General features: G+C 37.2%; 1 protein-coding gene across 1 annotated transcript; it reads left to right on the top strand.

The window, feature by feature from the left end:
- Positions 1 to 136,034: 136,034 nt before the first annotated feature.
- On the top strand, positions 136,035 to 274,789 carry ESRRB (estrogen related receptor beta). The gene is made up of 7 exons (XM_074285119.1): positions 136,035 to 136,306; positions 209,823 to 210,229; positions 226,638 to 226,754; positions 243,437 to 243,547; positions 244,936 to 245,097; positions 265,343 to 265,612; positions 274,418 to 274,789. Exons 1-7 carry the CDS (start codon positions 136,257 to 136,259, stop codon positions 274,660 to 274,662), a joined length of 1,362 nt encoding a protein of 453 aa, XP_074141220.1. The 5' UTR covers positions 136,035 to 136,256; the 3' UTR covers positions 274,663 to 274,789.
- The last annotated feature ends 13,569 nt before the right edge of the window (positions 274,790 to 288,358 follow it).

The following is a 288,358-nucleotide window of genomic DNA, read 5'->3' as shown; positions in this document are numbered from 1 at the left end:
GTATTTCAAGATTTGCAAAGTGCTTTATGAATGTTATATTACTTTATCCTTACAACAACTTTGGGACATAAGTACTATTATTAATTCTATTTTACAGATGAGAAAACTGAGTCAGACAGGTTAAGTTCTTTGCAACAGGGCAAGTATCACATATTTGGTAAATGTCTGAGGTAGGATTTGAACTTAGGTCTTTATGACTTATTATCAGTAAATGCTTGATTTGATACCTATTTTATATGCCTATATATCTGGAATTGTATAAAAATTTCTTGGGTGAAAAAGGGTCACAAGAGGAAAAAGTTTAAGAAACCCTGTTTTAGATCGTTGTTCACTCATTTCAGTCACCTCTGATTCTTCTTGACTCCTTCTGGGACATTCTTGGCAGATATTGAAGTGGTTTGCCATCTCCTTCTCCAGTAAACCAAGATCAAGGCAAACCAGTTTGGTTAAGTGACTTGTCAAGAGTCACACATCTAGTAAGAGTCTGAGGTTACATTTGAACTCCTGACTCCAGGCTCAGCATTCTATCCAATGTGCTGCCATGCTGCCCATATTTTAGATGCCAAACCTTTATCAGAGAAATCTGATATATAGATGACTTTCCCATTTGACCATCTCCCTGCTTATCCACAACACATCAATTTTGTTTATACAGATGGTCTTCAGCTTCATGCAAAAGTATCTATTTTATCTTTTATAATTGCTCATCCTGTCTTTGTGGCTTATCCAGGTTCCATACCTGGAAGGTCTCCTTCCATGGTTCTAGTAACATCCTTCCTCTTCCTATAAAACACTCAGGGGCTACCTTCTAATGAAACATTTTGTTCTTTCTTTCCCAGCAAGATTCTCTCCCCCTTTAAATTCTCATTCTTTTTAGTGTGACCACCCTTATACTCTTTTAATTTAATTTAATTTGCCATTTAATTTGTCAAATTTTTTTCTGTCTTCTTCTGGAAATGCCATATTTCTCTACCACTATAGACTTAAGACTCCTTAAAGACAGAGACTGTTGTTTTTCATCTTCACATCCAAGGATTTCTCAACAGAGACTAGAGATAGCTTAGAAAATGTTTGTTGAGTAGAACTGAGATTATTTGTAGGAAGTGAGACTCAGAGTAGGATCAGGGAAGGCTTCATAGAAGAAGTTACATTTGAATATAGTTTTAAAGAATGGGGGGTGATTATGCCAGGAAACAATAAGGAAAATCGTTTTTAAAAAAGGGAATAGCATGAATAAAGGCAGAAAGGAGAGTTCAGTAGTCGGGGAAGAGCAAACACAGCTCCCAAATAATGCATCATGTGGCAACATAGCAAACTCAGAGAGATTACATGGAACGTTTTGTTTTCAACATGACAACTTAATAAATGAAACTGATATTTATTTTGGCTTAGGAACACTGAAAAAATGAGAAGAGAAGGGTGCTATGAACTGAGAAAGTCTAAGAATCTTTCTTTTAGAATTTGTAAAATGAAGTAGTGATTGATATAAAAGTCAGATTATGAAAGACTCTGAATGCCATTCCTTAAGTATTTCATTCTATAGTCAGGAAAGGATGCAGATTTTTATTATGAAGTGCAAAACTAGGGAAAGTGAAGGAAAAGATGGATTTTAAAGATGCTGAAAGGTAGAGATGATAAATTTTAATAATGGGTTGAGTGTAAGGAACAAATGAGGAGTCAAAGATCACAGAATCACATAAGATAGTAATTAAAAATGTTCTCAGAAGCCATCAAGTCCAACCAGGTCCTTAACAAAAATCCTCCTCTACCATCCTTGAAAAGTGGTTATCCAGTCTTTGCCTGAAAAAAATCTAATTATCCTACTTCTTAATATCTCTAATAATTAGGAAAACTTTCAAGTCAGATTCATCCTTTGCAACTTCCATCTACTGCTCCTAATTCAACCCTTTGGTGTGGCATAGTTATTTTAATCTTTCACTTGTTTGGTGCTCAGCTATAGCTGTTCTCTGCCCCAGTAACTCTTCTCATCTCATCTCAATATTCCCATCCATTCTTTTCATCGAGTTTGAGAATAACATATTCTTCTAGTCATCTCACAATCCTAATTGCCCTTTTTTTGGACCCATTCTAGTTTGTCATTGTCTTTAGCATTCAGAGCTTTGCATAATACTCCAGAAGTAGTCTGAGGAGGGCAGATTTTACAGGATTATCAGCACCCTTTCTGGATATATTGCTTCCATTAATGTAGTCTCAGCTCAAGTTCATTCTCTTAGCTGATTCTCAAATCATAGATCTGAAAATCTCTTATCAGATATCAAATTCTCAGTCATAATTTTGGATATACTTAATTGTCACATGAGCATTTTGAAGTCAGTATCTCCAAAATGTATTATATTTCCTCTCTAAATCATCCCTTCTTTCTAACCTCATTATTATTGAGGACACCATCATCCTCTCAGTCACGGGAGGCCTAAACCTATTATCCTTGACTCCTCACTCTCCCTCACCCCATTCATTCCAATTCCAAGTTCTGTTGTTTCTACCTTCAGAATACCTATCATATATATACTCTTCTCTTCCCTGACAATGTAACCACTCTGGCAGAGGTCCTTATTGTCTCATGTCTAGACTATTATAATAGCTTCTGATGATCTTTCTATTTCAAATCTTTCCAAGCTTTAGTCTATTCTCCAGTCAACTATCAAAGTGATCTTTATAAAAGTATAGGTCTGGCTATGTCACTCCCCTATTCAATCAACTCAAATGGCTAAATATTATAAGTCAGTTCTGATTCTTATCAAACTGACATACTAGTTTAAGCTCTGAATTGGAATGAAATAATATATCTGTAGACTATTTATCACTTAACAATTTACCATCGCCCCATCTCTCACAATCTCCCTGGCCCCTGCCACAATCTAATCTGCTAAATTCTGTTAATTTTACTTTCACAATATCTCTTGTATGTACCATCTTTTATCTTTCTTTGCCACCATACTAGGGTAGGTCTTTATCACTTCACACCTAGACTTTTGTAATTGCCTTCTGGTTGGCTTCCCTGCCTCAAGTCTTTCCCTACTTCATTCCATCTTCCTCTCAACTCTTAAGATGATCTAAGTGGGTGTTACCTCAAACAAACTAAGAAATGGGAATGACTTTAATTTAAAAAGGTCAAGATCACCCACAGCATCTTGGACCATCACCAGTAGTCTTTTTTATTATTATTAATTTTATAATTATAACATTTTTGACAGTACATATGCATATGTAATTATTTACAACATTATCCCTTGTACTCCTTTCTGTTCCGAATTTTTCCCTCCTTCCCTACATCCCCTCCTCTAGATGGCAGGCATTCCCATATATATATATTAAATATCTTATAGTATATCCTAGGTACAATATATATGTGCAGAACCGAATTTTGTTGTTGTTGTTGTTGTTGCAAAGGAAGAATTGGATTCGGAATGTAAAAATAACCTGGGGAGAAAAACAAAACATGCTAACACTTTTACACTCATTTCCCAGTGTTCCTTTTCTGGGTGTAGCTGATTCTACATCACTGATCAATTGGAATTGGATTAGCTCTTCTCTATGTTGAAGATATCCACTTCCATCAGAATACATCCTCATATAGTATTGTTGTTGAAGTGTATAATGATCTCCTAGTTCTGCTCATTTCACTCAGCATCAGTTGATGTTAGTCTCTCCAAGCCTCTCTGTATTCATCCTGTTGGTCATTTCTTACAGAACAATAATAGTCCATAACATTCATATACTATAATTTACCCAACCATTCTCCAACTGGTGGGCATCCATTCATTTTCCAGTTTCTAGCCACTATGAAAAGGGCTGCCACAAACATTTTGGCACATGAAGGTCCCTTTCCCTTCTTTAGTATTTCCTTGGGATATAAGCCCAGTAGTAGCACTGCTGGATCAAAGGGTATGCATAGTTTGATAAATTTTTGGGCATAATTCCAAATTGCTCTCCAGAATGGTTGGATTCTTTCACAACTCCACCAAAAATGCATCAGTGTCCCAGTTTTCCCACAGCCCCTCCAACATTCATCATTATTTGTTCCTGTCATTTTAGCCAATCTCACAGGTGTGTAGTAGTATCTTAGAGTTGTCTTAATTTGCATTTCTTTGATCAATAGTGATTTGGAACACTCTTTCATATAAGTGGAAATTGTTTCAATTTCATCATCTGAAAATTGTCTGTTCATATCCTTTGACCATTTATCAGTTGGAGAATGGCTTGATTTCTTATAAATAAGAGTCAATTCTCTGTATATTTTGGAGATGAGCCCTTTATCAGAACCTTTAACAATCTCCGGTAGTCTTGACACTATTTCATATTGTATTTTGACAATTCTGAAAGGGTGAGTGAGGCTGATGATGGGGCAACTCTACTGTGTTTAAATACGATTCACATGCAAGTCAAGTTATCTCCCTCAAGATGTCATTGGTACTCTTTGAAATGAAGAATAAGCAACAAGAACATTATTCTAATCACAATATCACACCCTATTCATATCACTCCCTAGTCAATGGTTTCCTATTGACTCCAGGATCAAATATAAAAATCCTCTTTCTTTAAAAGACCTTCATGACCTTTCCCTTTTCCAGTCTTCTTATATCTTACTTTTCTACACAGACTTTATAATCTGATGACTCTGACCTCTTTACTATTCCTCACACAAGAAACTCCACCTTAAAACTCTAGGTATTTTCACTGGCTGTCTCTATCCTGGAATTCTCTTATTCATCAATTCTGTCTCCTGTGTTACCTGGATTCCTTCAAGTTCCAGCTAAAATCCCATCTTGTGCAAGAAACCTTTCTTGATTTTCTTTAATTCTTTCCTTTGAAAGAATTTTTTTCTTTCTTACCTCCAATTTATCTTTTTTTGTATATAGTTGTTTACATTTTGAATCTCCCAGGATACTGGGAACTACTTGAAGGGAAGAACTGTTTTTGTTTTTCTTTGTATATCTAGAACTTAATCCAAGTCTTTGAACATAGTTTCTTAATTATTTCAGTTGACTTGATTTGACTTTGGTGTCATGTGACACTATTAACTTACATTGAGTTTGTAAACCACAAAAATCTCCCCAGATATGTCATGGAGCTACTGTCCATTCTTGTCTATTCTATCCTTTTCTTGCACAGTTGAACCTGTGTGATTAAGAAGATAGTAAAGCTAATAAGTGGGATAGAGACAATAAAAGTAGCAAGTGTGTTTGGGGAGTATGGCTAAGGAGTAATAAGATTAAATTATTTTTGGAAAAGCACAGCTATGTAACACAGTAGATAGAGCATTGGGAATCAGTGGGAATCAAGAAGATTCATTGTCCTTAATTCAAATCTGACCTCAGATATTAGCTGTGTAATCCCGGGAAAGTCACTTAACTCTATTTGCCTCAGTTTCTTCATCTGTAAAAGGAAATGGCAAACCAATTCAGTGTCTTTACCAAGGAAATCCCAAATGGGATCTTAGAGATCCAAATAAGACTAAAACAATTCAACAATCACAAAAACTTTTGGAATATTGACAGGATATTCAGGTTGAGCTCTCTTCCTCAAATTTTCACAGAATATTTTGTTTGTATCTTTCCTTTAGCTAGATCACATTCTGCACTATTTTATTTTTGTGTATATTATAAACTTTACAAGAACAGAAATCTAGTATTTTTTTTTTATTTCAAAGCCCAAAGATCCAGTATCAAATCAAAGTAGATGTTGATTACAGTTGATTAATTTGAATCCAAATTCAAGTTATTCAGCATATAGTTGGAAATTGTGTTCTGGAGTTCAGGTGAGAAATCGATGAAGATTTGGAAGTCATCTGCATAAAAGTGAAAATTGAAAGCCTGACAATGGATGAGATCTCTGAATTTAGAGAGCAAAATGAAGCCTGAGGAAAGAACCCTTCAGGGAATGACTATATTTAGGATTGGGAAGGAAGTAAAGGAATCAGAGATATAGAACAGAGATGGAGGCCTGAAAAACAAGAAGAGAGTCAGGAGAGCATAGACACAAAATTCAAGAAAGGAGAATATTATGAGAGGGAAAACATAGACATAATAGTTGAGGGAGAAAAGTAATTGTGAGAAGGGAAAATATCAAGTGTTGCATAGAAGATTAGAAATGAGAAAGAAATGACTGGATAGAGAAATTAGCTGAGCTGGCTTTCTCTTCTGTTGCTGTTTTAGTTATACATAATTTAGGATAAAAGAGAGAAGATCTTAGCAAAGACAGCTCCAAATACCAACTGAGGAATGGCTCTTTGTCCTATAGACTAGTCTAGTATGATAAGCATATGATGGCTGTTCAGGATAATTTGCTTCTCTAAAAGGGAGAGGCTTTTTCATTCACTCTTGAAGTTTGTGGGAAAAAAAAGCAACTGATAAAAGATATTTTTGGGTGTTATAAGCCCAAAGTCTGTGTGGCCTCTAGGCATTATAGGATGCATCTTTGAAATGCTAGGAGACGACCCTCATCTGTTAACCTATTGTGCAGGTGGAGAGGGATTTGTTTATACTATGAAAAGTCTCTTTTTAATATGCATCCTTTGAAAGTGGGTCAAATCAATTTTTGTAGCTTGGACTTGAGGAATGATCTCATTTGATTCTCACAGAAACCCTGGGAGGCAGATGCTATTTTGATGACCATTTTAGAGATGAGGAAACTGAGATATTCAAAGGCAAAGTCACTTTCCAAGGGGCACACAATCTCATCAGTCTCACTAATTCACACAGAAGTCATTGTAGCTAAACTTGGCTTATAGTGCTCTAGAGTGACAAAAAGAACTCTCTCACTCTTTTTGCTTTTAAGTTATTCCACAGAATGTGGTGTCAATTTGTTGGTAATCTGAAGAAGGATTTAAATCCAGGATTTAAACATCTGAGTGCTTTATCTATTGGGTTTGTTGTTCAGTCTTTTTCAGTCATGTCTAATTTTTGGAATTTTCTTGGTAAAGATATGGGGGTGGTTTGCCATTTCCATCTCCAGCTCACTTTACATATGAGGAAAGTGAGGCAAACAGGGCTGTTATTTACCCAGGGTAACACAAGTTCTAAGTGTTTGAGGCCAAATCTGAATTTATGAGGATAAATCTTCCTGATTCCAAGGCCAGTACTCTATCCATTGTACCACCCACCTGTCCGGGTTGTATATATAATATATTTTATTAAAGGTATACAGGACACTGTCCAGTACAGAACTCCCTTTGGCTATGGGAATTGTAGAACTGAACTGTATTATTAGCTTAGTATAGACAGGCTGAGGAAAAGACTCTTTCTTTGAATCATCCAATCCACTTCTCTTTTTGCTTCACTCAAAATTGCATTCTGTATAAGAATGCACTGTATAAGTGTTGCATCCTAGTTTTTCACTCTTCACCAAAGCAGAAGAGAAAGAAAAAAATATATATATAAGAATTGAATTTGAAATCATAGACTATAATGGCCTAAATTAATGACAGAAAAAAAGAACATCTTTCCTTTGGCACCCAAAGTAAAATGGTCATTTCTCTCTTCATTAGTATCATGATAATAAGCATGATGATCTCCTAACCCTCTGCCATTTTCCTCACTGGTTTCTGTTATCATATCCATGACCACGTCCAGATCCACTTCCTGGATCTTTCAATCTTAGCAGTTGGGTCTCCAGGAGATATGTAGATCAACCTCCTGTAGGAGCTGCCAAGTAAGAGGTACATGTGTATGATTGTTCCCTTCCTTTGAAATGCTTTGAATGCAAATAGACAATTCTATAGAGGACCCAGTGATGGCCCAGGGAATGAAGCTGAGTTTTATTTAAAATGACAGTGGATCAGTGTGTATTTGTTTGGGAATGAAGAGTTGAAGAGGGGGACCTCCATGAGGTTTGTGCTGTTCTGATGGGGTCTGGGAACAGGAAACTGGCAAGGCCATTGATGCACTGACAAACTGTGAACTTGCTTACCCTTTGGAAGTGTTGGGTGCTAAAGGAACCCAAGCAGAATAAATGTCTTTAGAGAGTAACCTTTTCATGGGAAGGGCCATCAGGGACAGAATTAAAAGTTGCCAATGTAACCAATTTTAATAAAGGTAGAAGATGAGAGCTGAGAGGGGCAGGTTAGTGCAGAGGAGTTTGGGGAAAGAAAATAATTGTGGGGAAAACATCTGCAATTGAGAAAGAGAGACTTACTGAGATGGATTTCCCAGCCTCCGTCCATCCCCAAATTCCCTGTGCTCATATTAATTAGCACGGAAATCTTTTCACGTCTGCAGAAAGGGCTGCTGAATTGCCAGTGGGATATCAGGGTGGGCAGACTATCAAGTAACTACTAATTAGGTTACTTCCCACTGCTGTTGACATGCTGGGGACACGTTCCTGAGCCAAAATAAAAGGGGGTGGAGGAGACAGGAAGGGAGGCAGAGATAAATGAGCAAGATAGGATTTTCACTGCTTATTCAGGAAAATGGAGAGGCAAGATGAGGAAGAAAATGTGGGTCTCCTGTTTAAAGAATAAGTCGAAATGAAAATGACAGGTAGCAAATGGCAAGGTTGTTTGGTTATTTTCACCCTGCCAGTGATTTATCTTTTGTGGCATCATTTCATCATTTTGTTAAAATACTTTGAAAAACACATCAACTATAGGAAGCAGCTCTCTGCTCCTGTGTGGCCTGATTTGAAATTTGACTCACAGGTATTTGGATCACATGGATTGGGGCTGTGTTCATTTTCCTTGTTTTCTTTTCTTGCCAGTGCTCCCTTGTTTTGCCTTGAAATTTCCTCCAAACATAATCTTCTGTAAGGCACAGTCAAGCTCTCTGTACAGGGAACTTCAGCTGGGGAGACTGTGTCAGAGAATCTGTGGGGGCTAGGGACACTGAGATGCCCTTTTAGTCAGAGCTGCATATTTTGGAACAATGGCACAGGTTCTTTGTAGTTACCTTCTCTAGTATCTTTACTTTAGAAAATTCTTCATTCTGTCTGTATTTCAGTTGTCTATTCCCTTTTGCTCTGTCCTCAATGGTGGTAGAGAGTAGCTTAGTTGTCACTTTAAATGTACCTGAATATTATTATTAAGTAGCCTCTCAATCACATCTTCTCTTGTTGGGAGAAGAGTAGTTTGTTTTGCCTTTCCTTGTAAGCAGACCTAGCTTCCAGGAGACAACAGATCACTGATGTTACCCTTTGACCTCAAAAGCATTGATTATTTCCTAGACACATGGCCCCTTACTTTCTTGAATGTTTCTACCTACCAGATAAATCCTCTATTCATTCATTCAATCAACTAACGGCCTGTAGATTATTAAGGAGAGAATGATATAAAGATAAAGTAGACAAGGTTCCTGCCTTTCAGAAGTTTATACTCCAGTAAATTCTCAACTGTTTAATCATTATCTGACTTAACCTCATCTCCTAGTTATCTTGTGTTTATGGAAACTAATACCAATTACACTCACCTACTAAGAGAATGACCTGTGATAAATGATAATAGCAGTACATATTTCTATAATACTTTGTAGTTTGCAAAATGCTACATAATGACTTTCGGGGGGTAAATTGGAAAGGTACTATTCATGTTACTTTTACGTAGGATGAAACTGAGCTTTATAGTTGTTACTTGCTTCAGATCATATGGTTATTATGTATCATAACCTGAAATTGAATTTAGTCTTCTGACTATCATATTCCCACTGCCTCCAATATATGATGGAAGGGAAAGCTAAGACATTCTTGTTAATTTAGCATAGTTCCCAGGTGTTATGCTTTTTTTGTATACATCCAAGCACCATGCTCACTTTTAAAATAAAGTGAGTGAATAATTTTCACAAGAGTCATTGTTTTAAAGGAAGAGTAGAATTGAACAGAATTGAATAAAATTGACTCTGTCTTTAAGGCCTAATTCAAACAAAAAAGAATGGGTGGGAATAAGGTTGGAAAGGCAGTGGGTGTCCTGTAGAAAAGAAATGGGAAAGAAGAGTGTCCCAATGTACTTACCATGAAATACTCACACACACACACACACACACACACACACACACACACACACACACACATATACAGAAGAGATCTATCCACAGAGAGGTGAGGTAGCAGAACAAATGGGTTACCTAAAAATAGCAGAGCTGGTTTCCCACATTAAAGGATGGGACCTCTGTGAATTTCTCTGGCTGTTTGTAGAGAGTTGATTTATTTATTGAGAGATGGAGAAAGTGGCCAGATAATTCACTCAAAATGGAAAATCAGCAACTTCTTCTGCCACTAACCATTAAACTGATGATGCAAAGGGTGGATGCCTTCAGACCTGCCTAAGTATGGTCCTTAAACTAGAACTTTAACTTCTCTTTGTAGGTTGGGATTATGGAGGAGTAGAAAAGATAGATTGTTGGAAGGGTGTGTCTCTTTCAAACTTTGACAATTTTTCTGATTGAAAAGGGTAAGGAGTAAGATAAAAATGAGTCATGGATTTTTTTTTTTTTAAAGAGAATATTAAGAAAGTAGAGGCAATGTAGTTGTTCAGAGAAAAGACTGGTCTCAGCTCTTTATTTCCCATTTCCCATTTGCATATTTCCAACTTAAAAATGTTTGAGTTAATAATTGGGTAGCCCTGAACCCCAGAACTGTTTTTTGATTATTGGACAAATATACATTGCTATTTATGGTTTAGTCAGGAGAGATGAGGAGTTGATTACTCAATGTAGGCTAGATTGATGTTTCTTATAGTGAGAATCAAGCCTGGAGCTAATATTGTTTTAAGAAAATACTTCAGAGTTCTGTGGAAAAGATCTGCTTGATTCTTTGGAGGGAGAAATCTCTTAGAGCCCGGCAGAATTAGACAGCTTCTGCAAACCCAATATGTAGGTCTATACCCTTTTTGACAGAGTACATTGCTGTCCTGGCAGTGAAGAGGTAATATAGCAGCAGAAGAATCCACTTGCCATTAAGTAGGTCAGCACAATTACCAGTGAATTATGTAAGGACAATCCCTCAATAAAAATAATTGCTAACATTTATGTAGCCCACACTATGGGCCAGGCACTATGCTAAGCACTTTATAACTTATTTGATTCTTAAAACAACCCTTTGAGGCAGGTGCTATTATTACCTTGATGTTACAGATGAGAAAAATGGAGCAGACAGATTAAGTGACTTGGCTAGGGTCTTACACTAATAAGTGTCTGAGTCTAGATTTAAATTTATCTTCCTGACTCCAGGCCCAGTGTGGTTCCCCCACCTACATGTAGTCTCTCTCTTTCTCTTTTTTTTCTCTTTCTCTCTCCCTCTCTGTATGTGTATATATATATATATATATATATATATATATATATGCACATATATATATATGTTTGTGTGTGTGTGTGTGCATCCTCCCTAAAATTGCACTTTAAATTTGTGTCCATTTTTTCCAATGTGTACTATGTACATTTGTGGGAAATTATGTTTCCAGTTTATGAGATGAATGTTATATAATTTTATTCTCATTTTAACTTTTGAGTACATTACTCTATTAAAGATGAATTGAATCATCTTAATAATCTATTAATGAGAAGCACACTGGTAGGAACTTAGGATCTCTAGTAGTAAGTGTATGGTCTTCTCCCTTTACTTTTAGATTCCTGAGAATGGTTGTAGCACCTGTCATTATTAAAGGGAGTCCCAATTTGCCAGCATGCCTGCATGTAGAGAGAGCATTGAATTTACGGACACAAAGATCCTAAAGAGGGAAGCAGACAGGCCTGGATAGGATCCTTAAAGTGAAACTTCCTTTCTCAGATACAAATAATGGGGGGGGGTTGTAAAATTATGAATTTCTGTCACCAGCAATTAATGATGGAGGTCCTCAGTCACCAGAGTCCTCGTTGTTGTAGTCTTAATGTTCACATATAGATGTAGGTATTGATGCATAAGTATTAAAGATATTTTGAGAGTCAGCAAAATATTAATAATATCACCTCTTTTAATCCAGCTTCCAAGAAAACAGTAGGAGGGGAGTAAAAGTAATAATAATAACAAAAACTCACATTTATACATTTTACAATTTAACAGAACACTTTCCAGTGACAATAACTATCTGAATATCAGGTACACTGGAGGTCCCCAAATCATTAAACTGTACATTACCTCAAATAATAAATCTAAATTAAAAAATCATATTTACATACATACATATATTTTATATATACCTATACATATATTTGTGTATATCTATATCTATTTCTGTCTCTATGTATCTCCTACTTCTTTAAGAATCACATTGTATACAGTAATTGGCTCTTTGCTTTTCTGAGAGAAGATAAAACTTGTTTCCAATGGCCCTATAGTTGAGATATTTATAGAAAAAGCCCAGATTTTATTGCCAAAATTTTTTTGAATTCTTTCTATTTTCTTACAGTTAATTATTGAAGTTAACTCCATCACTAAGAATTCAGTGAAAGAGGAATTAAACTATGGTTCCAAGAAAAAGATGGGCTGAGGCACAGACAGAGGAAAGAAGTCTTCCTCTCTTGAATGTGCTGCTGCTGCTACTATTGTTGTTTGATCATTTCAGTCATATCACACTCTTTGTGACCCCATTTAGGGTTTTCTTGGCTAAGATACTGAAATGTTTGCCAGTTTGTTTTCCAGATGAGGAAACTGAGGCAAGTGGGGTTTAACTGACTTGCCCAGGATCACAGAGCTAATAAGTCTCTGAATCCATATTTGAAGTCAGGAAGTTGAATCTTCCTGATTTCAGGCTTTGCACTCTAGCCACTGTGCCACCTAGCCACTATAGACACCACAAATTCAACAAAACTAAAATTGAACTCATTATCTTTCTTCTAAGACCTTTTTCTCTTTTGAACTTCTCTATTTCTGACCATCTTCCAGTTCTTCAGGTTTGCAACCTCCATATCATTCTCAGTTGGTCAATATCACCTGACGTATTCATTCACTTGGCAAATCTTGTCATTTCTACTTCTATAACTTCTCCCACATCTATCAAGTTTTATCTACTCACACAATGATTAGTCCAGTTCAGGGCTTCATCACATTTTGCTTAGATTATTGTAATAAGCTCTAATTGGTCTTTGTTCAGGTATTTTAGTCATGTCTGAATCTTGATGACCTCATTTGGGGTTTTCTTGCCAAACATACTGGAATGAATTTTCATTTTCTTCTCTAGCTCATTTTATAAATGAGGAAACTGAGGTAAATAGGGTTAAGTGACTTGTCTATGAACATACAGCTAGTAAGTATCTGAGTCAGATTTAAACCCAAGTCTGGTGTACTATTCACTTAGCCATCTGATCTTCATGCCTCAGATCTTTCTTTTCAATCTATTCTCACTGTTGCCAGAATGATTTTATTAAAGTGCAAATCTTACCATATCACATCTTCATTTAAATGCCTACATCAAAGATCAAATATAAATTTCTTTGCTTGGTATTTAAAACACTTCACAAACTGGCCTCAGCCTACCTTTCTGGCCTTATTACATATTTCTCCCTACTCTCATATGTGGTACTTTATCTACCTCTCCATGTCTTTGCACCTCATGTCTGGAATGTACGCCCTCTACACGACTATTTTTCAAAATTTCTTTTTTTAAAAGAGCAGATAAGAAACTGCACTTTATACAAGGTTTTTTCTGATTTCCCACCTGTTGGCTTATTCCCATGAAAATTAATTATTTTGTAAAATTTATGTATATTGCCTTCATTGACTATATTATAAACTCTTTCAGGACATCATTTGATTCTGATTTTGTATTTTAAAATTTTATTTTACATAAAACAAATATTTCCATAACATAGTAGAATTTTTAAAAAGATGATCATATATGAAACTGCAAATCTATTATGTACAATTTGCTATTCTTTTTAAATATTAGGATAAAATCATCATGTAAATTTCTTTTTTTTTTCTTCTCTCTTTTCACCCCTTCCCTAGAAATGGCTATTATTAGACATAAATATGTGTTGTGTGTGTGTGTGTATACACACACATACACACACACACACCTATTTATCAGTTCCTTTTCTATATGCAGATAGTGTCTTTATATCACTAACGTCTAGCACAGTACCTGGCATATAGCTGATACTTAAGAAATGTTTGATGACTAATTGATTATAAAATTCAAATCTATGTCTTCATGACCTCAAGTCTAGCATTCTTTTCTCTATTAGCACAATGTCTCTTATTTTTTAGCCAGAATGGAGAAGGTTACCTCTCTTAGTTTTACTGTCTAAGCCTCTGGAGAACTTACCTTTCTATTCCCATTCACTCTAGAATGTACCAGAAACACTTTTTTATATTTTTAGAAATAATAATATAAATTATAATAAATAATTTAAACAATAATTTAAAAATGCACAGCTGAGAATAAAAGAAGATGTACAGGAAGCATAGAAAGCAGAGTAAGTTTGAAAATGACAAGTAGTACTTAGTATATAGTTTTTAAAAAGTAAAAAAAAAAGTAAACTGTGAAATGTAGTCATGATTTTATAGTGAAACCTCTTTTTAGAGCACACATATACATACACACATACATGTTCTATGCACATGGAAAATCCTCTTTTTTTTTTTTTTTGGTTTTGAATTCAAGTTCAAAATAAATAATGAAATTTGGAAAAAAGTAATGAGACCTGGGTTCTCGCCTGAATTCTCTGTCTCTCTCAGTCTCTTCTCTATGTTTTTGTCTCTGAACCCTCTGTCTCTATTCCTCTGTCTATCTCTGCTTCTGTTTCTCTCTGTCTCTATCTCTATCTTTGTCTCTTTCTCTGTCTCTGTCCCTTTATTTCTCTGTCTCTGTATTTCTCTGCTTGTCTCTCTCTGTCTCTGTCTCTCTGTCTCTCCATCTCCGTCTCTCTCTCACACAATGTACCAGAAACCTTTATCTCAAAAATAAAAAGAAAGTGCTTTAATTTTTAAAATTTTATATCATTAATCAAAAAACTGGTCTTTATAAATGTGTTTTGGAAGAGGTTATAAAATCCCTTACCGTATGGCTTAATATTTAACTTGTCACCTTGCCTTAATGTCAATATTTTTTATTTGTCTTTAACATTTCCACCTTCATCTGACTGTGTCCTTGGTTACCTGTATATAGTTGCATTTTTTCCTATTAGGCTCAGGCCCAGCACTAATTATTACTCTATAGTTTTCAATTCATTTCACCATAATAGCTAGGATCTAAGGCATTAGCTCTGGAGTAGAAGGGAGGAAAGGAAGGGACTAAGTTTTTATTATGACAAGTAGGTGGCTTGGTGGACGGAGCATTGGACTTCTCATCTTCATGAGTTGAGATCCAGTCTTAAACACTTATTAGCTGTGTGACCCTGGGTAAGTCACTTAAAACTGTTTGCCTCAATTTCCTTATTTGGCTACAAAAGGAAATGGCAAACTACTCCAATATCTTTGCCCAAAAAACTCAAATGGGGTCACAAAGAGTTGTACATGACTGAAACAACTCACCAATAACAACAAACACCTACTATGTGCCTAGCACTAGGCTAAGTGCTTTATAAATATTATCTAATTTATTCTTCACAACAACCCTGAGAGGCAGTGGCTATTATTATCCCTATGTTATAGATGAAGAAACTGAGGCAAACAGGATTAAATAACTTGTCCTGGATCACACAGCTAGTTAGTGACCGAAGCTACATTAGAACTTAGGTCTTTCTGGCTCCAGGTCCAGTGCTTCAACCACTGTCCACCTCACCATAGATGACAATGAGATTAGTATAAAGAGCACAGAAGTTAGGAGGAAGCACCTGGGTTCACTTCCTAAGTTGGCTTGTTACAAACTGTGATCTATTGATTCATCTTATCTCTCTAGGCTCTGGGCTCCTCATCTGTAAAAGGAGGGTTTTGAATAATGGACTTTAATGTCTCTTTCAGCATTTAATCTATGGTCCAAAATTATTGTTACCTAAAGTTTTTTCTAGGAGAAAAAAAGTTATTTTATGTGTTATGGATTTGGTGGTGAGAATTTGGTTGTAAGACTACCACAAGCTCTATGAAATCAGGGGCTATTTCTTGCTCTACTTTGGATTATGTAGGATCTGTGTGATAGGTGGAAGGAAACTTAAGAGATAATTCACTGCACTGCCCTCTTCAAAATCATATGTGTTTATACACTCACACAAACACATACACATATATATGTACATACACCTCTCTCTCTTTCTCTCTCTCTTTTTCTGTATCTAAATTCCTATCTATCTATCATCTATCTATCTATCTATCTATCTATCTATCTATCTATCTATCTATCCATCCATCCATCTATCCATCTATCTATGTATCTATGTATCTATCTATGTATCTATGTACCTATGTATCTGTCTATGTATCTATGTAGCTATCTATCTATCCTTGATTTGATAATTCTGAAATTTAGCTATGATAGTCCTTGGAGTTTTCTTCATTTTGAGGTTTTTTTTCAGGAAGCGATCAGTGAATTCTTTCAGTGGCTATTTTACCCTCTGGTTTTAGGATTTCAGGGCAGTTTTCCTTGATAATTTCCTGAAAGATGAAGTCTAGGCTCTTTTTTAAATTATGGTTTTTCTGGAAGTCCAATAATCCTTAAATTGTTTCTCCTAGATCTATTTTCTGGTCAGTTGTTTTATCTAATGAGATATTTTACATTTTCTTTTATTTTCTTTTCATTTTTTTGGTTTTGTTTGACTGATTCTTGATGTCTCATTGAAGCACTCATTTCCATTTGTTCAATTCTAATTTTTAGTGAATTATTTTCTTCAGTTACTTTTTTTATCTCCTTTGTATTTGGCCAATTGAATTTTTAAATGATTTGTTCTTCAATGGATTTTTTTCCCCATTTCACCAATTCTGTTTTTTCAAGGAGTCATTTTATTTTTCCATTTTGTAAAGAGTTACATGCTTTTTCCATTTCACTAAATCTATTTTGTAAGGAGTTTTCTTCAGATAGTTTTTCTGTTTCCTTTTCCAAATTCTCCTGTAATGTTCTCATTTCCTTTCCCTATTTTTCTTCTAACTCTCTTTAAAAATCCTTTTAAAATTCCTCCAAGAGAGCTTATGAGATAGAAATCAACTCATCCTCACCATTTCATCTGGAGATGATTTCCTTTTAGTGTCCTCAGGGTTTGAGATATGTTCTTCTCTTTCTCCATTAAAAACTGTCTATGATCAGAGTTCTTTTTGCTTTTTTGCTCATATTTTGCTTTTAAGGCAAAGGGGAAATTGGCCAAGCTTTCACTACAGGCAACAGTGACTGTGCTGGATTAGTGCCTGCTTACTTCTGGTGTTGGGTGGGAGAGGCTAAGTCCCATGTTATTCTGGAGCTCAGAGGCTCACTATTTGCTTCTTTTATTTGTATTGGATGTCTCACAGCTAATCTGTTGATCCACCAATTGCTAGCAGGACAGAGTAGACATCACTGCTGTAGATTCCTCCAAGTAAATTCACTCAACAAAGACCTCACACTGCCCTGGGTTCCTGTTCTGTGTCTGAGCTTGGCCATCTCCCCCTTGTGCCTGATTGAAACAGACCTTTTCTGAAGTTATTCCAAGATATCTTCTGCTGGAAATTTGTTACACTTCAAGTATTTGTGGGTTCTGTCACTTCAAAACCACCTTAGAGGCTTGATTTGGTTTTGCTCTGAGGGACATCAGGGAGACCTCAGATAAATATATGTCTCCTCTCCGCCATCGTGGGTTCCACCCTATCTCTCTCTCTCTCTCTCTCTCTCTCTCTCTCTCTCTCTCTCTCTCTTTCTCTCTGTCTCTCTGTCTCTCTGTCTCTCTCTCTCTGTCTCTCTCTTTCTCTCTCTCTCTCGTCTTGGTCTTTCTATTTATCCATATATCTTTATCTGTCTATCTATCTATTTCTATCTGTCTGCCTATCTATTTCTATCTATGTATACTATATTATATATCTCCCTTTCATTTTAAAGATGAAGAAGCTGAGGGCCCAAGAAGTTTCATGGGCTTGATCAAAGTCACATAGATCGTGACAGAGTCTACATTTGAACTTTGGTTCAGAATCCCAAGTTAGTGCTTTTCTCACTATGCTTTGTATATAGTAAGTGCTCAATTGATATTTGTTGATTAGAGCATCTCAGGAAGTTTTACTCCCTATTAATACTGGCAATGTTGTTCTTCAATTGTTTTCCAGTTTTGTCTGATTTTAAGTGACCCCATTTGGGCTTTTCTTGGTAAAGATCCTGGAGTGGTTTGCCATTTCCTTCTCTAGCTCATTTTTTATAGTTGGGTAAATTGAGGTAAATAAAGCTAATTAATTTGTCTACAATCACACAGCTACTATTTGTCTGAGATCAGATTTGAAGTCAGGTTCTCCTGATTCCAAGCATGGCATCTGTCCTCTGCAATGCTAAGGTGCCTCTGTGAAATGCTAAAGGTACATGGTTTAGAAGTTTAAAAGATCCCAGATATGTCAAAATATTTATAGCATCACTTTTATAGCAAAGTCTTAGAAACAAAGTGTACATCCAGAAATTGAAGGAATAACTAAAGAAATTGTGGTAAATGAATGTAATAGAATAAAAAATATAAAATAATATAATTCTTTACTATAAGAAATGATGAATTTGATTACTACAGAGAAGCATGGAAAGATCTTTTAGTGAAGTAAATAATGTCAAGAAAAAAATATGCCAATGACTACAATAACTACAACAATGCCATTGGAAAGGATTATAGAACCAAAGGTAAATGCTTCAAAATGGCCACGAATAACCATGAACCCAGTCTTGTGCAAAGGTGGAAGATGCATGAGTATGGTGCATTGCATATATTTTCTAATGTATTCCCGGTTTTACTATTTTTTTCTCTTTTTTTTCTTTAAAAATATTATTTGTTACATAAGGTTGCTTTCTAGAAGGAAGAAGACAAGAATACTAGGAGAAATTTTGGTGAGATAAAAAAATGACATTAAGAAAAATTATTTTAAAAAGGCAAATGGTTTAGTTATTTTCATTATCACCTGCCACTGCCTGGTTAAGTAGTCTATTTGTCCTCCTTTGATGTCTCATTTCAGCATGAAATGATTGTATATTTTTGAAAGTTAAACGAGAGGACTATAAGCTCTGGAATGGGTGCTCACACTGGAAAAGCATGGAGAATGATGTTAGCAATTGGTTTTGTGTCTGTCATCTGAGGACCAATTTATCTTAGCTCAAAGAAACTGATCAAGAGATTGAATATAAGGTAATAAATGTGTGTGTTTATAGCAACTATAGACCATTCTCTTAGTCATACAAGAAGGGCTGGAGAAAGTAATATACACACAGTAACAAAATCTCAGATCTTTGAAGGATATTGATGATGACTGGTGATGGTGGTGGTAGTGGTGGTATTGGTAGTATTAATGGTGGCACTGGTGGTGGGGGTGATGATATTGATGATGATGATGTTGAAGATAAGGATGTTGATAATGATAATGATGGTAATGATGATGGTGGTGGTGGTGGTGGTGAAGCAGAAATAGTACCTAGACTGTAGGTATCCGGCCTTGTACTATTTTTTAAACTACATCACATTATCTATAGGGATTTGTTTCTGAGTGCTAAGGAATAGGCATCAGTATTACTATAAGAACTAGTTAACTACCAGGAAAATACTCAAATCAGAGCTAATTAATCCAGCAGATCTAGAATTTGTGATCTCTAAGGTTTCCATGAAATTTGTTTCTATATTAAATTTGAAAAAAGCATTTACTAAGTAAAGAAATTACATGAGTAAAGCTGAAGTACAAAGGTTTGACCTACTTAAAAGAACAAACTATTTCTCATATCATTAATAGCAGCTATTTATATACAAACAACATTATAATTACAGATGAGTCTTATCTATTCATTAAAGCAGGCCCAGCAGGAATGCAACTTGGCATCTGTTAACATTTAATTTGAGTTACTACAGATACTAGAATCATATAGATCATCAGAACATTTGTGGAGCCATAAGGGATCTTAAATATTGTCTCGACTATCTCTCTTTTACACTTAAGGAAAGATGCATTTCTTTTAAAAACTTACGTAGTTTGGGGGTAAAGAAAAATTATTGTATTTATTTCAGGAACTAGATACTATGAGGGATAACAAGGTTAATAAGAAACTAATTGTGCCCTTAAAAAACTTAAAATCTAAATGACATATGTATAGTTTGAAGGAAAACAAAAATTTATTAAATACCTACTATGTGCTAGGCACTATAATAAGCCTTTTACAAATATTATCTCATTTTATCCTCACAATAACTTTGATTAGATAAGTGCTATTATGATCTCCATTTTACAGTTGGGGAAACTTAGGCAGACAGTGGTTAAATGACTTGCCCAATATCTCAGGCTAGATTCCAATTCAGGTCTTTCTGACTCAAGTCCAAAGCTCTATCCATTACAACTAGCAGTCTTTTTTTATAATGCGAATCACAATATGTGTATTAGAAAACTTCAAAGCTTTATAAGAAATCAGGGGAAAGAAGGGTGGCTTCATTCTTTTTTATTTCAGTCTTTTTTTTTTTTTTTTTTTTTTTTTTTTGAGGCAATTGGGGTTAAGTGACTTGCCCAGGGTCACATAGCCAGGAAGTGTTAAGTAGCTTTTTATTTTCAAAACACATGCATGGATGATTTTTCAACATTGATCCTTGCAAAACCTAGTGTTCCAAAATTTTCCCTCCCTTTCCTCCATTCCCTCCACTAGATAGCAAGTAATCCAATATATGTTAAACATGTTAGAAATATAATTAAATCCAGTATATGTATACATACTTATGCAATTATTGTGCTGCACAAGAAAAATCAGATCAAAAAGGAAAAAAAAAATTGAGAAAGAAAACAAAATGCAAGGAAACAACAAAAAGAGTGAAAATGCTATGATGTGATCCATGCTCAGTTCCCACAATCCTCTCTCCGAGTTAGATGGCTCTCTTCATCACAAGATCAATGGAAGTGACCTCAGTCATCTCATTGTTGAAAAGAGGGGTAGCTTTAGTCCTGGTGGATTAGGGAAGGCTTCATGGGGAATTCCACTAAACCTGAATGCTAAAAGGTGGAGAGTATTTTTATTAGATTTTTATGGAGGGAAGAGGTGATAATGGTGCATTTCAGTCTAAAGGGATGATATATAGAACTCTGAAGAAGTGGAAAAGAATAAAATGAATAAATAAATTGAATGCAGTCCAATTTGTCCAAGAGTAAAAGAAGATAGGACAGCTAAATGATACAATGGATAGAGTACTGAATCTAGAGTCAGGAAGAGCTGAATTCAAATTGTCCTCACATACTTAGTAATTGAATGACCCTGGGCAAGTCATTTAATCCTGTTTGCCTCAGTTTCCTCATCTGTAAAATGAGTTGTAAAAAATATGGCAAGTCACTCTAGTGTCATTGCCAAGAAAATTCCAAATGGGGCCATGAAGAGTCATAAATGACTAAAAAACAACAGAAAGACACAAACCTAGAAATTCAGGTTTTGGCTGGAGCACAAAGTATTATTTCCTGGAGTATCATATTCAGATTATTTTATCATCAAAATTTATTATATGCCCCTTGAGTTATCTCTGTGCATCTCATCTGTGAGATCAGTTGTTTTGATTTTGGTGGAAACCTTGTGTTCTTTCAAAGTTGACTTTTGTTTCTCTTTTGCTAAATATTATTCCTTTTCTATATATTTGGGTTCCAGTTGGGCTTTTTCTTTTTTCAGAGGCTGGAGAAATTCTCCACCATGTAGGCTATGTTCTCCACCATGTTGTTTTTGTTAGTTATTATTTGACAACTCGTGTTTCTGACTCCATGTTAATTCTATTAAGGCTTTTTAAAAGTTTTAAACTCAAGATTTTCCATTTAACATTTTTTTCTTTTCTTTTTATTATGAATTTGACAAACATAACCATCCCCATATACAAAGAACAGGTAAATGGGATTGTATTGTGATATTATGAATCTCTATTACATGCAGCTTTATTTTTTAAATTCAGTAGTATTTTGTTTCTCTAGTTATATATAGATAACTTTCAACATTAATTTTTGTAAGATTTTGAGTTTCAGATTTTCTTTTTTTCCCTCCTTCCTTTTCCTCTCCCCCTCCAAGACAGCAAGCAATCTGATATAGTTTATACCTGAAAAATCTCTAAGCATATTTTTATATTAGTTTTGTTGTGAAAGAAAAATCAGAACAAAAGGGAAAAAATCACAAGAAAGAAAAAGCAAACAAAATTTTAAAAAGTAAATATATATATATTTTGATCTGCATTCAGGATCCATGATCTCTCAGGATGCAGGTGCCATTTTCTACTCCAAATCTATTGGAATTGCCTTGAATCACTTTTATAGCTGAAAAGAGCCAAATCCATCATCTCACTGTTACTGTGTTTTCCTGGTTTTGCTCACTTCATTCGGCATCAGTTCATGTAAGACTTTTTTTTTCTTTTGTTTTTTGTTTATGTTTTTCTTTTAGAAAAAAAAAAAAGAACAGAAAAGAAAAACAGAAAAGGAAAATAAAAAAACAAAACAAAACATTGTCATGTGCACAGCAGAACATCAGGGAGAATTTCATATATATATATATATGTATATTATTATATTATATATTATAACATATATATTACATATTATTATATAATTATATCACACAATATGTCATATATAATTTTTATTTCAAGGAATATATATAACATATAAAATATAATAATATGAGATTATATTCATGAGTGTCCATCTTTCCTTTGCTTCCTTGTAGGTCATTCATTTGTTCTCTTCTGTGCACTTTTTACTTTATTCTTTTTCTCCCCATCAACTACAGATATATTTATACATATATATTTATATATTCATACCCACCCATGAACTCACATATTGGCATATATATATATATATACATACATGCATACCCATATATATTCACACACATATATTCATACTCATTTTCCCATATATAAAGAAAGTCCTAAAAATCTTCAAGTTCATTGAATGTCCATTTTTTTCATTCAATATTATGGACAATTTTTCTGGATATGATATTTTTACCACAAGACTAGTTCTTTTGATTGGCAGCATATATGATGACTTTTATTGTGGCTGCTGATAAATCCTGTATAATTCTAATTGTAACTCCAGTGTATTTGTTTTTCTTGCAAAATTTTCTCTTTGATATAGAGGTTTTGAGATTTGCAATAACATTCCTATATGTTTTCCAGAAAGGATCTTTTTGAGGTGGTGGTCTGTGAATTTGTTTTCTATTTCTACTTTCCCCTCATGTTCTATCACTCCAGGATAATTTTCTTGGATTTTTTTTTTTTGTATTATTGTGTCAATGTTCTTTTTTTGTTCACAACTTTCTGGCAGTCCAATTATTCTTATATTTTCTCTTCTTGATCTGTTGATCTCCAGATCTGTTGTTTTTCTTATAAGCTGTTTTACATTCTGTTCTATTTTTGTAACTCTTTATATTTTGTTTCATTATTTCTTGGTCCCATAACTTCACCAGCTTCCCCTTGCCCAATGATAATTTTCTTCTGTAAGACTCTGTATCTCTTTTTCTACTTGATTATCTTCTTCTCCCCCCCCCCCGCCCAATAATCTTATTTTTCTTAGGTAGTTTTTATTTAAAATTTTTCCTTAGTCTCTCTCATTTGATTTTAAAAGTCTTTTTTGAGTTCTATAAGTTTTTTCTGGGCACTACTCTTTAGGGTAGAATAATGGGCTAATCCCTGGTCTGGGATTCAGATGTTCTTTTTTCAGATGTTCTTATATTGTATCAGAAGAACTTCCCCAAGTCTTCTTGGTTTTTCACCAGTCCATGGTCACTCTGAGTCACAATTTTTTTTCCTGTTTGTAGGCGAAATCTGGAGAGCTTGAAATTTACTGACTCTGCCATCTTTTCAGAATCTTCCTTCTCATGCAAGTCTTTCCAGCTTTTCTGAAATCAGAAAAGTTATCATTTTTATAAAACAATATATTCTATTACATTCATATACAATAACTTATTTAGTCGTTCCCCAATTGATTGGCATCCCTTTAATTTCCAATTTCTTGCTACCACAAAAAGAGCTTATATGCAGCTTTAAAAAAAAGTTTATATTTAAATTCATCACAGTATTCCCAGCACTCTCTGCTTGTCTTTTTGAACCTCTTTTTGTTTCCTTTTGTATATTAAAATATTTCATTGAAATTTTCCTTTCTTCTTTCTGATATTACTCTAATTACTCTCCACCCAAAAATAAAAATTAAAAAATCCTTCTTGAAAACAAATTAGTATAAACAAAATGAATCCACACATTGGCCATGAATAAAGGTGTTATGTCTACTTATTCTCTTTATTGTCAAAAATTGGAATGCATGAATAATGCCAGTCTTCTGGAATTATGATTGCTTACTACCTTGATCATAGGTGTAAAGTTTCTTACAGTTGTTTTCCTTTACAATCTAGTCATTGTAAAAATTGTTCTGCCTCTATTCACTTAACTTTGAATATGTTCATAGAAATTCTCCCAAGATTGTTTGAATTTCATCACTTTCATAGCTTTTTTATGAGGAATAAATGGATCATGAGGAACAAATAGAGGATTAAAATGATGAGAAGTATCTATCTAAAACTATAAGTAAATGTTATCTGTAATGCAGATGAGTTAGAAACCTTCCCAGTAAGGTTAGAGGTGAAGCAAGGATGTTCATTATCACCACTGTTACTCAATATTGTACTAAAAATATTAGCTAAAGCAATAAGAGAAGAAAAACAAATCAAAGGAATTGGAACAGGCAATGATGAAACAAGACAATCATTCTTTGCAGACAATATGACATCTAGAGGACAAACCAAATTCTAGAGAATCAACAACAACAACAACAACAAAGTTGAAACTTCAGCAAAGTTGCAGGATATAAAATAAATAATAAATAAATAATCAGCATTTCTATATATTACCAATAAAGTATAACAGGAAGAGACAGAAAAAGAGAAATTCTACTTAAAATAACTGCAGACAGTATAAAACACTCAGGAGTCTATTTGCCAAAACAAACCCAGAAACAGTATTAACACAATTGCAAAACACTTTTCACGCAAATAAAATCAGATTTAAAGAATTGGAAAAACATTAATTGTTCGTGGATAGGGAAAGCCAATATAACAAAAATGATAATTCTACCTAAGTTTATTTATTTGGTACTGTGTCAATTTGGTACTGGCTAAGAAATAGAGTGGTGTATCAGTGGAATAGATTAAGTACACAATACACAGTAGAAAATGACCATAGTAAACCTGGTGTTTGAAAAATACAAAGAACCAGACTTTTTAGGACAAGAGCTGGTTTTCTGACAAACTACTGGGAAAATTGAAAAGCAAGTTGACAGAAACCAGGTATAGATCAACATCTCACACATATATCAAAATAAAGTTAAAATAGGTACATGGTTTTGACATAAAGGGTAATATAAACACATTAAGTAAACATGGAATAGTTTGCCTGTTAGATCTGTAGAGAAGGGAATAATTTATGACCAATGAGTGATAGAAAGTATTTATAAGATGAAAAATGTATCATTTTGATTACATAAAATTTTAAAAATTTTTTTTATAAACAAATCTAATGTTGCCAAGATTAGAAGGCAAGCAGAAAACTGGGGGGTGGGTGGGAATTTTATAGCAAATTTCTCTGATAAAGGTCTTATTTTTCAAATATAAAGAGAAGTGAGACTTTATAAAAATAAGAGCCATCCCCAAGTTGATAGATGGTCAAAGGATATGAACAGGAAGTTTTCAGAAGAAATTAAAACTATCTATAGTCATATGAAAAAATCCTCTAAATTGCTATTGATTAGAGAAATGGAAATTAACACAACTCTGAGGTAGTACCTCATACCTATCAGATTGATTAATGTGATAGAAAAAGAAAATGACAAATATTGGAGGGCATGTAGAAAAATTGAGACACTAATTCACTAGTGGTAGAGAAGAGCAACTTGAAAATAGCCCAAAAGGTTATACAATTGTACATGTCCTTTGATTCGGAAATTAGGTCTATATCTCAAAGACATCTTAAAAAGGGAAAAGAGGCTATGTGTACAAAGATATTTATAACAGCTCTTTTTTTGTGGTAGCAAAGAATTGGAAATCAAAGGGATGCCTGTCAGTCAGAGCATGGCTAAACAAGCTGTGATATGTGATTCTAACTGGAATATTATAGTGCTTTAATAAATGATAAGCAGGATGTTTTCAGAAAAACCTCAAAAGTTTTACATGAGCAGGAGAATGTACATAGTAACAATAATATTGTCTAAGAAGAATTGTGATTGACTTAATTATTATCAGAAATACAATGATCCAATACAATTTCTAAAGGACTCATGATTATCATCTCATCTGGAGATGCTAACCATCTCCAGAGAAAGAACTGATGGTAGAATTTACTTGGGAAAAAAAAAAAAAAAAACTTCTGCATAATAATTTTGTTTACATTTTTTCTTAACATTGAACCAACCTTACATTTCTGGTATAACTCCAGTTTGGTTATGATATATATCTTTTAATATGTTATTGCAGCCTTTTTTGATAAAATTTTATTTAATATTTTACATTAATGTTCATTAGAGATCTCTCAATCTCTCTCTCGTATATACAGAGAGAGAGAGAGTGAGAGAGAGAGAGAGAGAGAGAGAGAGAGAGAGAGAGAGAGAGAGAGAGAGAGATGGATGGAAGGAATTTGGTAAAATCCCTTCTTTATTTTTTGTAAGCAATTTATGTAATTTAATTGTTCTTTGATAGAATTCACTTATAAACGCATCTGCTCCTGGGGTTCTTCCCCTTTGGAAGTTCATTTATTATTTGTTCATTTTCTTTTTCTAAGATTAGGTGATTTAAATTCTCTAAATCTTATTACCTTTATCTTAGTACCTCACATTTTTGTAAATGCATATTTAAATCAGATTCATTATTAATTTTACTTATTAATTTTAGTAATTTGTTTTTCTATTTGTTATAAATATTCTTTTCTTTTTTTATTTTTGCAATTTGATTTGCTTAAAAACAAATTAGCCAATAATTTTCCTATTTTATTGTTTTTTTTAAGGTCCTAGTTTAAATAAATATATATATATATAATTGTGTTTATTTCTTGATTTTTTGTGTTTGGATGTGTTTAAAAATATTTTAAAGTCAAATATCTAATTTGTCTATCTGTTCTTTTTTTCTCTTTTGTGACAAACGTTTTTAGTGAGATATGTTTTTCTCTCAATACTAATGTGAATTAATTTCCAAAGTTTTGCCATGTTATCTCATGTTATTTATTTGATAACATTTTCTAATGTTTTTGTAATTTGTGCTTTGGCTTTCTTTAGTTGTAGTTTGATCTTTTCCTCAAATGATTTTTATTGATGATAATTTTATAGCATTTTAGTTAGTAAAGGCTGTATTTAATATTTCTACGTTTCTGTATTTGTTTATGAGGTTTCATGTCCTAGCATTTGGCCAGTTTTTGAAAAGTTACCACACATAGCTGAGGCTTAAGTATATTCTTTTCTTTCCAGATTTAGCAATCACTAGGTAGTATCATTTATTATAAAATTATAACTAAGTCCTCTCTCTCTCCCTCTCTCTCCCTCCCCCCCCCCCTCTCTTTGCTGAGGCAGTTGGGGTTAAGTGATTTGCCCAGGGTCACACAGCTAGGAAGTGTTAAGTGTCTGAGACCACATTTGAACTCGGGTCCTCCTGAATTCAGGGCCGGTGCTCTATCCACTGCGCCACCTAGCTGCCCCTTTTTTGGTTAAATTTGTCTAGATCTGAAAAGAACACAAATATTATAATTGCACAGTTTATTTCTCCTTGTTCTTTGATTAACTTTTCCCTTAAATATTCTTTTAGTATTAAGCTGCTGTCATTTAATAGAAGTATATTTAATACTGATTTTTTAAAATTTAAGGATAAGAGAGATATAAGTTAGTGGGAAAGAATGAGTGAAGAAAAAGATTTAGAGAATTTAAGAATGTGAAGATTCAAATAGATTGAAGTATTGAGCAAGTTAAGAGGAGAGTTGAGGGGGCTCATGTTGAATGATTCTAATTTGAAAAGCTCATTATTATGAGAGAAACTGGATTAAGAGTTTGAAAAAGATAGAAAAAGTTGGGAAAAGCTAATGTTGGTTACATCTAAGGCTTTTGATAAAGATCTCATTTCTAAAATATATAGTGAATTGGCTTAAATTTATTTATTTTTATTTTTACTTTTAAAAAAAAATTATTAATTTTATAATTAGATCTTCTCTTTGTTGAAGATATCCACTTCCATCAGAATACATCCTCATACAGTATCATTGTTGAAGTGTATAATGATCTCCTGATTCTGCTCGTTTCACTTAGCATCAGTTCATGTAAGTCTCTCCAGGCCTCCCTTCTTATATTATATCATCAATTGATGTATATCCATTCATTTTTCCAGTTTCTAGCTACTACAAAAAGGGCTGCTGTTAGGTTCTTACTAAGTGCTAAGTCGGTACTTAACAATTCTCTTGTTCTGGCCTTTAAGGGCCTTTGAACTTCTGGGGAGGAGCTTAATGTTTAAAAGGAGCAAGTTCATTGGTAGAAGTAATTTTCCCACAAGCCCTTGCATTATCCCACGCCCATTCTCTGGGAGGATAAAAGAGGGCGGTACTCTGGAGGAGGGGTCTCTACTCTAGGTCTGAGTTGGCGGCTCTCTACAGGAAGAAGAGTCTGGCCGAAAGATTGAGTTGAGACAGCAGATCTCCTCCCAGAGAGCGAGGCAGTTTCTGGAGACAACAGAATATTACAGGCTGCCACAAACATTTTGGCACATACAGGACCCTTTCCCTTCTTTAGTATTTCCTTGGGATATAAGCCCAATAGTAGCACTGCTGGATCAAAGGGAATGCCCAGTTTGATGACTTTTGGGGCATAATTCCAGATTTCTCTCCAGAATGGCTGGATTCTTTCACAACTCCACCAACAATGCATCAGTGTCCCAGTTTTTCCACATCCACTCCAACATTCATCATTATTTGTTCCTGTCATCTTAGCCAATCTGACAGGTGTGTAATGATACCTCAGAGTCATCTTAATTTGCATTTCTCTGATCAGTAGTGATTTGGAACTCTTTCATATGAGTGGAAATAGTTTCAATTTCATCATCTGACAATTGTCTGTTCATATCCTTTGACCATTTATCAATTGGAGAATGGCTTGATTCCTTATAAGTTAGAGTCAGTTCTCTGTATATTTTGGAAATGAGGTTGGCTTAAATTTACAAGAATACAAGCCATTATCCTGATAAATGGTGAAAGGATATGAACAGACAATTTGCAGATGAAGAAATTAAAATCATTTCTAGTCATATGAAAAAATGCTCTAAATCACTGTTTATTTGTATTTACAAATTAAGACAACTCTAAGGTTACCACTACACACCTCTCAGATTGGCTAAAATGACAGGAAAAGATAATGATAAATACTGGAGAAGGTGTGGGAAAACTGAGACATTAATTCATTGTTGGTGGCATTGTGAACTGATCCAATCATTCTAGAGAGCAATTTGGAACTATGCCCTAAGGGCTCTCAAATTGTGCATACCCACTGATCAGCAGTGTCTCTATTGGTTTTGTATTCCAAAGAAATTATAAAAAAGGGGAAAGAACCCATATGTGTAAAAATGTTTGCAGCAGCCCTTTTTATAGTGACAAGTAACTGGAAACTGAGTGGATAATGACTGAATAAGTTATGATATATGAATGTTATGGAATATTATTTTTCTATAAAAGATGATCAGCAGGATAATTATAGGAAGACCTGAAGATTCTTGCATGAACTGATGCTAAATTAAATGAGTATAACCAGGAAAACATTGTACACAGCAAAAAAATTATGTGATGATCAATTGTGATTGTTTTTTTCAATAATGAGGTGATTCAGGCCAATTTCAATAAACTTGTGATAAAGAGAGCCATCTGCATCCAGAGAGGACTGTGGGGACTAGTATTTCACATTTTTGTTGTTGTTTGCTTGCTTTTTGTTTCCTTTCTCATTTCCCCCTTTTTTTGATCTAATTTTTCTTGTCCAGAATGATAAATATGAAAATATGTATAGAAGAATTGCACATTTAACATATATTGGATTGCTTACTTTCTAGGGGAAGGGGTGGAGGGAAAATTTGGAACATAAGGTTTTGCAAGAGTGAATGTTGAAAACTATCTTTGCATATATTTTGAAAAAAGCTATTATTAATTTTTTAAAAGGTTAATGTTGGAAATTTGCTAGGTAGTTGATGAGTTCTAATTTATCTTTGTTTTGTTTTATAAATGAAATCTCACTGTATTTCTAGAATCCCTTTCAAGTGATGCTGATAGCATGTATGGCAATTTAATTACCTTCTACTCTACAAAATTTTGTCAAATACCAAATAATCTATGTAATGTAATAAAAATTTATTTATTAAACAAATCTCATGTAGTTTGAATCTTACTCCCTATCTCTACCCTACTGTGTGTATGTGCTATTAAGTCAAATTTCAAAAGTTTGCATCATATAGTATGGATCAGAAGTATTACTGCAAGATTTATCAGATCTCATCAAACCTAAAAAGAAGAACGAGTTCTCTAGGGAAAACTTGGGGAGCAATAAATAAGAAAATCCCAAGATAGCAGTCCTTTCTTGAGCCAGTGGTATTGTGGTTTGAAGAGAATAGAAAGTCATTAGACAAGTTAAATTGCAAAGTAGATAGAGTGCCAGGTTGGGAGTCAGGAAAACTCATCCCCATGAGTTCAAATCTGGCCTCAGATACTTACTGGCTGTGTGACCCTAAGCAAGTCACATAAACCTGTTTGCCTCAATTCCCTCATATGTAAAGTGAACTGGAGAAGGAAATGGAAAACCACTCCAGTATCTCTTCAAGAAAACCCTGAATGGGATCATGATGAGTTGGGTATTACTGCAGTGATTAATCAATAACTATACCAAGTTATAAAAATGTCCTAAAATTATATATTTAAATGAGAAGAAATCTTAGAGATCCTCTAGTGCAACTTCTTTCCCTTTGGCAATTGAAAGAATCCAGAAAGGTTTTCACAGAGAGCACTAGGTTGAACCCAATAAGATAAAATTCAAGAAGGATAAATATAAAGTCTCCTGAGTTGGTTCAAAAAATAAGATATCCTGTAGAGGACTACAAGCTGAGAAAGCAATATAATACAGCAGTCAAAAAAGCTAATGTAGTTTTGAATTAGATTAAGAGAGTTATAGCTTCTAAAAGGTCTCAATATAATTTCCCCGTTAGACTTCATCTGGAGTACAGTGTTCTGGGCAACCCAATTTAAAAAGAACATTGATAAGACATAGACAACCAAGATAGTAAAGAGCCTTAAATACATGCCAAATAAGGATTTGTGAAATGAACTGGGAATATTTGTCTTGGAAAAGAGAAGAATCAAAAGGGTCATGAAAGTTGTATCCAAGTATTTGAGTTTTTCATGTGGAGGAGACACCAGAAGGTAGAATTAGGAGAGAGGGATGGAAGAAGGAATATATAGGTTTAATAACAGAAGAGACTTCCTAACAATTAGAGCTGTTCAAAGATAGCTTGGGATCCTTCTAGAAATGATGGCTTCCCTTTTTTTGAAGCCTTCAACAAGAGGATAGATGTTTGTTATTGTGGAACTTTTGTTTGTGTATGGATCAGACTAGATGACTGCCAAAATCTCTTCTAATACTTAAATTCTGACACTTTGAGGAATTGAAGCTCAGAAAGGTTTAATAACTTGTTTAAAGTCTCACAGATAGTTAAATGACATCCATGATTTTAATTGGTCCTATGACTCCAAATCCAGCCCTCTTTCTACTGTATCATTTTATTTTACTTGCTTTGGAATATTGTAATTTACTGCAGCTAGGTTGCACAGTGGATAGAATGCCAGGTTTAGAGCCAAGGAGACACATCTTTCTGAGTTCAAATCCCGCCTTAGACAAGCTGTGTGATCCTGGGCAAGTCACTTAATCCTGTTGACCTATTTCCTCTTCTGTAAAATAACCTGCAGAAGGAAATGGCAAAGTACTCCAATATCTTTGCCAAGAAAACACCAAATGGGGTCACAAAGAGTGAATAACAAGTTTCCTTTTTGAGTAATTGTAGGGCTCTCAAAGTCTTTGTAAAATCAAATCCCCTTGTGCTTAAAGAACAGCTAATATACATTCAGGATGAAGTTAAAGAACTATTGTCTTAATTTGCTTTATATTATGCAAGAGGAGGAATGGAATAACTAGAAAACTCATTATTTTATTATAATCATTCCTGTCTTTTAATTCACATTCCAGGGATACTAAGATAACATCTTCCACTTTACGAATATTATCATTTTCTTAATTGATCCTCCCAGTCTTTTTTTTTTTTTTTTGCCTCTCTTATCACTGTCCCATTTGTTTTGCTCTTTTCTACTTGCCATGTTTATCATTTAGGCATTTTTATTTCCCATTCTTATTTTTGCATAGTTTTCATATTGTTCCCTCCTTAAACATACATATATACATACATACATGTGTGCATGTATCTCCCTCTCTCAATTTCAGATACTGATTACCAGTGACTATTTTGTTGTGCTATTGCTGTCATCATTATTGGAAGATGATCTCCATTGTGAATTTTTTTGATAAGTTGCTATAAATTTTTACTTGTTTAAAATTTTTTGACTCTATATTTATTAACAATAATAGTCTACAATTCTCTTCTGTTTCATTCTTCTTCCCTGAGTTATACATTAAGATTATTTATCACAAAAATGAATTTAATACATAATATACAATACATAAGTGAGTTTCTTAATTTTTGAGAGTAATTTGTGTACTATAGTATGCATTATTATTAAGAAGTTTGACAGAATCCCTCTGTAAATACATCTGGACCAAAGTTCCTATCTGCATCTTAACAATAATTTCTCTTCATTTAGATTATTTTCTGAGATTGGATTAAGAACTATATTTGGTATTGTATTAATTTGAAGGTTTTATATTTTTATAGAAAATCCTCTTTTTGTTTTGAATTCTGTTTAATTGGTATATAATTATTTACACTGCTTTCTGATAATAGTTTTTATTTCTCCAAGATTTATCTTTTTATTTTTCATTTTGTTAATTTAATTTTCCTCTGATGTTTAATCAAGTTAGATAATGGTTTAATAATTTTGCTAGACTTCAAAAAAAACCTAAATTTCACTTTTGTTTAACAATTCATCATCCTTTTGGTTTTTAACTCATCTAAATCACCTCTAATTTTTAATATTTCCTCTTTCATATTTAATTTTCATTTATTTGTTGGCTGCCTAACTTTAAAAATTGTGTATTAATTTTACTAATCCTTTTTTTAATCAATGTTTTTAAGAACATAATTATTTCTGTAAGTATCAATTTAGCTATCTCCAAAAAATGTTGCCATGTTCTCTAATCATTATCATTGTTTTTCACCTAGAAATTAATTATTTCTATGATTTGTACTTTGACTCATTTGCTATTTAAAATGCTTTTATTGTCTCTGTTGTCTTTTGATTATGCTTCTTGAATTGTTTGCTGTGTTTATGCATTTATCATGCACATGAAGGATTCAGTATTTTTGCTTTAAAAATTCTCCACATACATTATTCAACTATTTCCCTTTATCATAATACATAGAATATTTTTGTAAAAGTGAATATATTCATTTGTTCATCCAACTATCTATCTCTCTATTTCTCTCTCCCTCCTTCTCTGATTCTATCTCTGTCTCTCTCCCTGCTTCTGTCTCTGCCTGCCTCTGTCTCTTTCTCTGCCTCTGGCTGTCTCTCTTTCCTCTCTGTCTCTCTCTCTCCTCACCCCCTTTATATGTCTATCTCTGTGTGTGACACACACATACACATACACCCCCCCCAACACACATATTCTTTGATAGTCCCATCCAGAAATCAGTACCTCACACAAATAAATGCTTTTTGACTCACTGATTTTTTAAATCTTTCTAATGTGTTCATCCATCTATGAGAAAGAAATATTAAGATTTTCTACTATTAATGTGTTACATGTTTAACCTATATTATATTGTTTGCTGTCTAGAGGAAAGGTAAGAGAGGGAAGGAGAAAAATTTGGAACATAAGATTTTGCAAAGATGAATGTTGAAAATTATCTTTGTATATATTTGGAAACATAAAAAGCTATTAAAATTTTGTTATGGCTACTATTCAGCTTTACCCCAAGTCCTGCCTATTCATCTTCTCAATAACTGTATCGTATTATTCCTGGGCCCATATCTCTTTCACCCTTCTGGGTGCCACCTTTTCCAAGTTATTTGATTATCTTTTTTTCTAGGGCAAGATGTTGTTCATGGAGGCTCAATAGTCTCTCAAGAAGATAGTTTCCCAACATCATAGTAACAACAAAGAAACATCATAGTAACTTTATTTCCCAATGAAGACATAAAATGAGAGTACTCTTCAGTAAGTTGCCTTTCCTCCATTGAATTATTTCCGGTTTCAAATTTCCATTCTCCTACCTCTCCCATTTTCTTGTATATCTCCTTCTTGCGTTATCTCTTCACTGTTTGACTATGGTCTTGATAAAGGTATATCACTATTCCCCTTTCTTTTCTACCAGTCCTCTTCCCCTTCATGTACACTCAAACTTTATAAGAAGTTTGATTCACCTGTAGTTTTGCTTTTCCACCACTCATGTCTTTCAATTTTATATACATTTTTATCCCTTTGTGAGCTTTTTAATCTTTTGATTATTTTTTTTAATTCAAAGTTTAATGTCTTTAAAAAATAATCTTCTTTCCTTTTATTTCATTACCTTTTTTCTTGGTAATTGTATCTCTAAAGGTGTATTAGTAAATGTTTAACAATCTTCTTCTCTACAGAACACATTTTTAAATTTAATCTATGTTATTTACATTTTTTCCATCAATTTAAGTCTAGATAGTCAACAAAATAATAAATCAAGTTTGTTTTGTAGGTTTGCTAAGGTGCATTTATGTTCAGACTCAAAATATAACAATTGACTATTCTTTTCCTGTTTGAATTGTCTCCAGCACATTTCTGGCTATATATCTTTCTTGTGTTTCTGTTATTTGAGGCGTTTACAAGTCAAATATTTTGATCTCATCTGCTTTTATTTGTGGAAATGCCTCAAATGGCTCTCTTTTTTTGAATGTTCTCTTAAGCTCAGTTTGTATATAAAATGTTCTTCATAAACTTTAAATGTTTAAAATTTGCTTACGGTTTGCAGGTTCTGTGATTTAGGATCATAGTTTGAGCTATTTATCTTTTTGTAATATATTATTTCATTTCTTTTTGTGATTTCTAATGTGTACAGAATAATTATATACCATTTAAATTTATTTTACATTATATTTGAAGGATGTAAAATTTGAAAGATATTTGAAATTCTTGTCATGGCTACTTGAAGAATTTGTTCATTGTCATTGAAATTATTAAGTTTAATCACTATATATATATTGGAATTTGAAGTGTAAGAATTTTTCTTTCGGTGATTTATGATACTTCCAATAAATGTTGTTTTCTCTTTTTGCAAGTACTGGGTAGTTTTCTTATATTACACCCTACATTATGATATTTAGTCTTTTTAAATTTGTCATGTTCATTTGGGAGTCCTGTGATTCTTAAGCTTTCTTTGCTCATCATCCTGTCTTCAAGGTCGGTGATTTTAATTTATATTGTGTGTTATTTTAGTTATTGTCTTTTGTGTCTTCTTCAGAATTTTTGAATTCCAAATCTATTAATCTCTCTTTTACTTCTTTAAAGAAACTTTCAATCCTAGATTGATTTTTTTCCTGGTCTGATAATTGAGAGGTTTTTTAATTACTACTTTGAAAACTGTATTCATTCCTAATTTCTCTTTTGTATGTCATTTGTTTTTTGTACCTTACTGGAATTTCCATTTGTCATCCTGTTACCCTTTTAGAATTCTTGTGTTTGGGAAACATTGATCAATTTTCTTTTGTTTTGTCATACTTGTTAAGAATACTCTATGATTTCTTTGAGGGTATAGTACTCATCCTTCCTTCTAGTTTTAGATTCCTATTTGATTTATATGCATGTGTTTGGGTTTTTATTGAATTTTATTCCTCTTGAAATATTTGATTTTTCATATTTTTTCTTCTTATAAATTACCTTGGAATTTTTTCTACTTTCCCCTCTTTGGGTACTGTTCCTTCTTCTTTTTCCTCCCCCAGATATTTCAAAGTCTTTCCACAGTGATAGATTTTACTTTCACCAGACATTACTTTTTTTAAGGGTAGGGTGGGTAGGAAGAATATTCTGGACAATCTTTTCAGTTTTGAATTATCCCTCAAAGAAGGCAGCTATTTTTCCCATGTTTATACCTATAAACACATGTGACTGGGCAGATTCAGTATTTGTCACTTGTTGAGAAATGGGAAAAGGTTGATATGTGCTGGCAAAGTCTCTATCACAAGATAGATTCCCTATAAAGTCCTCAGAAAAAGTCTGTAAATTGCTTACAGTGAGTGAATATGCAGGATGGTGAGGGAGATATATTGAGCAAGCACTTTAAGAATTAGTCTTAGAAATAATGAGCAGGTTAAAAAAAAAATCTAAAGCAGGTCCTGTCCTCAAGGAGTTTATATTCTACTGAGGAGAGTTGATATATACACAGAGAAGTAAATACAAAATATGTACAAAGTCATTTTGAGAGGTAGAGATAAATATAAGATAATGGTAGAGATGAGCGGAGGAGCACTAATTTCTGGGGATCAGAAAAGGCCTTATGAAGATGGTAGCACTTGAGCTGTAATTTGAAGGAAATATAGCATTCCCATTCTTTGCTAAGTTTGGCTGACATTCTGCCTTGTTGAAAGTCTTTCTGGGACTGACCATCTCACTGTGGTAAATGTGCCATAATCTCCTTACTTAAGGCAAAGTGACCTCAAAAGACTATGAAGACAATAGACTATGAAGACATCATTTCATATAGAGGTCTGAAATTAGGATATTAAAGCCTTTAGCATCAATGATGATCCCTTCTTTCCTCTTCTTCCTCCTCCTCCTCCTCCTCCTCCTTCTCCTCCTTTTCCTCCTCCTCCTCCTCCTTCTCTTCTTCCTCCTCCTTCTCCTCCTCTTCTTTCTTGTCCTCCTCTCTCTCTCTCTCTCTGTTTCTCTGTCTCTGTCTCTCTCTGTGTGTCTCTGTGTGTCTCTCTCTCTGGGTCTGTGTGTGTGTGTGTGTGTGTGTGTCTCCTTCTCTGTCTGTCGGGTTCTTTATCCCTTTCTCTCTCCCTCTGTCTGTCTCTTTATCCTTTTCTCTGTCTCCCTGAAATCAGGAGGACCTGAGTTCAATTCTGACTTCAGATGCTTAACACTCACTAGCTGTGTGACCCTGAGCAAGTCCCTTACTGCCAATTGCCTCGGAAAAAGAAACTTTAAAAACATAGACTTAAAGATAGTGAGTAGACCAATTTGGCAGAAGAGCAGGACTATTACAAGATTTATGAAGGCAGAAGTAAAGGGATAATATGGACTGGGGAATAGCTAGGTGGTACCTACAGACTGGATTTGAAATCAGAAAGAGCTGAATTTGGATCCTGTCTTCTAGCTGTGTGATCTTGGACAGGTCATTTACCTTTTGACCTCAGTTTCTTCATATGTAAAACAAGGGAGTTCAACTTGCTGGCCTCCCTTCCAGTTCTAAATTTGTAATCCTATAATTGGAATATTTGCTTTTGAGTTAGAAATGTAGCCTGAGGATTTAGCCCTTGTTAATTTTCTTTGTTGCTGCCTGGTACCTTATGGCATTCTAAGTCATTGGACTGTGACCCTGGACTATAAGGTATTTACCTAGCTTCTGGGCTTAGTATAACATCTGATGAGCAGATTTATAGATTGTGGTTGAACCAGATAATCTCTAACGTCTTCTCCAATCCTAGGCAGACATCTTTCTGTGCACTTGTGTACCTTGAGATGCCATCTTTCACTTTCTACATAAGATTACTGATAAAATTAAACTACTTTTTTAGTTTTTGTTTTCCTTTTAAAATTAAATTAGATTTATGTCAGTTGGTGATTTTTTTCTGCTCCCTATAACTCCCTCCCTGAATTGAAAAAGAAAAAGGAAATCCTTATAACAAACATTAATAACTGAGAAAAACAAACATCTTCATTGTCATGTCCAAAAATGTATATTTCATTTTACATTTCTAATACCTTTTTCATATTCTATCATCCCTCTGTTGGAAGGTAGATAATCTGCCTCATCAAGTCTTCTGGAAATATGGTTTGTTAATCAGAATTCTTAAAAGTCTTTTGTATTTACAATGTTGCTATTACTGAATAAGTTGTTCTTCTAGTTCTGCTCCTTTTATCCTGTATCAGTTTGTATAAGTCTTCCTATTCCCGTTCCATTTTACTCCACCTACACAAGAATACAAAGCTTCTAGAGGTGAACTTTTGACCATATCCCCTTAGTCCAGTGAAATGATATAAAAGGAGAAATAAAAGAGAGAAATAAAAGGAGAACTCACAGTGCCTTGTGCCTCATTTGCTGCCTTAGGGAGATAGATGATTAATGAACTCAATGAACACAGTGCAGTGTAAGTCTATTCCTGAGTGTGTGTGTGTGTGTGTGTGTGTACACAAAAATATGTATATGCATGTATATATATATATATATATATATATATATATATATATATATATATATATATATATTCCCCCTAGAAAAAACAAATGTAAATGCCTTCCAATCTTGGCTACTTCTGGATTGAGCATCCCATTCGCACTTCTCACTACTGGAGGACTGAAAGGCAGTTCAATTGATAATCCTGGTGAGGGCTTGGGAGTGGAACTGTGTATGGAAGGTAGGCGGAGTTCCTTAATAACTGATGTAAATAGTGTAAAGTCACCTTGATGTGCTTACTAGATAATGCCAGCTAGAAGAAGCCAGATTGAGAGAAGGCTGAAAAGTCACTGTGGCATCAAGCCAGGTAAATTGGTGTATGTTTTCGTAGGAGTAGAGAGAGTCTTAGAAGATGGGGTGTATACTTCCTAGGTTTCTTGTCCTTTTCTAGTGGAGATGAAATATATGAGGAAAAGTTTCAGCAGCTAAAGTAAGTGCAACTTCTCCTAGGAGACAGTGAAATGAGACAGCCTTGAGAGGTGATGTAGAAGAAAGAGAATTAGATTTAAAGTCAGATAGAGTTTTATAACTCTCAGCTTTACAACATATTTTACATATATTTCTACACTTCATCCTCATAAGAATCCTGTTAGGTTTGGGGCTTTTGGGGTTGTATTCTGTTTTATAGACGGGGAAACTGAGACTCAGAAGATTCAAATGACTTGACAATGGTAATAGAACAGGTGTCCAAGATGGGATTTGAATCTCATTTTTCCTTTGTCTTCTTTCTTTGCACAGTGGATAGAGTACTCTTCATGAGTTCAAATCTGGCTTCATTTACTGGCTGTATAACCCTGAGCAAGTCATTTAACCCTATTTGCCTCAATTTTCTCATCTGTAAAATGAGCTAGTGAAGGAACTTGGTTACTCACAGACCTGGTACCATTACTGATTATTACAGCAGCTTTGACCTGCTCTGTTTTCTCTCTGGCCAGTTTGCCCCTTTCTTGGACAACCTGGTAGCTCCTTATTTCTGAGAGCTCACCATATTAATGTTGAACTCAGCATAGACATCCAGTTTACTTAGCCCATTGCAGCTCAGAACTCCTGAAATCTCCTTAAGAGAGCCACTACACTCAATTCAACACAGTAGGGATCATAGATATAAAACATCACACCTGGCTCTTGTCTTTTTTTTTAAAATAAAGCTATTCTATAGTCCATTGAGTTGTAGATATTGGGTAGATTCATACCTCTTTGCCCTCCTGCTAAAATTATCTCCAAAGATAAAACAGTTGGCAAAGGAATATTCTTAATCTTTCATTCTGAGGGATGGGGGTATTCTAGTAAAGACAGTATGGTATAGTAGAAAGTCACCTATTTGTCTCAGTTTCCTCATCTGTATAATGAGCATGAGAAGAAACTGCCAAACCATTACAGTATCTTTGCCTAAATGAGGTCACAAAGAGTCAGATGCTGAAGTGACTGAGCAACATGAGCAACAACAACATTTGGAAATGGGAAGAAGTAGGATCTTTTGTAGAATCCCCAACAATCGTCTATTAGGTATCAGCACTGCCAGTGGATAAAGACCCTAAGTTCTTTTCAGGTTAAAAGATTTCCTGATACAACTTAATCTTTTATCTCCTGGCAGAGTGTCCAATTGAAAAATGAGACTAGAAGCATTGTTAATAGCAGAGTCATCTGATGTCAACACACAGGAGCTAGAACTTCAGCAATCCATTGGTAAAAATGAGCAGAGTAGAAAAGGCACTGAATTTAGAGTCAGGGGACCTGGGGATCAAACCCTGACTTTGCCCTTTATAATTTAGATGCCCTTGGGCAGGTGGATCTACTTTTCCAAGTTTCTGCTTTCTTATCGGTAAATTGAGGGAGTTGGGACAAGATGACCTCTAAGAATCCTTCATAAGTCTATGAATTTTTCTGTCCATTTGAATTTCCATCTTTCCTCTTGACTTTTCCTTTCCCTTTTACTAAAAGACATAGGTATACACACATATACAGAACACATATAGTTTTAAAAATCCATACATAAAGCCCCCAAACAGATACAAACAAATGAAAAAAAAATGCCTATACATTTTTTCCTTCTGGACTTTATCCAGACTTTGCAAGTGCCAGGAAATGGAGAGAGAGTGGAATGATTCATGTCTAAGTTGTAATTCTATTTCACCTTATCCTGGCTATACTAAAACAAACTAATGGAAAGGAGTGAGAATCAGAAGAAGCTTCTTAAGCTATGACCTTGGACTCATTATTTAATTTTGCTCAGCCTCAGTTTCTCAGTCTAGGAAACAAAGATACTCTCCTACTTTATAGGGTTATTATGAGGATCAGAGAGTTAACAATATTTGTGTCTAATAGGGGCCATCTCTAGGGTGGAAAGCACAGATCATTTTGTTGAATATTTGAATGGAATAGCAAATTGTGCATAATAAACTTGTAGTTTCATGTTTAATTATCTTTTTATTGTGCTATTTTATGGAAATGTTTGTTTTATTCCACATATTACATATTTTTTAAAAATTAAAAAATATATATAAAAGTGAATATATGAATATATATATATGTGAAAACCATGAAATGTTATATAGAAATAAGATGGTATGTTATAAGCATGAACTTAGTTGACATGGTGGTGACGATGACAGGTCACTGACACAAAGTTTGCTTAGGGATGTGTGTGTGTGTGTATGTGTATGTGTGTGTGTCCTTTTCTAGTGATCCAATGCTCCCTGCTTCTTGAATTCAAAAGAATGGCAGTGGTGAGATTAAGATCATAAGATTTGAACCCTTTCCTTTTCTAGAAAATCAGAATGAAATTCAGATCAGTAGATTAACTCCACAAAGTCACAAAGTTTGTGAGAGGGCCAGGCTGGAGATATAGATTTAAATCAGATTGTGGAGAGCCACCATCTTAGACTGGGGGGGGGGGGTTGTATTTTACCTTAGAAGTAAGATTACTTACTGAAAGTTTCTGAGCAGGGGGAGTATAATTATAAGACTTGCACCTTGAAAAGATCATCTTAGCAGCTGTTTGAGAGGAGAGAGAATGGAACATTACAGTTCAATGAGGGCCTGAGCTAGTGAAATGGGAGTGTTAATGGAGAGGAGAGATGAGAAAAATGTTGTGAAGGTAATAAACACACTATCATCACAATTAAAAACAACAATAGCAGAAGAGGCAGTGAAACATCATGGAGAGAGGCTAGCCTTGAGGTCTGTGTTCCAGTCCTACCTCTACATGCCAGCTGGATGACCACAAGCAGGGTAATCTTCAGGTTACTCTCAGATGAACCTCCCTACTGCCCTCCCCCTAAGGAAACTCTCTAGCATTTCTATACATGAGAAACATGATAGTTTCTACATTTAACCCTGATCCCTCCCCCCAAAATAATCACTAATCCAGTTGTTGTTCATTTATTTTTCAATTGTGTCTGAATCTTCATGACCCCGTTGGGAGTTTTTTAGACAAAGTTACTGAAGTAGTTTTGCCATTTCCTTCTTGAGCTCATGTTACAGATAAGGAAACAGAGGCAGACAGGGTTAAGTTACTTGCCCAGGGTCACACAGCCAATAGGTAGCTGAGGCAGATTTTTTTTTTTGAGAGGCAATTGGGATTAAGTGAGTTACTTAGAGTCACACAGTTTACACTAAGTGTTAAATGTCTGAGGTGCTGGATGTGAACTCAGGACCTCTTGACTCCAGAGCTGGTGCTTTATCCACTGTGCCATCTAGCTGATAGAATCTAAATCTTTCCCTAAATAATAACAACTGAACTCCAAAACATTACACTCATTTGTCATTTTTTTTCTACTAACATTGCCACTACTTTTACCTCTGACATGAACTACTGCAATATTCTGTTGAATGATCTTTCTACTTCTAGTCTCTCTGTCCTCCAGAATTACATAGATGAGTAGTTTTAAAACTTGTTTTGTCTCAGGATTCCTTTATATTCTTACAAATTGTTGAGGCCCCCCGTTCCAAAGAACTTTTGATTATATGGCTATTGATATATGCTGTATTAGAAATGAAAATTCCTTCATATTACCACGAAAATAATTTTGACCTTGCAGATCCCCTGAAAGGATATCAGTAGTCCTTGGATCACATTTTGAAAACTGCTGATACAAATGAATTTGATGTATTTATATAATGTTTTAAAGTTTGCACAGCCCTTTGTACCTATGTTTCCTAATTTATTATCTATATTATCTTATCTAATTTTTATAAACACTCTATAAAGTAGGTGGCATTAATTTCTATTTTACATTTGAGGAAACTGAGGTTTAAGGAGATTACCTGACTTGCCCTTAAAAGGCACACAAGTAAGAAGTGTCAGAAATGTTATTAAAACCCATGTGTTCCTGATTAAAGATCTAATTCTCTCTTTCCCATGTCACCCTACCTCATGAAGAGTTGGGAACTGACATGACTTGGTTAAGAGGAAACATAATTTCAAGGTTTCAAACTGGGAAAACAGTAATGGCTTCAAGAAAAATAAGATTAGAAGAAGGAATAGATTTAAAGAATTAGATAAGTTCAAATTTGGGCCTGTTGATTTTTAAGGTGTTGGCAGGGCATTTAGGCAGAATACACAGATTTGGGGGTCATCTGCCTAGAGGGGATAATAGAACCTATAAGAATAGAAAAAAATAACAAGGGAAGGAATTGAGTTAGAATGAAAAGAAGAGTACTTGAGACTTAGCCTTGAGAGATATTTACATTTAAGGAACAAGAAGGAGGAGAATGAGTGAAGGAGAAAGGAGCTATTGCTCAGGTTGTTGTTGGTCTTTCTTTTTCAAAGAGGACTAGTATCTTCACGGGTGATATCTTGATTCACGTATGAATTACATTTAAGTGAGATAAAATTGTATAAAGATGTCAACTTTACTCTCTCTTCCAGTCATGGAAATACATAAGCAAGACAAAAGTCGACTACCTGCAATGACCCAGGATTCAGTGGATGACCTTGGTGTCTTTGATGTCTTTCCAAGCTTTAAGTGCTTTACACATAACACCCTGCTTCAGCTACCTTTGTATTATTGGAACAATTTATTCTTTTCTTCCCAATTCATCAGGTGAAGTCTTCACATGTTTGGGACAGACATTCCCTTACATCACAATAGGTTTGAGGCTGGTCAGTTGCCTTCAATCTAGTTTAGTCCATTTGCTGAAATGGTTTTATTGGAATGTGGTGCTATAACTTCTTAGAGTAAGAGTTGGATGGCAGGTGGTTACCAAAGATGTATGAGCAACCCTAAATACCCCATGCAATTCATCATACCGGTAGAAATTATCAGAGAATGCAGTGTCATGGAAGCAAAAAGAGAAAAGATAATCGGGAGGACATAGTTGTTAACAGATTCAAAGAGGGCAAGAAAGCTCAGATCCAAGAAAAAGTCATTGGATTTAGTAATTAAGAACATATTAATGACCTTGAAGAAAGAGAGCAATTTCAGTAGAATGGTAAAGTCTGAAGTTATAATTATATAATTATATATATATATATATATACATATATATATATATATATATATAATTATATAAGAAGCGGATGAATGATTTGGAGTATAGGTTACTATTTTTCTTTTCTTTCTTTTTTTATATTAAGCAATTGAGATTACATGACGTGTCTAGGCAGCTAGTAAGTGTTAAATGTCTGAGGTCAGATTTGAACTCAGGTTCTCTCGACTTCAGTTCTAGTACTCATTGAAGGTCCCAACCTACATGTTCCTAAAGTAACCATCTACTAGGAGTTCCCCATTCTTACTGCCACCAATGCAAAATGTTGTAATTTTGTGTTTTAGCTGTGTCTAACTCTTTGGGGTTTTCTTGGCAGAAATACTATGATAGTTTGCCATTTCCTTCTCCAGTTCATTTTGCAGATGAGGAAACTGAGGCAGATGGGGTTAAATGATTTACCGAGTCACACAGCTGATAAGTGTCTGAGGCCAGATTTGAACACAGGAAGATGAATTTTCATGATTCTAGACCCAGCACTCTGTCTGCTGCTCTACCTGGCTACCTGATTCAAAACTTGCTTTCTACTAGATCTTCCTTTTGAACACTGAAAATCCTACACTGGTTCTAAAGATTACAAAATACTCTGCTCTGTTCCTCACCATAAAAGAAGAGGTTCCAGTTCCAAGGTCTTTACTTGTATCCACTGAAAAGAGAGAGGCCTTTTATGATTCTCTCAAGTGAATGTCTTGATATCATCACAGTAAATAGTGGTTTCTTCCTTTCCCCTCTCTCCTCTACCAATCTTTAAGAACCAGGATTGTATTTCTCCAAATGGTCATTAGGTACATTTCTGGTCACCTATAGAGTGACCTATGTTTTTTTACACTTTCTCTTAACCAATGTATTCATTGTGGGTCACTTGAGCCTTCCCTGCATCACAATAGTGATAGAGTAAATCCTTATGTTCTTATCTCTGCCTCTGTTTGCATGTCTCAAATGTGCATCTTTCAGTTTTTTTTTTTTTGTTTGTTTGTTTGTTGTTTGTTTTTCCCTGAGGCTGGGGTTAAGGGACTTGTCCAGGGTCACACAGCTAGGAAATGTTAAGTGTCTGAGACCAGATTTGAACTTGGTGCTTGGTTCAAGGTTGGTGCTCTATCCACTGCACCACCTAGCTGCCCCCAATCTTTCTATATTTTCCTGGAGAATACATAGCCTGACAAATACCTCTTCTAGGAAAATTTCCTGGATAAATGGAAATGTGTCTAATCTGTCCCCTCCTCCCCAAATGAACTAATCTAACTTCCAACTCTAAGCATTTTTTCTGGTGGGACTGTCTTCTGAAAGACTCCTTTAACCATGGTCTGTTATCCATAGGCCTACTATGTTATGGGATGACAGTATATAAAGAACTGGGGAGTTTTTTCTCAGCCCCATACCTTATTCCCTAACCTTTACATAGTCTCCTAGGAGGTTCCTGTCACTGTTAAGAAATGTGTCCTTTTCTCTCTCCTGATTTGGCAGCAGGATAGAAACTTTCTTTTAAAATTTTTTTATTTATTTTATTAAATATTTTCCAATTACATGTAAATTTTTTAAAATTTTATTTAAAAAAATATAAGATTTTAAAATTCATTTTGTCAAAAAATTGAATTTCAAATCCTCTTTTCTCCTCCTCCTCCACTATGTCTTGAGAAGGCAAGCAACATGATGCCAATTGTATATGTGAAGTCATGAAAAATACATTTACAAATTTGCCTTGTTGCAAAAAGAAAACATACAAAAACACCAAGAAAAATAAGCAAAGTAATAATGTATATTTCAGTCTGTACTTGGAGTTCTTAAGTTCTCTCTCTGAAAGAAGGTACCATTTTTCATCATGGGTCCTTTGAAATTGCCTTGAATTATTTATTTTGATTGGAGTAGCTAAATTCTACAGGTGATCATCATTACATTATTACTGTACTGTGTACATATTCCCCTAGTTCTGCTCATTTCATTTTGTATCAGTTCATATAAGTCTTTTCAGGTTTTTCTAAAACTGTCCCCTTCATCATTTCTTATAGCAAGACAGTATTCCGTTATAACCATATACCACAACTTATTCAATCATCCTCCAATTCATTAGCATCCCTTCGATTTTCAATTCTTTGCCACAACAAAAAAAGAACTGCTATAAATATTTTTGCACATGTAGGTCTTTTCCCTTTTTCTTTGATCTTTTTGGAATACAGATCTAGTAGTGGTATTTCTGAGTCTAAGGGTATACACAGTTTGATAGCCCTTTGGGCAGAGTTCCAAATTGACCTCCAGAATGGTTGGAGTAGTTCACCAGGGACAAAACTTTCATGGAAAGCACTTTGAGCTGATGCATGCTTTCAAATCAGAACTTTTCCTCCAGCACAGACTATTGGAACTCAGGATTTCAGGCTTGTTTGTTTGTTTGTTTGTTTTTTTAAACAGCTAGAAGTCTTCCCAGAACTAGGTTTTCCCTCTTCTTCCCCTCATCTCCTATCTGCTGAATTTCATTCATTTGCTTTTATGACCTCAAGTTTCTGGGGAAGTAATTATCTTTTCCACTTTCTCTTTTCCACCTTTTAGAAATCATCTGTCTCCTCCCCTCCCCCTTCCTTACTATATACATCTTTATTTAATTTTATTTTGTAATTTTTGGGGGGATGGGTGCCTACTGGTATATGTGAAGAAGTATGCATGAGGTTTGGTACAGTAGAAAGACTATAGCTTTAGCTGTTTTGCTTAAGACCTGGTTATTTTTTTTTTGTCAGCTGCCTGTTATATCAATCACGGAGCCGGGATCTATTTATAGGTTGGGAGTACTGTGTCCTTAGTCACAAAGAGAGACACAGACAGGGGACTGTCGGCTTATGCAGGAGGAGCCAAGCAAACGGCTAATCAGCAATTAGGAACACCTGAGGGGTAGAAAATTCCACCACAGCCCCCTTGGTCCTGTTCTCCAAACCTGAAGCATGTGAGTAACCAAACTTCTCTCTTTTTCTTGCCTCCCATGCCCTTCCTTGCCCTCTCTCCCCCCTCTTTTTCTCTAGGTACCCCGTTTTCCCCTCTCCTTTTTTTGTGGATTGAAATATCATCTGGCACTAATCTTTCCACTTTTCATCCTGGTTCAAAACTCCGAAGCATCTCTAATGAGGCTGAGAGGAAAATTTTTGCCTTTCTCAGCCTGTCACAGGAAGGTCAGAGTGACTCAGAATGCTAGGGTGGGCTGGCTCCACAAACCCATGGGGAATCAGTAGGTTTCCTTTTGTTTTTATTTGTTTGTATTCAGAAAAGTAAGTAGATCAAAAGGGCAGGGGAAGTTCCAACACTGCTCAGCGGGTGGTTGTGTCTCACAGCATGAAAAGTTTTCTTTGGTGGCAGATCCAGTCCTTTGCTATGCTAGGAAGCTTAGAGAGGAAAGATACCCAGTTCACCACAGGACAGGTAATATTTTGGTGTTGGGAACCTCTGGTCCAGTAAGGTATAAAGTTGCACATGCTAAGTCACCATTGCTATCATCATCATCATCATCAGAATGATTTTAAAAATCTGGCATACACCTTTTTTTGAGCTACCAAGTTGAAAACAATTTTGCTTCATGCTGTGTTGTGTTGTGTTGTTTGTGCTGTGCTGTGTGTGTGTGTGTGTGTATGTTCCAGTTTGTCCAGGTATTTAATTCCTTTAGGGAAATGAGGGGAAATCCAATTGAGATATGATGATTTATCTTCTTTTAAAAACTCTTTAATTTTGTGTTTTGTTGGATATTCTAAGTCCTGAAAGGGTGTGTGTGTCTGTGTGTGTCTGTCTGTCTGTCTGTGTGTCTTTGTGTCTGTGTTGTGTAGGGATAGGGTAGGAGAAGATTTTCAAAGAACCATAACCACCAGTAGTTCAGGACTGCTGAGGAAGTCAGCTCAGCATCATTCATAGAGGAGAAACTTAATCTCATTCTTCTTCTTGAAGTAGCATTTGTTTCAGACATTTAAAACTGTGTAAAAACTTGTGAGTTATTCTGTCCTCAAAGAAGAAACTAAAAGTTCAATTGCCTTATATTTTATAAGATATATTCTGTATGTCTTTTGAAAAAGCTTTGGTTTACACCTTTAGGGAAGTGGAATATCAATAAAGAAGTTTAGTTTTGGGATGGTAGGTAAGAAGGGAGAAATTACTTTATGATTTTAGCAATAGAACAAAATCCCTAAAAGGAGAAGGGGGGGGAATGCAATGTCATAGGACATGGATGTAAGATGTTTTTAAATAGACAGATTATGCTCACCTTTAAAGTGATATATACATTTAGTGTTTGCACATGATTTCTTTAACATGATACTTGCAATATTTTAAGTTGCTAAAGAAGACTCTCTGACCTGTTTTTATTGTGCTTAAGTTCTTAAACAAGGTTGGTGAAATGAATTTCTTAAATACTCAATTTGTTTAAAAGATTTGCTCATATCATATCAGTCAGAATTTCTATCGACCTTCTTTCTTAATAAACAGTAGTGTAGCAGTAAGTTAAATTTGATAAAAGGTAGACAATTAAAACCAAATGTTTAGTCACTGTTTTAAAAAAATATAGAGACAAGTAAATGCATATGTGATATATATGCAGATATAATGTGTGTATGTATATACATACATACATAGTCTGTATATACTGGATAAATGCAACTTAAAACTTTTTCTTAGTTCTTTATTTCCGTGTGTATTTCCATTGGCTTTGTATGGAATTGCTTGCTAACTTTAACCTATATATTTTCTGTGGGAGCAAGAGGGAAGGGATTTGAGCTTCACAAACCTTGTTAATAAGGACAAGTTAGTTAATGGGGAAATTCAGAATCAAGAATTCTGGATTTAAATGAAAAATCATTACTGTTGAAAGTTTCCTTTGGAAAATGTGGTGAAAGAAAGAAATAAATAAATTCCCCCAGAGATGAATGAATGACTCTATAGAGTTGAAGTCTTTCAACTTTACTACTTGAGGTATTTGGGGATTTATTTTGGTAACAATATGTCCCTCTGACATTCCCAATTATATTGTAGCAGAAATGAAATGATTTGAAAACCAATTTCAGGAATCAAAACAATTCAATCCAGCAAACTCTTATTGAATGTCTCCCCCCAAAAAAGGGTCCTGAGTAACATACAAGGATAGATAAAACAATTAGAAACGATTTCTACCCTCAAGGAGATTATAGTCTATTACAGTAGCTAAAACAGGTATACCAAAACTATAATAAAACAGACTGTGACAAGTATTTGCATAACATAGGTAGAAACAAAGTCTTAATAAAGTTTAGAGGAGAAAGTAGAATATATATTGACTTCTGATGATTTCTAGAGAAAGGGTGAATTTTAAAAAAATTAACCTTTTAATATTAGGACAAACAGCTTCCTGCTCCTACCAGCAAGTACACACATTTAGGCATGACTGCACACGCATCCATGATTAAATGCATTGGGAGAAATCCCAGCATTCCTGCACAGGTCTTGTTATTTCTTCGTGTTAACTATTAGGTGAGAAGAATATTTGTTGGAGCTTAAAAGGAAGCACTGTTCTTTATCTCTTGCTTTCTGGCAGACTTTTTTCAATGGAGATGGGCAATTTCCTTGGAAAAGTGGTGAAGAGCCTGGTGCTCAGAACTTGGGGGAGGTTGTTTTTCCCTTTTTTGTGTGCTTGGATGGAGAGATGCAGTTGGTGGGGAAACTTCGGTGCATTTGCATGAGGCAGCTTCTGATTATTTAGTTTCTGCTTCAATAACGATTAATTTTATGTGGACTGAGCTCCCATCAGCCTCATTTTTTTCCAAACTGATTTCTTAAATGTAATTTGTCACGGGGATGTCTGTGATTTCAGGACTGAGAAATCTAACTCATTCTATCCTTGTCATTGTTTATTTCTCTGAATGTAAACTAGCAGTCGTGAGCACACTAGAGCGTGTGTCTGGGCACATTGTGATTTTTATTTTTGTTCCCTTCTCCCCCCACTCCCCTCAGTGCTGTGCGTGGAAATATAGAACCAATCTTCCATGTGGGATAGAAGCATGAGGTGCAGGTGTCTGGAATAGAGCAGGCTCAGGTGCACAGCTATAAATCTCCAGGAAGAAGTGCAAATACCTCGAAAGTACTCACCTAATTCAAACAATTTTACATAGCTGAAATCTCTCCAAATAGCCCATAAATAAAAAATGGCAGCAGCAGGATTTTAAAAATCTCTTTACTTGTAAAGTCTATCTGTCTGTCTATTTCTCCTCTCCCATCCTCTCCTGTCCTGTCCCTCTTCTATCCTCTCCTCTTTCTTCTCTTCCCCTCTTCTCTTCCTCCGTTTCTATCTCACTCTCCATTGCATTATACTCATGCTCTTTCTCTTCCTTTCCCCTTCTTTCCCTTCCTCTCTCTCCCCTTTCCTGAAAACACATTTCTATCTGACACAGAAAATAAACTCAGATTGTGGGTAGTTATGTTAATCTAATTCAATCCTCTATGGGTTAAGAGTGAAATTCTAATAGTGGAACTGTTGAGGGCTTTTTTGTTAATGGCTTGGGGATTACATTGAGTTAAAGGCTCATTTCCTAATCAAACAGAGAGGGAGAGAGTGACTCCGAATATTTATGAGTCTCCCAGTGAGAGTTTAAACATTCAACTCCAAAAGCAGGATTTCTGCAGGAGGAAAGAGTTAAAACCCCTCAGGGCTACTGTGGAAAAAAATTAAGCCAGTTAAGCCATCAGCATTTTCAGCTACCTGTACAACTTGAGTTCGGCAAAGTGGAAGGGAGTAAGGAGCTGAGGAGAGAGGAAAAATCATTTCCCAAAACTGAAAAGGAAACAGTGGCAAGATTTCTGAAGCTAAAATCAAGTGATGGTTTCAGAATAGTGTAGGGAGACACACATATCCAATACACACACCAAAGTTCTGATGGGAGGAATGTGTGTCATAAACCCTCCAGAAAGAGAAAGGTTCTCCTAGTTTTCCCACTTCTAGATTAGAGGACTGTTCTGTTCTCCCCTCTCCTGCTTGGATTCAAATCTTATCAAGTCTTTGTCTCCTCTTTATCAATGATTTATTTTGCCAAAATTCAAATGTGAATAGAAGGTTACACTACTTTTGGTGATTCACTTAGGTGACTGAAAATACTACACAGTGTGGAGGTGGAGGTGGGAGGAAAGAGCACAATGTTTTAGGTGTTCTGGTTTCTGTTGTTTTCAGAGTATCTTTCTATGAGGATCTCAAAGCACTTTGTAATGATAGCCTCACATCCAAGTGAGAAGTGAGTAGGAATTAACTTTAAGCCAGAAAAAGTAAGGAGCCACTTGACCAAGGTCAAACAATGTCAGAGAAAAACTGTGCTCAGAATTTTTTCTTACTTCTACTCAGAGTGATCTGACCTTGGTCACCCATTTACCTCTAGGTAAGTGAAAATGAAAGCAAATCAGACGGAGATATAAGCTCTGATTGCTCTAGATTTTGGTTTTTCTTCTTGCCTATTCACTTTTTAGCATTTTCTAACTGGAAAGTTGTCTAGCTTTCCCATCCTTTTGCTCCTGATTTCTCCCCACCCCCATCTCGATGTATCCCCAAAGTACTTCAGAGAAGATGTTTTTGAACTCAAAGGGATTTTGGAGCCTATCTAGTTCAACTGCCTCATTTTACAGGAGAGGCAATTCAAACCCAGAGAAATTAAGTTAATTGGCTCAAGGTTAGACATGTTATAAGTGGCAGGACTGGGAATTTGAACCCCAGGTCCCTGACTCTAAATCCACTGCTTTTCCCCCACTCTCTTCCCTCACTAACAATGGACTGCCGTGCCCCTCGCAGAAGTTCTTGCTCCCAGTGTGTTGGCTAAGCAGATGCCTCTGCAGTTAACAAAGCTTCCGGTCTCATCTTTCAATTGGATACTCCAGAAGGAAACAAAAGATCAGGCTATATCAGGAAACCTTTTAACCTGAAAAGAGATTAGAGATTTTATCCAACATGACAGAATAGACCTAGTGGGCAGTTGTTTAGGATTCCAAAAAGATCCCCAGGATCAATAGACAGATCCCTGTTCTTTCCCACTGCTGTTGATAAGTGCCTCGTTGGCCCTAGACCACATTTTCTCCATGCTGTGATGGATGGCTCCTATTTTGTCAGAAGGTTACACCTGCACCTGCCTCTATTTCATCATTCCTGGAAAACAGGTAACAAAATTCTGAACTTTCAGCAGTTTTCTACAGTCTGGTTTTCACAAAGGTATTCACTCTATTCATTTGTGAATATGCTCTTACGATGCTCAGGAAATAAAGTTCCCATGTCTTTCCTTCTACTTCTAAGCTAGTGTGTTCCTACATAGGAAATAAAAGCAAGATTCTTACATTACAAAGCAATCATTGTAGCCAAAGGGCACTTGGAAGTATGTTTTGCTCTTTTAAATGAATAGTTAACTAAACAGCTGTAATATGATTCTTTGATCTTTCTCCTCTTTTCACATCCTTAAATCAGGTGCATCTTTTACTCATTTCTATATAGTGTCTCTCCCAAGTATATAACTTAGTTACTAAAATGACTTTGTTGGAGTTATTCAATATAATTATTCAAATGATATGTTTTCCATGTGAATTCTATTCTCATACTTCATTCTCCCCCTTACCTATAGATTCTGCCATACCAAGGCAGGTGGGTGGCTCAGTGGCTAGAGGGCTAAGCCTTACTTACTAATTGAGTGACCCCGACAAGGCATCTTAACGTCTGTCTGGATGACTTTTCTCAAATGTAAAATAGGATAATAATAGCACCTACCTCCTAGGGTTGTTGTGAGCAGCAAATGGGATATTTGTAAAGTATTTAATAGAGTGCTCATCTTCTTTCTTTTCTTCCTCATTTGTAAAATGAAAATGATAATATCAGCACTTACTTTACAGGGTTGTTGTGAGGATCAAATTAAGTTAATATAAGGAAAGCACTTTAGAGTATTGTTGTTGATATTAATTATGATTCCATGCTCCCTTTGGTTATCAGCAGTGAGCTTGAGATACCAAATCTTTTTGGCAGCTTTTTAAATCTTTTCCTTGGTTTGACTCTTTTGGTCCCAGATGGTACATATGAAGAAAGAATGGTCAAGAGTACTGTCCTTGGAGTGAGAAGGCTGGTTTTTGAATTTTGCTTTTGGGAAATCCCTATGTGACCAGAGACAAGCCATTTTAATACCAGAGCGCATTTCTCCATCTGTCAAATGGGAATAAAAGAATTTGTACTACTTATTCACAGGCTCATTATGAGAGAAAAAAAAGATTTTATAAGTGACAAGGAATTACAGCACACATCCCCAAAGTCTTAGTGTATTTTAAAGCTTACTAAAACTGCTTTGAAACTTTTAGGACATGCTGTATAAATGTGAATTATTTGTAATTTCCAAATTAAATATTTTAAAAAATGATTTAGATGCATTCTTCTATTTCTCTTCCCCTCCTCTCTAGCCTCCATGACATTTTAATCTTGTCTTTGAAAACAGAAGGTAAAAACTCTGAATGGACTGAAGGTGTTAAATGATACTGATAAAGGTCTAGGTGTTTCCTTGGGGAATGGTGACTGGCTGAGTGAATTGATTACTGTGGCTTAGTGATCTCTCTAGCAATATTCAGGACTAAAATTATTGCTGATTTAACCAGATTTTTGTATGTGTATGAGAATGTATGTATTAGAGAGTGCAGTTCTGCAGAATGATGAGATTTGGGGCCATGTTGGGGTGAGATGTAATTAGAAAAAGAAAAAAAAATTTGCTAGTAGGTTGATTGTTTCCAACTCACTCCAAAAACAGAATCTGTCATCATAGAGCATTTTCTTCTGTGTGTATAAAACTGTGAATTCCAAGTATATGGAAGGGATTAACTCACATTGGACCCACCCTTAGCTTGGTTGCCAGCCACTCAGCTCTCAGTAGAGAGCCTGGACATGCCCAGGAAGTTTCAATTGGGCAGCATTTGGGAAAAGTTCCTGCTATAAGGACTGAGATCAATCATGTTTTCCCTGCTGACCTCTTTTTGGTCTTTCTATCCACCCTTATGTATAATCTCTGAGGGAATAGGACCTACACTAGAAGGAATCCTCAATCCTTCAATTAATCTTTATGGTCTAATTTTTTCCTTGACTTTTTTCCATAAACTTTTTGGCATTTGAGAGGCAGTATGGCTAGAGAGCTAGTTTCTAAGCCAGGAAAGCATGAGTTCAAGTCTCTTCTCGGACACATACGGGCTGAATGAAGATTCTAAACTTCTTAGTGCTGTAGTACAGGCTTCTTAAACTTTTTCTTCTTACGACATGTTTTCGCCTGAGAAAGTTTTACATGACTCTGGATATATAAGTGTATAAAATAGGTATATGAAACAAACATTTACTGATAACACATCATAATTTTGTGACACCCACATTCAGTTATGTGACTTCATATGCAGCTGTGACCCACAGTTTAAGAAGCTTTGCTGTAGACAATTCTTTCAGGCTATAAGTTGATGAGCAGATGCTGAGCTACATTGATAGGGAGAATTTCCTCATCTGAGAGTGTGAAATCACACGTCCAGTCCCTAGTCCTATGCCATTTAAGAGAAAATCGGTCAGAATTAATTATTTTGTCTTAGCCATAAGTATCCCAAGTGAAACTTCTGCTTGTGAATGTTCCCAGAAACTATATTTGAGCTTTTACAGAAAGAGAAGTCTGAATCTATGGATGCCAAATTATTAACAATCTTTCTATAATAGGGCACATGGAAGGATCTGATTTTTATTCTCTCTATATTTGAAGCTTATGGGAAACCAGTGCAAAGAACTCACCCCTGGGAGTTAGGATATGTTCTCAGTGACTATCTTGGGCAAGTCACTTAACTGTCAAACAGGGCTAATAATACCTGCTCTACATATCTCCCAGAATTGTTAGGAACATAAAATGAGACAACAAACATGACATCATTTTAAGAAGTTAAAAATGCTATATGTGTGGGGTTAGATGACTGTCAATAAGACAGCATTATGGAATAGGAACAAACATAGTGGATAGTTAGGCACTGAATTTTGATTTAGAAAGGCCTAGATTAGAGCCTTACCTTATAAACCTGCTAGCTGTATGAATATGGGTAACTCCACACATCTTTCTGAGCCTCCAGGTTTCTTACCTGTAAAATGAAGATAATAATAGTACCTATTTCACATGGTTGTTATGAAACTCTGAGGAGATGATGTTAAGTAAAGCTCTTTGCAAATTTAAAACTATTTAAAGGTGAGCTAAATTATTAAAAATCAATAGTTATTTTTCCAAGTTGGCAATGCCCTTTATCCTATTCAGGTAATTAATAATTATGATAATATATAATAATTGTTATTGTATATTATTTTGTACTATATATAACATGATATATTATATTATACAATATAACATATCTCTTATAATGCACATATGATATATGTGCATATATACATGTCTATAGGAACACATATTTACATATACACAAATGTATATATATATATAGTATGCAATTATAATATATCATATAATAATTATTATGAAATAATAGTGTTAGGACTAGAAGGGACTTTAGACTGATATTTAGTTCAAAACCTAATTTTTACAAGTGAGGAAATGGAAGCTCAGGGAGGTGACCAAGTAGGGATTAAAACCTGGGTCATCTGACTCTAAACCTAGAATTTCTTTTGCCTGTGATATCTCATAGTACTTATAGTACAAGGCCAGCTAAGTGGTGCAGTGGATAGAGTACCAGCTTGGAATCAGAAAGACATGAACACAAATGTGGCCTCATTTATTAGGTGTGTTACTCTGGGCAGGTCCCTTAACCTGTTTGTCTCAGTTTTCTCCGCTATAAAATGAGGACAATAAAAACACAAACTCCCAAGATTGTTGTGAGGATCAAATGAGATAATAATTGTAATAGCCTTAGGTGCCATATAAATGTTAGTTTTTATTATGTTTGTAATACTACATTATAATTAGTGTATAATAATTACTAGTTTGTTTGTGATTGGAAACTGTTCAATCTTATCCCATTTCCTTTTTGGCAGCAACTACCCAAGAGGCAGCAAAATTCAATGGAAAATATCTGGGATTAAAGGGCCCAGTTTCTAATCTTGGTTCATTTTATTGGGTATGGAATCAGTGAAAGTCTGCCTGCCTCAGTTTCATCATTTATAAAATAAATTTATAAAATAAGGTCATTGAATCTGCACTTCCTTCTGTACTTTTGTGAATCCTAACTATGAGAATCTGTCCTATAGGCTACTAGTTTGATGCCTCTGATCTGGAGAACTTGGGAATGTGGGAAAGATATTGCCTCTTGGTTATCTAATTTATATGTTGCCAACTATTTGGAGATTTTCTGACCCAAGTCTTTTCTCACATTCTTGAGAATTGGGCCAATGTAGCTAGTAACTGGTTTTAAAACAGTGTACACCTAAAGATCTCCTCTTAAAAGGGAACTCTTTTAAATAAAATGTCTAATATCGACACAATGCCATATTAGTCTTTTCTCAAATATGGCATGCTCAGAATAGTTCCTCCAGGTTCAGAGCTATATTGTGGGTACATATTCACTTTAAGTGATAGATCATGAGTCCCCACTGGTAAATTTACTTTTTCTGTAGTCAGCAAAGGCACAATGCATTCAAAACAAGAACATTTAATGAAATAGCATATTAAGAAAATATGTACTAGAATATGGGTATACTCTCCCACAAAACAAATGTCATCAGTGGGACCCACATGTGGGCAGTATATATACTATATATATATATATATATATATATATATATATATATATATATAGAAGGATAGCTCATTCCTCTGATGCATTAGGATCTTTGATATCTTCTGGTGGATGTTATCATTCTGCTCTTACTAGACTTGTATTTCTTTGGACTTGGCATCTCTTTTGATCTTACCATTTCTAGTCCTTGATAGTGCATTATTTGCTTCTTTGCTTCTCTTTATTGAAGACTTTTGCCAGCTGCTATCTTCTGGACTCATCTTTTCAGAGCCAATCAAGCCATCTGGGCTTCACTCTGCTAGGGTATAATAGATAGAACATCTCCTTAAAAAGTGGGTTGGCAGTTCATTACTCATGTCCATCAAACTTACATTACAAAAGTCAGGCAAATTACACCTCTTCCCTCCCAAACCAATATTTGGTCTTTCTTTTTTGACTCTTCTATCTGGGTTAAAGAATAAACCATTTTGTTGTTGCTAACTAATTTAGGGTTTCCACTATCTTATACATTTTTAAGATCCTCTCTGGCTTAGCTACAAATGAATTTGAGCCAAAACAAAAGATACGATAAGGAGTTAAGGTTAATGCTCTATATCTGTCTAGTCCTGAATTTCTGTCTTTTTTTTTAATTCATAGCTTTCAGAATGCTTGACTGTATTGTAGACAGTGAATATCTCAGTTGCCCTATATTTACATATTTCCTCACTATCCCTGTATCCACAAGTGCTTAGCAATCATTAAAAACTGGATGTTTCCCATGTGGTTTATTGTCTTTTATGTGCAGAATACCCATCTTGAGAGTAATTTTTTCTGTAAAATTCAACTATTTTCAAGGAAATTAGAATATTTTCAATGTTATTTCTTTCACCTAAAAGAAGAGTCAGTTGTCTAGAAATCAAGGATTTGGAGAATTTAAGATTTTTAATGCTTTCTAGGAGTTGTTTAAATTCTTGTCTTCTATAGTCCTTTGTGTGTAAATATGTGTTAGGGGATGGTGAGAGTCATCTCAAAACTTTTTCTTCTTTTACTGTTCAAGACTGACAGTAATCTGGAAAAAAGGAGTAATTACTGTTTGTTCTGGAGTGCTCGTTGATTGTACCCCTATGTTATATCTTTGGGGCTAATTCTTGCTTCAGACAGGCATGTGCTACCACTGTAGTGAAAACCAACTGATTCTAAATCCCAGCATCTAAACGTGGAGAGAGACATTTAGCCCTAAGTAAAAAATCAGGGGTATTGGATATTTATTCTCTGAGAATTTAAGCATTATCTCCCACTGCATTTTTCCTGCAAGGGAATCCTTATCCAGATCACTCTTCTTAGAGATGGAAACTGCCAAGCCTAATCTACAATCTAATGAGCAGCTTTCTTGGACATGGACAGTAAGCAATCAGTAAGCATCCCATTTAAATAGCAATGATGGGAAAGGGAGAATTTAAAGAGTAAACCTAATAAATAACTTGATTTCTTCAACCTCTCAGACAATTTCTTTTTGGGGGATAGAATCACTAAATTAATTAGAGGCAGAGAGGAAGGAAGACAATAGATATCTTATACCCTCACCTAAATAAATTATTTTACGTGAATGTTTGTTTGTTGGAAATCTTACTTTGAAAAATTAATTCCCAATGGCATGGATGGAGCACTCTCTCATGGAGCTCAAAAAATTTAAAGCCTGATTTATATTAAAAAAAAAAAAACAAACTACTGAGTATGGAAATGACAGAGACCCTTAAGACTCTCTGACTAGTGACATTGCTACTAGCTTTCTGAAGATCTGGATTCTACTTCTGGCTCACTCACTATCTGAATGATTTCCACTCTCTAGGTGTCAGTTTTCATATCTGTAAAATGTGGAAGTTAGAGAAGATAATGTGTAAGATTCCATTCAACTTTACGATTCTGTGACTTAAAGTAGAGGCTGTAAGGTCTAGGGATTGCTTAGATGGGTGGTATTTAGAAATTTCATGGGCTAGCCCATGTTTATCTCTATATGTGTATCTTTTTTTTTTTAAGTTCATATTCTTTATACAAGTGATTGGCTCCTAAGTTACTGGTTTTGCTTACATAAAGTCAAAAGACTTTCTAAGCAGCATACAAATACGAGATCCTTAAAACAATACACTTAGAATTCTATTTAGGAATGATGTTTTTTCCTTATCTTCTTACATCACCATTCTACTATTTTGTTTTCCCCTCCCCGCCAAGATTTTATTCACTGAAAACAATATATTTGAGAAACTGTTAAATAAGAATAGCTCTGAGCATAAACTCTATACTTCCCTCCTCATTTCCTTTATTACCCATATTTCTCCCTGCTGCTTTCTAGGGAAGAGTTCCTTCTCTCTCTCTTCTCAACCCCATGGCCTTCATTTCATCATTACTTAGCTGTGTCACTTATTTCTGAAATATTCACTATTGTGATTCCACTATAATGCCTTAATTCCTTTCTCATTGATCCCCTGTGCCTCTTTCCACTTCCATCTTTACTTTTCATAGGGTTTATAAAGCAATTGCTTTATATGTAAGACCCCTGATCTCAGGCACTCCCTAGTCATCCACCATTGTTCCCATAAGGTTCTTACAATTGGACCTTCACTAGTCAGATGGTCTTAAGGGTCTCTGTCATTTCCATACTCAGCCTGGGGACATACTTTGTTCTCCTTCCCCTGAAACCTCATATTTCTTTTAACCAACCATTTCCATGTTGGAAATGAGAACAGAACACATTTCAAGTTTTTATAATTTTTCAGCATTTCTTTTTTGCTTTTTTTCTTCCCCTGAGAGAAACTGATCCTGAAGCATTTCACATTTTTTTTCCTGTAGTGATCTATTCTTTCTCTAAATGATTATATTGCTTGTATTACTCACTTGTTACTTGATCACATTTCCACTTTGTGACATCAATTTAATTTTTGCATTACTATACATGTCAGATATTATTACTTAGTTATTATATCTTGTTTCATCTACTATATTGTAAGTTCCCTGAAGGCCAGACTTTTGCCCAAAGCCATACACTTTTGAGTAAGTGGTAGAATATGAATTCGAAGTCAGGTTTTTTGACTTCAAACCTCATATTTCCCTTACTACACCATCCATCTTATATGTTGTCTTTTAGAATTTCTTAATTTTTTCCACTCTTGTCTGTTTTCTATTTCTTTATTTCCTCTTAACCTAACTTGTTTCCTTATGTACTTTTTTTTGCTTAAATATTTGACAAGATCTTTTTCAGCTTTAATGATCTATTAATTTATATTTCTTTATAAAGCTGCTAAATGTTCTCTCATAAGACTCAGATAGGACAGACTATCTTGAAACTTTCTCTAATTCTTTCTCCTCCCATCTACATATATTATACATTTATATACATTATAATATGAAATACATTATAATATACCACTTCCAAATATTCTATAATTATTCTTTGATTCTCTTTGGAATCGTTGTTAATTTTGTTTTTCTACAACATTATTAAAAATAATACCCATAAAAATCATGCAGTTGGAATTAGGCTAAACTAGAATACACACACACACACACACACACACACACACACACACACACACACACACATAAAAAGAGAGATCAGAATTTTTTTATTAATTTTATTATTATAAAAATTTTTTGACAGTACATATGCATGAGTAATTTTTTATAACATTATCCCTTGTATTCATTTTTCCAAATTTTCCCTCCCTCCCTCTACTCCCTCCCCTAGATGACAGGCAATCCCATACATTTTACATGTATTACAGTATAACCTAGATACAATATATGTGTGTAAATCCAATTTTCTTGTTACACATTAAGTATTAGATTCCGAAGGTATAAGTAACCTGGGTAGATAGACAGTAGTGCTAACAGTTTACATTCAATTCCCAGTGTTCCTTCTCTGGGTGTAGCTGTTTCTGTCCATAATTGATCAACTGGAAGTGAGTTGGATCTTCTCTATGTTGAAGATATCCACTTCCATCAGAATACATCTTCATACAGTATTGTTGCTGAAGTGTATAGTGATCTTCTGGTTCTGCTCATTTCACTCAGCATCAGTTCATGTAAGTCGAGAGATCAGAATTAAAAACTTATTGGTAAAGTCTGTTTTTACAAGATCATCTTTTATATTTTTATAGCTTTATTTGACTCACTTTACTTGTCTCTTTTCTTCTACTTTGCATTCTCTACAAATGTAGAGCAAATCTCTCAAGACTTTGAAGTCTCTCCAGGTTCTGTGTTTTGGATAATAATGGTTATTATACAAATATGATTCAAATCCTCATCCTGTACCATCTCTGCCAACAAACCTGGAACTATAAAACAAGAAACAAAGTTTTAATTAGAACAAAATAGCAAAACGATAACAAGGGATCTGTTTTCTACACAAAAGGATACATTCTTCCATTGAGTGCCATATCCTCAATGGAAAAGGGAATACTTTTTTGATATCCACTGTCTTAGGTTATCTATTCTGGAAGTCCTCTCATGGCTTATTTCCCCAGCAACCAGAGATACTTCACTCCTGTTTTATCCCACTTCCTCAGTTGCTGTTTCTCTCTGCCTCTGAAGCTACTGTACGCCACTTCTTTTCAGAACTGCTGCTTCTATCTGCTGTTGGGCTGCTGCTTCTCCAGTGAGCTGTTGCCATCTGCTACTGGGTTGCTGCTTCTCTGCTAAGCTGTTGCCATCTTCTGGAGCTGCCTTTTGATAACTGGGGCTTCTTCTTCAAAAGGAGTGTCATCACTCTTTTGTAAGACTACCAAAACATGCTGAAGGCTAGTCAACAAATTTTTTACTTTTGCTATGCTCACATTAATCCTCAATCATAATAGAAAAGGAATCAGTTCAAGTTCAGAGATGGGAAAGATTTCAGAGGCCATTTGGTTCAATCTATATCAAAGCAAGAATCCCATCTACAGTCATCTTGATGAATGACTATACAACCTTTGTTTGAAGATTCATAATGAAAGGAAAACACCACTTTTCAGGCAATCCATTGCTACTTGGAATAGCTCTAATGGTTACTCTGACATTCAAATTCAGTAAGCATCTATTAAACACCTACTGTGTTCAAGGCACTATGCTAGGCACTGAGGATACCAAGACAAAATGAAGAAAACAGTCCCTGCCCACAAAAAACTTAACTTCTACTGAGGTAGAACAACTTATAAAACTATAACTTATGTACAGAAAGGGGTATACGTTATAATTTGGAAGAGAGAGCATTAAAAAGATCAGGAAAGTCTCCATAGGAATATGAATTAAGCCTTGAAGGAGGAGAGGGATTCTAATCACCATGGGAAAACATGGAGATGTAATCGTGAGCTCAGGGAACAGGTAGGCAAAATTGGTTGAAGTGAAAAATATAAAATCAGTCCAGAAAGGTATTCTGGCATCAGATGGTAAAAAGACTTTAAATGACAATTGGAGGAGTTTACATTATCTTAGAGACAATAGGAATCTACTTCAGGCTTCCAAGCAGGGGAATGACATGTTCAAATTTGTGTTTAGGAATATAATTTTGGCAGCTATGTGGAGGACAGATGTGTGTGTGTGTGTGTGTGTGTGTGTGTGTGTGTGTGTGTGTATGTATATAAAACTATTTGGGAGGAGTCCAATTAGAAGGCTATTGTAAGAATTCAAGAAAGATGATTAGGGTGCAAAATAGGGTGGTGACAGCATAAACAAAAGAAAAGGGGACAAATATTGAAGATATGTCAGACACAGGAGTGACATTTGCCAACTATTTAGATGTGATGGATGAGGGAGAGTGAAGAATTGAAGATGACGCTAAAATTGACAACCTAGATAGCTGGAAGAATGGTATGCACTAAACAGAAATAGGGAAATTTGCAGAAGAGGTAAGTTTAATGGGAAAAGAGAATGAGTTCCATGTTGGAAATGTTCATTTTGAGATTTCTATGGAACACCAACTTGGAGATTTTCAACATTCAAAGCTGGTTTTTCTACATGTTGAACATGAATTTGTTACTTCTTGATGATGTTACCCTCAGGGTCAGAGAGAAAACTTTTCATCCTCCTTCCATATGACAACCTTTCAAATGCTTGAAGATAATTATTAGGTTTTTATGTTCTCTGTTTTCTCTAAGACTTTTCTTCTTTAAGCTTAAAATCCCCAGTTTCTTCCATTGGTTTTTGTATGATATGCTTTTCCTTCTATCCACTCACTGTACTCACCTGAAATCTATAGCACATGAGTAGTATGTTGTAGCAGGAAAAAAATGCTGGACTTGGGGTCAGGAATCTTGGATTTGAATCCTGACTTTGTAGTTTCCTAACTATGTAGTCTTGACCAAGTTACTGAATCTCTGTTTCTCCAAAGAGAAATAGAACCTCTCCAAGCCTCAATTTCATTATCTGGAAAATGGAAATAATGAATACAAGTACCATCTCTCTCATGGAGTTGTAATTAGAGTGTGTTGTATATCTTTTTGTTTTTTTTTCCCCTTGAGGCTGGGGTTAAGTGACTTGCCCAGGGTCACACAGCTAGGAAGTGTTAAGTGTCTGAGACCAGATTTGAATCGGGTCCTCCTGAATTCAGGGCTGGTGCTCTATCCACTGTGCCACCTAGCTGCTCCATGTGTTGTATATCTTAAAGCAGAAGTATTAAATACACAGCACTGAGATCTGGAGCGGAGTGGAGTTTTGTGGAAGCCACAGAAAACATGCGGAAGCCACCAAATGACACAGAAAAAAGTTTATAAACTTAGAAATGCATATATATGTATATATTATTGCATAATGGCAACATATTTTATCTTTTAATACCATAATAATTCAGACTTCTCTGTTATGAAGAGAGTGCCAATATTTTTTATTCAGATTTTCCAGATTGTGGGGGGGCACTGTGCCCTTAATTTGGAAGGATTTGGAAGGAATAACTGCATTGCTTTCCAATGACTTAATGCAGTACTCCATTTCACTTGGAAATATTTCTAGGTGTAAAACTCATAGTTATCATTTGCCATTTATTGATATAAAAGTGGTTGTGTTTTCATTTATTATTATTTCTAAATAACAGTGAAATTCATTGAGCTTATTCTTATCTTTGTCTATCATGGGAACAACATTTTCCTCAAATTTAGGATTTATTATACTGGAAAGGACCAAACTAAGGCATATCAACTTATTGATTGACTTAATCTAGTACCATCCATACTAGTAGAATGAATATAGAACTAGTGTTCATTAATATTTCTTTCTAAGCTTATTTATAGGAAGAATTCTGATGGATTTTGAATGTAGCATTTTCAACTCTGATTTGTGTGACTCAAAGTGAGAGGTTTCCAAACTATGAAGGCTTCTAAACTTTCTTAACAATTCTTTCTATATTATAATCAGGCCATGAACCATTTTGGTTAGGAACTTCCTCAGAAAACTCTGACCTCAGTCATCTTACTCTTCACCGTTAATTCTCCTTCCAATAACTTTCAAATCTGAACTAAGAAGCAGTTTCCCCAAGAGGACAGAGAAGGAGCTAGCAGGTAGATGTGAGGGGCTTCATTATCTCTAATCTTGTTTTGAGGATCAGAGATCAAATAATCAAAGATGGAACAAAATGGTGTCCAAGAAAAATAGACTACAGGACTTCATTTGACCACTAAATAGTTTTGAGAGGAAAGAAAAAAAATGTAATTAGCAGAGAGATATACAATAAGGTTTTATATAAAGGAAGTCCTATGTAAAGGAAGAATCTGAGTTGAGAGTCGACTGACTATCCTCCAAGCAAGTTATAATCCTGTTGATGGCTATCTTCTCTATTTTTGAAAAAAAAATTCCTCCCTTCCTCTATTTCTCTGCCACTCATTGAGAAGGTAAGAAATATGAAGTTATGCAAAAATATTTCCAAATTAGTCATATTGTGGAAGAAAAATAAAGGGAAAATATGTTTCAATCTGTATTTAGAGTGCATTAGTTCTCAATTTGCAGATGGATGGCATTTTTCATAATGAGTCTTTTGGAATTGTCATGGATCATTGTATTGATCAAAACTGCTAAATCTTTCACAATTGACTATCTTTACAATATTGCTGTTCACTATGTAGATTATTCTGCTCACTTTACTTTGCATCAGATCATATAAGTGTTTCTAGATTTGTTTTTATGAATAAAGACATTTATCCAAACAACTGTGTTTCCACAATGAAACTATGTGAAATTCCAACCGTGAAACTATTAGTTTTTAGCAAAGGATTTCAATGTGCCAAAGCAATTGCTGAGATTTCTGATAAAGATCAGAAATTGTACCACTGAATTTAGCTTATCCCAGGTTTTTCCTGAAAATATTCCCATCATCATTTCTCATAGCAAAATAGTATTCCATTATATTCTCATACCATAACTTGTTCAACCATTCCCCACTTTCATTTCATCAGTTTCTAATTTTAATCTCTGAATTTTTGCCACCACAAAAAGAGATGTTATAAATATTTTGGTACCTATAGGTCCTTTTAATTTTTGTTAGATCTCTTTAGGGATATAGACCCTGTAACAGTATTGTTAGGTCAAAGGATGCTAACAGTTTTATATTTCTTTGGATATAATTCTTAATCATACTCCAGAATGGTGGGAGTAATTCACAGTTCTACCAACAATACATTAGAGTTGCTATTTTTCCACATCTTCTCAAGCACTTGTCATTTTCCTTTTCTATCATCTTAACCAAGCTGATGGATGTCTGGTGATATCTCAGAGTTGTTTTAATTTATATTTTTATAATTATTAGTGATTTAGAATATTTTTCATATGATTTTTGATAGCTTTGATTTCTTCTTCTGAAAACTACTTATTCATATTCTTTAACCAATTACAGAATAATTCTTCTTACTTTTTTGGGTAAATTTAATTCAGTTTCCTATACATTTGAGAAATGAGACCTTTTTGGAAAAACACTGTAAGTCTCTCCCCTTCCCCATCTTCTATTTTCTTCTAATTTTGCTGCATTGATTTTTATCATTTTCTCTAAGAATATTTGAGAACCTATCCTGTCTAATGCTGAAAATAAGTATTCCATTTTGACTTCAGTGTCACCTCAGCCATAATCAGTGTAATGGAATTGCAGTTCAGCAACTTATTTCCTTTCAAGAAACAATGTTATTAAAGGAGGTGCCCTCAGTTTCCCCAATTATATATTTTAGACAAGCTCCCTTAGTTGCAAAATGGACTGACCCCATGAGCTCTAGACTGGACTGATCTCCTCATCTCAAGGTATTGTCATCTATTTCCAGAGCCTTCACAAAGATTAGACATTGGATGTTTTTCTGAAATAGCCCGAGTCTATTGTCTGATCTTTATTCATTGAGGAATTCCTCACTCATGCTAGTCTTGTTAAGAACAGGTGTTAAGATCAGGACTGGTGAGTAGTAGGAGGAGGGAAGATTCTTCTATAAGGAAAGTTAGAATTTAATTGGTACCATCACCATTCTCTTTATAATTTGAATATGAGCTTCAGTTGCTCTGCAGCTTGAGCCCAAGGGTAGAACCCATTATAAATGCAACTGAATTTAGTTTATTGAAGTTTCCAGGTCATAGAGACAGGAGTACTTGTCATGCTGTGATTCTGAAAATGCATAATAGTCCAGGTGGAGATGATGAGATCTGTCTCTCTACTATTGTGAATCATTTACCAAAGAGAAGGAAGTTGAAGAAATATTTTATGATTTTATTGGCTACTACTTTTTGCCTTGTCTGTAGAGTTGGAAATGAAATCAAAATTCCTTAATTTCTAAGCTGATAATTCCCTTCAGGTCCTTATGGTAAATGTTGATTAAAAAACACTGTGGTCACTTACCTGAGTCAAGGTTTTTGGTTTTTCACTTAAAGATAGCCTAGTCTTTAGGAAGGCTAGAAAGGACATCCATACCACTTATTTTTCCATCGATCTGCCTGTTACTTTCCCTATCCTTTTGGGAAAATTGTTTTTTGGCTCAGATTGGGGGGGCCATGGAAAGAAGATATACAGGATAAAGGGTGAAATGAGAAGGAGTTTTTCTGAGGAGATTCCTCACCAAGAGGGTTCGAATCCTGTTTCTGATAGCACAGTGCCTGGAATGTAGTAAGCACTAAATATTTGTTTATTGACTGATTGATCATAGCCCCAAAATATTTTTATCAAATACTCCTATGCATATGACCTTGTGCTGGATACTTTCCTAACATAGTTGACCCTTTTAAAATTGGGGAAAGAGGAAGAGGGAAAGAGAAAGAGGAAGTTTAGTTAAAGCATTCACTTTGTGAGTAAAGTCAGTTTTTGGGATGTGCTGACAGGGCTGGGGAATTGAATTCAAAAAAACCCTCTGAAAGTCAGGGCTATTCAGAATGTTCTGACTCTCTTGCCTACATGGGGTTGCAAACCATAAACTTATTATTTTTCTCAGGTCATTTTGGAGCCTGAATCTGTTGCAGTTTCTCATTTGTCTAAATGCTCAGGTTCATCCCAGTCAGGCTAACCTCTTTTTTTCTTGACCTCCATTTAGGCTCAACCACACTAACACTTTAGTCCAGTCCTAAAGCATCCTATATATTCCCACAATAAGCAATTTCCTTTGCCTTTAAAAAAAAACACAACAAAATTCTTCTATGAAGTTTGATGTGAAAATTCCTATACAACCTCTATTTTCAGCACATCACCATTCTTTTGGACTGTTCATTCACAATTTTGCTTATCCTTTGCAATTACTTCATTAGTGTAACCATGATACCTCCCTCTCCCTGGACATTCTCTGGGCTGCAACACTTCCCATAAAGCTAAACTTGAATTCTGGTAGCTTCCAGTAGTATATGTGTTTTGGTCTTGTGCTGAAGAGAATGCATGAACAAAGGCTCTTGGGTGGTCCTTTTGGTCCTTGTAATTGGGGTGGGATTCTCTGTGACAAAGATTATGTGTTCTGGGAGTGATACATCATGGCCACTGACTCAAGAAGAGGTGAAGAAGAACTTCTTCTCTCTCTTTGCATTCACCCATCCCTCAACCCTCATCTATCAAGTATTGGAACTTTTTAAGCTATCCATCGGACTTCCACTGAAGTGGGAATGAGGTTTTTTCTTTCCTCCCCTCTCCAGCTGCTATGACAGCTGTTTGTATATGGCAGCAAGCTCTTGAAGCCAGATTTCGTGTCACTGAAAGTGGTCAAGATACAGGCGGGTTCCGTGGGAAGTGCCCTAGCCCAGAGACATTGGGAGGAAGGAATTTCCCTCTATTACTCTCATTTTTAAAAAATTTACCTCTATCTGTATCACATTCTCCCAGAGGAATGTAAACTTGAGAGCAAAGGATTTATGTCCATATCTCCAGCACCTGGTACAGTGCCTGTTACTTAGTACATGCTTAATAAATGCTTGTTGAATAAATTGGATAATTGTGAATAGATAGGTAGGTACATGTAGACGTATGCATATGTACTTATGTGTGTACATATATTCATATATATATGAGTGTCCATGCTCCTTATTATCTTTAAGCCTGTTTTATTGCCTCAGTGAGATGGTATGGCCAATTTCATACATATACTAAAAATATAACACCAGAATGGTTACTGCCTTGAAGGAGTTTTTACCCCACTTGAAGGGTAAGGCCAAAGGGAATGTTCAAGAGAATAATATGAGTGAATATCTAAATGCATTTCAACGCTATATAGAAGGAAATAGATGAGGAATAAATGGAAGGACAGCTTCTAGTAGAAAAGAGATGAATATAATGATAAAAATGTTGCTGAATCAGGCCTTTCTACTGAGGTGGGAAAGTGAACATATGAAGTCTATCTTATCCCTTTTTTTCTGATATACATACCCTCAGGAGCCAATCAGACTAGTTCAGGGCCCAGCCAAGAATTCTGAAGCTTTGCCTTTTCCTATGACTATGGCACATTCAGACGGGAGTGGGAAGCCTGGTTGCTGCCAGTAGTCCTTTCCAAAATCTGGAATATTTTTTTTCTCTTTGGCGTGGAAAGAGGGTGATGTTGGTACATAGGCCACCATCTGCCTGAGGCTCTGCACCTGTGTCCAATACCAGTGCAGTTTCCCAAATCATGTCCCTTAAATTGGCAGCTGGGTTGGGGGACTCCAGGGGTCCGGGGCTGGGCATGTGTGACCTTACAAGCTGTGCTTTCTGCTCCTTGGGGGTGCTTTGTTTTTCTCTCCTCAGTATCCATCCAAAAGTCCACTACTGCCCTTTGCCTCCATCAGTACATTTCCTTCAGCTAGCCATGCCAAAGGCTTCCTTTGGTGGGAAATGACTTTAGAGTAGACCTTCTTTCTCTTGTTGCTTCCTGTGATCCTCGCCTCTACATGACAGAGCTTGTGCAAAGAGGTAAGGACCCACCTATCTCTCAATGCCTCATTTTATTTTAGGGAGTTAGCACTTTCTTACAAAATTTTATCTATAGCCTCTGAAATAAGTGAAGAAATCCTTTGAGAGGCTCCAAAAGATAGACCTAAGAGCTTCTAGCACAATGTACAATAGGCTCTTATTAAATTAAACTGAATTGAATGTATATTAATCATATGTAATATGTCAGTATTAAAAACTGGCCCTATGAAAAACCTTGCTGGCCTGTACTGGGATTTCTCTTTATTTGTAGCTTCTTGATCATCTGAGATGAAGTTGGGGCTCTCTGAGGCTGCAGTGATAAACTAAGATAATATATGTAAAGTGCCATATAAATGATAACTATTATTATTTTAGTAATCATATTTTACTGAATCATGGCCAAACAATGGAAGTACTGTGTTTCTGCTTTTTTTGTGCCTTTGAAGTGTTTAATATCCTAGCATGTGGTTAATTTTGGTGCCATTGTTGTGATAATTTTACGTGCATGTGAGATGTCATGCGTTTGGTCTAGACATCTACCAGGTGACTTGTTATCACTTATAGCTATGAACATCCTCACCTTACCATCTACTAGTATAGCCTAGGGAAAGGGAGATGATTTTTTTTAAGCAAGAAGAAATGAATAAAAGTCTTTCACTATTTCTCTATTTTAAATTCAGAGCCAAACTGACTTTAATTCTGAGAAGGCAAGCACCAGTGAAATTTCTCCCAGGTTGGAGAAGGGTTGGAGAGAGGGCAGTTCCTATAAGAAGCAAAATTAATAAATGATTCACTGGTCTCTTGGGTCTAACTTCTGACAGAGGGAGTCCCCCTTGGCCTGATTGGTCACTGATACCAGCCAGATGGAGTCTAAGCCAGCAGACCACATCTGCATACCCACATCCTCCACCACCTGTCTTCCATGGAGAGCTGTGGCCCCTCAAGCCCCCAGGTGCTCTGACCCCTCCCCACTAGCACATCTGGAGGCAGCCATGCACACCACATTCTATGTCCATGTGGACATTTCAGGCACTGACCTATGCAAACAGAGGCAGAATTATAGTGGCACATAAACAAATTAGTATGCTTTATAAGGTGAAAAGCACCATAAAATTGTCCTGTTTTTGTTTACAGCATCAGGGTAGGGGGCTAGAAGTAGAAGGAAGTTGAATTAAATCATAAAGGTGCCCGGATTGCTCTTGCCTCCTTTTTTCTCTCTGTACAGCATCCCCCCCAACCCCACCTTAAATGGACGCTCAGTCCATCCTGCCATTGTTCCTGCCAGCCTGGGTCCCAGCAGGTGTTCCCTAATTAGCAATCTCTTCATTTCCAATCAAAGCACAAAGCGGCCCCAAAAGCCTCTCTTTATGAGGGAGCTGAGCAGCGGCTGGGGATGTGGAGTGGGATAATTGTCTTCGCCACTGGCAGCAGTAAGCAGGATGGCTAATTCATTATTGTAATAACTTTGCTTGTCCTTGGGGAGGTGGGGGGAAAGGGATGATGGCGGTTATGGGGGGAAAGGACCAAGTGTGGCAGAGCTGGCTGAGCACCAGGGTGAGAGGGAAGTTCAGCTGGTTTGCAAAGTTGGGCAGGTGAGGGACTCAAGAATGGGACACGGGGGATGTATGTGTATGTATGAGGTGTCTATCTCTCCCCCTTATTTAGCCTAGTGCTAGTAAACTATTCATCTGTCCTGCATCCATTTTCCTCTGACCCCTTCAAATCCATGGAAAAGGGTAAGGTCCAAGAGGTCATGGAAAAGCTGGTTTATAGATGGTTTGGAAAAGAAAACTCCTTCAGAAGGGAGTTAGTTGCAGCTAAGTTATCTAAGTATAATTATCATCTATGAAACTCCCCAGAATTTTGAGAGGAAATAGAAGCTTCCAAGATGCTGTGGTAGCTCCTTGACTCTTCAAAAGTTCTGCCTACTCAAAAAAAAGACATGTATTATATTCATCACTCTTATTCCCAAATATCATTCCATCTGATTCAATGTCTTTGCACTAGAAGTCAACCAAATCTCAGATACTCTCCTTTCTCTCTTCCAGACTGCTTTCTCTGGTTTCCTTCAAGACAGTTTAACTCCCCAATACTGTAGGAAACCTTTTTTGTTTTCCCTTATTATTGGTATCTTTCCTCTAAGGCTACTTTCTGTTCACACTATACAGGATCTTGTATGTGCAATTTTTCGCAGTTTATCTCATCTTAGAATGTAAGTTCCTTGAGGGCAGGAATTAATTTTTTCTTTCTAACTTCAGCATTTTGCTTGTGGTAATAATAACTGCTTAATAGATAAATAAATAAAAGAATAAATGCTTAATAAAAACAGTAGACTGTTGACTCCATAATATGCTGCAATTATAACCCTGACCTATCTCAGCTGTGCCTTCTAAGTTTTAAGAGTTATCGGCTTGCCAAAAATCAGTTATTCCGATTACTCATGTGGTTTTGGTTTGTGCAGAAGTGAATAAAATAAATAGAAATTGCAAAACAACAGAACTAAACAAAGCATTGTGCTAAATGCTGGGGTTAGAAATACAAAAATGAAGAGTCTGTGACCTCAAAGAGTTTATATTCTAGTTGGAAGAGACAACAAATATAGAGTGGTGATTGAGTAAGAGGCATTTAGGTCCAGAAATTATAGTAAACATGAATAGGGGCATAAGAGAAATAGATTGACACCCCCTTGCAGAAGCAATGGAAAGTTAATTTGATGAGGATTTAGAGAGTTCTGTTTATTTTGCAACTTAAAGAAAAATAAAATAGCTGTTTATGACTTTCTTTTTGTTTGTTTTTCCACATCTCAATGAAGGTCAATGTCCTGAAATTTATGAGATTTGACTTCTAATCATATGGAGGGAGATCCCCTCCCAATTACTATATAGGACAGGGCCCCATTGTGAGCAGAATCAATCAAGCCTTCTGTATTGAAGATGCCAAAGGGAAGGAACCAGTTCCCAAATCTCTTAGGAAGTGGAAATGCCCCTTACTCCCAGATAAAGTGAGACCAATTCCATCCCTCAACAGAATGGGTAAGAGTATATACCCAGCTAGCACACTCTTGGGTACCAAAGAGAATTCTTCTACCTCCTGTGGATGTCCGTCCTGTATTGTGTTATATGCTATGGAAGATGCCCTGCCATCAAAGATGTTTTAGTATAGCAGGAAAGACAAGGGACAAATATATGAAATTAGAAAATAGAAAGATTTCTGTTGCATATGTATATACACATACACACATATACATATATACACATATGTTTATTTACAAATACTATATATATACAATACATACACATATTATATATAGTTTTATAGCAGTGCTATAAAGTAATGCTAATAATAGCCATAATAGCTAGTATATGTGTGCATATGCATTAATTTGCATGCATATGCACATACAGTACATCATATATATATGCATAGGTAAGATGTGTACATATATATGTACGTACATATACATGCACATATTCTTTAGGTTTGCAAAATGCTTTTTATGTGTTATTTTGTTTTATTCTCATAATGTTTATTCATTTTAACAATTAACAAATTCTCATTTGTTTATTCTCATAATAACTCCATGAAATAGATGCTATTATTATTCCTATTTTATTGATGAAGAACTTGTAACTGTTGCAAATTAGATTTTCAGGTCTCCCTGATTCCAAGTTGAGGACCCTATTCACTAAACTACTAAGCTGATTCAAGCATTAAATTGGTAGATACAAATAGTAACTACAGTTACAAGTCACAGAACAGTGATCACCTCCTCCATGAAGCCTTGCAGAAAATGTTCTCTCCCTGCTCACATTTTACCAGATTTGTTCAGATCTCTCCTATGCCCTCATCTTAAATTACACTTAATGTCCTAATTCCCTTGTAGAATGTAAGAGCCTTGTGAGCAGGATCTGTGTCATTTTTGTTGTTGTTTCTTCCCAGTGCCTAGAATCAGTGGACATTTTTAATGAGTGTTTGTTGAAAATTTTGTTGAATACTATCATGGTCATGCAAAAGTATTAAACTAGGACTTCAAGGAGCTGTTTGGGTGATAGACAAGATTTTTGATGTAGGATGGTGGTGCTAGAGACATATCAAGTATGAAGGAATCATATGAACAAAGCATAGGGGAAGGGAAGAAAATAGCATTTATTAAGTACCCACTGTGTGCCAGACTTTGTGCCAAGAGCTAAACAAATTTGACCTTCACAATAACTACAGAATGTAGAATTACCCTCATTTTACAGTTGAGGAAATTGAGGCAGATAGAAGTTAAATGTCTTCCCAGGATCACACACATAAAAAATGTCTGAGTTTATACTTGAACTCAAGTCTTTCTGACTCCAGTTCTAGATTTTTATCCATTGTACCATCTAGAAATGCATGAGCATGGTAGGTGAAAACAGAAGGAAGATGGACCTAATTATGTTTACTATATGTATTGGGGTCATATCACTAAGAGGCTGGATAGGCAAGATGGGTTCATATTAAAAAGGGCCTCGAGTAACTAGGCTAAAGACCTTGCTTGATCTTAAAGGCAATAGGGAGCCACAGCAAATCAATACTACTAAAGCTCCTATTTGGCAGCCACCATCACTTCAGTTAACTTGTGAGATGTATATTTATATAGCAATATCTGTGGTTATATAGATGTGAGTCCATTCTCTTACAATTTCTACTCCCATCACTTTAGTTCAGGCTGTAATTGTCTCTCACTCATCCCATTATACTTCTTGTTCTTGCTTGTAGACTTTGAATAAGAACAATAACAATATAAATTAATAATGACAATAATTAATAATAATAGCTAGCAGAATCCCACATCTCTTTGTTTAACCTTTTTAATGCCCTTATCACATTCTAACTTGTAGTAAATTACTGCATGCATTTTATCCTCCTATTAGCCCATCAATTCCTTGAGGGTATTTAAATGGAAGAATTCTCCTTCATACCCCACACAGTCCATTGCTTACTCCTTCTAATGTACTTAATCCTGTATACACTGGTCTGTGTGTATGCCACATACTTTTACCAACCTGTCCCTGAAAACAGGAATACAGTTCTGCTTAAATGTTGTACTTCCTTCAGTCCATAGTATAATGCTTTAAATAATTGAATTAAAAATACCCACCATTATTAAATGATCCCTATGTGATAAACACTAAACTTGGGAATGCAAAAGTGAAGACAGTTGTAGCCTTCAAAGAACTTATAATCTAATGAAAAAGACAACAGACATAGCAGAGAATGGCCAGGGAAGGACATTTTGGTCCAGAAATAGGAATGTTGAGTGTGGCCATGGGGTAACGATTTTTTCTAAGTATATTTGTAGAATTGGTTATTATCACGATTCCAGACCTGCAGGGAGAGCTGGGAAAGTGGCAGTTGCAAAGGTTACTAAGGAATGGAAAGGGGGGGGGAGTAGTAGAGTATTGCCAGGGATTTATTGGGAGGGATTAAGGAATAATGATCAAGTCAGCTGAGGCAAGAGAATAGAACCCTAGGGCAGAAATTCTGGATATGAAAGTTAAAACCTTCTTAGCATGGTCTTTGACCATAGTTGACAAGGTGATTGGCAAGGCTAATGAGATCTCCAGAAAAAGGAGTTTGCATACAGTAGGGACTAACCAATGTTTGTTGTTTCCACACCAACCTTGTTCATGCATGTTCAGGCTCCACTCATTTACCCTAATTGCTACACAAGCAGATTGTCACCCCATATTTCATCTAGGTATCCCTGGGGAAGAAGGAATTATTAGCCTGGGATCCATGAACTTGTTTTAAAAATATTTTGACAGCTATTTTTGACTTAGTTAATTTTATTAATTAATGGATGTATTTTATTGTATGTTTTTAAAAACACGACTCTGAAAAGTCCATAGACATCACCAGATTTCCAAAACAGTATAAGACACAAAAAATAGTTAAGAACTTCTGGACTTTATAGCCAGAGACCAAAAAAAAAAAAAAAAAAAAAAAAAAGGAAATCATAATCAAAGCTAGAAATCTAATCTAAAGCTTGAATATCCTCTCTAAATCCCCGCCTAGATCACACTATAACTACGACTAACCACCTCTTGCCACTGTGTTCCCTCAAACTGCTGAAATGCAGAATCATGAGTAGCCAGGAGATCTCAGTGCTTGATAAGGAGTAGGACAACTTCCTAGGCCATTAGTGTTTGGAGATTTTCTAAAAGGAAATTTAGGAGAAGCATCTGGGTCTCTTCCTATTTTAAAAGTCAAGGAAGGCACCACAACCAACTTCTTCACAGAGATCATTCATTTTCAGGTCTGTCACTTTGATGAGAGGGACCTGAAGACCCTGAGAGAACCTGGAAATGAACCTCGTGATGTCTATCACCTTATTCCCAAGGGGATTGAAAGGAGCCCTGCTTGGGGCTGTAAATGACAAAGGATTCAGGGAGAGTTGGAGACTAGTCTCTCTTCCCTAGCTGGAGTTTTTTTTTTTTTTTCTCTCTCCCTCCTTCCCCATCTTCTTTGAGCCTAAACTGTTGCTCACCCAGTAGCAGTCGCGTGTGAAGAGAGCCACGGAGTCGGCTGGAGGGGGAATATTAATGATCCAATTTTCAGCCGGGTTCCACTCCAGGGCCTTGCCTGCGACATGCATTTTTAATCATAACAAAACAGAATGACAAAGGGAGTCATTTGGAGCAAGGCAACCCTGCAAGCTAGCCTCTGGTGAAGGACCTCCAAGAGATGAAGGGGGAGACTAGGATGGTAAAGGTGGGAGATAAGTGGAAAGGAGGCTCTGCTCCTAGCTCTTATGAGCAATTCTTTATTCTGGTTCGAAGAATTGAGATCTGCACTCTTTCCATCCAACTTCAGTAAAGTATGATGAGATAGACCCAGAACTAAAAAAAAATTTAATCTAAGCCTTCCTTGAGTAATACTAGAAAGTTCCCTTTGGTGGGGGATAGGGATAAGGTGTGGCCTGCTACCCCAAAGAAGAGAGGGCATTCTCAAATTTCCATTGGTTTGGACCCACAGCAGCTCTGAGACTATTGTGGAGACCAGCCCTGCTCAGCAATGATCTCCTGCTGGTCTGTGAGCCAAGTGGGGGGTGATGGTGATGGCAGAGAGAAACAGAATGTAGTCAGCTTCTTCCAAGTGTGATGGGAGCCCAAAAGAATGGAAATGAAAGGAAGGGAATTGACATTTACATGGCAATTACTATGTGCTAGGCACTCTAGAAAAGAAAGAAAGAAGAAGAAAGAAAGATGGAAGGAAGGAAGGAAGGAAGGAAGGAAGGAAGGAAGGAAGGAAGGAAGGAAGGAAGGAAGGAAGGAAGGAAGGAAGAAAAGAAAAAGGAAAGAATGAAGGAAGTAAGAAAAGAAAAAAGGAAAGATGAAGGAAGGAAATAAAGGGAGGGAGGGAGGAAGAAAAGGAAGTAGGACAGAAAGAAGGAAAGAAGGAAGGAAGGAAGAAAGTAAAACAGAAGGAAAGAAGGAAGAAAAGAAAGAAAAAATGAATTTTCAAAGTATCTGTTATGTATTAAGCACTGTGCTAACCACATTATAATGTCTCTTTAATCCTCACAACAAATCTGCAAAATAGGTGCAATTTTCCCCATTTTACAGTTGAATAAACTGAGGGAAAAAAGAAGTTAAGTGACTGCCCAGAGTCACACAGCTGTCTGGTACTAGACTGAACTCAGTTCTTGACCACTACTCCATTTATTCCAGGTTGTAACCAATTGCTCTAGAAGGACCTAAACTACTGTAATGCATTATGTAACATACCATAGAATACTCATTTGTGTGTAGTTCATCCTCCTACTAGATGGAAAGCTCCTTGAAGGCAGTGATTGTTTTGTCTAAACCTCATCCCCATCACTTAGCATAATGTGCTTCATATTGTACATTCATTCATTCATATTTCATTCAATAAATATTGAATAAAAGAATGACTAATGAATTGCAGTTTTTAGTTGTTTTTTTTTTTTTTTTTTTTTTTTTTTTGCATTCTCATGCTATGTATGTTCCTTACCTTACCTTTGCATGGTATTGCTAATTATGGGTCCTATCATGGACCATCTGTTTCATCCTTACCACTGAAGACTATGGATTCTATTTCCTGATCCTTACTTCCCATCAGATGCCTGTCTTTGTCATGAATCATTAAAAAGTTGAAATAAAGGAAGGCATGTACATTTAGGCATAGACAGTGACCATTTTAAACCAACAAGGAGAAAACTTAGAGTTGGAAGATTTTCAGGAGTGTTTGCTGCCTGCCTCCTTCTGTTTTTTTCTAGGAAAAGTAGAATTAACTATGTGATGTTGGGCACGACAGAACCTCTCTGAGCCTCAGTTCCTCATCTGTAAAATGGGGATGTTAGACTAGATGATGTCTTGGCATCCCTTTCGGTTCTTAGGCTATGATATAATAAAGAAATCTTACTTTAAAAATGAAATGCGTGATATTGGGATCATTTCCTGCAGCTTTGAGGGCTTCCTATGAAGAACCTTCTTAGGGCAGTGCTAGGGAGAATCTTAGTCAATAAACATTTATTAAGGGTCATACACTACGTTACGTACCTGATAACAATAAATTTGATCACACAGTGTACAGCACAGTATGCCTTGAGAGTGGACATGAGCATTTTTTTTTCTTGCTCAAAGAAGTATGGTTTATATTTTGATTTCCACTGGGATTAATTCTTTGTCACAAGAGAGACAATGCGGTATAGTGAGGCTACTAGAACTGAAACCTGGAAATCTGGGTTCAAACCTCAGCTTTGAATTTATTAGTTATGTAGTCATGAATAAACCACTTAGTCTCCTCACTCATAAAATAGGGATAATAACATTTGCGTGGCTACCTCACTAGGTTGTTGTGAGGAAAATGTTTTGTATAGCCTCAAGCTCTACATAAATGTGTCATTATTCCTTAATTCCAAATTCATGGGATCCCAGCTGCCCTACAGGGAATCCTGGGGATGGTTAGAGTGGGTGACATCCTAGGAATATGGTTTGCATTTTGACGTGATACAGGTACTGCATCTTAATCCTCCCCGCAACATCACTTGGACCCCTTGATGTTGTATAGGGTCCCTTGCTGGACTACTGGTTGCCAGGGTAATGCCAGGGCCTCTTTGCAAATCAAGCAGCCTTACACCCATGTCTTTCACTTTCTATAAGGTAAGTGCACCTGAGAGCAAGTGTTTCTTATAGACACATTGAATTCACTTCCCTTTCCTTATTCTAACCGCCTCTCTCTGATTTAAGGGCAGGTTTTATTCCCGAGCTGCCTCAGGGCTCCTCTTTCTGATTGCATTAAAGTCTCCGTAATTCTCCCCTCATTAATGATTGGCGTATTTTTACCTCTCACTAAAGGAGCTTCAAGGCAACTCCCGGGGGGCCGTGCTCTCCGAATGAAACAATTTCATCCTGCTCCAGAAACGCATTAAAAAGGGTTTGTCAGGATCTTATCGCTAGTTAGAGAAAGCTAATCAAATTACTTCTATTTATTAGCTGGTGCAGCAATGTGTCATTCTATCAAGCCCAGGTGCCAGCCCAGGCTGGGGCTGGGAAGGAGCTGAGTATTTTCCCACCAGCCCCAACAGCACCATCTGCTGCAGGAGTCCAGGCGCTGGGATGGGCTTGCTGCCCAAGTCCTGTGGTCTGCTGTTGTCATTTCATCCAGTCCAGGGAATTTAGAGCTGCCCACTGTTCCTTCTGAACTATGTAGAGCTATGGATACCCCCTGTGTATTATTATACCATGTGTTTATTACAGGCCTCAGACAGGCAGACCCTCCTGGATGAATCCCTATAGGTATGTCCATATTTGGGCCACTCAGCACTGGAATTTCAGGGGGCATTGGGTCAATAACAAATCTGACTGTGGGTCAACAGCAAATCTGGGCACTTTGGAGAAGCAGCTGTTATGATGTAAATAAAGTTACACACAGATTCTGCTTGCCTTCTGCCCCATCTCTTTATACAACCTATTTCCTACAGTAATATATTAAGTAGCATTTAAATTTTACAGTGAGATCATAAGAGTCCTTTAAGTTAGGAAGCATAATCATTATTTCCATTGCCATTTTACAATTGAAACAATTGTTAGGAGACTTGCCTAAGATTTCACAGCTATTAAATGTCTGAGCTGAGATATGAGGTGTGTCTTCTGAACCTGGGGCCAATGTTCTTATTCTTAGATTGTGTTTCTATGAAAAAGTTTGACTAAACCAGAGACAGGTGGATTATTGATAAAGAGTTGGGAAAAAAAGAAATAAAAGAAATAAAAAGATGGAAGGAACTTCAGACCACCCAATTCTAGTCCTTGACATTAGAGGATGAAATTGAAATTTGAGTGAAGTGACTTTCCCAAAAGGCAGAAGATGGCAGAGCTGGGATTTGAATCTCCAAAAGGGCATTCTTTTGCCCTCCTTGGACAGGTAGCTGGTGTAGTGGATAGAGTGCCAGACCTGGAGTCAGGAAGACTCATCTGTAAGAACACTGATGCCCATTCTGTCTCTTTCCATACCTCCACCCTAGTATAGATTGTTGTTTAATCATTTCAGGTGTGTCTTACTCTCTGTGACCCTACTTAGCTGGAATAAGTTTGTTATTTCCTTCTCCAGCTCATTTTACAGATGAGGAAACTGAGGCAAGCAGGGTTAAGTGATTTTCTCAGAGTCAGAGTAAGTGTCTGATGCCAGATTTGAAGTCACAGAGATGACTCTTCTGAGTCTAGGAGTGGTGTTTTCTCCATTTTGCCACTTAACTTTCCCTGTACTTAGGGTATTTCATTTCAAAACAACCAGTGATTCTACAGAAGAAAAATTAAACTGGAATCAAGAAGCTGTTATGGTCATTAAAACAAACAAACAAACAAACAAACAAACAAACAAATAAATAAATAAATAAATAAATAAGCAGACTGTGTGAGTTAGCTCCCATAAAGTTATCCAGGTTTGGAGCAGGAGGACCTGAGTTTGAATTTTTGCTCTATTTTACATTAGTTTTGGTCCTGTGAGCCTTAATTTTTTCTCCTGTGTAATGAGGGGAATAGATGAGATCAGAGATATTTAGCTTTTCTGTGTGTCAAAGAATCTTTTGGCACTCTGATAAAGTCTATTGGCCCTTTCTCAGATTAATGTTTTTATATATACAAAATATAATACATGAGATTATGAAAGAAACTAGTATTTAAACAGGGCAATTTAAAAATATATTTAAAACAACAAAAATCTCTATGACTCTTGATTAAGAACTCCTAGATTAAATGGTTTTCATGGTTTGTTCCAGCCCCAAATTCTTTGATCCTGGGCATCATTTGGCTTTGGGTTCTGGTGGCACAATCAGAACAGACAGAGACCTGGCAAAATTAGAAGCCAAAATTCAGCCCCTGCTACCCTGTAGTGAACATCCGGATGTTCAGAACTGCTCAGAGAAACTCAGCTGCTTTGCACGATCCAGGCCCAGTTCAAAAGGCTGAGCTGAGTGCCCCATCACGTCCAACAAAAGGACATATTGATTGGTTTGTAGGAGTATTTCCTGGGGTCCTTTATATCTCTCTCCCCTGTCTCCCATAATGAAGAGGCTCAGAGTGGCAAAAAAAGAAAGGATAGGCAGGCAGACATCCGGGTGGGATTTCTCCATCTTATCAATCAGGATTTTAATTAGACACGTCCAAGAGGGCAGTTCCATCTCAGGGCAGGCGGTAATCTTTATCAAGCATGCCACATCTCTAATTACTGTTTACTGACAGATAACAATTGGGGGGCAGGAAAAGAAGCAGAGGCGACAGGGAAAGGACAGTGGGAGCCCGAGTGTGTCCATCCACCTAAGGAGATAGCCCCTTCCAGGAATTCTCTTATTCTCTACAGAATGTCTGGGGCAGGAGAGCTAGCCTATGTACCCTCTGCTAGAATGAATGGTAAGAAAGGGACATTCTAAAATATGAGGAGGGAAAGAATTAGATGCATTGATGGAGAAACAATTATTTTTCTTCTGTTTTCTTTATCCATTTTTTAAATCCAGATTGGATAATAGGATTATAGATTTAGAACTAGCAGGAACCTCAGAGGTTATCAAATTCAAGCTACTCATTTTACAGATGAAGAAACTGAGGTCCAGAGAGTTTAAGGGACTTAATTTAGTTTGCAAAGGTATTACAGAGTAAGTAATAGAGGTAGGATTCAAGTTTAGATCCTGGGATTTCAAATTCAGCACTCTCCTCCAAACCTTGTAAATGTTTTTCTGTTTTCACTGAATTGGATTATTGATCTCTTTCCCTTCCTTCCTTCCTTCCTTCCTTCCTTCCTTCCTTCCTTCCTTCCTTCCTTCCTTCCTTCCTTCCTTCCTTCCTTCCTTCCTTCCTTCTTCCTTCTTTCCTCCCTCCCTCCCTCCTTCCCTCTCCCTGTTCCTGTCCCTGTTCCTGTCCCTGTCCCTCTCTCTCTCTGTTTCTCTCTGTTTCTCTCTCTCTGTTTCTCTCTGTTTCTCTCTGTTTCTCTCTCTCTCTCTCTCTCTCTCTCTCTCTCTCTCTCTCTCTCTCTCTCTCTCTCTCTCTCTCTCTCCTCTCTCTCTCCTCTCTCTCTCTCTCTTTCTCTCTCTCTCTTTCTCTCTCTCTCTGTCTCTCTCTCTGTTTCTCTCTCTCTCTGTTTCTTTCTCTCTGTTTCTTTCTCTCTGTTTCTCTCTCTGTGTTTCTCTCTCTCTGTCTCTCTCTCTGTCTCTCTCTCTCTGTCTCTCTCTCTTTCTCTCTCTCTCTCTGTCTGTCTCACTTTCTCTCTCTCTCTCTCTCTCTCTCTCTCTCTCTCTCTCTCTCTCTCTGTCTCACTTTCTCTGTCTGTCTCTCTCTGTCTCTGTCTCTGTCTCTGTCTCTCTCTCTCTCTCTGTCTCTCTCTCTCTCTCTCTCTCTCTCTCTCTCTCTCTCTCTCTGTCTTTCTACTTTTTTTTTCCCCCAGTAGAGCAAAGATTGCCTTTTGCTTTTCTCCATATGTCTAAAGCTTAGCACAACATTTGGCACATAAACCCTTAATGAATACTTGTTGAGTTTTAGGAAAGCATTTCTTTAGAGCCAGATATAGGAAATTTGCTTACTAAGTGTGATTGTTTTATTTTGGGATCTAAGATCATTCAGATTCCTGAGGGACTAAAGACATAAGCCCCTAGCTGTTTGAAGTGTTTCTTTTGGTCAACACAATTGATAAACCATCAAAATAGATGGACCCTGGAGACCATAATTTGTGAACAACTCAACTTAGATGGCTTTGGTCCCTGACCCACAAGATTGTATGTCTGCCACTCAGAGATTAACATGACGAGATAAAATGTGCTATAATTTAGGACGTTAACTTAAGACACTTCCACATAGCCAGGGAGAAAATGATTGTCACATGGAAGAGGAATAAAATGTTTCCACTGGATCCCAGATGATAAAAACCAGAAACCAATGGATAAAACACAGATTTCATTCAATATGGGCAAAATCTTATAATAAATTTGTCTATTGTTGTCCCAATCCCTATCAGATGGAATGGGCTGCCTCTGTAAGTGGGGAGTTCTATGTTATTGCAGCTAGCCAAGTAGAGCTTCAGGGACCACTTTTTGGAAATGCAGTGGATGAGACCATGCTTAGATAAAGATTAGACTACAGGGCTTCTAAGGTCCCTTCCAATTGTGGGAATTCTGTTATCAAAATTCTGTTATGTTATTGTCATAGTCTCAATGAAGATGGGGACATTTTGAAGGCATGGTCAGTGTAGCAAAGCCCAAATGAATTGTAGTAAGCTTAGTAAGCTTAGGGAAATCTATCTATCTGTGGGATACTTGTCTCCCTGTTTTTGTAATTCCCTTGGCCTTTGAAGCTGTGACCACATAATCCTTTAACTTAGTCTGAGTTTAGTCTTACTAGTCTTATTGCTAGGCTATATGGATATGAGACACTATCAATTTTCATCATTGAGTTAGTCTTCCTGATGGTTCCACATTAATAATTTATACCCCATTCTCCAAGACATTAATTCCTGCCTTGTTCCCTGGTGATTCCTCCCCAATACCCAAATCCCCTCAACAGTAACTTCTTTTCTCGATGAGACCCAATCATTTCATAACAGCCTAGATCTTAGACTGTGGGCTTTGACAATTGAGACCTTCCTCTCCTTTTCTCCGATAGACTAATTTCAAGCCTTGCTTTGAACTCACTCTTCTTTTGTCATTTGCCTCAAATGGATGTAAAAGTAGACTGCTAATCACTTAGCCACCTAGTGCTCCTAAGTCATGGCACATTTTATTGCTACAGGTTAGCCCTGAGTGGCAGAAACAGTATTATGGTTCAGAGACTACATTGTCCTTGCTATGCTATTCACAAATTTTGGACCCGGGGTTCTAGCTACTTTGGCTTTATTCCCGTGCACTGTCCATTTCCCAGTCTTGTCTCACTCCTATGGGTCTACTCAGATCCTCCTAGTCCTAACTTGTCTCACTGCAACAAACTAGCTGCTCCAGTTAGTTAAGTTTTAGGATCTCTTAAAGTGGGGGGCAAATATTTTATTTTGAAGTTTTAATGGAAATCATTAGATTTTTAAGATTAAGTGCCAGGGTTGTGTAGGGAAGTGATGAAAGCAAAGATTGTGTATATGTGTGTATGTGTCTGTTGGGAGGGGAAATCCTTTTGCTCAGTTCTTTGGTTTAATATTTCCTTGAATTACATGAAAATGTTCAGATGGTGCTGAAGAACAGAAGATTTGGCTAATGGAATTCTGAGAGATTGATATGGGGTGATCTGGTAGCACAGAATATAACTGGTTGATATTAGTAGCTGCAGATATGGCACTGCTGTGATTATCTAAGACTCACTCCCATTATGTAAAGCAGGTAACATGTGGGGAGAGTCCCAGAGCTATCATTTCAATATCATGCCTGTTAAAGCAATCAGTATGTAGGAGGAAAGAATCAGAGGTCCCGGATTTGAGTGCTGCTTCTGTATCTTATGCCCTATGTGACCTTTGGCATTTACTTCATCACAGCCTGAGCTTTCTCATCTATGAAATGAGGATGTGGAGCTAGATGATATTGAAGTTCTTTTTCTCCTATTTTAAATCTATGATATAACTCACAGACTTACAATTTAGTACTTGAGACAGAAAGAAGGTGCTGTGTATAGTGTGATGGACTTTGAGTCAGGAAGACCTGAATTCAAATCTAGCCTCTGACACTTACTAGCTATGTGACCCTGTGCAAATGACTTAACCTGTCTCAGTTTCCTCATCTCTGAAATGGGGATAATAACAATAATACCTACCTCTCAGGGTTGGTGTGAGGAAAAAAATTATATCATACTTGTGAAATACTTTGCAAAGTTTAAAGCTCCTTAGAAAAGCTAGCTATCATCATCATCATCCATCATTTTTAATAGCACCTACTTCACCAGCTTCTTGTGAGGATCTAATGAGGTACTCTGTACCCACCTTCTCTCTATACTATGTGAAGTGCTTTGCAAATTTTAAAGCTTTTATTATTACTAGCCATTATTATTAAGTCCTCTTCCACTCTGAACCATTCAGTCAAGAAATATTTGTATAAAATGCTGTAGGAAATGTGTAAAAAACCACAAACCTGGCCCACAGCTTGAAGGATTTTATCATGTAGGAAAGAAGACACAAGAAACATACATATATTGATAACAAGAAAAGAATAAAGTGCTTTTCTCTTTGGCATTAAAATCTTTCCCAATCTCTCTCTTTCTGTCTCTCTCTGTCTCTCTCTTTCACACACACACACACACACACACACACACACACACACACACACGCATGCACACTGCATTTCAACCACTCTGGCCTTCTGGATGTTCCCCATTTATTTTGTCTCTCATCTCCATACTTTTGCACAAAGACTAGTCCTGAAATATTCTTCTTCCTTACTTCTGCCTCTTGGAAATCCTAGCTTTCCTGAATTCCCCAGGTATAAGTATTTCTGCCTCATTGCCTCTTATTGCCCCTCCCCAATGACTTTGTATTGATTTTTGCATGTGCATGTTGTCTTTGCATTCCCCCTCACCCTTTAAGAAGTAGGCTCTTTGAGGGTAGATACTATTTTATGTTTGTCTTTGTAACTCAGGACCTACAGTGCCTGAGACATAGTGAAAAGGTATTCAGTAAATGATTGCTGAATTAAATTGAATTGTTACAATACAGGATGTTGATTATAAATGTAATGGGCATTCAGGGAAAAGAGAATTTGTGTGGACTGGAGGGCTCTGGAAAGGGTTTGTGGAAATGCTGATATGTGAGTTGGACCCTTGCCTCCTTGGAGGGGAAAGATTTAAATGAATAGAAGAATGGAGAAAAGACATCTCAGAGAGGTATTGTAGAGGTAGGGACAGGGTAGAGGAGTTTGGTGGATGATAGGTGGGAGGGTAACAACATATGTAAAGAACTATGGAGATCAGAATGAATACAATACAAAAAAAGAGTATCTGAGATGGAGACTGACTTAATTGTCATCCTGAAAGCAAAGCTCAGTATTCTCAGCCAACTGGACCAATCTTCCTATTCGTTCTCTTTTTTTCCTGGGTTTGAATTTTAGATGCTCATTAATTGTATTTTTGAGTTCCATTTGAAATAAATGTGAAAATACTTGTAAAACTGACTTCATAGGGATGTTAATCTATTTGATAAAAATTTTCATGTCTATTTGCAACGCATTGAGGTCCTGAGCGTACAAAGACAAAGAGTCACAAAAACTTTGTCAATACAAAAAGTGCTATATTAAGTGATTTATTTGGGCTACTATTGTTGCCATGTTGTTTGTTATTTCTTTGACTCCTTAAGAGGAAGGCTGCCTGTTAATAGTGGAAAAACTAGCAACTTGAGTCAGAGGACCTGGGTGGAAACCAAGTTACCCTGAGAGTAACTAACCTGTATGACCTTGCACAAGTAATTCCCTGAGGTCCATGAGACTGATGAATTGCGTGACATCAGAGTTCAGGATTTTATGTATTTATATAATTAAGATATACGAACAGCCCTACTAGTGAATTCCCTTTCCTCTCCCTTTGATATAATTTTTCAATTCACCAAATATGTCTTACCCGTGTACAGAAAACAGAGTTCCCCTTGTATTTGGCAGTTTTAGGACAAGGAAGGAGGGAACAAGGGATGATGGTGAACTATTTGTGTTTCATGCCAAACAGCTCTTTATTAGCCACAGAGTGACATATTGTATAATGCCAGGCTTCTTGGTGCCAATCTGGCCCCTGGCAGAATCAGCTTAGAGCATCAGCATGCTTACCCCATATTCAATCCTCCCACTAGGCAGCCAGACTCTGCCTAGGAATCACAGGTTGCCCATTGCTTCCAGGCACCAGGCTCTGCCTAGGAATCACAGGTTGCCCATTGCTTCCTAAACTGATTCCAGCCAATGTTACAGAAGGGTGACCACCTAGGCTTGGCCCAGCAGGCAGCTTCCCACTTAGCTGAGAGAGCCAAGCCGGAGCAGGAGAATGTGCGTAAGATCAACAAGGACTCAGTAATTGGACTGTTGTTCTTTCATTTTGCGACGAAGTAGCGAGCGGATTATAGACACCACATGCTATAGATTTCCTGTCAGGCCTCATGAATCAAGTGCCACTGTCTTATTTACTGTCGGCCAGTGGCTGTGAATAACATCACAGGGGGATGCACATTCCCAGGCTTCTGCAAATACTTTCCTTGCAGAGTATGCTGCCAAATCCAAACGTTCTGTGCAGATTTGGGGCAGGAAGTATGGTACTCTCTTCCATCCATCCCTTCATCTTCTCCCCATAGGTTACCCATAGAAATATATCCACCAGAAGCTAAGCACACCTTTGTTACTTTTAAAAGCACCCCTGGAAAACAGGTAGCTCTAGGTAAAGATCTAGCATTGGGGGGTACTCTCTTGATTCAAAATTCAGGTTTCTCTAGCCACTTTAGGTGTCTTGTCTTAAAATTCTTGTTGGTTAGAGCATGGTCAGTGTCCACATCCAAATTTGCTTCCAGAGTGATGTTAGGCACTAAAAGAATGAATAGTAGCTATTCTTATCCTTCTGAACCACCCACACACACCTATCCCTCAATAAAAATTTCAGAAAAACTTTTCCTGTATTTTGTTAGCTGTAAAAATGATGTAGTAGGGAGAACACTAATTTTGGTGGCAGAAGGCCTGGTTTTGAATCTTTGCTCTGATGCTTATCAGCCTCATGACTGACCAAGTCACTCAGCCTTTCTGTTTTTAAAATATAAATAATAATACTTATATTACCTGCCTTATAGAATTGTTATAAGGAAAATAAGTTGAGAATTTAAAAGTGCTACCTGAAAGAGAGTTGTTTTTAACATAAGAGGATGTTCATTGATTGATTATTCATTTATTAGGTTCATCATCACAGATCTCAATGAAGAGGTCTTGTAACATTCTGGACTTTGTGCCCTAGTTGTTATAACTCAGAAAATGATTAGATTTCATTATGATTTTGCTTCTTTGTTGTTAATCATCTTGAAAAGTTGTAGCTTTTGGATGGTAGAAATATCCACTGGGAAGTGCAATGGATAGAATGCCTGGGCTGGAGTGAGGATGACATCTTCTTGAGTCCAAATCTGGCTTCAGACACTTTCTAGCTATATAATCCTGGACAAATCACTTAATGCCTCAGCTTCCCCATCTATAAAATGAGCTGGAGAAGGAAATGGCACTATAGTTCAGTACCTTTGCCAAGAAACACTCAATGAGGTGACAAGGCACAATTTAAAATAACTCAGTGACAAACATAAATATCTACTAAGGCTGGAAACTACTTGCCACATAGTACAGGCTAGTTTTTACCCTAAAAAGATCAGTGAAATTATACTAGAACAAGTTTTAATTTACTCTCTGCAAGAAAATTTGAGCTATTGACATAGCTTCCCAGTTACCTAAAGCTTAAAAGCCCAACTCACAAGTCTTCAAGGTTCCTCATGCTTAATGGACTACCTGCTCTTATTGTGTGACTCAATACTCCTGTCCATCTGAATCGGTACAACTCTTTATGAACATGAGACAAGCTACAAACAACTGAGCCAGTGCTCTATCTTTGCTGAGTATTTTTCTGTGATATTAAATAAACTTTCTTTTATAAAATGTTATATAGTCTTTGAGTATTTTATTTTATGGCAATCCTGAATTTGAAGTACAGGATTGTTCTAAGTCAGGCTTGAGTTAGAACATTTGTCATAGATGGCAGTATTGATATGGAATGACTCTGGGACCTCATCCAACCTCATTCCTGGAGAACTAAAATAGCCTCTTTACTCACTGGTCTTCCTGACTCCAGTGTTTAGGTCCCCTTTAATCTCTTTGGTGAATTGCAAGATTAATCTTTATTAACTATATTTTCATTGTGTCACATTTGAGTTCAAAAACTGTCAATAGTTCCCTATTTGCCTAATTCATCAAATCTAGGCTCTGCCACTTGATTTTCAGAGCTGTTCACAATCTAGTCCTTCCTTCCCTCTGCAGTCTTATTTCCCTTTATTCCTTAATATTCCCTCTCTTCCATACTCACTCTGATTCTTTTGATACCTCATAGTTATTATATAAGATCACAGAATCATAGTTCTAGGACTGGAAGATACTTCAAAGACTATAGTGCAATCTACTAATTTTGCAGATGAGGAAACTGAGGTTCTGTGAGGTTGACATGTTCATTTTCACCCTCTATTCTATGTTTTTCTTCACCTCTAAAATTGCTTTTCTCCCTTTCCTTACTTAAATCCTACCAAGCCCATTGAGTTTGATGCTTTGGTAAGATTGAGCCTAAAGGATTTCTGAGCTCAGGAGTTCTGAGCTTCAGTATGGCTCAAACTGATTGGATGTCTACATCAAGTCTGGCAACAATATGGTGAGTTTCTGGGAAAGGGAGTGGATGAAGCCAGCTGCTTAAGGTAGCAACAAAATCTAGTGATTTGTGAGTATCTTCTGAACTTCCAGCCTAGGTAAGCTAAGTAGGCTCAATCACAAAACAACCCCCCCAACCAACCAAACAAAAACAGAAAACAAACAAATAAACCCTATACCAATCCTATAAGACTAACTCAAGTCTTACTTACTATTCCAGTATTCACTGATACTCTTCTGTGATCCACTGTGGCACTTGGGATATATTTGTTTTAAGCTCTTTTAATGCTTACTGATGTACCATCCCAGTGGCAGCTAGATGATGCTGTGGATAGAGGGCTGGGTTTGGAGTCAGGATGACTCATCTACAAGAGTTCAAATCTGGCTTGAGACATTTACAGAGATCCCTTCCACATCTTTGGGGTTAAGGAAGCAGTACTCCTGTGGATCTGGAAATTGCTGTAAAATATTTTGGCTCTCTCTTTATACCAGAGAAGAAGACTGAATTTTTTCCTTATTGTAAAATTTAGGTTGAACATTTGGTCATAGTCTCTGTATCATCTGTTGATCTTTGCACAGCTTCTACTAAACTCCTAAAAGAATTCCCATTTAATTACTTATACAACCTGTGATACATTGAAACCTCAATAGGGGAAGTTATAATGTGGAAAAGATAACTGTATTAGCTGTGTGATCCTGGCCAAGTTACTTAATCCTTTGCTTCAGTTTCCTCATCTGCAAAATGAGTTGAAGAATGAAATGGAATTCCACCAACTATGTGACCCTGGGCAAGTCACTTAATGCTGTTTGCCTCAGTTTCCTCATCTCTAAACTTATCTAAAGGAGGAAACAGCAACCCCCTAAGGATCTTTGCCAAGGAAATAGTATTTGTCATTCAGTGGTTTTCTAGTCATGTTTTTTCATGACCCATTTAAATACTATCTTGTTTCTGAGGACTCTTATCAAGTGGATTAGAGTCATCTCTCCAATTAGATTATAATAGTCTTGAAGGCAAAAGTATGTTTTCTTTTTTTATGGGCAAGTTGGGATGAGTGGGAGTTGGGCAAGTAGATGGCAAAATTGGTAAAATACTGGACTTGCAATCAAGAGAACCAAGTTAAAATTCTATCTTAGACAACAAATAGATTTGTGACTCTTGGGCAAGCTACTCTCTCTCATTCTATTGCCCCCTCTGTAAAATGAGAGAAAATGAGTGGGTTGGATTCAATAGCCTCTTTTGGCTTTACCTATGATCCTATTTTTTGATTGATTGGTAAAGGAACTTATAGTTACAGATCAGTCTAATGGAGACTTTGAGTACCTCAGCAGCTATTTCTACTAGGATTTCATCTATGCTAAACTAGTGTCAGACACAAGTAATACAGATAGATAGACATTAGCCCTCCCTTTCTTCCCCTTTCCCTCTCTCACTCCAAAGAAAGTAAATCTGTGGTGGTACACAAGAGATGAAAGTAGAAAGGTAAACTTTCAGTGAGGCATCTATAGATTTTTGAAAACCTACTAATCCCTTGTTTTGTGATTCATCTTCAGATTCTTTCTCCTTCTGTCCTTCAAAAAAAGGGAAGGGGGGCTGGAGGGGAACAAAGGGAAAGAAAAGACAAGCTCTTCACTTGCTTGTCCTCAGCCCAGAGGAAATGTTTTGTCCTCAAATGTAATTGTGTCTGAGGAAGTGTCCTCTGCAACCTGGTAGGTCACAAAGCCATCTAATGAGTCAGCACATCCTGGCAGAGTAAATTAAACCGGCAGTGGCTGATGGGGGGGGGGGGGATCGAGGAGTCAGAATTAAGACTATGCTGCTGAGATAGAGAACTAATCCCATCCAGAAACAGAACTGAGACCCTATTGCATGGCTAACCTACTGGATTCTTGGAGATAGATGGAGACAAAGCTCTCAAGAGTTACACAACAACTCTAGTACATCTTGATAGATGTGCATTTTGATCCTGAGAAGAGGAAAAAGGGGGGTGAGTGGCCACTTGAAGCCCCTGTGACTATTTTCTACCATGCATCCTAGGATTTGGAATATTCTCATTGCTCAGCAGTGTGGTCTCAAATGCTCAGCTACTGTTCTCCAGATGTGGTTGATTGACTATCTTAATATCATTTCTCCTATGTATTGCGCAAGACTATTCAATCAAGCAAGCACCTATTAGATGTATAGCATTGCCTGATGTGGATTAGGTATCTTTTTCTCTCTTAGCTTTTGGTAGGGAAAGCAAGTGGCACATGAAGTTAAAGACTTCAGAATCACATTTGCAAATCTAAAGTTTACATTGTAAGTGACTATGGGCAATAGCAGTGGGAGGAAGAAAAGAAGGGGAAGGGATAGAAAGAAGTATAGCCTAGTTAGCTAGCAGGAAAACCAATGTGATGAAATGGATTTGCGAGTACAGTCTAAAGGTACAGCTAGAAATCCTTCCTGAAACATATTTCTCTCAATCTGTAGCTCTTACCACCGTACCCTTTTCCAAGTTCTCCACAGTGACTAGGCAGGTATACCCCAAGTATATAGGGGTACCTTGGACCTAGGACCAAGAGGCAATAAGAATAGTCGCTATTGTTCAGCCATTTCAGTCACTCTTTATGACCCCATTTGGGTTTTTCTTGGCAAAGATCATGGAGTAGTTTCCCATTTCCTTCTCCAGCCCATTTTACAGATGAGGAAACTGAGGCAAACAGGGTTAAGTGCCTTGCCTAGGGTCACCCATCCAGTGAGTTTCTGAGTCTGGATTTGAATTTGTGAAGATAAGTATTTCTGACTCTAGAGCTAGCACTTTAGCCACCTAGCTGCTCATCCAAATGCAACCACCTTATTAATATCAATAATAATAATAATCCTCATTTATATAACTCTTTAAGCTTTGCAAAACACTTTACCTATATTATCTCATTTTTAATTCCTATCTCACAATGTAATAGAATGCTATTATCTTTACTTGTTATTTATGATGTGGCCATAACCAGCCTACTCTCTTTAAAAGGGGGACCCTGAAGAAGATATTCTGCAATGTGCAGGACCTTCCAATGCTGTCTCTCTGTAACCTGGTGTCATACCTCCCATTCTTTTATGTGTGAAAGAAATTCCAATGGCTTAGGGCTGGGGTCAGACTGATCTGGACAGAGGTACCTGACAGCTGAGTCCCTGCTCCTGTGTACCTTTGGGTGGAACTCCAAGTCTTTCTTTGGTCCCTTGTCCCAGATATCCCAAAACAGAGGTTTAAAGTTATTCAGAGAAAGAGGCTATCTGCCATTGTTCTTTTTTTCTTTTCATCAGCAGTATGAGACAGTAGACAGACTGATGGATTTACAGAATGAGGGCTTGAGTTCAAATCCTGATTGTGTTTGAACAAATGACTTAACCTTTCTCAAACTCAATTTCCTTAACTTTAAAACAGGTGATCTCAAAGGTTCCTTCCAGTTCTAAATTTATGACCCTCTGATAATGAATGCAGCTTGAAGATTATTTATGTTATTTTGTGTATTAAGATTTTTGTTATAAAATTATAATAAACTCTCAATTTAAATGTAATAAATAATAAATATAAGATTTGAAATTTATTTGCATTATGAAAAGATTTGGATGGAAATGTATTACTTTTCTAAAGAATAGGGCAATAGTACATAAAATTTTATTAATTTTAGATCCTCCTTCATTTCATTTGTTCCATTGATTCATGCTCCTATTTTAAAAACATGTATCAAATAATTTTAATGATAATTATTTTATAATATAGTTTGTACTTTGCAAGTTCTGGTCTTCCTCTATTCCTATTCTTCCCTCCCCTATTATTTTACCTCTTAGTCTAGATATATTGTTCCTCTAAATGAATTTTATTATTTTGCCTTATCCTCCTTGTAGTTTATATAGCATTAAATTGAAAATTAATGGTAAAAGGAATTTTTATTATATTGGCATGACCCAGACATGAGCACTGAATATTCCTTCAATTATCTAAGTTGTTCTTTATTTCTGTAAAAAGTATTTTGTAACTGTTTCTGTACTAGCATTGAATGTATCCTTATATTTAATTAATTTTATAGTTATTTTGTATGAGCTTAATCTTTGCCAAAACAGACAAGGCAAAAAGGCCAAAGCTAAAAGGCATAGGCGGTTTAAAAAAAAAACTATCCTTGTTATATTTGGTCTTGGGGTAAAGTATGATATTGGAAAACCTTGCCAATGTGATTTTATCCAGTTGGATGAGAATTGAACTATTTTTGTGTGGCCTTCCATCCCCTGAAAACTTAAGTATGATCATATTGCTATCCTTAATAAAAGCAGTAGAAAAAATAATTCATATTTGATCTCCTCAATAATAATAACACATTTATATGGTGTTTTAAGCCTTACCAAGTATTTTCCTCAATATAGCAAAAATAAGAATTATTATTATCTTCATTTTGCATATTAGGTCAGTGAAACTCAGTGAATTCAGTGGCGTTACTTGTGGCTACCCAGCTAGTTAAAAACTACAAAGCTAGAAAATGGAGCCATTTTGGAAAATAGGAGCATAGTAGGATATAGAAATCTTAGAGGGAACCAATTGCAAATCCACTCATTTTTTCAAATTAGTTGAAACCCAAGAAGGTTAAAACAACTTATCCAAGGTTGAGCTAGGTCTTCTAATTCTAAATCCATTATTCTTACTAATTACTCCCTGTTTGACCAGCCAGTGTGAATATAAGAGTATTTCTTAATCTTTTGAGCTTTTTCTCCATTTTTTAACTCTACTTGAAAGAGAGAGTATAAAGATCTTGGGAAATACACCCATCACAAGGAATTTTTTCTTATTCTCTTTTCATCTATTGGAAATAAAAGACCCTTCACTCCTCCTCCTGCTTCCTATCCTACCCCTACCATCACTCCTCTTCCTCTTCTCTTCCCTATACACACAGATGCATGTTCGCACATTGGATCTGGAATGATGATTATTGCTATCTCCATCTGTGAGATTCAGGGTGCCCTCTGGTGGTTAAGGATGTCTCAGCTGCACCTCTGGAGCTGGGTACCTGCTGTAACAGCTCCCAGCTACCGGCCACTCTTCAGAGAAGGTCATTGGAAGGGTATATTTGCTATTCCCAGGTGCTCTTGATTTCTGTTCTTTTTTTCCCCCTATCATCTACTGTTAAGGGAAAAGTTTTGGCTTTTCTCTGCCCCCCTCCTCCCGGTTGTCTGCTTTACCTTTGTTTTTCTAGAGTTCTGCAGAGCAGCAGGAAACATAGATGAATCCTGCTGGACAGAGCCCATAAGGAAGCCCCTGGAACTGAGGGAGAGAAAGAGCAGAAGGTAGAAATAGGTTCATTAGTGTAGCTCAAGGCTGGCCAATAGTTCTAGTCCCTGGGGATCTGAGCACCACAGGGGTTATGATAAGTAAGGAGCATCTACTCTTCTTTTTCTTAAAAAAAAAAATCTTATTTATTTTCTATAAAATGTTTAAACTGAGTTTCAGACATAAAAAAGGACAGATTCTGATTCTGCAATTCTTGAATTCAAATTAGCCAATAATTAATAATTATTAATAATTAGGCTTTTAATAAAAGCAGAGGAAACTGTAGTATCGTGGTTTAGTCATGTTTGACCCTTTGTGATCCTGTTTAGAGTTTTCTTAGAAAAGATAGTAGTTTGCCATTTCCTTCTCAAGTATTAGGTGATCAGAGGTAAAATAACTTGCTTAGGTTCACATAGCTAGGAAATATCTAAGGCTGAATTTGAACTCAGATCTTCCTGACTCTATCCACTGAGCCACTAGCTCTAAATTGGTACATAATATGATAGATGTAATTAATGTGCTAGACAATGACAGTGTTTTAAGATTTGCAAACTACTTTGCAAATATTATCTCATGTTATTCTCATCCTAGAATAGAGATGCTATTGCTATCCCCATTTTACAGATGAAAAAAACTGAGATCAAGTAGGTTTCAAATGTCTGAGGCAGGATTCAAACTTGGGTTTTCTCAGTTTTAATTCTGGGTACCCATTCTATAACCTAACTGCCTTACTTGGCTATCTTTCTAACATTCCACTCTAAAATTCAGTCCAATTCTTTCTCCCCATCTCCAGGTCCCTCTGTAATTAGGTAGTTCCAGGATGTCCAGAGTCTGTGGAATCTATCTTCATTATTTAATTCTGCTTCTCAGTGATATTTGTTTAAAAATCTTGGTTTGGATATTGATGATCTGAAAGATTTCATTCTGGCAACTTACCTAAGCAAGGATTCTGAGTTGGAATTCCACCAAATAAGAAAGCCTGAATTCAATAAAAATTAAGAAATGTATACCATGTTCCTCTATAAACTAGAGTCATTTTCACCTATTGATGTTTATTCAGCAATAAATCTCAGATGACCTTCCTTAGGAATGGGGAAAGGAGGGAGCAGTCATTGGGATATTGGTCCCATTTTAGAGAGAGGAATACTTAGGCATGGCAAACAACTCACCCAGAATTGTAATTAAAATGCTATAAATTATTTCAGCGTTTTGACCCAGTAAACAAAAGTGTCAGCTAGGAATTTTGGTGGTGAGTTGTGTGTTACACTACACTTTTTTTTTAAAGTAATGGTAACCTCTAACATTTTTTTTTGGTATTTCTTTTGTTTTCTTTTGGTAGAGAAGAGGGAAAGTCAGTCAGATAAGTAGTTATATAGGAATTTAGGCAAAGGCAAAGGTAGCCAAGTCACTTTTGACTAAGGACATGCTTAGGACTGTAGAATGAATTCAGGACATCCCCCAATATTGTGTTAAGGAATATTTAATTTCCATCCACAATTATGTGAGTGCTGTCTTTGCCCAGGCCATGGAGAATCATGAATGGATTAAAGTAGGTCTAGAAAAGCTACTAGAATAGCTGAGTAGTTAAGCATTTCCATAATCTGGGACTTTATAGAATTTTCTTTTACACGGGTATCAATTATAAGCAAATATATTTATTTTTAATTTTTAATACTCTTTTTTCCTTAAGCCTTAAAATTTTACTTTTAGGTATAGAAATGGGGTAGACCAGAAAGAGGGAAATGAGTGCCAGGGAAATAGAATCAAGAAAAAATCAGTACCCCCCAAAAGGGACAAGTAATTGGAAGAAAGTAGGTCATATTTCTGAACCCAGCAAATCAAGCTGTACTCTGTAATCTGAGAGAGTCCAGAAGACCTAATACCTTGAATTGAATAGGGAAAATTGGAAAATAATGAAAGATTAAGGAAGCTCTGAGTCTGAGGACAAAAAGGTCTCCTCATTCAACTTTTCATGGATCTTACTTCTAATTTCTCCTCTTGATTTTCTTCCTCTGTCTGGGTTGCCTTCTCACCTCTGCATCTTGGCAGGGACATCAATTTCTACTGATGACTTTTATCTAGAAGAGAAAGGTTGACCCAGGTACTTCTTCAAATTGGGGTTCTTTTCTATTTAAAGAAGTATCTGAACCAGAGCTTTCTCTTCTGGTCTCTTTTCCCTTTTACTCCATATTATTCTGTATTATGTGTAGTTTTTCCCCATTAAAATGTAAACTCTTTAAGAGTGTGGGTTTGTGGGTCATCTAGATGGCACAATAGATAGAGTACTGGTCCTGACGTCAGAAGGACCTGAGTTCAAATCTAGACTCAGACACTTAATACTTTCTAGTTGTGTGACCCTGGGCAAAGAAAGCACTTATTCCCAATTGCCTCAGCAGAAGAAAAAAAATAGTGATTTTCTATGTCTTTGTTTGTATTTATCTTCTCAGGGCTTATCAAAGTGCCTGGTAGTAGTAATAGTAATCCTTTATGGAATGTTTGTAAACTTCCAAAGTACTTTATAGATATTATCTCATAATCATAAATAGATTAGAGGAACAGAGAATAGTCTACCTCTCAGACCTGTGGAGGAGGAAGGAATTTATGACCAGAGGAGAACTAGAGATCATTATTGATCACAAAATAGAAGATTTTGATTACATCAAACTAAAAAGTTTCTGTACAAACAATACTAATGCAAACAAGATTAGAAGGGAAGTAACAAATTGGGAAAATATTTTTACAGTTAAAGGTTCTGATAAAGGTCTCATTTCCAAAATATATAGAGAACTGACCCTAATTTATAAGAAATCAAACCATTCTCCAATTGATAAATGGTCAAAGGATATGAACAGACAATTCTCAGATGATGAAATTGAAATTATATCCACTCATATGAAAGAGTGTTCCAAATCACTACTGATCAGAGAAATGCAAATTAAGACAACTCTGATATACCACTACACACCCGTCAGATTGGCTAAGATGACAGGAACAAATAATGATGAATGTTGGAGGGGATGTGGGAAAACTGGGACACTGATACATTGTTGGTGGAGTTGTGAAAGAATCCAACCATTCTGGAGAGCAATTTGGAACTATGCCCAAAAAGTTATCAAACTGTGCATACCCTTTGACCCAGCATTGCTACTCCTGGGCTTATATCTCAAAGAAATACTGAGGAGGGGAAAGGGACCTGTATGTGCCAAAATGTTTGTGGAAGCTCTTTTCGTAGGGGCTAGAAACTGAAAGAAGAATGGATGTCCATCAATTGGAGAATGGTTGGGTAAATTATGGTATATGAAGGTTATGGAATATTATTGCTCTGTAAGAAATGACCAGCAGGAGGAATATAGAGAGGCCTGGAGAGACTTACATCAACTGATGCTGAGTGAAATGAATAGAACCAGAAGATCACTGTACACTTCAATGCTGTATGAGGATGTATTCTGATGGAAGTGGATATCTTCAACATAAAGAAGATCCAACTCACTTCCAGTTGATCAATGATGGACAGAAACAACTACACCCAGAGAAGGAACACTGGGAAGTGAATGTACATTGTTAGCACTACTGTCTATCTACCCAGGTTATTTACACCTTCAGAATCTAATACTTAACGTGCAACAAGAAAATGGGATTTACACACATATATTGTATCTAGGTTATATTGTAACACATGTAAAATGTATGGAATTGCCTGTCATCTAGGGGAGGGAGTAGAGGGAGGGAGGGGATAATTTGGAAAAATGAATACAAGGGATAATGTTATAAAAAAATTACTCATGCATATATACTGTCAAAAAATTTATAATTATAAAATTTTAAAAAAGATATTATCTCATAGCAAAACCCTAGTAATTAGACAAGGGCTAAGTGACTTTCCCAGGGTCCCACAGCTAGTGTGTGTCTGAGGCCTGCTTTGAACTTGGTTCTTCTTGACTCCAAGTTCAACATTCTATCCACTGCACTAGCTAGATGCCTTTTATCCAGGTATGTGCTGGGGCCAGCTCTAACTGGCTCTAGAAAGGTGACTAGAATTTTCATTGTGAGCAATTGGTCTTTAGAAATTAAAAAAATGCAATAAACCAAGACTTGACTTATAGTCTTGCTGTCTGGACTTTAGAAAGGATGGAGAAAATATTAGTAATACAGGCAAAATTTAAGAAATGTATAATGTACTGACCCCCGCCCTATCCTTCCTGTCTATTCAAGCTGCTTATTAAATATTTACCAACACATCCCTGCCTCTATGTCTCTATTTACCAATTAACTCCATTTGGAGGAGTTGGTACCCATTCAGGGTTTCAACTGGATTCGTCATATCTAAGGCACTGGGCTAGATCTTTTCCTTGTGGTTAGCAAACAAAAAGGCCAAAGTTACCAGAAAGACAGTGAGTTTTGGAGACTGTGGAAGGATTTTTTTTTATCCCCCATTAAGTAGATTAGCAAGAAAATAAGACATTCTATCAACAGATGACTTTGAATGACGGCCATATCAAAGGCAGCATGCTGCTGAGACCTGGAGCCTCTTGCTTCATGGAGACTGAGAAGGGCAAACAACTAGTGACTGGCAGGTGGTCAGCAGAGCTGAGTGATGGATTTCACTGCAGATTGAAGAAGTCAATGTGCTCAATCTATAGAAAATCATGATGGGATTAGCTAGGCCGACTCAGTGGCACTTTTTGTTATTGTTTAGTCATGTCTGACTCTTCATGACTTTTGATTTGGAGTTTTCTTGATAGAGATACTGAAGTGGTTTGCCATTTCCTTCTCCTGTTCATTTTACAAATGAGGACACTGAGGCAAGCATGGTTAAGTGACTTGCTATGGTCACACAGTTAATAAATGACTAAAGCTAGATTTGAACTCAGGAAGATGAGTCTTCACGAAACTTCAGGTTCAGCATTCTACTTACTATGCCACCTAGATGCCCTATTGTCACTTAGTCTGTAGCAAGACTTTGAGATTTTCAAAGAGCTTTGTACTTGGAAACAACCTTGTGAGGTGGATACTATTATTATAACCCTTTCAGAGTTGGCTCAGAGTGGTTTAGTGAGCTGCCCAATGTCACACAGTGATTAAATGTTTGATATGAACTGTAAAACCAGGTTTTCCTGACTTTAAGGCCAGTATGCCTTAGGACTCACTAATTATATTCTTCTCATTATCTTGCATCAAGAACTAGCAGTAACAAAGTCTTCCTTAACCTCTCCAAGAAAATTATTCTCCCTGCAGGTCCCCCTAATTTTTTTACTCCTATTGGGAATATTAGAACTAAACATTTTAGATGAAGGAACATAACTACAAAGAATAAGGAGCTAAATTTTCCCTAAACTCCATTTATTCTTATAATATAGGAGAATGACCTCTCTTCACCTGAGATTTTTTGCATATTTTGAATTTTTTTACCTTAGTACATTATTTCTGAATCTTTTTGTTCACACACAAATAAACCCTAGAAAATATACTCTTGAAATATGAAGTATGTGAAGATAAAGGGTATGAAGGAATAGCAAAGAGAGTAGTAGAAAGAGACACCAAAATTTGGTGACGCAGTGACAGAAGGGGGCAGTAATTAGGGACTGGGTAAGAAAAATTTCTGATCTTGAGAAACCAAGCTTGTTCATAGATCTTCCAAGATGTTTGGGACCTCAAACTGAGGCTCAAGGATAATGGAAATTTATAAATTAAAAGTAAAATATAAGTATACTAAATCCAAGGGAAAAAATCTTTAGCATTAGTTTCAAAAAAGGTACTGATACCTCAGGAAGACAGACCCAGCATCCTTCCAGCAACATAAATTTTCAACCTTTATGACATATTTGACTCTCACCTTTCCCTCAACATATATACTTAATATATATAACATATATATATATATTCACACATATGTATATAGATAAATGCACATATATCTGGGATAAAAATATAATAGATATTTATAAGTAGATAATATATATAAATATACATAATAAATATATAATATATGCAACATATTGTAATATATACTGTAATGTAATATATTATAAATATAAAACTGGTACTAAACTACATATGTACATATGCATGTATGTATCTGCATGTATATCTACACACATGCATGTGTATATATGTATATATGTAGTTTTTGTCTGTCATTTTTTTCCCTTTTGTGACTAGCTTCCTTGGTGTGATTTTGATATTATCATTTTGAAAGCAGTAGGGCATGAATCTGTAGGCAGCCCAGAGATCAGGGTGTGGGCTGAACAGAGTTGAAGAGAACAAACAAGTAATTAGTATCCTGAGGTTAGGTAGGGGGACTTCCATTCCTTGGATTGATAGAATAGAGTTCAGGAAAAGAAAAGTTACATTTTATAAGATCTCAGATTCTTTTTTCTTCTCAATATATTGTTTCAAAATTTGCAACAAAAAACTTCATTTACTTCTCAAGTAATGTAGTTCTCTAACTCTTCCTGTCCCCGGGCTGTGTGATACCCATGTATCTGTAGCTGAAAATATTAGAGAAAGGAGATTAACTACAAAGGATTGTGATCTAAACTCTAACTGAGATCACTTTCTTCTTTTAGCATGGTAGAATGATCTTTACCTCTCTCAATCCTGTCCATCTTTCCTGATCAATCAAAAGTTAATGATAATTAAGACAAGCCAGTAAGTATTTATTAGGTCGTTACTATGTTTCAGTCACTGCTAAACAATAAAGATAAAAAAGAAAGTAAAAAACTCCAGTCCCTGCTCCGAAGAAACTCCCAATATAATGTGTGTTGAGACAATATACAAATAAGCAGATACAAACAAGACATACAATGGCTAAGTTGGAGATCATCTCAGAGGGAAGGCACTCAGGAGGACTGAGTGGGGCTCATCATTTTGGGGAATGTCTGAATACATTATGGTATATAATAATGGAATATTATTGTTTTTTTTTAAAAATGATGAACAAGCTGATTTCAGAAAGACCTGGAAAGATTTACATAAACTAATACTGAGCAAAACAAGTAAAACCAGGAATACATTCTACACAGTAACAGCAAGATTGTGCGATGATCAATTATGAAAGACTTGGTTTGTCTTAGTGGTTTAATGATTGAAGGAAATTTTTAATAAACTTTGGATAAAAAATGCCATTTTTATCCAGTGAAAACTATGGAGATTGAATGTAAATCAACACATGCTATGTTCACTTTTTTTCTTTTTCTCATTTTTTCTCTTGTGGTTTTTCCTTTTTGTTCTGACTTTTTTTCTCTCTCATCATGATTCATAAAGAAATATGTATTAAAATTAATATATATATATATATATATATATATATATATATATATATATATATATATATAGTCAGAAAAAGAAAATCACAATAAAAGGAAAGAGAAAAAAAATAAGGTGGAACTTTACTTGAGATTTTAAGGAAGCTAGGGAAGCCAAGAGACAGAGATGGGGAGAGAGAGAATCCCAGGTATGAGGAAGAATTAGTAAAAATATCTGCAGTCTGAAGATGAAATATCATATGAAAGGAAAAGTGAGAAGACAAGGTGTCATTGGATTGCAAAGTAGGTGAGGCATATAAAGTGTGAAATTGGAAAGGTAAGAAGGGACCAGCTTATAAAAGACTTCAAAAGCCAAATAGATGATTTTATATTTGATCTTTAAGGAAATAGGAAACTATTAGAGTTGACTGAATGAGGGTGCTTTCGGAAGGGCAATTTGACAACTTAGAGGAGGATGGACTGGGATGGGGAGAGACTTGAGGCAAGGAGACCAACCAACAATCTATTGTAATAGTCCAGGCCAAGTATTCTGAGATTCAGAGATGGTAGCAGTGTCAGAAGAGAGAAGAGGGAATAACTAGGAGATACTGGAAAGATGAAAGCAATAAGACTTGGGAACTGACTGCATGTGAGTGGTTCCAGAATATTAGGAGTCCAGAATGGTGTTTAAATTACAAATTGGGTTAGATGATGAAGTTAGAAACCAGACTGCAAAGCATTAAGAAGAGGAGAGGAAAGTAAATGGAGACTCTTCTTGTCTTCTCAAGAAAGTTAACCATATGAGGGAGAAGAAATATAGAATGACAATTAACAGGGATGGATGAATCAAAAGAGGGTTTTTGAGAATGAGAAAGATATGGACATGTGTGTGCGGAAATTTGGAAGCAGCCAGTTATATATGTATACACATGTATGTATGAGTATATTCTGTATTTAATATGAATATAAACATAAACATATATACACATATATAATATACATATGTATATATTTGTTTAGTGATGCCCAACTCTTTATGACTCCATTTGGGGTCACAAATCAGTGGAATGGTTTGCCATTTCCTTTTCTACTCATTTTACAGATGAAGAAACTGAAGCAAATAGGGTAGTGACTTGCCCAGGCTCACACAGCTAGTAACTGTCTGAGGCTAGATTTGAATTCATGAAGATGTTTTCCTGATTCCAGAGCTGGTATTCTATCTATTGCATCTCTTAGCTACCCTACACATACACATACATATGTGGATATATCACACATTAATATATTTATGTATGTAAAAATCTAATTTCTCTATATACACATGTATGCATGTGTGAAAATACAAACATGTATAATTGGCAGGAGTCAATGACTGAGGCAAAGATCAGAAAAGATTTCTTGAAGGAAAGATTCTTGTATGAACTTTGAAAGCCGCTAGAGTTTCCAAGAGGCAGAGATGAGGAGGAAGAATATTTCAATCGTGAGGGATAGATGCAAATTCATGTAGACAAGAGACAGAAATTCATGTGTGGGACCTAACAAGTAAGCCAGTTTAACTGGAACAAAGAGTGAGGGGAAATACTGCACAATTAACCTAGAGAGATAGGTTGGAGCCAGAACAGGAAGAGCATTATATGGCCTTGTATTTTTTCTTCAAAGTAATAGAGAGCTAGTGAAGGTCTTTGAGCATGGAAATCAATGTGATTAGACTTTTGTGACTTTGAGTAAGCCACTTTCTTTCCCTAGATTTCAATTCTCTCATCTCTAAAAGCTGGGGAATTGACTAGATGATCTCTAACATCCTCTCAAAGTCCTAGATCTCTGATGTAGTGGGGGAAAAAAGCAGAGAATGTTAATTGATAGCTATATGGAGGGTAGTTTGGGGAAGAGAGACAGGATGTAGGGAGACCAATGAAAAGTTTTTTGCAATAGTCTGAGTAAGAGGTGATAAGAATCTGGGCTAGGTAGGTTGGGGTGTCAGTGAAGAGAAGGGAATGCATAGAAGAGATGTGGAAGTATTAGAATAGAAAAAAGATTAGGCAACTGATCAGATGGGGGCCCAAAAAGAATGAGGAGTGGAGGATGAATCTTAGATTGCAAGCCTGTGCGACTGGAAGAATGAAAGTTGTCTTGACTGAAGTTTATGACAGAAGTGACAAAGCTGTGATTAAAAAAAAAAAAAAAGTAGGTCCAGAACCAGATTAAAATGTATTTGGGAAATATTTGACAAAACTTGAATAATGTATATTTGTGGTTTTCTGAGACAACATCATCAGGGATTGATTTCTTTTGAGTTTGATGACACTGGTTTATATCTATTGCTTCAATTACTACCTCCATAAGATGGTATAGAAATATGCATCTCTAGATCTGATCATTCTTTGGATTATACTACAATTGCCTAGAGGATATCTTCATCCTATTATCTTTATCCTGATACAATGCTCTAATTCAGGGTGTATAGCATATTCAGAGAAGACTAGCATCTTTGGTGTGAGGATGACCATCTATTACCCAACTTTCACATGTGGCTCCAAGAAGATGTAATATGTGTAGTGGCCATTCCCCAGTAAAGGCATCTTTACAGATGATATAAACCAGATCTAAACAAGCCGGAAACCTTATTGAGTTAGGTGGATGTCTATCTCAAGCATGTAAAAATTTCCCCCCAATGGAATGGGCAAATAAGTACAGCTTGTTCCAATGGCCATGAAGGTAGCCTAAGTAAACATTGTGGAGTATTTAGAACTTGGTCAGACATTGAAGATGGCTAGGTCATCAACTGCATCTCAGGCCATCACCGGTCATCTTGACTTTTTTCTTGCCACTGGGCTTTGATGACTGTAAGAGAGAGTTAAACTGATGACTTTGTGCAACTCTACCTCATTTAAATCCAATTCATGTGTAAGTCAAGATATCACCCCATAATATCATAAATCCTTTTTGAAAATGAAGGACAAACAACAACTCATTACCACCCACCTAGACAATGCTAACAATTTCCTAATAAGACATTTCTCTTATTTTATTTATTTTCTTTTCCCTTTTACTTCCTCCTTACCATTCATGCTGATTCATTTGCCTTATAAATAGATTTGTTCATGTATTGCTTCTGCTGAAAAACTGTCATCAACTTCATATAACAACATGAATAAAATTTACATTTTTGACTGGTATCCCAAGTATTTGGCAATATGGTGGGACTTCTAAACCTTGTATCATACTGGGCAATGCTAAGTACTCTGTGCTTTGGACAAACTAGACCATATCTTAAATATGTTTTTTACTTTGTCCATCTCTGTAATTTTGCTCCAGCTCTTCCTAATTCCTGAAATGTTCACCCCTTCTTCAAACCCCACATTTCTATCTCTCCTTTATGTCAAACTTAAATACCACTTCCTCCTTGAAGCTTTTCCCAATTCTCTTAGTTGGTAATGGCATCTCCTCTATTCCCCTACATCTCACATAATATTTTATTTGCAACTCTCTTATACTATTTTTAGTCTGTAGTCATTAAACATTTATTAAGAATCTCTTATGTACTGAGCAAGGAGAATACAAAGAAAGGCAAAAGATATTCCCCACTGTCAAGGAGCTCATCATCTAAAGGCAGAGTCAACATACAAATAACTATGTACAAATATGGACTTTATATTATTTGTGTATTATAGCTTGCTTCCAGATTATGATTCTTCTTCTCTTTCTTTTCCTCCTCCTCCTCCTCCTCCTCCTCTTCTTCCTCCTCCTCCCCCTCCCCCTCCTCCTTTTCTTCCTCCCCCTCCCCCTCCCCCTCCCCCTCCCCCTCCCCCTCCCCTCCCCCTCCTCCTCCTCCTTCTTCTTCTTCTCCTTCTTCTTCTTCTTCTTCTTCTTCTTCTTTCTTCTTCTTCTTCTTCTTCTTCTTCTTCTTCTTCTTCTTCTTCTTCTTCTTCTTCTTCTTCTTCTTCTTCTTCTTCTTCTTCTTCTTCTTCTTCTTCTTCTTCTTCTTCTTCTTCTTCTTCTTCTTCTTCTTCTTTCTTCCTTCTTTTTTTTCTTTGACTTGCCCATAGCCACATATCTAGCAAGGGCTGGAACTTGACTCCAAGTATTCTGAATCTAAATTAATTGTTTGCCTATGATGCCATACTGTCTCTGAGTGTCAATGATACTGTTTTTTTTTTTTTTTTAATCACAGGATTTAAGTGATTATAGGCATTTATTTGAGGAATGGGGTACTGTTAGAATATAGCACAAAATCAGTTAATGACTCATGAAATTCTTGAATTTGTGGAAGCCCCTTCTATCTCAAAGTATGATTCAGGTCTTGAAATATGGTTCCCCATATTTACTTAGAATGAAATATAGAAATATGTATAAATTAATAGAAAGAGATAGAGATAGATGATTGGTATATAGGACAGATAAATAGAAGGGAAATTTATTGTGTTTACTATATGCTAGGCACTGTGCTAAGTGCTAAGAATGGAAATATGAACAAATAAGCTAATGCCTGCTCTCAAGAAGTTTGTGTTTTGAAGGAGGAAGACACCTCATAGCGAAGGGAAGAGATGAGGGATAGGGATAAGCATTTACTAAGTGTTCACTATGTGTTAGGCAGAGACAGCTAGTTGGCTTAATGGATAGAATATTATATTTAGAGTCAAGAAGATCTCAGTTGGCCTCAAACATTTACTATCTGTGTGACCCTGGGCTTGTCACTAACTCTGGTTGCCTCAGTTTCCTCAATTGTAAAATGAGTTGGAAAAGAAAACGGTAAACCTCTGCAGTGCCTTTGCTAAGAAAACCTCAAATAGGCTCATAAAGAATCAGACATGATGGAACAATTAAATAACAAGAACAATGTGCTAGGTGCTATGTTCAGCATATATAAATATCTCACTTAGAGGGGGAAGATTCTGAAAAAATTGTGGAATAGGTTGGTAAATTTCAAATGCTCCTGATTTCCTCCACAAATAGAACAAATTTGTATCTCAGGGTGAACAGAGACTTGTGGAAAAATCAGGAAGAATTGGGATAAAACTGGGGTCCTCCTGATATAACTTAAGAAGATCTGAAGAAAGGGCCGGGATTAAACCTTTGAAGTGCAAACACCTCTGGGTCAGGTCTGCAGAAACATCAAATGGAGAGACCTCAGGCGAGTTGGGTGTGACTAGAGCCTCAGCAGGGACCACAGAAACTTTCACCTCTGGAATGAGAGTCTGAATCCAGGAAGACTGAGTGAACCTTAGCTGATTAGGAACACCAGGCTCAGTTGTGCTGCTGAGACACAGCTCTGGGCAAGAACCAGCACATCCATGAGTGCTGAAGCCATAAGGCAGGGACATTGCTGGCTTTAGGTTCTTGCTGGAGGGTGGAGCTCTTGATTTGGGGTTCCTGGACAGAGGGGAGAGCTTAAGTGAACTCAGAGGCCCCATCCCCATTTCCAAGATTAGAGGTGCTTACACTAATACTTCTTATTTAAAAAAAAAATAAACCAGTAAAGAAGAAAGAACCCAACCATAGAAACATACTATGGGAATAAAGAAGACCAGAGTTCATCTTCAGAGGAGGACACTTTAGTTAAAAAAAAAAAAAGCTTCTACTCCAAAGAGTTATGTGAAATGGCTCCCTGCACAGAGAGAATTTAAAGAAGAACTCAAAAAAGAATTTTAAAATCAAATGAGAGACATTGAGGAAAAACTAAAAAAAAAAAAAAAATCCAGGAAAAGCAAGAAGATTATGAAAAAAAACATTAACCAACTAGAAAAGGAGATACAGAATCTCAAAGATGAAAATAACTCATTGAAAAATTAGAATTGGGCAAGGAGAAGCCAGTGAAGCTATGGGAGATCAAAAATAATAAAACATTGTAAAGAATGAAAAAAATGGAACAGAATGTGAAACATAAGAAAAATGACAGATTTGGAGAACAGATCAAGAACAGAAAATATGTGAATAATTAGACTGCCAGAAAGTTGTGACCAAAAAAAGAATCTTGTTACAATAATGCAAGAAATAATTCAAGAAAATTATCTTGGAGTGATAAAACATGAGGGGAAAGTAGAAATAGAAAAAAATCCACTCATCTTCACCTCAATGAGATCCTTTGTGGAAAACACATAGGAACATTATTGCCAAATTTTGAAACTCCCAGATCAAAGAGAAAATTTCACAACAAACAAGAAAAAACAATTCAGATATGCTGGAGCTACAATAAGAATTGTATAAGATTTATCAGTAGCCAAGATAAAAGACCACAAGTCCTAGAATCATATCTACCAACAATCAAAAAAACAAGGCCTGTGACCAAAAAAATTTTATATCCAGTAAAATTATCTAAAATATTGAATGAGAAAAGGTGGACATTCAATGAATTTGCAGATTTTCAGAACTTTCTATCAATCAAACCCGAAGTTAAGAGAAAATTTAATATATAAGAGTAATATCAAAGAGTAATTTCAAGGAATTCAACATGGACAAAATGTTTATATTTTTTTAACATGAGAAATTTCTAGCATATATTTAAGATTGACATCAATAAAATGACAGCTTAAAGAAAAGATTGGGGCAAAGTTAAGGCAAAAATAGTAATTTTGTGGTACAAATGAAATGCAGAGGAGAAAAATGAAATGAAGAAGGAGAAGAAATGAAATTCAGAGGCATGGTGGAGGAGGGCTTGTAGTTCTGAAAAACCTATTCACATTGAGAATGGGTTAAATAGGCAACACTATCTATCTAATGAAGGGTATAGCATCCTTCGAAATCTATAAAATAAGAGGTAAGAGATGGGCAGGCAGGGAAGCAAAGGGTGAAGGAAGAAGACAAAGGAGAGATTCATGAGATTCCAAATCCAGTGGTCCTTCCAATGTATCTTCACTGTCTTTCCACATGAATCTACACCAACAATGAAATCATCCCAGATTTCATCTTGCTGCTTTGCTCCTTGCCAGACTTTTATAGCAGGGATGAAAACCCCAGGGAAGAGGAGGACAAGAATTACATCAATAAGTAATCTTTTCTGCCTGTCCCCATCAATGTACAGTACTTTGATGGCTGTTGGGTGGCTAGATAGCTTCTGTGACTTTTAAGTTAGCCACATTCTTGCTTCTAACTAACTCTCTTTTCCCCTCTTGTACATTGGTCCTCCTGATCTCATGGGAAACAGGGAAAGAGTTTGGTGAGACTTTAGTAGTAACCTACAGTTTTATATATATATATATATATATATATATATATATATATATATATATATATATATATATATATATATATGTATATGTATATATATATGTATATATATATATATATACACACACATATATATATATGTATATATGTATAGTGCTGTGGGAAATTAATAGTATTTTATTTTAAAATTATATGTAAAGATAGTTTTCAACATTTACTTTTGTAAGATTTTGATTTTGATTTTTTCTTCCTTCCTCTCCTCTTCCTTCCTTCCTCTCCAAGATGGCAAGCAATCTGATTTAGGTTATATGATTTATATAGATATTTATAGGTTTATAGGATATAAGGTATAGATATATAGATATAGGTTAGGTACAATCATATTAAACATATTTCCATGTTAGTCACATTGTGATAGGATGTAATGTCTGGACTAGCTCTCTACAATAGGAGAATCAGAACAAAAGGGAAAACCATGAGAAAGAAAAAAAGTGAAAGTAGTATGCTTCAATACGCATTCAAATCCCATAGTTCTTTCTCTGGATGCGGATGGCATTTTCCATCATGAATCTTCTAGAATTGTGTTGTATTCTTATATTTCTGAGAAGAAATACATCTATCATAGTTGATCATCAAACAATCTGACTGTAACTTATGTACAATGTTCCCCTGATTCTGCCAACTTCATTCAGCATCAGTTCATATCAGTTTTTCCATGTTTTTCTAAAATCTGTTTGCAACCTATGCAGGTTGACACCTCTTCTGTATCTTTGTCTCAGAGAGTTGCTTAGAACCTTCAAAAGTTGTAACTTAGCCAGGATGGGGGCGGCTAGGTGACGCAGTGGATAGAGCACCAGCCCTGAATTCAGGAGGACCCAAGTTCAAATCTGGTCTCAGACACTTAACACTTCCTAGCTGTGTGACCCCAGCAAGTCACTTAACCCCAGCCTCAGGGGAAAAAAAACTTAGCCAAGGTCACACAGTCAATTCTTAGGACTCAAACAGATCTTCCTAGACCAAGGTCAGCCTTATAGCTATTACATCATGCCCTTCTTCAGGTAGCATTTCAAAGTTGGTACAGTGCTTTTCATATGTTTTCTCATCAGGGCTCTACAACAATAATGTGGAATATATACTTTTATACCCATTTTACAGCTGAGGAAGCCAAGGTTCACTTAGTGAAATTAAAGATCTTACCTGTGGTCAAATGATCAGTAACTGTTCTAGACAAAATACCAAGCCAGGTCTTCCTGATTCAAGGTCTAGTATTCTAAATATCATGACAGGCCACCTGTTTGTGTCTTATATGCATTTTTACATGAATAGAATTTTACATACATATTACATACATAGAGTTTCAACATGGATTTTAATATACAAATCACATGTACAATTTAATATATGTTATATGAATAGAATATTATACATATATTGCAAACATAATTTCAAATAGATATACACAGATTGTAATATACATATAACAATTTTATAATGTATATTATATATAAATTTTATATTAATAATAATTATATACATGCCATATATAATAATTTATAGACATACTTAGAACAGAACATTATTTGTTATATGTAGAATTTTCTATATATTAAAACTTGACTCCGAATAGTCTGAAATCAAATACATTGCTTTTCTTATGATTCCACTCTGCTTTTCCAATGTGAGTTGTATTTTAGAAATAGCTAGGTAGCACAGTGAATAGAGAGCTGGCTTAGAGTCAGGAACAACTGACTTCAAATCCAGAGTCAGACACATAGTAACTGTGGCACACTTGGTAAGACACTTTAACCTCTGTTTGCCTCAGTTTCCCCAGTTGTAAAATAGGGATAATGTTAGCATTTACTGTTGGGATTACTAGGTGAGAACTGAGGTTGTCTGGATGGTGACAAGGTGAGAATTCAGGTTTTCTGGACAATTACAAGGTGAGAACTCAGGTTGACTTGATAGAGGGGGCAAGCTCATTGGCTGGGGTGGTTCTTCCCAGAAGCCCTTGCATTATCCCACGCCCATTCTCTGGGAGAATAAAAGAGAGGACTCTCAGAGAAAGAAGAAGACTCTCTGCATTACATCAGGCCTGACGGGGCTCTCTGCAGGAAGGGAAGTCACTTCTAAGGACAAGAGTTAACAGCAACTGCCTGGAGACAACGGTTCACTACAGGAAGAAGAATCTGTCTGAGAGATTTGAGTAGACACAGCAGATCTCTTCCCAGAGAGCGATCCAGCAGCTTCTGGAGACGACAGCTCGTTACATTTGGCGTCCACACGTAGGGCAAGGACTTTTGCTTATCCTGACAAGAGGAGCTAGACCAGACCTTCGCAATTTGGCGCCCGAACAGGGACAGACACGGTTCTGATTCCAGTGGAAAAGCTTCCAATCTAGATCTCAGTCTCTCTGACCCAGAACCGTGAGTAACGAGGAAACTTTGTTAAAGATTAAGTGAGCGTGCTAATAGATAAATAAGGAACTTAACTTGTTAAGGGCTAAACCAGGAATCTCTTATAGTGAAATGGGGCAAACACCTTCTGTTCAAGGAAAATGTTTAGAGAGCATCATCAAGGTTATGAAAAGCCAAGGATTGATTATAATTTTAGAGGAGATTACTGAACTTTTAAGAACTGTGAAGGTCATATGTCCTTCTTTTTCTCTGGAAGAAGAATTGGATCCAGATGAGTGGAAATTAGTAGGAGAGCAATTAGGTGAACACTACAATTGCCTTTGTGACATTTTGCCCTTTGGTTCCAGACCAAACTCAGTTTCCAAAGATACAATTCATACCTACAATTTAATCCAAATGGCTTTAAAAAATGTTATTCTAAAGGAAGAGATGAAGGAGCAAAATGGGGAGGTGTCAACTAAACTAGGTGAAAAGGATGAATCATATAACAATGCAGTTAAGTACAATTCTGAGCAACAGCAACAGGAGCACCTCCCATCTCCTCCCTCAATTAACCCTTCAGGGGTGGAGCAAGAAGGAGGAGAGGAAGAGGCAGAAACACAAACAGAATTGCCTGTGAAGCAGCCTAAGCCTATGACAAGATTAGAAAAAGCATTGGTTAAAGCTAAGAGAGAAGGACAGGATATAAGTGATTTTATACATGCATATCCTGTGATTGAAAATACTGACTCTGTAGGTAAAAAAAGGAGAAGATATGCACCTTTAGATTTGAATAAAATTAAAGATTTGAAAAAAGGTTGTTCCCTTTATGGGGTTACATCAGCTTATGTTAAAATGTTACTAGATGGTTTGTCTTATGAAGTCCTAACCCCAAATGATTGGAAATCCATAGCAAGGATATGCCTGGAACCTGGAGAAAATTTATTATGGCTTTCGGAATTTCATGAATTATGTAAAATTCAAGTCAGATGCAATTTGGAAATAGGAGTTAACACACAATTCACTTTTGAGCACTTGGCTGGTGAAGGTCGGTATGGAGAGAATTCAGAACAGACTGATTATACCATGACAATATATGAACAAATTGCTAAGGCTGCAATAAAAGCTTGGGGTGTCCTTCCTGGACAGAAAGATCGCGGAGAGGCTTTCACTAAAATACAGCAAGGTCCCAATGAACCTTTTGCAGATTTTGTGGGACGTTTGCAAACTGCTGTCAAAAGAACTATTGGAGAAAATGCAGCTACAGAAATAATGACCAGACATCTGGCTAAGGAAAATGCCAATGAGATTTGCAAAAGAATTATATGGGGATTAGACAAAGATGCTCCTTTAGAGGAGATCATAAGACGCTGTGCTACAGTGGGAACACATGCTTTTTACACCCGGACAATGATGAATGTGGAAAGGCAGGGTCCCTCCTGGCAAGGGACTTCTAGAGAAACTCGGCGATGTTTTCAATGTGGAAAAATTGGACATCTAAGAGCTCGGTGTAGGTATGGAGATACAGTGAGAAGACAGGGTGAGAGAAGACCTAAAACCCCATGTCCAAAATGCAACAGAGGACTCCATTGGGCATCAGAGTGTAGAATAATTCAGGGAAATGGGATGAGGGGCCCAGGTCCAGGGCCCCAGGCAAAAAAGACTTGGGGCATGATGGCAGCTGATGTTACACCCAAAGAACCTTTAGAAGGCCAGGACTCTGATTTAATCAATCAGCAGAGAAGCAATCACATGGCAGAAAGGGATTACCTGATAAGTCAGTCAAAAGGCAATCAGATTGCAAAAATGGATTACACTTGGGGAGAATACAGGCCTTTTAAACCAACAGGGCTGTGCCCAATGCAAACAACTCCAATGTAATTGTCAGATGATGAGAAGAGATTTAGAAAGTGGTAAATAGAAGGAAATTAGATAGGTTAACTGCCTGGGAGAGAGGGTTTGCTTGTATTTCTTCAGCAGGAGAAGGAATCAGATGGGTGTCAACGAGTCATATTCGCCTTGTCCATCAGAGAGAGACAGAAAAAGAGAAAGACCTCAAAATAAAGGAGAAGATCTAAGAAACATCTTACACCGAAAGAGCATGGATAATAAAAAGACTGTTAAAGAACTTTAAAATCAGCAGGAATCATTGGACTTCCTCACACAAGATGAGACTAATGGACAATGGACTTATGGACATTTATAAATTTTCAATTTATGATTATGTTATATACTTCTAGCATGTGTTATGTTACTATGTTACTATATGCTTATGTAATTTATGTAATTATCTGTAATACTTCCCATATTGATGGATTTATGTTTCAAGGTCATTTATGTAATTATCTGTAATACTTCCCATATTGATGGATTTATGTTTCAAGGTCATGACTGTCCTATGTTCTAAATCAAAAGAAAGGGGGAGATGTTGGGATTACTAGGTGAGAACTGAGGTTGTCTGGATGGTGACAAGGTGAGAATTCAGGTTTTCTGGACAATTACAAGGTGAGAACTCAGGTTGACTTGATAGAGGGGGCAAGCTCATTGGCTGGGGTGGTTCTTCCCAGAAGCCCTTGCATTATCCCACGCCCATTCTCTGGGAGAATAAAAGAGAGGACTCTCAGAGAAAGAAGAAGACTCTCTGCATTACATCAGGCCTGACGGGGCTCTCTGCAGGAAGGGAAGTCACTTCTAAGGACAAGAGTTAACAGCAACTGCCTGGAGACAACGGTTCACTACAGGAAGAAGAATCTGTCTGAGAGATTTGAGTAGACACAGCAGATCTCTTCCCAGAGAGCGATCCAGCAGCTTCTGGAGACGACAGCTCGTTACATTTACTTCCTAGGTTGCCACTTTCCTGTTATGAGGATCAAATGAAATACTATTTGTAAAGTGCATAGCACAGTGCCTGGCACATTATTGATACTCCATAAATATTTGTTTCCCAATAATAATCACAGACTTTGACTGCATAAAGACATTTGGAGAAATGGGTTTGCATTAGGTTGCAGCATAAAGTGGGTTAATGCTTTACAGAATCCCTGAACCCATTGGATTTGTGGAAGCCTCCCCTATCTGGAAGAGTGAATCAGGCCTTAAATATAGTTCCCTGGCTTCACTTTGAATGACCAAGGTGAGAAATTCTGAGGCATTTTCAGAGTTCAGAGCTGATTGCTGAGGTCTAATTTAACTATGCTCTTTAGTGACAGGGAGAAGGAAGGGGAGAAAGGATGATAGAGGCTTCTAAGAATCACAGATTTTATTATCATGTAGGCACTACTTGTATTTAGTTGGCACTTAATCTTTTTTTTGGTTGTTGTTGTTCAGTCGTTTTTCAGTTGTGTCTAAATCTTTTGATCCTGTCTGGGGTTTTCTTGGTACAGATACTAGAGTAGTTTGCCATTTCCTTCTCCAGCTCATTTTACAGATGAGGAAATGGAGGCAATTAAGGTTAAATGAATTGTTCAGGGTCACATATCTAGTAAATATCTAAATCTAGTTTTGAAGTTATGAAGATGAGTCTTCTTGATTCTACTCTCTATCCACTGTACTCTCCAGCTGGCAAGATATGTTTACCATTATTGAATTGAGCTCTTCAGACCACCCTAGTGGAGAAAATTTCTATCCTCTGTTCCCATGGGCTGAAATGAGATTTACAGAGCCGTTAATTGGAAGCTTAATTATGAGTTCATTGAAGACATAGACCTTGTTTATACGGGTAGTGGAATATAGACAACATTTCAATGGGGATTGTCATGACTGTTTAGTTGCCCTCCAGACTATTTAAACTCACAAGGCTTGAAGCTTTACTCCCTTAACAAGTCATCATGAACACAAAAGTTGTCAAGCTCTCCCAAAAAGAACATGGTGGAAACCTGTTTGTACCTCTGCAGCCAATAAAAGGACCTCTTCTTTGCCACATGGTTAGCCAAAGTATTCTTCATAGTTTCTCTACTTCCAGTCGCCATTATCATGACTATCCCCAAAACAGAAAATAGGCCCTCCAGCATCTTCATGTGGGGAGACATCATTAGAAGTGCTCTGTGCATGCATACTACATCCCAATTTTAATATATTATATTTAAATCTTGGTGGCTATACAAGGTTAATGGAGAGGTTAAAAAATAAACAGATTAAGAACTTAGGATTTTGGATCAAAACATTCCCACTGCTGTTCTGCCTTACTAATAAAGGAGTAAAAGGCAATGAAAGCAATTTTATGATGAGCTGTGCTCTAGGGAAGACTTGGTTCTACGTGGCTCCTGCACCTGAGTCTAAATCAAGAAGAAGATGTGAAAGAAGAGGGAAATAAAAAGCCAAGAGAAGTCCCCCATGTTAATTCTTATCTATGTGTTAATGGTGATCTGTCTTTGAAAGCAGGGATTGTTTGATTTTTTTTTTGTCTTTTTATTTCCATCACCTAACATACTGTCTAGCACATAGTAGATGCTTCATGATTTATTACTTGATTCATCTCACCCGAGTCTGGCATTCCATGTAGATGGCAACTCATCTAAGCCCATAACCCTTATTCATGTCATTTAATACGTTTGCCTTAAAAAACAAAACAAAACAAAACAAAAAAAAACCCTCAAACTGGAGATGGACAGGTTCATGCCCACTCAACTTGAAAGGGTAGTTAATGATCAATGTTTGTGAACTTAAACTCTTGTATAGAAGAGGGGCCACTTTGAATTCTCTAGAATTTTTTAGTCACAGAAGGCAGATTTCCTGGGCAGAACCAGCCTTGAGAATTGCCTATTGGGTGATAGAGAATTCCAAATTTGAGAGTTCAGGGAACTAGTAGAAAATGAAGAGGATTTCCTGATGCAGTGTGTTTCTTGGAGAATGAGGAGAATTGTATGCACAAGTTTTGCTTATCATCTAAATTAGAGAGCAAAGCCAGTATTAAGGCAGTGACTACTCAAAAAAGAAAGAGTTTACTAACTCAATAGCCCACTAAGTTTGTTTATCTTCTTGGAGGATTCTGAACTATGGAAAACTATTTTAAGTCCTAGAGAAGCTAAAGGTTTGTGTTGGGGCTGACTCAGTAGAATTTCAAAGAACTTCCCTAATAATAATGAAATCATAGCTAGCATTTGCATAGCTCTTTAAGGTTTGTAAAACATGTTCTATATGTTATCTTACTTGATCCCAATGACCCAGGAGGTAGATGCTATTATTGGTTTGTTGTTGTTCAGTTGTGTCCAGTTTTCCATGACCCCATTTGGGGTTTTCTTGGCAAAGACACTGGAGTAGTTTTGCTATTTCCTTCTCTCATTCAATTTACAGATTCAAGATTTGAGACAAACAAGGTTGAGTGACAAGCCCAGGGACATGCAGCTAGAATATGTTTGAAGCCAGATTTGAGCTCATGAAAAGTTATCTATTCATTCTTAAAGACTCAAATCAAATCATACATTCTTCCCCAATGTCTTTTCTGACTACCCCAAATTGAAAGGGATCTTCCTCTAACTGTGTCAGTTATTATCTCTCCCAAAATATTTGGCTGTATACCAGGTATTACCTTGTGTTATCTCTTTTGTTATCTTCAACTATTATTTAAAGCTTGCGTTATCAACAATTCCAAAGGACTCATAATGAAAAATGCTATACATCTCCAAAGAGAAAACTTATGAATTCTGAGTGCAGATTGAAAAGTTTTTTCTCTTTTCCTTCCAATATGGCTAATACAGAAAAAAATTAAATTTTACAATTAAATTTTGAAATAAATCTTTAAAATAAAATAAAGTATAATTTAATTTTGTACATTTGGTTTGTCTCTCCAACTAGATCAGAAGCTCTTTGAGGACAGAGACTGGGCCTTAAAATTCTCTTCATATCTTTTGATTTGAACTGAAAGTTGGGATTATACATGCTAGAATTTAAGGCAATCACAAGAAGTTAATAAAATTATAGCATTGTGAGAAGTGGAGGTAGAGGGGTGTGAGGTATTGTATATATAAAGAAATGATTCACAGGAATCATCAAATCTAGGATTGCTACTGGGAGGGTTTGCCATAGAAAGATTATCTATTCTATGTCTAGAAACACAGATTTAACACTGGAATGGGGGCAAAAGAAGTAATTGAAACTCAAGGGTTAAGTGATCTGCTCTAAGTTATACAGGTAATAAGTGATAGTACTATAATCTAAATCCAGATCCTTGGATTCTAGTACCATTTAAAGCATTCCATTTTAAAACTGGGCAAAAAAATATTTTTTAAAAGTCAGCATCTTTAAATGAAATTACTTTAGAAAAGTCTCCTCTGCCTTTGAGGATGCTCTCATAGCAGAAGGGAAGAAATATGGGTATTCTCACTCAGTTAGGTGACACAGTGGATAAAAGTGAGACCTGGAATCCGAGATCAAATCTGGCATCAAACACTTACTAGTTATATAACCCTGGGAAATCCACTTAACCCTGTTTGCCTCAGTTTTCCCATCTGTAAAATGAATTGTAGAAGGAAAAAGCAAACCACTCCAGTATCTTTGCTAAGAAAATCCCAAATGGGGTCATGAAGAGTCAGACAGGATTGAAACAATTGAACAGCACTTTGACTTTTGTATTTAATCAGACATCGTATTATCTACTATTGTTCTATCGTTTTGGTAAGAGGATCTTAGGATAATGTTGCTTGAACATACCTATATTATGCACAATATAAGTTTTTCATGTTATAATTAGTGAATTTCACTTATATTCTTATATCTGGGATTGAGTTGGTGGATATTATTTTATCAGATTTATGATCAACACCACTGTTAAGCAAACGTTTTTGCTGACATTTATTAAGCATCCTTTGGAAGTCTTTTCTGTTACTTATAAACTAGGCTTTGATGATAAGAAAGATGACTTATTTCTTACCCTCACAGACCAGCCAAAGAGTCAATCTCCTTAACAATAAGACTTCCATAAGTTCAACAAATTATATGAAATCCTATCTCTCTGACAAGACTCCATTCCTTCCTGAAAACCTGTTGGGATGACATAGTATTTATAAATAGTTGACTTCCCTTTTGTGAGACCTAAATATATTTCTCTCCTTCTCCGCCTCTCCCTCTCCCTCTCCCTCTCTCTTTCCTTCTCCCCTTCCTCCTCCCTCTCCTCCTCCCCTCCCCATCCCCTGCCCCTCTCTCCTTTCCTCCCCCCTCCTTCCCTCTTCCCCCTCCCTCCCGCTCCCCCCCTCCCTCCCTCTCCCTCTTTCCCTCCTTCTCGCCTTTTTCTCCTTTCTTCCTCTCTCTCTCTCTCTCTCTCTCTCTCTCTCTCTCTCTCTCTCTCTCTCTCTCTCTCTCTCTCTCTCTCTCTCTCTCTCTCTCTCTCTCTCTCTCTCTCCTTTATTCCTTTATTCTCCCATTTTTATTTGTTGTTTCTTGCTCAGTTTTTTTCTCTCCTCTGTTGTAGGAGCAATATCTACCCTGTGCTGGCTATATAGATCTTTCTTTACAAATTATTAAAAATAAATACTATTAAATAAAATACTATTAATTTTTTTTAAATGGAAAAGGACTCACATATACCAAAAAAAATTTTTGTAGTGACAAGGAACTGGAAACTGAGTAAATTCCCATCAGTTGGGAAATATATTATGGTATATGAATATAATGGAATATTATTTTTCTATAAGAAATGATGACCAGGCTGATTTCAGAAATTCCTGGAAAAACTTACATGAACTTAATACTGAGTGAAGTGAGCAGAACCAAGAGAACATTATACACAGTAATAACAAGCTTGTGTGATCATCAAATGTAATGGACTTGGCTTTTTTTCACAGTGAAGTGATTCAAGGAAATTCCAACAGACTTGTGATAAAAAGTGCCAACCACATTCAGAGAAAAAACTCTGGGAACTGAATATAGAACAGAGCATAATATTTTTCACCTTTTTGTTGTTTTTGATTGTTTGCTTAATTTTTTTCTTTCTCATGTTTTTCCCTCTTTTGATCTGATTTTTCCTTGCACAGAATGATGGATATAGAAATATGTTTAAAAGAATTGCACATGTTTAAATTATATCAGATTGCCTGCTATCTTAGGAAAGGGGGAGGAGAGAGGAAGAAAAAAATGTAACATAAGAGTTTGCAAAATGTGAATATTGAAAATTATTTGCATCTATTTGGGAAGATAAAATACTATTATTTTTTTAAAGACTTATTGGTATAGAGGGGTAATGCTCAAAGCATTTATGTTGCTTCCTTAGTGGCCTAAACTTATAAGACAGCAGAGAAAAAATACTTATCCTTTAGTCTTGACACAAGGTTGGTCAAAGCAGAGGCAGGGAAGATATACCCAACTGAATCAATACCATATCCCACCTGAACATCCCTTCCCTGCTATGGGTAAGCAAACTTTCTTTTGTTAACTTTTAGCTGGTCAACATGGGTCTCATTTCATTCTAATTCTGAGCCTGAGTAAGGTCTAGCCCACATTTAACATCAGCCGGTAGAATCAGATTATAATAAGACTGTTGAAAGGAGGGAAGGGCAGTGAGGAGGAAGGTAAGCCCTATATAATCAGAGGCACTAATAGAGGCCTACATGCTGTGTCTCTGGTTCAGATGGTAGGTTTTGCTGGTTCTGCATAGTTCTTTTGGTTCTGTGTGGGAGTCCCCATTGACTTAGGGAGATTAAACTGTCTGTGGGCATTCAGTAGCTAGAGACCAATGTGATTATATATCTTTAAGAACTCTACCCTGAAGATAGCTAATTCTGTAAAGCACCATTTGTTAAGTTTGCATAACTTTTGCATTGGATGTGAAAATGATCTATGGGCACACCTTTCTGTAGCTTCACAAATGCCTGGGCTTTTAGTACTGAGAACTATTTCTGAATGGATTATTTGGGACTTTTTGTGTAGAATTTGAGACGTCATTTTTTTTTTAGTATTCTTTGGTACAAGGCACTGGAGGAGACACTTGAAAGCATTATCTTTGATCTTTGCCAGTCCCCATAGACCTTTGTAAGAATGATGGATAGGGATAAATATATCAATCAAGTGACTTACTGACACCAGAGGGGTTGTATCAATGTAAAGGGAGAAACATCTCTTACTCCTGAATCACAGCTCTCTTTTTTCTCTTTGGGACATCTAGTGACTGGTGAGTGAAGAGCTGAGACATCCTCCCCAGCTCTTGCAGAAAGAGCATCTGCTTGCACCTGGCAGGTAGCTCACACACATCGACCTAGATCAGGCTGTCAGCTCTCTTACTCTGCATCTCACTCCATATGCGTTTTGTGAGCAGAGATCTTGAAGTGGACATTTCTGTGAGTTTGAGAAGGGGGATGATAGTAGCAGTGTTCAGTCCCTGCACAGGAATGACATTGTTCAGAACCCAGCATAGACAAACATTGGTAGTAATCATGGAAGTTCTTGACCCTGACAGAATAGATTACTAAACCCCAGCACAGGAGGGCCTTGGCACTAGGGGCATGGATTCTGTGGGTAGCCTAAAATAAGGGGCATTGTTCTGACCCGTGAAGGGTTTCAAGACCCATGAGCCTGGACAAAGGGGAAAATGGCAGAGTAGGTGGTGAAACAAGCTCTAACAGCAATGGGCAGTAGAATGCCCCAGACCCCAATGACAGCAGAAATTTCTGAATTCTCACCCCAGCAGAATGGGTGCTGGCAAGATCATCACCATAGGTGCTACAATTACCATTAAAAGCGTTTATCTATTTTAATATGATATAAAGCCTTTCCACTTTTCTGTCAGAATTATATTCTGTGGTATTGCTAAACACAGTGCTAAGTACTGGGAGTACAAATAAAAAAAAAAAAAAACAAGATAGGTTCTGTCCTCAAGGAAGGAATTTATATTTTCTTAAGAGAAATCATATAGGAGAATGGTATCCAAGGTGGAGTGTTTTAGTCTGGGAAATCACAGGGATGCTAAAGATATTCATGTTCATATTCATCCTTTCTAGGAAGGTAAGTATTAATTTGATGATTTTTCCCAGAACAAGAGTTGGAAAATAGGGAATAAGATGCAATATAGTATAAAGATGGCCCAAAAGCATCATGGTCTTTATGGGAAGTCCTAGGTATAGAGAACTCACCATTCGGGAGCTTACATTTACAGTTAGCTTACCATGGTGATCCTGAGAGTCAGGATGGAACTGAGGATCTCAGTGAATGATGAAGGTAGAAGATGACTTATGAGCTCAGATACTTGAAATATGCTAGAATAATTACAATGACACTAGTTTTATCACAACAAAGGAAAAAAGAATCATAAAGAAGTCCTAATATGGAGTAATTGCTCTCTCTGATAGACGAATAAAGATAGCCATCAGTTGGATGTTCTGGTCTGCCTCTTATAATGAAAACTCACTTGTAAGTAGGGATCCTTTCATTCTTTGTACTTCTATCCCAAGCCACTCACACAATCCCTATTACACACTATGTACTTGATACATACTTGTTTCATTAATACTAATATAATATAATAATTGCCATATTGGCAATGTTTTTTTTTCACATTCACTCTTCTAAGATTTTGAATTCCAATTCTCTCTTTCTCCCTCTCTCCTCTACCTTTCCCCCAAGATGACAAGCCATCTGATACAGGTTACTCTTATTTTTTTTAATTTTAATATTTTATTTTATCTCAAATACATATAAAAACAATTTCAACATTTTTTCTAAATTTTCAAATTTCTGAATTCTCTCCATCATTTTCCCCCTCCCTTCATTTAGAAGGCAAATAATTTGTCATAGGTTATTCATGTATTATGCCTTAAATATCTGAGATTTCATGGGTGTGGATTCTCTTCCTAATATTATTCCTCTTTACCTACTAAAATAGTCACTATTTTTGAGTTACTGTGGCCAAAAAAAATCTTTCTCCCTCACTTGATAACCAAGTCTCTGGTGATGAAGTTTTCAACATAGACTGGATCTGGAAATACATACATGTCTATTGCTGCTACCTGGAGCCCTTCCAATTTCACATAGCTTACATTACATAGGGTGACTTGAATGCTCCAAGGAATCATTTGGGCATGGTCTTAGCGAAAAAGGTCAGATCAATTGAACACATATGACATAAGCTGTTACTGTGAGATGATTGGGGTGAAGGTGGGAATAGTTTAAAAGGGAATCTACCAGCCAGGTGCTGGAGTCTTAAGAGCTATTGTTCTTTATCTACAGTTAAAATGCTACAAGCTTAGATCTTCTGGGATTTGGGGTGGGATGAGGGAAAGTGAATGCCTATGAATAGAAAATGAACAGCTGTCACACTGAATAAGATCAGTCACCAGTTAATGCCTCAGTTGCATCCTGTCCTACGAGGGCAGAATCTTATCAAGGTTTGAGTGTAATAGAGTAAATGGATGTCGCCATAAGGGAAAGGATCACTGATAGGTCAGATGTGAGAGTTCTCATCCTAATTCTCTAAGGTTGAAGGCCCAGAGGGTATTCCTCAATAGATACTTGGTAGAGCACTAAGAGACTAGTATAGGTTGGGATGCAAAGAGAAACTATTTTTCCCATTCTAGCTCTGTTGCATCTCCCTAATCACTGTGCCATTATCAAGACCAAATAGATCGTTGTCAGACTGAAAATCTCTAGTCATTAATAAGAGAAAGTAGAATGTTTGGAGCACATAGTTAACCTTTTGAGGTTAGAAAAAAGTAGTCCAAAATATATTTCAAGAGCTAGAAGTGACTTTTCTAATCTATTTTCATTTTACTTCCCTCCACCCTCTTTATGATCTGGCTACACTGAACTATTTGCTGTTCCTTCATCTTCTGATCTCCTTGATCTCCTGACTGTATCATTACACTGGTCATCTTCTAGGCCTGCAATTCTTTGCCTCCCTACTGCTACCTCTTAGTTTCCTTGGTTCCTTTCAAATCTTACCTAATTCCAATCAATTTAAGGTTTCTAGGTCCTCCAAATGCTAATGTCTCTCCCTCCCCTCCTCATTCCCAGACCTCCATCTCTATCTCTCTATACACATAAATCTAGATATAAAATGAGGAAAACAATAATTATTTCCATAAATCTCCATTATCTCCATTACCTAGTCATTTCTCATCTTCCTCATTAGAATGTAAGCTCTTGGGGGGCAGGGACTAATTTTGACTTTTTTCTGTAACTCCCAGTCCTATCACATGAAAAGCCATTAATAAATGCTTCTTGAATCATAGCCCAACTCCCTCATTTTGCAGATGAGAAAACTGAGGGCTATATGTGACTTGTCTAAGGATTGGTATCACTCAAGTTGACCATGCTTTCTCATGATACACCTTTGGTGCTTGTGTCAGAGACAGGGATAGATCATGCACCTAACCTAGCCTGGCAAAGCTTATCTTTTTATAAAATCTCTTAGATCAAATGAGTTCATATTTGTAAAGCACTTTATAAACTTCAAAACATAAATGTAAGCTATTACAATTTGGATTTCACACTGTTAAAGACTCATTAGGATAGACCCTTTCATGACCCATCATAAAAAGGAGCAACCTTAAGTAAAAACATTTTTAGCTGTGATAAATTTCTTTATAATATCTTGAATTATATAACAACCTTTCTCCAGTTTCAGGTGAACAAAGGTTTAAGTAGGACTTTTGTCCAATATTCTCGTGGATGCAAAATACAGATATTATAGTAATCAATCCCCTTCAACTAAATTTGTCTTTATTACTTTTTATATTACTTTCACAACATATATTACAAAGTTGATTGGAGGGCTCTTTTGTGCTGCTTGTTCTAGGCACATTTCTGCCTCAGGTATTAAAATTGCTGGTTTGGACTCTATAAGCAAAGATGAGTCAGAGAGCTACTCGGCCTTGTTGTAATCTTCAGTACTGAGCACAAAGTGGATCAATCTGTGTGAATAACTGGTTTTCTAAAGCCTAGAAATAAAAATAAAACATATTTGGAACAACAGAAAGCCCAAACTATTTATTCTGTCACTTGGGGAACTGCTACTTGGAAATGGAAGTATCTAGAGAGAAGGTCTCCTGAATTTTACAGGGGAAATTAAATCAGACTAGATATCCCATTTCATGATTCTGTAGGAATGATTGTAGTAAATCCAGGGTCAAAAAAAATGTTCCATGTTTGAATATGTTCTGCTCCAAGCAAATTGCTTTTAGTTAGCAGACTTCTGGGCAATAGATTGTCTTTTAGCAAAAATATAAATACTTTAATTTCTATGATTTTCTTTCTATCACATTACATATAAATAAGCTCTTGGAGCATAAGCACTGTCTTGTTTGTTTGCATTTCTACCTTTAGCACTTAGTGTGGTGTCTGACACATATTAAGTATTTAAGAAATTATCTATTCATCCAACTACCTATCTATCTATCTACCTACCCATCCATCCATTTATCTATCTATTTAATGAAAATTTGTCCTTTGACTGTCTGACTTTTTTCAGGAATCAGCTAGCTTCCTAAGCCGTATAGTAGATAAGGTATCAGTCTTGAACTCACAAAGATTGGAATTCAAATGCTGCCTTGGATACTTATCTTGTGACTTTCCAAGAAGTTACTTAACTTCTTTGAATTCAATGTTCTTATCCTTGAAGTGAGGCAGGTGGACTCGATGAACTTAAATACTAAAGGTACTGAGGTAAAGCAGGTTTGATTAGTAGGAGATGAACTGGTAAGTGGAATCCATTGTGACTATTTGGAAGGAAACTTGAGGGCAAGTTCAAAGCTTTCAAGAGTCAGAGTAAATAAAAATAATTCATATTTGTGTCATCCTTAAAAACTTACAATGTATACCATGTGAGGTAGGTAGTTTAAAATTATTATGAGACCTTTTTTAACACATGAAGAAATTAAGACTTATAGAGGTTAAAATTATTAAATCAACGTTGACTATACTACCTGTTCCATGACTCTGTAAACTTCCTTTTTCTAGATGGTCTACATTTCATTCCTAAGCCAGACCCTAATCAGCAACCTGCTTTAAGTCAGATTGAAACTACAATACTCCCCTGAAGAAAACATGGTATAGTGTCCTAGGCTCATAGGAGTTGAGCTACAAAGGATTTTAGACATTAACTAGATTTATCCCCTTAATTTAGAGGGGAAAAACCCCAAGATTTACAAAGATTATGTCTTCCCATGCCACATGGAGAAATAATAAGTGACAAAGACTGATAGTCACAGAGCTAGTAATTGTCAGAATTGGGAAATGAATACAGGTTTCTTGACTTGAGTCTAGCCTCTTCCCACCCCACCATATTGCCTCTCAGTATTATTGCCTGAATAACTGTTCTCTTTCCTCAAAGTTTCTTGGCTACTAAAGAAGGAGGTAACAGGAAGAGTTGGAAGAGAAGAGAATCAAGGAGGTGATTAAGGGTGATGTGTGCATGCCTTGAGAAAGACATTCACCTGAGACTGACTAATTTTGTGAATGATAAAAGACAAAAGGAAAAGAAAGAGTAATGTTAGTGTTTGTGAGTCCCCTGCTCACTGATGGTAAAGAAACTCCTAAACTAGCTAGCTTTAAAGTATTGCTCACAAGAACAATTGAGGCAGAGAGATGAGCAACTGTAAGATGAATGAGAGGAAGGAGAAGGAACAAAGTTCAATTAACTGTTCAAATCATGAAACCACATGTGTATCTACATACATGCAACATATGTGTGTCAACCTCTGTTTGTATCAGTTTCTTCAAATGTTAAAATGGGAATATTAGCATTTGTTTCACAGGGTTGTTGTGAGGTAATATTTGTGAAATAATTCCTGGCACATAGTAGGTGCTTTATAAATGCTAGCTATTATTACTACTACTAGTATATAAATGTAAATATATAGCCATACATTATGTGTATATACACACAATACACACACACATATATATACATATATATAAACACATATACATATACATACACACAAATGTGTGTATGTGAGTATATATGCACACAATGTTCCTAAGCAGTGTATTTTTAACTCAGTAAGTACTAGCAAATATAGATGAATTGAGCCTAGCATGCTTTCCCTTCCCACCCTCCAAATCAATCAATCAATAATCATGTTTAAGTACCTACTATGTGCCACTGTGATAGATAATAGGGACAGAAAAAGAAAATAAAATAATTCTTAACCTCCAGGTGCTATATTCCATCAGGGCAGCCAACAGCTTTTATATATGAGAAATATATAACAAGTAAATAAAAGGGAATATCAAGGATGGGGGTGTATGTGACATTAACATGTAGAGAATGTCAGAGCTCAGAACTCAAATAGATGGTAGAACCTGAGCTGAGCTTGCTTCAAGGGTGATACAACACACTGGTCACATCATTTGAATGCCAAAAGTACATTTGCCTTAACGACTATTTTATTGAGAACATGACAGGAACTCACATGGAAGTCAGAAAAAACAGTACAAGAACACTTTCAAGGTCTCTCTGAAGAACTTTGGTATCGATTGGGAGATATGGGAGACACCGGTACAAGATTGCCCAGCATTGAATACCTGCATCAAAAAAAGACACTATGCTCTAGGAGCAAAGCAGAATTGCAGTAACTCAAAAGAATTGCAAGATGCACAAATTTAGAGACATCTCCCTCCCAAATGGTCATGTAATGCCTTTGGAGCTCTTATTGGAGCAGAATACACTGTATCTGGACCCCAACATCTTGATGTCATTTTAGCATAAACGTGAAGTACAAACAATAACAAATCAGTGAGCCTGAATTTACACATCAATTCTACATCTTACAACCTATGGGTTGGTACCTCTCTAGCCTTCAGTTTCTTCATTGGAAAGATGAGGGTTGTCAATTAGATGGTCTCTAAGATCCTTTTCAGTCCAAATCCTATAGCTAATTATTAGATTGCAGGTATTTGAATAAGGACACATCATTTCCTTTGGGACCTTATTGTTCATCCCAGCCTCTGTGTATACCGGGCACCTTTAGCTTTTCCCCTTCAGAAGTACCTTTGGACCCACATTAGCATCTTTATTATCGTTGGGTTTTTTCCAGATCACTAGTGTCCTCTTTGTAGTTTACTTGTGGAGCGAATCCCCTAGAGCTGAACGTAGAACTCAATCTGTGTCTTTACTAAGCCAGAGTAAAGAGGACTTATTACAACTCCTTGCTCTGCTGGGCTCTACAGAATTATCCCAAAGCAGTGTTTATAATGCCATTGCACTGGATGGCCGTGTTTAATGTGCTATCTGTTTTGACCCCAGGTCTTTCTCTGCATCATTGCTCTCTAACCAGCTCTCTGGCAGACTGCAGCTCTGGATAGGGTCATTCCTGACAAGTGTATTACCTGTGTTTATCCATATTAAATCTAGTATCATTAACTGCCCTCTGCCTATTTTTCTAAACTCTCTTTAATCTTTCTACTGGCTCACTTTCTGTATTTTGTTAATGGTATCTCTCTTCCTGGTAAAGCAAACCATTTGAATCTATGAGTCCTATCAAACCTTGATACTATAGGTCATTTAACACAGTGTTGCAGAGTAATCCTCAATACAAAACAGTTTTGCCCGGGATTGGTATAGCACCAATCATAATGACGTGGCATAGAGCAGTAATTCTCAAAGTGTTGTCCTTAGACATTTGGGGATCCCTGAGAACCTTTCAGGAGGTCTTTGAGGTCAAAACTAATTTTACAAGAAGGCCAAGAATATTTACCTATTAAAACATTCCTCCCTTGTCTAGTTGCTGTTCAGTCATTTTTTCAGTTATGCATGACTCTTTGTGATCAGGTTTGGGGTTTTCTTGGCAAAGATAATTTGAGTCGTTTTCCATTTCCTTCCCCAGCTCATTTTACAAAAGAGGAAACTGAGATAAACAGGTAAATATCTGAGGTAAGATTTGAATGCAGGAAGATAAGACTTTATGATTCCTGACTGGCATGCTAGCCATTGTACCACCTAGTTGCCCTAGCAAGGGAGATCAGATTTTCTTATGTTCCAAACAAGCCAATACATTGCAAAGCAGAAGCAGATGTGAGAATCTGGCTGTCTTTTTTTAAGCCAATCATTAAAGAGAATTAAAAACAAAAGTAAAACGTCAGTCTTCTCATTGTTATTTTTGTTTTGGAAAATATGGACTTTTCATAAAGTATTTTATGTTAATATGTCATGAGTTTATTGTTATTTTAAATGAATCAATAAATATTTACATGTTTAATTTCTAATATAACAAATATCAAAATATATAATAACCTAAATAAATAAAAACACTTGTGGTCATTGATAACTTTTTAAAAACTTTTTTTTTATTTAAAATTTTGAGTTTCAAATTTTATTCCTCCCTCCATCTCTTCCAAGATAGTAAGCATTCACCTGATTATTATTATATTAGGTTATACATATGAAATTCTGTAAAACATTCCCATATTAGTCATTTTGTACAATAAGACTTGAATAAAAGAAAAACAATGAAAGAAAAAAAGTGAAAAATAGCATGTTTTAGTCTATATTCAATCAATAGCAATTCTTTCTTTGGAAGCAGATAGTATGCTTCATCATTAGTCCTTTGGGATTGTCTTGGATCATTGTATTACTGAAAACAGCTAAGTCATTCACAATTGAACACTACTGATATTACTATGTACAATATTCTCCTAGTTCTGTTCACTTTACTATGCATCAGTTCATGTAAATATTTCCAGGTTTTTCTGAAATCATCCTGCTTATTATTTCTTATAGCACAAAAATATTTTATTACAATCATATACCATAGCTTGTTTAGCCATTATATTGATGGGCATCAATTTCTAATTAGATTTCCAACTCCCAATCACCACAAAAAAGAGATGCTAAAAATATTTTTGTACAGATAAGTCCTTTTTCTTTTTTTTGGATATGTTTGTGATATAAACCTAGCAGCAGTATTACTGGATTACTGGATATGCATTGGTTTTACTTGTGCAAAAACTTTTAAATTTTATATTTTGCAATGGTCTCTATATATTCTTTGGTCCTAATTTCTTTCCTTATCCACAAATCTGATAAGATAAACTATTCCATGCTCTCTTAATTTGCTTATGAGATCATCCTTTATGTATAAATTATGTGCTCATTTTGACCTTCTCTTGGTATAAGAATGTTAAAGAGGCCCCAATCATTTTTGTGAGGGTAAAAGCAGACTGAAAGTTTGTAAAGTGGCTGTTGAGTAAGATTTTAGGTTCAAATCCCTCTTCATATATGTGCTAGCTGTGTGACCCTCAGCAATTGCTTAACCTCTCTGTGCTTCAGAGTCCTTATCTATAAACTGATAAACTCAGTGACTTCTAAGATTGTTTTCAGGCCTAAATCTATGATCTTATGACTTAGTATTAGTATCCATGAGTGTGAAGTTTTCAGTTTGTATGCCATGTCTCTTTTTAAATAGTACAAAATATTATTTCCTAATCTGGAATATGGAATAATCTTGCATTGGACCAGATGATCCCTAAGATTCCTTCTTTAAATCTCATGATCCAATGTATTACTATTACCAAATGGAATTATTTTAAAATGAGGATCTGCTTTTATTATTAGTCAATCAAAATAAATTAGCTCTGAGCCTGGAGTCAAGAACACCTGAGTTCAAATCCTGCCTTAGACACTTCCTAACTGTATGACCCTAGATAAGTCACTTCACCCTGTTTGCTTCAGTTTCCTTATCTATAAAATGAATCTTAGAAGGAAATAGCAAGCCACTCCAATTATCTTCATCAAGAAAAGCTCAAATGGGGTCAGACATGACTAAAACAATTCAACAACAACAATGATCAAAAGACAGATTGAGCCAGGATTTTCCAGAGCTTCTTTTTCTAATTATCAACTTAGAGCTGGAAGAGACCTAAGAGAGTAGTTCAGATCTAGTATAATCTATTATCATGAGGAGGAGACCCCGGCTCTTGGAAGTGACGTTATTTGTCCAAGGTCACATGTAGCATTTAAACTCACGTTTGACAACTCCAGACCCTTTCCATTGTATAGCTGAAGACGTAAGATTCTCCAATGACTGGCCTTGGGAATGGAAGTATAAAAAGAAGAATAACTTAGGAATTTTGCAATTGTTCTTTTCTCCCATCACGGTTAGCTGAGCTGTTACAGCTATATTGAACAAATACAAAGTTTTCCTTCCATCAGTGATGATTCCCTGGAATCATTATTTGAAGCTCTTTTATTTTACGAAGTCATCATGCTTGGATGGTTGGCAAAGACGCGAAATTCGTGAAACATGATATGTGATATGTACAGAGAGGTATAGTCTCTCATTTTCTCATTACAGCAAAAATAACCCACTGCAATGGAAACCAGTTTCACTGGAGAGGTGAAATCCTTCATCTGCTGTCAAAAGTATAGTCTGAAGGAGGTGAAACTGTTAGGGTCAGGATAAGTGTTTGATTTTCTTTTAGATGATAAAAAAGAACATAAATTTTAGCTTCCCAAGACTATCAGTTCTCCTCTCCCGCTTCCTCACCATGGCTGCTATTTTGTAAACCTCTTACAAGAGTACTACTTAGTTAAAAGGAGACCAATCACTTTACCTTAGATGCCTTATTGAGAATACGTCTTGAAAAGTTTTAGAGAGTATAGTGAAAGCAGTTTTTAGGCTTCATTCCTCTTTCTAATGACCTTTCGAAGGTGAAATGTGTATATGTCAGTGTGTGTGAGTGTGTGTGTGTGTGTGTGTGTGTGTGTGTGTGTGTGTGTGTGTGTGTGTGCGTGTGAATGAACTAGGGAGAAGAGTCCAAATATTTTTTTCCCTCAAGAAGTTCCTTTTACTTTTTTTTTACTTTTGGTGTAATGGCAACAATACTAATAGGATATGAGACTTTTTGCACCAATAATAGCCCATTACCGCTTCAGGAAAAACCATCTTGTCTTCTCGGCATTTATCTGTCAGCAGGAGACTATTATAGAAGCACAAACTCACATTGTATTAATGTTATCAGTTAATTATGCCACATGGGACTTGTGCCAACCAATCAGGTAGGAGGCTGGCTGACCACCACTCAGGGATATAACTCCAAATCTAACTTAAAGGGAGTTAGAAAACAGCATATAAGGTAAGGGACAGTAAGGGACAACCTGGAACTCATGAAACCCTCATCCTTGGAATTGACTGACTAAAATGATGGACCAGCTTCGCCAACCAGGCCCAAGATAGTGTGAGTGACCATTGGCCAAGGACTGATTGACTTCCTGAACGAGCTGGCCCCAGTCCTTGCCCTGGTGTGCAAGCAAGCTTGAGTTGAGGTTTGGGGAAGTTCATTGGAAGCTTTTTCCATACTCCAGGTTGGTGGTAAGAAAAATTGTGGCATGTCATGCATCTTTCCCAAAGCATCACTCTGAAAGGGAAGCTTCTCCTGGGAAAAGTGGGAAGGGGGAAAGAGTATTTAATTTAATTGGATGATGACTTTCATCAGAATTAGTCTCTCCTTATTCAATGAAAATTATCTTGACTAGCAGACCACCTTGTAGTATTTGATTTTATCTTTTAGGGAGTATCAGTCTAATCTTGTTTCTTGCTGTTTTGGAAGCTAGAATGATTTCTGCAGCACCTGCCGAGCCATCACTTTTGCAACATTTAAACCATCATAGTAATGGAAGATTCAGTAGATAGAGTGCTGGACCTAGTGTCAGGAAGACTTGACTTTAAACCATGCCTCAGTTACTCAGCTGTGTGAGCCTGGGAAAGTCACTTAACCACTTGAATCAGTCTCAGTTTCCTCAAATGTCATAATAAGAACATCTACCTCACAGGGTTGCTGAGAGGGTCAAATGAGATAATGTGTGTAGAATACTTTGTAAACTTTGAGGTACTATATAAATGCTAGCTATTGTTATTAGAGCTGTACCTTAACAGTATGGGGAGATTTGGGCTTTTTTTGAAATGTTATACTTGCCTTCTTTTTCATCAAATGCTATTTATACAGTCCTTGAAAATGACCTTGAAAGTATGGGGTTTGAGGGAACATGCTAAGCTATAATTAGTGTTCTCTGGGGTAGAGGTTTCTGAGTAAACTCATGGGAAGAAGTTCCTTACTGAGGTCTACCCCTCAGTCCCTTCATGTGGCCATCTCCAACCATCCTGATCATAGAAACAGGTTACCTTGTTATGTGAATTCAAGCAGTGCTCACATTGGGAAGATCTAGTCTCCTTGCTGTGAGATGTGTATTAGTTACTAGTGTACTGAACACTTTGGGGCAGGATGGGTTGGACAGTCTGGACCAAGCATCTCAATGGGTACATGTGAGGATGCTCATCCACTTACCTTTCCTACTAGGACAATGTGTATTGAATCTTGTTGATGTTATCCTGTGGATAAATTAAATGGCATATTGGTTCAATCATTAGTGGTGTAGAGAACAGGTGGAGTTGGGAAGATCCAAATTCAAATCCTATCTTAGCTTTTACCTGAGCAAATCCCATGACTTCTGTCTCAACATCCTCATCTATAAAAATCAGTAAATAAACATTTATTGAGTATTTACTATGTGTCAAGCACTTTGTGAGGGAAAATGAGATCAATGATAGTTTTTGCTTCAAGAACTTACAGTCTAATGAAACTAAAGAAAATTGGACTTGATGGTTCTCCTGGGTCACTTCCAGTGCTAAATCTATAATCTACCTATCAGCATTACCTTTTTTTTCTCTTAAAAACTGCCATCCGGGGATGATTGGTATAGGAGTATGGACACAATGACTTTTGTCTTCTACCCCACACACAGCTGTCACACACGACAGCCCCCAAAGGGTCTCTCTCTTGAGCATATGCTGCTGTAATAGAATGATACTTGAAACTAGAAATCTTTCCGTGGACACTTGCTAACTTTGTGACCCAGGAAAAATCATTTAATCTTAATATGCTTCAAATTCTTTATTTATAATGTGAAAAAGATAATAGTACCTACTTTCCAGGGATGTTCTGAGAATCGAATGAAATACTAAATGTAAAGCACTTTCCAAACCTTAGAGTGCTATATAATTGTTAGTTGTTGTTACAGATTCCTATGATTGCTAGGTTTAGTTTTTCTTAGGAAAAAAACTGACACTTTTTTTTAAAAGGAGAAAGAAAGAATGGAAAGCTGTTCAGAGAAGAACTTTAAAGTTGAATAAGGGGATAAGATCTCTGAGATGAATAGATGTAAACAAATGCATTGAAGAGCTCTGGCATTCACACTAGCTATAGCAACTCTACAGCTTCCAAGTCCACTAAATTTAATGCCCTCTATCCATATTCTTGAAGGTTCATTGACTTATCTCTTTGGGGAATGGGAAGAGGCATGGTAAGTATTAGGTCAAGGGGAAAGTATTTGGGTGATGAGTTTTTTTCCTCAAAAATTCCACATGGTTAGATAAGCAAGATCTCTTCTTCTTTCCAACATGATGGTAGAATATTAAAAGCTTTACTAGCCACTTGGTTGAACAAAACTACCACCCATAGACTTACAGATTTTAGAACTAAAAAGGTTGAGCTTATCTCATCATTTTTATTAGAGACGGTGAAGGGTATCTAAGAATACACTGACAATTTGAGGCAGAACTGGGACTCTAGCACCAAAGTTTTCCTACACTTAGTCCAGTGTTCTTTCTATTATACCATAGTTCCTCTCTAATTAGAATTAACAAGACCTGATCTTGGGCTTCAGAAACAAATAATTTTGTTTCATCTGATATCCCATCCTGTTACAAGCGTTTCGAAGGAGTCCCCAGAAAGGTCATTTCCATTTATACCCATGACCCAGGAGAGATTTTACAGAGGGAATTAGGTCTTTCAGGTCAGATTGCATCACTGGTTCTTAGCTCTTTTGCCTTCAGAAGGGCTATTAGGTTCTGCTTTTTATGGAGGAAAAGGGAAAGAACTTTCTATATATTTGTTCAGGACACCAAAGCCTTCACACCATACAGGCAGTGAGAGAGTGGGGGATTAGGTAGGAGGAGGAAGATCAGAGGTCACCAGTCTCATGAGGGCAATCAATTTGTCCCCTGAAATATGGCATCCTCATCTCTAGGCCATGGCTGCTGATATCATTATTGCTGGTCAGAGCATTAGCCAGGATTTTTAGCCAACACATCCTTATTTTTCCTGTGTCCTCCAATGGCTTACTGGAGGCTCATTTCATAGTGATGTTGCATTGGAAAGGCAATCTTTGTCTTCGAATTAGTATCATGCATAAAGACTTTTGGTCCTCTTGTTATATAAGAAGAAATGATATTCAAGTATGTGCCTTTGTATACACATTGGTTCTTTTAACCTAGCTTGACTGAATGAGACACCCTGGAATAGCCACTCCTCCAGTCCTCTTGTGCTGGCTAACCTTTGTGATTGTTTATCTTCCCAGTATGTTTAACCCATTCTTGGCCTGGATATCCTTTTTCCAACTTCCCCAGTATACTTAGCTTATGCAAATTAACATTAAGGACCATGCTCAGGGGGAAATCACTCTGCAATCTTTTGTGGGAAGTACTTATGATTTTCCTTTCTTTCTATTGTAACCAGGTATCCTATGTAGTTTTTAAAAAGAGAAATTTGGGACTGCTGCTTGGTGTTGCACACCAAGCAGATATCTCCATCCATCTTTTTCTGTGATGCTTCCTAAGTCTCTCACTTCAGAGAGTCCCACAAGTTCTGAGAACATTCATATACATGAAAAATCTCAATTCCATTTCCCAGTATGTATTAACTTACATTTATCCAAGTCAAACATCATCTGCCACCATGCTGCCCAAACCCCCACCTCTTCCCTATATGATTAGCCCCTCCTGGGGTTTCTCACAATTCTCGCTGCTTTTATTTCTGACGGGCTATACTGCTGCCTGCCGTTACATTCCATTTAGACATTATTTTGATGATAAAATTATGTCTTTCTCCTACTGGCTCATTGTCTTTCACAGACTATAGGAGAATAAGGTGGTGGTCTCTCCTGAGATTTTTCTTCTTTCTCTTTAAATAATTCTTTACCTTATTTGACTCATTTAAATTATTAAATAGATTATTATCCTTTTAAGCTGGCAAAACTCGAAAGATGAAAACAGAAGAAAAGGCAGAAAAAAGAAATGATTTGTCTGACAAGAAGTTTCAATAAGATGTCATATAAAATTGTACATTGTATGGTCTGTGAAGGGCTCCATCTAGAAGAATGAGATATGTGTGCTGATAGCTTTTAACAGGTATTAAGTGTATGTTTGAAGGGGTGTCCTTGGATAGACACCTTCCTGTGAGTTGGGACATGTGGCTTATTTTAATTGGATGCCATCCTTTGCTTACTTTAGCAGGTAGACCTGTGTTGCCACAAATCTAAGAGTTGCAAATTCATAAATTAGATGATTAAAGAAAAAAAATTTAAGTCTGGAGAGTTTTTTTCAGTGAATGAAAATAGATATCTCGATTGTTCAAGGGAGTTTCAAGATTGATTCAGTGACAATACTATCAAAGAATCTACTTTTTCTTCTCACAGCACTCACACTTCATATGTTCACTTTGGCACACATAAGCAGGATCTAAGTCTGTGAATTCCCAAGCAATGGGAATTCTCACTCATTAGGTAGAAAGGACTATCATAGACACAGGAGAGATATGGCCCTTGTAAGTTTGGAAGGCAACCTGGGATCTATATAGGGAAATGGTCCATAGCTTGCTTGGTCTGAATGCTCAAGAAAAAAGGGATGAAGGGTCTTAATCAATCACCCCATCTCCCCTAGCCCCAAGTAGTCCTGGCTTTGCCCAACCAGTCCGACATGTTTTCATTAACTGTGAGACTGAAAGCCCTCTGGCTATGTAATCCATGTTCTCTTCTTCTGATGGTATTAGACCATGTGTGGGTATTTTATTCCATTGAAGTCTCACTTGCTTTCCCCCCCTCCCCCCACCCCAGTTCTGTTCTGTCACTTTAAGTCCAGCCCCCTAGAGGTAGCCAATAGGAGCAATACCATATTCATCAGTCTCTCAGTCTTAAAGCTACAGTGGGGTTAGTGGGATCTAAATCTCTTGTGCCCGAGTCTCCTCAGCTGTCTCCCTTCCCCTTTGCCAACCTCAGTGTGTCTGGATGAGTGTGAGCGTTTGGATGTGCATATGTCTTTCTCTCCCCACCCCCATCCTCCCTTTCTCTTTCTCTTCCACTGTCTCTTTCTCTCTCTTCTTTCTCCTTTCTATTGTCCCCCTGCCTGGATTCCGGACCTTTTCATTACCCTTCACTCTGTTTTCCGTGTGATTCTTTTTGTCGCCTTTCTCTACCAACTGGGAATGCTAAAACTGGACTGATGGACATGTCAGAACTTTGCATCTCGGATCCCCTCAGCTACCACAACCAGTAGGTGCCCTGCTTGTCTGTCTATGTCTGTGTCTCTGTTCTCAGTTTTACAATCCCTCTATTAGGCACTAAAATGAATAAATAAAGTGATGGGGATGTTGCTGAACGCAAACGGGGACCTGAAAAGTGGCAGGTGTTTGACTTTCAGTAGGAGAAGAGAAAGGCTGTCATACTTTTGGGGTTTTCCTCTGCTCGGATGATCATCCCATAACTTTTTTTCCCTTTTCCCATACATTTACCTTTTGGGGAGGGTATCTCCTTCATTCATTCCCTTCTCTCCCTTCGTTAATTTTCCTTCTTTATTCCATTGTGAAGAAAACATTTGCATTAATATAGGAGAGGGAAGGGAAAGCCCGGAGCCGGTGCAGGGACGGAAGTTTTAAACCTGGGTTCTCCAGCTCAAGGAGAGTCCGCTTCTCAAAGGAAAAAGACTTCTGTCCACTGCTTTTACTTTATTTTCAATTGTTTCTTTTCTTTTATGGGCTGATATTTGAGGGTGAGGTGGTGGAGGGATGAAGAGAGAAAATTCAACCTCTCGTAGCATAGTTTTGATTCAGCACGTTCACTCCTGTTTGCTCAATGGCACTCACTCGCCGGCAAGCAAGTCTGCCCTTCCGATGTTCTTTACGGATTACAATACACTGTGTGCACGAGACTGAGGGCAAAATAAGCCCCCTTCCATGCTATGTTCACCCCTCCTCTAGGCAGGAAGGAGAGGGGTCCTGTACAACTCCCTGAATTCCCGAGTAAAAGCTCAGCTTTTCTCTGGACCCTGGGGGAAAGGGACAGAGGCGAAGCTGCGAGCCGGCATCCCGCGGAGGAGGGGATGGAAGGCAGAGATGCTGAGCCTGAGCCTGGAGCGGTAAGGCAAAGGGAGAGAGGTCCCACTCCCCTGATATCAGTCTAGAGAGTGTTGAGCGCTGGGCACATAGGTCTTAAAGAAAGTTAACTGGGAGACTTTCCGGAAAGTTGGAAAGATAGGGGAAAATTACTTTTCCCAGGAGTCCAATGTGATTTCTTTTCCCACCAACTCCTCACTAATAGATTTGTACCAGGACTAGTTCTAGGCGATGAGGACCCAAAACATCCAATCTTTAAGATAATCTCACTCTTTCCCCCTCCCCCCATCACTTAGTGTGCCCCGTGTGAGAAGATGCTAAAGAAACCCGTTCAGATCTCAACTGTCGGAAAAACGATGTTCTCTGTGTCATCTGTCTCTTAGTCTCCTTCAGCCCTTATTGTCTCCTTTATTTCCTCCCAGATTCATCTTCGCTTAATTCCAGTGTTGTTCCCCAGTTCTTTCACTCAATCCATTAAAAGAAAAGGCGTGTGTGTCTGTATGTATTTGTATATGTATGTTCACTTAAGGTCTTTGTGTGGTTTAAAAAATTAAAATAAAATACAGACTTTAGGGACTTGGAGAAAAACTTTCTCTTGTTCATCTTTCTTTTTGTCAACAACCAAAGTTAACATTTCTTTCCCTTCCCCATCCTATTCAATTCCCTCCTGTTCCTCTCCTATACACAATTGCTATCTCACCCCCCTACACTGCTAAGGAATAATCTGGATTTCATGGAAGCTTTAGGAAATACATGGAATGTGCCCCCTTAAGCTTCATAGCCATCTCCATGACTCCCATCCAACAGAAATGATGAATCCACATGGTAATTTTTTGAGGCAACCTCTTATTTGGAGGGCATGATTATTGCAGTCTTCAGTTTTCCTCTTTCAAACAAGTTCCAGTATCTCTCTAGGCACAGTGGTAGTACTAGAATCTTGGGGAGAGAGAGGTTGAGTTGGATTAAAACCATCCTAGAGATGGAAGTTAGCCTCTGATGAGGTTTTAAAAAGGCATCTCTTTGCATTTGACAAATGATGATCCTACTAACTTATAAGGCATTTTGCTTCAAAACAAAGAAGGCAGAATTTTAATGTTGGTGAAGACAAGGTGAGAAACAAGAAATCTGAATTATATGGTCATGATCCTGTGGAAATTTTGATATATTTGTATCCATTTTTTCCCATATTAGATTATCATAGATGACAAATATTGGATATCTACATTATTCGGCTTGGTCACTCCAAAGATGACTTTTTTTAGTTGCACCTCTGTGTGTGTATACATATATACACACATATATGTATACGTATATAAACACAGAAGCACAACTATTATATATGTGTATGTAAGTATATACACACAAACATATATTCTTTCTTGTTTTCGAACATGTTAAGCAAGCATGATAATTTTATATTATATAGAAAGTGGACACTTTTGTATGTAGTGATTAAGCAAGGGAAAATTGAGGATCTAGAGGTTGACTAATTAGTTGAGTTGCTAAAATACCAGGATTGAGTCTGAATAGATAGGCAATGAATGAAGCTTAAGGAATGAAAAAAACTGATATCTAGTCAGCTTCCTTGGGAAGAATCCCAAAAAACAAATGCCTTCAAAATAAACTGATAAATGTTTGGACTCTGTCATATATATTCTATCAATTTGTCTGACTAGCAAAAAGATCCCTACCTGCTCTCTTCATTGAGGAATTAAGAAACCATCTGAGGGAAAGTCCTGAACTGTTTTCCTCAAGTCCAAATCCTATGATAGCAGGAGTCATCAGTACCTTTAAGCTGTCACTCTTGCATATGTTTATGTCAGTTTGTGTGTGTGTGTGTGTGTGTGTGTGTGTGTGTGTGTGTGTATGTATGCTCTTTCACATTCCTCTTGTATTGTGTGACTGGCTGTGATTCAAAGCAGGTTCAAATTTTCTGTGGCCCAGGTGCTGTGGTATCCAATGGAGAGAGATCATGGGGGCCGTAGTTTAGGCTGGTGTCTGGGGAAAGTTTTCTTCTTTATGGTTTTTTTCTTTCTAGATTTCTCTGTGTGACAGTTGAGCCAAACCCTATGGAATGAAGCTTCCATAGGTGGAAATGGCACAATAACAAAGCAGATGATTTGAGTCTTCTGCCTGGCAGGTTGAATGAATGCATCAGTTGTACTGCTAGTAGAGTGGGCACTCTGTCATGATTGTGCATGTGAATGTGTGCACTTGCACACTGTGTCCATCATAAAGAAGATCTTTTTCATGAGGTTACTTGATAGCTCTGCATTTTATACAAATCCAAGAGTATGCCACAGCTTAGAGTTCAGAGACAGACAGAGAGAGAGAGAGAGAGAGAGAGAGAGAGAGAGAGAGAGAGAGAGAGAGAGAGAAAGAGAGAGAGAGAGAGAAACATTTCCATATTTCAGTCTTTAATGTTCTCTTTACTTTCCCAGGTGAGAAGAATTCTTTCCTTCTTTCTCCTTCATTTTCAGTCAAGTCAATAAATGTAGGTGAAACCATTACCATTTCTAATCAATATTTTATATACACATATAATCAGCAGGAACATGAGTGTGCTTGTATGTGTGTCCATGCTGTGTGCTCAGACACAATTGGGACCGACGGGAAGGCAGCGGCCACAAAAACAGTGACAAATGTGGATGTCCTCTCAACCATCTAATTCCCAGATCCATTCTCTCTGCTGTAACCCAAAGCAACAAAGAACAAACTGGACTAAAGGTAAAAATGTGGCCTCAAAAGCAGAATAAATCATCACATCATAATTCAAAATCAGTGGCCCAGAGGAAAATAAAAATACATCAATTTTCCAAGACAGGGTTTTTGGGGGACTATTAAATAGATAGTAGATTATCTTGCCTTTTCCAAGGAATTTCAGAAAATTTTCTATCCAGTGAAGTGTTGGGAAGGAGAGGGGAAATCTGGGAAAAGATAGGGATAGCTATAATGCTGGCTAAGATTTCTATACTGAGGAGTTATTTGGGTCTACAGATAGAATTGGGAAGGGGATGGTGAGAGTTGGGAATTGTTCTGGGGGTAGAGACTATTAGGTAAATGTTAAGCTCTCAGGTTGGCTGTAAAGCCTTTGCTCGGATTAATAACTGACTTTCACTGGAAATCTTCCTTATAAGAGTCTTTCATTTTCTTATTACCCTTTCTCTTATTATTTAAAAAAATCCTTTTATCATTAATATGGAAACATGAGAGGCTCAATTTATTTAATAAAAAAAGAAAGAAAAGAAGAAACCTGCCTACCCCACCAAACAGGAACCTTTTCATTCTATTGATTTGGAGTAATCAATAAATATTCCATTTAGTCAGAGATAGAGGGAGAGGGAGGACTTTCGGGGAAAGTGCTGCAAGGAAAGTTGCTTCGATGGAGATTTTCACATCTCAACTACAGCATTACTAGATGAGTACAAGAGTCTTCCTCTTCTATCTTAATGCTTTATCCTGGACCGTTCTCTTCTCAGCTGATCTTTCTTATTTAGGTGCTTGATTCATATCCTTGGGAATTTAATATGTTTCAAAGACATTTTTTAGGATTCTGTTAAGTGATAAACAAACTTTGCTCCATCTTCCTTTTGGAAATTTTTGTAGCCATTTCCTGAGCTGGAAAGACCTGAATGACTATAGTTGACAGAAAGAATTACATGTGGAAAAAGAGGTGAACATGATATTTACTCTTTTTGGATGAATGTCTTTATTCTGGTGACTGTTTTAAGATTAAACGGAGAGAGAATGGCTAGCTAGACAGAAGGAAAAGGAGAGAAAAAAATTTAAAAAAAAATTCCCATTTCCCCATCCGTCCAACCCAAATCCTCATGCTGGATTATAGGAACAAGTGCAAATGATCTGCCTCTTTCCTTTTAATTTAAAGATAGTTCTTGAAGAGAAACGGCGTCAGCTAGAGTTGTGAGTGTGTGTTTGTGTGTGTGTGGTGTGGTGTGTGTGTGTGTGTGTGTGTGTGTGTGTGTGTGTGTGTGTGTGTGTGTGTGAATCAGAGGAAGCAGGGAATCTGTTACAGGAATTAGTCATTATTATACTTACTCTCCCCAGGAAGCCCCTTTCTTGGAATTTGAGGGCTCTTTAACTTAATTTTTCAGCAGGGGATCCAAGCTTGCACTTTCATTCCTGAACTACTGTTGAATAGTTAATCTTTCTTTATACACTTGTTTAAAAAAAAATCTAGGGGAAAGAAGCTGTGAGGTGGGGAAGGTTTGAGAAGATCTTTAAATGTATTGGGGCGAAGTGTGAAGGCAACTGGATGCTGGATAGGTCTGAGCCTGGATTTGCCTGAACCTTCCTAACTTGTCTTATTTTCAACCTTGAAAGAAATATTTGTTGGACTGAGTTGAATTAAATAGAATTAGCAAGTCTTTTTATGTCTGTTAAGTTTTTCTTTCCTCCCTTCCTTCCTGGAACCTGTAATTACAGAGCAGCCCAGATAGTCATGGAAGGTAGTCATGACCCCACAAAGCCTGCAGAGAATCCCTTGGTATGATGTGTGTTTTGGGGGAGGGGAGTAATGTACCTGGAAGCCTGGCACCTTTGTCCCTCTAGAGTCTCTCGGCCCTGTCAGCTCTGGGTGGCCTCCTCCTTGATCAGGGAATGCAGTGAGTATGTTTGTCATGTTTGTAATTGCAAATGTAATTAGCAGACCAGCTCTGGGGGATTGGGGATGTTCAACTTTCCCTGCACATCAGGATGACCCCTTGTAATGTCTGGGCCAGGACGTATTAACCCTATCCAGTCCATCTTGCTTTTCCTTTTGCCCTTGATCTGGGTTCAGAGTGGGGATTATTGACCTTTTAAAGCTTCTCTCTACCCACCTCTCCTCTCACCCAATGCAGGGTCAAATGACCTTTACAAATTTTTCAAATGATCATGACAATCATGACGCCAGCTTATGAAGCACAATCTCCAAACGGGCAGGTGGGCAAGACTCCCATGCTCTGAGAATATATAAGTGTGGGCAACAACACACTGTTTAGACCATGAGTCTGTTTGTCTCTTTCCAGTATTATTAATCCACTCCACCAGCTACTTAGTGATAGTTCCCATATGGAAGGTACAATTCTTCTAAAGTCCTGCCACCTCCATCACATAGACTATTTAAAACAGTGACTCCCATCCCAGTGGTTTATTTGTGTATGTTCGCTTCTCTCTCTCACTTTGCAGAGACAACTTGTGAAAAGCAGGGGGCAGGTTGCTATCACACAACCCTGCTTCTCTGGACTCAGATCCCCCAGCAGAACCAAGGGTTGGCTGTTCTTTTTCTGAACGGGGATAGAAGACCAGGGTAGTCCAGGACAGAATATGGGAGGGCACGGAATAGGGACAATGGAAAGTGACTAAGAGTAGATAAACAGGATTTTTGCTTATTTTCTCTTGTGGAGGGAGAAAGATAGAAGATAAATATAGCATAATTTAGTTGTCTGATGAGGATTTAAATTCAGACTAACCCACTATATTAGCAAAAAAAGGAAACTGTGGGACCTTTATAATGAGTGATATTCCTATATTTATGTGTATTCCCCAATTCAGAAGGGACTTTATATATGCATGTATGTATGTATACACACATACATATATACATGCATATAGTATATATGCGTGCTTACATACAAACATATATGTGTGTGTGTATGTGTGTGTGTGTGTTTCTGAGTAATAAGAGCAGGCTCCATTCATAAGAATGTCACAAACTATTTGCAGGGTCTTTTTTTTTTTCCTTCTCTCTCTTTTTTTTAAAGACTTGGCTTTCTTATGCAAATCTCTAATTTAAAACAGCTTCCTATTCTTAGCCTTTTTTGGAGGGAGGGGGAATGTTAAGATTTAACCGGCTGGAGCAGTCTTTGATAAAGCGACTGTTGTGTTTTAGATTTTCTCCATAATATGAAAAGGAGTATAGAGACACCTGCCTTGTCCCAGCCTACTTTGTCGGAGAGGTGCTCTGTCTTTTTAGGGCATCTTTCCAATTTTCTTGTCTGGATGGGGCTGGAACAAGGGGCTAGGGAGAGAGAATGGGAATCTGGGTTCCTTCTTTGGGTTAACAGATGGCAACAGTCAAAAGAACATTTAGACAATCTTTATGTCAAGATCCAAACTTTGCTTCCTTTCCATGGAAAGAACCGTGGACATTCTAAAGCTTTTACTGTCAAACATTTTCCTGGATAGAAGAAAATCTTGGTTAATCTGCCCATGGACTTTGAGATTGAGTAGGGAAAAAAACAACAACACTTAAATGCTTTCAATTCAGAATTGATCTATGTTATATTTAAAAAACAAAGAGCAATAACAAAAAATAATTGTTCTTGGTAGTAGGTTAAAATATATATATATTTCTTTCCCCTTCCACCCTCTGTTTCTTCCCCCTACCCCACTAATTATTGGACTGAATGGATGTGAGTTTTGTTTGTGGGGGAGGTCGTTGAATGTTTTTCTTCTGTTTATTTCTGAGTACTTTAGTGTATTCTATTCAGCACTGTCACTCACAGTCCCGTGATTGAACAGTTTCTGGGAACAATGTTGCTGGGAGAGGGTCATTTTATTTCCCAATGTCATTTTATCTTTAGAGGTTAAAAGACAATCCCTAAGCATTTCCTAAGAATATTTTGTTTTCCTCTTCTAGTCTCAAATATGAGTATTTGTTATATTAAAAAACACAACAAATTTACATGATATACAGGAGTTGCAGAAGTGAATACAATTTCCTGCTCATTGTTATTTATTTTAAAATAGCATTTAAAATGATAGATATGTAGGATACTCAATTATAAGCAGCTGTTCCCTTGTATCTAGAAAAAAACCAAATCTTTAAAAATTATCAATATATCCATACTTTAGTTTAATTCTTTAAAAAAAAAAAAAAGATGTCTTTGAATTAACTAAAGTTGACAAATTTTGTTTTTTAGAAAATAATCTCAATGGCCTTATTATAGTTATTTGTGAATGCTCTAACCTGCATTTTGATTTTTTGAATATTTTAAAAGATACTTGGAAGGGGTTTCTGACTGTCATGGGATCTTTCACCTGCTCTTGGTTTCTGAAGGACATAGAACAAGGAAATACTGTCTGTCGGAAAGGAAAGGAAACAGGGGAGGGGTGGCTGAGATGTGGAAAGAAAAGGTTTAACTGAAATTTCTTATGAAAGTTTATTCTTCCTTAGTCCTTTTGAGAATTTCTTTTTTTCTCTTCATTCTCTTCATTTTAATCCTTTTTTCCCCCCCACCATTCCTTCCTTTTGATTGACTTAAAGAAAGTGCGTATGTGTTTATTTGTATATCTCTGTGTATGCATGCAATTCCTAGCACAGCTTTACAAGGTGGGTGCTGATCTAAAATGCTGAGTTCCAAACAAATCTTGTTGTTTGGTCGTTTCAATTTAATTTCGTGACCCGCAAACAAATCTAACAACCCCCCCCACACACACACACCAGTAGATATGATCATTTCAGGCAGCTGTCCTGTTCAGGTACTTTGGTGCAAAGCAAAGGAGAAAAATAAACCCCTGATGTTTCTTCATGGGCTTACTGGCCCCTGGATTCCAGGCATTTACAAAGATTGGTTCAGTTGTGGAGGCTGAGGTGCAATGGAACATAGGCTTGAGGTGCTATAAAGAATATCAAAAAGTTTGAAGTTATTTTGGGATTAATTAAAAAAAAAATTTTTCACAACCATCCTTTTCACCTAGTCTTAGCTTCTCATTTGGGGATGAAAAAACATGGTAGGCTTTAGTTCGATCTCAGCTTCTTAACCTTTTTGTGTATCTTAGATCCTTTTGGCAGGCTGGTGATACCTATATTCTCTGCATGATGTTTTTATACTACATAGCACATAGGATTACAAAGGGAATTAATCATATGCATTATACATATACAGGTATATGTGCAGATGTAATATACATATATAGTATATAACATTATGCTATATTATGTTATATATATATATACAATATGTAAAATATGTAATATGATCTATATAATATGTAAAAGTTCACAGACCTTAGGTGAAGGGCCCCTGAAGTAGATAGAGAAAGCAATATCATGGATGCCTTGATTTTTCAAAAAATAAATTCCTTTTTGGTAGTGTTATATAGATCCAAAGCACAGACATTTAACAGTATTTATCCTTTTCTTTGTAGCATCATTCTTTATCATTTGTCTCCTTGGTGTGTTGGTATTTCATTTTTTAGGGGATCCAGATAAATTGGGGTGGAAAGAATTCTATTTTGATAGTCATTATAGTAATAATATAAGAATGTTAAGTTACTAATATACTAAGTTACTAACAATAACAATAGCTAATAACTTTTTTCCCAAAAAAACTTAAATTAATTCATGACTAGCTTTCTTATAGCATCCCACCAAAGCCAAGGCTTTGTCCTAAACATGAGCGATTTGATACAAACATAAAGACATAAATTTACATATACATGAATTCTATGCATGCTATCTGATTTTATTTGTTTGTCAAAATTGTCTGTTCTGTAGGTTAGAACAAATCAGTATAGGACAGGCACTCAAGAAGGCGGTTTGATGTAAAAAATGTAACATCTAATTTGAGGTTTTTTCGAACCATTGACAAGTGAAAGGCTCAGTACACAGCAAGCAAAACCTTAAGCTTGGGGTAAAGAACACGAGTTCACATCTCCCTGTTCTGACACTTATAGCTCATGAGTGTGGGCAACTTACTTAACTTTTGTGAGGCTCAGGCAACTTTCTATGACTTCTCTATCAAGTTATAGATGTGTTGATTTTGCCTTGATGCAGCCAACAAAAGGTGACACAGATTGCTCCATGACTGGGTTGACCAAGGGTCCTCCTTGCCAGACAAGGGGTGGACGGCATTCGCCAAAGTCTCACAGGAATACAAGAATATTTTTGGGTTTGGCCATGTAAATTGATAGGAAAAGAATTATTACTTAGGGATGCATTTTTCTACCCCTGATCTTGAGCATTGAATAACCATCCCTGAGCTTCATATACTCTAAACTGGAAGCTTGTGGAACAAATACTTAAAGACAATTTCCTGAAGTTGCTCAAGTACATCATTCCTCTCTTGACACATCATGCCATGAATGAATCCTTTCTGGGCATTTTAACATTGATTACCAAATTCAGTGAAGCCTTCCCTTGAATAGGAAAGTATCTGTTATTGCTTCCCTTTCTCTCTTCTTTTTCATCCATTTGTTTTGGAAATATGGGGCGACATAGTATTTCTGGCATTGATATAGTTACTTAGTGTTGTTCTGGGTTTGAATCCAGAAGACCTGACTTCCTATACCTCTTCAGACACCCTCGCTGAGTGACTCTGGAAGAGTCACTTAATGTTTCTGAACTTCAGTTTTCTTATCTGTAAAATGGATATAGCATCCACTTCCCAGGGTTGATGTGAGATCACATGAGTTAAAATGTTTACAATATACATTTTGCAAATCTTGGAGCACCAGTATGTTCTCTTCTTCTCCCACCCATCCCCTTGAGAATTTCATCCATGCCATTTTACAAGAAAAAAAAGCATAATAATAATAATAATAAAAGCTTGTGTTGCTTCTAACATTTATTAGTGGGCTTAAGAATACATCACCAAAGAAACAAAATCAGAGTTTGGCTGAGCAGCTCTGAAGCTGGAGCTGCCTTTTTGCCTTAACTGGTGAAAAATTTTATAGCTTCAATTCCCCTGATGGGCCCTGAGTAAAAAATTAATTCATGAATAATAAAAACCAATCAGTCTTGTTGAGTTTAAGAAGGATTAGGAAAAAGGGGTGTTTTTTCTTACAGAGAACATTTGGAATCTGAGTGTCATCTCCACTGAGCAGTCAGAAATGGCTCAAGCTTGCCTTTATTAGCAGCAGACAGAAGCAAAGCTGGCAAATGAAATGTTTATTATCCCAAGAAGGAGTATTGCATCTTTAGTTGTAAGGTCAAGTTCTGAGGACCAAAGGGTATTTCCTGATCATTTATTTTCTTACAATTCCATATTTCAAACTGGTGAAAAGTCATTTAAATCATTTCCCTGCATAAATAGTATACAACCAAGAACCCTGGATCCTATTGTTAAAAATAAGCTCATTTCTGAATGGATAGAGATTGTCCTTAGTCTTCACCCCCACTTGGACCCCTACCAGGACAGAGCCTCAATATAATAGGGCCAATTGAAAATAAGTTAGGTTTATAGACATTTCCTTTCTTTCCATCTCTCCTTTGATTGCATGCTGTCCATGATTTAGTATTATTTTTATTTTTATTTTTTGTGGCCCAGGATGTGGGGCAAGAGTGCTAAAAAAGGACTTTGCTATTAACATCATTGCACAATCAGAGCTCTATCCACCTCTGTTAGATTGAGTATTGATGAAACTGCATTTTGATAGGAAGGATCTAGCATTCAAATTAGTGATTTAGTATATAATATTGGGAATAAAAAAAGAAAGATGGTGTGAATTCTCCCAATTTATATATACACATATGTATATACACATATATGTACTTACAGAAATATACAAATATACATGTATATATGACAGTAGATGGCACAGTGGATAGAGCATTGAGTTTGGAATCAGGAAGACTTGTCTTCATGAGTTCAAATGCTCTCTCAAACACTTACTAGTTATGAGACCCTGAGGCAACTGTTTACCTCAATTCCTCATTTGTAAAATGAGCTAGAGAAGCAAATGGCAAATCACTTCAGTAACTTTGCCAAGAAAACCCCAAAAGGGATCATGAAGAGTCAGACACATGAATGAACAGCAATACCAACTCATGAACATAGCTGTATAGACATTTGGATATGTGCTCGTACCTGTACTTGTACGTCTGTATAGTAGTGTGCATTATAAACATACATATACACACATGTATGTATATATCCAAGCTGCCAGGTAGCACTAGGCCTGGAGTGAATAAGTCTCATATTTAAGACTTAAAATCTGGTCTTAGACACTACTATATAACTCCAGACAAGTCATTTAACCATTTGCCTCTGTTTTCTCATCTATAAAATGACCTGGAGAAGGAATTGGCCAATTATATCAGTATCTATTAAGAAAATTGCAAATGGGGTAATAAAAAATCAGACACAACTGAAGAATATCTGAACAATAAATGTATATATACACATATACAATACATATGCATATGCATTCATGTATATGTGTGTATATGTGTATGTACACACTTAAACTTAACTTGATAAAAAGTTTGTTTCCTTTTAGCCAGCTATGGAGATAGTATTTGATCACGTGCAGATAATATTGTTTTATTTCATTCTTTCTGCAGCTTTAAATAACTTCCTCATATTAGCTCATTGGCCTTGACCACAATCCTAGGACATTAGAAGGTAGAAGGAATGAAAATCAATAATTCTGCAGTTTGAAAAAGTCATATAGTCAAGTCTTCCAGTTTACCAAGAGTTCTTTACCAAGAGTAGGATAAGACTAATATTGTCTTCTTAAGTTGTCCATCTGAAGAACAGATTTTAGAGACCCCTTGGATCCAGAAATTCTTTGTGATAGGAATCCACCCGTTGTTTACCTTTGGTTTCTCCAACACAATTGTCCTTTACTACCCAGCCATAAAGTGGTGACTGTCTGGACACTCACACTACTACTCATTCCCAAGGGAAGAAAAACATAAATCAAGGGTGAGTGAATCGAGGAGTTGAGCAAGAAATAGAACCAGTTGGGACAAGAATGGATTGATGTCCTTATAGGCTACAAGTGAATGAATACATGAATGAAAGAATGCATGCATGAATGTATGAATGAATGAATGAAAAAGACCCCATTAGGCTCTACCCTTAGAGTAATAGAGTACATAGTTTTAAGCCTCTGCATCAAATAGCCTAGGGTGTGGAAAACAGAAGCATTCTAGAGCCCCCTACAGGGCTTGGATAAAAGTGCACATACATAGCTCTGGTTGCAGCATTCTAGAGCTATGCTATTCAGGAAAGTGATTATTAAAAATCCTGTAGAGATGAATGATCTGGAAGAGGGGCTTCCTTGCTGATGAACTTCAGAAAACAGCTCCAGTTCCTCCTTTGAGTTTTTCTCTTAAGTCGTCCTCCACATCAGGACCATTGTCTTACTGTTCAAAAGGCTGCTTCCTTCCATCACCACCCCCATCCCCCATCCCACACTCTCAATTTTTGTGTTTGATCAGTAAGGGAGTCCTATAGTCGAATGCCAAGTAAACATTCAAGGTCCTAGTCTTGGGAAGTCCTGATGTAGTCATCTCTCTGTCCAGATATTGGCTGCTGGTACCCTACGCTATAAGAAGTATAGAAGCAGTTCCACCAGCATCAACGGGTTGTTTGCACTAGACTCTAAACTCTAAACTAAACTCTGAGTCACTTAAACCCCAATGGAATGATTTCTCTAGAGGAGAAAGCTTTGACTAGGTTAGGAATGAAGGTGAGAAAACATAAGAGAAGTAGCAGACTAGAGAAAGCATCCAAAGAGGACCAACTCCTAAATCTTAGAATTTTTTCCCTGATCTTTGTTTTAAAATATTATCACCCTCTTTCCCATTAAGAATTTCTGACTAGTCTTGTCCAAATGACTCCCATGGGATTGGACCTTGCTGTGCATTACAGCAGAGAAAAATCAATGGCTGGCCTGCCTCTGTTAGAGTTTTTGACTAAGTGTTCATACTTACTCATCTCAGCAATGAGGATTCAGAAATTCAAGTTTTATGTTTCAAGCCTTTTAAATAAGTCCCTCAGTTACATGTAGATAATATTCAGAGGACTTTGTAAAGTAGAGACCTAAGACAGAGGCCCTCTTTGTATATAAATACTATCTTGCACAGGAGGAAAAACAAACACTTAAGGGTTAGAAGTGGTGAAGAATGGTTATAGACATTGCTATAGAATGAATGAAAGAAACATTTTTTAAATACTTATTGTGTCAAGCACTAGACTAAGTGCTGGGATTGCAAAGAAAAAAGTGTGATATTTTAGCTCTCAAGGGGCTCACATTTTAATTGAACAAAATAAGAAATACAGGAAGGGAAGGTTCAATCAGAGAAGATCAGAAGTTCTGGTGGCTTTTAGGATGTAGAGACAGATTATATAGGATGGAGGGAGGTGAGCAATCAACATCTCACCAAGAAGGAAGGAAACATTGATGGTGTTTGTGGAAAAAGGATTTCCCCATGGCATCTTCTCTGCTAGATCCTTGGGTGGTCTGGGGCAGGAAAGGGGAAGGGTTCAGAATTCCAAATTTCTGTTTAATATTGGGGCCCCAGATGCACATTGTCTATCTAGTTTCTTATTCTCTAGTGCTTTCCAGGCACATAGTCTTTGTCAAAAGAATTAAAGTTTTGTTCTCATTGACACTGACCTCGAAGACTGAAAATATGACAAATCCTAATTTTCCAGAGGAAAAAAACAACCACCCTTATTAGATCTGGCAATTTATCTAAGGCTTTTTGGGTCAGTGAGGTATTTTTTACATTTTCAACCTGTTCAAAGATTCTTTGGAGGAATAACTGTGGCATGTATGTTTAAGTGATGGCTCTACCACTAAGCAACCACTACACTCTGGAAAAACAACCTCAATTCTCTGACTCAGAATTTCCTTATCTGTTATATGATGAATTTGGAAACATGGCCTCTAAGTTTCCTTCCAGCTTTAAATCTATGGGTAGTGACTACTTCTTTCTAGTTCTAACCATTTGTGATCTCCATGAATTTGTAGTTCTTTATGTGCAGTTTTGCTCTCAGTTGTTTATCAGCTGTGTCTGTTGCTTTGGCCCTATTTGGAGATTTCTCACCAAGGACATTGCAGTGTCCTTCTCTAACTCATTTCTAGATGAGGAAATGAGGCAAACAGAGTTAAGTGACTTGTCCAGGATTACATAGCTAGTGAGTATCTAAGCTCAAATTTGAATCATGAAGATGAGTGTCCCTGACTCCAAGCCCAGTACACTATTTATTGTGCCTTGGTCTTGTTTTTCTTCTTGCAATGATCAGAAATTAGAGTGAAGTATGAATCATGAGTCAGAGAAAGGAGGATGATGATGGTAGCAAGGATGCCAAATTCAGTGAGAAGGTGTAGACCATCTCACATTACATATCAAGATAAGGTCAAAATGGATATGTGATTTATATGTAAAAAGTAATGCCACAAGCAAATTAGGAGAGCTTGAAATAGTTTACCTGTCAGGTCTATGAATAAGGGAAGACCAAATAAGATACAAAAAGCATTACAAAATATAAAAAGGATAATTTTGATTATGTAAAATTAAAAAGGTTTTGCATAAACAAAGTCAATGCAACCAAAATTATAAAAAAAGCAGAAAACCAGGAGGGGGAGAGATTTATAGCAAGTATCTCTGATAATGGTATGATTTGTCAAATATATAGAAAACTGAGTCAAATTTATAAGAATACAAGTCATTTCCCAGTTGACAAATGGTCGAAGGATTCAAACAGGCAGATTTCAGAAAAAGTAATCAAAACTATTTATAGTCATATGAAATATTTCCCAATTACATATTAATGTGATTCAAGACTCACTCACTCACTCACTCATTTGTAGAATTTGAGTATGACATCTCTGAAGGGTGTTCGGTGAGGATTTAGTTTTGTTTTGAGATGAAAGGTTAGAGTTGGCCTTCACTGAATATAATGTACCAAATAAAACACACCTTGGCCTAATGAAGGTAGTTCAGTATTTGGAATGAGAAAAATCTGAGTTTTTAATTTTCTTTATGAGATTTAAAAAGTAAATGATTATGGGCAAGTCACTGAGCCTTAATTACCTCTTCTCTAAATTTTAAAGTAATATATAGTTGTTATCTGCCTTGAGAATACGATGAACATGAGTAATAGATTCCATTAGTATGGAGCTCCTTGAGGCCAGGAACTGTGATTTTGCTTTTCTTCTTATCCTAAGAATTTAAAATGTTTGACATAAAATAAAGTTGTTGATTGACTTATAGGTATTGAGCTATTATACACTCTTACTGAATTTTGGATATAGCCTTATTTCTTATATCCTCACTTTGCTGCCCAGAAATAAAGGCTGATTAGGAAACCACTTTAAAGGTTTGGGTCAGGAATGGGACAGACCCAGGAAATTTGAGAAACTATCCCAGAAGTCCATCCATTTGGTATTAAGTTAGAATATCTAAATTCTTGTGGTTGGCTTTTGGGGAGTTCTTGGGTTTGTTTCCTTGGACCAACTCACTTGTTCTCTTTGGGTGCTGTGATCTTTGCAAAGCAGCCTTCCTAGTACTTTCCTTGGCACTGCCTAGTCTAAATCAGTCCTGCAAAGGCTTGGTGGGTATATACACTGTCTAAAAAGCAGCTCTGCTGTGTTAATTTCCCTTCTGGACCCAGGCTATAGCTCTATCCAGGGTAACTCTCTGCAGCAGACACCATGGGATGAACCATCAGGGATGCACTTGATTACCTTCAGCAGTTGGTTTCTTCTCCTATCTATGCAGGGGGAAATGAATACTTACCTATTTGTGCCAAGGATGAGTGAGGTGCAAAGAGAACACGATTACTATCCCTTGTTTTATGACTTGAGGCTCAATTCTTGTGGACAGTTATTAAATGCCCTTGGAGTAAATGGTCCTTTGCAAATACATAGACTGTTTTACACTGATAGGAAGTACTTGTGTTTGACCTCAATGTACACTTTATTATTGGATGGGGGTGCTACTACATATTAATTGCTGAAAAGTATGTGTACTTAGTATTAATGAGCAAGGGTCTTGTTGGTATTTCCTGTGGTACTTAAGGAGATAGGATTGTTTTGTAGGGTTTTTTGCTACATGTGAGATTAGTAATTTCTTCCTTTCAAAAAATTTATTTTATTTTTTCAAATGTAAAAGCATTTATTTCTCTTTCTCTCACCCAGCTCCAATTTAAGAGAAAAAAAATCTTTGTAACTAATATGTATATTTAGGCAAAATAAATTCCCACATGGTTCATATCTAAAAATGTATTCCTCACTCTGCACCTTGAATCCTTTTGACGCAACCTGGTACAATGGAGAGAATTATGACATTGAAGTCAGGAGATCTGGATTAAATCTGGATTTGGATGCTGATTACTTTTGTGACTTTGCAAGTCATATGATCAAGCCTCAGTGTTCTCATCTTTAAAATGAATGGGCTAGACTAAATGACCTCTTAGGTTCCTTCTGACTTTAAATCAATGACCTTAGGATTCCCTATGCATAGTTAATCTTGTGTATGAAAGAAGGCAGGCTGAACCAAGTGGAGGATAACCAACAAGTCTCAAACCTATAGGTGAATTAGGGGGCTATCTACCCCAACCACATGAAGACTTGGCCTGGTGGAATAAGCAGGTGACAATAATTTGTTCTAATCTCCATGAAGGCAATTGAAGAAAGCACTTAGGACAAACATCAAGATCATCCACTGCTTCCTGAGCTGTCATCAGTTGTTGTGACTTTTGTCTAGTTATTGAACATCAATGACCAAAAGAGAGTGAGACTGACAATTTTGTGCTTCTACTTCATTTAAATCCAATTTATGAGCAAGTCAAGACATTATCCATGATTCTCTCTCAAAAAATGAAGAACAAACAACAATATGAAAGATAGTATCAGAAGAATACTCTTACCTTTGGGATAGAAAAATGTCCTCTAAAGCCAGTCTATCCTCACTGTCCCTAGATAGTGCTCAGAGTAAAGATTATATTAACTCCTGAGAGGTAAATTTCATTTTGAAATGGTACAGTAGAAATCTTGCTGGCTTGGTCAAATGTTCTCTCTGGCTTCATCCAATAGATCCTTTGTGTCAAAAGACTTCCAAAGGAGATGGATGCTCATACTTTTTACCACCAGATTATCACAAAGTGATAAGCTTATTCTTAAAAAGAATATGAAGAAACCCATATTCTTATAAAGAATATGGAAACTAGATTAGAAAACTTGCTTGCTTTTCATTATCTAACACCAGACAGTCATTGATAGCTACTGGGTTGTGAACATAAAGAACAATAAATAAATATGGGATTTCCTGGAAAAATTGAGTGGACTGCTAATAAGGTTTAGTTTTATAAGATAGGCAGGAGAATAATAAAAAAGTAAACTGTAGAATCCAGGAATGGGCACTGAAGGAAAAGTGGTTAAGATACTCCCTCCCGTTATTATCAATGTCTTTTATTTAAATATCACATTTTTTGATATATGTCTCTCTACCCTTTCCCTTCCCAGTGATCCTTCCTTTGTAACAAAGATTTAAAAAGAAAGCAAAACAAAGCAGTTTAGTAAAACTAATGAACACACAACACATCTGGCAGTATACATAGCATCCTACAACTACCTTTTTCTATGCTATTTTTTCCCTTTTGCTATCTTGTTTTATATCACCTTTTCCAGAGATATTCCTCCCTATTTCTTTGCTCATTTCATGTAACAATAAATATACAGTGAATAAAAAAGTTCATCAAAATTAATATATTGCTCCAATTCTAAGGTATATTTTCTATATCCCCAGTCTTTCCATCTTTCCAATGAAGGCAATGAAATCTTTTTTTTTTTTTCATTTCTTTTGAAGCCTTAAGCTTGGTCATTTTAATTATGTAGATTGCAGTTTTGATGGATTTTTTTGATTGTTGTTGTTCTCATTTATAGCATTGGAGTCACTGAATGTTTTCCTGGTTTTCACTGTGTATCGTTTCATTTAAGTCCGTGTTTCTCTAAATTCTTTATGGCCATCATTTTTTAAAGTAATATTGCTTTATATTCATGTACCACAGTTTGTTAAATCCTTTCCTAATTGATAGGCATCCATTTTGTTTTCAGTTCTTTGCTACCATAAAAAAGTGTTCTAAGAATATTACAAGATATAAAGGACTTTTCTGTCTTTAACTTCTTTGGGCTATACAGCTAGGTCCTGATTAGTGCAAATAAATGTCTCTCCTGAAGTGGTTGCATTATTTGAATTCATATTGCATATTTCCATTGGACTGGAACCAATGATCCATATTTTACATAATTATAAATTCTGATAGTGTAAATTTGAATACATGTGACCACTTCGGGGGAGTCATTATTTCCACTAATTGGGACTTAGCTTATATCTAGCAGGGGGGATTTCTGGGTCAAAAAGAATGGATATTTTAGTCACTTTTAAAAAAGCATAATTCTGAATTACTTTCCAGAATGATTGAACCAATTTGTAGTTCCATAAACCATATATCAGCGTGCCTGTATTCCTTTATTATCGCTAACAGAAGTTATTCCTATATTTTGTGATCTTTTATGAATTTTTCTTGGTGTGAGGTATTTTTCAGTGGGAGAACTTACTCATCTTGCTTTACTAGTATATATTAAATACCACTATCTCCCATTCAAGAGAAAACAAAACTCCTCCTGTCCATGGTACATGAAGTCCAGACAGTTCATGAGTTTATATATATATATATATATATATATATATATATATATATATATATATATATATATATATATATATATATATATATATATATATATACACACACATATATGCATACACATGTCTACATGAAAATATTATGCGCATGTATCTACAGATTTGTATATACAAACATGTGTTCTTTTCATCTCTTTCAATATCACTTCCTATCTTTGTTTCTCATAGTAATTTTCTCTCTTCTTATTTATCCTGGTCTCTCCATTTGTCTCTCACTCTCTTTTGTTTTTGAACAAAAACATAGTAATAATTCCTGAATACAGGCTAGTCAACTAATATTCTGAGAAAATTAATATATTGAAAGAAAATTATAAGGAGTCTACATATTAAGTTGGTTCTATGTCAATCTATTGGATTCTAGGTTCCAGGGAATTTACTTTAGGAAAATTGAGTCATGGGCAGTCATAAAATTTTAAAGCTAGGAAGGACTTCAGGAATTATCTAGTTCAGTCTCCTAATTTATCCATGCCTCTCATCCCTTTTTTTTTTTTTTTTGTGGGAGGGAGAAAGCAATTAGAGTTAAGTGACTTACCCAGGGTCACATAGCTAGTAAAAATCTGAGGACAGATTTGAAATGAGGTCCCTTGACTCTCTAGCCAGCACTCTAGTCACTGTACTACCTAGTTGTATCTTACTTTTTTTCCCCCCTACTCATTGTATGGGTAGGTAGTGGTTCTCAAATTATAGTCTATAGACTCTTTAGGGACCTTAACATCTTTTCGGGGCAGGGAGAAAATTAAGAACTATTTTTATAATAAGACTAAGACAGTATTGCTTATTAAAGGATTCTATCTTATTCCAACTATGTATCTATATGAGGCCAGATTTTCTTTATAAATATTAACCAAAACAATATATCACAACAGATTGAATGCAAAACTAGATATGACAATCTAGCTGTCTTCAACAATAATATTCTTGTCATTATTTTTTGTTTCAGGAAATATATTTTATTTTTCATTAAAAAGTTATTTATAGAAATATTACTTAATGGAGTTGTTATTGTTTAAGTGAATTAAGTGTTTTAAATTTTTACTAATTTTAACTTATGATAAATATCAATAACTAGAATCTATATAAACTAAAGCTTTTTGGGGTCCTCAATAATTTTTAAGAAGGTTAAGGGGTCCTGAGAACAAAAAGTTTAAAGAATTATTGCTTTAAACCAAATAAACAAAGGCAAATTTTAAGGTAAATCAAATATACTAAGTAATAATCTCTTCTGGATTTGAGATGTTAACAAGACAGTGTTGTGTATTGGATAAAAGCACTCACCTAGAAGTTGAGACAAGGGCTCTTTGTTTCAACTCGGCCCAAAACTAATTGTGTGACTTTGGAAACGTCACTTGACCTTTTATAATATAATTTTTCTCCTTGTTTTTCATAACAATTTTCTCTTTTCTTATTTATTTTGAACCTCAATTTTTTAAATGAGAAGATTGGACTAGATAGACTAAAACCCTTCTGAAGGTTCTGGTATTTGGAGGAGAGCCACACTCCAGGAAGCTGTGTGTCTTATTCTACAGGAAGTAAAGATGCGACACAAATGTTTTGGAATGTTTTATTAAAATCATCTAGCAAACTCAAGTCAAAGTTGGGAACAGAACCCAGGAGGTATGATTTCTAGGCTTGATTTCTAGGCTGCCCGCCAGAGTGTTTAGATACTTTTGTAGCCACCCATGTATGAAAAATTAAAACAAACAAAAAAAGAAAACAAAGATTCCCAAGAAAGCTGTGATTGAAGATCTTATTTGGTAACCAAAAGAGAATATTAGTGTGTATAAGTGTGTATGTGTGTGTTTGTCTTTTCCTTCTGAGCTTTGTGATCCAGAGAGAGGACAACGAAGTTTTGGATCAGATCACATTGGGCTCTTTGAGAGAAAAAGATACTTATTTGAAAAAGATGGTTCTTAAACTGTTACAAACTATCTTTTAGTATCACCATTTATACAAGATCAAAGGAAACAAAATCTTTGTCAATTAATCAACAAGTTAAGTTCCTACTATGTGCTGAAGGGATGAATTCCAGGAAATATTCAGAGTTCAATGAGTTTCCTTTTGTTATAGAGGGAGGGAAAGTGTTGAATGGAAAGTTTTACCATTGGGCTTTTTACCCTGAATAACTAAGCAAAACTCAGGACAGAGGGAATTTAAAAGAGCGTGCTATAAGTACTTCAAACTATCAACACCCTGATGGGTTGATTACTGATGATCAGCCTTATCTATTTCTTAAAATTTTTATTTATGGCTGCCTGGTTGTTAGGCTGTGCATAAAGTGCAGTGCAATGCCCAGATTTGGTCCTTATGTATATGTGTGTATCCTTAGGGAGCTCACTGTCCTATAATCCAAGACAACCAGCACGGATGTCAGACAGATCAGAGTAGCCTGTTAAAAGTTCCAGCAGAAGTGAGCACCTTGGTCCTCTTGGGTCTTTAATAGCTTCTACAACTTCCTATCTCTGCCAGATGACACACAGTCTGCTTAAGGTCAGCACCAGGATTGTTAGGTTGAACAAGTGATTTTTGTGGGTATCCTGGGTAATCTAACCAAATACATTTGCTGCTAGTGAAAAGTGAGTCTAAGAAGCCTGGGGAAAGAGTCCTTGAAACATTGGGATGGTGCAGGTTTCAGGCAATCCCTCAACCTCATTCTTCCCCATGTAAATGGGATAGGGACACAGTGATAAATATTTAACAATCAGCTTTCTGAAGAAAAAAAAAATGGCTTGCTTTTAAATTTAATGTGTTATTAACATTTTCTCCAATACTGGCTTAGTTTGGACAACAAACAAAACAACAAATCAAATCATGATTTGTAACATTTGCTGATTTTTGAAGTGTAAATGCTCACCTGAAAATTTAATAGTTGGCACACTAGCATTATGAGCTTATACTACTCTCATTATTTATACCACAAGGTTGTTATGGGGCAAGCTCCTTGTAACTCTTCGAGTGTTATATAATTTTAAATTTAAAAATAATTAAATGTCTGCTACATGAGAAGTCCTATGGTTATTGTCTTTAGCAATTTTTGTTATTATGGTAATTATTATTATTATTAGAAGATGGCATTCATTAATTAATAAAACAATATTTTTGCCATTATTTTTCAGGCTCAGGCAAGTCTGTCTTCATAGATACTTAAAAGGAGTGGTGATGATAGTCTAATCAAAACCGAATTTCCAGACAGGGTTTGTGAAGTACTTTCAGTGAGTAAGGTACCTTAATAAGCACTATTGGGAAGAATTCAAAAAATAACAGATGTAATTCTTGCCCTAAGGGACATTACAGTCTAGAAGATTTTTTGTCTCTCTCTTACAACTATGTAACCTCCTTAAGATAATGTCAAATAAGTGAATAGTGGTGGTGGTGGGGGACATTTATCAAAGACATATATCAATATATAAAGCCTTACATTTGTTTGTTGTTTTTGTTTTAAAGCTCAACAAGTACAAGATGGAGGGAAATTTGGCAAATGAACTGGAGAAAGAAATGGGCAAACTGTTCCAGTCTCTTTGCCTTAAATGGGGTCACAAACAATAGGACATGACTAAAAATCTGAACAACAAAAAACGCCAGAGTAGATTAGGTGGTAGAATTTGCCTTGGTCAGACCATGTATAGAGTATTATTATCAGTCTGGCTGCCATATTTTAGAATCATCATAAACTAGAGCCCTCGTCTAAAAGAAATGGACTTGGAGAATGAAGACACATAGATTGGGGATATTTAGTCTAAATAAGACGATATCTGGTAACAGTATGATAGCTGTTTTTAATTAGTTGAAGGGATATTGTATGAAAGAAGAGAAGGGGAGAAGAATAAAGCAATCATTTGTCAGCTCCTACTATTTTTGCCAGGCACTTTATAAATAGTGATTTACAAATATTTCATTTGGTCCATATAATAATCCCAAAAGGTAGATGCGATTATTATTCTTATAATAATTGAGGAAACTGAGGCAGACCAGTTAAGTGACTTGTCTACATTCATAGCTAAATGAATTGCAGCTGGATTTGAACTCAGATTTTTCTCAATTTCAGACACAACATTTTATGTGTTTTGCAACATAACTCCCATAAGCTTAGGTATTTTCTGCTAAGTTCAGAGGGCAGAATTAAGAGTAAGGCATAGAAATTACAGGAAGACCGATTTTAGTTCCTCAAAAGGAAAACTTTTGTAATTGTGACAGCTGTCCTTATATGTAATCGGCCATCTCCTGGGGATTTGGAGCTATGATAGTGAGTTCTCCATCACTGGTAGTTTTCAAGCAGAAGCTGGATGGTTATTATTTGTTAAAGGTCATTCATGACTTGACTTGGATAAGAATTAGATTTCAAGGAAAGAACTTTTACAAACTTTAAAGGGTCCTATAAATGGGAATTAAGTTATTTAAATTATTTCTGGGACTTCTTCCAATTCAAAATATATAATTCTATGGAATATAGGCCCGTGAAAAATTTTAGTAAAATGGAATTATTAAAGGAGGACCTAAGTACTCAGGCTAGTTATAAGACTCTGGGCAAGTTACTTAACTCCAATGGCTTTAAAAAAAAAAAAAAAAAAGAATGCATTCAAAAAAAATTTGAGATAGCTGAGTGGCACAGTAGATAGTGTACCAGTCCTGGAGTGAAGACCTAAGTTCAAATTCAGCCTCAGACATTTAAGGCTTACTAGCTATGTGATCCTGGATAAATTACTTACCTTCAATTGCCTCACAAAACCAAAAAAATACATTAAAAAATAAATCGTGGGGCAATTAGGTGGTGCAGTGGATAGAGCACCAGCCCTGAAGTCAGGAGGACCCGAGTTTAAATGTGATCGAAGATACTTAACACTTTCTGTTTGTGTGAGCCTGGGCAAGTCACTTAATCCTAGTTGCCTCAGCTTAATCAATCAATCATATATTAACATGAAGAAACAATAGACAGGTTTAAAAACATTAGGGGAGGTATTCCAATGACTGCTGGGACAAGTGCTGATTTGTAGCAGTTGAGGATAATGCTGATCGGTGAGACTGAGCAGTCTGCCATGGGGGTTGGGGGCAGAAGCTGTTCTTGAGGACACTGGAAAAGAGGAGGAATAGGGTTTGACTAAAAGTCGAAGAGATCAGTGAACAAACATTTGGAGGTTCACTCCATTTCTCTGCCTCATAGCAATTTGGCAGCTGAGGTGACCAAGCCTCCATCCCAGCTCCATTCAGGAAGTCTTAGCTTGCTGGAACAATCTGTGACACAGGCTCTCCCCAAAGAACTACATTAGGAGAAGTTTAACAGCAACACCTGCAGAAGATTCACTCCCAGCTCAGGACCTCTCCCGCCCTCCACCTCTTCACCAGCAGCCCTACTTCCCCTTGAGATACCTCTGCCCTGAGACCTGCTCTCCTGACTGGTGAGTCCCTGGACAGGACTGAAATTTTATGAGGGGTTCCAGGCAGGTTTACTTTACTCCCAGGGGCTCAACTCACTTTCTGGATTTCTTCATTTACAATAGCCTTGCCCATTCTGTTTTGTTTTCCTCTATCATAGGAATACTTAGCCTTATTTTCTGGTAAAGTTCATCACCTCCCTCCTCAGAATAAAGTTTTTAAAGGCATAAAATGTAAAGCACATGACATTACAAAGGAAGCCAATTCTATTAAAATGAGTTTTCAAGATTAAAACTAAAACAAAACAAGTTCACAAACCCCAGGATAAGAACTCTTGCTCTCTTAAAATGTTAGCTTCTTGAGAGTTGAGGATCACCTTTGTATCACAATAGTGATACTTATAAGCCTGTGTGCTTAAGTACTTAAGAAATGTTTGGGGCTATGTGTGTGGGGGGTTGCCCTGTCTGTCTCTTTTATGTGTCTTTCTGTCATCTGTTGTTCAGTCATGTCTGACTCCTCACAATCCCTTTTAGGTTTTCTTGGCAAAGATACTGGGGTGCTTTACCATTTCTTTCTCCAACTCGTTTTTCATATGAGGAAACTGAGGCAAACAGGGTGAAGTGACTTGCCCAGGATCACACAGCTAGTAAGGATCTGAGGCCAGGGCTTTCCCCACTGTGCCACCTAGCTATTTATCTATTTATCTATGTGTCATTTAATGTCTGTCTATCTGTCTTTCTCTTCTTTCTTCCTCCTTCTTTTCCTCTCTGTCTCTATCTCTATCTCTCTCTGTCTCTCTTTGTTGCTCTCTGTCTCTGTCTGTCTCTGTCTCTGTCTCTGTTTCTCTCTCTCTCTTTCTGTTTCTGTCTCTCCCCCTCCCCCCATCTCTGTCTCTGTCTCTGTCACCATCCTTGTCTTTCTCCCTCTCTCTCTCTCTTTGTGCTGGCAGGCACTTTAGAAGCCATCTAGTCTAACTCTCATTTTATAAATTGGGAACCTGAGGTTAGGTGACTTGTCCAAGGTCACTAAGTATTAAATGATTCTTCCTGCTTCTAGTTCTACCGTTTCCTCTGGAGTCCTCAGCACCATTACCTCACTGTAATACTGTCACAACCTTGAGTGCTATGATTCTAAATCTAAAGGATTTGCTTGCTGGTGACAACTGCTACCCTGAATTGAAAAACAAACAATTCCTGACCCCCCCCTTCCCAAAAAACAAACCAAACCCTTGAGTTCTTCTCATCCTTGTGCCTTTTGTCCTTTGTTCCTGAAGGAACGAGTGTGAAGGATGCTGATGTCTCTACCTGAGGGCCCTCGCTCCCAAGGAACCATATTCCCATATAGGAGTGACCGTTCATCTTCGTCATCCTTTTCCTTTCCATACCTAACCATCCTAGTGCAGGGTAGCTCTGGGTTCTTCTCCATAGGGGACCTGAGAACCTGGGAAAAGACTATCTGCCTTTGTGTGAATGTGGACTCTAATTCCCTAGCCTGGGAGTAGCTCAAAAAGGAGAGTCAGAGGACATTGCTCATTGCTACCCCTTTGGGGGGATCTGGGGAATTCAAGGTCACAGGAAGGCATATGCCTTTGGAGGAAGTCTGCGCAGCCACAAACTCAATGTAGGGTCTTGAGAATAAGCTTGTGGAGTAGAGCTGAATATCAGCTCTATTTAGTAAAAAGAAAACATCCATGGAGTCCTCAGGGTTTGAAGGTCTCCATCCTGTCAGCTGAGCAGTTCTTGTGACATTGGACCAGCTGGTGATATTGGACCAGAATTTCTTTTCACTTTCCTCTCCTTCTTTCTGCTCTTTCCACTCTAAAAACCCTCAAAGCATGAGGGACCTCACTGAATAATGAACAAATGACCTTTTACCCTCTGGGATGGTCTGACCCTGACCTGAAGAAACTAGTCTTGAGTTACAGAACCAATTTTCTGAGTGAGGAAAATGTTAAGGTTGCTAGCTATAAAGATCAACGAACCAACAAGCATTTATTACCTACCTACCACATGCCAGGGACTGTGTTAAGCACCGGGCTACAATGACAAAAATGAATGGCCCATGGGGGAGACAACATATACTTTTATAGAGAAATGAAACATAAGGTTAGGGGTTAAACTTTTGATTTTTTTTGATACAGGATGAGGAATTCTCCTATCATTCTGTGTTGAAACTTGATGAGCAATGTATAGTTTTAGAGAATTGCCTAGAACATTGAAAAGCTAAATGACTTATCCAGGATCATATAGTGATAATATAATCAAAGGTCATTTACAAACCTGGGTCTGCCTTAAAGATCACATCTTTTTCTAACTATATCATGCTGCTTCTTAATCTGTTTAAAATAAAATAAATGGCATAAAGTGAAATAAAATAAATTATATAAAGGAGTATAAATAAATAGTATAAAATAAGATTTGGAGGTAGGGGGGCAGGAGGCACTAAAAGCTGTGGGGTTTAAAAAAAGTATTTGAAAAATGACATCCATACCCAGAGAAAGAACTGCTTATGTTTGAATACAAATTGAAGCAGACTTTTTTTTAAGCTTTATTTTTCTTGAGTTTTTTTTTTGAAGGGGGAGGGAGATCTATGTTTTATTTTGCAACATGACTTTTATGGAAATGTTTTATCTAACTTCACATGTGCCTTCTCAACAGGAGAAGAGTGGAGAGGAAGGGAGAGAATCTGGAACTCAAAATTTTAAAAACAAAAGTAAAAAAATTGTTTTGTATGTAACTGGGAAAAATAAAAATATTAAATAAAAATTAAAGGACATCATTATGATAATAATAGCTAACATTTATAGTGACTTAAAAGTTTATAAAATGATTTATATATGGTATTTTATTGGGTTCCCATGACAATACTGGAAAATAAGGGCATTTTGCAGACGAGCAGTCTTGAGGCAGGTTAAATGATTTGTCCAGAGTCACACAGCCAGCTTTTATCTGAAGAAAGATTCACACTCAGGTTTCTCCTTTATCTATTGCCTTAGGACTAATAGCTTTGAGGGCCAGCAAAGACATAAAATTATGTACTTAAGCTGTGTGTTAAATGAATTCTATATATGGGAGTGAGCACATGCAGAGATAATTCTGGCAGGTGAGGTTAGTAAAAGAGCAGACTTTTGATTAGTCTGGGCACTTTGATCTCTCTTTTTACTATAAAAGTTTTGTTTCCTTGGGGGGGGAGAGAAAGAACCCCCTTCACTAATGCAAGTAGCAGTCCTCAGTTGTCAGTGATTTAGTATATAAGTCCAAGATTGTTGCTTAACATACAAAAGAGTTAAATTATTTGTTTGGGATCGCACACATACTTAAGAATGAGAGGCAGATTTGAACTCTAAATCCAGTGTCCTAACCACTATTCCATCCTGTCAGTTCAAACTTTCACTACTTCTTCCCCAGATTTACTATGTTTCTATGTCTAAATACTTTAAAATGTGGTGATTTTATCGGTATGGTTACTTTTGCTTTCAATATAGATCATAAACCTTCCACGCTTGAATAGCATTCATGCCAAGTGAGCAGTCCCTGACGATGAGTCTCTTGACAGTTAACCAGGCTGTTCCCTCAATGAAAGACATAATCGGTTAAGTCCCTACTCAGAACCTGTCTAACTTGGTAAGAAGGACATTACGTGCCCTCTGTTCTCATAGTTTGGAAAATCTTGGGTCACCTCCATGCCATGGTAATGCATTGAGGAAAGAAGTAGGTGAAGGTCCCATATGGTCTTTCTTTCTGAACAGAAAGAAAAATAAGGGGAAATGGTTTGCTCACATCTTTATTGGATTTCCCAGTATATTATTATATTAGTTAAGTCATTTACGTGCATGTGTTTATATATATACATATATGTGTATATGTGTGTGTGTGTGTATGTGTATATGGATCATGGTGTGATCTGTGGGTATGTATGCATATATGTACATATGTACATTTATGTGCATATACAGTATATGTTAAGATTTTATTTATATATAGAATGTATTATATATATATATATATATACACACATATAGAATATATATTAAGATTTATATATAGAGAGCATATATATACATGTGTATATGTGTGTATAGTATTATAAAAATATATTTATATTAGTAAAGCTTAAAACTACTTTAAACATTTGGAACAATTTGCATCTCTACATCTTTTATGTCCCCCTCCAAAACTCAATCTCTATAGTTGTATATAATACTTGTTAAATAGAACACAAGTATATCCTGCTTTCAGAAAATCCCAAATATGAAAATTCAAACATATCAAAATTTAAATTGAGATTATTGACCTTCTACCAGAAGCATTTCCTTATTTGTCTTGGTGTTAATGCCTTCCCTTTGATATCATCTCTAATTTATCATCCATCCACTCACACCCACAATCTCTTTTCATGCTTTGTTCACAATTAGATTATGGGCTTCTGAATGGCAAGAAATGTTTTTTACATTTCTCTGTGTCTCTAGAACTTAGCACAATGCCTGACACATAGTAGGTACTAGATAAAAGCTTGTTTACTTATTGATTTTATAGAGGTATTCTTCAAAATGCTGAAAAGCACAATGTAATATTCCTTTAATAAGCTGCCTTACCATATTTTAAATAGGATTCAATTTACAAAAGGTTGGTTGCTATATTTCTTTGGGGTAGACAAGTAGATTCACCTGTATATTTTCTCCACCTTATTGGAAATAATTCATTCTCTCTCCCCCACTCTTTTTTGGTAGGCTGAGAATATTGTTTCACTATTGATTTTGATCCTTAAAAGAAAACACAATCCTTAAACCACGTCATTTGTACTTGTCTAGAATAAGGGTTAAATCTTATTTGACAGATCCTGGTGGGCAAATGTGAGTGTTGGGATGATATGTAGATAGTGGATGGTAGTAGAACAGATTTTATGGGGCTGATGGCCTATATCAGGAGGTGAGAAGCAGAGACAAGGATAAATCAGGGTCAGATCAGAACTAGGAAGGGATGATTATAGGATGACTTGAGCTATGATGTTTCTTCCAGAGATCTCAAAATATTTTACCTAGTTCTCAATTTTTTTTAAAAAAGGAAACTTGGTTGAGACATGCTTCTTATTAAATCATTTTAATCATGTCCATCTCTTTGACCCCATTTGGGTTTGTTTGTTTGTTTGTTTGTTTTTTGCTAAAGATACTGGAGTGGTTTGTCATGATAACAAAATGGGTAGAAAGGAGAAATTCCTGTTAATGTTTTTTATATCAGGCCTCAGAGAGTTTTCTTGAGGTTGGACAGTGAATGTTTGACCAGGGTTAGATTTTCCTTTTTGTCTTTTTGTTTCATAGTAGTAACAAAGTCCAAGGCCTTGACCCAAAACACTGAAGTATAGAGGGTATGAGACCATAGCAGAGTTAGAAACAATGATTAGTTAAAAAAATTAGTTAGGGGCAGCTAAGTGGCGCAGTGGATAGAGCACCAGCCCTGAATTCAGGAGGACCCGAGTTCAAATCTGGTCTCAGACACTTAACACTTCCTAGCTGTGTGACCCTGGGCAAGTCACTTAACCCCAGCCTCAGGGGGAAAAAATAGTTAAAAACACAGACATATTAGATTTCCTCCAGGGGAGTCGAGCTCCTATCTTACGTGATCCCCTACTTTACCTTGTATGCTTTGTGATGCTTATTCCAGTGCCCAAATGACTAGTTAAGGCTTTGGCTTGCTCCATATTCCCTTTTGCTGATGTCAACAATAAAAACATCTCACAAGTCCATGAAGAAAGTTCAAGGAGCAGCTTGAAAGTAATGACCAATATTTTTTAAACAAAAATGCTAGAATCAATTGTATCCAAATGAATGTTGTTGCTTTCAATGCCATCACCTTGGAAGTCTGTTCATTTCTCCCCAGCTTCCCCTCTCCCTTTTTTTTCAATCTCTCTTTGGGAATTACCTTTGGAAATGCTGGAAGATTGTACTATGTAATGATGTCCATCTGGATAAGTGTGTAAGGTCTGGAGGTTTTGTTAAAAAGAAAAATAAAGAAAAGTTCTGCTTTTTAGTTACAGCCCGGAGCCTCAGGACCAGCTGATTAAAATTCTTTAGCATTCTTTGTGAGAATCCAGATTGGTAACAAAGAAAATTTAGGAAATTGATGACAGATGAGGGTTGCATTCACAAGCCCCAAATATGTTTTTTACAGTCAAAAATTGCCAATTTCCCAGAAGAACCCTGATCCTGCTTTTAGCTGTGAACATGACAGAAAGGCCAAATGATCAGGACCTAATCAGTGTCACCAGTTAGTGGAGACAGCAAACATACAATTCAATGCCAATGCATATTATTTGCTCTTGAAAATTAACCTAATTGTAGGGACCCTAGAATCAAATCCTTACACACTCTTTCATTTGGTCACAGACCCCTGGCATTTTCTCTTCCTAGAAAAATCCAAGAAAAATTGCTCTTTAGAGAGCTTGTGAGATTTGGAATAAGAAAAATGGCAAGCTGTCAAGAATAAAGCTGGGAGGACCCTGGAGGATCTTCCAGGAGATTCCAGTCTTCCCTGAATCCTGCAGAAGGACCAGCTAGAGAATCTGTGCCCCCAGAAAATCAGGGAAAACAAATATTACAGCCTGCAATCTAAGCTGAGAAGGAACGTGATTGGATCATATGTCAGTCCATCCCAGCAATTCTATTCTGCCTACGTGGAGTTCTCGTCTTTCATTTTATTCAGCAGGCAAGAAGCCGATTTTAGGTCCCAGAGATATAAGATTTCTTTTCATGATTGGTTCTGAGTACCGCAGATAGTAACAATGTGGTCGCCTCTTCTCCATCCACAAAGTCCCTCCGGAGTTTACACTGAGCTCATGTCTCCTGCTCTGCGTTGCCAGACTCATGTCTGGGTAAGAAAGGTTCCTCTTACCCTTCATCTTGATCTCTGGGCCCAAGCCATGGTTCGTGCTGGGCACAGTCAATACTATTCACTTGGGATGGATTGTGAGAGTTGGGACAAATGTTTTGGAGGAAAAGCACAAAACTCCCCAGCCTCGAGGGGAAAAGAAAAAATTAATGTGATTCAGATCAGGACTGCCATTCACAGTGGAAGTCACCTTTAATGTTTCTCAACTAGTCTTTTGGCCCTAGATTTCTTTTTAATTTGGATATATTTGGATCAAGATTGGGTTACCTCAGTAGACAGAACTATTTGGGAGGGTAGAATTAGAATCAATGGGTAGAAGTCATGTTGTTGTTCAGTTTTATTTGTTTGTTTATTTGGTGTTTTTTTTTATCGTGATCTTGATGACCCCATTTGGAATTTTCTTGGCAAAGATACTTGAGCAAAGATACTTTTTCTTTTCTAGCTCATTTTACAAATAAGAAAATGGAGGCAAACAGGGTGAAGTGACTTGCCCAGGGTGCCACAGCTAGTGGTTTACTATTTCCTTCTTCAGCTTATTTTTCAGATGAGGAAACTGAAGTAGACAAGGTGAAATGATTTGCCCAGGATAACTGATAAGTGTCTGAGGCTAGATTTGAACTCAGGACGATAAATCTTCCTGATCCTAAGCTTGGCACTCTATCTGTTGCACCACCCAACTGCCCAGAAGTCATAAATAAACATTTTATCTCAGCACGAGAAGATTCTTCTTTATAAGAACTTTCACAAATTACAATGGACCCCTTATAGCTAGTAAGCTCCTTGATACTGAAAGTCTTCAAGAAGGAATTGAGTGAAAATTTATCCTAGAATCATAGATTCTAGAAAACTAGATTCATAAAACTAGAAAATGACCTCACTTTACAGATGAAGACATTGCGGTCCAGAGAATTGAGGGGTATTTGCATAGGGTCACATAAAGAGTAAGTGACAGTCAGGGTTTGGACCCAGGTTAGTTGATTCCAATTCCATCAGTCTTTCTACTAAATCATAGTGCCTTCAACGCTCGGTGGAGTAAATTCAAACTTAGACTCTGTAGCTGACCTCTGAGATCCTCCTTTCTACTAATGAGATTCTTTGATTTCTCTGAGGGAATCATTCTCACTTCTTCTGGGCTGCTCCTAATTGTTGATTGTCTCTCTCTAGTTGCCCTTACAAATGCCATATCAAAAGCCCTTAAAACATTACCAATCAAAAGTATTTCTTTTCTGAACAAGTTGTGGGATATGATTGGATAGAATACAATTGTGTTATAAGAAATGATGAACTCAATGATCTTAGAAAAGCATGGAAAGAACTGAACATAATAATAAAGAGTGAAATGAGCAAAACCAAGAGAAAATTGTATGTGGGTAACAGCAATATTGTTTTTTTTTAATTTTCCAAATACATGCAAATATAGTTTTCAACATTCAGCCCTCTAAAACCTTGTGTTCCAAATTTTTCTCCCTCTCCTCTCCCCAGGACAGCAAGCAATCCGATATGGGTTAAGCATGAGCAAACCTTCCAAATGTATTTATTTCTATATATGTTAAGAAGCAATATTGTTTTAAGAATGACTTTGAGTGAATAAGTTATTTTGATATTAGAAATACTTATATTAACTATAAAGGATATATAAAGAAAGATGCTATCTATATCAAGAAAGAATTGACAAATGGAAATATGTAGATAATAATTTTACACATATTCATACATACATATATATGTTTGCATATACATATGTACAATACATATACACACAGCAATTTGTGTCTAATGATATCTTTCTCTAGGGAATGAAAAAGGAGAAAAAGAAATTTACATGTATATTTAAAAGGAAAAGTAAATTATACACAATAGATTTGCATTCTCATGTACAATCGTCTTTTATTATACTGTCATAGAAATATTTATTTTATCTTATACATTAAAAATAAAAGAAAATTTATGTCACCACCTATACCCCAGCTGATCAACATCCATAAACTGCATTTTGTAGTTAAATATCTAGGAAATCCACCCTGACTAAAGGAAGTACATTCTTTGTTTTGGAATGAAAGAAACGGCTAGAAATGTAGTCTACTGATGATACTTTCACAGTCAAACACAAATTACTTAAAATAACAACTTTATACTACCTTGAAATATGTAAAACCTTCCCATTTCCTTAGCCCAGTTAGGTATCAACTTTGTTTTATAGATGAGAACTCTCGAGCTTAGGGAGTTTGTGTCTTTTAGGAGTCCATGCAACCCAAATATCAGAGTTGGGTTTTGAAATTGGCTCTCTTGATTCAAAGTCAGCTTAGATTCAAATATGCTTTACCTATGTGACCATAGACAAGCCTCTCATCCCCAGATCCATTGGTTTTCTCACCTGCAAAAGTATGCGTTTAGCTAGATTTCCCTTATAGTCTCTTCCAGATATACAAATCTGTGATCCTTCCATTGGATTCAGTCCCAATTCTACCATTGTGTGAGGTAATGAAGGGTTAAGTTGATTTTTGAGCTCTCTTCCTGCCTTAAATTTCTAATCTCTCTAATAATGAACCTCCTCTGGTACCTAGGATTACACATCCCTCCTTCACTACTTTTGAGTTTTCACAATCCAGGTTTCATCAAGATTCAGAAATACAGGGTCATTTCCCCTGCCATTGAGAGAGTTTTGATGGAAAAGGAAAAGAAATCAATTCAACAAATATTTCTTTGTCTCATAGAACTTAGAAATGGAAAGGACTTTAAAGATTACCCCATCATAGTTCAAGCTCTCACCATTCCTTTCCTGAACTATTGCAATAGCCTCTGAATAATATTTCTTCTGCCTTAAGTTTTGATCTGATTCATGGCTGCCAAAGTGATTTTCCTAAAGTTATAGGTTTGACCATATCACTACCCTACTCAATAAACTCCAGTGACTCTCTATTAATTGTAGGATCAAATAGCATTGCCATTTAAAATTTTTGATAATCTGGTTCGTTTCTATTTTTCTAGTCTTATCATACCTTATTTCCCTCTGTACACTCAGACTGGCCTTCTTGCTATTCTTTATGCATGATGCACATTTTCCATTTCTGTATATTTGCATTGGCTATTTAACATGTCTAGATTTTTTAAAAAGCATTTATTAAGTGTCACTTGCATGCTAGGCAATGTAGTAAGTGTTCTACATATAACATTTCATTTATTTCTTACATCAGCCTTGGGAGGTACCTTCTATTGTTATCCCTATTGTATTTGAGGAAACCAAGGCAGACAGTACTTAAATGAGTTGCTTAAAGTCACACACCTAGTAAGTGTTTGAAGTCATATTTGAACTCAGATCTTTTGGACTCTAGGCCCAGCTTTCTATCTACTATGCTACTTTAGCTGGCTCAGGGGATAGACTTACTCCTCATCTCTGCTTTGTGGAAACTCATACTGTCTCTTTCCTTCTCCATTCCATCCTCCTTTCCCACCAAGATATATTTAATTTATATCTGCATATGCCTTAAATTAAGAATGTAAGCTCCCTGAGGGCAGGAAATAATTTATTCTTGTGTCCTCAGTATTCCAAGAGGGCATTACATTTGCTTGAAATGCTTGAGCTCCAATGTCCCGTTTTGGGCATTGCAAATAGATCCTTCCTGCCCCATCCCTGACATAGGAACCTTCCCATACCCTTGAACCAGGACTCTGAAAACTACAAAGGAAAAGTTAGAACTAAAATCAGACGTCTTAATGACTGGAGCAAAATCTCTTGGATCAATATTTGGTGTAACCTGGTGAAATCTGAATGTCCCTCAATGTCTGCCTGGTCATTCATTAGTTGAACAATGGTGTCATGCTGTACCTTGCAGGATAGATTTCTAAGAAAATAATCTTGAATGTGAGTGTTTCTGTGTATTGTCAGCAGTCAATATTTACCAGGTGCCTACTGAATGAATGGTACCATACTTGTCTGTTTATCAGCTTGTCATGAGGACTTGCAAAAATACCTCCTTTGGGGATCCTTGTCAGACACTGGGCTATACTCAACAGATTTGCATATACTTATGTGCATGTCATAATCAATTCAATTGAATTCAACAATGCACAAGGCACTGGGGATACAAAACAGTCTCTGCCTTAGAGCAGTTTACATTCTACCGAGGCAAAACAACATGGAAACAGAGAAGTAAAAACAAAATTTATTCACAGTAATTCAAAAGAGAGAAAATGCTAGTAATTGAGAGGGATAGGAGTGACTCCTGTAGGAGGTGTTGAAACCTGTTTTATGATGGAAGATAAGGATAGACTTCATATACACATATCTAGGAAACAGACATATTGTATATTATTGTTCAGTTGTAATTTTTCAGTCATTTCCCATTCTTCATGACCCTTTTAGAGATTTTCTTGGCAAAGATACTTGAGTGGTTTGTCATTTCACTCTACAGTTAATTTTATAGATTAATAACTGAGGTAAGCAAGGTTAAATGACTTGCATAAATGACTTGATCACATAGTGAGGAAACATGTAAGGCCAGATTTGAACTGAGGTCCTTCTGTATCCAGGGCTGACGCTCTATCCACTGAACCACCAAGCTGTTATACATATGTGCATACATACCCATATATGTATAAATGGATGTATACCATAAATGAGAAATATAAATTGATCCTATCTTTGTCACTACTGGCTGACTGATTGTAGACAAATCAATCAAACTCTTACCTCTCTAAGCAGAGATCAGAGTTGCAGAGAAGGTGCCAACCTCCTTTGCAGAAGTTTTCTCACCTGGGACTTCCCAATACCAATGAAATCATAGGACTAGTCCTTATTTCATGAATAAAGTAAGATTAAAAAGTAGTATGGTTGAACTAAAAGAAAACAATACCAAGCATTTTAAATATTTACAAAAATATCAGGACCTGTGCATCCAAATGATCACTATGCCTCTTGGAAAGCTACATATTTAATTTCGGTCAGGGTTATCATTGCCATCGCATTTTTTTGGAACTCTTTTGAGAAACCTGCAGTTAATATCAATTTTGGTAAATCTTTGTTCTTTGAAGAGGAATTTGATTTTTGGAAACCACTGAAAGAAATTTGGAGCCTACTCTAATGAATAAGGTGAGAGGCCAAACTGGGTCACAAAATTTAAGGAAAAAAAAAAAAAACAAAAAAAAAAACCAGAAACACAAAATGTACCTCCAGGGTAAAAGATGAAATCTGGTTTTGTGTGCATGCATACTTTGTTTGTATGACAGAGAGAGAGAGAGAGAGAGAGAGAGAGAGAGAGAGAGAGAGAGAGAGAGAGAGAGAGAGAGAGACAAGAGAGAGAGAAAGAGAGAGACAGAGACAGAGAGAATGAGAGAGAGAGAAAGAAAGTATGAGAGGAAAAGAGAGAAGAGAGAGGGGGAAAAACAAGAGAGAATAAGAGGGGGAAATGAGAGAAAGAGAAAATAAAAGAGAGAAAAAAAGAATAAGAGAGACAGAAAGAGAATTAGAATGAGAAAGAAAAAAATGAAAATGAGGGACAGAGAGAAAAAAAGAAAAAGAGAATACAAGAGAGACAGGGAATGAGAGACAAAGAGAGACAGAGAGAGAAACAGATGTCCCACGTAAGAAGGTGACTTGTCCAAAATCATATGAAAATGAAATGGTAGGGACTGCAAATTCAATTTTCTTTTAACTCTTTTAAGCTATTTTTAAGATGTGTGTGTGTGTGTGTGTGTGTGTGTGTGTATAATTTTAAAACTGATTCTAAAGGAAAATCTAAAAACAGAATTTCCAAAATACTTTAAGCATTGACAGAATTGGTGTAAATCCTATACTAGACACCAGGCTATAATTAGTAATTGATTTAATAAGGGTCGGATGAAGAGAATATGTATCATAGAATTATAGATTGAGAGCTAGGTGCCTGAGTGAGATTATCTCTTTAATTTACAGATGAGTAAACTGAGGCACAAAGAGGTTAAGTGATTTGCTCTGAGTTGCGCACCTAATCAGCATTGTTTTTTTTTTTAAATTTTTGCTTTAAGCTTCTTACTTGCTCCATTCCTATTAGCTTTTTAAAAAATCAACAGAATTGATTAGGTAAAGTTTTACTTAGATTCAAGTATGTGGTGTATGGGATCTGAGTAGAATCCTACATTAACAAACAAGATGGGGATCTTGAAGAAACAGGTGAATTGGCAAGTGTTAAATTCTAGGATATATCAACAAAAAATCTTTTTGGATTTATCCTTTTGCTTCTTCAAACCCCTTTTACTGGCTTCTCAAGAAATGTCTAAAGAAATAGGACATTTTTCTTCAATCTGATCCCCTCTGCCCATCTCCATGAAGACAAAATACTCTCTTATTAGATTGTGAGCTCTTCTAGGACAGGAACTGTATCCTGCTTTTCTTTATATCCTTAGTACTTAGCACTGGCATGATATATGTAGTACTGTCACTCAGTTGGGTCCAATTCTTCTTGATCCCATGGATGCCAGGCCTTTCTATCCTCACTATCTCTTGAATTTTGTCCATGTTTATTGCTTTCTTGACATTATCTATTCATCTCATCCTCTGCCATTCACTTCTCCGTTTATCTTCAATTTTCCCCCAAATCAGGGACTTTGCCAAAGAGTCCTGTCTTTTTATTATGTGGCCAAAGTATTTAAGTCTTAGCTTCAGTATTTGTCTTTCCAGTGAATAGCCGGAATTAATTTCTTTAAATATTGACTGATTTTATCTCCTTGCTGTCCAAGGGCTCCTCAAAAGTCTTCTCCAGTACCACAATTCAAAGCAAGAGTAGGCACTTAATAAATGATTATTAAAGTACTAAGAGTATCAGTCTTTTCTAGCATTGACTTGGGACTCTTGCCTTGGATGTTTCAGTTCCATTTTATGGTTTCTCTCTTTCTTAAGTGACTCATTTCTGGAAGACCCTTTCCTTTGACCCAACAGGGTACCATCTTCTTTCTTGATCGATAGATTATCATAGCACACTTCTCCAGGGCTTAGTACTGATTCCCCCATTCTCAGAACACTGTGAAAGTGAGTGGTGATGCTGTACAACTTGGATAACTGAATTCTAGGACCAGGCTGAAGCCCACTGGACTCTAGGGAGTCCCACCAAGGACAGAAAGGACAGGAGATGTCCTTAATCTCCAGAAAGGACATATGTGACTCAGCTCAATTTATTTATTTAATATGTTTAATGACTATTTCTTAAGTATCAACTATGCACAAGGTTCTGTGGATTCAAAGACAAAATAGCTTTGTACCTTTGTACCAAGTAAGTGGTCAGGAAACAAGCATTTATTAAGTGCCTACTAGGTTCCAGGTACTATGCAAAGCACTTAGAACACAAAGAAAAGCAAAAATGTCCCTGTTCTCAAGGTGTTCACATTCTAATGGGGACATAGTGCTAATAATTGAGAGGTCATAGAAGCTTCATGTAAGAGGTATAGGAGCCACACATTGGAAGAAGTTAGGGATTCTATAAGATGGAAGTTAGTTTATTCCAGACATAGGATAGTAGGTATAGAGATGGAGGGGGTAATGGGGCCAAATTCAATTTTCTCCTAAGCAATTTTTTTTTTAGGGGGGAGGGTGTATGTGTGTAAATCTGTGCATAGGGAATGTACCTGACTATAGAACCACTACTCTGGATGCAGGGCGATTCTGTGAACTGGTCTGAACTTCACCTGCTTACCTCTTAGCATTGCTCCGGATGTCTCTGAACGCCCCTGAAGGAGCCAGAGCTGCCACGGGAAGCTGGCAGGTGCTAAGGGATGCTTTTAGAACTCCTTCCATTTCTCTCCTTTGTTGCTGCCTTAACATCTTGGGATGGAGCCCGGGGGAAAACAGTCTTTGTGAAGCATTAGCAGAGTTCTGTAACATGAGAGGGAAGCAGAGATAAATAGTCAAAAGCAAACTCAGGACTTAGCATGGGAGGCCAAAGCCCTTATCCTCTCGTTTTGTGGTTCAAGAGACAAGCCTAGACTACATAGCTCTCAGCCTATGGCCAGAATCAGAGTCAGACTCGTTGATTGGGCTTCAGTCCCCTCTAGACTGTCACTGCTTCTGTGATGAACAGCAGCTGGCTTTGTCCTTTAAATCATTTTTGGATCGGGTCTTGAAGTTATATATAAGTCCCTGGGCTGGCCTTAGGAAGTGGGTACATGTAAAGTATTGTCCGTTGTACAAAAGGCCACATCAAAAGTGTTAGGTCCTTTTCACAACATGAGGCCATCCATTTACTTTGTTTCACCATTTGTTGGGAAGCTATGACATATTCTGATCTCTAAGCTGCCTAGGAGCCTTGACAGCCCACCTCATGGAGGTCATTTGGACCTGACTTACATACAGTGCACAATCACTATTATGTCTTTCATCCTCCAGTTCTCCTTTAGAAGGTTGCATTACAAAATAAGTCCCTGATTTTCCCTACCTTCTCCATTATTTTTTAAGAAGGAAGAGAAGCTATTTCTTAGTGCAAGGAACTGCTTGCAGAATATGCCTTATATTCTAGCAACAAGAGGCTATAGCACTGTGGATTCCATCCATTTTCAGTTTTTCATTTCTGAGCACTGAGACAAAGCTATAGTGTCTAGCAGAAGCCCAGTGAGAGATGTTTCAGGGGAGTATAATTTGAGGTACAGAACTCATCTCTGCCGTGGACCTTGGGAAAGATTTGGAGACTGAGACTGCATAGCCTCCTCAGGCCAGAGACTAACTGAATCACAGATCCTCAGGATTTTGGCTTGAGTGAGTCAGGGAGCTGACAAGGGAGCATGTAACTCCAGATTGGCTGGAACATCTAAATCTGACCCCCCTGTATGACTGGAAAGCTAGGAGCTTCTCTAGTCATTTGGTGCTCTGATGATTCTTGTGAAACTACCATCCTGAACTTACAGGGAAAAGAGTCTTCTGAAGGGAGGGGGAGCTGTAGAGGACTGGGCTAAGGAAGTAGTGGCCATCTAAAGAAAAATAGGAAGGCCAGAGATACAGTGATGAAATTTGGGACTAAATGACCTTCATATGTCATTCCTTTGGGGAAATCCCTATGATTCCAGGCAGCTTCTAAGGGCAGAAAACCATTGATACTTTCTCTGCCCCTCCATTCTCCTTCAAGGAAAATCACCAAGTTCTACCACAGACCAATGGGCACATACCCTGTTAACCTCTGGTGTAATCTCACTGAAGAATATGGAAAGGGGAGAGAGAGGAATGAAAAAATGCAATGAAATTTGGAATTTTGAAGTGAAAGAATAACACATTTTTCTTGGGGGCAAGGAGGACATAGGCTGTTCAAAGAACAGTCTCTGCTACCATCCCCCTTCCCTCCCTCCTCATGCCTCTCTCTCATTGAGGGGAAGGACATGGTGACAGGCTCACTTCTTACTTAATACAGAATGTGTTTTATCTCCCCCGACTTCTTGCAGACTTAGTTTAAAGATCTCAGCTCAATACCATTAGTGTATCTCTGCAGAAGGCCCTTTGTAAAATTGATTAGAAAGTGGGCTTTTGCATGTGGTGGGCATGTGGAGGGGGGCTCTAATCTGATTTGAGTCCAAGATGTTATCTTTAATTCAGTGCATCGTGGCAAGTGGCTTTGTAGAACTTCCTGGGGAGTCAGGGTCCCTAATATGCTTTGAGAATACATTAGCCAAACGAGTTCAGGAGGCCCATTTTGAGGAAGGAATTGGTAAGGGGAGGTGGTAAGCAGGTTGACTACACGGAGAGGTGATTATGAATTCAACCTAAGTCCTAGATATATATAATTGTTAGAGTTAATAAGAAAACAGGTAAGAGTGAAAACTTAATTGCTGGCCTCAGAAGCCTTCTTAGGAAAAGGAGAAAACATGACCGTTTCTGATGCAAGGAAAATACTTGAGGCTATAGAACAGTTGGATACACTTTTGTTTTGTTTAATTTTGGCACTTCTCCAAACTCATTTTCCCCTGTATCAAGGTGTTATCCATCTTTTCATTCCATCCAATCCAAGACAATCAGCGTTTAGACATAAAACCTTAGGATCATAGATTTTGAGCTAAAGGGAACTTTTATAGATGAGAAAATTGGGGCCCCAAAGTCATTGAGTTAGAAAATGGCAGAGACAAGTTTTGAGGCCGGGTCTTCTCACTGGGAATCCTTCTACCATGCCTTATTTTAATCAACTTATAGGCAAGACAAATACATTGGGATAGGCCCTTTACAAAATGCTACTTAAACACCTACCCTTCATGTACCACGGGACCCTAGGGACTTTCCACTTCCCTTCCAGTGTGCCCTCCTGAGAATCATGTGGATGGAAGTATGTGTGTGTGTGTGTGTGTGTGTGTGTGTGTGTGTGTGTGTGTGACATACAAGTCACTGACAAAGGACATGAATCCAACCTACAAATAGGATACATATTCCTTATCCTCATTTTTTGTCAATTACTTCTTAATAATAAGATAACTTCTGAGATGGAATTTTAAAATGTTCATTGTGGGCTTCTGACTTTGAAATGGAAGTGGATGACCGTAGACTTGGGGTTAATGGTGGGTTTGGGAAAAGTGGAGGAGAATTCTATCCACCTGATTCTCAAGAGTCACATACATATTTACACATCATTATTCTCATTTTTAAAAAGTGTGTAATGTTTAACATGTATGGGACTGCCTGCTATCTAGGGGAAGGGATGGAGGGAAGAAGGGGAAAATTTGGGACAGAAGTGAATGCAAGGGATAATGTTGAAAAATTACCCATGCATATATTTTGTTAATAAAAAGCTATAATTTTAAAAAGTGTGTAATTAGTGTAGACACCATTCCTAACTCTCTAAAGAATGGCTGCAAAGACCAGGTAAACTGATGATAATATCTAAAACACAGGGATAGAAGTTGTATTTGACTGTATTAAAAGTTCCTACCACAAGTAACTTTAAGGTTAGATTATTTCTCCATTTCTTCATATGGGAGAGAATGATGATTGTCTCATCCCTATGTGGGGCTACATGGTATAGTAGATAGACCACTAGGCCTGGAATCTGGCAGCCCGGAATTCAGATTTGGCATCAGACATTTGCTGCCTGTGTGACACTGGGCAAGTCACTTCACTCTGTTTGCTTCAGTTTCCTCATCTGGAAAATGAGCTGAAAAAGGAAATGACAAACTACTCCAGTATCTTTGCCAAGAAAACCCCAAATGGGGTCACAAGGAATTGAACATGATTGAAACAACTGAACAACCTCAACTTGTTGGGTAAGTGAATAGTATGACACATTTAAATGTGTTTAAGCTACTCAAGTTTCCAAGATTTAACCTCTTCTCCCCAAATCCAGCTTTTCTGTCACAAACCTTATGGAAGCCTCATTCCACCAGGAACATATGAGCTGCATTTGTGGGTCAAATCATACCAACATGGATAGAGAGATTAATCTTCATTGCCCCATCTTATTCCATTTGGTGTCTCCTTCCATATAATTCTTCCATCCAATTCCATTATCAAGACCCACAGTAGAATTATATCCAATACTTGCACTTGTTCTAACCCTGCTCTCTCAGTGGACAGATATGGAGCCAGGGGATGCAGATTCAAATCTTGCCTCTGATTTTATGGCTTATAAGATCTTGGGCAGATCAATTGATCTCCAAAAGCTATAAATTCTTCATTGGTAAAATGAAGGAATTGGAACAGATGATCTCTAAGGTCTGTTTAAATCTTTGAACCAATGATCTTCAGAAAGAAAATGCTGCAACAATAAGGGATCTCTTTTTTTGTTGTTGTTTAATCATTTCAGTCATGTCTAACTATTCATGACCCTATCTAGGGTTTTCTTGGCAAAGACACTGGGGTGGTTTACCATTTTTTTTTCTTCAGCTCATTTAACAGATGAGGAAACTGAGGCAAACACAGTTAAGTGACTTGCTCAGAATCACTCAGCTACTGATTTGTCATTTCCTTCTGCAACTCACTTTACAAATGAATAAGCTGAGACAAACACTGTTAAGTGATTTGCCCAGTATTATTAGTCAGCTAGTAAAGTCAGCTAGGCAAGATCAGTCTTTCTGACTTCAGACCCAGTGCTCTATCCTTTGTACCACTTAGCTGCTCCAAACCTTACTTTACAGAAACCTGATTTAAAAAAAGAAAAGTGGAGCTTATACAACTGACTTTTATTCTTTTTTTTTGAAAGAATTATTACTTCCTAATTTAGGAATGGTATCTTAGGGTTTCAGAATTTGGATTTCAGAGCTGTCTACAGGGTCAAGATTCTTTGGGGCAAGAAAATGAACTAATACCCAAAGTTCTACTACCTTCAAAATTTTCCTCTTGGGCTCTCGGTTCTGCCTTCTTTGTGAAATAAGCTAAAAGCCAGAATTGGACTCATCCATCTATCTGCATAGAGCCTGCCTCCTCAGCATCCCAGGAGGGCTGTCCTCTGTCAGTGATGTCCCCAGGTTTGTGATTTTTTTCCCATTCCATACTCTGCTCCTCCCCCAGCCCTCCATAGGATATGATGTGCTGCTGCTGAGATTGGTACATTCTGTTCAGTCTCTTGTGTTCCAATGGACTTTCTCCCTTTTTTATCCTCCTATGCAGTCAGCACTGCAGTGCAGGGGAATAATCCAATTTTACTTGATTATTAATAATTACTTTCTGCTGCTGTTTTTGTTTATTACCTTTGGGGGGGGCATTCTAGATTGAATTGAGTTGATTGATTAGAATAAATGCTGATTGGATAGCCTACTCTGCCACCCTATTCTCCTTTCCTCTCATCCTCATAGAGGAGAGGCCAAATGTAATAATAACCTGAGAATGAGGATACCTAGGTTTTAGTCCTAACTCTGGTGCTCTTGGGAAGATCACTTCATGTCTCTAGATTTTAGTTTCTATATCTATAATATAAGGATTAGATGATCTCAAAGCTAATGAAGAAATTTTGTAAAAAAAAAAAAATCGACTAGCTCATAGAATTTAGAGCAGGAAAAAACCTTTGAAAACATCTGGTATAATCTTCTCGTTTTAGAAATAAGAAAATAGAAGTTTTGAAATGCTGAATCAATTGTCCATGGTCATGTAAGTAGTAAACATTAAAGGCAGGATTTGAATCCAAGCTCTTTGATTCTAGAGCCATGATTCTTTTCGCTGAACCATAATTATGGGAGGGATTCTACTTCAGTGTGGATTGAACTAGGATCATAAATCTAGAACTAGAAGGCACCCTAGAGTTTTTTGTTTTTCAGTTCAATCCATTCATTTTATAGATGAAGAAGGTGAGACCCAAATAGACTGAGTGACTTGGCTGATGATGTCACACAGGTAATATGAGTAAGGTAGGATTTGAACTCAGGTCTTATGATTCCAGAATTGATACTCCTTTCCTCTGTCCACAATTATAAAAGGGGCTTCAATTTACTCATGGGTAGACTAGATTAATTCTTAAGTCCTTTCTAATTCTGGCACTGTATGATTTCATGAATAAATACCCTGGACCAGAAGAAGGCACAATGTAATTCACGTCCCAGTCAAATTGTTGAGCAACTGGTTCTCCTGCTTCTTCCCAGAGGACAATGGAGTCATTTCCCAATGTTTAGCAAAATGTTGCGCATACGCAAGGGGCTTAACGTGTGCTTTTTTCATAATTCACCCATTTATTCAATCATAGACCAGTAATTCTTATTTTTGTCAGTGAAAATAATTCATTACCCAGAGATCCCTCCCTTGTCTTCTTCCCTCACTTTTTGTTTCCTCATCTACTTATTCCTCCCTCTTTATTTCTTTATAGATTTTGAAGGGTGCTCTACCCTTCATGGTGTATATGTAGAGTTGCCTATTGAACTTATTCGAAATGTGAGTAGGTTTTCAGAACTATGAGCCCACCTCCCCCCTCTAATGCCTCTGTGTCTGTTCTTCCTCTGCACCTACATGATTACTATCTATTTTTATCTTTACTCCACCAATTTTTTTTGAGCTTATCCTATTGTTGATGTAAATCTTAAATATAAAGTAGACATTTTCCATGTAAGAAAAAAACACTTTGTCCATATTTAAACAGTTTCTCCATGTTGAGTTCCTTAAAATTGCTCCTTGATATTGGCTCTTATATGTTAAATGTTCTGTTAAGTTTGAGTTTGGTTTATAGAAAGTCCTGAAAATCTACAATTTTATTGAATGTCTTTTTTTTTCCTCATTGAAAATTATAGATTAATCACTTTTGTCTGCCTCATCTATAGAATGATGATAATAGCATCCATTTCTCAGAGATGTTGTGAAGATCAAATGAAATAATAATAAGAATTGTTATTATTGTTGCTGCTCTCCAGCTTATTTGACAAATGAGGAAACTGAGGCAAACAGAATTGAGGGACTTGCCTATGTTCACAAAACTAGTGTCTGAGGCCAGATTTGGATTCAAGAAGAGCATGACTTCAAACTCAATATTCTATCGATTTGATCATCTAACTGCACTAATGTTTTATATAGTGCTTTTTATGTGTCAGCCATTGGTATTAAGCACTTTAAGTCACTGGTTAAAAATATTCCACTGTTTGTTCCTTCCTGCTGCCCTTTATAAAGGGTACCTATAAATTTAATTCTTCAGAGATTGGGTTTTCCAAGATTCTCAACTTTACACAATCAATGGAATAACATCCATGTTAAAAATATGGATTTTATACCAGATGTTCTCCCTAAGACTTAGAGCTAGAAGGAATCTCAGAGACCTTTTAATTCAACACCTTATTTCAGAGAGGAGAGCTCAGCTTAGAGAACCCAAAAGGATATGCCCCAAGTCAAAAGAAATAAAATTTGAATCCATGTCCTTGAACTCCAAAAAAACAATGTTTGTTCCTCTTCACCACATGGTGAATGGTAATGGTAATAAACGACAATTTCCTAAATGTAATCCATCCCATGGTTGTAGTTTGCAGGGCTTACTTGAATGGCAGATCAGTGTTGAGCTCAGGTGATGCTCCAACCTAAAGCAGTATACCACCATGATGTGCCCTAATGAGTAAACTAACAACAACAACAACAACAACACTGATTGACAGGATAAAATATTATCATTTTTCTTGTTCTTTTTAAATTTTTCTATGAACTTACATATAATAATAATCCTTTGGACAACATTTTAAGGTTTCCAAAGGCACTTAAGTACTAATGTCAACTAGCATGGCTTGAGAAGACCTGAGTTCATATTTTAGCTCAGGCATTTATTAGCTATATAACCTCAGGCAGATCATCTAATCTCTATTTGCCTGACTTTTCTCATCTGCAAAATTAAGATTATAATAATATCTAACTCACAGGGTTGTTGTGAGGATCAGATTAGATAAATTTTTAGCACAGTGCTTGACACATAATAAATAATATGTAAAATGCTGTTTTATTTCACTTATGTTTGACTCTTCATAATCCCATTTCTCTCAGAAAAGTTAGAGAAAGGGTCAGCACACTGGCCCTGGAATCAGGAAGACTTGAATTCAAATTCAGTTTCAGATACTTGACATTTGCTTAGATAAGCCACTTAACACGGATTGCCTCACACACAAAAAAAATTAAAATTAAAATAATAAAAAAGAAGGATTAGATGACTTACCTAAGATTTTTGTAATTGCTGTGTTCTATGATTTGTGTCCCCATCTGGGATTTTCTTGGCAAAGATTCAGGAGTAGTTTGCTATTTACTTCTCTAGCTCATTTTACAGATGAGGAGACTGAGACAAAAAGAGTTAAGTGACTTGTATAAGTCACACAGTTAGTAAATGTCTAAGGCTGAATTTGAACATAGATCTCCCTGACTTCAGACATGATGCTCTATGTCCTGCACCACCCATTATTACTTTTATCTCATTTAATCTTCACCATAACCCTGAGAGTTGATGCTATTATTATCCCCATTTAATTTTTTCTGTGTCTATGTGAGGTAACTAGGGTTAACAGATTTGTCCAGAGTCACACAGGGATTAAGTGTCAAATGCCTGAAGCTGGATTTTAACTCAGTTCCTCCTGACTGCAGGGCTGGTGCTCTATCCACCATACCATCTAGATGCCCCCATTATACCCATTTTATAGATGAGACTGATAAGGTGTGCCCAGGGCCACACAGCTAGTAAATATCAGAGACAAGATATGAATTCAGATCTTCCTGATTCCAGTATGCTACCTACCTGTCCAATAATATAATAATGTAGTAATAACAATTACAAAGTCAAATTTATACTCAAATTTATAAATAACTTTAAGACATTTGAAGCCTTTCTCCATCTGGCTCTAACCTATTTCTCCAGTCAGATTCCATATTTCTCCCTATTACATATTCCACATTGAAGCCAAACTTCTACACTTCATACAACCCAACATGGCAGTTGTCTTTTTTCTTTAAATCCCTGAACAGTCTGCCCTTGCCTGTTGCCACAGACATGCTCTCTCTCCTTACTTCTGCCTTTAGCAACCTTTAAGGCTCAGTTCAAATGCCACCTCCTAGGAGTAGCCTTTCCTAATTCCCCACAATGGTTGAAACCTCTCCTAATTGGGGTACAAAGGCCTATTGCATCCTGAGTGCTGCACATAAAAAGATTGTTTTTGTCCCCAAGGACAATTGTTCTGTCCCCAAGGAACTCAGTAAATATGAGGTCAGAGGGGGGAAAGGGGCCATGCAACCTATACACCCAAAATAATATAAAAACAAGAACAATTAAAATAGTCACTTGAGAGTGACTATAACTACAACAATCAAGAAACACCTCAAACTTTTATTTTTATTTTTTCCCAACTCTAGAGAGATGGTCTTTATTCTCTGAACTAGCTTTGGTTATTCTTGTTGGTTATGTCCTACTCTTCATGGCCCTATGCACCTTGGCATGCCTATATTCTCCAGGGCATTTTCTTGGCAAAGATATTGGAGTGGTTTGCCATTTCCTTCTCTAACTCATTTTATAGAAGAGCAAACTGCGGAAGGTTAAGTCATTCAGTAAAGTTCTACTCCCTGTGACCCCATGGCACACCAATGCCATCCATGGAGTTTTCTTGGCAAACATATTAGAATGCCATTTCCTTCTCCAATGGGTTAATGGTTTCCTTTATTTATTCCCCTGTGCCTGTAATACTCTCTCTCCTGAACTCCATTTCTTGGCTTCCCTGGCATCTTTCAATATTCAGCAAAAATCCCACTTCTACAGAAAGCCTTTCCTTATAATCCCCCTTAAATTTAGTGCCTCGCCCTCTGCTTACTATCTCCAATTTATGCCATTTATATATCTTGATATATATGATTGTGCACAGTTGTTTACATGTTGTCTTCTCCCTTTATTAGGCCACTGAAAGCTTTGCTCTTCTTTGTATCCCCATCTCCCTCAGCTTAGTAAGGTACCTGGCACATGGGAGGTGCTTACTAATATTTTTGACCATTTGGATTTTCCATAAATAACCTATTGTCCAGACACTTCTTTCTGTCCCACCCCCATTCCTCTTTTTGATGTTTCTATCAGAAAGCTAGAATCATAAAGGTTTATCTCTTGGGGAATTATCATTGTGGGCAGGGGCCTCCTGGCCACTATCAGTTTATAATCTATTCCTGGAATACCTCCTCTAGTTGATGATTGAGTAGAGATTATTGTTATTGTTGTTGTTTGTTTGTTCTTTGACTCAAAGATGACCAAGACATCCGGGAGGTGATGGCCATAATATGCAAGTGAATTGGATTTAAGTGAGGGAGGGTGGTTGACTTGCCTCATTTTCCCCCCCAGAACCATCTCTACAGATCAAAGTGACTAGAGCTGGCCCTAGGTGAAATGGGAGACCTGGGCCTTTTTAAGCTAAGGTCTCAGTTGACTGAGGCGACACACATTCAGTGATTAAGCCTAGGTAGCAATTGAAGCAAAGAATCTCCTCTTTCACCTAATCCAAAAAAAAAAAAAAATCTAAACGAATACATGGATCTGGGAGGGGAAGATCCTCAAGATTTCAGAGACTGGAGAAAGTTAATAATGTTCTAGGTTTGGAGAAGGGTTCCACAGTGTGCTTGGTGCCCCAAGATGTAGTTCTCTCTATTGCTACTGCCTCAGGTCCAGAAAACTGAAAATTCTAGTTTTTCATATATTTTAAAGATATGACACATATATGCATATTTATGCCAGTGCTAATGTCTTGCATTTATGCCATGTTTAAAATTTGCATCCATTATCCTGTAGCATTATCCCCAAAATTTATGGGTCTTGGCCAACCTTGTTCCCTGACTCCTAGCTCCCTACTTTTTACATTAGACCATGCTCATTAGATTTCTTTTTGAAATGTGATCTAGTTTTCAAGGGCTGTTTGAGATTCAGGTGAGTCTTTAACCAGTCTCATCTCCCCAAATTGGGTTGCTGGGAGATAAATTTGGTAGATTTACAGAAAACACTGCTGTCTGCATTAAGCCACCCCTGATGCCCTCAGCCCAAAGTGATATCAATCCTTCACTCCTGAACTCACAGAACCATAGAAACTGAGAGTTGGAGAGACATTAGAAATAATAAAGACCAGCCTCACCTTTCATGTAGAAGTTCCCCAGAAGCCATGAGAAGTTATCTTCTTTTTGCTTGAATATTTTCAGTAATGGGGAGTCTAGTACCTTGGAAAGCAACTAAGTCCACATATTATCCTCCTTCAGCAGTTATTGTCTGTGTTGCTCATTTAGCACAATTCATGGATTGTTTGATAAATTCTTTTCTTTTTTTTGTATGCTTTTGATCTCACCTGAATTATGAACCCTTTAAAGGAAGTCAATACTTTGTATCCCCCCACAAAGGATCTTTGTATTCTTGAATAAATAACTGATGCTTGATAAATACTTAGTGGTTGATTGATGTGATTTACTATTTGTGTGACCTCTGGCAAGTGACCTCATCTCTTTGGAAGTGAAGGGGTCACAAATTTCCTCATCTGTAAAATGAGGGGGGTTGGACTGGATGGTATCCAAGATCTCTTTCTGTTGGGAATCTATGGTCCTATAATAAGATAGTTTCTAAGGCCTTTTTCAGATATTGATGATTCTTAAAGAGATAGTGCTCCATGTTTTTCTCTTCATTTTCTTATTTCATAAGTTGTGTTAATTTTGATCTTTGTGCTAAAGTATTTTGATGCTTCACTGAGGTGTAAAGTCAGTCTTTGATATTTGAAGGCATAAGCTAGGTTCTATGAGGCTAGAAAAGCTTCCTTTGTAGGACCAGTGACTTACCATGTCTTGTCTAAAGACCAGCCTAACAAAATGTGGAATGTTGATCAAAGCATAAAGCTAGGTTGCATGGCAGAGCATTAGATTTAGATTTAATAAGTCCTTTATTCAACTGAGACTAATGGACCAGTGGATCAAACTCTGAGTCTTGCTTGAGTCAGGAAGATTCATCTTTCTGAGTTCAAATCTGATCTCAGACATTTCCCAGCTGTGTGATCCTGGGTAAGTCACTTAAACCCTGTTTGCCTCAGTTTCTTCAGCTGTAATATGAGCTAAAGAAGGAAATGGCAAGCCATTCCAGTATTTCTACCAAGAAAACCCAAATGGGGTAACAAAGACTTGGACCTGACTGAATAAGCTCAAATGCAATCTCAAAGACCTATTATTAGCTGTGTGACTTTGGACAAATCACTTAATATTTGCCTTAGTTTCCTCATGTGTAAAATGGGATGATTAGAATAACCTCTATATCCTAGGGTTGTTATAAGGATCAAATGAATAAATCAAATTTATATCAAACTATGTAAATATCAGCTGTTTTATTATTGGTTATTATATTTGGGCATACAAGTTCTTAAAGATTAACCTATAAATTTGTGGTAGGATTGTGAGTTATTTTGCTGAAAGAAGAACCCACATGGGCAAAATAGATCTTTGACATATTAATTACATAATTATGATTATTGGCTATTGTTTAATGGATATAATTTGAAAGTTAAATGCCTGAGCCTAAGCCCTGATTTTGCTGTTTATTATTAGCTAAATGATATTGGACAATTCACTTCATCTATAAAAGATTCATTTTCATTATCTGTCCCAATTGCACTACCTATATTATCTATATCATAAGCCAGGAGTTCCTAATGTTTTTTGGATAATAGACTCATTCACAATCTGATGAAACTTATGGCTCTTTTCTTAGAAAACATTTTTAAATGCATAAAATAAAAGATTGTGATTTTAAAGGAAATTAATCATAATTATGAAACTATACATTTATATATATGTTATACATATAACATATGGAAATATTTTGAAACCCTTAAAATGGTTACATGAAAATGAGTTAATATATTATTCTCTTTACCTTGTGTGGTCCGATGTGAGACCACTTCAAAGTATTGCTTTGAGGCTAGAAGAGATGTGGTTAAATGACTAGAACAAGGAAATAAGATTGAAAGAGCTGATTAGCTCAAGGTATCACAGAACAAAAGAGATCTTTGAGGTCCCATAACACACATAAGGAAACCAATGTCCAAAGAGATTTGGGATTTGGCCAAAGAGACATGATAGTTGATGGTTAAACGGGACAGAGAAACCAAGTTTTCCACTACCTAGTTTCACAATTTCATTCCTCACCCTCTGTCACTGAAATGATACTACATGAAGCTTGGAGTCTGTCTGGGCTTTATGTCAGAGAGATGAAGTAGGCAAGTAGATGCCCCAAAGCAGGTTGAATGGAGTTAGATTAGGACAGAGAGCGTGGTTTGGTTATGTCTGTAGATTGAGGTTGGAGGCTAGGGAATTATGGATTCTCTGTCTTTACATATCATATTGATCTCACTCCAGTGAGATATGAATGCTTCATTTGTGTAATGTGGATTTTTCATTGGTCAACTTTATTTTTAACCTTGGAGTTCCCATTAGTAGTTTACTGTGGGCAGAAAGGAGAAAACTGCACATGCAAAAAGATGTTACTAGATAGAGAGGAACATTATTTCAAGATGACAATAGTCCCTTGATGATGATGATGATGATGATGATGATGATGATAACCATCACAAGGGCATAGTTGTACTGCTACGATTAGAGATCATCTAGTTCAGTTCCACCATTTTTAGATGGTGAAAAGGGGATCCCAAGATGTGCAAAGACTTATCCAAGATCACATCAATATAAATGCTAGAATCTGGACTCAAATTCATTTCCTGTAACTACAAATACAGTACTCTTTCCACTTCATTATATCACTTATTTGTCCTTAGCATCAATATCACATCTTCATTTAAGAGTCTTGTGTGCAGCTTCACTCATCTTTATGATCTTTGTAGCTATCTTAAAATATGAACTGAAAAGGATTTTAAAGGTCTTCAAATGAGTCACTTTTTAAAATTGAAGTTACCAGCAAACATGAATATTTTGATTACAAAGAACAAAAAAGAAGTAAAAAAAGAACAAAGTTTTGTTCTCTAAGTATTTTGTTGATGATTTTTTTTCTTTTTCCATTTCTATCAGGATCTAACACTCACTCCTTCTCACTCAAGAAAAAATGCCCCCTTTTAACAAATATGTTGTAGTTCAGATTTTTTTTAGTTACATGCCATTTTCCTATTACCCCTTTTGGGATTTTCTTGGCAAAAATTCTAGAGTAGTTTGCCATTTTCTTCTCTGGCTCATTTTACAGATGAGGAAACTGAAGTAGTTAAGTGTTTGACTCCAGGACTAGCCCTTTATCACTATATTACCTAGTTGCCCTGTGCTTGCCAAGTCTAAAATTTTTTGTCTCATTCTATACCTCTAGTTCATCATCTCTCTGCCAAACATGTTTCATCCATCATTTCTGAAGTCATGATTGGTCTCTATATTGATCATAGTTCCATAGTCCTTATTCACAGATGAGAAAGTAAACAAGGTAGTAAAGAATGGATCCAGTATTCAAACAGGTCCTCTGACTCCTTTACATTTTCTAACTACCCTTTGAGAGTAGGCTGAGTTTTTTTGCATTTCTTGGTTTAGAAATTTAGAAATGGGGGTAGCTAAGTGGTGCAGTGGATAGAGCACCAGCCTTGAATTCAGGAGGACCTGAGTTCAAATCTGATCTCAGACACTTAACACTTCCTAGCTGTGTGACCCTGGGCAAGTCACTTAACCCCAGCTTCAAGAAAAAAAAAAAATTTAGAAATGAATGGTAGCACTCCTACCAATGCTTAGAACATTACCTGGTACACAGTTGGTACTTAAGGAATGCTTGTTGACTGACTGACTATTCTTGATATAGGCAAACTTATTTCCATTTTATTAATGGTGAAGTCGAATGAATATTAGATTGAATGACTTCAAAGGACATATTGTCTGTGGTAGAACTGAGAGCAGAACCCAAATCAATCAATCAATCAATCTTAAATGAGTATCCCAGTGCTTTCTTCCATTAGATGATGGCTCAACACAAGACTGTGGAGATTTTTTTTCATTGTGAAATCTGAGATCAGAGAAAACATGTATTCCAGCTCCAACATTTGGGGAAGTTAGATGAAAGAGTGGGGAGAACTGAGTGAATAACAGGTTGGTGATTAAAAAGGGCTGTTATGGTCCAAAAAATATCAAATTTGGGGTAATTCTTCTAGTTTTCCTTTTAGAAAATTACTCCCCTATTGTCCAGGACTAATATATAATTGTCTCAAATTAGTCTAATTTCTACCAGCTCTTAAACTCCAGATCTCTAGGCCTATTTTCTTTTCTTGTCTTTTTTTCCTCTCAGACTTTGATTTTTGATGCTTCATAAGCCTTTGATTTCTTCCTTGGACATTCTCTTTACTATCTTGAATCCTTGCACTGCAGGACATAATTGTAAAATCTAAGGCCAGTGGGTTTTTGATCAGCTGTAGCCTTCAAAATTTCCAGAATTTTCTCTCTTCATTTCAAGCTATAGTGTTTCTTCTCATCCCGATTATTCATCTTTCCTAAAATTCTTTGTATTATATACACTTCTTCTATCCAGAAAGAGAAATGGAAAAATAATTGAAGTCTCAATATTCTCTGCCTTTAAATTATATATGTCTTGTGTATATATAAAATATATCTTTAAATAAACATCTTCAAATTATAATATATGTAAATTATAAAATTATAATGCAATTGTGTATGTGCATAGTTTTTTAAACTTATTTTTCAAGTTGTTTCACAAATTTTATATGCCTATAGAGAAGCAGTATGGCTGATTGGATTGAGGGTTGACCAAAAAGTCAATAGGAATTTTTTTCCCCCAAAACCTGCCTTTGATCCATTCCGGTATGGGTTAATTGCATAACCTCTTAGTGTACTCAGGAAGGGGGTTATTATATAGATTCCAGACAAGTTTCTCATATGTATCAATGAAGGGATTTTTCACACTGGGAGGTCTAACCACAGTTGTGAAAACCCAGATCTGGCTAAAATCAAAATTCATGCCATACAACTTTTTTGAAGTAGATACAGTAGATATTCCTTTTTTTTTTTTGCTTTGGGGTTAAGTGACTTGCCCAAGGTCACAAAGCTAGGAAGTGTTAAGTGTCTGAGACCAAATTTGAACTCAGGTCCTCCTGACTTCAGGGCTGGTGCTCTAGCCACTGTACCACCTAGCTGCCCCAACAGTAGATATTCTTAACCCATCTTACAGATGAGGAAAATGAGGTTCAGAGAAGTTAAAAGATTCAACTCGAAGGTCACAAAGCCAAATGGTAACAGAGTCAATCATATGTCACTGAAATTTTTAGGGGAGAATTTCTGGGTTCTGAAGTAGACTAGACAGGCTGAGTCTCTCCACAAGCTGAGCAATAGAATACACTTCATCAGAAAGCGTGGCTCTCAATGCTCTAGTCGATTTGGCCATCTTGGCAAGTCACCTCACTCTACCCCTATTTCCTCAATCTGCAGCTTGTCTCACTCCTACCATCTGAGCCCCACGGCTGCTTTTTCTTTCTATTCACATCTGTGCCTCCATGGGCCGGGGCTTGTCTGTCCATCTCCGGTCTCCCTCTTCTCTAGCCCAGCTAATGGAATGTGGTAATCCTGTTAGGTCCCTGCGACAGGTCCTGCCGAATCTGCTCCCGAGCCTGGTGCCAGGTCGGGTGTCATTGCCAGCAGCTCTCTTGGCGAGATGAAGGTTGCATTAGTGAGCAGTAATTGAAATGCAAAATAACATTTTGATCGAGCAAGCAGGCTGTTTATTTATCAGATCAATAGCCAAAATGCCCCATCTGGAGAAGTCAGTGTGATAATAAGTGACAGCATTTCCAAGGGTAAGCAGGATGGAGAGCTCTGACTCCCCACACTAGGAGGAGGATCAAGGAGGGTCTGTAAAGTGATGCTCACCTCCCTTCCCTGACAAAAGGCATTTATTCATTGTGATTGTGTGATGATAAGTCATGAGGGGAGGGGATGGTGAGATAAGGGTAGTATGATGGGGTGCAAAGTGAGTCAAATTTGGCATGAGGATCTGAATTTGAATATAGTTCTATACAGCCTACTTGGGTGATCTTGGCCAAGTAGGTTTGTGCCTCAGTTTCTTCCCCTATAGAATGGGAAGCCAGGCTTTGGTGTATGGGTTTCCTGAATTTATGCATTTTCTTAAAAATCATTTTGGTAAATAGATTTCAATAAATTGGTCTTTTTAATCCTACATATTTTATTTTATAGCTTTAATAAGCATTAATATGAGAAGGGGGTGGATGGACTTCCCTAGTCTGTGAAAGGAATTGAGGACACATAAAAAAAATTATGAACCACTGAACTAGACCCTCAGAACCTACCTACCCTGTCCTTTAGGACTGAAAATAAAGGACCCAAAATGAAACTGACATTGAAGTATTCAGGGACTTTCTCTTAGCTGTCTTTCCAAATGAATGACCCTAGGGAACGGACTAAGACAGTAGAAAGCAATCCATTTTCTCACCAGCTTTTACTTTCTGGGGAAGGAATGTGGGAGGAGGGGATCCAGATAGTTGAATGGTTTCTGGTTTAGACTTTGGGGTTTCTATTGAAACTCAGAAGAATCTCATAGAAAACAGTTAATCTGATAGAAAAGTGAATCTAATAAATACCCCTTATTAAAAACCCTTATAATCACAGAATCTCAGAATTGGAAAGAACTTTACTTACCATCTAATCCAACTCATATAACAAAGGAATCTCCATTATATCAAAGATGAAAACTTGGTCATATGCTCATGCTTAATTACCTTTAAGGTCCTTTTCTACTTTAATGTCTACAAAGGTCCCATAGGGGATGGGATCTTGGATGGGGAACAGTACAGTGGTTCCTGGGCAGAAGCTATGGAAAACTATGGCATTTTGAGTGGGATAGAAGCCTAGAAAATTAGAATGCTTGACTATCATTTAGCCCAACATTTCCCTTTTACAAAGGAGAAAGTTAGGAAATTAGGATTAAGAATTGGTAAATGGGGGGCATCCAGGTGGTGCAGTGGATAGAGCATCAGCCCAGAATTCATGAGGACCTGAGTTCAAATCTAGTCTCAGACACTTAACATTTACTAGCTGTGTGACCCTGGGCAAGTCACTTAACCCCAGCCAAAAAAAAAAAAAAAAAAAAAAAAAGGAATTGGTAAATGGCAATTCTCTTATGTTTGTGCAGTTTCTCAATTTCACCAATTCCTGGTGTCTCCTTCACTGTGGCATCTAAATACCTACTCAATGGGCTCTATATTTACTAATAGGGTTTTTTTCCTCAAATTCCACCAGTCCCCTTAGCCTTTTCATCTCTCCTTAGAGATGAGCTCTCTGTAGATGTAAGTATTAGATCCAGCTACAGTTTACTTCCTACCCTTTCCTTCCCAGGTGAGTGTCCACCTCAGTTACCTTATCTCTCTATCACCTACCTACCATGTTCATTATCAAGAAGATTGAAGAATCAAGTCAGAAAATGAAACTGACACTGAAGTCCTCAAAGTGTTGACTCAACCCTCTTTCCAAATTATTCTGGGGAAAAGAGCTGAGACTGGGGAGGTACAGTAGAAAGCACTCCACTTCCTTATTGACATTTTATCCCCTATTAACTAAGAGTGTTGGGGGTAGTGATGGTGGATGTAATCATATGGTTTGTGGTTTGGACTTTTAAGTTTCTGTTGTGTAAACTCATAGAAAAGCAAAACGATAAAATTCCATTGTAGTTTTCCCTTCTACATCTTGGGGGTTAGGGACGCAATGCCTCCATACTCTAGCAAATCCTCAAAAAATATGTTGGCCCTCCCTTCACACCAGAAAAAAGTCCATTGATTTTATACAATACTATGCATGTATTTTATGCATTTCTGAGTTTCGAAACTTTTTTGTGTCATTTGTTGGGCCTTCATATATTGTCTACAGCTTCTGTAAAATCTCCCTCTAAAAATCCCATTTAGTTTCTTGTGCTGAACCAAGATATATTGAAACTGTGATGGGGAAAGTTGAAATGTGGAAGGAACAATTGTCTATTCATACAATCACAGAATTTGAGAGATGAAAGGGACTTTAATGATCTTTAGTTCAACCTGAACCCAATAAGAACCCCCACCTTCCCATAATATTCCCACCAACTAGTCATTCAGACCCGGCTTAAAGACTTCCAAAGTGGGGAAACCAACTATTTATTTTCTCTTTCTTTTTTTTTTTTTAAAGAATAGCTTTTTATTTTCAAAATATAATCAAAGATAGTTTTCAACATTCACCCTTGCAAAAGCTTGAGTTCCAAATTTTTATTCCTCCCTTCTCCCTATTCTCTCCCATAATCAGCAAGTAGTCCATTATATGTTAAAAGTGTACAATTTTTCTATACATATTTCCACATTTATCATGCTGCACAAAAAAGGACAAAAATAAAAAAAGAAAACAAAAAGCAAGCAAACAACAACAAAAAGGTAAAAATATTATGTTATGATCTATATTCAGTTCCAACAGTCCTTTTTCTGGTTGCAGATGGCCCTCTCCATCATAAGTCTATTGGAATTGGCCTGAAACACCTCAATGTTGGAAAGAGCCAAATCCTTCACAGTTGATCATCACATAATCTTGTTGTTACTGTGTACAATTCTTGGTTCTAGTCACTTCACTTTGCATCAATTTATATAAATCTCTCCAGGCTTTTCTGAAATCATCCTGCTAATTTATTTCTTATAGAACAATAATATTCCCTTATATTCATATGCCTTAATTTATTCAGCCATTCCTCAAATGATGGACATCCACTCAGTTTCCAGTACCTTGTCACTACAAAAAGATTCTTGCACATTTGGGTCATTTTTCCTTTTGAATAATCTCTTTGGGCCACAGATCCAATATGCAGAGTTTGATAGCCCTTTGGGCATAATTCCAAATAGGTCTCCAGGATGGTTGGATCAGTTCACAACTCCACCAACAATGTATTAGTTTCCCAGTTTTCCCACATTCAATCCAGCATCTATCATTAGCTTTTTCTGTCATCTTAGCCAATCTGTATAGTGGTACCTCAAAGTTGTCTTAGTTTGCATTTCTCTGATCAATGATTAAGAGCATTTTTTTTTCATATGACTACGAATAGTTTTAATTTCTTTGTCTGAAAATTGTTTGTTCCAATCCTTTGACTATTTATCAGTTGGAGAATAGCTTATATTCTCACAAATTTGAGTGAGTTCTCTATATATTTTAGAAATGAGGCCATCAGAATCTTTGGATATAAAATCTCCCCTCTCCCATTTTCTGTTTCCCTTCTAATTTTGTCTGCATTAGTTTTGTTTGAACAAAAATTTTTACTTTAATATAATCAAAATTATCCATTTTACATTTCATAGTGTACTTTAGTTCTTCTTTGGCCATAAATTCCTTCCTTCTCCATAGATTTGAGAGATAATCTATCCTTTGTTCTAATTTGGTTATAGTATCACTTTTTATTTCTAAATCATGAACTCATTTTGACCTCATAGCATATTAGGTATAGACTGTTAAGGGTGGGTCAATGCTTAGTTTCTGCCACATTCTTTTCCAATATTCCCAGCAATTTTTGTCAAATACTGAATTCTTAAACCAAAAGTTTGGAAACCCGCTTTTTCTCTTAAGTAATTTGTTACACTTTGGGACAGCATGAATTCTTAGGAAGTTTTTCATAATATTGAATTAAAGTTTGCTTGTTTGCCACTTCCTCATAATTCTTCCCTCTGAGGCCAAAGGAAAAAAATCTAAATTCTCTAAAAGCAAGACAGATTTGGATATAATGCAAGTCAAATTATAGCCCCCATCCATGTAATAACATTCAATGCATCTTTTACAGCATTCTCAAACAATCCTTTAATGCATTCTAGGCTTTGTCCCCTGACATCGGAGTTAAAAGAGAATTCTGCAAACTCAGGCTTACTTTATATCCAGTTTTTCAAAATGCCCTTTCTTTCTTTCCATACACTTACTTACAATCTTCTTGACCCAAAGCCCAAGTTTTTATAAAACTGTCTCCTTCTTCTAAAGAAAGCCCTATGGGAAGAAAAATATTAGAATCAGAGATCTTCATAATGGAAGAAAAAAGGGAAGATGAAAATGAATAAGGAGAGAACAAGTATTTAAAACTTTACTTTTACCTTTGGAAAATAGAAAACCACAAGCTATTCCATTTATTCTTCTATGAGAGAGACTGATTTAGTGTGACTATTGTATAGATTGTACTTTGTTTTCCTGTAGAATGGGTAGCTTTATTACTCCCCAAATGGCAATTCTCTGTCCAGGGGGGCAGTATCCTCAGTCTCCATTCATATGAAAAATAAAGCAAGCTAAAGTTATACTCTCACTATTGTTTTTCCCTCCTTTCTATCTCCTCCCTCTGCTTTGTAAGGGGAAACATTTATTCCAGCAAATATATATTGAACACCTGGTATCTGGTAGTCCACTAAAGTTAATATCCATGGGAGGTAAATTGCTGTTGCTCTGAAGGCCAGATCTACTTTGGCAGAGAGAGACCATGAAGGTAGAAAGGTCTATATGGTATGATTTAAATGGGAATATGCATGGATGATGGGGAGAGGCCACTATCCCAGAGGATAACCTATTAAAAAGGATTAATTTGTCTGATTAGCTCTGACCTAGAGGTAACAGAAAGTGCTCAGACTCATGCATGTTTTCGAATACTGCACAATTGAAATCACTCAAGATCTGCCAAGCCAAGTAGATTTGATTACTTTCTTTCCTATCTGCTAGTTTATCTGAGAGATAATTGTAGAATTGCCATCTATAGTGCCCTTCTCTCCACTAGTTAGCCAAAAGACTGCTAAAATGTTTGGAGCACAGGTCTTTGGGGAAAAGACTCTGCCTCTTAATGAAATACTGTGGGCCAACAAAAGCAACAAGTTTGATAATAATCTTATAAGTTAGTTACATTCCTAATTTCATGTCACCCTGTCCAAAGAGATCTTTTTGTCCATTCTCTGGGTTAGTTCCTATTCTCATATGAAAGGAAGTGACTTAGGTCTAAACTTCCCTGAAGTGATAGGGAAAATATTCAGCTAAATGATGATGCCTCCACAGAAATGCTGTGTGCTTCCCTGACCTGGGACTCCTTTGTCTCTATGACTCTTTCCTTTTCTCCTTTTCTCCAGAGTTCCTGACCCTTTAGTTTTAGAGAGGTGCTGGTCCACCCATATAAGTTCAAAAAACTGCATAGTAGTGGTAAGGGATGAAGCTAGAATTGACACTTGGCTGAGTTGTCAGATTTCTTTTAGTGTCAAAGTAGTTCATATTTCAAGAGGGGAGGGGAGCAGAGTTTCTTACAAGCCTCTTGTTATTTGGCACTTATTCTAGGAGTTATAAAATTTGAATATTACTAGTAAGGCCCTAGATCTCTCCTTAGGTCAAAAATGTGACTATTCTGAGGCTCTTAGACCTCCCTTTAGAACATTCTCCAGTGACTCTTTTCTTTCACCTAATTATTAATTCTTTTGATATCTTTTCTCCATATGTACTTCCCTCTGGCATCCCCAAAGCAATCTGGGAAAGTTTTTCCTGTGTTTCTTAATATTGAGAGAGTGAGCAGACAGTTGTGAATGATAATCTGCTCCTAGATTATACAACTAATTATTTGCAAGACAAACTAGTTTGTCTCTTGGTTCCCTGCAGATTTCATCTGACTAAGGACCCCTGCTAAATTCCTATAGAGTCAGGTTAGAGGTCATGACCAAGCAGTGCCCAGACTTGACAAGGAGAATCCATCTTTATCTACCAGACACAATGAGACTGGAAGTCCCAAATCTACAGATGGCAATGACTTTGGTGGGGAGAGAAAGTGTGGAGATCAAAGACAGGAGTGGTCAGACTTATCCCATATTTATTCCAATTTACTCTGTGGCATTTTCTGGCAACCCTTTCTCTTTTTTTTTATACAAGGCCTCACTTCCTTGAACTGTTACTGCAAACCCATTTTTGCTTGTCTGATGAAATTTTGTTGATTTCTGATAAACGAATATTAAGTATTGTGAGGCTTTATCATCTAGTTCAATTTGGACCCTTTAGATTTAGGTTGAGAAGTTTTAGAGAAGGAAAAGGTGATACCTGCGAGTATATGTTAGTCAGCAAATGTTTTTTAATTGTTTACTTTGTATCATGTAATGTGGCAAATGTTTGGCCTTCCTCCTAAGGAGCTCACAGTTTAAGGGGAAAGACATCATGCAGATAATTAAATATAAACATAGTATATTCAGAATAAATTGAAGACAGTCAACAGTGGGAAGCCACAAATGATAGCCAATGAAAGACCACATTGTTGAGAGATGGGGGGTATAGGAGAAATAATAAGGCCAGTATAGCTGAATCTTAATGTATATAGAAGAGAAAAACATATGAAGACTGGAAAAGTAGGCAGGAGCTAGGTTATGAGATGATTTAAAAGCCAAATAGACTACTTTTATTTTGATCCTGAAGGCAATAAGGATTGAAATGGTAAGAGCTGGACTTTAGGAAGACCTTTAGGAAATTCTTTGGAGAAAATAATCTTGGTCTTCTAGAAATGTCTAACCTGGAAGAAAAGGGAAAGAAAGCTTTGGTTTTTGCATGAAGATGAACCATATGTAAACCTGTCTTGTTCCTCTGAGAGCTTCTTTTCTTTTCTTTTCTTTTTTTCCTGGTGTCCCTCTGGCTTGGGGGAAGAGAACAATGAGAGGTGAATTCCAAATTTTGTCCTTTCCCTAGCCCATGAGACATTGAATTGGAGGGAAATTATTCCCTATCCATATTTCCCTTACAATCCCTGTAGCATAGGGGTGAAGTGATTTGTTCACAGCAAATTGAGGGTTTCTACTCCTAATCCAATCTTCTGTCTGTTTTACTTTTTGGTATGATTTGCTATAAAAATAGATTTTAAAACTATTTAAGGAAGACCTAAATTCAAATGTGATCTTAGACACTTACCTTGTGACCTTGAGCATGTAACTAACCTCTATTTACCCAGAAAATTGCAAGGTAGTTCAATGGATAGAGCATTGGATCTGGAATTAGGAAGACCTGAATTCAAATCCCACTTCAGATATTTATTAGCTATATGACCCTGACTAAAAAGTTTAATCTCTGTTTGCCTTAATCCATTGGAGAAAGAAATGACAAAATACTCTAGCATCTTTGCCAAAAATCTCCCAGAGACAATATTGTCCATGGAGTCAAGTAGTCAGACAAGAGTGAATAACAAAAGAGTTTAAGTAAATCTAAACATGATAGATCCCTGATAGAATTTGAATGGAAACTAGAGATATTTGTGGTTGTAGCCTAATATTTTTGAAACTGAAATTTTGGAAGATTCAGAGGCTATTACATAGTAATAGCTCTGACCTGGTAATTAAAATATGGCCTAAAATGCTAATTGTGTCAATCTGGAACTGGAATTAGAAAGATCTGAGTTCAAAAGTGACCCCAGACATTAAATTCTGTGACTCTGGGCAAGTCATTTAAGCTATCAGCCTCAATTTTCTCAACTGTAAAATGAGATAATAACAGCACTTACTTCCTAGGGCTATTGTGGATTTCAAAAGAGATAATATTTATACAATGGTTAACACAATGTTTGGCACATAGTATGCACTTAAAAATGGCTGTTTCCTCCCTCCCTTCCTTCCTTCCTTCCTTCCTTCCTTCCTTCCTTCCTTCCTTCCTTCCTTCCTTCCTTCCTTCCTTCCTTCCTTCCTTCCTTCCTTCCTTCCTTCCTTCCTTCCTTCCTTCCTTCCTTCCTTCCTTCCTTCCTTCCTTCCTTCCTTCCTTCCTTCCTTCCTTCCTTCCTTTCCTTTCTTCCACAGCTCTTATGCTTTAATGACTTAACCTAGCCCCATGATTGTCTATGCAGTGCTAGGCCCAAATTCTCAGTTTCAGTCTGTTTTTCCCCCCAGTTCAGCAGGGCCCCTGAGCGCCATGCTGTTTCTCGTTCTTCTGTGCACTTGCTTCTGTCCCTGCTCATCCTGATTGATGCTTCCAAGAAAGTCATGGATAAAAAACCCTGATTGAAAAGCACTAATTACCCATCATTATTTTCCACGCTGTAATTTGTGTGGAACGAGATTTCAATCAGTTGTCCGGGATCAGCCTGGTTTTGACTAATCTTCCTAACTACACGACACTTAATTACAGATTTCTCCCCGAGCTCCAGTGGGCACTGAACAGGCAGCCTCACATTCCAGAGCATTATGTTTGCTTTGGGGTCATTTTTCAACAAAGGGTCATAGAGGGGTCCCTGAAAGAGGGTGGAGAAGTGGGGAGGGACACAATAGATAGCATAGCTTCTGAGGAGACCCAATAAAGTCAAACCTTGTGAGAGCTAACAAAGTCATAGAATGCTTCAGACACAACCTATTGGCTTTATGTTTATGTCAGACTTATCTTCTGATTCTTTTTATCTCCAAATAGACTAGAACTGGAAGTCAGAACACCTGCTCTGTCACACTGGCTATGTGATCTTATTCTAGTCATTTCACCACTTTTGGTTTCAATTTCTTCATCTGTAAAAATGAAAGCATTAGCTTAAACCACAGTTTTCAAATTAATTTGCCCTGGAACAGTGTGGAGCTTGAACTATATCCATGAAATCCATAAATATAACTTAGGAAGGGGGACATTAGAGACTCATTTTTAAAAAAAACTTGGACCTATGATTTCACTGGGAAATTCCCAGTGAGGGAACCTTCTAGTCTTAGAGAATTATCTGGAGCATAAAGAATCAAATGACTTGTCCAGAAGTCACAAACCATGTATATGTCAGGGGCATGATTTGAATGCAGAACTTCTTGATTGTCTTTAATAATGATGATGATGGATAGCTAGCATTATTATTAAAATACAACTCTGAGGTTTGCAAAGCACTTTACCTATGTTATAAAATTTGATCCTCAAAACAGCCATGGAAAGTAGATGCTATTATTATTCCCATTTTACAGGGAAGGAAACTGAACCACAAAGAACTTAAATGACTTAGCCAAGATCACACAACCAGTTAACCTCTGAAGTAGGATTTGAATTCAAGTCTATCCTGTCCTCAAATCCATCATTCTATCAGGGGATAGAGTGATACTATCTAGCTACCTCTTCAAGTATGAAATTCTTTCCAGTAAGAGATAAAGAACTGAAAAAAAGTATTTTCACATAAATGTATTTTTATATTTAATACTTTAAAGAGGAAAATATCATTGGTGTTAAAATGATTCAAAAGACCTAGCATTTCATTTGGAACTCAATGTTTCATGAAATGTAGTTTGAAAGATACTAGACTAGAAGATAATCTAGGTCCTTTCCAACTTCTATGTATGTTTCTACCATACTGGTATCTTTATGAGACTACTAGGTGGTACAATGGATAAAATTCTGGACTCTGGAGTCCAGGACCTGGAGTCAGGAAGTGTCATCTTCATGAGTTCAAATCTGGCCTCTGGTACATATCAGCTGTCACTTAATCCTGTTTGCCTCAGTTTCCTTATCTATCAAATGAGCTGAAGAAATAAATGGCAAGCTATTTTAGTATCTTTACCAAGAAAACCCCAAATAGTAAAGAGCCAGACATGCCTAAATAACAACAGAAAGAGAAGAACAATAATAAGAAGAACAAGGTCTGTATTGTGTATATTAGTTGGGTGGGGAAAGCTACAAAATGAAAGAAGTATAATGAAATAAATTACTGAATTATGGACAACACTATAAGTAATAGGAATACCAGTGGTAATACTTATTTTTGTCCTTTGTTCTTGAAGTTTGCAATAAATACACAGGTTTAATCAGATTGTCTTACTATCTTGCCCTATTATTGTTGTTGTTGTTGAGTTGTTCGGTGATGTCTAACTCTCTGTGACCTCATGGACTATGGTACTACCAATACTGTCCATGGGATTTTCTTGGCAAAGATACTGGAGTGGATTATCATTTCTATTCGGGTGAGCTCTTCACATTGTCAAATTTCACAATTAAATTAATTCTGCAATTATTATAGGTGATACCATGTGATAGAGATGAGGTAGAGAGAGCACAAGGAGAAAATGATAAAAGATGAAAGAGAGATTGGATTGAAACTGTTGGTCAAAGAGCATGCCTAATGCTTCTTATCAACAACAAGATGGTTTATAGCAAACAGAGGTGAAGTGATTTGCTAGAGTCACATAGCTAGAAAGGGTCAGAGAAGTAAATAAATGTCTTTAAACTCAGGTCTTCCTGACTCCAGGATTAGTGCTCTATGTACTGAGCCACTTAGCTGCCTCCATCAAAGAAAAGCAAAAAAGACAGTTCCTGATTTCAAGGAGCTTATGGTCTAATGGGAGAAATAACATGCAAACTGTGTGTAACACATATTATACATGTATGTATATAATACACATATATAAAACACATAGATACATGCACACATACATATAGATACAAAATGTACATACACATATATATGGATATAGGTGTATCTACACCCATATATACACACATACACATTTATTATATACACATACATATATAGTTACATGTAAAGGGCTAGAACTGAGCTAATGCACTTGGATAATGAAGCACTAATTGCCAATTGGATGGTTCCCTATTAACTTGTTTGAAGGTTGACTCTCCCCAGCTGTTCTGTGCTGACTTGACTGGTGGGACAAAGAGGGGGAAGTGATGTCTGTGGGAGGAGGAGGAGGAGGAGGAAGAGGAATTGAGACGCTCACAGTCTCTCCTGGCGTTTGAGGGAGGAAGGTGTGTGTGTGTGTGTGTAAGACTGCTAGATCTAACCCCCTGACCTTGACTGTAAAAGATCAAGAATAAAGACGTTTAGTGATCCTGACTCCGGCTGATTTCTGGGAAGACAGAGTTCCAGTAGTTACAAAATGTATATACATGTATATATGAAAGGATCTAGACACATTTATATACACATATATTATAGATACATACATAGTACAAAATATATATATATGGGTCTATCTTTACACATATATTATATGCACATACATGTACATAGGAATGAAATGTATATACACATATATGTATATATGAATATCTACACATACATTATACATGCATATACATGTATAGAATAAAATGTATGTATACATATTATGTATATATGGGTATATCTATATCCACAAATAGATGAGATAAATTAAAGATAATAATGGGCGGGGCACTAAAATTGAGAGCAGAATTCTGAACCTATGGAACAAGACAGAATAGATCCTTTAATTCAGTTTTAAAAGGAGATGCTTGTAGATCCTATGAAATAATCCCCCTGCTCCCACCCCCAACAAAACCTCGGAAGTACTCATTCCTAAGACTTGTTCAAAGAATCTTGCCAGAAGATAATGGTAAAATGCTTTACCCTAAGAAGACCTCTTTTTAGGTGCTCAGAGAGGTGATACTAGAATGGGGTGGACATGGTGGGACTGGAGGGGAAGCAGTGTTGGTTAGGATGTTGGTAAAAATCTAGGTCAGGGCAGGTCTATCAATATGTAGCTCAGATCTAGTTACAAGATGGATCAAAAGGAAAACAATACCTCTGGGGGTTTAGGCCACAGAATATTGCTTTTACAAAAGGCAGCTCTGACTCTGGCCTCGAGTCCCTCCCCCCCAAAAGAGTCAATTTTCATTGATCCATTTTGGAACTGGATTCCAGCCAGGAATGCACAATGGACCTGATATGACCCACTTCTCCCCAGAGTGAGGACAGCAGTTCAAAACCAGTCCCCTCCTCCTCTCTTTCCTGGCCTTGCCTCCCACCACCACCTCAGAGACATTGAAAGAATTTCTGGTTGCAGCAAAAGGGGTGCTCCTTGACCACTGGTTTCAATCCAATCCCTCTAACTTTCATCTCTTATGAGTTTCTTCTCATTTACTTTCTACTTCATCCCTAACATATGTTATCACCATGATAATTATAGAATTAATTTAGTTGTGAAATTTGGCAATGTTAAGAAGAGAGCTCACCAAAAGAGAGTAACAACTGTGAAACGATTAGGTAGCAACAAGAAGAAAGAGAAAAAGTGGGACCAAGGTGGAAGTTTTTTTCTTGCATCTTAACTTCATGGTGGCAAAAAAAATTTCCAGAGTTAGTCCTGTCTCTAGATGGCCGCTACATGGCACAGTAGATAGAGTATCAGACTTGGAAGCAGGAAGACCTGAATTCAAATACTGCCTCAGATACTTCCTAGTTATGTGTCCTTGCACAAGTCACTTACTTCTGTTTGCCTCGGTTTCCTCCTTGGTAAAATGGAGATAATAATGCGCTTTATCCCAAGGCCATTGTGAGATTCAAATAAGATGATAATAATAATAATGATAATAACAGCAATCGTGGTTTCCAAACCTTATTAAGGTATATAAATGGTAGCTATGAGGATGAGAATGTTGATGATATCACTTCAGTTTCTTCCAGGCTACTTGGGTAACTTAACATATTTGGAGGAGCCACTGTCTCCTCTCTTAGCCCTACTTCTCATAATTCATGTGTAGCACTATAACCCAGTCTAATTGCTGGCTAAAATACAGAAACAGATTTGGGGGAAGGCATTAAGTTTTTCCTAAGACAGGAAGAACTACTTGTTAAAATTCAACTACTTGTTTAATCACTTATCACCCAGGCCCAATCAAGCACTCATTTTGAAGATTTAGGTATCTTGAGAATCCTTTTCCTTTGGTCTTGTGGCAACAGGTCCTGCTCCTCTATCATTAATACTCTCATTTCCTAGAATTTAAGTCCTTTTCAATAAACTCTTACCTTTCTGAGGCTTCAAGGTGTCTTAAGGTCAAATGCCTCAGTTACACTTCATTGGAATACTTAAATCCCCCTAATAAGGCAAGAAAATTTACTAATCCCTATTTTGAGATAAGCATAAATCTCCCAGAGAGATAGAAAGAAAACTTGCATCTACACATTCCAATAGAGATAGGAGGAAACTTAAACATGGGAAAATTCAATGGATTTTGAAGCCTGTCACTTGGATCTTAAATCCTACCTTCTAACCAGGTGACCTTGATAGACATATCTCCTCTCTATGTCTTTTTCCCCCCTTACCTGAAGGACTGAGCTACCCAAAATAGCTCTATACCTGAAGCAATCTGAAGTAATAGATGGAGTGTTGATTTTGGAATCAGGAAAACCTTAATTCCTTTATGACCCTAGGAAATCCTATAACCTCAATTTTCTTATTTGGTAAAATGAAGGGGTTGGAATCCATAGTTTCTAAGGTTCCTTCCAGTTCTAAATCCATTAATTCTGAGCTCTCTCAGATCCTTTTCAGTCTTGGATCCTAAGAATGGGTACCTTAGCCAGCTCAGTCCAGCCAAAGGAGCTAGAATTTGGCTAATCCTCCAGCTGTCACACACACTTTTACATAGCCTTTGCACTATATGTAATTCTAGAAATCTCAGAACAGAAAGGGGCTCTCTGGGGTAAAGGCAGGACTAAAAAATGGTTACGAAAATGGCAAAGTGAGTAGAAAGAATGACCTCAGAGGAGACACCAAGGGAATGAAATACTTAGACTCCCCTCCCCACTCACACATCCCCTAACATCCTCAAGCCCGTGACTTGGGCACCAAAATAGCAGCACAGCTTCCCAGCCAACTCCGAGGAAAGCAGGATCGAATTTGTTTCCTTTTCATTCTTGAGGTCACCAGAACTCAATGAACATGTCTGGCATTTTCTGTGCAGGATGAAGAAGGGGCTTATGAATCAAATCTGAATATAAGATGGGAGCTCGGTTGTACTGGTAATACGCTTCCTGTTGCCCTTCCCTTAGGTCTAAAACAAAGAGTAAACATTTAGGATGGAGCAAGAAAAGATTGCTGAGGGCATGTTTAAATAAAGGCAAAGCTACAAAAAGCTAGTTTACTCTGAGTATTGTCTTCTCCCTTTTCTCCCATTATGACATAGCTCGACAAAGAATTAGTGACAGGTAATGAGGCAACCATCCCCCCCTCACTATCCTTTATAGGACCATGAGGTGGGTCTTTGTCTAATTTTATCTGGTCATTTACCCAGGATCATCTAATGATTGGGAGAAGGGCTACACAGCTTATATCACCCAAGAGAGTGATCAAAACAGATGTGGGTGAAAAGGAAGTCTTAGTGAAGGCTGGTGTTCTGCTTGTTTCTCCAGTAGGATGATTTTATTCTCTCCAAAAATTGATCAGCAGAACCTGAAGCTATAAAAGAATACGGATTATTTGTACAACTCCTTTAGAGCTTATTTCTTTTCCTGCGGTTTATTTTAGTTTTTTTCCCCCTGCACATAGTAGGTTGTACTAAATACCTGAACATAGCACTAAGTAAAAGTTGAATTGTTTGATTTCAGTATTTTATCCCTCTTTATATCTCCCATATTGCCAAATATTGTGCTTCGATCTAGAAGGCACCCAATTAATTCATCAATGAAAAAAAAAAATTAAAATGTACCTAGTCAACTTACAGTGACCTGAGCTAACAAAAGGAAGCAGTGGTAAGGATTATCCTAAACAGTGGATAATAGCCAAATTATCATTATGTAATTCTTTCCCATCAGATTTACCTTCCTAATTAGGCTCTGTTCAGGCTGATATTAAAATGTTTGCATTCCCTGAGTACACACAGTGAGAAGGGGCCTCAGGGATCAGTTGGTCCAGCCCATACCTGAAACACAAATCTCTTCCTCAGCATCTCTACTGCTGGTTTCTCCCAGCTAAAGGAAGGGAAGAGGATCCTCTCCTCCTTGCTGCCAACCTAGATCAGCTTTCATTGGCTCTTTAGATTATAAATCAGAGCTAAAGGGAATCAGAGGTCATCTAGTCCAAGCCTTTAATTTTACAGATAGGGAAACTGAGGCCAGAGGAAGGAAGACTCATGTAGATTCACACACCTGATAAGGGACAGAGCCAGGATTCTAACTCAGGTGAGCTATTGCTAAATCTGGTACCCTTTCCACTTTAGGACAACAGTGGAAAATTTTCAGAGGGCAAAGTGGGAAAAGAGGCAAAAAGAGTTCCTGGGATAGAGATAAGGCTGAGTTGGTTATTGGGGAACTGGGAACTAGCAATGGTCAGGGAAGTTATGGTGGAAAGAGGTGTGTGTGTGTGTGTGTGTGTGTGTGTGTGTGTGTGTGTGTGTGTGAGTGTATGTGTGATAGGTCCCCCAGGTCAGGCCATTCATGGGGGAGTAGGCAGAGAATAACCCACATAACCTGGTGGAAAAGTACCAAGAAATGTGCCACTGGAGATGAGGAAATGTCAGCCCTTTGAGACACAATAGCTGGCTGGGGAGTAGCTGTGTCCCCCAAAGATTCTTATGACTGCTTGCATTTCCAAACTTTGGTATCAGACGATCGAGACCCAGATTCACCAGCAAACTTGAGACCCTAAGAAAAAATTACTCCTGTAATTACTACGCCTTAGTGCAGCATTTCCCTGGGGTCTGTGATGGAAAATATATATAAGGAACTGGAGAAGTCTGATTCATCTAATCTAAGAATAAAAAGGAAAATAAATGAATTGAGTCTAAAATAACTGAAGGCATGGGTTCATGAATTATCAATCACCTAGTGATGTCAGGCAGACTCCAAACACCCTTCTGAGGCTGCAACTGATTATCCTAAAGCTGGTGTTCAGTGGCTGGTAGGCTTGATGAGTGCTAATAAGCCCAAGGTCATGGAGCCAGTCTTTTTGTGGGCCTATTAGTTTGGTTCTGCCCTCTAGTCACAAACAACCCTTCTAGTCCTGACCAGTTGACTTGAAAAGAAGCTGTTGTTCAGTTATTTTTCAATTGAGTCTGACTCTTCGGGATCCCATTTGAGCTTTTTTTTTTTTTTTAACAAAGATACTGGGGCAGTTTGCCATTTCTTTCTCCAAATCATTTTACAGATGAGGAAACTGAGGCAAACAGAATTAAGGGAATTGTTCAGGGTCACAGAACTAGTTAGCATCTGAGGTTGGATTTGAATTCTAGAAGATGAGTCTTCCTGAGTTCAGGATGGGCACTCTAAACATTGTGCCACCTAGCTACCCTTGAAAAGGAGTGTTGATACACATAGAAGGAAGAGGGTAAAGGTGCAGAAGAATCAGCAAAGTGGTTACCATAACTGGGAGGTAAGTGGGGACTATCTGAGATGATATAAGTTACGGAACAATTGCTGATATGATTTGGTGGAGGAAGTTTCTTCACTGAAAGATGTCAACACCAATGAAATCATAGTCTGATTTTTAAAATGAATTTAATATTAAAATGTTACTGTTGGAAAAAATATTGGGGGTATCCAGGTGGCACAGTGGATAGAGCACCAGCTCTGGAGTGTGTAGGACTTGAATTCAGATACTTACTAGCTATGTAACAGTCACTTAACTACCCTCTCCCTTACCTTCAAAAAAAAGAAAGAAAGAAAAGAAGGAAGAAAAATATTGTTTTGATGAACTAAGATCTTGAAGTTGCAGCTTCAGATCTCTAGTTAAACCATCATTGTACTTGGTATAGACCTGTTTTCCTGCATTTGAATAAGCACTGAACTGTATAAAGGACACTGGCTCTCTAGTTAGAGATTGTTTTTCAGTTGTTTTATCTGTGTTTGACTCTCCATGACCCTATTTGGGGTTTTCTTGGCAGAAAAACAGGAATTCTTTGTTATTTCCTTCTTGAACTCATTTTATAGATGAGGAAACTGAGGCAATGTTAAGTGACTTTGTTAAGGCCACACAGCTGGCCAGATCTGAACTCAGGAAGTGAAGGCTTCCTGATTTTCAGATCTGGCATCCTATCCATTATGTCACCATGCCACCTAGCTGACTCAAAAGTTCAAATCTTGCCTCTGACACTTTATACTTGGGTAAACTTGACAAATCACTTAACTTTCCTGGTATTTCTGGTTTCTGTTTTTCTTTTTCTTTCTTCCTTCCTCCCCTCTTTCCTTCCTTCCCTCCTTCCTTCTTGCCTCCCTCCCTCCTTGCCTCCCTCTCCCTCTCTTCTTTCTTCCCTCTCTCCCTTTCTTTGTCCATCTCTTCCTCCCTTCCTCCCTCCCTCCTTCCTTCCTTCCCTCCTTTTCTTTCTTGTTTTCTTTTTTCTTTTTAGGTTCTATACAATTTATTTTTAAAAACATAAATATCATTGTACTTTAAAACTAAATGAATATGCAGCCTGCAGAAACCTTATGTACAGTTAGTAACTCCTGTTTTTATTTGAGTTTGATATTTTATTTGAAAAATGAGGGGGATAGATTCAGAGCCAACTGAGATCTTTTTCAGTTGATATCTATGAATCTATGTGCCCTGGCTGTGATATTTATTAAATTTTGAAGCCAGTTACTTCATCATTCTCATCCTCAATTTCCTTAAATGGAAATGGGGATCATAATAATTTGTATTGCCTACATCATATGGTTGTTGCAAGAAAAGTGTTTTGTAAAATTTAACAGTGTTATCTAGACAGACACTATTATATTATTATTATTATCAGTCATAAAATAAGATAATTTTATTTAATCCATTAGCAGGATTTTATGGTATGGTCTTCTTGGCAATCCTAGTCAAATAATACAGAACTCATCTCCTTCTCTGCCAATGCGAGGGACCTAGTCTATAGTCAATTACCCCTTGCCATTCCCCTGCAGGACCCAGATCCTGGCTCCTTTCAGTGGGTGACTCCTTTTGCCTTTTCTCTACAGGCTGCTGAATAGGATGTCCGCGGAAGAGCGGCACCTCACCTCCAGCTGTGGCTCCTTTATCAAGACAGAGCCTTCCAGCCCGTCCTCCGGCATTGATGCTATCAGCCACCACAGTCCCAGTGGCTCTTCTGATGCCAGCGGTGGCTATGGCCTGGCCATGGGTCATCCCAATGGCCTGGACTCACCTCCCATGTTCAACGGCACAGGCCTGGGTGGTACCTCCTGCCGCAAGCGCTATGATGACTGTGCCAGTGCCATCATGGAAGACTCACCCACCAAGTGCGAGTATATGCTAAATGCCATCCCCAAGAGGCTCTGTCTGGTGTGTGGGGACATAGCTTCTGGGTACCACTATGGGGTAGCTTCCTGTGAAGCCTGCAAAGCTTTCTTCAAGAGGACAATTCAAGGTACAGTGATGTCTTTGTATCCAAATGTGGGAAATGGGGATGATGGAGAATTTGGGGAAATCAAAAGCACTACCAGAGGGAAGGGAGATTGCTTGGTCATAAAAGCAATATACAGGAGTGATAGGAAGGCAGGGACTGGCTTTGAGGTACAGGAAAATCTCCCAATCATGTAAACTAATCAAAAGAAGCATAGGCTGTCTCAGGTGATCCCTTTTTACTGGGAGCCTTGTCAAGTGACCTTGTCAAAGAAACTTTTGTTTTCTTCTTACTTTGTGATTTTGTGATTCTCCCATGTTGTTGGTTTGGCAAGCCACTGCATCTTGGGGAGCAAGAGTCAGGGAACAGCGTGGTATGATTGAAAGATTGCTAAACCTTCCCATTGAGCTTGGAGTCTTTTTTATCAACTGTTTTTTTATTATCAAATCTTCTGTTTATTACTTTTCTAACTGCAGTCACTAAATCTTTCTTGGGCCTCAATTTCCTTATCTGTAAAATAAAGAACTTGGACTAAATGACCTTTGAGGTCCTTTCGAGAATTATATCTGTAATCCTATTATCCTTCAATCCTAAAATTCCAAGTCTCACTCTCAATCTTGATAATCATTATATAATTTTTAAGTTCAAACAATGGCATCTTGAAAATGAATATGAATGCACAGATGTAACATATTGGGAACATATATATAGATATATATCGGGCATATTTAACAGTACAGCTAAAAGACACACATCCAGAGTGTGACAGATATTGGGATGATAGATTTTAAGCACTTTGCAAACTTTAAAGGATTATATAAAAATGCTAGATATGATGATTGTCATTATTATTGACACATACGTATGTGTGTATATCTATGCCAGCAAATGCTCAAAGATATGCAAAAGAGGTCTGTAATTGGAAAAACTCTATTGCCATTCATCCTGAAAGGGCAGAAATATTGAATTTACAAGGTCTCTCACTTTATATAATTGATGAGTTCCTGAAAATGTTACATGAAAATTGAATTTTTGTAAACTGAATCACATTTTAATTGCCATAGGGAAGATGGCTATTTTCAGGCCTCATATGTTAAATCCTTTGGAAATGAAGATCTTTCAATTAATTTATCTAATAAAAATGTATTTTCATATATTTGATTAACTTACATATTTACTTTTTTAAAAAAGGCCAAGAAGCAAAGGTCTTTGGGTACATATATATGAGTAGGAAGAAGAGTAATATGTGCTTCATTTTAACATTATTTCTATCATATGTCTACCTCTGACATATACTGAATATGTGACTCTGGATTAGTCATTTTAGGCCATGACAATTTTCTTAAATTCTAAGTTACAGAAAAGATGGTAACCTAGAGTTGTAGAAGGAATTTTTTCACCTAGGAATTCCTTGTATCAGGGAAATCACAGATTTGGTCTCTAGAGCTGCTTTTTGTATAAAAGGTTAAACTAGTTTTGGAAAAAGACAATTTCTAAAATCCTTGACTAACTGAATAGAATTGGTTCAAGTTTTCTAAAATCTAAGACCTCTTGAAAGAAATATAAGCAGACCCAATTTCAGCCTGGGAAAAAAAATGGGGTTGAGGGAGGAATCCCAGACAGTCATCAGCAAATAAGAAGAGCAAACTGTCTTGGGAATCTGTAAATACATATAATTATTTACTACCATGAATAGGATAATGATCTCTGCTTAGAAGTCAATCTTGATTTCTTCTTTATAAAATATTGCCATGGCCAATGCAGATGGACAGTTGGGATAGTGACTGAAAGCAATATCTGACAGGTCAAAACTGAGAATTGGATTTTGAGAATCAAGAAACTCCTCTGGACCAAATTGCTTTTGATATTGGTTACCTTTTCAGTTTTTTTATGGGCTAAATAGACACAGGGCAGTAGGCATAATATAGAAATGGAGAGTGTCTGAGCCATAATTCTCCTTACAGGTCATCTACTAAGAGTTCTTAATCTTTTTTTTTGTACCATGGACTCCTCTGGCATTCTGGTGAAGGCTATGGATCCCCTCTCAGTATAATGTTTTTAAATAAATAAAAATAAACCATATAGGATTACAAAGGAAAAACAATTGTATATCATAACAATGTAATTTTCTCTCATCCAAGTTCATGGGACCTCTGAAATCTATTCGTGGACCTCGGTGATTTGTGGACCCCAGGCTAAGAACCTTGGATATGGTCCAATTTTCACTTTCTATTGAAAGTAAGGCAGTTGAGACTTAGTGACTTTCCTTAAGGTCAAAGAACTAGTGAATAGCAAAGCCAAGACCTGGATTCTGGTCTCTGGACTCCATATCTATCCCATACCATATACATATTCCAAGAGCCAACCTCAAATAAAACATTGGTGCCAGGGAGTAGCTGAAGACAGCTGATGGAATGTACAAAATACATGTGTTAAAGGCCGGTGGGTAGAAACCTTTCTGTGTGTGCTTGCAAATGGCCAGATGGGATCTTCCCAATTTCAGAGAACCATTAGAATCATCCATAACCAAGAGAAGTGTCAACATGCTGTGAAAGAGTAATGCAAATGTCATTTATCCAACTTTCATTAATCCAATAAATAACAAGCCCATTAAAATATATTCATAAGACATTCAGGTCTTGCAAACAAAGTTTTTAGAATGTATAAAAGCAATAGACAAAATTTCTTCTACTTAGGTCAGATTAGAACTGTCATTAATGACTTTTAATGATTTAAAAGCAATGGTTCTTAACTTGTGTGTGTGTTTGTACGTATATGTGTTATGAACCCCATTGGCAATCTGGTGAAGCTTATGGACTCCTCAGAATGATTTTTCTAATGTATAAAATAAAATACATAAGATTGCAAGAAAAATCACTTGGTTTATGAATTCCTCAAAGGCATGGATTTTATTTTTTATTTTTTGTATCCCAAAATGCTTAGCACAGTGCTTGACACAGAGGGCCCCTAATAAATGCTTATTGGTTGACTAATTATATTGAAATAATTATCAAGATGTTAAAAATAAACAAATTTACAGACCACATGTTAAGAAGCTTTTCTCTAAATGGCTCTTCATATGTGATGGGGTGCATTTGATAACATGCAGATTTCTCTAGGAACCCATCTGGATTTTGTATTTTCCTATAACCCTATTTTGTGATGTTGAAATTAAAATACAATAGAGGGGTCTTCAGAAACCAGCCCCAACGTTTAATCTAACCAATGTCTTTTTTGATGATGAAGGACTTGAGGATATGTCTGTTACATCTGCAGATAACACTTCTTGGTTGGATTTATTAAAACTCTAGAGTTGAGAAAATAAAAACCAAAATGGCTGCTAAATTAGAAATATATTCCTATGAAAGCCAAGAAACAGAAATTTGACATGACCATTTGAGGAAAGAAAAAGATGGAGAAAGCAAAGAGTAGCCTGGGTGGTCAGAGTTTTAATATTAGTCAAAGATGTTAGTAATCGAGTCAAAGATGATAATAGTCAAATACCATGTAATAAATACAAGCATGCTACAGGAAGGTACTTACAGGAGCCTGGATTTCAGTTGCTGGGAAGAATTCCTTCCTTCCCAATGCATTGCATTGTATGGCATTGCATTCATCAAATCTATGGAGATGATTGTGTCTTATTTGGATCATCACACTTTTAAAGGATGTAGAGATATTAGACAAGAAAAGAAAGGAAGCATCCTATGTAGTGTTCTTCAAGTGTGACCTTAGAAAGTTGATTTCACCTCTCTGGGGTTGTGCTTCTCTTTCTAACTTTCCTATTACTGTTGAGGGTAATAACATCCTCCTGTGAAGTAAGCCCTGAAATCTCACCATCATCCTTGACTCCTCATCATGCTCAAGTTCCTTCTCTATAATCCCTGTCTTGCCAAATTTTGTCATTTTCTTTTTGCAACTTCTCTTGTAAATGTTTCCAACTCTCTTTTGACATGGCTACCATTGCTGCAAACCTTATCACCTCACAACTGGACTATGAAAAAACCTGCTGATGGGTCTGCCTCTCCCCATCCCAATACTTCCTCTATTCAGATGCTAAAGTAATTTTCTTTATGTCCATTGCCTCATTCAAAATGGCTCCCTATTGCCTCCAACCTCAAATATAAAGTCCTTGACTTCTTCCTGCCGTTAGTCTCCTTCTACCTCCCTCTCCTACCTAAAATCCATTGACATTAGCTGTTCCTCACAAATAACATATCTTCATCCATACCTCCCTCTCTCTCTTTCTCTCTCTCTTTCTCTCTGTGTCTCTCTCTGTCTCTCTGTCTCTCTCTCTCTCTGTCTCTCTGTCTCTGTCTCTGTCTCTGTCTCTCTCTCTTTCTCTCCTCCTTCTTTCTCTGTTTTGTATTCTTTTTATCTCTTTTCTTCCTCTTTCCCCTCCCTCCCATTAGTATTTTTTCTCCAGATTATCTCCATTTATACTGTGTATATCTTATATGTACAATATTTAGAGAGACTTATTGTCTCTTCCAATAGAATTTGAACTCCTTGAGAGCATGAACCATGTTTTTTTTGCCTTTCTTTGTATACCCAGTGCTTAGCACAGTGCTAGGCAAATAGTAAGTGCTTAACACATGCTGACTGACAGTCAAATCTAGTTGGGAGTGTGGTAAATAATGTATCTGAAATCTGGATATAAATCTGGATTACATCTGTAAGTCTTTAAGAAATACATAATTCAGAAATGTAAGTGTTTATAAAAGATGAATCAGGATTTTACTTTTTTTCTTTACAAGGAAATTCGCAGTAACAGCTTGTTAAAAAAAAACTAGAGAAGCAGATGTAGGATATGGCTTTGTTAATATTTCAAGGATTTATTTTATAAGTTTTTACTAAAGGGATAATAATCTGTTGTGTTCGTGTGTATTGAAAATTGTCTAGGAAACAGGAAACAAAATGGACATATAATAATAAAGCATGGAAAATATTGGTAGTATCTATAGTATCATATATATATATAGTATCATATTTATATATACAGTATTTTATAAATGTATATTGAATTGAATGTCCATAAACAAGTGAGAATTAGACCTAGAGATAAAATCTTTTGAGAAAATGACTCATCGAGATACCCTTTGTATCAATCAAATTTAGAGTTCTTTTCAACATTAGAAATGAGGAAGAGGGAAGAAAAGTGGGGCTTTGTTCAGAAATAAAGTATAATCAGTGCTGTACTATTATTCAGTTGTTTTGATCATGTTCAACTTTTTGTGAACCCGTTTTCTTGACAAACATTATGGAGTGGTTTACTCCAGTATTGTGAACTTATTGTACAGATGAGTAAACTAAGGTAAATAGGGTTAAGTGACTTGCCCAGGGTCACAAAGCTAGTTAGTGCCTGAAATCAGATTTGAATTCAAGAAGATGAGTCTTCTTGAATTCAGGCCCATCCACTGTATCATATTGCTGCCCTGTGGAGTATTGATAAATGTTTAAGAACTGGTTTAGAAAAACAAAATTTCACAGCACACTTTTAAGTGAAATTTGCATTACTGACATTTTCTCCATCACTTTTTCTTGAGTCTAGACAACCACACAATAAATCAAGTCTTGATTGTAGCATTTTCCAATTTCCAAGGTGTAGATGATCATCCTGAATGAGGGAGGTTATATTACATGGCCTCTTAGATCTTTTCATGCTTTGACATTTTATGATTCTATGTCTCCAGTTTAGAGCTATCTGAAGAGCCCCCACTTGGTCTAACAATGCTAATGCAAGCTTGCCTAAGTGAAATTTAGCTTTCTTTCCTCTTGTAGGGAGGGAGAGGATAACATTAGATGAAGCTTTGATGTGGGATGGGGCTCCTCTCCCTAAGGGAATTGCTTTGGGGGATCCTGCGGCATGCACTGAGTAGACATGCATGGAATTGGTAGGCTATTAGCTCACATAACAGTTAATTATGACTCCAACATCTTTTATTTACAGAGAAAGCAAAGAGTGTCCAGGATTATGGTGGGAGGGAGGAAGACAGAGGGAAGACCTTCAAAATGCTTTTGTTTTTCACTTTGGGCCCAAATATGAGACTGAAAAGAATATTCCCTCAAGGAGAAGCAATGGCAGGAGGTGATTGATCAGTTATCAGAAACGGGGTCTGCTTGGCTGGTACTTGTCTAGATCCAAGTTGTTCTGGATTGCTTCCAAGGCCTTTTGTCCTGGAAAACATTGACTGATCCAAGGGGAGATGAGTTCAGTGACACACATGGGCATTTAGAGATAAAACCTTTCCAAAACAGGCAGACACTAGAGCTGCACAAGGGTGGTGTCTGGCACCAGGAGCGGATGGGATTGTTGGAGCTGATTTCCATCTGCTTTTTTTGATCTCTTTGGGAAATGCTGTAATCCAAGAGTCACTTCAATGCCAAGTGTCCCCTCCTGGCTTCCCCAAGGGCTGGATATATAAACATACACTCTGTCCCAGATAGCTCTCAGCCTTGGTGGGTTTAATCAAGAGGAGGTCACAAATGCAGAATGTTGGAGCTAGAAAGTTCAGGGATTCTTAGCCTTTAAGAAAAATATATATCTAAAACTTTTAAGACACTTTATAGACTGAAAATGATACCTAAATGCTATTATTATTATTATTATTATTATTATTATTAATTATTATCCCATTTGGCAGTCTCATAATTATATTGAAATATAGTTATCAAAATAGTTTTTTTAAACTAATTCATGGACCTCAGGTTAAGAACTCCTGGTCTAGCCTAATCCCTCATTTTATGAATGAGGAAATTGAGTCCCCAAAATGAGAAGTGATTTGTTTAAGAATGCACCACTAATTTCATAGATTTAGAGCTAGTAGGGACTCAGAGGTTATCTGCTCTAACTTGCAAATTTTGCCATACAGTTGGCTGAGGCCAGAGAATCTAGGTTATTTGTCTAGTTACTCGGGTAGTAAATAGCCTAGAAGGGGTAGAAAATAAGTATTTATATAGCATCTACTATACTTCTTACAACCACCTTGTGAGGTAAATACTATTATGATGTTCATTTCACAGATGAGAAAACTGAGGCAAACAGGTTAAGTGACTAACCTTTACTTAGTTTAGTAAGTATTTGAAATCAGATTTGAACTCAGGGATTCCTGATTCCAGAATCAGCCCTTTGCTGGCCTTCTGAAGCCAAGAGGTAGCAGAGAGTCTTGTTTCCAATCTAGTTTCTTTTTTAATCCACGTCTAGTATTCTTCATGGAGTCAGCTTAAGATGGGACCCCAAACCTAGAATCAGGAAGACCTGAGTTCAAATGTGGCCTGACACTTATTAACTTTGTGATCCTAGGTAAGTCATTTAACTCTGTTTGCCTCCATTTCCTCATCTGTAAAATCAGCTGGAGAAGGAAATGACAAACTACTCCAGTATTTTTGCTAAGAAAACCTCATTAAAATATAGATGTCTTATGGTCCACAGGGACATAAAAAGTCAGACATGATTGAACAACATAGTTTTTATAATGTGCATGTTTCCTTTCCCTCTCCTCCATTTAGCTTCTGTTTTTGTTTTTGGTTCTTTGGTGGTTTTTTTTTTTGTTTTGTTTTGTTTTGTTTTGTTTTGTTTTTTTTAATAAAAATCAAGGACTTGGGATGAGAGAATAGAAATTTGACTATCTACTATTGGTATTTGAAACAAATTGAAACAAAAAAGAAATGAAATTGGATGAAGAAGCAATTTGTTTTCCAAGGAAATTTCCTAGAATGCTCATGATCATTGCTTTTGCAGATACACCCCAGTGATTGTTAATTAATGCCCTCTTGCCATCCCAAAGCTGGACTTTTCTGTTGTTCAGACATTTTCAATCATGTCCAACTCTTCATGACTTCATTTGGTGTTTCCTGGCAAGGATACTAGAGTAGTTTGCCATTTCTTTCTCCACCTCATTTACCTCATTTTACAGATAAGGAAACTGAGGCAAACAGGGTAAAGTGACTTGCCTAAGATCATGCATACTACCTTTGACCTCAGGAAGATGAGTTTTCCTAACTCTATCCACTGTGCCCCCTACCTGTTCTAAAGCTGGACTTAAATAAGTTGTTTTGACTGATCTCTGGTAAGCCCTCTTGGAAACTGGTTTAGTTAGGTCTACAGACCCTAGAAAAGATCCGGGCCTTTCTAGAAAGGAGGAAAGGGCAAGGAGCCCATAGAAGTGATGAGTCAGGGTTGGAGTAAAGGAAGGGAAAGATTAAATTAAAGAAGGAAAGAAAATGTAATAATTATAATTATAATAAAAATTAGCATTTTCATGCTACCTGTGAGATTCTTCCTTGTCCACACACCAATGGTAGAGAATATACTCTTCTAGTAATAGAACATATTAATCAACTCATTATAATAATAATAATGACTAGCATTCATATGACACTTTAAGCTTTTTAAAGTACCTTATATATATTATCTCGTCTTCAGAACAAACTTGGGATATAGGGGTTATTACCATTTTATAGATGAGGAAGCAGGAACAAGACAAAGACAGGGGCGGGGGGGTGGGAGAAAGAGAGAGAGAGAGAGAGAGAGAGAGAGAGAGGAGAGAGAGAGAGAGAGAGAGAGAGAGAGAGAGAGAGAGAGAGAGAAGAGAGAGAGAGAGAGAGAGAGAAGAGAAGAGAGACAGAGAGAGAGAGAGAGACAGAGACAGAGAGAGAGACGAGAGAGAGAGAGAGAGAGAGAGAGAGAGAAGAGAGAGAGAGAGACAGAGAGAGAGAGAGAGAAGAGAGAGAAGAGAGAGAGACAGAGAGAGAGAGAGAGGAGAGAAGAGAGAGAGACAGAGACAGAGACAGAGAGACAGAGAGAGAGACAGAGAGAAAGAGAAAGAGAAAGAGAGAGAGAGAGAGAGACAGACAGACAGACAGGGAGGGGGGGAGGAAAAGAGCTAAGTGACTTTTCTAGGGTTACACAGCTAATAAAATGTTTGAGGCAATATTTGAATTCAAATCTTCCTAACTCTAAATCCAGCACTTTACAGAGTACCTCATGTATCTATCCTACTTAGGAACTTAGTAGGGAAGAGAGAAGAGTAGTACCTAGGATCAGGTGTACAACATCAGGTCATAAAAATCTTTTGAGTGCTCAAAAATTGTTTGTTGGCTGGCTGACTGGTACAACTGAAAATTATGCTAATTAATAGTTAGCAGGATGAATGAATCATTGAATGACAATGAACTAAAGGATGAATGAATGATTTATATACACTAGAATGAGTGAGTGAATGAATGTATAAAAAGCTGACTGAGTAAATGAATGAATTTATGAATGAATGGTTCACTGTCTTGTATGAATTTCTAGCAATTTCTGATTGCAGCTGTTTTTAGAAAAGCATTTATTAAGTGCTTACTATATATCAGACACTGTAATATACCATTATGTAGTAGAATAATGTGACCTCAGTTGTATGCATCAAGGGGCAAGCATTCTGGGTCCACTGAAGTGCATATAGCCATTCATTCTTCATTGACTTGGATTTTCCAGTGTGGATAGTTAAAGTGAACTTCATTGAGTGATAGATGTCATTTAGGGGGCTCTGCAATGTTTGATGCAATCAACCCATTATCATCTATAATAAGAATACTGGGAGGACTATAGTTGAAATGAATCTGTTGCTTTTGAATGCAATGAACTTTTCCACTCTTCTTATTCTTCAGGAACCTGTGAGCCATCTGTCCCTTGAGTTATAATTTCCTTTTTTTGACCTTTTATTTATAGCTGCTGAAAGAAAGCTAGGTCATGTGGTGAATAGAGTGCTGAATCTCTAGTCAAGAAGACCTGAGTTCACATTTGACCTCAGATACATACTAACTGGGTGACTGTGGGCAAGTCACTTAATTTGTGTCTGTCTGTTTCCTCAGCTATAAAATAGCATCTACTTCCCCTGGTTGTTGTGAGGATAAAGCAAGATAATATTTGTACAATGTTTTGCAAACTTTAATGAATTATAGAAAATGCTATCATCATGAAAATAGTGATAACATCAAGATGAATATGATCTCTTCTTGTAGGAGTGTCTGTTCATTAGTCCCTGAACCAGGATCTCACATTTAGAGCACCAGCAGCTAAATTAGTGGGTCTTGTTGCTATTATTGAGTCATTTTCAGTCATGTCTTACTCTTGTTGCCCCATTTGGGTTTTTCTCAGCAAAGACATTAAAGTGGTTTTCCATTTCCTTCTCCAGCTCATTTTACAGAAACTGAGGTAAACAGAGTTCTGACTTGCCCAGTGTCACATAGACAGTGTCAGCCCAGATTTGAACTCAGGAAGGTGAATTCAGGCTTAGCACTGAGTCATCTAGCTGTCCCATAATTAATTAAATTAATGTTTACAAATAGTCTAAAAATTGTGTGATTCTTAATACTTACTCCTGTCCCCATCATCTTTTTACCGCTAAGTATGGTCACCAGAAGAAACTCAAGAAACTCACTATACAGGACTATGGGCAGTTCAGGGTTTTGTTTTGTTTTTTATTCTTTATGGGTTGTCTTGGTCAAAGAATCACTAAAATGCCATTTACTAGTGAGATTTGAAAAAATTAGGTAACTTGGTCCTTAGAAAACACAGTCTGCTGCTCAAAACCTTCTCAGCATAGTAGAACTTGCCCAAACTTTTTCTCAGTTGGTATAACCTTTGGCAACCCACGGTCACCTCCACACTACAATAGAGCATTAGCGTAGGACTATTTCTTGAGATAAAATGGGAATAATACTGAGACTATACATTTCTAAATGATAACACTGACAATAGCAAGGTTATTTTTAAAATTAGAGAGGCCCATTCTTGTGCCTGTGCCAGCTGCTACCCAAAATTTGCTCTCCCCCCCCAACCTGATCCCTGACACCTGCAAATTTCTTTAACTCTTTGGCTCCTATAACAGTTTTGAGATTTGACTCCCCATTCTGTTCCCACAATTCATCACATCTAAAAGTGGCCATGGTCCTGTGCATGTTCATTTGTAGCTGTTGAAGATAATCCTTGAAAGAAGACTCTTCCTTAGTTCACTTCAGGATCACAGACAATCTGAGTATCTCATGAAGGATATAGGAAGGAGATGTGTGTCATATCTTCATGAAAGCTCAGCCATCAATCTATTCATTCAAAAGTTTATTTAGTAGCTACAAAGTTTGAGACACTGTTAGTTACTGCTAAGTCCTTTTTCCTCTGACTCTCTGGGGTCCCATTTGGAGTTCTTGGCAAAGATGGAAAGGTCTTCCATTTCCTTCTCCAGCTCATTTTACAGATGAGGAAACTGAGCAAACAGGGTTAAAAGACTTTTCCAGGGTCACACAGTCTGAAGACAGATTTGAACTCAGGAAGACAAGTTTTCCTGTGATGAGTCTTTCTGACTCTAGATTGGGCACCCTATCTACTGCACCACTTAGCTTCCTTGGGGACATATAAATGTGAATAACACAGAGTTCCTATCTTTGAGGAGTTAGCAAGGAAGCAGGGATAATAAGATAATTATCAAATAAAAGAGGACTCAAAAGTATTGTGACAATTTATAACAGAGAGAGAATCTTTTTTTATTGGGAACATCACGAAAGAGGTTAAAAGGATCATAGATTGATAACTAGAAGAACTTTAGTAGCAATCTAATCTTATTTTTACAGATGAGGAAACGGGGTGACTTAGGTCACACAGTTGGTAAGTAGTAGAGTCAGGACATCAACGTGTGGCCTCTGACTCCAAATATAGCAAGAAGTGAAATAAAAGTATATCAGGAGTAGAATATGGTGTCAAAAAATCCACAGAGGTGGGAGATTACAGATGAAAGATGAGTAATCCAATTTAGCTAGATTAGGACAAGGGGAAATAGTACCAGGGCATAAACCCAATCTTATCCATATTACATGGAATGATCCTCACTACAATAAGATAAGGCCCAAACGTTCATTTTTTTTTTTAAAAGAATGAATTCCTGTTATATTTGAGGCTATTAACTTATAAGCCCAAGCCTGTTTCTTTGCCTTCCCACCTCACCCCAGTTTTGAAGTGAAGCCAATGGTAGATCCCAATTCATGGGACTCTTGAGTTTTTGATATTTTAAAAAAAAAAAAAAAGTCTCAAACTAGGTACCACTTCCCCTACATGTCACAACTAGAAAATATTTAACTATTTTGCTCAGACTGGTTTATGTATGCTCAGGTAACTGTTGAAATGTAGTCACTGCCTGCACATGAATGTATGTAAACTATGCAAGGACCTCTGAAAGCTTGAACATGACCCCCCCATCAGCACTTCCCACAGCCTTACTCCCAGGCCTGCAGCTCTCCCCAGTCACCCCCTTTCTTAGCATACAGGGATATGGAGCAGGATGTGTGACCGCCTGCCCCTGAGAGACTGCTGGAATTGTGATGAGGTAATCTCATCACTTTATCATGGGGCACTTACCGAAATTACAAGACAAAGCTACCAGCCGGCTTTGCTGGCAGCCAGCCGCCAGGCCCATAAAACAAATTGAAAGGGACATAAATAAATAAATAAACAAATAAAATCAGGACCTTCCCTTTTCCCTACCCCCACCCCCAGTCCCAGTCTGAACCATAAAGGGCCAAGAACTTAGGTTGCTACTGCAGGCTCTCTTTCCACCTGCTCTCAGGAGGTTGGACCCAGAGAAACTAATGGGTTCTAATCAATAGAAGCTTCATACTTAGAATGAGAAAAAACAATGAAGTCCAAGTATTGTTCCCCTGATCAGGCCACATCTGTTCACTTCTTGATAACTGGAGCACATCTAGAGCAAGGTGCAAAAAAAAAAAAAAAAAAAAAAAATTATAAGCGAATTCAAAATCATGACTTGTGATATTGAAAGAACTGAGGGTATCAAGCCCATAGGAGAGTCAAAAGATTACATTCAATCCCAAAGAGAAGAACTAGAAACAGCATTTAGAAGTTACAGAGAGGCAGATTTTCACTTACCATAAGTAAAAACTTCCTAACTACGAGAGCTATTTCATAATGAGATTGGATGATAGTGAGCTCCCTGTCCTAGTATATGCATGAGAGAAGATGACCAGAAAGATTGTATGTGGAATTCAGAATTTGGGTTGGGGTTGACCCAAATGATCTCTGAGGTCCCTCTTAATTCTAAGACTCTGGGATTCCATGGTTCTTTAGTGATGGTGGGAATTTTGACCAACAGATTCTCCTTCAGCCCATCATAGTCTTTCATGGTTGATTCTGGTTTCATCAGCAGCTGGCAAACACATTGATTCAGCAGTGTCCATAGTGACAGCAGTGCCAGGAGGAGATCTCAGTCCCCCAACACCCAGACCTTTTTGTTGTACCACTTCCTTAATAATATAAGAATTAGGTAACCACACCAAGAGATGCCACAAGATAATGTAAGTGCCATTAAGAATAGCTGACATTTATTTAATATTTCACATACATTATCTCACTTGAGTCTCACTATATTCTTATAAAGTGGCTAATGCTACTTATATTATAACTGGCATTTGCTTTGCAAATATTGTCTCATTTGATCCTTACCACGTTTCTGGGAAGAAGGGGCTATTATTATCTCTATTTTACAGATGAGCAAATTAAGGCACACAGAGGTGTCTCAGATAGGATTTGAACTCAGTTCTTCCTGAATTCTATTCACTTTATCACCTAGCTGCTGTTACCCATCTCTTTCTCTTCTTCCCATTACTACTAGAATTTAATTGTGGTTACAAAATGCTGTTCAATATTACCTCATTTATTTCTCACAACAACTCTGTGAAGTAAGTAAACCATTACACAGATGAGGAAACTGAGGCTGAGAGAGGTTAAATTATTTTTTCCAGGTTCAAACACTGATCAATGTTTGAGGTGAAACTCTAAAGATAGTGTACAACCCACTGCACCACATAGATTCCTTACTACATATTATTTTGATTTTATAAATGATGAAAGTGATACTAAGGAACTTGAACATGGTCATGCATCTAAGTATCACCTGCCTGAAAGAAAGAGACATTTTGGTGCCTTACCTTGTCATGAACTCTGTGACAAAATGAAAAGTCACAGAAAAAAAGAGAGAGAGAGAGAGAGAGAGAGAGAGAGAGAGAGAGAGAGAGAGAGAGAGAGAGAGAGAGAGAGAGAGAGAGAGAGAGCGTCTTGGTCCTAATCTTGACTCTGCCTCCTTGTAAACTAAGGCAAGTCCTTCATCCTTCTGGGTGTCAGTTTCCCAAAAAGAACTAATGCAACTGCCAAAGATGAAGAGATAAAAGCTTGTGGATTAATTATATGATTCTATGCACAAGGAGTTCAATGTGGAACCAAGGGTAGTTGAACAACCTTCATTCAAAGTCACTTAGAGTACAGTTTTCCCTTCTACACTATGACTTTCTCCATAATGATTTCAATATATCACAGATCTGTGTAAGAAATTAAATGGGAATTTTGGGGGAGTTTTGCAAAAGTCAGAAGATGACATAGAAAAAGTTTAGAAAGGCATAAAGCATATGTATAGTATTATATAATATTAATATTTATTTATCTTTTAATAACATAATAATTCAGACTTCTCTGGTTGTGAAGGGAGGGCCAAAATGTTTTATGTGGATTTTGAAGATTTGGGGAGGGGGTACCATGTCCCTAGCCCCAATGATGTAAAAGGGATAACTGTACTTTGTAATTATGTTAGATCTCAGGATCTCTCTGTACTCTGTACTGAAGATCCTGATTTGGACATGTTCTTAATTTTATTGCTACATAATCCCATCTCAGTTAGATGTGTTAATGAGTATTGGTAGGGATAAAGAGGTAGATATGAATGGGAACATGGACCAGCATAGATTCTGTAAAATAGAATGGCCTACCTTATAAACGAGTGAATTCCTCATTAGTGGAAGTTTTCAGGGAGAGGTTATATGCTCACGTGTCAAAGTTATTGCAGAGGGGATTTTTGTTTAGGAATAGTTTGGGCTAAGATCAATATTTCTCAAAGGTTTTTGTTTCTTTCAATAAAAATGTGTTGTGAATTCCCAGGGTAATTTAATATGCTATTCATAAGAGCCTTTAATTATTTACTGGTTAAAGTGCCATTGAATTTTAGCATGAACCCCTTGGACCATTCAGATCAAAAGTTCTGAATCTTTTCTGTATTGTGGACCCTTGTAGAAGCTGGTGAAATCTTTGGGCCCTTTCTCAGAATAATATGCAGGATTAGGAAGGAAGCCAATTATATTGGAATACTATATTGGAAAATATATTGATTTATCTTTTTAAAAGTTTATGGACCCCAAAATAAGAATCCCTGTTCCAGATGATCTCTGCGATCCAATCTAGCTCTGAGGCTCTCTAATTTTATAGCAAGTGACTCTAAGGTGATGGAATCTCCCCAGAGCATTTATGTTTGCCTGTAGAATACATCATCTGGTTTTACTTTCTTAATTATGCTTAGCTTCTTTTCATGTTGAAAGTAGTTTGCTTTTATTGTGGAGAAAGTGACTCATAGATAATTGAGAGTTGGTTGGATTGTTTTTCTCTTTGCTATTGAGTTAAGCTAAGTCTGGCCTCCAAGAGTGATTTAGGATTTGAGGACAAATACTCCAGGCAAAGGTAGGAAACTGAATTCCCAGAGATTCACCTTAGGCTGGGCAGCTAGGTGATGTAGTGGATAAAGCTTAAGGCTTTAGGATCGGGCAAACATCTTCCTGAGTTCAAATCTGGCTTCATTCATTTACTAATGCTATATGACTCTGGGCAAGTCACTTAATCTTGTTTACCTCAATTCCCTCATTTGTAAAATGAGCTGGAGTAGGATATGATAAACCACTCAAGTATCTTCTCCCAAAAAATCCCAAATGAGATTATGAAGAATTGGACATAATTGAAATAATTGATCAACAACAAACAAGAATTTAGATAGCAAGATCTTTCCTCAGAGGAAATAGACACCTCACTAGGCTTATGCTAGTTCAGGGAATTTCAGGGAGGTAGCTTCAAGGAACTTAATTCCTTGGCCCTTAGCACTCCATTTCTTTTTTTTTCAGAACTGCCCTGGAGCCAGGTAGGGAAGGCAAATAGGCAGTTTACCAAGAACTAGGGAACTCCAGACCCTCGGTGACTTCCTAAAGGAGTTAGAACCTTGGAACTGAAAGCAACAAAAGCTGTTTGTCTACAGCTGTAGACCCCCCCATCTCCAGATGATTTTGGCTGTAAGGAAATATTCCTCATTCCGTTGTTGAAAAGAGAAATCATTCCCTTTAATAAAGGAATTTTTAATAAGTTTTGATTCTCCAGTTCACTGATGGCTCTAGGGTCATTGAGGTGTGATGAAATCTTAGGGGAATGTTTAAGAAAAGCTGCTGCAGAAAGCTACCAGCTTGAGCCCTTGTTGTTCCCCCTCTGGATGGATAGACAGATAAGGACAAGACAGGGTCTGTTCTGTGCCTTGAGATGCCCTCCAGGAGTGACCCTTTCTGTATCTGGTTGCAGGGAACATTGAATACAGCTGCCCGGCCACAAATGAATGTGAAATCACAAAACGGAGGCGTAAATCCTGCCAGGCATGTCGCTTCATGAAATGTCTCAAAGTGGGGATGCTGAAGGAAGGTAAGAGGCTAGGGGAAATGGTGGGTGGGGGTGGGGTGGAGCTTTCTGTCTGGTGAGTCTATTATCCCTCTACAATCTCCAAGTTTTCTGGCCCAGGGAAGTCATTGTCTCCAGCTTTTTGGATTTCTTCTCACTGTAGCATTTATCCCACAAGGACTTCTAAACTACTCATCTAGGTTTAAAGCAGCATCTGCCATCAAATATCCTTGATGAACCCTGCCAACAATTCAGGGGCTTCTCTCCTTTTTCCAGGCAGAGAGGTGGTATTAGGGATATTTAGTTTAGAGGTCTTGACTGAAGGTCAATATATTGTTCTTCAGAGTCCTGACCAATGCTGGGACTAGATAGTACCCAGCTCCCTGCCACTTCTATTCTCTTTCTCCTCTTCCTTTCTCTCTTTAAGTGATTAGGCTCTGCATTAGTGTAGAAATAACACCGGATATCACAAGACCTGGGTTCAAATATGAGGTCTGCTATTAACTTCTGTGGGACTCAATTTTCTCATCTGTGAGAGATATAGAGTGGATAGAGAGATTCAGGAAATCCTGGTCTCAAGTCCAGTCTTTGACTCATGACTGCTTGGATGATCCCTATGCAAATCATCTAATCCCTCCATGCTGGGCCATTTCTCAGACTAAAAGTCCTAGAGAAAATTCCAAACTGAAATGCTAGAAGGAACTTTCTTATCTGAGAATTCCCTACATCAATAAGACTGCAGGTCCACTCCCTTTTGAAAAGATTGGACTCAGATGACGTCCAAAATTCTTTCCTTTCTAAATCAATTCCATAAACAATCATCCAATGACTCCATGTTGCATTAGTCCCTTTACACTCTCCATCTCATGGTCAAATTAAAGACTAAAACTTTAAACCAAGGAATAATAAGTATGGTCCTTTTACTATGACAGCCCATGGGGGGGAAAAATGATCATCCTGGAGGAGATGGACTGTACAGTTAGCTGTTTCTGATCCCAAGATACTGCTATTTCTCCTCCTTGATCCCTTGGCTTCTTTTTCTCCCATCTATCCTTTTTTACTTCCTTCTTTCTTCTCTTTTCCCTTTCTGTCCTTATTTGTTTCTCTACTTTTCTTTATTATTATTATTATTATTTTCTCTTTTGTTTCTATCTTACTCACAACTTCCCTTATTGGTTTGCTCAAATTCCTTGAATGGTTCTGGGTCTTCCTTCCTTCCTTCCTTCCTTCCTTCCTTCCTTCCTTCCTTCCTTCCTTCCTTCCTTCCTTCCTTCCTTCCTTCCTTCCTTCCTTCCTTCCTTCCTTCCTTCCTTTCTTTCTTTCTTTCTTTCTTTCTTTCTTTCTTTCTTTCTTTCTTTCTTTCTTTCTTTCTTTCTTTCTTTCTTTCTTTCTTTCTTTCTTTCTTTCTTTCTTTCTCTCTCTCTCTCTCTCTCTCTCTCTCTCTCTCTCTTTCTTTCTTTCTTTCTTTCTTTCTTTCTTTCTTTCTTTCTTTCTTTCTTTCTTTCTTTCTTTCTTTCTTTCTTTCTTTCTTTCTTTCCTTCCCTCCTTCCCTCTTTCCTTTCCTCCTTCTCTCCCTTCTCTCCCTCCCTCCTTTCTCTCTCTCTCTCTCTCTCTCTCTCTCTCTCTCTCTCTCTCTCGCTCTCGCTCTCGCTCTCGCTCTCCCTCCCTCCTTTCTCTCTCTCTCTCTCTCTCCTCTCTCTCTCTCTCTCTCTCTCTCTCTCTCTCTTGCTCTCTCTCTCTCTCTCCATTCAAAGTAAACCACTGGGAATTCAATGATAATTAAATACATTCTTATGGATTTACTTCAAAGCTCCATGTTGCAGATTCCCTCTGGAATGAGAAAAAAAAAAGTGGAATATGTATAGGCTAGGGAAAGGTGAAGAAGAAGGGAGAGAAGGAATAAGACATGAATGCTACCTACTATGTCATGCTATGTATCCCCATATAGTTGCTTCATCTTAACCTCAGAGATCAAGTGAGTTTTCTGAATTTCAGCCTTCTGAAGCCACAAAGGTTACCAAGGTCATTCCTTTGTCTTCCCTATCTAAATGTATATGTGTGTTTAGGGGCTGTGAAGAAGGGGAAGAAAAGTCGCTTCTGGAATTAAGAATTTATTCCATATTGATTTGCAATTTGAGGGAAAAATGAAGTTTATCTCACAGTTTAGAAGGAAATGGTGTGGGTAAAAAGAGGAAAAAAAGAAGAGGGAAAATAAGATTATTTCAGGTTCTCCTATTACCCAGATTCTGTCATAATTTTTCCTGTTTGCCTAAAAATAGTGATTTAAAGCAGAAAACATGGGAATCTCTTCTTATCACCTGAAGCTCTCCAGCTTATGATGTGTGTGTGTGTGTGTGTGTGTGTGTGTGTGTGTGTGTGTGTGTGGGAAGTGGGGGGAGTTGAAGATTCATGGTTTCTAAGTTACATGTGAACTTGGGTCTTCCTGTCTCCAGGTCCAGTAAGCTAACCACTGCATCACCCAGCTCTTCTACATAGCTATAATGACATAGTATCTACATGATACCTTTACTTTCTTTTTTTTTTTTTTTTTTTTTTTTTTGATACCTTTACTTTTAGCAGACTTTCACAACCATTATTTCATTTTTTCATTACACATCTAGGAGAAGTAGTTTATCTACATAGAGAACTGGTCTAGGAGTCAGAAAGACAACTGCCTGGTTGACCCGCACTACCTGTGTGACTCTAAACAAATCATTTAAATTTCCTGTGGCCCCGCCAAATCTCTAGATTATAAGTGGCTTAAAAAAAAAAGACTCATCTCAATTTGTACTGAATATTTCTCATCTGAAATATTCTCCTAAGGTAAAATCAGAGCCAGAAAAAAAAAATGAACTAAACCATGTAGAGATTAATGAATTGATCTGATCATTTTTATATTATAAATTTGGGAATTTGGGGCCAAAGAAATTAAATTACTTGTTCAGGTCACTCTACTGGATAGATCTAATCTTTTCCTGTTGGTTAAAAACAAACAAACAAACAAAAAATCAAAACTATATATTTCAGTCATGTCCAAATCTTTGTGACCTCATTTGGGGTTTTCTTCTCCACCTGATTTTACAGATGAGGAAATTAAGGCAAACAAGGTGAAATGACTTGCCCAGGGTCACACAGCTAGGAAATGTCTGAGGCCACATTTGAACTCAGAAAGAGGAGTCTTCTGACTTCAGGATAAATGCTCTATTCCATGCCCCACTTAACTGCCATTAAGACACACACACATACACACACACACACACACACACACACACACACACACACACACACACACACTTATGATCAAAATATATGTATAATTCTTCCAAAGAACTTCCAAATACTTGCCAAATTGATCCTTACCATAATCTTAGAACAGGAGCTCTTAATGTGGGATTCATAGATACCCCCTTGAGTCCCTATATAGATTTCAGGGAAATAGAAATTTCCAAAAATTTCTGGAGGGAAAAATATGCTTTTACTTTTACTCACCTCTAAATGAAATATGGCATTTCTTTCAATTATGAATATTATTATTATTTTTAGAAGGGATCTCAAGGTTTTGCCATATTGCTCCAGGACACAAAAAAGGTTAAAAAGATTTTGGGAGGATAGTGATTAGAACTTTAGAGCTAGAAGTAATAGCAGTGAACATCAAGGAGAATTAACTTTTTTGCTTTACCTATAAGGAAGCTATGTACCAGAGAGGTGATTTTAACCCAAATAGTTCTTCAATACAGAGACAAAATTAGAGTCAAGATCTCCTGATTTTTGGTCTCCTGCAAATGAGAGAAGTAGATGTGGATGAGAGTTAAAGAGGGGGAGGATGTATGAATGAGGGAGGATGAGTTTGGAAATGTGGAACTGTAAGAGTATAAGGGAGAAGATTCATCATGAGAATAAGAAAGAATGAAAAGAGCATGGAACAGAGAAAGGAGACAGCCCCCTAAAAATCCCTGGAGGTTCATGACATGCTGAAAATGATTCTTAGTAAGAGCTACCTGGTGCTGGGAAGAGAGAAGGGGAGTTTTATAAAGGCCCTGCAGTAAGGGAAAAGGAAGGGGGGGGTAGTGGTAGAAGGAGATAGAGATGCACAAAGGAAGGTTGTTGAGCTCACAATCAATAGGCAACAGCTCAGATATCCGGCTGGACCACTTTATTTAAAAGAATAGTGATCAATGCTATGTATCTGGGGCAGGGGAGTGAAAGGATGGATGGAGGGAAGTGGGAGACAACTTAGGAGAAATTCAGTCTCTTGGAGAGGAGGCTTCAGAATTTAGAACAATTAAGACTTGAGCCCACTTGGCCTAAGACCATGTTTAACTTATATCAGATTGCTTGCTGTGTTGAGGAGGGAGGAAGTGGGGGAGGAAGAGAAAAAATTGGAAGACAAAATCCTGCAGAAATGAATGTTGAAAACTATCTTTACTTGTATTTGGAAAAGCAAAATACTACTCAGTTGTCCTAAGATTCCTTATCTACCATCATTTTGTTTTTAAATCATCCCTAAGGGATAGGAAGAGATGATTTTGGGGGGTTGAAACCTTAGGCTTCTAAGCCTGGAGACAGGTAAAACTTGGTAATGCCTATAGATCCAGGTTTGCTCAGGGAAAAAATGAGCATTGCCTGCTGGAGAAAAGTCTTTCAAGAGAGATAGAAAAAGGTCTCTCCAGGGTCAATTACATAGCTTGGACTGTTTCTCCCTGAAGAAGAGCATTAGAGTTCTATCTATGACCCTAAGAAACTTTTTTCACTTAGAATAGCTCATCCTGAAAGAGGAAATAAAAAGACAGTCACTAGAGACCTCAGCACTGGCATCTCCAAATCCAGAGAGGAAAAGACACAAAGGTTCCTCAATGGTTGACAGAACAGAGCATCTTGGTTCAGTCTATTTCCTCACTGGTTGTCTGAGCCCCAGATGACTGGCAGAGAAATCCTGGGATCTGAAGACCCTCAGGGAGCTGTCTCCTTTGGAATTGTGTGCCTCATTCCCTACGCTGGGTCCTTGCCAGAGAGGGGGCTTTTGGCAGCAGCTATTGCTCCCGGCTTTGTTTGGGTGCCTCCTTCTCCCCTCTGTTGGCAGCAGTGATGCCCTCTGGGAGCAGTTCTATGGCTAACTTCCCTCCCTTCCCCAGGCTGTCACTAAAAGGGAAAACCATTCAATCTTCCCCAAAGACCCAAGCCTTTCCAAAGCTCATCCCTGGAGGGTTCTTGCCTTTGAAGACCCATGACTGTGAATTTTCAAAGATCAAGAATGACTATAGAGCAGATACCAGGAAATCTGGAGTATAGAAGGAGGAAACTTGATGCACTGTCTAGGATCAGAGCTGGATTTTGCTCCTTAGTGACCACAAGCAAGTCTACTTCTCAGTGCCTCTGTTTACTTCTTTATAAAAATAAAACATTAGCAGCAGCTAGGTGGCACAGTGGATACAGCACCAGCCCTGAAGTCAGGAGAACCTGAGTTCAAATCCAGTGTCAGAAACACTTAACACCGCCTAGCTGTGTGACCCTGGGCCAGTCACTTAACCCCAATTGCCTCAGCATTGAAGAAAGAAAGAAAACATTAGACTAGATAATTTCAAAGGACTCCACTAATATTCTCTGAAAAAAAAAAAGGAAACAGCTCCTAGTTTATATTTTGAGGGATGTATGTGTTCGTCTCTTTATCTCTGTTTTCTCTCTCTCAATCTCTTGATCTGTTTGCGTCTTTCTCTCTCACATTTAGATTATATTTATCTATATTGCAGGGTTTTCCATAGCAATTAATCAAACAGTTCTAGGCATTTATATTCATTTTCCCTCCCCTTTTGTGAATAAAGGGGGAGAAGGATACAGTGGACATGGGATTGGACTTGTCATCAAGTAGACCTAGGTTGGTATGATACCTCAGACAAGCCAGCTGGGTGACCCACAGCAAATTACTTAACATGTTTCAGTCCCTGTCAGAATTAATATTTCTCAATCCTTGATTCTCAGTGATCATGAAGAAAAGGTCAAAGATCTTATACTTTTGAACTCTGTTATTCAGTAATTTTCAATCATATATGACTCTTTGTGACCCCATTTGGAGTTTTCTTGGCAAAGATAATGGAACAGTTTGCCATTTCCTTCTTCATCTCATTTTACAGATGAGGAAACTGAAGCAAAAAGAGTTTGGTGACTTTTTTAGGGTCACACAGAAAGTGTCTGAGGCCAGATTTGAATTCAGGAAAATGAGTCTTTCTGATGCCAGGCCTTTATCTGCTGGGACAAGAAGACTAGGGTTCAAATCCTGTTGCCATTACTAGTTAGCAGTGTGATCTTAAGCCAGTTGATTTACTTCCCTAGTCTTTGTCACCTGGGATTTCATTTGCATCTCTTTCATGAGATTATTTTAAGGTAAATGCTTTGTTAATGCTTTTAAAAATATTTAGTTTATTTTCAATTTATGAAATAAAATAATCATTTCCATAAACAGTGGAATTTAAATTAAAAAAAAAAGATGATTGCACATGAAACTGAACATCTATTATGCTTTGTAAGCTGAAAGGGGAAGGGAACAAACATTTATTTTGTACCTTCTAAGTACCAGGTCCTTTACAAATATTATCTCCTTTGCTCTACTGGAACACTGAAAATGGGTGCTAATATTATCCCCATTTTACAATTGGGAAATGAGGCAGATAGAGATTAAGTGCCTTGCCCAGAGTCATATAGCTAGTAAGTGTGTGAAATAGAATTTGAACTCATGTCTTTCGACTCTAAGCCTAGTGCCCTCTCTGCTTTGCCATCTAGTTGCCTCTAATAATCGGGTGAATTACTTTTTCTATCATTGTTCTAGAATTTAATCCTAAAGGAAGGAGCAGGGATTCCCCTCCTTCCCCAGAGGGTCCAAAATTAGAAGAAAGTAGCTAAGGAGAAAAATAAAGTGCCTCTTTCCAGTTGCATGTGTGTATGTACTTGGGAGAACACAGCAAAAACCCTGTCCCAAATACTATCTCATTCTCTCCCAATCCTAAGAATACAGAACAGACTACGAAGGAAGAGTTGGTAGAGATTTTTAAAAAATTGGCTTTGGGAAACCAGAATTCTCTTTTTTGGGTGCTTATAGCATATACAGGGACCCTGTACCCAGGAATAAAGGAATAGGAAGAATTTGCCAAGAATTTTCCAGGATGGTTCCTAAGTCAAGGGGCCAGTTTGGGGTGTCCATGGAGCAAACTGGCCTTAGAATTCTCATTGAAACCCTTTTTGCTCCCTTTCCTTCTTCTCTTCATCTCTTCTCCCCTCCTCCAGTTTTACCCATGTGTTTTCTAAAAGATATTTGATTTCAGCCAAAGCTGGGCTGACATCCATGCAATATGCTCTCACTCCCTCTTTGTGCTTGCTGGGAAGGATGAGGACTCCTCCGGGGATTCTGGGTAATTGGGTTAGTGGCCAGCTCATGTCAGGAAATTAAAAGGCAGCCCTGATCGGGTTCCTGACTGCATGAGATTTAATGGTTTTGTATTTATAGAGTATTCTGCCTCTAGCCCGTGCCAGAAATATCACTTTTCTGGGCATCCAAATGAAGAAAGTGAATCAGAGACGATTCACTTTTAAAAATTCTTTTTCTTTTCTAAAGTATTCTCATATTCGGAAACAAACCAACTTTCCTGCACTTCAGAGGATAGGATAGAAGTATAGTTGAGAAACTCTGATGTCAGCATCCTTCCTCCTCCTTCCCCTCACCCCCCAATATACATCAGCTTTTAAGAACACAAAACTTCTTAACATCCCTGAACTCTGGACCATTCACTCACATTTGCCTGTGATGGGAGAGTAATAACTGAAAAATGCAGTAAATTGGTTTCCTCTCCCACTTGCCAAGCCTTTCGCTTGTTTTGGGAGAATTACAGACTGAGTTGAACATGTATTATGAGGGACTGTGAGTTTTTAATGATCAGTGCCTAGAAATCAGGGGCTTTGGAAATGGCAGTCATTTTTGTCAGGCAACTAATAGGTAGGATGGATAAAGCCCTTTTTACTAACTCTGTAACCCTAAGCAAATCACTTCACCCTATTGCCTCAGTTTCCTCATCTGTAAAATGGGTTGGAGAAGGAAATGGCAAACCTCTCCAATATCTTTGCCAGGCAAGTCCCAAATGGGATCACAAAGAGTTAGACACAATTGAAACAACTGAATAATAACAAGAAAAGGGAAGAGATCAGCACGGAAACAGTATATATTTGGCCTAAAGAATGAATATGCTTATAAGAGACAAAATATCAATAGAAAAGACCTGTTGACTTTATTTATAGATCATACTCTGTCTACTAACCTCATGCCTATGATGCTTGTATCTAAAGTTTGAATTACACCTAATATCTTTCCTCAGATGTTTCTGAGTTATGTGACACTAGGCAAATCATAACCACTCTCAGTAATTTTCCTCATCTATAAAAAAGGGATAATAGCAACTATGTCACAAGAATTTTTTGTAGAGATAATAGCTAATATTTTTATATTGCTTTAAGGTTCATAGAATACTTCACATATATTACCTTTTTTGATACCCACAACCACTCTAAATTTTATTGCTATCTCCATTTTACAGATGAGGAAACTGAGGCAGAGAGAAGTTAGGTATCTTGCTCAGGACCACACAACTCATAAGTGTCTGAGGCAAGACATAAAATTCCTAACTTCACATTCAATATTCTACCTGAGACATTGGATATAAAGTTCTTTGCAAACCTGAAGCATTAGAAAAATGTCATCATCATCATCATCAACATTCAACAACATTATTTACTCAACCTGCTGAGTAGCAGACATTAGTCCTCAAATAACTGTCTACTTCTTCATCTATATTGATCAATGAATTTTTCCTCTTTGAAGCCTCAATGTTGTCAAGAGGTTAGATTTGTGTCATTCTCCCCTCCCAGCTGACATTAGATTACATTGCCAGGACAAAGGAGACAAATAAAAATAACTCTCACATCTAAGGCAGGCAGGTGTTTTTACAGCTCACAAGAAAACCCTGACAGAACTAGGAAAGAGTTTGCAAGAACAACAGCTATGATCATGGTGTGTGGAAGTTGAATTTATTTCAATCTGTGGTAACAAATAAATATATACATATATTTTTTTATTTTTATATATGCAAATATAAAATAAAATTGAAGTTATCCCACATCTTCAGCATATTAGGAACCTCATGTGGGCTGACCCACAAAGTATGGAGGAAGGTTGAAAATGAGAGGATTAGAAACTGTCCAAAAGCAGAATGGTTGCGGTTCCTCATCATGGAAGGTTTGTGTCTGTTGTCAAAGTTATCCCTGGTCAGGTCCAGTTTAGACCAGATGGCTTCTGGGATCCCACTGGAGATGGTGGAATTCTGTAACAAGCAGGAATCAAAAAAGCATCTGTCACCAGGTATGGTTTGTGCTCTGGGGAAGCTTCTGTTTAAGGCAGCATTAATGATGCTGACTTTTTGTGCTATTTCTTTCCCAGCTTTCGTTTAGAGGAAGAAGCAAGTACTTATGACTCAACAAGCCTTATCTTTATTGGGGAGGAGGGACAAAATTCCCATTCGTTCAGAGAATAAATTTCCAGGCAGGTGATACTTTCAGAAGACATTTTGAATGGGAGAGAATGAAGGCAGCTTGGTGGCCAGTTATTAGGAGGGCACAGATTTCTGGTCAAGTGCTGTGTTTGAGAAGAGAGATTCCCCTAAGGAATAAAGCCACCCATTGCTGACCCTCATTCCTATCTATGATTATCTTAAATATGGTTTTTCTCAGGCAGATGAGGCAGACGCTTTTAGGAGGTTGCAAGAGGAGAGAGCAATAAGCATGATGATTGGGACAATTCAAGCTTCCTGACTGGTGAGGGGTTTAGCTCAATTCCTACCAATTCATTAGCTTTTGATCAGCTCCAATATGAAGTGATGTGAGCCCTATAACTCAATCTGACAGCTGCCACTGGGATAGGCCCACAGTGCCCACCATCTAGGGCTGTGCTTCACAAGCTATCACAAATTATTTTTAGGTCTGAGAATAAAAGAAAGAAACTTAAACTTGCCCTCCCTTCCTTCCCCCAGCCCCCTCCTCAGCACACTTTGCTATTTTTACTTCCAAAAAACTGGGATCTAGTCCAGCTGTGAGAAAGGAAAAAAAAAAAAAGAATGAAAGAAGTGGGAAGGGGGAGGATGTCGGGGGAAGCAGGAATTATTTTACCTCCATTAAGAAAAAAAAGTCAAAAGCCTGATGTTATCGAGGGAGCAAGTGGACATCTGATCCAGAACTCGCCAGGCAGACATGCCTGCATTTCTCTGACGTGGCCTGATGGAAAGGTTTTGGAAAGATCAGCAAATCAGGATGTACTGCAGAGGCCCAGGCTGGCAGGATTCCCCTTCCCAAGAAACTTGAGGCTGGTCTCATAATAGTGTTCAAAGCAAAGAAGTTAGAATAAAGGAGGGGAGGTATGGGATTCGTCAACCTGGGTGCCTCCTACTGGGGGCCCCAGATGAGAATAGAAGGAAGACTTTTAGTCAAAGGCAAAAATCTCTATCTAGAGAGTTGGAGAAAAATGACCTTGAGAGGAGTGCTCTTTGTTCCCTTGTTCTGTGCCCAAGTTTAGGTTGGGATTATATGCTTACTGGCACAAAACCTACTCCAGGTGATATTGGTCCTGAATCAGAATAAACGGGGCTATATGAGTGAGAAACAAAGGCAAGCCTCAAAGGTCCAAGTTCATCTTTGGTCCCTTGCATGAGGAGTTTCATGGTATAGTTGGTAAAATGCTGCCTCTGAAATCAGAGGACTTGAGTTTGATTCTTGCCTCTGATGTCTATGACCTTGGACAAAAGTCTCTTAACCTCCTTGAAGCTCATCTGTGTAACCCTAGGTTTGTGGTCTAATGAAACAAATTTAAAAGGCCCCAGGTTCATGGTAATTTTGACCTTGAAAGTATAGTTATGAAACATGGGTTGGAATGGATGGCTTATTAGTTGAGATCTCTGCTCCTAAGAATGTTAATTCTGATCAAATCAGAACCCTTGACTGGTCCCACATAAATGATCACAGGCTATAAATGCACCGATTCTTACAAAGAAAGTGGATGTGTCAAATGGAGGCTCTCATCTTCTCCCCTGACACCAATGCCAAGATAGGCTTCTCTGTTGTTTGTTCAGGTCCTGAGCTATTTTTGGTGATTTTTTTTTGAGGGGGGGAGGAAGGGCAATATTAGATAACCTCTAATATCTCTGACAACTCTGTAGTTCTTTTTCATTGACTTCAGGAATGTCAATCAGGGATGGGAAAGAAGGGATATGGATAAAATTAACCTGCCAAGGCCTTAAATGAGCAGAGTTGGGTATTGCCTCACTCTTTGGGGTTGTAGTGGTTAAAAAAAAAAAAAAGAAAGAAAGAAAAAGGAATCTACTTGTAATGCAATGAAGCCTTTTCCTTCCCATAATCTGATTAAGGATCCCAAATACTTCTAGACAACCTGTGTAGCCATTTTCCTTCTGTGTCCTTTGCAAGTGTACTATAGTCTTCTCTGCGTCACTCTAGGGAAAACAGAAAGCCAATCCTCCTCCTTCCCCCATTCCTCCCTCCCTCTCTTTTCCCTGACTGCACATCACAGAAACTGAAGGTGCCCCCAGGGAATGTCCAATCCAGCTGCCTTTAAAGGAGCCTCCTACCTTCCAAAGAACACACTAGACTTTTTTTTTTCCTTCTCCTTCTATTAAAATCCCAGAGGCCATCTGGAGGAAAAAGAAGGGCTAAGCTAGTAAATGCTGTGGAGAAGAAACACAGAACATAAAAGAATGAGGCACAGATACACACTGTGCTCTCTGAGTTTAGAGTTAAGTAGTCAGAGGAGATTGAAGGACTCATACTAGTCCCTGAAAGATGCCTAGGTAAGCTGATGAGGTACCAAGGGCATTCTAGGCAAGGTCCCCTGCAAATTGTATTTATTGTGGGCACAGCCTCTTGCTAAAGGGCTTCCCTACGTTGGAACTTTCAGATGCCTCTCAGATCCACTTGTCCAGATCTAATTTGTTTTCTGTCCTCCAGTCTCACATCTCCAACTGTCTTTTATTGATTTGTTTATTTATTTTTGTGAGGTGATTGGGGTTACACAGCTAGGAAGTGTGAAGTGTCTGAGGTCGAATTTGAACTCAGGGCCTCCTGACTCCAGAGCCAGTGCTCTATCCACTGTGCCATTTAGCTGTCCCTCCAGCTTCTTTTTAGACATCTTGAACCAAGTGTCCTATAGACATCGTAAACTCAATATGTCGCAAATTGAACTCGTTATCTTATTCTCTTCCCTCCCCTGCCCAAACAAACTCCCCCCCAACTTCTCTATTATTGCCAATGACATCACAATCCTCCTTGTCACCCAGGCTGACAACCTAGGTATCATCCTCAAATCCTCATGCTCTCTCACCCCCCCATATCCAACCAACGGTCAATTCTTGTTGTTTCTACAGTTATAACTTGGTTCTCTCCTCTGACACTACAACCTCTTTAGTGTAGGACTTTATCCTCCATACCATAGCCTATTTTCTTCCTGCTTCAAGTTTCTACCCACTACAATCTATCTACTACTCAACAGTCAAATTGATCTTCCTAAAATACAAATCTGACTGTTCCATAAACTCCCATGGCTCCCTATTGTTGTAATACACAAGAGCTACTGGAATATACGGGAGCCACCTGATGGTGGCTGTTGGAGATCCAACCCAGACATGCAGAATGGAGGTCTTCACTCTGCCTCCAATTTATTTCATTCACACCTTTGTCAGCAAAGGCTGCCCTGCGACTCCTTCAGATGCTGTGATCCACAGCTGTGGAGGCTTTCTAAGAATTGACCTGTCCCTTAACACTTTATTACCTTGAAGATCAAACATAAAATCTTCTATTTGGATTTTAAAGTTCTTCATAACACAAGTCTTCTCTACCTTTCTAATATTCTGATACCTTACACTATCCCAAACTACTTTACAATCTAGTGATTCTGTTCTTTTACACAATACTCCATCTCTGGATTCTGAGTATTTTCACTGTCTGTCTCCCATGCCTGGCATTCTCCCCCTTCTCATTTCTACTCCTTGACTTCCTTTGGTTCTCAACTAACATACCACATTCTATAAGAAGCCTTTTCCAGATCTACTTAATTTTAATGCCTTCCTTATGAGAAATCTGCCCCCACCCTCAATTTATCCTGCATTTATTTTATTTGAATATAATCATTTCCATGTTGTCTCCCCCATTAGATTGTGAAATCCTTGAAAGCACTTTGTATCCACAGCGCTTATCATAGTGCCTAGCACATAATAGGTCCTTAGTGTTTGTTGACTGACTGATTTTTCACATCACACTGTCAACTCATATTTGAAGTTCACCAAAAATCATCCTTTGTTCATCTTGTCTCTGAAGCTGATTTCCTTAACTGGAGTTAAAATAAAAAATAAAGAATATATAAACTTTGTATATTTATCTCTCTTAAATTTTCTCATTAAATTCTGCTCTGTCTCCTCAAATTTGTCGTCTGCAAATTTGACAAGTAAGCTATTTGTGTATTTACTAAAGTAATTAATAAAACTAACAATAATCATCAGAAGCAAGCACAGATCTCTGCGTTTCATTCCTACCTTCCTGACAAACTCTAAATCAACTACTTTATGGTCATGAATTATATTAAGACTCTCTTCAGGGGCAACTGTACTTGTTTATCTTCTTCATAGTTTTACCTATGTTTACCCTAAAGTTCTAAAAAGGAAGAATTAAAGATGGTTATGATCCAGAACTGGAAGACGCTTTCCAGTTGAATCCCTTCATTATACAAAGGAGAAATGAAGTCTAGAGAAAAGATTATCTTGTACGTGGTCACATGGGTAGCAGGTGACAAAGATAGACATCCAGACTAGACTCTCTGATACCAAGTCCAATGCACTTTGGCGATACCAGATTGCTTGGCAACCATCAGAGAAGGCAGTCATAATCTCTCTGTCTCTGTGTATATCTCTGTAAAATGGGATCAATAATATAGCATCTACCTTTCAGGGTTGTTGTGAAGTTCAAATGAGATAACATATAAAGTGCTTTGTAAAGCTGAAAGTGCTCAATAAATGTTAATTTTAACATTTTATTGTTATTAATAATTTTCACTTAACGACTTGTTTTCTGGCCATCTATGTCTTTTTTTGATCAAAGATTCCTCTTCCTGTAAATTGACTTTATTAGAGAAAAAATTCTTATACAGACTTTCTGGTTTAAAAGAATTTGTTTTGCAAAGGCGAATGTTGAAAACTATCTTTGCATCTATTTGGAAAAATAAAATAACCATTACCTTCTAAAAAGAATTGTTAATGAATGAGGGAAGTAGTCAGAAAAACTGAGGAGAGGGAAAGAACTCTCTTACTGGTAATAAGTGATTGGGTTTATTTGTAGCACTCCCATGAATCTTAGCAGGTTGAGGTTTCAACTATGGCTACACTTGTTACTATTCACAAAGCATGAAGTTGATGGTACTATCCTAGACACATTGTATTTTAGTGTTTCTTTGATGCCCACTGTCTGGGACATAAACCGTGGGAATTTGATCCTGAAGTATCACACTGCACATGAGTGTTGGTCCTATCCTGGGAAGGGAGAGAATTGGTTAGGATTTTCATAGTCCTTTAATCCTCCAGCGTGCTAACAGAGAGGGATTACGCAATCTAAATACTAGGTCTCTAACTCTTAAGCTTATGGAAAGTCCTGCTTCAGCTCCTTTCCACGTCAGCAGCAGCCGTCACCTTCCAGGGCACATAAGCTGGGTGTCAAGCTGTTAGTTCACCTGTAGGCCAAGAAAGGTTCTTTTAGATGAGACCTTTGAGGGGGAATAGGGATTTGCCCCATGTCAAACCCAGATTTCCTTGGATGTGAAATGACCTGGTTAGCTCTAGTTTCAACAATTTACCCTATTACCTGTAGAGGGAGCTATTGAAATGGAACAGCTTTCTCCCTCTCCCAGGGAGGTGGGGCCGGGAGGGGGGTCAGGGGAAGAAGGAGGGAAGGGGGCACTCCCCACTAAGGAATTTAACATTCCATATTAGAGGGGACCATTAGCAAAGATTATCTATGCACACCTAAGCAAAAACGTCCTTTTACTTTATATTTCTCCCTTTTGGGTTTAGAGTCCCTCTGAAGATAACTCAAGTTTATATTGTGGATAATAGCCACACTTGGAGTCAGAAAGATCTGGATTTGAATCCAACTTCAAGTCACTTAAATCACCTTGGACAAGTCACAGTTCTTTTAACTGAAATTTCTTCTTCACTAAAATGAAAATATTCATAGCATCTACTGTATAGGGTTGCTGTGAGGATTGAATTAGTTTGAGTGCGTGTATCTCTGTGTCTGTCTGTCTGTCTGTCTGTTTCTCTCTCTTTCTCTGTTTCTGTCTGTCTCTGCCTCTGTCCTTCTGTCTCTCTCTCTGTGTCTCTGTCTCTGCCTATCTGTCTCTGACTCTCTGTCTGTTTGCAAACCTTAAATTTCTGTGTGAGAATCAGCTATCATACTTAGCAGGCATTTATTTAGCACTTTCTATGGGATCAGGCACTGCATAACCAAGGATCACATAAAGAAAGGCAAAAATGATTTTTACCAGAGGTGAGATTCTAATGAGAGAGAGAGGAAATAAATAACTGGGCACATACAACACATATGCAGAGTAAAGTTCTCGGAAGGGAAGGCACTAATGGTGGGGAACACCAAACAAGAACTTTTGAGTTGGGAGCTGAGTCTTAAAATGAAGCAAGGAAAATGAAGAGGCAAAGGGAAGGAGGCAGAACATTCCAGGCCTGGGGCACAGCCAGAATAGGGAATTAGAGGGAGTGCTGTGTGTGAGTAGAAGCAGGTAGGTCAATGTGGCTGAAATACAGAGTTCATGGAGTAGAATGCAAGACCATTGGAAAGATAGGATAGACCTAGAACCCCCTACTCCTCCATATGAACAGCTTTAAATGCCAAATAGGAGTTTTTATCTGAATTGGGCTCTCTGTCTCTCAACTCCTGACTTTTTTTTTTTCTAGCTCTCTCCCATGCCCAGAATTCTCTCCCTTCTCTGCTCCTAACTACTGATCTCTTTATTTCCTTTTAAGTCCCAACTAAAGTCTTCCCTTCTACAAGAAGCCTGCCCTAACCACTCTAAATTCTAGTGCCTTCCCTCTGTTATTTCCCACTTATACGTACAGAGTTTTCTTTGCTTATATATGTTTGTATCTTGTCTCTTGTCTCGTGACAAGAATTTTTTTTTTTTTACCTCTTTTTGTATTTCCATCTCTTAGCATAGTGCCTGGCACAGTAGCTCCTTCATAAATGTTTATTGTTTGATTAATTCTGAAGCTAATAGAGTACTTTGCACATTTTAAAACAGATGATTTCAGCAAGTTTAAGAGGGTTAATTTCTGCTATAGATTGATCTCAGAAAGGTGTTGATTAAGGTTTTGGGATACTGATTATTAATTAGTGTTTGAATGGACAACAGACCCAGTAGAGGCTCACTATAAATATCTGTTCCCAGTACTTTTTAGACTCCTAACACTATTACCTCACTCCCCACTTTTCTTGAAATAGATCTCATAAAGGAATTGCTTGATGTTGACATTTAGAAGCCCAGTTCAGAGACTAGTGAGAGTATGGCCAGTAAACATCTAGGATTTTTCTCCATCTCCTTTGTTTCTGGACAGGGGTTCGCCTTGACAGAGTTCGAGGAGGTCGCCAGAAATACAAGCGAAGGCTGGACTCGGAAAGCAGCACTTACCTGAGCTTACAGATTCCTCCTCCAGCCAAAAAACCCTGTAAGTACTAGCCATATGTGGTGTCCCCCTGTCCCAGCATCCATTCTGCTTCCCTGACCCTGTGGCTTCCCCTGGAACTGATATTCTTTTTCAAGACACTGCTGGGGGGGAGAGTAGTAATTGAATATTAATGACTCCCACTCATAGAGTGCTTGAAGAGTTACAAAGGATGCTTCATTTTAAGAAAATTGGAATTATTTTAGAGTTGGAATGGGATTTAAAGATCACCTATTCAATTTGCTTCATTTGAGAATTGAGATAGAGGCCAAACAAGGAAATGCAACCTAACTTTTATATAGAACTTTATAGTATTAAGGCATTTTAATTTAATTTATTTTATTTAATATACTTATTCATGACTGTAGCAGCACAACCATTGGATCCTAGCACTCATAAGATACTCCCTTGTTCTATAAGTTAGTCTTCATGAATTCATACTCGCCTTATTTTTTGCCTAATCTTAATCATTGAATGGATATTGCCTCCAATAAACAGACTTGGGAAAGATCTTAACTTTAAAAGGCTACTGCTTCCAGGGCCATTTCCAGTTATCCTAATTTGTATCCTATTACTGGATCTAGATGGTTCTGGAGGAGATCCTAACACCTGGTGACTTCACACAGCCTTGTCTCACTTAAATCTAATTTACTTGCAAGTCAAGACATTTCCTTCCTGAAGTCAGGATCCTCTTCAACAATGAAGGACAAACAACAATATTGAATTTAGAGAAGAGGCAAAGGATTATAAGTCATGGTCTATAGTCATGAAGGTCTTGCCCCAGGTTTCTTTCTTAGAATGTCACATCTACTTTTTATCCCTAGAATGAGTAGCAAAGGTCTTTCTAGTAAAGGGGTCTGGCTAGAGAGAGGACCCAGCCTGGAGTCAGAAGACCTGAGTTAACTTGGGCTTCAAATACTTATCAGTTGTGTGAACCATGTTTGCCTCAGTTTCTTCATCTGTAAAAAGAACTGGAAAGGAAAACGGTAAATTATTGCAGTATCTTTGCCTAGAAAACCTCAAATAGGATCATGAAGAGTCTAACATAACTGAACAATGACTGAACAAAAGTCTATCTAACCAATGCAACTAAAAATATCACTTGACATGTAAATGCTGTCTATATCGAGTCTTAAAAAAAGCAATCTACCTTGAATAGTAGTTGAGCTGGCTCTTGAACCCTATCAGAACCCTCCATCAGTGCACCCACAAGAGATGCTGAAATCCAAAGCACAGAGTCCATACAAATGGCATTCCTTTGGATGCTGAGATGTTGCTAATGTCCAGGGTGAAGCCCTCTGGCTCCTCCTACTCTGTCTGCCTCCTGCATGCCCCAGGCACTCTTTGTCTTTCTTCCCAGGTGCTCACATTTCCCTCTTTGGCCCTTGCAGTGACTAAGATAGTCTCCCATCTCTTGGTGGCTGAGCCGGAGAAGATCTATGCCATGCCTGACCCTACCATGCCCGAGAGTGACATCAAAGCACTGACCACCCTCTGTGATCTGGCAGACAGGGAGCTTGTGGTCATCATTGGCTGGGCCAAGCACATTCCAGGTAAGTCATTTCCATGGAATAAATGTGGATAGAGAATTCCTTGGCCCAGATATAGGAAAATGATGATAAAAAACCTTAGATACCAAGGTTGGTACTCTTGTTCCTATTCATGGGAGAATGCAGGAGAAAATCCAAATTCAGGCCTTCTGAAGTTTAAAACAGATAGCCTGAGGGCGACTTTGTGCAAGAGGATCTTAGGTAAGACTTTTTCTTTGTCTTTTCCTCCTATTTTGCTGGTGAAAAGAAGTTTAAACATAAATATCTTCTAGGTAAGGATTGTTTCATTGTTTGTTCTTTTATCCCCAGTACCTGTTACATAGTAGGTGATTAGTAAATATTTCTTGATTGATCATAGATAAATATTTATGAACAATAGCAATAATTTTTATGAATAACAATAATAAAAGGGTTACAGTTATAGGAATATAGGAGCATTAGTTTAGATCTTTGGGGAACTTTGTTGTTCAGTTGTTTTCAGTTAGACTTCCCCATTTTGTGACCCCATTTGGGATTTTCTTGGCAAATATAATAGAGTGGCTTGCCATTTCCTTTTCCAGCTCATTTTACAGATGAGGAAACTGAGGCAAACATGGTTCAGTGACTTGTTTAGGGTCACACAGTTAGTATAAGTCTGAGGCCAGATTTGAACTCAGGAAGATGAAAAGTTCTGACTCCAAGTCTAGCATCTCTACCACTATACCATCTAGCTGACCATCAGAACCAGTAGCTTCATTTTACAAATGAGAAAGCTGAGGCCCTTGGATGGTATGTAGAGGAACAATCTTAGAGTCAGAGTGACCCAGTTTCAAGTTCTTTCTCTGACATAAAATAGTTATATGACATAAGGTAAGTCATTTAAACTCTTAGTGAAGCTGAACATTTTCTAAGAGTAGGAATCACAAGGAGTTGTCAATCTAGATCTCTAGAGATAGTTTCCATACTGGGACATTAGGAGTTCTCTTACAAAGATGAAAACATAGATCCAGTGCAAAACAAAACAAAACAAAAGTAATTAAATAATATTAACAGAGGTAACTCATATTTACAGAATGTGATTATCGAAAGGTTATTATAGAAAAGTTAAAAAAATACTTTTTTTACAACAACTCTGAGATAGGTAATAGAAATATTATCACTCCCATTGTACAAAGAAAGAAACTAAGGTTCATCAAGGTGAGGGGACCTCCCTGCCCAAGGTGAGACAGTGGCAGAGGCAGTAGAAGTGCTATGGGTCTCAGAAGCAGTTGATGTACACAGAGAAATGATATCACCACCACCTCAGGTGGTGTTTTTAATTACCTTATATTCAGCAGAAAGCATTCAGAGAGCAGGTCCCTTAACCCCAGAGAGCCAAAAGTATAGGATTTTCCTAACCACTCTCTCCCAGCTGGGAGCAGTGGAAAACTACAGATTTAGCGAGTCACAGGCTCCCTTGCCATTCTGCTGTCAAGAAAGGAAGGGCAGAGGTATGTTTTCTTCTTCTGACTGTCCTAATTTCTAGAGATCTGTACACCATATCTTCAAAAGTCACTGTCAGAGCTCTAAGATTTTTGTTGGTGGATTAGGTGCTGGGGGGTGGGGCAGGACTCCCTCCTTCCTCGTGTGGGCCGTTTATTGTTATCTAAGGTTTGGTTAAAGAGGAGGGCAAACAAAAAGATTAGGACAGTGAGGGACATAAACTGAGGGCAGGGAGGGTGTGGTGTTGGGGTGGGGACTCCCATTCTGAACTTGAGTATTTTCTGCCATGAATCAACGAGGATTGGGCAGGGGTTGGTCTTCTTTACTGGGGCTCTGTGACTTTCAGAGAGTTTCAGGTTTTAACATTGCAGGGAAACCATGTAGTCTATATGCAAAGAGCCCAGCCCCCTTCAGTCATCTCTGCCAGGAGCAGCCAGTGTGACTTGATTTGATATATCTCTAGCCATATGCATATTCCTCCATGGCTGACCTTCATACAGCCTCTGTTTTAAAACGTCAGTAACTTTAGTCATGGCTCTGATAAAAATATGATGTCAAGAGCTTTTCTTTTAAAAGCATGTTTACTAAAATTGGAGACCACTGTAAACCCACTTGCATACCTCAGACTTGGTGAGAATCAAATAAGGGGGGGAAATAAACCCTGACCTATTATTAGCTGATGTTTCTATGCTGTGCTAAATTTTGTGAAACACTTCTCATTTATTATCCTTTCTGAACCTCACAACAGTCTCCTGAGGTAGGTATTATTTTAATACCCATTTCACAGATAAGGAAACTGAGTTTCAAAGAGGTTAAGTGACTTACACACTATATGGCTTAGGTTGCATTCAAACACAGACCTTCCTGGTTCCACATTCAAGCTTAATCTACTAGGCTATGCTTTCTCTTTCTAGAACCTGCATGATAGGTCTTATCATCTGCAAGAAAGAAAATTCACCTCTTGTCACATCTTACTAATTAGACCAATAATCTAAGTTGTTAATTTTTAAAAAGTCACATAGTTTGTAGGAAGATCCAACACTCTTATTATACTATCTTCCTTCTGTCATGCTTGAACCATTGGGAGCTAGTTAGTTGGGAGAAGGTAAGACCCAAACTTTGGCATTTAGAAAGGATTAAAAAAAAAGATAAGAGTAAAAATGGTTATTATTTAGCCCAGTAGACTGATTGTTTGGGATTTCATATCGTGTATCTCCTCGATTCTTTGGTTTGGGGAGCTGACATGGCCAACTTTAGAAAAGCTTTCTAAACCTTACAGAGTCACTTCTCCTTTCCCCTTTTCCCCCAGGCATTCCCCTTTTAGTATAGAAAGCCATCCATGTTATTCCACCTCAGCATGCATGTGTTTGCAGGCAGTTAATGCGGGTATACCCTCTCCTAAGGAGGTCAGTCCAGTGAGGATTATATACTCAGTGTATTTCGAAGCTGCCTGTTGCTGGTTCAGCACCAAGAGTGGGGTTAGGCTGCTGCTAAAGATACCTCAGCCTGGATTGCTCCACTAACCCAGCTAAGGATCCAGTACAATCTTCCCAGTTTGCATATTGAATCTGAAGCTCATGGGTGGTCAGCATGGGGGAAGGGTGAAAGGGCTGTGTATTGACAACTGCTGAGTGCCCCTTGGTGTCATGACTGTGTCATTGCCTTTCTCTCTCTGTCCTGAGCTTCTTTGCATTGCAGCCCACTCTCCTGCTGCTGTGGTCTCCCTCAAAGGGATGGTCTTCCCTGGTTCTTCTTGTCCTTCAGTGGATTCCTTGAAATTAATTTACTGCTATGGACTTAAGTTTGAATCCTTTCTCTGCTACTTATCATCTATGTGGCTTTGGGTTGGGATCACTGAACTGGGGCTGAGATACAGATGGTTTTAAACTATTTTGACTCAAAACAGGACCTTTTCTCTAAAACCTGAACCTCTTAGATTAACCTGTACAGCCTACGGCTGATGAGCCTTTTTGGGAAATGTCTTGATTTGTCTTGACATGTCACTTTTCTGAAATGGAAACCATAATACTTGCACATAACTTTTCACTGGATTGATGTGAGGATCAAATTAGGTGATAATCTAGGTATAAAACACTTTGGAAAGCATGGTTTAGGGACTGAACCTGTGATGCCATTGATATAGGGAATTCCCAGGTTAAAGTAACTCCCTTTGTGCAATACAGAACTTCATGCTTCTGCAACTGACAGACTTAAAAACTTTCCTAGAGAATGAAATCAAATGTATTGCCCAGGATCACACAGCCAAGAACTGTCCAGAGGCAGGACTTGAATCCAGAATGTCCTAAATTGACATCTGACTCTCTAATCACTGTACCATATTATCTCTTATAATTGATATAAAAGGTGGGCTATTATAATAATTATTCATAGTGAAGTAAGGGTAAGTCACTCTCAATACTCAATACATGTTTTCTAGGACTGTAAGCTTCAGAGGAGCAAATTAATAATAATACTAGATAATATTTATGTAATTTTACTCTGTATGCCTGGTACCTATTAGTACTTTAGAATCATTGTATCATTTGGTCTCTGCAACAGCCCTGAGAAGTAAGTTCTATTATCATCTCCATTTTGTAGATGAAGAAACTGAGACAAACAGTAGTTAAGTGACTTGTCCACATAGCCAGGAAGTATCTGAGGTCAGATTTAAATTCAGATATCTGGCTCCAGACCTAGAGCTCTATACACTATTACTTTACCTCCTAATAGTACAGTAAAACAAAACAGAATCCAGCTGCTCTTTTTGCTGTCCTTTTTTGTTGACCTCTCCCCCTTCCCTGAATCATATTGTACTTGAGAAAACTAAGTGGTACAGTAGATATATTATAAATCTTAAAGAGCTATATAAATGTGAGCTGTTACTATTGCTATTAATCAGTTATTATTGTTATTATTCTAACTACTAGAAAAAATAAAATTCCCCCCAATATTAACTTGTTTCTGTTCTAAATATGTTTGTGTGCTGAGTTCTCAGGGTTTTAATTTAAGGGCAAATGAGAAAGGGAAGAGAATAAGCATTTATATAGTACTAACTGTCTGCCAGGGACTATCCTAAACACTTTTACAAATATAACCTCATTTGATTCACATAACAACCTGTGAAGTAGACACTATCATTATCCCCATTTTTCCAATCAAAAAAATTGAGACAGTCCCAAGTTCACAAAGATAGTAAGTGTCTGAGATGTACATAGAGGATATTAGACTTAAAATCAGATTTAAATCTCCAAATAAAATAATATAGACAAAATACTTAGCAAACTTTAAAATACTTTTATGTCTGTTATCATTATTTAAAAGGATATAGATACAATTAATTAGCATAAGTTCAGACTACTATAGATAAACCCTATCTTAATAGTACCACTGTTCAATGTGCTTAATTTTTTTCATCTTTTATTTTTGAGAGGATTATAGCATAATGGTTAGAGAACCAGACTCCAACCCAGGTAGACCTGGAACAAGTCCCATCTCTGACACACAAATTGATTGTTTAATCCTGAGTAAATTATTTAACCTGTCAGTGGCCAGATAATTCTTTGAGAGCAGAAAGTTCTCACCAGAAAGTTTTAATGCGAATCACAGATCCAGTCCAAAAATTCATTTGTTTGTATTTCTAATGGTTATCTTCACTTTTCTTCCACATACGACTGAACTTTCTTATATGTTTTATCTCTCCTAACTTGAAGGAGGAATTGTGGTTGGTTTTTGTTTTTATTTTTCTATTTGTATATCCAGTTCTTAACACAGCGATTGGCACAGAATAAGCACCTAATAAGTGCTTTTATCATTTTATTTATTACTTCATTATTTCATCTTTTAATTTCATTTATTCCTTTATGAATATGTCCTCCCCTTCCCTACCTGGGGAATCGTTCCTTTAACTGAGTTTTTTAAAAGAAAGAAGAGAAAAAAAGCAAGTCAGCAAAACCAATCAATGCATCAACCATATCGGAGAGTACTCGGTGTCCCAAAAAATCTCAATGAAGTTTTAAGCTTTAACTCAGTAGGTGACTCTCCACATCTATGATGTTCCATCTTTGAAAAGATAAGAGAGTGGTACTTTTCTTCAATTCCCTCTGAAGACAAGCTTACACCAAATGTTTCTGAATGAACTGACTTAACACAGTTGGGATCAATGGCAAAACCCAGCTGAATATGACTGTCCATTAGTCTCTGAGGAAGCAAGACAGAGAGTGATCTGTGTAGAGGTGGGCCCCAAAACAGCCTTGCTTTATTTGTCCTCCTTCCCTGACCATGAATTACCAATTTTTTTTTAATCTACTCTGAGATTTTTAGTCACCTCATACCCATTTAATTTGACTTTAAAAGCAAATGAATTTGAGTTTGCATGCAAACACATTAGGGCTGTATTTTTGTTGAGAAGTGTGATGTATGTATATGAATATTGAGTCTCCACTCAGTCAGTAAAGTTCAGAAAAGATGATTGACAAAATCTTGATTTCATAAAACTCCATAAAAATATATTGTACAAAAACATATAAGAAATAAAATAATACATTTCAATAAAATAATATAATTGTTTAACAAATATTCACACTCCCAACTTAGTAAGCTTCTTATACCCCTGTAGTACATGCTGGACTTCCTCAAGTTGAAAGATTTTTTTCCTAGTGAGATAGAGAACAGAATTCCTTAGGTTGTTCAGGGACAGACCAGGCAGGAGGGGCCTGGGACCCATTACCTAATGCATCAATAAATATTCATTAAACTCTGAACACTTGCAAGGTCTGTGTTAGTTGCAGTCAGGGGAAGGGGAAGAAAGTCATACATGGCACCCAAGCAGTTCTTGAGGGTCTAGTTTGGAAACAACCACCTCCTCCCCAACACACACACATACACACACATATACACACATGAAAAGAGAGCTAATGAGGCAAGATGTGATTTATTGCCAAATGAGTGATATGCAGACAAGAAACATTAGAGAGGTGCAGAGAGTGAAAGGGCTCTATGAGCTAGGTTAAATCATGAGTATTTCATGGAGAGAGTAAGGAGAGAAACTCAATTTTCACTGATAGATAAGATATTGACCAACAAAGGAGAGAGGGAAAAGGGGTTCAAGTTGAAAACACAGTGACCAAAGGTGGGTTCAAGGGACAATGAAGACACCATGTCTGAAGTGAAAGGGGGAACAAATTCTCAGTTATCATTCCCTTCCTGCTCCCCCAATTTCTAAGGACACAGGACCCCTTTCACAAGTGTAAATTGCAAAATCTGACACCAACAAATAAACCATACTGGACTGAAGGAAATCCTGCCTGGGCAAAAGGGATAGCCCCTTAGAGACAGGCCCTCCATGAATTAACAGTATCATTACCACTTAATTAAGGGCCAGGTCTGCCCCTAAACATGTGATTTTTGCATCGTATTTTACTTCCCATCCTCCCAGGCAAAAAAATCTGAATCTTTAAAGGACTTTCTTTCCAGGTGGGGCGGGAAGATTAAATGGAGAGCCCTTGCTTACAACCAAGAATGGGAATTACTTGATTAATTGCATTCAACAAACATTATTAGCTCAATATCCTCCCCAAGTAGCTTGGAGGCCTTCCCTTTGCTGGGAGGTCTCCCCTTCTCTCTTGTCACTCCCTGTGCTGCCTCACCTCCCCACCACTCCTGCATCTATCACTCCTGCCATTTGCATGCGGTTTGGGAGGGACCTCCTGGAGGGGCCTCCTTACTGACTAGGGAGGCTCTGGGAGATGGTTCTCCTCCCAGGGTAGCCACTGTCTCTTTCTCCCCAGGAAGACAAGAGCACCAGCAGATGATGAAATATGGGGAGCCGAGTGACAGCAGCTGTGTCTGGAGTGGCCTCAGATCCTATAATTACATCTCCCTTTATTACCTCTGCTAATGGCCCTCCAGGACGACAGAAACGATAATAAATTAACAGATTATGAACTCTACTTGCCACAAATTATGTTTTTTTTTTTTTTTTTTTTAAATTCTGGGAGCTCATACTGCCAAAGCACTTGGAGAGGGAGAAAACGAGCTTGAATGTCACTTCTTTAGACAGTGCCTATAAAGCAACTTTTCTGAGACCTGTATGGATCTGAAGAGGAAGAGGAGTGAGGGAAGCTTTCTACCTGTCCCCTAGACTATAGCACTCCCTGAGTGGGCCTAGGATTCTAGGGCCCACTCCACCCCAAGATGGGAAAGACTGGCAAAAGTGATGAACTCCTGTTCTAGGAGAAAGTAGATATGCTTTATTGGGGGGGGGGGGGCGCTGCTCTCCAACTAGGGGAATTCGGAAACTCTCTTAGGAAAGCGAACAGCCTGAGTGTAATTCAGACCTTAAATTCGTCAAGCTTTTATTGGGAGAAACCTTATTGTGGATGGAAGTATGATCAAAGGGGCAGCTAAGTGGTACAGTGTATAGAGCATCTGACCTGGAATCATCAGGACCTGAATTCAAATGTGTCCTCAGAGACAAGGGACTCCAGGATCAAAACGCATAATCCCAGCCTTGAGTCAGGAGGATCTGAATTCCAATACTATCTCAAATACTAGCTGTGTGAACCTGAGCAAGTCACCCAAGAAAAAAAAAAGAAAAAAAGTATGATCAAAAATTTTAGAACCAAAAATGACCTAAATGTGCCCTTAGGACCATTGAGTTGAAGGGTCCTCATTTTACAGGAAAGGAAATTAAATAATATTAATTTATATTTATATAGCATTATAAGCTTTACATAAAGCAATAGTGTCAAAATCAATTAAAAAGGATCCCAGGTTGTTCAATATTAACTTAGAAAACTACAAGTTAACATTATCTGTGTTGTAGTGTACTTTTATTTATTTTGTTAAATACTTCCCAATTATATGTAAACCTGATTTGATCTGCATGCAGAATATTATTATAGTGCCTTATGTTTGATACCTCTGTATTAGAAATAAGTGCTATTATGATTATCTAGCCCATTTTTACAGATAAGGAAACAAACTGAGAGATAAAGTGACTTTCTAAAGATCACACAGGTAAGAAATATCTGAGATAGAATTTGAACTTAGGTTCATTCTATCTCCCAGTCCAGATCTCTACCTCCTATACTACTAGCTACATAGAATTTAAGCCTAAATAACTCAAATCATACACCTAGTAGGTGCCTGAGGCTGGTTTTGAACCCAGGTCTAAATCCAGAAGCAATTTCACCATAATACAGGGTAAACCAGGAATCAAAAGAGGTTCTAGTTCAGTCATTGTGTAATCTCAAACTAGTTACTTAAGTGAATCATGATGTTTTAAAAAAAAAAAAATGTGAATACTACCTGCCTACCTATCTCAGTTTTGTTTTAAACATCAATGAAATAGTATATGTGAAAGCAATTTATAAACCCTAAGCTGTGTTAACCTAAAAAAGTCCTTTTAACTCTGATGACTCCAATCTGTAAAATAGAGATAATAATAGCACCCATCTGAATATGCAAGGCACTTTGGAAATCTAAGTTCTGAATTGAAATTTATATCACTAAAACCACATAGGTACTTAGGCACAAAGTAGGTACTTAATAAATGTTTATTGATTGATGTTGATTGTTATCATCCTCTGAAACATTACATGGATTAAAAATAATTCTTAATTTTAAAAATATGAGTACCTTTAGAGCAGGGAGTGTCTTTTGTCTTTTATTGTATCCTCCATACTTGGCACACTGCCTGGCATATTGTAGGTACTTAATAAATACTTGCTGATTGCCTGGCACATAGTAGGCACTTAATAATTCTTATGGACTGTTTTATTAATGTCTACTATTATTATTATCACATAAAACATTACACAAATAAAATCATTATTACAATTTTTATTATTAAGGAATTATTATTATTACTATTTTGCTGAGACAATTGGGGTTAAGTGACTTGCTTAAGGTCACACAGCTAGGAAGTGTTAAGTGCTTGAGGTCAAATTTGAACTCAGGTCTTCCTGACTTCAGGGCTGCTACTCCATCCACTGCACCACCTAGCTGCCCCTATTATTATTATTGAGAACATAGTAGATTTGTTGAATCTCAGACTCAAAGGGACCTTTAAAAAATCACTTGTTGAATTTCTGCCTGAAGCATGAATCCATTAAACAGAATCTCTAAACCAAAATCATCTAGTCTTTGAATATCTCCAGTAATAGGAGAGTTCACTACCTACCTCCTGATGATAGTAATAACAATAATATCTTACATACAGCATTTAAGGCTTGTAAAGTAATTAGATGTCACAAGTATCTAATTTGTAATTAGCACAAATAATATCTCTATAACTCCCAGGTGGATCTTTCAAATATTTGAAGACAATAACCATGTATCCTCTTCAAAGTTTTCTTTCCTCTAACACATCTTTGATTCCTCCAGCTCATTTTGTTCACAGAACATGGCTTTGAATAACCTCATCATCCTGGTCATCCTTCTATGGACACATTCCAGCGAGTGACTTCAATTCAATAAACATGGAGTAGTATGTGTATAGCAAACACTGAGCTAGGCATTGGGTAGGATACTATATTTAGATCCTACTCTTATAGTATATAATACATAAATACTGATAATGTTGTCATATTGTAAGGACTTAGTTGCATACATCTCAAGAGAGAAAAGGCATTACTATCTGAAGGCTTCCTAGAAAAGTTTGGCCCTGAGGGATGGGATTTAGTAATGAGAAGACATAAAAGGACATTTTTGAAATAAAGAATAGCATGAGTAAAAGTATATAAAAAGGAAAGTAATAGGCGTATATGGCAGGTAGTAGGTCATCCAGCTTAATTGAAACATGGAGTGAGGGGAGAGAAGCAAGTTAGAAAGGCAAAACTATGCACTTTGTAGAACCAGCCTCCAAGCAAATGAGTCTGAGCATTACTTAATATGCAATGAGAAACTTATTAAAGGATTTTAAGCAATGGAGTAAGGCGAATATATCTGTGTTTAAAACAATTGCTCTAGCAGTGGTCGATGGGTAAATTAGATGGAAATAAGACACAGTGAGACTTGTTATTGTTCTTTATTCTTCATTCTTGAAGATGACTGGCAATGTCAGGAGGGTTATGCCTTGGTTTATAAGTGAATTGGACTTAACTGAGATAAAACTTGTGCAAAGAAAGAAGCTTCACTCTCTCTTCCAGAGTCATCAGAGTACAGCGACAAGACAGATCAAGCTGACTGCTGATGGCCTGAGATTTGTTCTATAGCTATAATAGTCATGTTGCTGAGTTCAAATCCAGACACAAGCTGTGTGACCCTTGGCAAGTCACCAGACCTGTTTGCCCCTGTTTCTTCAATTGTTAAATGAACTGGAGAAGGAAAGGGCAAAACTTTCTAGTATTTTTGCCAAGAAAACTTCCAAAAAGGATCACAAAGAGTTGGACACAACTGAACAACAAAATATCCATGTCATCCTCCTTCACTCCATTGTTACTTGGTGTTTTATAATAGTTATAGATCAAGTTATATCTATTTATGCCACCTAGCTGTGCCAGAATTGACTAGATATGTTAAAATTTGACATAAGTAAAGAAAAGGAAGAGCTAAAAATAACAAAGTTTTTGGATATAGTTACCTTAGTAAATAGCAGTGCCGTCAGTGAGAATAGTGAAATAATCATGACTAGAATCATAACTAAAACTAGAATAGTACAGCAATCATAACTAGAATTTAGATAGAGCTTTGAAGTTCACAAAGCACAACAATCCTAACTTACCCAGGATCATCCAGTGATCTAAGGCAAAATTCAACTCCAGATATTCTTAAATTCAAGTCTATCACTCCATCCATTACACCAAGAAGTCGAATGGATTTGGAAGGATAGCAAAGGTAAAGGCCCAGTTTATTGAGGTTGAGAAACTAAAGAATTCTTCACATATATCCCTCCTAAAATTTAGTGCCTAGAAATGAACATAATCAAGGAGAATTGCCCTCTCTCTTTCTACCATTATTCTTTATTCCAAGCAACCTAAATGAAGGCTTTGAGTTTTATTGTCCATTAAATCCCCAATTCTTTTTTTTTCCTACATGAACTATTTTCTAATCATATCTCTCTCATCTTGCAATTGTGTTGTTGATATTAAAAAATTCAATGTATAACTTTACATGTTTCCCTATTAAATCTCACCTTACTAGACATAGCCACAATTCTAGTCAATCATGATCTTTTGTGAATTCTGAATATGTCATCCAGGATGTCAGCTAGCCCTCCAATCTATGTGTCATCTGCAAATTTAATAAGTATCCAGGGCTTTATCTAAGTCATTGATAAAATATTCAATAGAACATGGCCAATGTTGTTGGAAATCAGATCTCTTTTAGGTTGATCAGCTCTAAAGCCACTCAAGTCCACCAGAATTTAATGAGAAATCATCAAATGCATTGCTCAAATCCAGATACACCAAGTCTATTGTATATCCCTGATTTGGCCTTGACTCTTGTCTTGCCATTGGACTCTGGTGACTCTGGAGCTGAGAGTGAGGTTGATGATTTTGCACAGCTCTATCTCACTTTAATTCATGTACAAATCAAAACTTATGGTTTGGTTGGTCCTCTTCAGAAATGAAGGATGAACAACATTTCCTTGATCTAGAAAACCTGACAAAAGCAGAAATGAATTTTGCATGATTTGACTTGTTCCTAATGAACCTCTCCATGTTCATGGTGACCATTGCTTCCTTTTTGAAGGTCTCACAAATCTTGCCCCTAGTCATCTTTCTGAAAATTTTGCAGGAAATTTATGTTTAGCTCTCTGGATTCTACCTTTTTCCTCTCTTAAAAAGTAAAGGTCTCGTTTCCCCGTCTCCATCCCAGTGGCACCTTATTTGTTTTGATTCCTTAAACATCAAGAAGAGTGGCTTAGCAATTACAACTGCTGGTTAGAGGATTTTTTTTAATGTTTTGATATTTTATTTTGATGTTACAAACATTTACAGATTACTCTCATTTTTTTAGAAGTCCCTTTTTTTTTTAAACAAAATAAAGCAGATAAATAAAACTAATATTTCAGTGATCTCATATGAAAGTATAAACAAATTATGTCTATAGTACTGCCCTTCTTGTTCTAAAAAAAAAATTAACAGAAATCTATTTTCTCTCCTTCCCAATTTCTGCCCCATTGGAAAAAAGAAAGGAAAAAAAATTTAACAAATATGCATATTCAAGCAAAACAAATTCCCTCAATTGCTGTATTTATATGTATGTATATGTAATGGAAGTAGCCAGGGGACTCAAAGACAGAGCACTGGGTCTGGAGTCAAGAAGATGAGCTAAAATCTAGCTTCAGATACTTGCTAACTATACGACTGGACAAATGGCTTAACCACTGTTTGCCTTAATCTATTGGAGAAGAAAGTGGAAAACCATTCCCATATCATTTGCCAAGAAAATGACATGAAGGGCATTGGGGCACTATGATTCATAGGATCATGAAGAGTCTGATATGACTGAAAAACAACAATAGCAACAATGGTATCTGCATGTGTGTGTTTTATATACATGTATGTCATATTTATTTATATAGTCATATACAAATAAAATATATTTATATGCATATTAAATATATATATACATGTACATATATATGTGTGTGTGTGTATATATATATATATATATATATATATATATATATATATATATATATACAAACACTTGCCTCATTCTGCACTCAAAATCCATTGCCTTTCTATAATAGATAGTTTTATCATGGATCATCTGGAATCATGAATGGTTATTGTCTTGTTCTTAGTTCTTACAGCTTTCATTTTACAGTGTGTTTTAACACTATTATTATCTTTTAACTTATTTTCCTGGTTCTGCTCAATTCATTCTCCATCAGCTTATAAAAGTACTCAAAATTGTTCATTTTCCTGATAATGCTTTTATATATTTTTATAATGCTCTGCTCACTTCATTCAACATCACTTCAATTAAATACATCCATGTGTTTTTGAAATCATCTATTTCATCATCATTTTAAAAAATACAATAATATTTCTATCACATTTGTTGTTAGTTGTTTCAGTAGCAAAGAGCTGCTACTAAAGTGCACAATATTATCCAAGCTCTCAACATTAGAATATCTTTATTAATCTTCTCAGTTGTTTTTTTTTTCCTTTAATGGTCAATTCCACTGCTGTTCGTACTATAAGAGATGTTGATTATAATGTCTAACTTAGCAGTTATATCTGGAAATTTTTTTAATTCCCCTCTTTTGCCCATTTTAGCAAATCTCCAGTTAAAAGTATTTTCCATAGTTGTCAATACCTGACCAAGAGACCAGCAAAACTTCATCTTGACCTGCAGAGTCTGAAGTGAAAAGCCATATTATTCTCTAGTAATATGTTCCCAAATCCTCTTTTCTATTCTAAAATCTTTGCTTTTAATTTAAAGTAGAAAAGAAAGTGAAGGGACACCTCTCTTTGATACCCATTTGAAGGGTCAATCTTCCAGAGATGATAGAAATAGATAGGATCAAGCACAAGTAGAAGTGTTTGTTGGCTTTAGCAAGGAGAAAGACCACATCTTTCTCTGAGACATATTCTACTTAGTCCTGTAGGTTAAAACTAGGAGCAATGGATGGATATTATATCAAGACATATTTACACTAATGCAAAGAAAAATTTACTAATGATTTGAGTTGTCCAAAAAGTATAATAAGGTGCCTTGGGAAGAGGAGGTTTCTTGTTCAGTTGTTTTTCAGTCATATGATTCTTTGTGATTGCATTTGAGGTTTTCTTGGCAAATTACTGTAATAGTTTGGCATTTATTTTTTTAGCTCATTTTAGAGATGAGGAAACTGAAGCAAACAGAATTAAGTGACTTGCTCAGGGTCACATAGCTAGTAATTGTCTGACGCTGGATTTGAATACAGGAAGGTGAGTCTTCTGGACTCCAGACCCAGCACTCTGTCCATGGCACCACCTAGCTGCTTTAGAGCAGAGTAGATAACCATTTTTTGAGATGTTGTAAAAAGGATTCCAGGTCCAGTAGGGGTTACATGAGAGGTCTCTAAGACCTTTTCTAATATTCTCTAGCCAATATTCTCTGACACATATTTTCTTCCTGGGACCAATATCTGATTTTCTTGTGCTTGCTGGCACCTATAAATTTCTGTTACAATTCTATGGTGCATAAAATGCCTTTTCTTATTCAAAAGATACAAATCTACTTTTTTATGCTGAGCTCCACCCCACTTAGGGATCTTATCAATCATTCCAGTGATTCAGATAATTTCTTCTTTTTCTCCTGCATTTCTGTGTCCTGTTCTCACACTTTTGACATTGTAAAAGATTTCTCTCTTCCACTTCAGATTATCCTTTTTCACTGGCTCTCATTTTTTGCGTGGATCATTTCTTTAAAGGAGCACGGAGAGGAGAGGGGAGGTCACCATTGCATCCAAAAGCCACTTCAATGAATATGCATATGGACATAGAATTTGGATTGGAAGGATGTGGAATGAAGTTGGCCACTTTCAAAAATAATCTCGGAGAAAGAGGAATCAGATACCTAATCCACCTATTAATAATAGGAATACTCAGTCTGATTTGGTTCTCTTCATACCTTTAATACATCTGGTAGGCACATAATTGCAATATAATATAACTTTCTATAGAATCACCTATTTCCCTAAAAGCAGGACTACCCTCACTACACACACACACACACACACACACACACACACACACACTGCACAGTTTGCAGAAGCCAGTGACCTTAAAATTTAGTCCATGTACTTGTTCAAGTTTATTTTGAACTGGATGGTTTCCAAGGTCCTGTCCTTACTATGGGATAAAGTTCCACAGGAATGCCCTCTCAACTGGGGAGTCAATGGCCATTAGACAGAATTCATGCTATCTAAAATCTTTCTGGTTTATTTTCCTGATTACATCAATAAGACTTTTCTTGGCATTTTCTTCTCCTTCCAAAAGTGTTGGCCCCTATTTTACTCTGACCATATTCTTTCTCCCTCCTCTTTTACCACTTCCTCAACTCAATGGTCTATTGATTCCTCTCCCTTGTGCCTCCTCCTTTTTTTCTCTTCCTTCCGCCTATCTGCCTTCTAACCCCGCCCCCCCAACCCCTATCCCCAATCCAACATATTCCAATACACACACTCATGTGCCGGCTGATTGGTATCTGTTAATTAATGTAGCCTGAGGCCTTTCTCCTCTTCAGTGGCCTGATAAGGAAAATTGGATGTCCATCCGTGGATTCTCCATTATCGTCTCCCACCTCCCCTGGCAACTATAGGCGTGCACACATCCTCTCACACTAACAGCATTGTGATAAAATACATAATCACCTGCCCCTCTCCTTGCTACTGCATCTTTGGCTGAGATAACACATATATCAAAACTCAATGCATGGCCAGTCAATATAGCAATCACCAGCTCTTTTGTTAATTGTTAACTTGATAACAAGGAACATCAAATGATCATTGAAGATCTCGACTTTGCAGACCCAGCTGCGGGCACAAGAATGCTCAGACAAGGAGGATGGTGGGTAGTCTATATAATTCGTTTCCTGAGTATGGGTCTCTGCTACAAGGAACTCTGAATAAGATTGAGCAAAGGAATGTTAGGAAGAGAGTGGTATGGTGGAAAGAGCACTGAAGTTGAAAGAACTAGGATTGACTCCTGTATGATCCAAAGTGATCGATTTGTCAAGTTGATTTACTTCTAAGGGCCTCAGTTTCTTCATTTTCAAGTGAAGGTGGTTGGATTGAATGGCTTAAGATGCTTTCAAGCACTAACATTCTCCCTTTTGGGGAGAAGGAAAGTGGAAAAGTACATTTATAGAAAAAATCCATTTATAGAAGAGGGCTATTGGTAGGCTAGGGTAAAGGGCATAGGGAGGTAATAGGATAAAAATAGATAAGGGGAAGAGCTAGAGATACTTGAAAAGAAAAGGTCTGCAAATACCCCTGTGAAGTCCAAAATTTAACTTCTGTAGGAGCAACTAAAGGACCTACGAGGTCTGTATCTAATTGGCATTGCTGTGAACAGTACTTTGGGACTCTTGAGTGGTACAATAGATGGACCTTGGGTGGAGAAGATTTAAGATACTTATCAAATGTATGACTCTGGACAAGCAGTTCAACCTGTCCAATTTCCATATCTGTAAAATGAAGATCAAAATAGCATCTATCTCTCAGGGTTTTTGTGAGGATCAAAAAATATAATATTTGTAAAGTGATATAAAATATTTGAAAAGCACAATAAAAATGCTGGCTACTATTATTATTAAGTTATGGGGGTAGGGGAGAGAGAGGAGTTGACAGGAGAAAGCACCAGTGCAGATTATCCAAGAGAATCCATAGATCATCAAAGAATACCAACATTCGTTATTTTTGGTTTTGGCCAATGTTTTATGAAATGTTTTGGCTCCATACTTTCTCTTCCTAATTTTATCTTGTCAAGGCTAATATTCAAAGGAGCCTAAATCCTCTGAACACACAGCAACTAGAAGGAAACTTGAAGACTGAGGAAATGGGTCTAAGGTTAGCCTTCTGTAAGTCTCTGAGTCATGGGAAAAATTAGCCTGGGATTTAGCCTTTAGACTTATGATATATGGAATCATAGTATTATCAAATAAAATGCATATTCAGTTAAAATTGAAAATATTGTATTCATTGTATACACTGTCAAATGCTGAAAGGGACTTTGGTAATATTCTGTTCCTACTTTCCCAACAAGAAACTGAGACCTAGAGTGAGAAATGAAGGGACTTACCAAAATCATATAACAAGCATGTGACAAAATCAAGACAATTCTCAATCATCATCTATGTACAGAAATAATGCCTCTCCAGATTAGAACAAAACTCAGTTTCTTTATTTCTAATTTAGAGTATCACCAAGTAAATAGATGGTAGGATAGAATATTGGATCTGGATTCAGGAAAATTCATCTTTAAGAGTTAAATCCAGTTCCAGACACTTATGAGGTGCGAGATACTGTGCAAGTCACTTAGCTCTGTGGGTCTCGGTTTCCTCATCTGTAAAATGAGCTGGAGAAGGAAAATGCAAAACCATTTTATTATCTGTGCCAAAAAAAACCCCCAAATGGGATCATGAAGTTGGACACAACTGAAAAATGTTGAAAGATAGAGTAGTATCAGGACTTATATTCAGGAGAATTCTGCCTATTCTTCCCAAAATATAAAATTTAATCACTTTGCCATCCCTTAATTACCTCAAAGGCCTCTTTCTTTGTTTGTTTGATCACAAAATCTGTAGCCTCAACTTCAAAAATCAATCAACCAATGAACCAGAAAACTTTGTAGCAGACATGGTGTTAGGGGATGAGGATATGCAGATAAAAATAAAAAGGGATCCTCTCTCTAGGAGCTTAGATTCTATTGGTAGAGGCAACATATATGTAAATCTTTCCCTGTCTCAGTTTCCTCATCTGTAAAATGATAATAATAATAGGCCTACCTCACAGGGTTGTTGTGAGGGAAAAAATGACATAATATGTATGAACCATAAAGTGATATATATGTGTTATTATTTTCATTATTTAAGTTTGTACAGAATAAATACAAAATAAACACAAAGATAGTTTGAAGATATGGAGGTATCAGCAGCTGAAGGATCAGGAAAGGCATAGGACATGATATACTGAACTGAAGAAAGCTAGGGATTCAAAGACAACTATAAAAGAGAGAGCAGCTGGGTGGTATAGTAGACAGAGTCTGGAGTCAGGAAGATTCATCTTCCTAAGTTCAAATCCAGAGTCAGACACATCCTGGCTGTATAACCTCGGTAAGTCACTTAACTCTGGTTGCCTCAGTTTCCTCATTTTAAAAAATAAGCCAGAGAAGGAATTGGCATTCCAGTACTTCTGCCAAGAAAATTCCAGAGTCACAAAGAATTGGACATGACTCAAACAACAGAACAGAACTCAAACAAAGAACAGAACAGTCTGCACAGGATACAAAGAAAAGAGAGTGTATGAGGAATAGCTATAAGTTTGGGTGGCTGTAACATAGAATGTATGAAAATCAGTGTGTTTTAAGTCTGGAAAGAAAGCTTATGGAGGATGAATTAGAGAAAGGAGAGGACAGAGGTAGGAAAGTAAATTAGGAAGCTGTTGCAATAATCCAGAAGAAAGGCAATGAGAACCTGGAAAAGGATTATATATATGAGTGGAGAGAAGAGAAAGGGCAGGAAAGATCTTATGAGGGTAGAATTGACCAGACTTAGCAATTGGATATTGTGGGATGGATGAAGGAGAGGGGAGAATTAAGGTTTCACACCTGACAGAAAAATGGTGGGACTGTTAAGAGAAATCAAAAATTTAGAAAGAAGATAGGGTGTTTTATTGAGGAAGGGAAAGAATGTATTTTAGGCCAGCCAAGTTTAGTTTTAAGAGAATTTTTCAGCTGCTAATCTAAAGTAAATTTTTTTCCTGAGGCAATTGGGGTCAAGTGACTTACCCAAGGTCATATAGCTAAGAAGTTAAGTGTCTGAGGCTCTATCCACTATAGTGCTCTAGCCACTACATCACCTAGCTGCCCCATAATCTAAAGTAATCAACGTCCTCAATATTATAGAAATGACTTGGGAGAGAAAGATAGATGTACAAGTTCTTCATAAAACCAGATCTATATTATAGATATAGAGTGGGAAAACACTTAGATGCTGTTTTATCCAAACACCCTAATTTTACAGATGAGGTAAACTGAGGCCCCAAGAGATTAAGTAATTTGCCCCCAGAAACATAGGTAGTAAGTGAAAGAGACAATATTTGAACTCAGGTCCCATGGTTGAAAGTTCAGCATTTTTTCTTCCTTTTCATACTACTCATCCAACACAAATAAAATTCCACAGAGAAGCCTAAGCCCCGAGTCAAATCAAAAGATCTAGGCACTCCCTCAGTGCCCTCAGACAAGTCTGAAAATGAAATCTGCCCAAGGAAGGAAAAAGCAACAGAGAGAAACAATGCAATCATTTAGAGCCTCCAACGCTGTCAATTTAGTATTGGATGCCCTCTACCCAACATATTCCCATGATGTTACACAACTATGTCACTGGCAAATGTTCTTCCAGTAGTGATCAGTAGGTACTGAGATTAAGCATAAGGTAGAGAAGGTCTTAGACCAAAAGGTTTTGAGTTAGAAGAGCTTAATCATGTAGTCCAACCTCTTTATTTATCATGTAAAAATTGGAGGTTTAACAAGGTTATAACTTCTCCAGGATTAATATGTGCTAGAAAGAATTCAAACCCCTAGGTTCTCTCACTCCAAATTCAGTGTATTTGTTACTGTATCATGCTGCCTCTTATTCCTTATCATCCCTATTTTACAGATGGAGAAACTGAGGAGGCAAAATGACCAACAGCCACTAACTGGCAGAGCTGACATTTAAACTCAGGTTTCCTTAGTCATACAGATTCATACAGAATTTTGGAGGTAGAACTGGGCTTCAATGACCCTCTAGCCCATCCTGTACCTGAACAAGAATCTTTTCTACAACATAATCAATGGAAAAGGACCTTCCTCCCATTCCACTTTTGGAAAGCTCTAATTGTTAGAACATTTCCCCCCTAATTTGTCTCTGCAATTTCTGTCTATTCATTCCTTCTGATTTTGCAATGTATCCATCACTATTACTTTTTACACCATGGTCAACTGTTGGTGGTTGGCTGGAGCCATCCTCCCCCTTACCTTCCTGTAAAAGCATTAGTTACCTTAGAGACCACTGGGCAGATGCTTCTCTCCCTTACCTTAATTTGATGATGACCTTGTGTTTTGGCTTTCTTGTTCTTCTAAACCAGGGTTCTCAAACCTCTCCCTGGGAGACCAGATGAGCCTGCTGCAGAGTGCCTGGATGGAGATCCTCATCCTGGGCATTGTGTACCGCTCCTTACCTTATGATGACAAATTGGTATACGCTGAGGACTACATCATGGACGAGGAGCACTCCCGCCTCACAGGACTGCTAGAACTCTACTTGGCCATCCTGCAGTTGGTGCGCAGGTACAAGAAGCTCAAGGTAGAGAAAGAAGAATTCGTGACCCTCAAGGCCCTCGCCCTTGCCAACTCAGGTAATGGTCTAGGCTGCATTTCCATTTACACCAGGGAGACCCTTGGGCAGGGGAAAGTGGAGGTGATGGGCAACTGCATCAGCTTAGAGTTCATAATAGAGCTCATGGACCCTGGAATCCTGAGTTCCTGAGTGAACTAGATTGCCTAGGCTATCAACAATGACTGAAGCCAAGAGAAGAGGGGGTGGAATTAAAGGCTATGGAGGCACAGTGGTAGAATATAGTCAAGTTCCTATGATTTCAACTAAGGAGGAGGGATTAAAAATGATAATTATTATAGTTCCTTGATCTAGCACTTGACAATTTGCAAGGTACTTTTCTTCCAGCAATCCTGTGAGGTAGATGTAATAAACATCATTATTAGTATTCTTATTTTATATATGAAAAATGAGACTTAAGAAAATGAACTGATTTTTCCCACATAGCTAGTAAGTGGCAGAGCCCAGACTAGAACCCAGACCTTCCGGTACCTAGTTTAGAAAATGCTATCCATATTAGACTATGTACTAGAATGCATGGTGACTTTCTGATAGGGAGTGGATTTACCATCCTAATTATTTTGCTTAGTGTAGCATTAAAACAACTTTACATTTCATTTCCTGAGAATACTGAAGCAGAAAGCTATACAAAGGAAAGTGGGAAGAGGAATGACATTGCTGCCAGGAGGGTACTGGGCATTGTGGGCAAGTCAACTTGCAATTAAAAAGACATTATCTGAGTTGAATAGAAATCTCAGAGAATATCTCCTCTAACTCATCCCTGAGCAAGGAGCCCTTCTAAAATATCCTTCCTTATCTCTATCAATTTTTGGTACCATTGACCAAACCTTACTCCTTGACTAACTATCCTCGTGACTTCTATAATACTGCCTCTTTCTGCTTTGCTTTTGGTCTCTTAATCTCTTAATTTATCATCAGTTTATTTCCAACAAGAGATTCTATTTCATCATGTCATCCCATACCTTTCCTTGAGGGCCCCAAATTACAAAGAGCTATATTCCAGAGATGACCCAACTTGGTTTTGGACAATTGTCATTCTTAGCTTCTATTTCAAAAGTATCTGATGCAAACATAGTTATGTTAAGAGTCTGACTTTAGTGGAAAGAAACAAATGAAGTGGAAGAGCCACTTTTTTTTTCTTTTCTTTTCCTTTTTTTTTTTTTCTGAAACAATTGGAGTTAAGTGACTTGCCCAGGGCCACACAGCTAGGAAGTGTTAAGTGTCTGAGGCTAGATTTGAACTCAGGTCCTCCTGATTTCAGGGCTGGTGCTCTATCCACTGCGCCACCTAGCTGCCCTCAAAAGCTACTTTTTTTTTTAACAGAAATGGTTTCAGATTGTATTCTAACCCAGCACTGAATTCAGATGTATTTTTTTTCCTATCCCCTACTTTGTGATATGTGAACAAATAGCTATGATACAAGGTAGAATGGGAGACTACTCAATTAATTTCCCTGAGAACAGAGATTATGTCTGCTTTAAAATTTGTATCTTCCCCAAGATCCAGTGTAGTGCTCTGTGCATAGTTATATGCTTAATAATGTTTGTTGAGTGAATGAATAAAAAAATGAAAGAGGCTTAAAGTTATTCATGTTCCATAATCTCAATTGGCTCACACTGTTGCATTGCAATTATTTTGTTGATCCAAGGTTGGCTTCTTCTATTACAATTCCTAAAACATCTTTTACAAACATCTTTCTGAATCTTTACCTGAATCTCCCCCAGTTCTCTCTCTTTCATCAGATGTTCTTATCAACCACTTTAGTCAAAAATTAAGGCCCATCTATTTTGGATTCCTATAGCTCAGTGTTTAGAATGAGGGATCTGGAGTCAAAAGAAATTTAGTTCAAATCTGGAAGTAGACACTAGCACCTGTGTGATCCTGGGCACTTATTTTTTGTCTGCCTCAGTTTCCATTACTGAAAATTGGGAATAATAATATCATTTGCCTCCTAGAATTGTGATGAGGCTCAGATGAGAAATTATTTATAGCATAGTGCCAAATATATAGTTGTAACTTAATAAATATTTGTTCCCTTCCCTTTCCCATTTTATTCTCTGAGAAAAAGGGGATTCTTCTTCTCAAGGTTATCGTAACTTTCATCCTCTCCTCTTCCTTTCCTCTGGTTCCTTTTTCAGCGATCATCTCATTCCATTCTGTATCATCTTTAGCTTTTCTTTCTGTACTTTCCCCACTCCCTACAAATATCCTCAGCTCTTCTCCCATCCTTGTTCAACCTTGCCATCCCTTTCACAGTCCCATTCCTAGAAAGAGATGCCTACTCTTACCAACTAACTCACTCTTCACTAATTTTTTTACCCTTTATAATAAGGGCTCTGCTCTGAAACTATTTTCTCCAAGGTCATCAGTATCTTTTAATTGCCAGGGCCAAAGACTCTTTTTTCAGCACTCATCATTTCTGACCCCTGCAACTTTTGATACTGCTGACCCAACTCTACTCCTTGATAAACTAGATCCTCTTGACTTCCATGATATTGCCCCCTTCTGCTTTGCTTGCCTATCTAAACTCTCCTTTTAGTCTCCTGACTTAGCATTTTCTTTTTCTCTTAAGACTGGCTGGCTTTAAGCTTCTTTCAGGGGCTCTATTCTCGTTCTATATTCTTTTGCTTAGTTATCTCATCAGTTTCAATGAGTTTAGTTACCATCTCTACCCAAATGACTTTCAAATTTATAAAAACAGGCCTGACTTTTTTTTTCTTTTGTATTCAAGTCCAATGTTGCCAACTGCCTGCAGGATTTATCCATCTGAATATGCATCTTAAACATGTTGCCAAATAATTTATCAACTTGCTATTACAACTACCTTCTGTCACCTAGGGACAAATAAAATAATATTTTTGAAATGCTTAACGCTTAATAAATGCTTATTTCCTTCCCTTCCTTCTCTTCTCTTTTCCTTTTTCCTGTTTCCCTTGGAGTCATCTTCTATTCTTTGCTCTTCTTCACTATCTTAGCCAAAGAGTAGCCAACTTCTGTTAATTCTATTTCTACAAGATTTTTAGCACCTATACCTCTTTTTTTTCCCTCCCCTGTGGTCCTTGCCCTAGCTCAGTCCTTGTCATTTCTTGACCAGATTATTTTAATAGCTTCCTAACTCATCTACCTCTCTCCAATCTCTCCCCTTTACAATGCTACTTTGGCTTCTGCCAAAGTAATCTTTGTAAAACATAGACCTACCAACCACTTGCTCAAAATCCTTCAGTGATTCCCTATTGCCTTTAGGGACTTAACAAACATTCATATTGCACTAAACAAACATTTATTAACTGCCTGCTGTGTGTCAGGCAAAATGCCAAGTGCTAGACCCTGTGTCTGATGTTTAAGGCACACTATGGTATAACTCCAATTTAACTTTCCAGCTTCATCTCATATTACTGTTCTGCATGAACTCTACCCACCAGTCACACAGGACAAATAGCTGGTCTCTGAACTTGTCATTCCATCTCTGGCTCTGAGCAGTTAGAAAGCTGTGCCCCCATTCCTGGAATGCATTCCCTTCCTGTCTCAACCACTATGAGGACTTATCTCAGGTATCTCTTCCTTATGAAGCCTTCCCCCTCTTCAGTTGTTACTTCTCTTTTCCTCTCAAATTACTTTGTATTTCCTTATTTATGAATATATTGCATCCCCTCTTCTTATTTCTCTTTTCCTCCTCAAATTACCTTATGTTTCCATAGATATCTCTCTTTTTTCTCTCCTTTCTTTGCTGATCTCACTCCCTTCTTCACTTTCTCATTTCCTCTTTTCTCCCCTCCCTCCCTTCCTCCTCCTCCTCTTCTCCTCTTCCTTCTTCTTCTTTTCTTTTCTCCTACTTCTTGTTCTTCTTTTTGTTGTTGTTCTTCATCTCCCCCTACACACACACACACACACACACACACACACACACACACACACACACACACATTCCATCCCTCCCCACTATGTATAATCTCCTTGAGTACAGTTCCCTACTTTTTTTTAATCTTTGTATCTGCAACACCTAACATAGCACCTTGCACATGGTCAGTTTTAATAAATATTTGATTGATTGAATTGAAAGTGCTGATGGTCGATGAGAGCCACAGTTTTTAGTTTAGAGTGCATGGGGGGGGGGGGGCTGGAAAGATCTAGAGAAGGCTCCATAGCTGTAGTGATGTTAAAGCTGGGCTGGACTGATAGGATTCCAACATATGCTAATGGATCAGAAGGGCATTTCAGATAGAGAATAAGAAAAAGCAAAGGCATAGAGGCATGTCAGAGAATAAGTATGATCAAGGGATGATGAGTACTCAGTTGTGCAATCCTTTTTACTTTCTACTATGTATGTGGAAATGCTCATTTTATTTTGTGTTTGGTAAGTTCAAAATAAAATCACATTAAAAATAAAAGACAGGAAGAATTAGGAGGCAGCTAGGTGGCTCAGTGGATAGAGCACCAGCCCTGAAATTAGAAAGACCCGAGTTCAAATCTGGTCTCACACACTTAACACTTCCTAGCTGTGTGACCCTGGGCAAGTCACTTAACCCCAACTGACTCAGCCAAAAAAAAAAAAAAAAAAAAAAAGAAGAAGAATTAAAACAATAAACAGCCAGTTTGTTTGGAATTTAGGTATATAAGTTGAAAAGACAGATTGATACTAAATTATAAAAAGTCTTAAGTTTGGATTTTTTGTAAGGGGAGTCATTAAAGACTTCAGAAAGAGAGTGATATGATTAGAACTTTACTTTAGGAAGGTACATTTCTCTACAGTATATTTGGGATACAAAGAGCCTAAAGGCAGAATGACAGATCAGGACAAACTGCTAAAGAGGTAATAAGGGCCTGCACTACTAGAGGTAGTAGCAGTAGAAAACAATGAGGGAATGAGGGAAATATAGAATTAGAAGTAACAGGGCAGGACAAACCAGGTATTTGGGGCTTGTTTCTTTAGGAGCCGAGATGCAGGTAGAAGAGAGCACCGGGTTCTATGATGGCTATTGTGGCCAAGGATCCCCTGGGAACTCCACTGGCCTCTATTCGCCCTGCACCACTGCAGTCCCAAAGTTCCCTGACAGCAGTAAAAATTCATAGTCATTGATTTTGTAATTAACAGTTTATCAATGCCATCAATACAGACTTGCTGATGGATTGCAAAGAAATTAATCCTGCAAAGTTTTTTTTAAAGACAGCTGCCAATTTCATTCTCCTTTATGGGGGGTAGGGAGAGTGAGGATGGGAAAAAGAACAGCAGACAGCAGTTGGGAATCCGGGGGATGAAACAGTAGTTCTGCATGGCCACTTGCTGGCTCTGTTCCAAATAGACTGTGGTCAGGTGCAATGGAGATTTCTTTATAACCTGCCAACCGAGCAAGAAAGGAAGGATGTACTTGATCTAACACGGGACAAAGTCTGACCCTTCACCGGTTGCTGAACAACATTACACCTGACCTGCTCTTTTCTAGCAAGGACAAAGGAGCCAGTAACACTCACCCTAGAACGTGGCACTGTTACCAGGACAGATGAAGCACAGATTCTTCCACCCTTCAGGAAAATCAGACACAAGACAAGAGTCTAAGAATACGAGGCTATCATGTGATTCACCTGGCTAACTCCCTCCCCCTGCAAAAAAGTCAGAGGCAGAAGTTTAGGCTAATAATAAACTTCTGGGTCAGAGAGAAGGCTTGGCAAATCATGCAGAATCCCATCGAACCTCAGAGTAGGAAGGGACTCCCAGAGGCCAGCTAGTTTAATTAATACCTGAAAAAAATTGATTGTTTCTTTCTATAACATATCTGATCAATGGTCATCCAGCTTCTGCTTAAAAGTTTCAAATGGTATGGGGCAGCCAGGTGGCGCAGTGGATAGAGCACCAGCCCTGAAGTCAGGAGGACCCGAGTTCAAATCTGGTCTCAGACACTTAACACTTTCTAGCTGTGTGACCCTGGGCAAGTCACTTAACCCCAGCCTCAGGGGGAAAAAAAAATAAAAATAAAAGTTTCAAATGGTAGAGAAGAGGAGACTCTGTTTTCTGAGCAGCTCAGTCTACTTTTCATACTTCCCATTTCTAGAAGATGTTTGCTTCCACCAAGCCTAAATCTTCCTCCCTACAACTACTATCCATTGTCCTTAATTTCTCAGACCAAATCATTCTTCTCCACAAATAGCCCTTCAAATACTTGAAGACAGGGATCATGTCCCACTTCAATTTTTTTCTTCTCTAGGTGAAAAAAATTCCCAGTTCTTTCAACTGTCATATACTCAAAGGCACTGTATACTGTCCCTCTGCTTTGCTTTGAACATATCCACTTTATCGAATTCTTTGGTTATATTTTTATTTGAATCTAGCAAGAAATTGTTCCTTATTTTTTCTTTTTCAGAGTTATCTAAGTGAGGGTGTGAGGTATTCTGACTTTTCTTTCCCTTCTCTTGGCGTGCTCCAGTAATTCAACTTCAGGAAGTTCCAGTGTCATGCTTTCTACTACATTTGTACTGGATGGGGATGAAAAGATGTTGGGATATTAATTCATTCATTCAACAAGTATTAATTAAGTACCTACTACATGGAAAGTCTTGTACTCAATGCTATGGAGACTAAAGATGAATAAGACACAGTTTCCCTCTTAAGAAACTTGCCATCTAGTGGGTTTTTGAAAGGCATAAGCCTAGGATATTAGTTTTACAAGATTATTTTATTTCCTCAGAAACTAAAGTAAATATTTTAAAAATACACATTCACAACACAATTTTTCATACTACAGTATAAGATCTGACCAGCTATGAATTTTTTAAAAAAGGAAATTTCTATATTTCAAAAAGAAAAACTCAAATACTATTGCATATCTTTTTCTGCCCCCTTGACTAAAAATGTTTTCCTTGCTCTTACCTCGCTAAGAGAATCTTTGAAGAAATTCAGGCAAAGTAAAGGTTCTACAGGGTCAAAGAAGGAGAAATAATATGCTGATGAGCTGTTTCCTTCCCCACAGTTCCCTGATCCCTTTCTCCAAGGTTTGGCTCAGCCCATAGGTCAGGTTGTCCCCCTACACACAGGTTTCCCTGCCACAATAACATTTGTAAAGCACTTTGCACAATGCTTGGCACAAAGTAAATGCTTAATAAATGCTTATTTCCTTTCATAATTAGAGATAATTCAAAACACTGGATAATCCCAACACCAGCTACAGTTGGCTTTGACCAATGTTTGATGAAATATTTTGGCAACAGACTTTGCCTGCCTTGTTTTGTCTGGCCAGAATGTTAGACTTCTTGTGAAGTATCAAAGGAACATCACAAAGAATCAATCTGATTCTAGTTTCATTCACCATCTATGTTGTTGTTTATGTTTCATTCTGGAAGAGAACATGAATGACATCAGGAAGATGATAGCATGACAAGTGAATTAGATTTAAGTTAGAGAGGACTGTACAAAGTCACCAGTCTCATTTTTCCCTCTGGAGCCATCTGGATCCAATAGCCCGGTATAGATCAGGATGACTGGAGATGCCTCTGGATACCTTATATGAATTTCTTGCCTTCCATACCATTTCTGATGTGTATGTGTTTTTCTGTATAGTTAGATAGATGCATATATGTGTATATGTATCTGCAAATATATTTGTGTACTTTACATATCTACATGCTATTTCCTCTCATAGATTGTAAAGACCTTTGGGGAGCTTACATTTCATTATTTCATTTTTGTCTTCATATTCCTAGACCCTAGTACTGTACCTTACATATAGAAGGCCCTTAATAAATGTTAGCTAATTTATTGAAGTGCTAATGAACTTCTGAGCATGTGTTCTAAAATATTATTATAATTGCATAAATATAACATGTATTATAAATATCTATAATAATTATTAATATTATTTTACCTCAGAACACATGCTTGGGAGTTCATTAGCACTTCAATAAATTATAATAATAATAGCTAGCATTTATATAGTACTTTAGGGTTGGCAAAGCATTTTAACATTTTATTGTCACACTTTTGAGAGGTGGCTTTTATTATCCCCATCTTACAGATGAGGAAACTGAGGCAGATAGGGGTTAAATGACTTGCCTAGATTCATACCACTAGAATCTGAGACTTTTCCTCACTCCAGATCCAAAGTTCTATCCACTGCACCACCTAGCTGCCTCAAGAGGTATAAGCCATATGGTAGTTAGAGGTACAGAAAAGCAACGTCATTCACAAAATATACACAAAGCAGGAAAGAAACCAGGGACAACTTAAGTGAACAGGCACTTATTAATTTTCTACTGTATGCAAAGAATTCTGCTAAGAGTTGGAGACAAACCTCCAAAAAGTCCCAAAGCCCTAAAAGCTTACTTACATTCTGTGAAGAGGATACAGAGGTGTCAAATGTCAATTCTACCTGTGCCTTAATGAGTAATTATATGAGTAACTCTAGGGGTGGAGAACAAAGTGAATGCAAGTACAATTTTATCTTTGTGTATATATATGCTGGAGGACTGGTGGGAGCTTGCTGAAAGAGGTAGGGTGCTATAATGGGAAGATAAAGATCGCAGATTAGAGTCTGGTGCCTGATTTGAAAGACATTAGTTGGGTGACTTTGGGCAGGTACTTTCTTCTCCCTACCAGGCAGCTGGCTCCTCTGTGAAAGGAAGAGCTCGGAATAAGTGACCTCTAAGAAAGGTCTCTTCCAGCTCAAACATCTTACATCATTAAGATTCCTTCAGGCTCAGATATCTTATTCCATCCCTTCGGCCTCTCCCAACTCAAATAGCCTATAGATTTAGTATTTATTTGCAGGGAAGTTTTTGCCTTCCATTAGTCACTCGCTGGCATTTTCTTTCTCCACAGACTCCATGCACATAGAAGACATGGAAGCCGTGCAGAAGCTCCAGGACCTGCTTCACGAGGCCCTTCAGGACTACGAGCTGAGCCAGCGCCATGAGGAGCCTCGAAGGGCGGGCAAGCTGCTGCTGACCTTGCCCCTGCTGCGGCAAACAGCCGCCAAGGCTGTCCAACACTTCTACAGCATCAAACTGCAGGGCAAGGTGCCCATGCACAAACTCTTCCTAGAAATGCTGGAGGCGAAGGTCTGACGGCCCTGGCGCCCACTTCTAGCAAACACAGACTCCAACCCACAAACAGCCGTGGGGAGGGAGGGAAAAATCAATCCCGTGGCCACTGGCTTTTACCTTCCAATCATTTATTATGGCTAAGAGCAAAACCGGAAGAAGTCATTTACCATCTGTCCATCTGTCTGTATGCAGAATCACATGTACAATGGGGAGTGGGGATATGGGGGGTGGGAGGGGCGGGCTGGGGTGGAAGAGGGGCTGTTCGGTTCATTTGTGATCTGTTTTGTTTTGTTTTTTTCTTTTTGGTTGTGCTTCTTCCTTCTTGGTGGGCAGCCCAAGGCCTATTCCTGGGAGGAGATAGGAGATCCCTAGAGGAAGCATTGCAACTAGCATCCCCAATCATATATTGCCCAGTTCCTACCTCACTTGCCTTGTTCTTCCATTGCCCATGGATGTGCCAGTTATGAGATGAGGTAGGGAGGAAGACAAGAATTTTATCCAGGAGGATTGAGGCAGGGGAAGGAGGAACCAGAGGAATTTCAAAGAGAGGAGAAGATTTGGTCCAATCGGGGATCTCTGTATTGTCAGTGGGGGCAGTGCCAGGAGGGTCAGACCTCCACCAGAGAGACTCCTAACAAATCAGTCTTCTAACTTCTCTGGACTTTACGGCTTTTTCCACCTCTGCCCCAGGCTGCCATCTCTTCTCACTCACCTAGCAGCAATTCTCTGCTGGCATGGAAGGTGAGAGCCACCTGCCCACATACCCAGTCAAACTCACCCAGAGTTCAGTACCAGAACCCCCACTGATGAAGGAGCCACATCCACTGCTAATGTGCTCTCTAGCACATCTGTATCCTTCCAGGTGATTCCCTCCACAGGAACCAGATACCGACATCATTTTCTTTTCCAACTTAAAATTTCCTTCTCACTTTCTTCGGGATTTCTCCTTGGCTATATATAGTCTTACTTCAGCTTATTGGGCTGGGGTGGTTATCCAGATAAGGTGATGTGACCGTCATAGAAACCAAAGGGAACATTTAAATATGAAGAACAAACTGGTATATGGGGAAGGGAAGCAGGGTATCTGAAGAGACAATTTTGCAGAAATGCAAAATCCAGAAAGTGTTTCCAGCATATAACTACTGCACAGCACCTGTAGAACTTGCCCCAGATTAGTTTTAGGGATCAGAATTATGGTGAATCTGAGTGAGAAGGAAGAGGAATTTGCTCCATTCTGGAGGGACTCTGAGTTCTGGGTCTAATCTGTAAACCCTCTGAAATGCAAGGTTGAGTCTCTTTCCCTTGGAGAGATTGATGCATTTCAGATCACACCAGAATCTTTCATCCTTTCTTTTGCTCCTCAGCTATTGGAGACAAAAAGAAAGCTGATAAGGGGAAGATCATTCAGAATGCTCACTCAATTACTAATGACTAAGGGGCTAATAATCCAGCTGGAAGAGAAGCCTGGTATTTAGACAGTCTACCTCCTGCCTCTTGAGGTCAGCCTCCCTGCTGCCTCTTGGGGTCAGCCTCCTTGGTGCCCTCCCCTTTTCTTCTCCCTTCATCACCATTCATCCGCCACATCCCTAGCATAAGAGAGAGGGAAAGAAGAACACTGAAGCTAGTTTGTCTGGGTCCTGGCCAGCTGGTCTGGTCACAGACGTTGGTAGCTGGGAGCAAAAGAGTGAAAGTGGCTGATGGAGGCTAATAGTCTCTGGATTTCACTTATCCACACAGTAGCTCAGAATGATAGTTAACTATGACCCTATCCCACTCGTTTCCCAAAGAAATTCATTGTAAAGATTTTATAAAGAGGCATTTAATTCAATAGAGTCAGCATGGTGAAAGGGTCAGCGCTCTGAAGACCTGGGTTGAAATGTTAACTCTCATGCTTACTAGTTTCCTTGACTCTGAACAAGTTAGTTACCCTTTATGGGCATCAGGCAGATCCATAGGGTTTACCTACTAGGTTTTTAGCCAGATCTCACATTGAGAATTTCCAGTTAGATGAAATCATAGGTCATTTATGTATTTAATTCATACCAACAGACTCAACTGCCCACGGGGAGTGAGAAAACGTCTGAAACATTGTCAGAAAGTGAAGCTCAAGGTTGTTTTCCTTATTCTAAGCTGTATGTCAGTGAGCCCTGTCCACCCCCTCACCCCACTTTCAGCATCCATATTAATCCAACAGAAGAAATGCACTTTCAACCTCAGAGAATCTGTCACTCTCCTTTCTGGGTTAAAAAAACAACCCAGATATGTCAGTGACCTCTGGCTTGTATCTCTAGCTGGGGAGTCTGTGTAGCATCACCTGATAGAGGAATCGGAAACTGTTGGGCTCCCCCAAATACTCCTCTTGAAGTTGTACTATAGTTTCCTTTGCCCTCTGGCTCAGTTCTAGAAGGAACAATGCTTGGGTCCAGACCTCTCAGCTCATTTAGGTCATATCAACTAAAAAAAAAAAAAAATATATATATATATATATATATATATATATATATATATATATATATATATATATATATATATATAATGAACCCCTGAGGTTGGGGAGGGGGAATAAAGGATGCTCTGAGGTCCCCTAAAGACTCCTTGGGCATGGGGGTGTGTGTGAGCTGAGGTTGTACTTGTAAATCCATTGGCTCTCTTGGGTCTCTCTGATTGGATAACATGAAAGAATTAAGTAGTCTTAGAAGTGGGAGTGGGGACTTGAGGAAGACCTCTAAGCCCTCCAGTACATATCACCCCTGAAATGTTAGGAGTCAGAACCAAACTCACATATCTCTGCAAATAGCTAGGAGGCCAATTGATAAGGAATTCAGCTGTTCATGAGTCCTGCCTGGTCATTTCTAAAAAAAAAGAAAAAAAAAAAAAAAAAAAGGCTCTTGTGATCCTACAGAAGTCCTGCATGTGTTCACCAAGGGAATGAGGGAGTAGAGGAGACATTTGTAACAATACGAACTGCATCTTATAAGGCAGGGCACAGAGTCTTTTTGCTAAGGGAACAAAGAAAGAAATACTATTCCAAACACCTGTGTAGGAACCAATACCAGTCATCCCCACATTTCCACTCTTACTACCCAATCCCCTATCATTCTGCGGACCCGTGCATCCTTTTCTCATTTGACAGCTATTATCCAAACCACTTTGTGTGGACAAAGAATTCAAGAATCCTCCTGGTCCCACCACTCTAAACCACACATTCCTTCTACCCTGATGCTGAATAATTTTTCAGTAGGAAGCAGTTACAAAAACTTCTCTCCCTTTCAATGCCCACTCTGTCTCTTCACCCCAACAGATTCCAACGCTATCACACCCCCAATAGGGCTTCTGACATTCTTTGAGGCTCAAGCTCCTGATAGAAAACCAGAGTGTTTAACAAAATGGCTTGATAGGTGAGTCGGCAGCAGCAACATAGGGACAATTAGTACTTTGTGTTCACATAGACGATTTCATCCAAAATCACAAGGTAATTTCAACAGAAAACAATATGGCCCTACAGTTTATCTGCAGGAAAACTGAGGATTGGGGAGAAAAAGGGCTTGCTGGAGTCATATGGCAAAATAGTAGAAACATTGGATCCCAAATCCATACATTGTTCTTCACTCCCAGCAACAATTACTCACCCATTAATCTTCATCTATATAATCTAGTCATAAGCATTCAAAGCAATAACACTCTCTCTCTCTCTCTCTCTCTCTCTCTCTCTCTCTCTCTCTCTCTCTCTCTCTCTCTCTCTCTCTGTCTCTCTCTGTCTCTCTGTCTCTCTGTCTCTCTCTCTCTGTCTCTCTGTCTCTCTCTCTCTCTCTCTGTCTCTCTCTCTGTCTCTCTCTCTCTCTCTCTGTCTCTCTCTCTCTCTCTCTCTGCCACAAAACTGGAATCTGGGTATTATAACTAAAAAACCAAACCTAGTGCAAAAATATCCCACAAAAAATATCCTTAGAGTTCCCATGCCCCATAGGGTTTGAACTAAAGGAACTTCACAAAGGACAAATTGGGACTGGTTTTATGGGAATTTGTGATTTCTGACAAAGAAAACTCTTAGGGGAAAAGTAGAAGACTTTGGGGATATGGTCCCCATTTCATCAGAAGTGAAAATTAGGCCATGGGTCTTCCTCATGTTGACATTTCCAGCACATCCACAAAGCACCCTTTGGCCAATGTAGTATAAAAAACAACTCTGCCCCCAGAGATTCAGAAACAATTCCTGCTATCTGCTGATGATCTAATATGGAAAGAGACATCCTTGGTTGCCAGAGCTATGGGAATCAACTCAATTCAGGTTAAAAAATATCTTGGGGGATGGACCTTTCAGACAAAACTGAACTTTGTCCCACTCTCGGATGCAGGAAGGACATTGCACCTCAGAATTTTGGTATCATTGTCCCAAACAAGATTACTGTAGAACCTGTGCTTCTGTGCTATCCCCCCTTTTCATTACTGTTGGGGAGAGGTAAGGATCAAGAGATTCTCCCTCTTAAATATATTCAGAACTTGTCCAGAAACCAAAAGTTATAATCTACAATGGAAAAAACTTTTGGTAAATGTTTAGCTGATCCATCTCTAATGGAAGAAGTAGGAGTCATTCTACTTTCTGTAGCCTTTGCCTGATATCTGAGGCTGGCTAAAATGTTGGGGGTGGGGATCAGGGATTTGGGATGGGATATTGTATGCCCAAGGAACTCTGAGGAGATGGAAAGACGGGAAGATAGATTCAGGGGTACTGACATACCCCCCAGAAAAGACTTAGCCTAAAGGTTATACAAAAATAGCTGCTCCTAAAAAAAAATCTGTAAAGAAGAAATACACACTCTAATCAATTGTATTCTTGTGGTACAGGTCATTTTGAACAAACCAAGAAATAAAATGTAAAAATCCAACTCTGGAGAAAACAGTATTTGCTGGGTTTTCTTGAATCCTCTCTCTTCCCAGAGGAACCTTAGAGATGTAGAGTTTTATTATTATTTGTGTTCACTTTCCTGGCCCTAAGAGGCTCCCTCCTTTCTAACACTGCCCCTTTGTAGCCAAACACCACATCAGAGAGAGGGAGACATAAGAACAAGATGTAAGGATCATCCCTTGGAGTACAGCAGAGCACTCACTCCCAGACCAAGGTGTCACAGGCCATGCTGGTGATTTTAATTGGACAGGTAATTCTCTCAGTGGTTCCCTAGGGCAGATGGAGTTGGACTCCCCAAACTTTCCTCCCTGTTGAAGGTCCCCTTCCTTTCCTGAAAGACTTTAACATTTTCATCTGAGCTTCTTTCCCTGGGGAGATAGACTCTTGTACAGGGAGTCTCATTTAGCTTTCCATGGAAGTTTGGGAGAAGCAAGGAGGCAATCTGCAGCATTGACCCTTAAAAAAGGGAAGCTCAGAAAATCTATGAACCCATCTTCATGGAAGAGAATGGTGGAGAGCAAAAGAATCAAACAAACAAACAAACACTGAAAAAAATCACTTTTTTTTGGCTTAAAGGGTTTCTTGGACTCTGAATGTATTTTAGAAGACACCATCCCAATGTTGTAGCATCCCTCCTTTCTCTCAATTGTCTCTATTTATGTTTTCCTAAATAACTCCTTATACATAAAATGCCAGAAGACTGCTCAGCCCTACTTTCAATAAATCATAAAAGGTATATGTAATGTTCTTCCCCATCCCTTACACCCACCTTTTTTATCTTTCTAGTGCCATTTCAGGCAGACTGAATTGCCATGTTTGCCATGCTATTATTGAGAAGATCCTCATAAAAATTCAAAGGGTCAAGGGTTCTTAACTTGGTTCTTGAACTTAAAAAAAATTGATTTGATAATTATTTCAGCATAACTGATTTCCTCCGTGATTCTATTCATTTTATTTTATGCATTTAAACATTAGTCTGAGAAGGGATCCACCTATAGGTTGTATCAGACTGCCAAGGCAGTCCATGACATAAAGAAGATTCAGTTCCAAGGTGTGTTAAAGTCTCCAAATTTCAATGAGAATTCTTGTCAGTGTTTTACTCAACAGTAAAGGCTAAAGGAGTATAAGTTGGGAGGAGTGTTCTCAAAATGTGGCCATGAGGAGGACATCTGAGAAGCAAAATTTTGTGACATTATTTGGAGAATGGTGAGGAAAGGCTTCCCTCTGCTGAAGCTCTCTTCTGATTCCTAATTGTGCTGTGCAGAAGACTCTCTTGACTCCATGACTAGAATGTAAGCTCCTTAAGGGCAGGGACTATTTTTTGCCTTTTTTTGCATCCCCATTGCTGAGCATGGACTCTAACACCTAGTAGAAGCTTAACAATTGCTTACTAATGGATTGATTGGGCAGTTAGGTGGCACAGTAGGTAGAGCATTGAGCTTGGAATGAAGAAGACTCATCTTTTTAAGTTCAATCTGGTCTCAGACACATTAGCTGTGTGACCCCAGGGAAGTCACTTAACCCTGTTTGCCTCAATTTCTTCATCTGTAAAATGAGCTAAGGAAGGAAATTGCAAACTACTCTAACATCTTTGTCAAGAAAACCACAAAATGGGTCATGAAGATTCAGACACAAATTAAATGAGGGAAAAACAGCTACCAATTGACTAAAAAGCATGCCAGTAAGGCGTGCAAGGTGTGACTCTTTCTACAGAGTTGAGAGACAGTGTAGCTTAGTGAAAAGAATGCTTGTCTTGAAATCAGCCTAAGCTTAATAAAAATGTTATTTTTATTAACTGCATAATCTGGAGCAGGTCCCCTTCCAGGCCTTAGTTTCCCTATCTACAAATATAGGGGTATAGGCTAGATTACCTTCTTGTCCCTTTTAGCTCTAAATTTTATGAATGTTTGAGTATGGCTTGGTGACATTTGTCTGTTGTCTGAGGACCAGCCTACAAAATTACAGAGGCTCATCAGCAGAAGATTGTATACCAGGTAATGAATTTTTTTTGATCACAGAAACTTTTGAAATTGTCTATTAAGTTGTTAATGGCAAAGGGACCAGATAGTGACATTGATGAAATCACAGACCCTTGAAGTATTGACATAACTAATGGTCACAGATAACAGATGATCTAAAAAGACAAAGTCTTTTGGGCTTTGGAATAGACAATGGCAGATACAACCTTTCCCCCCATTCTCTCCCTCTTCCCTTTACCACTCTTCCTCTCCCCCCTCACACACACAGATGCTCACCCCAGAATTTTCAGCCTACATTGGATATATATGAGGACAAGATTTGAGGAGGCAAAGTTAGACCTTTAAGATATTGCCAGCTAATTAATTCTTGAAATTATGAAAAGCTCCTTGAGGACAAGAAAGTATGCTGTGATGGGGAAAGCACTGAATTTGGAGTTAATGAGCCATTGTTAAATCCTGATTTTGCTATTTATTGCCTATTTGGCCTGGGGCAAAACAGCTTGATCTCAGTTTCTTCACCTGTATAGTGAGAAAACTGTACTATATAATCTCTAAAGTCTCTTTTCATATCCCTGCCATATGCTTCTTTTGACCAAGTTATATCACCTAGTTTCATAGGATCACATATTTTGTTCAGTCATTTCAGCTCTGACTCTTTGTGCCCCCATTTAGGGTTTTCTTGGCAGAAATATGGGAGTACTTTGCCATTTTTTTTGGCCAGGTCATTTTACAGTTGAGAAAACTGAGGCAAAAAGGTTAAGTGACTTGCACAGAGTCATACAGCTAATTAATATCTGATGCTGAATAATATCTAGCTGTCCCTCATAGGATTACAGATTTCATCATCATCATCATCATCATCAAACTATTTAGCATTTATATACTAGGTGCACAAAGGATAAAGCAATGGACCTGGAGTCAGGAGGACTTGAGTTCAAATCTGACCTCATATAATAGCTGTGTGACCCTGAATAAGTCATTTAATCATTTGTCTCAATATCCTCATCTGAAAAATAAAGTAGAAAAAAGAATTGCAAACTACTCCTGTATCTTTGCCAAGAAAACCCCAAATGTCAGTCTGACATGACTGAAAAATGACCAAACAATAATAAACAAAAATATTTCTATTGTACTTTAAGGTTTGCAAAGTACTTTATAAATATTACCATCACATAGAGGTACTATTATTATCCCCATGGACAGAGGTGAAGTGACTTGCCTGGAGTCACACAGCTGGTATGTGTCTAAGGCTAAATTTAATCTTAGGTCTTACTTAGTACCATTTAGTTGTCCCAATTTGGAGCCAGAAGGTATTTTAGAGATTTTTTAGTTCAAACTTCTCAATTTACAGATGAGAAAACAGACCCAGAGAGTTTAAGTGATTTATTCAAGGAAGTGAAAGGGGTAGGATTTGAACTCACATCTTCCAACTTCAAATCTATGGTACCTGGTATGATATAAAATATGGTGTGAATAAATATTTGTTGAGTTGAAATTATTGACACATTATTTTCTTACAATATCCATCATCCTCTGTACTACTACCCTAAATACTAATATACTTGTCACTATACCTAAATCATCCAGCCCTTACTTCTCTTTCTATGGCTTTTGTCCTGATCTCTACTTAGGGATAAAAAGTAATAATTTAAATAAAATAGAATTGGGAAAGTAACTATGTTTCAAAATCATAATGCATTTTTTAAAATTCCATAGCATTTTTTATTTTTCTAATTACATGTAAAGATATTTTTCAACATTCATTTTTGTAAGATTTTGAGTTCCAAATGTTTTTCTCCCTCCCTCTCTTAATTCCCTCCTCCCCAAGAGAGCAAACCATCTGATATAGGTTATATACATGCAATCAGAACAACAGGAAAAACACCATGAGAAAGAAAAAGGAAATAAGAAAAAAGGTGAAAATAGAATGTTTCAATCTGCATTCAGGCTTCATAGTTCTCTGTCTAGAAGCAGAAGGCATTTTCTATCCCAAGTCTATGAGAATTAACTTGGATTACTGTATTGCTCTATCAGAGCTAAGTCTGTTATAGTTGATCATCACCTAATCTTCTTGTTACTGTGTACAGTGTTCTCACTTCACTCAGTATCAGTTATATAAGTCTTTCCAAGTTTTTCTGAAATCAGCCTGCTCATCATTTCTTATAGAACAATAGTTTGCCAATATCTTCATATACAATAACTTATTCAGTCATTCCCCAACCAAAGGGCATCCATTCAATATGAACATTGCCACTACAAAGTTCCTTTCCACTACAAAAAAAGCTGCTAAAACATTTTTGTACACCTGGGTGTGCTTCCCCCTTTTTATGATCTTTCTGGGATACAGATCCAGTAGTGACACTGCTGAAAAAGAGGCTATTTACAGTTTTATAGTTCTTTGGGCATAGTAAAGTGCATTCTAAAGATAAATACGAAGTTAGGATTCTATTTGAAGTTGTGTGCTACTATTATAAACTTCACTGTTATAAACTAAACACTAATCGATTTTTGCTCATTTAATCAAATTAAAAGATCTTCAATGTTATTCATGTAACTATCCTTGCATAGTTCCCTGATAGATCAGGGATTCCTTTTAGCTTGACTACTTTTACAACCCTTCTCACCCTATCTGAAGATGCCCCGTTAGTCAGTAAAAGAAAATCAGTACCCACCAGGTACCTCTCTCCCTTTGCCACTAGTGACTCACTTACAGGAAGAGACAGCCGTGTTTTATGCTTGTCTAGTTTTTTGTGAGAGAAATTCTAAGTCCTTCACTACCTCTTCTGGTTTCATTGGAATATAGAAGTTACCCATCATTTATAGAAGAAAGCTTCTTGTTGGGATGCCAGAAAAATAGGAAGAGGATTCTGAAATTCAGGAGATTAAAATCCTGAAATAATACTATCCTCCAGACCTTTGAAACATTTACTCCAATGATGTCATTTTATTGATGCCCATGGAGGACAAATGATTACTGTATTTGTCATAAAATTTAGAGCTAGAAGAGGCATTCAAGACCTTCCTATCCAAGCACCTCTTTTTGTAGATGAAGAAAATAAAACCCATTTGCCCAAGATCCCTCAGCTCATTAATGGGAAGGTTGAAACTAAAACAGAGGTCTCTTGACTCCTCATCCAGTGCTGTAGAAAGATATCTTGTAATCTTTAATATTTTGCACCAAAGTATCCCTGTATTTTATGTGTTTCCTCATAATCACTACTCCTACCCCCTATATTAATCATAGCTTACAACAACAATATTAAGTTAAATGACCTAACAACCACATTTGACAGTACATACAGGTGGGTTTCCTTAGTAATGTCTCTAGAATTGAAATCATTTATTTCAATTCATTAGAGTTCAACTGTTTTTTAGAATTGATTAGTATTGGCTAGCAACTCTAGGAACCCCTAGATCTACTTTTGTCTCTAGCCTGTAGCACCATAATGTTCAGTATTATATCATTTATACTATTTCAATTCCAACTAAATAGTATTTGACTCACCTGGCTATTATCTGCTAGCTGGCATAAGGATAGAGTCCTGGACTTAGAGACAGCAAGACTTGAATTTATATCCTATCTTAGATCTTGTCAGCTCTGTCACCTTGGACAAATCACTTAACTTTTATTCATATCATTTCCCTTTTGTAAAATGTTCAACAGCATCTTACCCACCCACCTCAATTCTCTTCCCCATTTTCTGCAGAAAGTACAAGTGACTATAGTCAGACAATTTTGTCAGAGATGGGGGCAATTTTCTGCATTCTACCTCCCTGGATCATTCCCACTATCCATTTTTCTATTCCTGAGCTGCTGAAGCTCAGGGTTCACTGTAAATTAACATTGTCTGAGTTCTGTTGTTCAATCACCATGGAAGGGAAGTCCTTTTATTCATTTCTATCTAAGTACTTATCCAGAGCATTAGCTAAATAGGATTTCCAGGGCTTTATTTCTGAGCACCAAAGTTTAGCAGTTACAAAAATTTAACACATCTAAGTCACTGGAATAAACAATTTTCTCTCCCCAAAATACTCAGGTCTTATTTTTTATGCAATTTTTGTGTCATGAATTATAAAATTTATTTTCCCATTGCCTTCCCTACACACCAAAATTACTAGTTGCATATCTAGATCTATCACATTCCCTACTCTGGCTCTTCCAAATCAAAGCACTTTTTTTCCCTCAAACTTCTAACTTCACCTGCTCCAAATTCTACTCCTTCAGCTGATGACTTCCTCTCTTTCATTACTAAGAAGACTGGCGCACTCTCTCTAATATATATCGCACTCATCCTTTTCTCCTTTGTGTCATGATCAAGGATGAAATGGATTTCTCTTTATCAAGATTAATTCCCCTACTAAGGCTTTTAATCACATTCCTGTCCATCTCCTTCTGGACTTTGCCCCAGGGATCATTCTTTATCTATCTTCTAGTTTGTCCATAACTACACATTCCTTTTCTTCGTCTTACAAACATGTACAAGTCTTCCTCATTCATAAAATCCCCCCAAATAGAAATCTTGCCTTGATCCTGAAGCCTTGATGGTCTAATATCTCATTACCCAATCACTACTAAACTTTTATAAAGAACTATGCGGTCCCTGTTTCCTCTTTTTCACCACCCATTTACTTGTCAATCTTTTGCAGCCTGGTTTCAGACTACCACTCTGCTAAAATTCTTCATAAAGTCTTTATTGTAGTCTTAATTGCTTTATCCAATGATATTTTTTCAGTCCTCATTCTATTTGACATCTCTGTACTTTCAACATCACCAACCATCCTATCCCTTACATATACTGATCCATTTCCATGATCACTTCTACCCTGATAGCTCCTAAATATATAAAGTTTTTCTTAAAATCTCTACTGAACTGACATCTACAATTGTCTGTCTGCTGGGTATATCTTTTGAATTCCTTGTTCTTAACTCAAACTCAGCATATATAAAACTGATATAATATATATGTATATATATACCATATATCATATTATAATGTATATATAATATAATAATAAAATATATAAAGCCCAATAACCTATCCCTCCTCCCAAATTCCTTATTTCTGTTAATGGTACTATGGTATTCTCACCCATTCAGATTTGAAACCTCAGAGACGTCTCTGACTTTCCCCTCTTATTTAACCTCACCTTGAATTACTTGCTATAGCCACCTTTCCTAATTCTTCATTTCCCTGATCCTCCCCAACTTTCCTTTCCCCTTTCATAAGCTTTCCCATATCTTTCCTTTACCACAAATTCTACTTTGTATTATATATGTGCAACACTTAACCCATATAATAAAAGATAAACTCCTTGAGGGCAGAACTTGTATACTTTAAAAAAATCTTTTCATCCTGCACAAAGCTGGTCCTTAATAAGTGTTTTCTTAATAAATCAAATTGTTTTACACAAGTGAAAGGCAAAGAAATCAAAGACTTTGAAAACAAGCCAACCACACAAATACAATTTTAACAAATTTCCTTTTTGGCCTGACTCTGGCTAAACACTGAAATTAAATATATATATATATGTATATATATATATATATATGTCATTTCCTAAAACTAGAGCCACCTGGAATCCAAGATATTCCTACTGTCTCCTCATGCAAATCAAACTCATGTTCTATGTGATTCAGAAGTGAAAATTAATTTTTATTAAGTCATCAGGTGAAATAAACTAGCATTTATTAAGTATATGCTGTGTCCTGGGTCCTATACTAAAGCCTGGTAATATAAAAAAAGATGAAATCAATCTTTGCTCTTAGCTCATAGTCTAATGGGGAAATAGCATACAAATAATTGTGTATACATACAGATACAGATTAAAAAAAAAACAAAAAACTTTTCTTCATTCAGTTCATTCATATTCTTAATGACTCTATGGATCTTAGCATGCCAGTATTACCCATGGGGTTTTCTTGGCAAAGATAGTGGAATGGTTTGCCATCACCTTCTCTAATATATGTATAATTATATGTACACATGCATATAATATAGTATATAGGATTCTTATTTCATTGTGCATATATATATATGCATTGTACACATATGTGGGTGAACTCATTGTATATGTATGTATTACCCATCTGTATATAGCATACATACATTGCATACATATATACATATGCATAATTACATGTATACATAAACTATAGATAATACTTGAAGAAAGGCACTAGCATTGAGGGGGAAAATCTTGTCAATCAGGAAAGGTTTAATCTGGAAAGACTTCTTGAAAAAAGTGAGAATTTTAGCTGAGGCTTGAAAGAAGCCAGGGAAGCTAGGAGATAAAAGTGATGAAGGAGAGCATCTCAGTCATGGGAACCAGTAAAAAAGTAGAGAGCCAGAAGATAGAATATCTTGTAGGAGGAATGGCAAGGAGGCCAGTGTGCCCTGGACCACAGAGTAGATTCAGGGGAATGGACTGCAAAATTAGAATGGTAGAAAAGGTTCAAGTTGTGGAAGTTTTCAAAGGGGACTTTATATTTGCTCCTGAAAGTATTCTTGTCATTTTTTCCCTAGCAACTCTCTTTATAAAGTAGTTTAGTTTGTCAAGCACTTTGTTCCATGTGATACAGTGAAAATAACACTGAAAATGGAGTGAGCCCTGATGTTCTGCTGGGCATATGACAATGTTCTCTTTTGTTTTGCTTTATTGAAGTGTGCTTTCTAGACCCCCAAAAACATTTTGGGATAACAAAATGTACTATGCTTTCTAGAGCCCCCAAGCTGGGATATCAGAATATATTGTCTGGACCAGCTCTCTGGAAGACCTCGGGACCAGCCTGAGTCCTTAGTCTTAGTGAAGGAGTAAAGGAGGCAGGAGATCCAAG

The sequence above is a fragment of the Sminthopsis crassicaudata genome, chromosome 2, assembly GCF_048593235.1.
Source record: "Sminthopsis crassicaudata isolate SCR6 chromosome 2, ASM4859323v1, whole genome shotgun sequence".
Classification (NCBI taxonomy): Eukaryota; Metazoa; Chordata; class Mammalia; order Dasyuromorphia; family Dasyuridae; genus Sminthopsis; species Sminthopsis crassicaudata.
This window is presented reverse-complemented; position numbering and strand designations above follow the sequence as displayed.

Excerpts from the sequence above, each read along its gene's own strand:
- ESRRB (XM_074285119.1), top strand. The coding sequence starts at position 136,257 with ATGGACATGTCAGAACTTTGCATCTCGGATCCCCTCAGCTACCACAAC. Across the intron at positions 210,230-226,637 it reads CTTCAAGAGGACAATTCAAG|GGAACATTGAATACAGCTGC; the intron begins GTACAGTGATGT and ends ATCTGGTTGCAG. Across the intron at positions 226,755-243,436 it reads AGTGGGGATGCTGAAGGAAG|GGGTTCGCCTTGACAGAGTT; the intron begins GTAAGAGGCTAG and ends GTTTCTGGACAG.